This window comes from Lonchura striata, chromosome 3 (assembly GCF_046129695.1).
Source record: "Lonchura striata isolate bLonStr1 chromosome 3, bLonStr1.mat, whole genome shotgun sequence".
In the NCBI taxonomy this organism is placed as follows: Eukaryota; Metazoa; Chordata; class Aves; order Passeriformes; family Estrildidae; genus Lonchura; species Lonchura striata.
This window is the reverse complement of record NC_134605.1, coordinates 96,007,618-96,224,618: the sequence shown is the minus strand read 5'-3', so window position 1 is coordinate 96,224,618 and position 217,001 is coordinate 96,007,618. Positions and strand designations below refer to the sequence as shown.

Genomic DNA, 217,001 nt, shown 5'->3' with positions numbered 1-217,001 from the left:
TGAACTCTTATATGGGTGTGAGGTACTGCTTAAACTCACTTTAACATCTTTAATTTCCCTGGCCTCTGCTCATGACAGCAGCATTATAGGTTGCTACCTCAGAGAAGTTGACTTTGTCTGCTGCAGTTCTGCCTGTCTGAAATACATTTACATCTGTATTTGATGCTTCAGTCCCATTTTACCAATATTGCTTGGTCGCAAGTTGAAGCACCAAGGGAATGTGTGTTTGTCACTGCAGCTGCTGATAGCAGTACCACACATCCTGCACTCCCCTTTCAGACAGCTCCAGCACATGCAGTTAATTAAGATGACATACAAATGACAGAGACATAACTTAGCTGTGCATAAAGATCATACCCCACTTATCCTCCTCTCTGACTGGATTTGTGAAACACCTGCAGCTAAGGTTTCACAGAAGAACGGTCTGTGTGCCTCTAAATAAGCCTATAGTGCAGAAAACCCAGCAGCCTACCCAGGCAGTGTGGTAATTCCCAGCACACCTTTGTGCTGACAGCATCAGGACGAAGATGTACCTGAAAAGGGTGTTAGCTGGCTGAGCTCACCCCAGTGAGCTCACTCACCAAGTCAGTGAGCTCATCTGGACTGTGCTGAGCACTCCTGCTGACATGAAGGATAGGGTAGGTGAAGGAATGACCATCCTTTCCAGTACACTGGCTGAAGTCCATTTCGGAGTTTCAGGAATGTCTGCATGTGCCTTTGGGAAACACTTGTGTCCAGTCTGAAAACTGAGGCACCAGGAAAACATAAGTGACCAGCTGGTGAGGGGATGCCATTATCACCTGAACTGCAGTTAGGTATTAGAAATGCCAGAGAGATGCTCAAGTTCTTTTGAGGATCAGAGTCTCTATGCATAATGTAATTATGTGAATGTCTGAAGTACAGATCTTCTCCTCTTTTAATAAAAGTGGGAGTTTAAATGCAGAACTTCTGTTAAGGCACATTAAGCTTTAAGATTTGAATACAACAATCAACGCATTCAGGCTCTGCTTTCCACAGCTTTTCTCACTTAGCCAGATGACATATGCATGGTGTGTTTTAGAACTGAGCTCTGCCCTCATTTACACCAGGAATCCTCATTAAATTCTGTTGAATTCATTGAATTTAACAGGATTGCCTGGTGTAATTAATGTTTTGAGGACAAAGTTTGTCCTTAGCTTTAATGTTTTAACATCATGTAGAGCAGATGTGTAACAGGCAGAATTTAGGGAAGTCAAACACTTAACTTCTATGTATGTTACAACCAAGCCATAAAGTGACATTGAGTCTTACCTGCATTTCATAAACAGTTAACAATTTGCATACATCCAGCAGTGATAATATGCCTTTGCATTTGGATTTTAATTATTCTGCAAGTCTACCAGGATGTCACTTGTTTAATGCCTGGCTGAGCTTAGAGGTCACCCAGTCCAAGTCTCCTCTAATGGTATTTTTATCTGAGTAAAAGCTTCTACTAATAAGAACACAGCAAACATGCTGAAGTGCTATGTAGCAATACACATGAATTAGAATGTAGAGAAATTTGGAAAACAAGATTTTGTTTTCAGAGCGTTTCTTTTACAATGGTTATTGGACTCTGACTAGGATAATAACTTTTTATTCTCTGTTGATCAGAATACACTGTCATTTACATGTGCAGTATCAGGAACTATGGAACCAAAAAGCTTTTTATTTCAGTTGTAAAGAGGCAGGTAGCTTCAGTATGCTGGATGATGACAGATCATGCTACTTTCACTTAGCATTGGAACAGACAACACTTTCTGAAAACATAACGGTACAGCAATGCAACATGACACTTCAGGTAAATGTGTGTGAATCTCTTTTATATTATTTTACATAATACTGTAAAAAAAATTTATCTTGTGTTGGAAAAGACCTTTGAAGCACATCTAGTTCAACCCTCTCCAAGGGCACAGACACCTTCCACTAGAACAGTTTGCTTAAAACCCAACCAGCCTTTCTCTTTAATGCATTCAAGGATGGGGAGTCTCTCTGGGCAAACTATTCCAGTGCCAAACCAAGAAGATAATATTTTCCTTATGTCAAAGTTAAACTTACCCTCTTTTAGTTTATAACTGTTGCCCGTTGTCCTATCATTGCATGTCCTGGTAAATTGTTCAGTGCTCTCAGCATCTTTGAGAACAATGGTTGTCACATCACAGGAGTTCTTTTTATCTCTGAAGAAAACCCCATGCCCAAGAAAAGGGACCTATGCTGGAGAAACTGGTGGTGAATGGTGCTGCATCCAGCTGGTGGCCAGTCACCAGTGGTGTCCCTCAGGGGTCTGTGCTGGGGCCAGTTCTGTTCAATATTTTTATAAGTGACATGGATGAGGGTATTGAGTCCTTCATTAGTAAATTTGCAGACGACACTAAGCTGGGAGCATGTGTCCATCTGTTGGAGGGTAGGAGGGCTCTGCAGAGAGACCTGGAATGGTTGGATAGATAGGCAGAGTCTAAAAGGATGAAGTTAAATAAGTCCAAGTGTCGAGTCCTGTATTTTGGCCACAATAACCCTCTGCTGGGGACAGTGTGGCTGGACAGTGCCCAGGCAGAAAGGGACCTGGGGTACTGGTGACAGCAGCTGAACACGAGCCAGCAGTGTGTCCTGGTGGCCAAGAAGGCCAAGGGCATCTTGGCCTGTATCAGGAATGGTGTGGCCAGCAGGAGCAGGGAGGTCATCCTTCCCCTGTACTCAGCACTGGTGAGGCCACACCTTGAGTGCTGTGTCCAGTTCTGGCCCCTCAGTTTGGGAAGGACCTTGAGACACTTGAGCACATCCAGAGGAGGCAACAAGGCTGGTGAGGGGCTTGGAACACAAACCCTGTGAGGAATGGCTGAGGGAGCTGGGGTTGTTTAGCCTGGAGAAAAGGAGACTCAGAGGTGACCTTATCACTCTCTACAAGTCCCTGAAGGGTGGCTGTAGTCAGGTGTGGGTTGGTCTCTTTCACCAGGCAGCAACTGACAGAACCAGAGGTCACAGTCTCAAGCTGCGTCAAGGGAAATATAGGTTAGATATTAGGAAAAAGTTTTTCACGCAAAGGGTGATAAAGTACTGGAATGGTCTGCCCGAGGAGGTGGTGGAGTCATCATCCCTGGATGTGTTTCAAAAAAGACTGGATATGGCACTGGGTGCCATCCATCCCTGGATGTGTTTCAAAAAAGACTGGATGTGGCACTGGGTGCCATGGTTTAGTTGAGGTGGTAGGGCATGGGTTGGACTTGATGATCTTGAAGGTCTCTTCCAACCTTGTGATTCTGTGATTCTGTGAAAATATACTAAGATAATAAAAAAATGAGTATAGGAAGTAACATGCCTGATCAGATTAACAGCTGTAACAAAATGAAAATGACAGTGATTTCAATTCAGTTATCAATGTAAACTGAGAATCTGTCAAATTATTGTTAAGCCTTGTCTAAAATCCTAGCAGAAATTAAAACAAATGTAAAACCTCATAAAGAATAATGCCAATATAACTACTTTTAATTTAGTATTTTAATACTCACTAAAGTTATGCAAATGGTGTTTAAGCCCAGCTAAAGCAGGTGGTGCTGAATATTTCATTTTTGAATTTAGTAGTGGTACCTTAGGACAAGTCTACCCAGGTGCTGTGCAAGTTTCATTCAGATCCAGCTGTTCAACCTAGAGGCCAAGTCAGAAACAGAAATACCAACTGCTTTCATTTTTTTTTTCAGTTGACTGGTACATAACTAGCTGTTGTTTCAGTGTACAAGTATGGCCTGTAAAACAGAAATACACTGTAAAAATGAGTAAATTCTGTTTCTGTATAAGCTGTAGGCTTATGTCTTTTCAGGTGACCAGCGATTTTGCAGCATCCTTATGTCTGCATATCTAGACTGCAGTTTTCAAACAACTGGACTTTTTAGGACAACTGTTTGGCCCGTGTACAGTATCTCCAGATGGACAAGCATAAAAATGAGTTATTGGTTACTTAAAAATACAGGTGGGTGAATTAAAAGGGAGTGAGAATTAATTGATCGATATGGTATTAAAAAATGTAACACACTTACGGAATTGTCCCATGGCAGTGATTTGTGACAAGAAGCTAGTCCAATTGCTAAGCATTAAATCTCAGAACAATAAAACTCCCCTACGAACAGATGCATATGTTGTGTATGAGTGGGAGTATCTGCATTGAATCTTTATGATACAGCTGAAGGGAGAAATGTGGGCAGAGATGTGAAATACACTGGTATCACAGCAGTACTGTGATTCCAAGAATCTGTGTTCTGAGGGATGCCAAAATTAGTGTATGCTGATACTGTTGCATCACTGATAACTGCATTGTGTCCTGAGCCATATTTGCTTCCACTGTGTGGCCTAACCCTTAGATACCTCTGCCTCAGGCTCTGCATCATTTTCCTTGGGAAATACCTTGTGCTCGGTGTTTTTGCTTTATAATGGGAAAAGAGAGGAATTGAGCTGAAATCCACTGTGTTTCCACTCCATCTGGCAGTGCTCCTTTCTCTACCCAGCAGAATGCCAGAGTGGAGCAGTTTTGCAGAATCCATGTGTTTTAATCTGAAAGATCCAACAGTAACACAAAAGCAAGGAAGTACAGGGAGACCATTTAGTACAGTCCCTCATACTGTGGGAAACTAATACTGTGCAGGACTGTATGACTCCCTCACATCCTCCTGGACATGTTCCTGTGCTACTGGGACTTGGACCAGATGGCCTCTGGCAGTTCCTCCCAACCTTAGCCATGCTGTGACTTTGAATGGTGGTTATCAAGCAGCCTCCTCTGACAGCCATGGACACAGAAAGGTGTAATATTCAGGAGTCTGATGGGGACAAAATGAAGCACATACCGTAGAAGCAAATGAAGAGAGGTGCATTCAGAATTTCCTTTCTGAAATACGCACACTGATATTTTGTCAATAACTTCTAGCTGATGAAATAAGCTCACATGGCTTGCTCATTGACTACTGCAAAATTATCAAGACAATGTAAGGTTAAATTTAGTTTTCCTCATAAAAGAATCTGTGTATGTATATATATATATATATATATGTATATGAATATAGATATAGACAAACACATATATATATAGTGCACTGTAATGAGGAGCAACCGGACAGGAACAGACACTGTAGGGATGAAGCTGGCTCTAATTCAGCACAAAGTTTTTGCAATGACAGGCCCTTTAGAGATGACAGGTTCTGTAGGAATGCCACTAAATATTCATAATTGAATAGATTTTATTTCACATTTACACATTAGCAAGAGTATATACAATTTAAAAAATCAGCCTTGCTGGAAAAAATTAGTTGGAAATGATCTATCCTAACTTGAGACACTGAGTATTAAAGCTATCACCCTCTTTGATAGCTACAGCCTCCAGAAGTGCCTGCTTCTTCTGCATACTGCGAGATGACTCCAGTTCATACATAGTAGTCAGGTTGAAGAGGACACTCTCATGTAGATAGTGTTGAGGGTCCTGCTGGACCATCCCTTCCAACTGCCGGAGGGAATCCTTCAGTTTCCCCAGGTAAAGAAGACAAACAGCAGCATTGTTGTTAGCCTAGTGAAAAATAGATTGTAAACAAATACTGTGTTTATAAATATATATATGTATGTATTTACAGGTGATGAGAGAGAAGGAAAGAAAGTCTAGCATCTGCAGTTACAACATATTTACTGTATGCTATGAATTACTATTCTGCATCTGAGTGCAAAACTAAAATACATTATCAATTACACAATGCTATCCTTTTCTTATAATTTCAAGATTTACCCTCTGCCAGTAGGACCTGCTGACTTCTAACAAATGAAACTCTAAAAGACAGTCTAAAATGAAATATAAATAGTATGGGACATTAGTTAAGTCTGAAAGCCAAAAGAAACAAATTTCAGAAACCACATGAGCCTCCAGATGCATTTTCATATTTTTTAAAAAATTACTTCATTATATCTTCAGAAGTGTTTTTCTCTCTCTCTGGCTTATGTGTCCACGTAAGCAACAGGAAGATACTTTCTTATCACAAAGGCATCTACAGATGACTTCAAGTAAATCCAGCAGATAGGGCAGTCTAAATACATAATGAATGATAAGTCAGGTTCCATTTTCCTTATCACACAAAACAGGTTTTATGAGTTCCTGAAAGATTCCAACAGTACAAACTGAAAACATGTTATAACATGTTTAGGAGCAGAAACTTTCATATTTTCTGAAAGCTGAAGATAAAGAAAGAACATGGCCTTTTAGTAAAAAATATTTTTCTGTCCACTCAGGAAACTTTACATGAACTTGTGTGATTTATAATACAAGCTATTTTACAGCCTGCAAAATAATGCAATTCACGTGTTCCTTAAACTTAGTCCCTTCAGTCTGTAAATGCCCTTGGAGCAGATTACTGGGGGTAAGCTGTCTGACTTCTTAGGAACACCTACATGACCATGCACTGAAAACTGCCAGGTGTAGGAAACCCAAAGGTAAATAAACAGCTCTTTGATCTCAGATTGTGACAGGAACCCAAGGCTCTGATATGCAACGTGTTAAAAATGTCATGTTTAAAATTACAATATCGTTTCAATGTTGTGAGAAATCAAGTTAATTTTATATACGTTGGCAGATGCTGTTTCTTTTTCTGACATGCAAGTCTATGCTAAAAACAGTGAGTGAAAAAAAAAGGGCTTTTGCAAAGATCCTGTAAAAGAAGAGTGTCTCGGAATTTCTACAGGCATGCCTAAATATTCACGCTCTTCATACAGACTGGTTCTTAATTTCCCATCCCATTTTCCATCTTATCCTTTATGGATACTGAAAACCTTTTGGCACACATGCCACATCCCATTTTTCTGTAAATCTCTGAGCATACTTGGGTACTAATTAAATCCATGCATGAAGTATTACGAGAATAATTTAGGTGTTCATTATATATGTAGCAATTTGAAGATTTACCACAGCATTTGATGAGTCGATCCTTAAAATTTCTGTGAAAAATCGATGAGCTTCTGCAAAATTATTCTGACCAAGGTGGAGAAATGCTCTAGAAAGTAAGTGACATATAAATGAGTTCTACTCAAAAACCCAAGGTAATAATACATTTTAAAAAGAATGGACACCATTTTTTATTTTTCCTGTTACAGATGAGAGAGTTTCTGACATTTGTTCTTTACAGTGTGAAGGAGACACTGTTTTACAGACAAATGGAATGACAACTTGTATCGCTCAGCTATTATATTTTTTGCCTATGAAAGCAACAGTCTTCATTGTGTTTTATTAATTTAAATGCAGATACTCTCTTCCCAGAATTATTTCTCTTCAGGAAATCAGCCATATAATTTTCAGAGCACCTTTGAATAGTATCTTCTAAATATATTAAGCCAATGTGCTAACCCTTACAAAGTGAGTTCCCCATCACACAGCTCGATTACTAAGTGTATTTAAGCATCCTTTGAAGCTACCGGGTGGTACTTTCTTGGCAGATCTGATTGTAGGATAACTGCTCAAAATAACTTCTCCTCTACTAAGAGATATTTATGCAAATGTATATTGAAAAAACATGGTGAAAATATGCAGTGCCTGAAAGAATGAGAAAAAGCTTTGTGAAATCAACTGAAAGATCACAGTTTCAATGCAGGATGGTACGACTGTACCAAGTTATAGAGATTGCCTGAGTCTGTAGCCATTCAGTCTCACCTATGGCAGATGAAGTCCCAGAAAAGAGAGAAAGAGAACAAGATTGTCTCAAGGGCACTTTAATGACCACCTTGCATACTTTTAGAACTACATTTCAAGAAGTTTTATTTAGCTATTAAATTACCTACCTGTTCATTAAAACCATAATTTGGCTCTGTAGTCCATCCAATTTGTGAGTCACTTTCTCAACATCTTGAAAATATTTTTCTGCAGTCTTTATGTCTCCAATCTAGACAGAAAAATCATAGGCGAGTTACCACAATAAGAAGAAAAGCGCTACATCCTGATTATATCTTATAAGGACACAAAAACATATACAACATATCAAAGTCCATTATCCATCTCTTTACACCAAGGTGACTGGGTAACACCTGTTACCAAACAATGTATTTGAAGAGCCATGTTAAGGTCATGAAAAGCAGCCAAAAAGCATGTGCAGTTTGCCTGAGGCAGTTTCTCAGCTGGGGACTATGGAGCATTTGTAGGGCAGGGAGACCCCATATCCTCATTTAGCTTCTTTGTTGTAACTGACTCCACAGTTCAAAAAAGTAGCTGAAAACGAGAAAAGGTCAAGAGTTACTTCAAATGAAATGGGGTATTAGTCCACAGGAATGGAAGACAGCACAGGACCCACACCTGGTTAACCCACAGCTTCTGGGTCATAGCTAGGGGCCACAGGACAAACTTCAGTGCATCACACCACATGTCAGAAAACAACTCCAGTACAATGAACCACTGAGGACATTGGGAAGATGGTCCATTTACAGATTAAAAAAAATACCAAAGTGAGTTAAGCAGGATGAAGGAATAAGAGATTTGAAAACTGGCATAAAGAAGTACAGATTTGATGGGGAGTGGAATGGAGGAGGGGATTTCTAAAAAGGAAAGGACATTTCACCTAAAGATGTGTCACATACATTGCTCTTTGAGAAGAAAAAAAATACTTGAAGAAGACCACTTATTTGGAAAATAAGTTACCAGCATGTTTTTCAGGCTGGAGAGATGGAAGAAGACAAAAAGTTACTACTGGGTAAAACAAATCTATCAAAAATCTACCAAAAGGAGTAAAATTAAACTAGTTCAGAAGTGTAAAGCCATGGAAACCAGGTAGTCCTCGGGTGGAGAGATTCAAGGGGGCCCTCAAGGGACCACCTATTTGTTTAAGAACATTATGAAAAATGTTTGTGACAAATGTGCTGAAGTCTCCTTAATGCTCTTAGGTGGTAGATATTACAAATCTGAGTCTTACTAGGAAACTTAATCCAGAATTCTTAAATTGCCTTATCATTAGAAAATATCTGTTATCTCATTGCACTTTTTGCCTCAGCTTTTTGTCCTGTCCATAGTGGTAGGGGAGAATATACAACTCCTCTTTTTTTACAGTCTTTTGCATACTTGAAAAATTTTTCTTCCCCTTCTAGAATGAAAACCAATTTTCAGGCAAAGCAGTGTTTAGCCCTTTCTCATAAATAATGCTCTCTGGATTCTCTGAACTCTCTCCTGTTACTTCACATCCTCTCTGAGTGCCCACGTAAGAAGTCTCCATAATTCAACTGATCTATCACCAGCAGTGAGAAACAGGAATCACTTTATGTTTCACATGTGAATATAAATTTTGCTTTTATGCCAAGTATCTGGAAGTCCAATTTGTTTACTCTTTTGTGTAGTCTTCTTACTCTCAGTCTATTTCCTTTCTACAGAAAATAGGCTTGTTGTTGCTTCTCATTTTGTATTTGTGTATTACTCCCAGTCTGTGGTAGCATTTTGCCTTTGCTGTTTGAATCACAGCCAATTTAACATTTCAGCTTCTCAACTTGTCAAGATTATTTTGAATTTGGATCCTGCCCTTCATAGTGTCTGTATCACTCCCAGCTTGACATCATCTGTACATTTTACAAGCATGCTTTACATTTTATCATACAAGTACTACCTAACAAAAATTACAAACACAACAAACCCTAAAGATATACTTGTGGAAAAGATAATTTAGCAAGTCTTTCTGGTCATCAGCAAATGACTTTTCAACTGCACTTTTCAGAGACAGCAAACATCCATCTATCTGAAGGCTTCATCTATATTTCTTCCCAATTTCCTTATGGGAATATCCCAATGGCAGTATCCAAAGCTCCATTAACACCACTAATACAACAGATACTCCTTCACCTCTAATCACAAGACTTATTCCATGTCAACATAAGGAAATTATTCTTTACATTTAGGAGATGATCCAATTGAACACTGCAGGCAAAACTGTAGTAGTGTCAATTGCTGTCCATCTACCAGGCATTTCTGGAATACAATTAATAGTCTTTTCTAACAAAACAGATGCATTTATCCCAGATGTTATATAACTGGACTCAAATATTATTCGTTCTAAAATACCATACATTCCCTTGTAATGACAAAGGATACCACTTCTGTCTATAAATCCCACTAAAGATGTAAATCACCAAGAAAATAATTACATTTAACTGGAGGATAATGCTGGCAAAGTGTAATTGAATCTGTCCTCGAGTACTTTTAGCCTGGGAATCCTTTAACCATGAGAAAATTTCTAAAGCAAGCTACCAGTTCACTCTCCTGGGAGCTTGATGAGTCCAAATCTAGTATACTTTGATGCTAGTTACACATTATTTGGGATCATTAATGTTTCTGATTTCTTAGCAGCATCTCGTATCTTCTCAGCAAACATGTCAAACTCTTAAATCTCATTATTCCCACAGAGGGGAAACAGTTTACTTTTTAAATTTTTTTTGTGGGAAAGATAATTTAAAATAAATTAATTTTAATTAGTTATTTAAGTAATTTAACCAACTTAAGTGGTCTTTATCACTTATTCACTTATTTATCACTTCATCACTTATTTAACTTAGTTCAGAAAGTATGACTTCAGTATCTAATAATAATTAGCACATCAAATAAAAATGATTAACCTGAAATAATCATAGTCCCTAACAAAGAGCCTCCAGTATGCTATGTGCTTAACTTTGTCTGGAAACTAAGATTATTTTTCTTCTAGAATTTTTTATTGCTTTTGACTCAGTTTTTCAGCAGTTTATTGCAGAGGGGAAGGCCAGGCAGCTTTTAGAATTTTTTTATTAATGTATTTATTCAAACAGAAATTTTGGATAGGTCAGCCAGTGAAAGCTACACAATATAATCCTATTTAATTCACTGTTTTTGTTTTACAGCTCAGGTAAAACAGAAAGAAAGAAAAGACTGCTGAAAGAATTACAGTCCTTATGAAAATTTCTTAGTGATAACCTCTGTCTTTTCCTCCATTCTGCATTTCTGTAATTCTCATTTCCCACTCTTTAAGGTAACAGCCAAAGGCTGTACTCCAGATCTAGACCTTCTTATGTTCCACTTACATGTGAAGATAGAGAGGACATGATGCCTTAGACTAGTTAGCTAAATTTAATTAAGAAAAAATAAATCAAAGTAAAATAAATAAAGAAAAGTTTTACATGTTGAAAAAGGTCACAATTTTTTTCTGCTAAACTCCTGAATTATACTTTATTGCTTTGTTTTATGTGTGTGATGTCTACTGTCAAACAGTGTCTGAGACTCTTAAGCAACTGGAATCTGGCTCCCCTGCACCTCTCTTGGTAAATGTTCAAAGTTAGCAGCACACTTTGAGGTTATCTGGGAATTGATACTTGTTTTTGAGAACACTTGTTTGTGACATTTGAATATGAGAAAACTGCTTTTCTATTTTATCTGCAAGACATTTTATTTATTTTTCCAGAGAGTGCCTTGTCAACAGTGCACACTTACAACAGAGTGATCCTACCAAAATGATGATGCTCAGGACTGCAATACTTTTATCTTTCTTTAATTCAAATGGCTTAGTTTTGATTAACTGGACACTGCCTATTTCTCTTAATATACCAAAATCTTACATCTGTTGCACTAGGATACCTCAGATAGGGCTGAAAATTTTGTGACAGAAAAAGACAGCAAGCCAAGCAATAAAACCTTATCTCCTTAAGGTGCTAGAAGAAAGGAAGGAAAATATATGCATTTAGAGACCATTATTTTTAACTTCTATCTAGGTCACATGATAATCTCAAGGACTCCTCATAACCCCTTTTGCTATGTCCAGATCTGACAATAAAACCCCTCAGAACTGGAGGCCTGTTGTCACAGCCAGCATTGTGGAGGTCACTGATTTCAAATTATTCTGTAAGTTAGGAGATGCTTTCCTCATGGGAGTGAAAATTTCTCCATAGTAAATGGAATGAAAACAGACTTTGGGTGTGACATCAGGGCAGACACCATTGTCACAAAGGCAGTGCCAGTAACATACCCAGTCATTTTTCCAGAAAGACTAGAACTATTAATAACTTGTATCTTCTTTAGTATTTTGCACATTTTCAGTACCATTCTTTAATATGCATAATTACTATGTTCCCTATTTAGGTAATAATTAATGCACACAGCCAATATCATAAAATTGCTCCAGTGATGGAGATCCACTTAAAACTAGAGACTTTTAAAGACAGACATGTTTAACACATTGTGAAACCATGCTCCTGCTGAGAACCGAAAATCCATAAATGAATTTGAATGACATTCTATGATTTCAAGCAAGCATGTTAATAACTATCTATTAAGAGTAAATTACTCAGTTTCAATATAATTTTATTATAGGAATGTCACAAGTAAGATAATTTGTAAATACCTGACAATCCAAAATTAGATTTATCATTCATAATAAACATAAGTAGATAAAAGAGGAAAAGTCTGAATTATCAGTATCAGAAATATGAAAGAACTGCAAAGACCTTGTGAGGTACTAAAAATTAGAAGAATCAGATAGCTATTTAAATGCATCATTTTATGAAAAATAAAAAGACATCTATTTTTATTTGCCATTAAATGCAGATACATGGACATTTATTATACTTTCCTGTATACTGTTTCTTTTCTTTTAAGATGCCCTCCCCTGTCTTCTCAGGGATATGATCTGGACAAAAGAAGGACGGTCTTGAATTTTTTCTACATGAAGATGGCAGCTATACAGTGTGACTGAGAGTTGAATGCAGTCTTAAGGCAGTGAGACATGAGATTTTTAGTGCAATTCTGTCTCACTGATGTCAACAGGACCTTTACCATTAATTTTAGGGAAAACAGAATGTCGCTTTTTGAATAAAATACTAGCATAACTTTCTACAGCATGTTATTTGTTTGCTAATGCACTCTACATACTACAGGTGCTTCATATTTCCTAATTGTATCTAATATGACATGAAGGGTTTTTGTTTTGAGCACTGCCTCTACAATTTGACATGTGCCCTACAAAAACAGCTACAGTTTTAAATGCAATGATTATTCTCTACGTAGCTATCAAAAGCAGTACTACCTGGTAAATTTAGAATAAAATGCATACCTGAAGGAAAATCCTTCCAATTCCACTCAGCAACTGAGGCTCTTGCTGTGGGTAATATTTGATGACAGAGTGGTAAGCATCTACAGCCAGCACGTAGTCCTAAGGGTGGAAAGCATACAATCAGGTATTTAACTTCAGAATACTTCAGCCTTTGTGTCACCTTCTTTGTAAAGTCATATTCCAACAGAATTAAAGTATTTGTCAGTGAGACAGAATTTCTATCAATCACTGTAGGCACTAGTGGCTGACTACATTGGTCTTTTCTCAGTTATACTGGAACTGCATAGACAGGCGATTTTTTTTTTTAAGAGGATCATATTCTTTTTGTACCTAAATGCCACAAACTAAAAGTGTGAACATCCTTCATCTTAGATTATGATTTAGGATTAAACCTTTGGTGTGACTGGAGGAATACATACTTGAGAAGTGTCCCACGTTCCAAATGTTTGTAATTTACATTGTTTAACAAACTATATTCCATGGCTTTGTGAAGTGCCTGTGCACATGCTCTTGTGCAAAACATCACATGACAGAAATTGCAATTCCTACACATCTTCAGATGACAAACTAGCACTACTACCAAGGGGAACAGGACATTTTCCCCTCCTCCACCCAAATTTTTGGGTTTTTTACTGCGTAAGGGAAAGAAGACATTTTCCCTTCCTTCACCTGAATTGGATTTCTTACTGCGTAAAAGCAGGTAATCTAAATAGAAAATGTATTTGGGCTAAAACTAAGTGAGGGGAGGACTGGTTCTGATCTCCAGAAAGCTTTTCAAGGGTTACAAGGTCTGCACAAAGGCCATGCTGGCAGAGGGCAGTGTTGAGATATGCCAGCTCAAGACGGAATGCCAGTATAGCCTCCAGCTAAGGATCAGTGACAGAAGATTAAACAAATGGGTCCCATTTCCCACTGGGAAGAAATTCCCATGTGACTGGTTCCTGCAGTTCAGCTGTTTCATGGTTGAACTGCAGTAATTCAAGGACCTTGACAGGATATGAATTTCAGAGCCTGGCCACATGGCTTGGCAGGCAGAGGTGAGAGGCAGTGCCCATGCTCTGTGCTGAGACCAGCTGTAGCTGTAGGAACATCCACTGGCCCAGGGCTGTACCAGCCTCAGCTGCTGCAGCTTGGAGAAATGTGAGCAGAGGCAGAGAGCACCTGCCTTAGCTCACAAAGGCCAGGCCAAGCAAAGGCTGAGGACTCTCTGTGCTGTAACACTTCAGTGCTTGCCAACAGTCCTCCCTTCAACTTAATACAAGAATTGTGGTGGGCATTAGAAAGCAAAGGACAATGGAAAATAATCTTAAAAAACTACATAAATCTTGGGATATTCAGCCCTACCATTAGTCTTAGTCAAATTATAGTACTCATTTAACTCATCCCTAATGTGATCACAGCTACTAGGAAAGGTTGCTTTTCTTCATCTCCTGCTTGGTTTGAGGAAGCAATGTTCCCCATGTGTAAAGAATTTCTTTTCCTGAGGATGCACTTAAAAGGAGTAAACCCTGTATCCAGTTCTGAAGTCCTCAGCACAGGAAACACATGAATGTACTGGAGCAGATCCAGAGGAGGGCAACAAAAATGGTCAGTGTGCTGGAGTATTTCTCAAGAAGGAAGGCTGAGAGAGTTGGGGCTGTTCAGCCTGGAGAAGAAAAGGCTCTGGGAAGACCTCATTACAGCCTTTCAGTACCTGAAATGGGCTTATATATCAGGGCCTGTTGTGATAGGACAAGGGGTAATGGTTTTAAATTAAAAGAAGGTTGATTTAGACTAGGTAATAGGAATGGATTTTTTACAATGAGGACAGTGAAACACTTGAAGGGGTTACCCAGAGATATGAAGCATGCTCCATCCCTGGAAACATTCCAGGTCAGATTGGTTGGTGCTCTCAGTAACCCAATCTAGTTTAAGAGGTCCCAGTGCATGGCAGGGGTATGACCTTTAAAGGTCTGTTCTGACCCAAACCATTCTGTTTGAAACATATTGTTTTATACAAACAAAATGTCAAGATAAGTCTTTGGAGTCTGATCTGTGTATGAGAGAAATTACATGTCCTGTAATAGTAGGAGGAAAAAAAAAGGAAAAGAGAAAGCGCTCTGCAGGACCTTTTGTTTGCAAACAACTTGTATACTGTGAGTATAATGATGAATTCTGAACAATTAATTATTAACATTTAGAGTTTATTACAATTCTAATGTGCCATGACAAGTTCACGCTTATTACTTGTAATAAAAAGAGTTCAGAGGAAAACCAACATGCTGCATACACAAGTCTATTTATTTAAATGCTGCTGTATTTATCATTCACAACTCAAATGTGATGAAATTAAAGCAACCATAACTTTTCACAAAATGATTTAGGAAAACTTCAATTTTCATTTTAACACCTCAGTAAAGGACTTACTTGATCATGGAGTACGACTGTGTTAGGCACTCATAAAAAACTTGGAATAGGGACACTTTGATCTAGCTCTTTAGAGGAACCCCAGTCATGATTGTAGTACCTATTAATTCTTCTAAGAGTATAATCTACTAAATCTGAAGCATTGTCTATGACTGTGATTTTTATCCCTTCAAGCATCAAATGTGGTCATTAGAGAAATAATTTTCTTTTATCAAATTCTGTGGTCTAAAGCTGCCCTTTACACAGTGCTCACTCTTGTGCACACTCTACGGCTCTGGCTACACAACAAAGATGTACAGCACAACCATGAGGGATTGCAGCTCTGCAGTCCCATCCCCAAACCGATGCAGAAACAACTCCCAGGAGACCATGCAGCAAGCTGATAAAAAAGTGCTTCTGCCAGCTTACTTTACAGCTTAGCATTAACTGACTGCAGAAAAGCCTCAGCCACAAGAAGCTGCGTGAATGGGCAGTGTTTTCCCTGTCACAGCAGCACAGGCTCCCTTGTGTACACAGCAGCCAGCCTTGGTAGGAACAAGCAGCCAAGTCTTAGAGGCCCATGCTGTAGGGGCTTCACAGATTTGGCCTAGACAGGCAAAGAAACCCTCCTCCTTTTCTGCACTCCTTATCCATATCTCCAACACCACATGCATTACAAGTACATAAACACTGAAAGCTCCTGAAATGTGAGAGTAGAGATGAACATTAAGAGTCCATGCACTCTGCTGGTGGTCACTGCACCCTCTTTCCATACAACAGCACAGCACCTCACATCTGTGCTTACCCACATGCCATACAGCATCTGTCACAGGAACAGGACCCATGTCTTCCAGATTACAAGAGACTAAATTATGTATGTCCAAAGGCACAAGCAAGGATGGCCCCAGGATGAAACTGTGAAACGTCATCATATATAGGCTCACTTCTAAATACAACCTCATTCTGTGGTCACGTGTGGATCCCTCAGTGAGTTTAAAATGCATTTATTATTTTCCCCAAACTGATGAAAGCACTAGGAGATTTCTTGAGTATCCTACATGTGATACAGAATAATACTATTCTGTGGCGAGTTATACAGGCATCTTATCTGACCGTACCTTCTGAAAGAGCACATTGTAAAATAGATGATATTTGGTGTCACTTACTAAAGAGTTATCATTCACAGTTTGGCTAATGTGACATAATACAACGAAGATTATCTGATGGAATGATAAATACACACCACCTCTGAGAAGTGAAGTCTTGATTCATAGAAGGTGTGGCTGTGAGGAGTAAAACATATTAAGTATTGCCAGTAAAAACCCCAATGACTACAGCTTGTGATCTTAAGACTTATAGATGGGGCTGACACATTGTCATGGTCCTTAATTTGAAAAGATTAAGAGCCTTCCAGTTTTCCACACCTTTGTAAAAAAATGCCAAAAGAAGATCTGAAGTTACACTATTTAGGATATGAATGAGAACTGGCCTATTGTTTTATAACTCAATACCTCTTTTATTATGAAAATTTGGAGCTAACATTACATATACTAGTAAGTAGTATAGAATAGTAAATAGCATAGTAATAGTAAATAGTAGATAATAATAATATATTATTATAAAATATAACACTATATAATGATAGTAAATAGTATAAAATAGTTCTATTAAACCACAACCTACTTGCTGGAGTATGTTTTTTCTAATGCACCACAGTAAACTGTACTTCCCTTCATGGTTACTGCATGACACATTTTCATATTTCCTTCACCACCACCTTTAAGTACTTAATTAGAAATAAGCATAAATGACCATGACTAAAAATCTCAGGTACAGGGAGTGGATAGTTCATAAATACTTGGTTTTGGGGAGAGAGGACAGGGATAACTAATGCTTCCTCTCTATCTAGTGCATTTGTGGAAGGGTTATGAAAGCAGAGGTTCTTAGTGCTATGAATCCAGAGAGCTGTAATGCAACATTCAGGCAAAAGACTTTCTCTTTTAAATCATACAGGAACAAAAGTCCTCAGGCATCATTCCCTTGTGTCACTAGCACAAGCTCCTTCTTGGTACCGTTTTAATTGTATTATCTCCAGATTAAAATAAATTCTAATGCTTTTGTTTTATGAAGGGCAAGTTCTAAAAAAGCTAACACAACACTGAAGAAAACTAAAAAGCACAAAATGTGCCTTTAATTAGAGTGCATTTATAATATATGTGGAAAATACTTAAGTGTTTATTCCTTAGAAAGAGAAAAATCTGGTAAGATAATGTCAAAAGCGATTTTAGGTCAGATATAAAGAACTTAAGAAGTTTTTAAGACATTTCCATGGTGATTTAGTAAAGTGGCAAGCATTTTGCAGATAGACTTTTGAAATGAAACAATTCATGTCATCAGCTATATGTTAAAGTAATATGCTGCTATATTCAGGATATGCTTTCATAGTGCCATAAGCCCAAAGTTCTTGTAAATGGAAGTCTACACTGAGAAGTTATATGGTTTCCCCTTCTCCTCCTGCTGTATTTCCACATCTTTCCTGAAGTTTCCCTTTGTTTACGGGAAACAGGAAAGCTGTGTGATATCAGTTGATACAACTGGGATTCACTATTTCTTTGTCATTTGGTTAAGTCCAACAGTGGTGCACAGAAAGAAGGTAGAACCCATTTAAGAAAGGTTATACAAAGAAAGGGAGATGACCAGGAAAGAAAGACTGCCTTGAACTACTACTAAACTGTCACAGGTCACATGGATAAAAGGACACAGCAGGCAGAGTTCAGTACCTAGGAAAGATAATTCCAGCGTATAGGAGACATGACTCATTTCCTGTGTCTGGGTGAGCCACTTTGCCTTCACTCTCTACCCCAAAATATGATACCCTGCCATCTTGAAATTTAAGGAGGTGTTTAACTATTACTTTAAAAAGCAGAAATCATTGTACTGTGTAAACAGAATTATTTGATTCAGGCAAATAATGCAGAAAAGATATGACATGAAATAAGCCTCATTAAGAATTGAGGATAACAAACCTAGATTTAAATAGTTATAGGGCCAACATCTAATCAAAGTCAATTTTTTAAAATTTTCAAGTGACAATCCTGACAAGATTGTTCCCTGTTAAATACTACTGTAGTTTTTTTGGTGAAAGAAAGAGGTCAGTAAAAGTGAGATAATATGTTTGGGGTTTTTTTCATACCAAAGTCACATAGTTATACTTTAATAAATTATTATCATCATCGAATACTTGCCCAAGGTATTCCATCACCTAACAGTACCTGGGGGGTCAAGCACAGTGCTGCAATATTGTAAATGGTCACTAGATGGCAATAGATGGCGCTGACTAGGAGAATGAAACAGTTTTTTTTTAAATTATATACACTTGAAACACTCGAATAAAAACAAATGCAGCTTTTAAAGCATATGATACAACAGCAAAAAAGAGTGGAATCATGTTAAATTGATATAATTGTTCATGGGAGAACTTACAAAAGTGTGTTTAAAACTAATTTGAATAGATTCACGCTGAATACTGTGGAAGGTGGAGAAGATGACCACAGGACTGCTGCATGTTAAAAAAGGGTCTGGGGATATTCCTGAAAACTGAAAGACTCAAAAATACCCTATAGCCAATGCACTGAAATGCAAATTTCAGATGGAAGTAATTATGCATTAATATGCAATTGTGGGTAATTTAGAAGTTATTGTGAACCATAAATTTCTAATTTAACAGCTGTGAGAATAGGCCCTAAATACAACCGGTTTTAAGAAGTATCTGAGCTGCCATATTTCTGAAATATCATTTCCAAAAAGATAAAAATTGGTATTCACAAATATATTTCTGTTACTCAAAGAAAATAGCACTAACAAGATCAAACCAGAGGAAGGTGAGAACTGTGCATGCATGTAGATTTGTGTGTTCACGAGAAAAACACGTGAGTTAAAAAAGAATTCACAGCAAAAAGTAAAATGAAGTTCTTGAAAATGTATACCAGTATTTTTTTATTTATATATTTTACTTTGTTTGGGATAGCAGTTCATGCTTTTCTTCACGTGTTTACTGAAAAAGAGAATGATTAAAAAAATTAACCTATGCCACACACCTACCTCAAAAGACAAATTGTTTTAATGAACAAGTATTTCTATGCAAGACAGAAATGTTCTTATTACAATATAATAATGAAAATAAATATGTTTCCCCTAATTCCCACAACAAGAATATTCCATTCAAGTAAATCTGTATAGATAGCTCTTATATTCAAAAAAAAAAAAAAAAAGGAAGAAAAGAAACCATACTTTTTTGAGGTACTGTGATATTAAGAATGGAGCCTTGTTTGGGAAGTAGCTCAGTAAACATCAGAGGATCAGATCTGGTATGGGTAATTGAAGTGCAGGGAGCCAGGAGTGCAAATCTTGGCCTGTGAAGATTCCACTGCTGACATCCCTTCTCCAAGGCTGCTAATTGATTTGTAGGGCACAGTTAGGCTCAGGGTAACAGCAGTTTTGTGCAGGAATGGCGACACCCCTGTTTTCCTGACCACAACAGGATCGACAGAAGTAATTTTATTTCTACTTCCTGAATACAAGGAGAAACTAAGTGTTGCACCAGACAGAGTACAATTGGTTAAAAAATGTAAGGAGGAATCAAGGCAGAAAGCCCCAGCAGTGACAGCTAGTCACTTTTGGTTTTATTGCTTTCTTTTCCACCCCTACCCACTAGTGAGGATTTAAACTTGAAAGAATACATATTACAACTGAGATGAGTTGACAAGGGAGGATGTATTCAGATGTTTCGGATCTCTATCAGATACAAAAGCTACAGTGTTATTAAACTTCACAAACAGAGCAACATTCCTAGTGCACAGTTTGAAAAAGGCAGAGCACATAATTGCTTTTAATTAGAGCATTTAGTTAAGTGTTTGAAAAATTCAATTTAAAAATGCAAATTCTGTATTGTTATTGCATGTTCTCTAGGATGATTTGGGGAGAAATAAGTACAGATATGTTCCCAAAGAACATTACCGCAAATAGCTATCTATTAAATAAGACATTATTAAGCCTAATTAATTCTTCACTGAGCAAAACCTTAATGTACTGTCAGGTAGTCTTCCCTTATCTCTGCACCAGTTATTCACTTGCATTTTCTCTGACATCCTATTCTGGAATATACGGTACCTCTGCAGTTCTGCCACCCACGTACCTTCATCATTAGCAGACAGTTTGCCATGGAGTACATCACCCGGCCCAGACGTGACCTCCACAGCTGAACAGAGGCTGCAAAATAAGAGCAGCTTGTGAATTTGCACAAATAAATTAGAGGTTCTTTCTTGCCATCAATTATTGGTCCTATGAATTATGATTTTGAAAGGTCCCCCTCGTTAACACCACCGGGTTTTAGCCTAGAATTTTTAATCCTCAACCCTGCTGCAGCATCAGAGAATTCTGCATCTCTCCAAGGGAATTGCTCCAGCAGCTCTGGGTACCATACACAAAGCAACAATGCAGAGAAATATACAGTCACTCAGCTCTCAGCTCAGGCCAAATATTAAACACCAAAATAAGCCACACATTTTCCAACATCAGAACAAAAGGTGCATAAAAGAATTCAAGTGATAATGAGCAACAGTTTAAAAACATGTAATCTACAGCATTAAATGTGATAAATTTAAGAATCAAACATAGCTAGAATGTCATTTAAGAGCCAAAACATGCAGAGTGAGAAATGTCTGAGTCTGGGACTGTTTGTGCTTGCCTCTGGCTGAGAGATATGCTGAAAAAAATCTGCCAAGCTTGTCTGCTTTCCCTATTCTCCTGGAGCTTTGCAGGCATTAAAAGCTGCAGCAGATTTCTCCCTCTTGCTTTGCAGACAGAGTCCTGATGTTGTAAGAGAACAGTTCACACAGACCCTTATTTTCCCTCATGTTATAGTACCATAGATCAATGCTAGAAATACTTCTCTAATCCTCAAAAATAAACATTAGGACTATTCATTTAGTACATTTGAAAAATACATGTATATCAGTCAATCAGCTCTCAAGGTCACTGTAATGATTTGAAAGAGGGGGAAGGGAGAAGAGGCTATTTCAATGAAATTGTGATAACTGAGACCACTCATTTGTATCATTAATGTAGTCACTGATGAAAGCATGGCAGATTACACAGATAATTCTTTCAGCACACAAAGAAATAATTACAAATAAGAAGAGCTTGGTGAAATGTCTATCACCTTTCCTAAAAAAACTCCTTCCATCCTCTTCAATAGTAAAATGAAAAAAATCCAATCCATGAATATTCACAAATTATCTTTGTCAAAAAGAGGGTTATAATGTAGGGTCCAAGACAGAACCCAGCATTTCATCCACTGTACCTTACAATCATTCATTACTTCTAGCTTTTGTTTCAGAAATTCCCCCGTGACCACACATCACTAGTGCTACTAATGGAGACAATACTGTAAACCATGAACTAATACTTCATGACACATTTCCTTTTTTTCTTTCCGCGGGGGGGAGGGGGTCTGTAAAATCCAAAGATAATTAAATAACTGCTCTTCATAATGTCACTTAAGTAAATATCTCTTTATTTTGCATGTTCTCATAGTTTGGTAACCAAATTCAGTTTTTTTAGGACTTAGGTGACAACAAAGTAGATGTTGATTCATATACCGGAGACATCCACATTTCATGTTAACAATCAGGTAACACCAGGTACCATTGTCAAAAAAGGATTGCAAAGCAGGCAAACCAGATCTCTTCAGCCTGTGCTATAAACTAGACAGGAACCTGGTCTGGAAATTCTGTACCTCTGTGTGATGAGGCTTCTTAGCACTGGCAGAAAGGGGTTAAAAAAAACGTGCAAAGCAGTAAAAAAACCCAAAACCCAGCACTGTGTTTTACTGAGTTGCCTGAAACACTCTTTGCAGGTCCATGCAGCCATGCTTCCACTCTAAAGCATTTGCTTTTCCTTGATTTCATCAAGGGCTCTGTACTCCACACTGCCATTCATTTCAATAGGCACTGTGAAGTTACAAAATTGGCATCTTACAGAATGTGTTACCAGGCAAGTGGTGCAATGGCTAAATCTCTCTGCCTGCTGAAAAACTGGCAAATGAGGTGCTCTGTTTCAGGCTATAGATGCACATGTTAAGTTGATTGGTGTTGCACCTTCTTACATCAGCAGCATGGAAATTACATGCTTAGCATAATCCCCATAATGAATCTGGGCTGTCTTCACATAAAGTTAATAAGGTTTGCTTCAGCAAGTCTCAAATGAAAAAAAAGCAAACCCATTATTGGCCTCCTGGAGCTCCAAATGCAGAGACGAAGCAGAGAGGGAACAGACCTGGCTGACCTCCACAGACAACAGCAGTCAACAGTCTCTGCAAATGTCCCGTGGGCTTTTTGGCAGTCTTAAACCTAGAGGCAGCTGCACAGTATACATGTAAAGATCGCTCCAAATTTTCTGCAGCCATGTCCCTTGATAACTACTAGCTGCTGCTTTTCTCCATGCCCTTGATAACTACTAGCTGCTGCTTTCTAACTATGTCTCCTTCTGAGCCCATCTGAGCTCTAAAGCAGAAAGGAAGAGCAGGAATCAGTAACTCATCAGTGAAGCAGACTGCAGGACGCAGGATTAAGATACAGCTTGTAAAAAGTCCTTGTACCTTAAAGGGGGATCAACACTTTAGTTTTAAAGTTTTAAGAAACAAAAGATTTGGACATAAGGATGAAAATTCTGCCAGAAAATGCTAACAGGTAAAAGGAAGTAGGTGAACAGAGGCAGAAAGAACATTACATTACAAGAGAAAAGAACAGAAACTCATGAAGTACTGTGCCTATCTTCAATGTAAGATTATTTCAGTTTTTCCTAAACTTTTTGAGAAGAGTAGTAAATGTATTCTTTTGACTATATGTGCAAGTATCTTTACGATATATGCTGCTCACATGTGTTTGTGTTTTTAGGATGCATTCAGGAGGTGTATCAAGTCAGGTACAGTGACATTTTAAAGTAACTTTCATATTCAGTCAAATTGAAGACCAGGTAGACAAAAAGTTCAGACAGGTCTGCACTCTTCCATACAGACAGTCATAAGGAATTATTTGTAATTTTTTTCTGCTATTAACTCTATCCAGCCTCTTCTATCTCAGAGCCAGACTTATATACTTTCCATGGGCTCTTTGTGAACGATCTTTTAGAAAGAACTTTGTAACATTCCTTAGACTGTTAGCTAAAGGTGGAAGCTTTTTTTTTTCTTGGTGTGTGTTTTGAACTTGCTAGGCATCACAAGGGGTCCATACAATCCCACAGCAATGTCTAAAATGTCTCCTCTTATCAAATTTTCAATTTGACAAGAGGAGAAATTTTCAACTCAAATGACCTCATAAGTATAAATTCTGTTTTTTTAAAAAAAAGCTTGTTCTGAGCACCCTTTTTTGTGCAGTAATTTGCCCTATACTATTGAAGCAACATCACTAAGATAGAAGGAACAGGAGAAAGCATAATTGGATATACAATCATGAAAATTATTACATAGCTCAATATAATCTAAATATTATTCTACAGAGTGCCTTATATATTTCAGGAGTCTAAGTACCATGCAATTACAGAGACTCAGCCCTGTGTCCAGCAGCACCCTAAGCCAGAGAATCCACTGTATGGTGGTAGTTCAATCTGAAAAAACTGAGTGGATGGCAGACATGAGGTTTGAGAGGAGTCAGTCAGCCAAGGCTATCTAGCTGCAATAGCAAAACATTTATATATTTATCACTAAAGGATAACAGCCATGTTGTTTCTCCAAAGTAAGAAAAAAAATTGATTTATTGCACAAGTTTGATCAAGGGCAAAACTGTAAAATTAATTCCAGCAAAAAGTAGTACAAGGTATATAATTTCAGGGGCTGAGTAGGCAATAAGATTAGAAAAATATAGTTTTAACCAGTCTGGGGCCATCTTGTGAAAACTTCTGGCATACTTAGGTAAGCAATAAAAACACAATGTCTGTGAAAAAAAATGTTTAATACCTACCTTGTCTGTTCTCCTGTGTAATGTTAGTCATACTTCCATCTTCAGCTAAGCCTTGTTCCAAATTTTCTAGTATCTGTAGTAATTTTTTTAAAGTAGCAACATGAGTTTAAACAGCACTATATATTTAATGCAAATTATCTACAATGGACAGTCTCTGTGTAAACCAATTCATGCAGGAATGCTTCACCTAGGTACAGTTCAAAATTACTGGTTATTACCATAGTTAGATCAATTGCACAAAGTAAGAAAGTCATCATACTGTAGAAGGATGTTAGAGTTCAAATTATGATACTTACAGAACATTAAATGTCAGCACACTCTAGGGTCATACACATTTTGTTAAGTAGAACAGGAAATATGCTCCACCGGAGAATGAACATTAAATAAAATGACCACTATGAAAGCCAAAACTGATTTTTTTCAGAGAAGGGCACAGTCTCCTGACTTCCTCACCCTAAGTATGGGCTTTAGTTTCTTTAGTTCCATATTTTTGTCTTCAATGAAGTATTCCTCTTAGGTCTTACTACATTTTCCTTCTCAAACTTTGGGGTTTATCGCTTTTTAAATTTTATCATAGATTTTAAATTATGTAAATTGTTGAGTGAATGAAATGAACATTTGTTGTTTTACTGGGAGAATGGAAATGTATACTTAATGAACCTTGTGTTCAAAGCACCTTTAAGTATGCATGCAAGGCTCCATTTGAAACACAAGTCAACTTTCCTTTTCCTAATTCCATTACAATTTTCCAATTCTCAGAGATCACGCCATTTTTCTTATTACAGATATATATAACTTGGTTGTAGAATAATGCCTGAGATTTCCTTAAAAAAACTAATAGGACCATTTGCTGTTTAATCAGCCACTGTGGTTACAGGAAATACAAAGCCCTGCCTCTTCTGGGGACTGAGCACACTTCCAAATGAAGGAAAGCTTTCAGTTTCTGGCAGTGTAAGAAGTAGTTGTCTTTTCCTAAACCAACAAGGCACACCTCAAATCAAAACAGGAAGTCCTCAAAAAAGAAGACTGATAGAATTAATCTGGTCTTGGAAAGTGTGTTGGTGTTTTCTACAGCCAATCAAGATAATCTGCACTTCCAGAAAGTCATCTCATGCCACCAATTTTAGACATATTAAGCTGGAAGAAATTGCTCTATGAGATACCAAGCCCTTTTCACACACTATAGTGAAGTTCTGGAGTTAAGTTCATAAATTCAGTTACAAAGAACTTAAGAGCAAGGAGAGCCCATAAAACAAATGTAGAACATTTACCACCTGCCAGCTGAGCCTGGCTAATTTGCTTGGTAAGAACTGTTAGGCCATGACAACCATGGTAATATGGTTTACTGTAAACTTTGGTCAGAGGGCTAGACTGAGCTGCCTTACCTCAGATTTTGAGAGGCTATGAGCATACACCAGTAGATAGCTGACAGGTGGCAATTTATGAGCTGGCAGTGGCATGCCTGCAAGACTGATTCTCAGTCCCACTTTCAAAAGCAGTGCAGCCACCTAGAAATCACTTAGTGCCACCTTTCAGTGTTAAATGACTACTGTATAATAAGACACCTTGTCAGAAAAAACCCCACATTCTTGTCTCCCACAAATCCAAACCACTTTATAATCCACCTTCTGTGGTCTAAAAACCCTGATCTTTCTCTTCCCCTACAAAATATCTAGCGATTTCGTCTCAGGTTCAGTAAGGCCCAGAGTTCCTACTCTTTAATAGTATAAACACAATGAGGGGCCTTCATCAAGGCAACATGCTGTCTTGTTTAAAAAGACAATGGATTTCTCTGAAAACATTCTCAGTAAAATAATCAAAAAAGAAAGAATTAGATATTAGCATACAATTAGAGTATTACATTAACCATTCTGTGACATTACTTGGGGATATCTAGCTGTGACCTCAAGCTCAACATCATTAAAACAGAGCTTGACGATAATTTGAGGCTAATTGTTTTATTCCCTAGGTTTATCTCTAGGTTTTTGCCCCTAAGTACAAAAACATCACCTGCAATTTTCCAGTATTTGGGTATTTCCCCATTTTCCAACACTTGTTTAATAGTAACATTAATGATTCTGACAGCTTCTTAATGTAAATTATTCCATTTAATCAACATGGAATATTTAGGGGGCAAACTGTTTATTCTAGCAATATCACATGGCATAGCTTTAACCACTCATGTTCCTACTATGAAGAAAAATATGACTGAACACTTCTACCATTTAATTAATCAGTTAATGACCTGTTATTTTTCTAGTTTTGAACCCTTATTTTTATGCACACTAATTAGTTTCACTGGCTAGTATTACTTCACTGAGTCTTCTGTTTCATTCCCTATTTATAATTGCCAGAATTTCTAATATATGCATACCACCATTAAGCCTTTTTTTTGGTGCTTCTGGAACTCTGGCTTTTTGGGTACTCAGATTGGTCATCAGAGTTTCTATAAACTTAACAAACAAGGTGTCAAGACTGAAGTGGCTTATGAAAACTTACGTCACCTTCTCCACTAGAAGCCTATCGTAATCAAGCCTAAGAGACTGAAAAGTTTATCAATTTGGGAGTAAAACAGAAGGCCAGGAGATATGGAAAAGTGTGTATGAAAGTGCCAGGGAGGGACATAATCACTCATGAAGGAGAATGGTGGAACTACAGAAGTTGCTGCTGATGGGCAAATAGCACAAAGTACTTTTGACAAGTTTTGCAGAGGTAACACTTGAAGAGGACATTTTAGGAAGCAAGAGTGTTAACCCACTTGCCCCTGCTCCACTCACCTGGTAGAAGAGCTCAGCATGGCCCTGGCAGTTGAGGGATTAGGGTTTAAAAGTGAAATATAAAATGAAATGTTTAAATTTCCAGGAGCTCTCCCTGAAGCATCTAGGGAAGCATAGGTACTTAAAAACAAGAGGAGTTTAGATTTAGCCTGATAGTTCTCCTTTTCACATTTTGGTCTCCAGCTAAGCAGCTTTTAGCATGTCTTCAGCATTATTAGCACTAAAATGATGATGCTTATGTTTTTAAATGAACACTTGAAAATAACAAATCCTTTTGTGATAGTGTTACTCTTATTGCCTGGCTGTTTAAAGACTATTTATTTCAAGGCCAACTTAGAGGTGCAACAAATCATTGAGGCAGTTCATGTTGGGAGGACCAGCAATAACAAAGAGACAGCAACAATTTCACTGGACTCCTCTCCCAGCCTACAACACCCATGTAGCACTGCAGATAATTTCTTTCCCAAATGTTGTTCATATAGAAGAAGATGCAAAATATCTAACCAGATCCCAATTAGACACTTGTAGGAATACTGGAACAGTAAAAAACATTGCAGGAAAAAATATATATGGGAACATATATTCAGGAAAAATTAAAATAACATTTTTGCACCCAACCTCCAATGCTGCTTCAGACACCAGAGATATGTAAGTAGATGGAGGCTGTAAAGACCAAGTAACCAAAATAAATACCATTCCATCTTTAAATGGAATGGTTAATCTAAAGTTGACAGGTGTCTGTAAAACATATACAACAAAAGGCAATAAAGAATTTAGCAGATTAAAAACAAGTATTGTATAGGAAAAAAACTTCACCCTTTCATTAAGAAAGAGAAATTAAATAGGAAGACAAATTTTCTTATGATCAGAATGCACTACCATTAGCCTGGAATAACCTCCCAGGGGATGTGGCCTCAGCACCATAGGCTGGCTCATTAAAAACTACAAAACAACTTTGCACTGCAGAGAGAAAGACTAGGTGAGCTAATAGGTCTTTCCTTTCTTCTAGCTTTTATGACTCCAAGATCATCTCATTTACATAATGATGATTCGTATGCCCTTCGGTAAATACGGATGACCAAAGATTATTTTTCCACTTTTTAAAATAGGGAGGTAAAAACACTAGAGGCTTTGGTTGAATGCTCCCCAATTAATTCTGTTATAACCCAAATGGTTCCCAAGTGTCACATACAAATATTAAGACTAATGAGTGTACATCCTTTATGTTATTTTCTTGGTTATGCCACGAGTTTTTGTAAGCATTAGAAACATATTCTTGAACATTCCAGTTGAGATCAAGATTATTAGACAAACAGCATTCTACACAAAAATCAGAACATATATCAACAATGTTTTTTATCAACCAGCCCTGACTTCAAATGGTTAAATTACCACCAATTTCCAACTGTCTTTTAAAAACACAGTTATTTTTACAAGCTGTCCATTTTCACAATCTTCTTTTTACAGTTGTCCTTGAATTGCTCCAAAACCTAAGGTACTTAAATGAATGCAAACAAATGAAGTAATCTGGAATGAGGTATCTAGAATAACTGATCAGAAATATTTTCAAGAAGGATGTTTTATTTGTTAGTAGTTATCTGTCTACTGTACTTAAAAAAAAAGCATCCATCAGCACAGACAATAGCTTATCCTGGCTATCATATCCTGCCTCAGAGGAAGCTGCCAGGACCATAGGGATATTTTTGTCTTTCTTGCTGCAGACAAGATGAACTCCACATCTTGTCTGGCAAAAGCATGAAAGTTGTCCTCTGTTCTACTCAATTGAGCCAAAGTTACCACAGAGAAGGGAAGGATCTCTCTTAAAATGCAAGAGGCACTTCATTACTTTTAATAGCAAATTTCTTATTCGCATCAAGATGGAGTGAAAAATGTCATAATTGAAACTTAATGTTCTTTATAAGGACAGTAAAATTTATTTCTTAAACATTAAGAAATGTTAGTGCCAAGAAATGCTTGTTACCTTGGTGCAGATTATCTTCATACTGTGCAGTCTGTCAAGTGATTCCTGAGGATTTCCTAGGTACTGAGGAAGCTCAGCATGCAAAATCCTCATGGAGAAAGGAACCATGGAACCTAGAAACACAATTAATTGTGTTAAGTGTGTTTGCTATAATGATTAGTTTGTGATTTGCCTATGTTAAAAAAGGTATGTCTCACTAGTACCTATATCACAAAATTCATTTTGTCTTCGTAACTTTTTCTTCTACTGATGAAAAATGTAAAAGATGAGAAAATAGGAAACTTTTCAGCTATATCATGTGACATGTTTAAAACATTTTAAGCAGGGAAACACAAGTAAACTGTATTCACAAAGGCAAGAAGAAGGTGCATCTAACTCAAATTTTCAAAAACAAGTTGTACTGCGAAATACAATGTTTTCATTGAAAATTTATTTAACTAAAATGAAGGATTAAAAAAATGGAGTCTACTTAAGTTGCAGCTACATTACTACTAGCATTTAATAGTTATGCATACTTTACAACCAATGTAGAAGAAATAAAATGAAATTACTGGCCTTCAAAGTATGCTTGTGAAAGAGATATAACTGGGGCATGAAAAACCTCTTGGCATATTTTTGTGAAAATTCTGGTTCATTCAAAACATCAAAGAATAGGGAATTTTAAGCAATATTTGGGGAGAAAAAGAAATTCATAATAGTTTATTACTACCACTTCAGTTGTTCTTATTGTTTTTATTAAATTATTATAATTATTACTAGCAGTAGTCATAGTACTGCCAAAGACCTCATTGTCTATGTTTATGGGTATCCTGGCTGACTTCACAGGCAGTTTCAGGAGTTCACCCAAACTGTAATGTGTGCAACATCTTGCTTTCAGATAACTGCATAATCCTGGATACATAGACAACAATACCAAACATAAACTAAACACCACTACTGAAACCAAATCAGAGCTGGCATAATGGGGATGTAGGCCTTGCAAAATACCACGCCACCGATGCCTTAGGATTTAGCTTTTATATTTTTCAGATCCTGTACTGCTTTAGTGTACAACTCTAAAACTCCACAGCCTGTCAGCTGCTGTTCTCCCATTATAGTCAGACAAAACAATTCCTCTCTAGGCCTGAAACTCAGGGACACCTTATTGTCTCAGGCCCCAAGAGATGTAAACAACAGTGAATTGGGAGGGGCAAACTTGGAGTAAATGACTTAATTACCTGAAGCTGTAATTGGAGTTTAACTTCTGATATGTAAATGGACCAAACTTTTAACTGTATGAAAAACTTGTGACCACTGTCCATCTTGGGTGTAGCTCCTCAGAGGCTTTTGACTCCCCAAGGTGTACCTGTTGAAGGCCTTCAATAAATACCCACTTTTATTATCTTAATTTTGTCTAGACTCTGTTTTAGGTAGCCACTCCAAGGCATCACCATATTTCTAATATTTTAATATGTACATTTGCTATACACATATTCTAAGGGGATTTCTCTCTCAAGTTACCTCTTGCTTTATCTTTTCTCAAAAACAGGATTCAGGAGCTTTCTAAATAGATTTTTGCACCTGTTCTTAACAGGCTTGTATGCCAAAGAGGTAAATGCTATACAAAATGAGTCACTGCCTCTAGACTTTTTTAAAGGTTGACAAAATTTTAATCACAAGACTCACTAATTATGACCTTCACAGTAAGCCACTTATGTCTACATAAATTCTCTTTTGCTGATGCTAACTGTTCCCGATGGCTTCCCGGACTGCTCTGTTCCTGTAATGGATGCACATGAGTTTCATGCATCATCATATGTGGAAAACACATTAAGAAAATAAAACTGCATCTGAAGATCTATTAAGAGACATGTAGAAGTTGATTCAATCAGTCACAAAATATGTGGAATATTTAATGTATGTATTCTGAATAGTGCCAAGCATGACAGAAGATTCACAGTCAGTGTAGGCAGTAAACAACAACAAAAAGAAAGTTGAAAATCATTTAAGAGTAAATTCTGTGCCAAAATACCAGAGAAAGGTTGCTTTGCAGACATGCAAACTGTATGCAAACCTATGGAAACAAATCTAAACTCTGGTTGGTTCTATCTCTACCACCTCTCCAATGACCAAGTTCTAGTAACTCCACAATCCAAGAGTAATCCTGTTAGAAAAAGCAGTGCCTAAAACCAGCCTAGTTTGGTACTGCTCTTTTGGAGAAGATAAGTCTTAATTTACTGATGATGCACCTGCTTCACTCAATGGGAATTCTGAGGCAAAGGTAAAAAAAGGGGAAGAAAATCATGTAAAAAACTGAAAAAAACCCTAAAGGTTTAGCAACATTTTGGTTACTGATTGTGTTGCAGTATTGTCAATTTTGAACAAGTTTGTCTGTTTACATCCTCTTGTAAAACACAACAAAAGGTCAATTCAATAAACACTTGTACAAAAAACTTGAATTAGTACCAGAACTCAACATACAAATAGACAGGTATTTAATGGAGCACAGATGAAACATCTCACGTTAGCAATTTTTAATAAAAGTTACACAATGTTTTGTGATACAGTTTTTTTGAATTCTGTATTTTCTTAAGTATTGATCTTATGTACTGCTGAATGAAACCACTCTACTACAATCCCTATGAGAGAAAAGAACAACCCACTACCAATGTAGATCATGAGAAGTGGTGTCAGAGGATGTCAGAATGATGAATGTGACTCAAGGTCAACTTAGACTCCATAGGAATCTGATTTATTTCCTATTACAACTAAATCCTCAGTTGTAATAGGCATTCAGAACTATATTACTTCAAAATGTACTGTATGGATGTATTATTTCTCAATCGCTTAGTATTTCCTTCATAGCTTGTGACCAAAAAACATTCTAGTGAGATCCTCAGTAGTACATTAACTGTGGTGACAGGTCTCAAACAAAACCAGAAGAAAGTTGGCTCGGGGTGTAAGGCTAGTTACTATAAAAAATTTTCAAATCAGAATTTGAATTACTATTTCTCACAGGAGCATCTAAAACTCTAGCATCTGTTTCTTCTCTTTCTTTTTGAAACTCGTGACATAAACAGAAGAAATTTTACTGTAAACATCCAGCAAACCCATCCAATCAATGTCTATTACTTACTGCTTATTAAGCAAACTACTAACTTTAAAATATCAGAAACACTACTCTTTCTGCCCTCTTCTTCAGAGTCCTTGTAATCCTTCTGAATAGAAGGAGATTTTTTTTTTGGAGAAAGGACAAAAATGTACACGTGTTTTCATACAAATGAGACAGCTGGGGAAAGGAGAAAAGAAACACCCTTTTACCACTGGTAAGGCTTTCTTACCAGTCCATGTAAACAGTATTGTATAATTTCAGGTCAAATCAGATGAGCAAATTGCTCATAAAAAACCTGCAGTACTTATTCAAGCCATTCAATCCAAATATAGACCTTAAATACATTGTTTATAAACTTTTGAGATTTTTGGTTAACTGCATTTTCCCAGATACATTCCTGTCTACAAGTAAACTTCTTTTTAGTTAAATTATATGAGGTATGGGAAATGTATCTAAAATAAACTGATTTTCTGGTTAAAAAAAAGGCCATAAATTTACTTAGATTTCATAAAATTTTCAGTAAGTGCTACTTATAAGGTGCTAGTACAGTTTACATACACTTCTCAAAAACAAATACATGGCAGTAACAGAAAATGTATGTAAAGAGATCTGTTCACCAATGCAATTCTGTAACTGATTAGCAGCTGTGTTGGAAGTGACAAGAGGTGAGACTTTAAAAAGGTAGAAGAGATTTTCAGAAAACACTGTGATTTTAATTTTACATTATCTGGTTTAACAAGAAAATTGAGAAGAAGGAAATTATGTCTGCTGATGACTCAAATAGATCAATAATAATAGTACTAGGAAAGTCTGAAAGGCAGGTTGTAGAATTTGGAGTACAAAATTTAATGAAAAAAAAAAGATTAGTGGGGAAAAAAAAAACTATACTTCCCTCAATGAACACATTTACATTGGGAAAAAAAAAGAAAGTACAACTGACTGCACTAACACTCAGCTGTAACAGAAATAATACATGTGCTTGTTAGACTAAGGATTACATTATCTTGTCTGGAAAATTTCACCTACTCGCTTTTAGGCCACTTAAAGCATGCAGGGAAAGACATATTTCTTTGTAACAGATTTATATTATAAGCAGGCATACATATCTATTCCTGTGGCATCCCACTAGGGACAAGAAAATTTTATATAAACACTGAATTTATCATAGACTGTCTTTTGCAAAATTACTCGGAATCAAACCCATATACTATTATATTTCACTCAGCACTGCATTTAACAGGGCAACATGTCAAGGAAGTATTTAAAATAATTAGCATAACCTGTAATTAAAATGTTTAGTTAAGAGCATAGAAGAATGGATTTTGCTCTCTACTTCATACTTCCAGTTTCAACAGTAATGTCCTCTTACACAGTAAAACTATGCCAGCTAAGCTTAGATAATTTCCACAGAAGGCAATACCCTACAATTACTGCTATATATTGAAATGTTATTTTAAGTTAAACAGGTCTTATTCTAGCTTGAAGTTTTATAGTTGACCTCTGTTGCTCCTCTTTAGGTGTTTCATAATAATAGATAAAAAATATATAATGGCACATGGTTTAATTTTAAGACCATTTTCTTAGCAATTATTTTTAAATACACTGGAGACTTTTTTTCAAAGAATGCGATGTTTATCACTTTCACATGAATTAATCTCATTCATATGTGCATATATATATCTATGTATTATCATCATACAAAAGGCAAAACTAAAAAGTTAAAAAAGGTCTGCTGAAAGGAAAATGGATACACTGAAAGCATGGGAACAGATGGAAGAAAGAGCAAGATCAGGTAGAATTTTCTAAGACCACAGATTTCAATTTCTATTTCTTTATGAACAGCTGCACATTTTCATAACTGTCAAAACATAAACATCACCTCATGTCAATCAAACTCAAACTGCAGCCCTCATCTACAGCCCTTTTGGAGCAGAGAAGAATATGCCAATGACCAGCTATTTTATCCTTGAATTTTCTTGTTGCAAACCAGTAACCAGAAATGCTTTCTGATCTGCATTCTAAAGCTTGTTCAACAAATCTTAAATGCCCAAAAGAAACAGAAGAGCAGATTATCAATTACTGAAAGGATAAAGTGGGATTTTATAACAGCAAAAAAAACCCAAACCAAACCAAAAGAAACAATTCATTCCTTTATTGGGTAAAAGTAAAATACACAAAATCGAGTTTCGGAAAAATATTCTGCTTTACACATATATATATATATATACAGAGGGATGTATATATGCTTGCCTTTATATGCACAAACATACTTGTATCAACAGTGTATTTGTGTAATTTATAGGATTTTTAAGAGGGATAATGTAGGGAACTTCAAATCCTAGCTTTACTGACTAGAAATTAAAAGTACACTTAGAAATTCCAGTTCAACAGACTAGTTTCCAAGTTTTTGTTTATTTCCTTCAATCCAGAGAGACTGGAGATAGGAGAATAAATGTTTGTAACCATTTAAAGAACACGTTTTGAAAATTTTATCTGAAATTACATACTCCCAGACACTTTACAATTTAACTGCACATGACCTAAGAACACAAACTCTAAATCATGATCAGATTTTGAAACTTTAAAAAGTTTCAAAAATACTTTTTCAGTAATTTGGAGTTACTTGCATTGAAGAAAGGAAAACATAACAGAAAGAATGCAGGAAAACCACAAAAATTGTCCTGCAGCAAAGAGATCACTCTGAATCTTGCCTACTGATAACTGTAATAAGGCAGAATTTAGAAATTAGTTACTTGCTCATAGTATTAAGAAATCCTGTGTAGAGCTGGCAATATTTTCAATGAGACTATGTAGCCTTGGGAAAGAATGGACAATTAAGTATTTTAGTAGTACTCTACCCCATTAGATTATACATACATTTCTTAACTAAAATATTTGTATTACTTCAGAAAAAATTCTATTTGCATGTCTAAGAAGCCTGAACAACTGGAACCACAACATTTGAGTGGTATTTATTCAAGCTGTATTAGCTGATTTTACAGTAGCTCTTTACAGTAGCTCTGAAGCAAAAGAACAGTGAATTTAAAGAGGCAGTGGAGAGGTACACAATCATGACAACAAAATAATGGGTAACCAGTTCCACCAGAGATTTTAATATGTTTTTTACTGCCAACGTGAGCTTGAATGAAGAGCTCGCCTGAGCAACTGCCAAGACTCAATCAGTCTGACATGGGAGTATTAAGGCAGTATTTGTGGTAACACATGGAAAAAAACCAGTACCACGTGTAACAATAAAGTGGAGTATTTTTTTTTCTGCTTTCCTGCAAAATTTATTAACAAAGAGGAACACTCTCTAAGACATAATTTTTTTAGCCTGTGCATTTCTTCTCTTATCTTTGTTTCTAAATTGATTTTCTTTTGTTTCTCTGCCTACCACAAGCTTTTGTTATTTATTAATCCTTTTATTATTATTAATCTTTTTTCCCCACACCACATTCTGCCACAGTTATCCCACTAACCAAATCTGAGGAATGTGGAAAAAAAGATGATTTATAGCATCATCAGACCCCATAAATTAAAAAAAGGAAGCTTCAGCCAGCCTGCCTCCTACTGACACGGACAAATAGAAGAGAAAAAGAAAGGAAGACAGCAAACTCAAAGTGGTCAAACACCATTGCAGAGGCATCACATAAAAGAGAGAATTTCTCCAGTCCAAGTTTGTCCTTACTTATGGCATGTGATAATCTGTTTTACAGTTTTTTCTTCTGTAGTATGTTTTAATATTCCTTGTTATAGGAATATTAAATATTCCTACATATATATATATATATATTCCTATAATAAAGCCCATTTGGCTTCCTTAATGGTTCAGTCCTGAGTTGTTTAACCACAGTCTTCCCTGACAAAATGTATGTCAATCCACATGTCAATCCACCTGCAATCCACCCTTGTTCCCTTGTCAAAGATAACACACTCCTTTGGTTCTGGAGTGTTCCCTGTCCCTCATCCCTTCCTCGAAGCAGAACTGGATTGTCAGGTTTGCTCCCTCCCTGTGTTGGCTTCTCTTGGGGAGCCCTTACCCTGCACCCCTCCCCTAATGCCTCCTGTTGGTCACAGGTTGTGACCTCCCTGCATTCCCCCCATTCCTTAAAAGTAGCCCCTTCAGGTTCAGATTTGTCACTTGCTCCACCCCGGTTTGGGATTAAATCCTTGGAGACTCAGACAAGTGTCCTTCCCTTATTCCTGTGCCTTGGTTTCCCCGTGCTCTGTGCCCTGCTGTGCTCCTCACACCGCAGCGATCACCGCCACCGCAGCGGCCACGCGCGTGTCTGCCCTGGGGCCACCAGCGGGACAGCCCCCGGCCAACCTCCACCCGTGGCCACCGACAGCCAGGCACCATGGCACAGGCTGACAGTCAGAAACGGGACCAAGCTTCAGGCTGACCTTTCAACTGTACTTAGTCGTCTGCACTATACACAGTCCAGATGCTTGTAAAATGTCTTTTGTGGGTATTAGAGAAATACTTTGGATAAGTGTTTTCACAGTTAACACAGTATCTCTGTATCAACAGACATAAAACAAGCTTCTCACCACAATTTTTGCTATTTTATAAGCTTACAAAATGTAGTAACCATTATTACAGTTTATCTTATACATCAGTGCTGCAAACTTGTTAACAACATGGGTTGGGTGTGACAGTTCTAGACCATGTATGATATGATTCCTTTAGAACGTCTGGAATTTCAAAACTGAATAAAAGAAACAAATTAAGGCCATGGCTTGAGTAACTAAGGACACATTAAAAATGAAATCACACACAAATTTTTTCTATCTTCATGTATTTCTGATAAAAATTCTAAATACAGTGGATATTACTAATGTCATAAAAATATTAGTAGTGAAAAGTGCTGAAGCAGTTCTGCTATCTAGACTCACACTATTTTATATCTATAGAAAAAATATTATGTATATATATAAAATTTTTGTTATTTTTTTTAAATCATCACTACCCATCCAGAAGTGCTATCCTATCACAGGACACACTAGTGTATCCTATTCACAGCACTGCCACACGTTTAAAAACTTGTGTTGGCATTGAAACCAGAGCTCAAGGGAACAAATACACTATGAAGTAAGTTTCTAAAACACATACAACTAGATATTTAATGCCATGTTCCTCATTTAGGTCCTTCCCACCACAGAACAGAAGATTGCTTTTTTTTAGAGGAATACAGATGATGCTGCATCATCAGAAAGAAAATGAAAAGGGTAAAGGGAAAGAAACCCCACCCCATATTACATAAACTTCTGATCAGGGGAACAGAAGTTAAATTTTTACTGATGCATAGCTTATTTTTCCCTCCTTTGAAATACAAAATAAATTATTATAATATATATAATAAATAAAATAATTATAATATAAATTAAATAAGTTTTGTAGCTTTAGAAGACTCATGTTGGTAGCATTATTTCTTCTGGAACTTACTGCTGTATTAACCAGAAACAAGACCAAATTGCCTCATAGAAAAATGAAATAGCATGTTAATGTAGCATTTTAATTGTTGCTCTCACAGGTTCAGAAACACATAGGTATTACCAACGGAAAGGCTGTCTCAGGTTAGGAAAGCTATCATATGAGAGTTTATTATGTATCACAAGGAACACAGACACAAACAGTATGAAGAGAAGTGGGTCAGACTGTGTAAATATAGTTAAAACCCTTAAAAAAAATCCTGAAATCCATCTGTCATGAGAACCATGACAAAAATTCAGCCTTACGTATCCCACACAGAACAATGAAGATGTGCAGGAAGCAATTTGAAACAGGGTTCCTGACCCAAGGATCTACCCATTATGAAAGAAAAATATATGTAAAAATAGGATAAATCTACAACTAAGGAATTATAAGATTTTACTAGAAAATGAGAACAGTCAGTTCTCTGCTCCTTATCAATCAGGAATGATCTACGAGTGCCTTAACCAGCCCCACCAGCCAACACAATGATCCCTGCAGAGTCAGTGTCCTGAGAGGCTGCACTCCTACAGGCAATGCAGATGACTGAACAAAGAGCCCATAGAAACCAGGAAAGGAAGATTCCAGAAGGACTAGATCTTACAGCCATGATAAAGACAACAATAGTGGGATCAATGCACACCATGGCTGCAAATGCCATACAAAATAGGAGGAGGAAATGGAGATTAGCAGCACTGCTGAAAGCAAAACAGCTTTAGGCCAGTTTCAGAGGGAAATTAAGAGGATAATATTGGTCACGTTAAGTTACATTAATGGAAAAGCATCTTTCACTTTTCATACAGTTACCTGTAATTTAAATTCTTTGAGATAGATCTCTCAGAGATTAATGGATGGAAGGCTATTCTCATTGCTCTAAGTTTTGAACTTCCCCTGCTTCCTGCATAAAACCAGAAAACTTCCTAATGAACTATATTTTTTATTATGAATCTTTTGAATACAAAGAAATTATGCAAAGTATTATCTGTATCCCAATTAATGGGACCATAATTTATATCTATACTCTCACTTCTTAAATTGACTTTTAAGTGCTTACTTCATTTATATACCATGAATCAAAATTAAAATGTTGAAATTAAGCAGTTTCTTTTAGGCTTATTACACCACAAAATGATACACAAAATTGCCAAATAGCAGTGGATTGTGTATTCATACTAATATATTTCAACCAAAATATAGGAATGATTTATCTGTATTTTATTATTTAAATTAGCTGGTTAACAATGCATGTATACTAAATTTCTTTATCCATTATCCAGCATAGCATAGTTTAAGGCTAGACAAAAAACAACTGCTTGTGTTCTCCTACATCCCTGAAAATGCTATTTCTCTCTCCTCAAAAGTATGTAAAGAAAGTTTAATAGCTGTTCCCACATAATAACCACATTGGATGTATACGAGATATCTGCAACTAACAGGTCAGCTCCATCCAACCTTGATCCTACTTTCCTTTAAAGCGATCAGATTATGGTCCCAGTTGATATGTTCAACTGTTAAAAATTAACTGAAGCATATAATAATGAAATAGACTATCTTCCTTAAGATCACCTTTTTTCGCCATCAATATCCTCATAACTTGTATGAAATAGCCACAGTGCTTGAGTGATTGCTCCAGGATCCAAAGTTCAGTCACGGGACAGGTGATGTGAACACCCGGCCAGACTGTCCAGAGCTGCTGCTCCCTGCATCATCTGTGGCATGAGCACTCAAGTATGTCAAATACTGACATGACCTGCAAGGATTTTTCTTAGACAAAATAGCTTATTTTGAATATTGAAAAAGATGTGGAGACATAAATATGGTCTGTGGAAGACTACTATTGCTATAGCATCATGTGTGCAGCTGCTCTAAGAACACCAGATTGAAAAAGCTGTCCAACCTGATGGCCAGGACCACTTTCACTCTTCCAACTGACACAATTCCTTCCCAATGGATTGCCTGTGGTTACCTGAAGGATGATGAGTAATGTCAGAGGGAGTTGCTCTAGACAGTCCACACTGACCTTGCTGGGCTGCAACTGATCTTTTGCATCACTATGCAAAATAATCTGCAAAAAATCTGAACTCTCGGACACCAACTTCCCTTCCTCAGAAACCTCAAAATCTTTTATCTTTCTAGGTTACCCCATCAAGGCTACCAGCATCTCATGTAAAATGGACTGTAATTTTTCAGAGTGGCACTGCCTGTAACAACTGCTTCCTCCAAATGTTGTATTACACAGTGGTTCAAATAAGAAAGCCAAAGAACATTAAGAACACTCCACAGTGTACTTGCATCACTGAGTTATTCTTTTCTAAATAACAGTTACAGAGAAAATAAAATTTCAAAATAGTCTGAACAAGAGCAAAATTGCTCTTAAAAATAGCAATTTCTCAAACCCAGACTTCTGGAGAACTAGAATATCCTGAGTAGTGGAACTATGAGGTTAACCTATGGACTATTTGGGAGCAGTGGAAAATAGTGTATTTGTAACTTGAGACAAACTGCTTATATAGAATTGAAGCTGGTGTTTTTGTTCTCTTCAATAATAAGACACAGTAAATCTCTGATTTTACTTACTTTCAATTATATAGCAAATAATACTACATTTAATCATGTTTCAATGAAGAATTATTAACTTACTTCTAGATTTCAGTTTTTTCCTTTTAATCCTAGAAACCAGGAAATAACACCTGCAGTGGCATGAGGACGTGCAAGTATTAAAAATGGCTTAGTGATACTACATGGATGAACTGAAGAGAAAAAAGCTTATAGAGTCTGTTTCCACAAATTCTCTCATCATCTTTCAAGTCTGATTTTGGGTAAAATGAACTATTCAAGGTTGGTAGTTTTTAATTTCAGTATCATAGAACAAAAATATTACACTTATTGTTAAAAACATTCCCCTGTAGCAGCATCTGAAATACACTGCCTACCTATATTGTTCTAACTGTTGTTAGTTCTTATCACTACCTCCCTAATGCGAGCAATACTTTAATGTACTCATCAATAATGTTCTTCTGGGGAAAAAAACCAAACCAAAACCAACATATCCATCACTCTCCAATGCTTTAGCCTTAAAAACCCACTGAATCCAGCCAATATTTTATATTTACTGTTAAAAACAGAAAAAAATAAAAGTATTTCATAAATCAAGTGCTTTACCTTTACGTCCAGGGTATACATTAGGGTAATATTCATAATAAAGATCAGGCTGGTCTAAATTTCCAAATGGTTCAAATTCCATTTCTGCATTTTGGAACAGATCCAGTTTTACCAGCAGTGCTAGTCTCACAAACCACAGCTAGAAATTAATACATATAAAAAAGGGAAAGACAAAGTCTGTTATTAGCTTCAATCAAAAGCCACATCCAATACAATTTCAACTTTTCAACTTTTTCTGATAAAAGCTGAGTAAAAAGTTTCTCTGTAACTGAAAAGAATCAGGATTTATATTTACCTGCTCTTTAACATAGTACTTTTTAGCAAATCATTAAAACAAAGCTCAGAGGACCGAGGTTTAATTGTTTGTAAAGATAAACAATTTCAAAGGTGAAGTTCAAAAACTAACCTGCCTCAAATTTAGAACATCTCTCTTTGAAATGAGTTAACATGAATTATCAATCTGGTATTTTAACTGCTTTCCTGACTTTACAAGGATATCCTTAAAATCTTTTGGAGAAAGAGAAGCTCCATGAGCTTTATAATCACTAGGGTCAAAAACATGAGTTCTCATCTGGACACATCTGAATCACTTCAAATATCTTATTAATTTGGATTCTTCTTTTCTAAGCAACATGAAACACATTTCTAACATGGAATCTTACTATAAAGTTCACAATCTAGATAGGTCCATGAACTATAGTAGAACGAGTCTTTCAAAACAGCAAAACATGTTCCATTTTACTAATGGAAAAACCTTTAAAAAGAAACAAGATTGGATTTTCCTTAAAATAACTAAGTTTGTTTTAAATGAAGGCCTACTTTACATAAGCAAACAGAAAAAGTATCTTGCTAAAGTACTAAAATAACCTCAGTTTCTACGTTACAATTAGGAAAAGAAGTTTGATAATGTTAAAAAAATTGCCACTATGTATATTGTTGGTAAAAAGGTGACAAAGGCATATTTAAACTTACCTGTAAAGAATCTGTTGTATGGCTAGCGGGTAGTCCACTTTTTTTATAGCCTTGACCATGTGCAGTTAGAAGCCGCCCACACAAGTCAACTGCTGCCCTCCAGTTTTTACTGCTCTGGGAAGAAGAAAACAATAAGAAGCAAAATCATCAAGTCCCTAAAATGCACAACTGCTGATTTTGCCTGCAGCAGCAACATGTACCCATCAGTAATAATGACAAGGTCAAGAGAGCTGGCTGGTGAGAAGCAGAATGTCATTTGTCAAAGCTGCATGTCTAATTAGGCAAAAAGGGAAATCAACTATTAATATCATCAGGTCACTAAAACAAAAGAATATACAATACCATATGGAATTCTAAACCTAAAGCTAGATCATGTTTGATTATATAAATGAATATACTATAATATTCAATATTTTGTTTTCTCCTAAAAAAAAGGAGAAAAATATTGCCAATATTATCAATAATACCAAAGTTACTCTACGGTCATAAAGTATTCAATGATCATTCTTGTCTCACTGACTTATAAACTCAGATTATAACCCCTAGTACAGTTCACCTAATGAAAATAAACTTTTAGCATTGTTCAGGATACAAAATTCCTATTAATCAAAAACAAAGAACAAGGAAGAATACAATGCATAAATGAGAAATTCAGAACAATAACTACTGTTTCACCTACAAAACATAAACATTTGTATTTCCACTGAATTACTAATTTCAAAATACTCTTTTCTTTTATTCATATAACAAAAACATTCTTAGTTATACAAATCAAACTATACTCTCACACTGTTAATCAGTTTTTCAATGGAAATATCCCAATAATGTTTCTGCCTTGTATAGTCTGATGCAACAAACGAAACATTTAAAACACAGATTAATGCTTCACACGTTTTAAGCTGTTATACTTTTTTATTATACAGAGGAGTTTTTAAAGAGACATATCCAGCAGGTCATTGTAAAGTAAATATATGCTATTCCTGAAAGTAATATTTTTTTCCAAATAGTTTCTTAATACATAAACATAATTGTAATAGAAAATAATCCTGTTGTCTGATGAAATGTGAAGGAATAAAATACATTTATATTGATCATTGCAAAGTCCAGATACTAATCTTGAATTGGTATTTTATTAATTTTGCTCCAGTGTTTCAAAAAACATGTTGATACAGCAGTCACACTGAAAAAAAAACAGTAGTAACAACTGAAGAATTTTTCTAATTTCTGGCCCCCATTTTGCAGCCACACAGGCCACAAACAGGTCACAACAGAGATCACCATGCACTGACCACCTCACCTCTCCTATTTGCATTGTCAAATGCCAGATAAAGTTGAGTTCCACTGGAAATGTAAAAGTTGGCTGTCAGCAAGACCATGAAACAGCATGGCAGACTCCGAGCCATCTACTTTCTTATGGAAGAGCAGGAAGTGATAATGCATTATTATATGCTTCAACATCTACCTGTATCAACTTAGAAAAGATGAACGATACTGACAAGGAATACCTGAAATTCATTCCTCTTTTGGAGAGACAAACTACATTCTTATTACCCTTAGAACAGGAGCAAACACAAAAACTAAAAAACTGCTAAACTAAAACTGCTCAACTTCTCTACCAAAATGAGAGTTAGGATCAAAAAATAATAATGGATCATTTATGACCAATTCAGTTGCTACAATCCTTTAAATTCTATTTCAGGCATGGACGAAAAATACTTTATTGAACAAGACAGCCAAGAGAAGCAAGCGTGACAATTATTGTGAAAACAGTCTTTGCTGGAAGATGAATATTTGAAAATATTTCAAAATTACAGCTGCCTGCAGGTCATGAAGCATAATTCTCTGTGGAATCTTAATAGAAGACTGCTCACAGTACAACTCTAATTTGACATTAACTGGACAAATTATTATCTTAGGCAAATTGTACCAGACTTAAAGAGTTGCCAGTCCACCAGAAATCTTTATCCATTTCAAATGTCCCTCAAAACCTTGCAGGTCTTGCATTTTTGTGCTTTCTATGATCTACAATCACACAGTTCTAAAAATCCAGGTTCCTTATACCAGAATTTTGTTTGTAAGTCATAAGTATAGGCTCAAAGCAAATATGGACACTACAGCTTCAGATACAGCATTAAAAATACTGAAGAACACTCTCAAAGACAAAAAAAATTATTCTGTGATGATCAGGATATGGTTGTCTAACTGTAATGATGTAAAAACACTAATTTCTCTATGAAAAAATACTGTCAGCCAAATATTATTGCTAAATAGTTCACTAACACAGCAGCAGCCTCGAAGAAGAGAACTACTCTCCACACGATGTTAGTATCATCTTTCCACTCCCCCAAAAAGTATGAAACTGTTGTTCTTTTAATGAAAGCCACCAGCAAATATGATTCCTCTACTTTTAAAACACTATTAGACTAGATGTTTATCTAGTGAAAGGATTTTTTTAAAAATCCATAGACATAACCAAAAATTAAAAATCCAAACCATCTCAGTACCAACTGCTGTATATACCTCAAAGCTAGGCCAAGCAGATCAGTCACCCATCAGACTCTCTGTTCTTCAAAAAAACCAGAAATCCTGGGGGAGGTTTACATACAGACAGGGAAACTGCACAGTAAAACACATTTCAAATGTAATTCTTCTGTCAAGGAAAGAGAGGCACGCAGACTGGAAATCTACAGAAAATGTATTCAATGATGAAAAGGGAACTCCTTTGATACACAAAGACAATTTATAACTTTATTCAGTCTCTCAGGAAAACCACTGGCATTTTCTCCAATAAATAGTTGCTTCTTAGTACAGAAATGCAACCTCTTCCCAAAAGCACATATTTACAGTTTGTGCTGCTCCTACCTTCTCTCAAATCAGCCATAAAACTGTAGGAAAATGCTCACTGATTTAGAAACAAAAGAACAATCCCCTCTCCTATTTTTAAGGATAATTTATAACTTATTAAAGTGAATACGTACGTTATACTACTGTATCCAGGTTTGTTATATTTGAAAATATATGCAAAAGCACAACATTACTCTTGCAAAAGTAACAATATATGACTTTTATAAAAGAGACTCAAAGGGAGTCATTAACTCTACATTGTAACACCATTAAAGTGATTAAAATGTCCTCCTCCACTAGCTATGACATGCTTCTCCCCTGTAAATTACATTGGTAGAACATTTATACATCATTTAAGAAAGTGTAGCTAGTAACCCTTTCTTAGTCTAGCAGCTTGAGGATATTATTCCTTATTTAGAGGAAAATTTACATATTTACATTGGCATGATACTGCACTCTTTTTGTAAGTATGATAATAACCCTGAAAGATTGAATTCCTCTGACTGTAGGCACCTTACAACTCCAAACATCAGAAGGGCCTCTGGTAAGCAAGACGGTGCTATTTGTTCAATTGAGGGTAAAAAAACTAGTCTAAAATATGGAATAATAAGAACCAACATAATTGCAGCTTGCACCTTCTATTTGTGGATGTAAAACAAAGCAACACCGTGATGAGATCTTGCTTACATTTATTTGCTCTAGTTTGTAAATGCACGTTCCTATGCCAGATTAATAAAATGTTTTAGAAATTGAAAATCCAGATTTTCTGTTTTCAGTTAAGAAATATACTTATCCAGTACAGATATATAACTCTATTCACAAATTATTATAGAATTTTTGTGCAGAACTGCTCCAGCAGCCTCTCATCTCTTTAAAGCCCTAAAGTTGCAAAACTAATTCACCTACACCACCTCCAAATCATTTTGCTACCAGTAGAGCATTTCCAATTCACTGCTGCCCATCCAATAGAAGAAACTGAAAATGTGGAAATACAGTTGTTCAATAAACCATCTTTGGCTTACTAGCAAAAATCTCATTCAAACCACCTAGAGACCAAATTGATGCTGAACAATTTTGTTTACCAAGTTTAACAATTGGAGTTCAGCTCCTGGTGAAAAGCTATTCATCTTAGACATGATACTACTGTTGGTGATCTCATCAGAAAAAGTGCTCCTTTGGAAGTTCAGCTTATCAACTTCTTAATAAATTTTGTTTTCTGACAATTAGTTGTACTTGAGGAAGCTTTTGCAGCCTGCATTATGATCCCCCCGAAAGCACAACAGTCTCCAAAATTCTTTGCTATAAGCACTAACTACGTCTTACCCACAGAAGTGTTTTTACTTAAATGTTTTTTACTGGAACTTTTACAGGAATGTGAGAAGGTCCTACTCGAGAATGCAACTTGGAAACAGTCTAATATAAGGTATTCCTTTGTGGCCCTGGTTAAAACAGGTGGTATTTTAATTTGTAGATGTAACTTAGGAGGTGGCATTGTCAATATGTACGGACCACATCACTAAACAGGGATCAGATGATTTACAGTATCAGAACAATAGAAAAGGTAAAACACAAGGCCTATGTCATTTACAATGTAATGCGCTGAGTTGTGAGCAGTGATAACAAAAACACATTATTTTCAATTGGGAGAGTGTCTGAGAAGAGCTCCAAAGATGATTATGAAGGCATCCATGATAAGGTGGCTAGAGAAGGGTTATTTTTTGCTTTAAAAAGAAAATCTGAGAAGTGGAAATGCCATGGCAGTCTGTTCATACAAAGTAGCAGGGGAGAAGATGCCGATATTAAGGAAAACAAAATTACTTAAAAAGCAACAGATGACCAAAACACTTAAATTATTGTAAACAACTTTGATTATAAAAAAGATTTTGAGGGAGGACTGATTAGAATGCCTTTGATTAAATGAACTTCTGGAATAGCCTTTGAAAGTAAAAGCAGTGTATTTGTATTTATTAAAACAGCCAAACAAGCTAACCAAATTAATCATACTGTAGAATAGGAAAGCTTCAGAATTGCAGCTGAAGACCTGTGGTTTAAAGATTTGGTATACTGGTGAGCATATTTTTCCATCCACGCAGGATTAAAATAGTAATGAGACACTAAGGAAGCAGTTTCCTCTGAAGTAGACAGCTTAGAATACTGATTTTATTTTTTTTCCCAATAATACAATGGAGTTTGCTCAAGATCATCTGAGAATTTTATCCTAACAAATTTCTTCATAACAGGACTAAACATTCACTTTAGGTTTCAGCTGTCACTAGTGTCTTCCTACAGTCTGTGATAATTGTTGGGACTTTTAGATGGAAACCCATCTAAATTTAGCTTGTGATAAGGAACTGTACTATTAGTTCTCTATTGACTTAAGAGTTCAGACAACAACTCACACATAAACACCTAAATAATAGATATCAGTCTAAAGGTGAAATTTATCCTAATTCTAAGCATTTCTGTTCTGCACTGCAAATGCATTCAAAGTACACTCTTCTGAGTTGCTGCAAGGGATTGAATTGAGTGACAAAAAGATTTCATGGTCATGTGTAGTGCAAAAGGATACCAAATAAACAGCTAAGGAAAAAAAATCTTAACTTCTGGAAACTGCAAAGCAATATTCCCAATATTCAAAAGTTTTTAACTAGATCTTAATATAAATATTGCCTGCAAGTTGTCCTTTGCATTCAAAGATTCTTTTGCTGAATATATTTGGTCATGAATTCACTCATAAAGAAAGTAAATTTTGTGACTAGCAACAGAGTAGCTATTATATGTCATTCTGGCCTATTATGTATGTAAAAAGCATATATCTTTTTAGTTTATATCATCTAGCATAGGATTTTAATGTTTTTAAGTCAAAAATCCCTTTAAATTTAAAGACTGTAGTCAATCAGAAATAAATTTTCCACATTTAGACTTTAACAAGAAATGCAATGTTTGCAAGGGAACAAAAAAAGACCAACTAATTCTCATCATAAAAAGAAATTAGTTCTACAAATGACACCAAGAAAGTTATTTTGCATACTCAAAACCAGCCAACAGCTAATGACTGAAAGCCTTGTAAACCAAAGAACATTCTAAGTTCTACCTGAATGGTTTCTATTTTATAAAAAAAACCCACTGTTCTAAATAAGGCAATTAAAAAAAAAAAAAAAACCAAAACATAAGTAAGGGTAAGTGCCATAAGTAACAAAATATCCTACAGCTGCAGACTGCCTCTTAGCTTCACTGCCTTGAGTCTAAAGCTTTAACACTACTCTTCTGATGCTTAAGAGCAGGCTCAAATCAAAAACAGTTGTCTGCAGCAGCATATTAATTATGGTACAAGACAGTCTGCAGCATAGAAGAACATCTCGCATAGACACCACTACCAGGCTAAATAGAAAGGCATTTCCCACACATCAAAAATTCTCTTCCAGAAGATGGAAAGTAAGCATGGAAAAAAAAGTTTTTCCTACTTAAGACACTGATGTGTAAAAGACTTTTGCATAAGATTATTTTCCCCTCCCAAGTCAAGTAAAACACTGAAAAACGTGTCAAGTAAAACAGAAAAACCAGAAAAACACGTGTCTAGGGTGGAGATCACAATCTGTTTTTTCATATTTAGTTTCTAAAATTACCTCTGAATTCCTTTTAACAGTGTTTGCTGAGACCCCCTAGACTACTCCTAACATGACAAAAAAGGTTATCTCTTTTGGAGCATTACATGTAAAGTCACACAATCAAATTAGAAGATGTTAAATATTAAATAAAGTCTTGTCCTGATAATTCCTCACTACTTTTCTTTAGTAATTTTTCATCCATTTTTTAAGAAATAAAGTAAATCCAAACCATCTTGTTATGTCATCAGATTAAGGCTCAGTCATATAATAGTAATGAATTTTACACAGTTCTTAAAGGAACAAGGCAAGATTTACAAGGCTGCTAGACAACTATTTTCAGAACAGAAATATTTACATTATTGAAAGGATTAAGTTCAGCTTTCTTCTGGAAGTAATTTGCTTTAGTTTTCTGCACTGAAGTAAAAGATCAGACAGTTGAAATTATCATATCAGTTTGGCTTGCCATTTGCAACTTGTATGTCTTTTTGTACAACATTCAGGTGAAAACTTAAGCACATACACAGGTTAACAAAAACATGATTAAAATCTGTTTTGTAACCATTACATAAAAACTCACAGTCACTTAAAATTAATTTTTGTAACTTTTGCATGTAAAAAAATGTTTACTATGTGATTTAAACCCAAATAGTTAAACCCCAGCATCATTCCCATTAAAGGCTATTGTAGTTTGGTTAGTACTATTGAAGGGTCAGGAACAGACTAATACACAGGTTTTTTCCCAGTTTCTCCTCAGTCAGTAGCTCCCAATTATCTTGAGAGAAACAATATTAAATATATATTAAATATATATTATATGATGATTGTTACTTACAATTAGCTGTTTCAAGCCTACAAATGACTGCTCTACAGAGTTGGCATTTAAAACTTGTCTCTTCACTGCAGCCTGTTCCCCCAAGAAGCGAAGCATTAGGTCTTTTACTGCATCTCCCTTGGTGTTCATGGAACAGAAAAAGAAAACAGATAACAAGACTATTTAAAACATTATTTCAGCAAAATAAAATGTTATGTTACATGTGTAATAAATATAACTGCATGTGTATATACAGCATTGGAATGAAAACTTCTACATTTACTCTATATAATTTGCTATATTTTTTCTTCCATGGATAGGTTTCAGTTAGCACTGACACATTCAGGTTCATTTGCTTCTTCTACTATTGTAGAAGATCATTTATAAGATGATTCACAAATCTTAAAAATAAAATATTCCTCAAAGATCTTATAAAAACCAGAAATTTTTTGTAATGTATGTTAACATTGAAAGGTGCAATCTATTGATCAAAATAAACATGCACACACAGTAAGTGAGCCTTAAATATCCACCAAAAATAAACTTTGAGAGATCATAAACCAAAGTAAACAGCAACCCTTCAACAAGTGTTTCAAATTTCAAAAGAACTAGCTGCAGTCATCAGTCAGAGAAACTGGGTTATATGAGCTCAATAGCTGCCTAAAGAGACTGAACTGCATATAATAACAGCAGAGCTTAGCTATGACAAAGACAATTGATATTAAGTGTTTCAACTTTCTCCATGGACAGTGATGGGAAATACATTTGTGTTTTCTGTCTAGCTTCTTAAGGAATGAGAACAACTGTTTCACTACATGGAAATTTTTTACCTCGATGTCACTTATCCTACAAATAAACAACTGATCTGCCTGACAGAAGAGCCCAAAGAATTAAGAAAAGAGAGTGTGAGCAAAATGACATAAATACAGAAGATTTTTTAAATCCCCCTAACAGTACTTTTGATCCAACTGTCCTTTGGTGTAGGAAACAGTAAAAATGAATGTAATGAAACAAAGGACACTGACAGAAGAGAGGAACTCATGAAAAAAGGTGTAATGGAAAGACTATAAAAAGCAGCAGATTTTTCTGTCACTTTGAGAGCACTGCTACAGACAATCTTTACCATACACAACCCAATGTAAGTTTAAAAAACAATGCTTTTTTAAATGATTGTCAAAAGGTAACATGCAGCTGAAATAAAAATCATTCCGTATTTTTCTTGGTGTGATTTATCTACGTAAGACTTGTCTTACAATACATTTTCTGAGCAAGCAGGGCAAAAAATAAAGTCCCAAGCTCATCAATGCATATAATGTGAAATTTCAGTCCTTCCCTGAAGCACACTTAAGGTTCACTCACTGCAAATGCATTTTCAACCAACCTCTCTGTCCACTGCATGTAGCTTCGTTTAACATCTTGCATTAACATTCATCATTAGCAAACTATTATTACCAAAGCTGTAATGACCCTTGTTGGAAGTTACTTTTAACATTGAAAATATACCTCCCACAATATTTCAGTTGACACTTCAAGCACTCTACAATTACAGTTACAGTTAAATGCACAATTTGCAATACTATGGAACAATGATACCAAACTAGGAGATGTCAAATCAGTCAAGGCGTGCACTCAGACCACAAAAAAGCAGTAACTGAAAGTGAGGAAAGTTTTCTAAACATAAAGCACTTCAGAACTTGTCCCTGTGAACATGTCTAGAAAACTCTTATAATTCTTAAACAATGAAGAAAGCATTAGGATTTCCTTTAATTGCACTGATGATTTTACATCAGTCTTCATAGAAATACATCATACGGACATTGTCAAACATCCTCCCTTCAATTATATACTAAATGGTAGATCTGCATCTTTGCACTTGCCCAGATTTAGGAAATAAATAGCAGAAACAAGCCTTTAATCCCTGACTGCGCTGAGGAAGGTGAAAGAGAACTATTGTAAAAAAGGAAGCTTGCAAAAAGGAGGCCATCATCCTTGGAGACTGGAGAAGGGATCACTCCATCTGTCTGATTAGCTGTCAGGAGAGAAAGAGTACACACTGGAATAACTCATCAAGGTCTAATAGATATTTTGGGTACAACTGGAGGAGGAATAGCTAGCTTCCTCTTACAGTGTTTTGTTTCACGCTAATTATCTGGCTCTGTGATAGCAAGCTTATGTTTTAAGATAAAGCAAACCCAAGAGGCAGCAGCAGTGTGGAGTATGTCTGGTATTTATTGCTTGTGACAGAAACCCAAGATTTTTCGAATAATTCATCTATAAGTCTGGACCTGATTCACCCCAGAAACTCTTCTGATAGCTACTACAGATTATCAAGTTATTGCAGACTGCTCTCTGCTTGTATATGACTATTGACTGATGGTCTTTGTTATGCATAATTAAGGATTAAAGCATCCAAACTCTAAACACCATCTATCTACACAACAATTCTATTATCCAGAGGCATAGATACCAAAGAGTAGGATTAGCCCGTTTCAAGAAAAAAACCAAAACATCATGATGGTTAGCCTGGCTGAGCAGCCAAGATAAAACTACTGAGAAATCCTGGATATGTGTGAGTAAAATTTCCCATATTCTGAAAAAAAAATGCTTTATGCCTTCTCATCTGTTAGAAATTGACAGAAGACAAAAAATTACTTTTCACTACTATATTGTTTGCTTTGTCATCTCCTCTAGTCTTTTTTCTTTTAATTTTGGGGTTATCCCTTCCTAGCAGCTTGCTGCAGCACTCAATCTTTCTTAGAGGTTATACATTTCCATTGCTTAGGGAAGATAGAAATGATGCCATTTCAGTCAGTGTCAACATTGTTCAGACCACTGTGAACATGAGTGAAATTATTTCCCACTCAATCACAACAGGGAATTCCACAAAGCTGTCTGCTTAGACACTTTAGCACAGCTTAGAGATGTGTATATATTCCAAATGTATTATCTTACTCAGAGGACCAGAAATAAAGTACTTTAAAATACAAACAGCTTTGGTTTCTACAGAAACTGTCAACACTTGTTTTCAATGCACAATGTCATGATGAATAAATGAGATCTGGATTTAGCCTCTTCCTGTACAAGGCAGCAGTGATACTGCATTTTCTAATTAGAATTGAAGTAATACATACATCAGCAACAATATGAAGTACTATGACATACAGATTATTGGACAGATCTTCTACACTATTTTTAAAATATAATCACAGAGGAAGATACAGTAATATACTCTTACCTGGATATTATCAAATTTTAATCCAGGCATGGTGAGATTCTCCTTGTCTATGAACACGGTGCTGTATTGTTGTGTGGCAACTGAAATGAGAACATTTTTTGTCTCCTCGCTAGGAATCCAAGCATCATTTCTTCTATCTAGTTCACTCATATTTAAGGCTGTGGCAAATGGGTCATCACTCCCAGCAAAAACAGCTTGGATTTGTGAGAATGGCTTGGGGGATTGAGTTATTTCTAGAGATGATGGGGGACCACCTGTTTCAGGTCTCCCATTTTGCACAGGGAAAGTAGGGTTAGATGAAGAACCATCTCCACCATTAGAAAGAGAGGACATTTGTTCTGGAACTGAAGAGCTTGCACTGGGATTACTAACAGAAATAAAATTGGATGTTGTAAATGAATCAAAAAAATCAGAGGCTAAAGTATTAGTGTTAACAGTGTCACCAAAGAACTTGCTTAGACTAGGACTGGGTTGAACCACCTGTGGATTATACTTCACTGGAGTCTCTATTATACTACTAAAGCTGGGAGATTTCACCATCTGAGGCTCAAAACCATCAGGTAGGAACAACTGTGGCTGGGAACTAGCATTGTTTGCTTGGCTGAAGATGGTGCACACGGGAATGGGCTCAGCCTCAGAAGATGGTTTGGTAGTACTGGGTGACAACATTTGGTCTTCAGGTGTGCTCTCATCATTATTTGGTTTTGTTTCTACAGGAACGTTGTTTCCCAACTTTGGTTCCTCCTTGACTACTTCCTGAATTGAGTCTTCCTTTAAAGATGCCTGATCATCCATTCCAATCTCAGAAATGTCTTTAGGAGTTTCTTCATGTTCTGTTTCACTCTCATTACTTAAAAACTCTTCTTTATCCACTTCTGTTTGTGTTTTTTGATTATCTTTATTTTCCATTTGGTCTACTATTTCCTGAAGACAACCAAGTTCACCTGTGTCATCTTCACTGTTGTTTGGGGAATCTGAAATAATGACACTCTCCATCATTTGTTCATTAAGTTTATCTACAAAATTATTTGAATCCTCTGATATAGTTTCATTTCCTTCAGACTCAAATTCATCACCACCAAGATCAATGGTTTCCTCATGAAAGAGAACTTCATCCTGAGTTTTCTGCTGAACTATGTCTCTGCTGTCATCTTCACCTGAGGTGCTCTTTGCATCCTTAGCATTGCTTTCATTATTCTCCATAGTAACTGAAAAAGGAGAAGACACCACCAAATAAGAATTAGTTTTATTGCTTGCATATTGTTCAGGTGTCACAGCAAAACTCCTAAGTACCATACAAATAGTGAAATTCTTGCTTTAAAAAACAGTAATTTCACTATTTCACATCTCCCCTTTGACATTTTTCATTTAACGTTTAATCACAGAATCAATCCTGAAAATATTTTCTCTTTATCTTTTCTACAAGTCGTAAAACTATTGAGATTGAAGACCAAATGCCTCCCACTTGAAACAGTATCATAGAATGGTACCAGAGAATGGTTTGGAAGGAGACCTTACAAGATCATCTGATTCCAAACCCCCTACCATGGGTAGGGACACCTTCCATTAGACCAGGTTGCTCAGAGCCCCATCCCACCTGGCCTTAAACTCCTCCAGGTTTGGGACCTCCCCAGCTTCCCCGGGCAACCTGTTCCAGTGACTCAACACTTGCCTTCCCGGCGGCAAGGACCGCTCGGTCCCGCTCCCAGCCAGGCGAAGCGTGGGCTGACGGCGGCCAGCAGCGCAGCTGCCGGGCACGGGCCGGCCAAGCCCCCGCAGCCCCGGCCCGGACACCCGCGGCGGGGGCGAGCCCGGCCTCCCTCACGGCCTCCTCCTGGCACAGCCCCGTGAGCACCCGCCCACCCGGACGCCCCTCAGGCCGCGCGGCCGCTCCGTTTAATTCTATTCCATTCCACTCTATTCCATTCTATTTCGTCCCGTCCCGTCACCTCCGCGCCGCCGCCGCGTCCGGCGCCGCTCCGCCCGCACTGCGCCTGCGCTCGGGCCGGGCCGGGCGGGGCCGCGCCAGCGCAGCTGCGGAAGCGGCCGGCGACGGGCCGCGCCGAGGGTCAGAAAGCAGCGGCCGCGACGGCGGGTGCCTGGCTGGGCTGGGGGCGTCGCGATGGAGGACGACGCGCCGGTGATTTACGGGCTGGAGTTCCAGGTGAGCGAGAGGGAGGTTTAGGGAAGGTTGGCAGGTACCGGTGCTGCCTTCGAGAAGGCGCTGGCGGCGGCGCCGGGTGTGTGTAGAGGGGCAGAGGAGAGCCCGCCCGGGGGACCGGCGTCCTCCCTGCTCCCCGAGCGGGGACCGGGGCGCCACGGGCACCGCCGGGCTGCGGTGGCGTTTGGTGGCTTTTGGTGGCTTTTGGTGGCGTTTGGCGGCCGCGTTGGGTGTTGAGGGTGGCTGGCCGGCGGGCGGGAGTCGTTCCGCCTCAAGCGCTGTTCTCAGGGCGGGCAGGGCCCGGCCAGGCTCCTTCTCCCCGCGGTGCCGGGGCTCCTGCCCGGGCAGCGCTCCCACTCCGCCTCTGCAAAAGGCTTTGCCTGGCTCTGCACTGGTGCCAAAGCACTGTTCAAGAAATCCCTGATTCTGCCTTGTCAGAAAAAAAAATTAAAAATTGCTTTTCTGAAGGAAAACACGAAACTTGTTTCTAGTAAGTTGCAAATTTTAGTTGGTTATACCCTACCATAAATCTGTGTGAAATTTATGGGCCCTCCCTGTACTATGCGTATATGTGCATTTGTCCCATGTGACAAATCTGTTCATCACATCTGTATTTTATGGCTGTAAGGAAATGGAACTGTCTAACTCAGAAACTTACTGATCCTCTTCTTAGAGGAACACAGGTGTTGTGTTTAATGAGGATTCTGTAAGTTCTGGGAAAGCAGAGTGAGAGGGACCCTAATTCACTCCTCCTTTGCCCAAGGGCATTATTTAGCTGTTATGTGTTGTGGCTGGCTTATCATTACTAGCCATTCTAGCAGTAATACCTGAGAAAAAAACCAGCACCTTCTAACAAAGCAGTTCGTTCTACAGTAGATGTAGTAACAGAAGTATCTACACGTGCACTTTTTTTTTTTCTTTTGGCACCTTTGCTAAAGTATTTGTGAAAAGTAACATACACAGGTTCTTTGTAACAAATGTCCAGTGTACTGAATAGTGTGCTCTGTAGTTCTGACTATACTAATAGACTTCATTAGTAAATTTTGTATATGATTGCATTATGTGTTTGGCTTGAGATGGCTGTAACTTGTACTTCAAAATTAATGAAACTTATACTTAAATCTCTTTTGCAGAAGAGAATATATATCCTGTACTTAATAAAATTCATATCTCATTTCTAGTAAGTCACATATAATCTATCTTCCAGGAATTTGGGAAAACTAGTGTGTGTTGTCTGGGACCTCCATGGACCTGTGTATCCTGCTCCCTCCCATACCATATATCTGCTACACACTTCTTCTCTCCTGTGAAGTATGTAACTTGTTGGAGTTGTCTGGCAGGAGGATAAAGCAAATGCATAAATAAAGTGGCTGTAATAAAAGGAAATTACTGTTAATACAGATCACTTAGGGAGAGGGTGAGGAAAGAAGAGATGATTTATGTGTAAGTCAGAAGGGGAGCGTAGAGATGAAGGCTCTGTTGCTGATCTCCATTAACTCCCCGTGTGTCTTTAAAACAAACTGCATCTCTGTACTTTTTGAAAATGGAGACACTAATATAGAAACTGTAACCTAAAACTGATCTGGTTTTCCAACTTCCATCTCAAGGTCTAACAAGAAAGATGATTATTTTTAATCATAATTTCTTCTGTGTCACTAGATAATAATGGTTAGCTGTATCATCTCAATTATTGCTTTTAGTCTGAAAGCATCTCTTCAGACTAATTTTTCAGCCAAGTTTTGAAAATGTTGGCTTTGCTTCTTATATTTGGGCTCTAGCAGTCAGTAAAAGTCCATCTTTGGCCACTGGAGAAAGTGTAATTGTGTAAATGTGCTTTTTATCTGATTTAAGTGACCATGTTTTATAGGAACATAGAGCTGATTCTTCCTAGGCACTATCCACCAATTAACATTATTTCTGCATGGTTTCTGTTCATTTTGATGTACAGAATGTTCTGATGTATTGACATATATAAGGTAACTTAGAATAATGACCAAATACATTTTTCTCTTTTTTTAATCTCTTGGGTGTGTCTGTACATAATATGAACATTGTACAGACATGCAAATGATGTGTGAATGACACTTTTTGTGACTTTTAAAAAGACAATCTCACCATGGTTGCTCTGCTTGTCCGACTGCAGTGAAAATGAGAAGATTACGGTGGGTGGTGAATGAAAATGTGAGATACTGCTTGAATTGAGGTACTGAGTGATGTGACTGTGGCTCATGATGGTGAATACCAAGCAACAGCAGCAGCTGCAGAACATTTCAATACCAAGGTGGTCCTTCTAAAAGGAATCTTAGTAGAAATAATCAATATCCTCAATGATAAGAATGTAATGAATGAAGTCCCAGGAATATTGCTGCGTGCTGTATTTTGTCAGTGAAGTGATGTTGTTCTTGTCCCATGTAGAGTTGACCTGGGCTTTATTCTCTAACCTGAAATACATGGTATGTCTACCCCATGTTGAATTGGCTTTCATTTTCAGGGAGTCACAATTTTCCCCATGTTTTTTCCTGAGGGTTTAAACAGTGATGTTTTGAACAGGTGTGAAAGCACCACTGAAGCTCTCAAAATACCATGTTTGCCTTAGTTTAGGATTGACTAGATAACATTTATATCCCTGGAAATGAGCAGTGGGAAGAGGTGCTTTCTGGGATAGGCATTTGGCTCAAGCCTACATCTGGCTTGTTTAAAAGCATGCAGAAGCCAGCCAGCATTATGAGATGAGGAAGAGGAACATAACTTATGCCAGAGAGTGATCATTTTGGAGCACGTGTTTAGCACATTTAATGAGTTTTGGGGACACCACAACACTGAGCTGAATTTCAGCATGCTGGATACTCCTACTGTATGTTGCATGGCAAAAGTAAATAGACATGTGAGGAAAAAGGACAGTGAGCAGGAGGCAAGGACCACAGAAAGCTTCCTGGCTGAGTACAGGGCCATAGTGCCCATGGGCAGCTCCAGCAGCACCCTGAAGCAGGCTTGAAAAAAGTGTGCTGATGCTTTGATAGAGTTAGTGTTCTGCATTGTGATCGTTGTGCTTCTTGAATAAGTGATACTTGGCCCATTTTGTGTTGTCTATTATATGTTAACAGGTTTTATGAATCTGAATAGACACTTGATTTTTTAGAACTTGCCTGCTTGCAAGAATAAGATGAAACTTAATTTCCCTAAAGCCAAATGTGTTTTCTTAGAGTAAGAAACTTAAAGCAAAATACCAACTGAAATAGACTGTGGAAGACGCGTGACCAATGTGTGTACACCTACTGTCATCAGTATGTATTGAGACTAGCTCAGCTGATTTACCTGTGATGGAGTAAAAGCCAGGTGTAGATTTACTAGAAGTGGTAAAAGGGGTCTTCCCTGGAAAATGTGTGTTGCTTGTGAGCTCCCCAGGGAAAGCTGTCCTGGCTTTCAGGCTTGGCTCTGTTCCCAGTATGGGAGTGCAGAGCCTATAGCTCCTATGGGCGGTGGTGTTCTCTTCCCTGGGGGAAGCTTTTGTGTTCTCCTGTGGGCTCAGAGAGAACAGCCTAAGCAGAATGTACTTAATTACTTTGGTCCAGTTTTAGCAATGTCTTTGGAAGACTTTGAAAATTGAATCAGTTTAAGAAACTGCCTAATAATGTCTTACTAAAATTCCTAGCTTTTCTTTCAATTCTCTTTCTTCTCTAAGATTACTTGCCTCATGAGTGCCATTCCTGTATATTTTAAGCCTTTGTGGTTTAAAGTGTTACTAGAGGAACAAAAGTAGCTAAAGTGGCAAAGCTCTCTTTACTAATCCCCCAAAGATCTTCATAATGCATGAGGTGAAACAGTTGGAAAGTATTTTTAGGACCCTTAAGCAATTAGTAGGATCTTCCTAGTGTTAGGTGTGGTACAGAAAAATGACAATATAAAGATACAGTGAGGTGAACTTGAAGGAACTTTTACATGATGATTGTTCATGAGAAGTGAATGAGTTTTCTTAGGATGACTGTGCTGTGCAGGTGTTTGTGTATGGATTGCATTCATCGCTATTAGGGTTTACAGATTCTGTCAAGCTTTAGAATAGGGTCAATGCACTAAATATGTTGGTAGTGGGAATTCTTGTGCTGTGAAAGACTTCAGGAAAACAGCTGTCTGAGAGCATTGAAGGTAACCTGGGCATGTGTGCTGCCAACCTTTTCACTGATAGTCACTGCAGCTTATTAGAGTCACTGAGAGAGCCTCCTACTGTGGTGGGAGAAACAAGGCTGTCTTACCTATGTAAAAATCAAAGAGTACTTGAAAATTGAAATTGTGCCAGAAGGCAAAAATAACATTCATGACATTAGCAGACTGGGGCTTGTCTAGAGGAGCAGAGAATTTGTATTCTGCCTCCAGAATGAGGCATCAGCAAATCCAGCTCCTCACCCCAAGTAGCAGTACACTAGTCCTGGTTTTCAGCATAAGCAGATGGTCAAATAACTTTAAATTCAGATTTAGGGATTGCAAGCCAAATACTGTATCCTTACGTTTTGCATTTTAAGTTCACAATTTGGTAGTACAAATTGATTGTATGAATTTCAAATGATGCCTGGTTTGAAGAATATTTTTTCCTTATATTAAATATAATACAAATATTCAAATGTTGAGGTCTGTTTGTTTTCTTGTTTGTTAATAACAAATCAGTGCAATGCATCAGCACAAAAACATTTGTTGAACAAGTACTTTTTTGTTTGTCTATTAATGCGCTAAATAGTAACAGTCAAATTAACAAAACAAACAAGAAACCAAACCACGACTTTGTGCATTTGGCTGGTATTTCAAAAGATGTTGAGGAGTGAAAGTTTTTAAGAAGAAATTATGAACAACGTGTAGAGAATCAATGCATTGCAGTTCCATAATGCACTTAGTTTAAACCAACCTTCTTTACCCCTTTTGAGGTTTGTCATTGTGTTCTTCTGGATCATCTCTTGATGCTGTCAAGTACAATAGACTCTAATCTATTTCTTTTTATCCAAGGTTTTTATTTTTCTGCAGGTGGCCTAAATTGTCAAGGGCAAGGTAGAAGGTGATCTGTGCCCAGCATCACACTGAGCATAGTGTAGGCATAGACATGATGCCCAGTCTCCAGTCAGTCTTACCTGCATTCTGCTACAATGATCATTGTTTCTTTTGCTTTGATACAGCTGTCTGTCGTGCTTGTGTTCTAGGGTTTTAAATGTCCTTTGCATATGTATTTACTGTAGTGGATTTGCAGTTCAGTTGTTGTCCTGTTTTGTAAAACTCTTGCTTTAAACTATGCACATTTCCTCATAGGGCTGTTGATAAATCTGAAATTTGGACATGTAGCCAAAATTTTTTTTGTGGTTCACAATGTTTCAAACTTTGCTTGCTAGTATTTTTTTCCTAGAGTTAGGCCTTCTTTAAAAAAGAAATGGTGTAATTGCATAGATTGTTGCATTGTCTAGCACTATCAGTTAGGTGGGATGTTGAGAGCATGTGTAAAGATTACTTGTTAACTTGCTGCTTATGTCTTTCAGATGTGTATTCTGGTTACTTTCTAAGCATTATGCCAGTTTTTTAGTAAGTAATACTTTAATATCTTGGGTAGAATCCTAAAGTGGTTTGGGTTAGAACAGACCTTAAAGATCCTCCAGTTCCTCTCTCAGCCATGGGCAGGGGCACCTTCAACTAGACCAGGTTATTCAGAGCTCAGTCCAGCTGGGTCTTGAACTCCAGGGATGGGGAGTCCACAACCTCTCTGGTCAATCTGTTCAGTGCCTTACCATTCTCACAGTAATAATTTTTTTTTTTTTTTAATATCCAATCTAAACCTGCCTTGCTTCAGCTTAAGGCCATTCTCCCTTATCCCATCACTATGTGCCATTGTGGAAAATCCCTTTCCACATAAGCCTGGTATTAAAGTCTTTTTGGGCTATATGCAGTTCTGTGTTCTGTAGGTGCAGACTTAGAAAAATAATAATTTCCACTGGTTTAGATTAATCAATATTCATTTTACTATACTTTTTTGCTTATTTTCTATCTATGAGCTGTAGTCATAAGGCAGGATGCTTTATGAAAGGTTCTATTTGCAACTTGCTCTGGCAAGATGACAGAGTTAAGGCACTTTCCTTGATCTTGAAAGCACTCCAGATTCAGCTGTATTGTTCATTACAAGGATTACTCGGTGTCTTCAGCTGTTGAAAGAACTTCTTTTTCTCTCAAAGTAACTCAGAGTAGACAAAACCACACATTTTTGTGACACATGGAAATCTATTGTGCTAATATTGATATTATGAATAGGAGTCTTCCTAATTTATGAAGGCTTCATGAGTTTGAATTCTGTGTCTGGTGTATGGATGTTGCAGGGTTTATTTTGTCAGGGAATAAATAATAATGTTTCTTCTTATGAAATGTGTCTAAATATTTTTTTTCTTATGCCCTTTTTTTTTTTTCTTTCTGAAAAATGGAAAATTATTTTAAGGAAGAGTTAGAAAAGCTGATGATATAAATGTTGCTATGTATTTACATAATTTTATTTTGGGCACTTTGTGTCCAACTTTATGCAGTTTTGAAAACAGCCAGACCTACTTGAAAAGCTTTGAAAGGGCTGGAAACCTCTTTTATTTCTTTATTTTATTAAAGATCCTGGAGGTCTCTACTTCTCTTTGATGTATAAAAACAACAGAAGCTTCTTTGATTGAAGAAGATACATAGATGTTGGCTCATTTCTAGTGTTTTCTCAAAATAATTCAAAGCAGGTATTTTAATGAATGAATGCTTGCAAATGAAAATAAATGCTTGCAAAGATCTGCAAATGTAAATTCTGTTAAAGACAAAAGCTTTTCTGCAATCATCTTGATGGACTAAAGTTGTGTCTGTCAATCAGGAGCACTCTAGACTTGTAGATTAGTGCTGCATAAATAAGAAAGTAAAGCATATTGGTATGGATTCCCACTGATCTTTGATCTGCATGAGTGTTTTCCCCCACTACATAGATATTATAAATGTAGGTATAGGTTAGTAGCTTGTTACTTAGGAGCTTGTGGCATTTTTAAACTTTTTATGCTCTATCTTACACAAAATATTACACTGTTTAAGTTGCACATTTCAGATTCTAGGAAGGAAGTATCTGCTCTATACAAGTCCAGAGATGATTCAGAAAAATTAATTTTTCTTTACTGCTATTGCCGGACAATGCCTTGCATGGCTTTGCTTTATTTCAGAAAAGTCAAATATCTTTAAGTTGCTTTTCTAGAATTAAATTGCTCTAAGTTTGGATATTGGGATTAATATATTCCAGATATTCCCTTCCAAGCTTTTAGACATCTTCTAAATAGTAATTTGAAAATAAGTTTTAAATAGAATGATATTGAAGTCTTCCTGAATCCAAGGGTAACAAGCTGCACAACAGGATGGCAGTGAGAAGGGCCATTCAGCAGTCACCTGAATCCTTCATCGGTATTGGCTTGAAATACTGCCTTAGTGTCTGGAGAGATCTCAGCTATGCCAAATAGGATGTGAATTGCAGAGATTTATTTTTAGATTAAATAAATAATATTAAACAATATTATTAAGGTATCTCTTGCATGGAGAAACAGCAGCTATTCCTCACAATATATAGTTGCTAAAAATGCCTTTAAGTATTCATTTACCTTCCATTTACTCAAAATTATCTGAGAGTCTCTACTAATGACTAGTGCAAACCTAGTGATTGTGGCTTTAGTTCAAGCTGTGCTTTATTTATCAGTGTCTCCCATGGCCCTTAACTGCTTGGTTTTGCTTCTTCCAAGACTGTGGTTGGTGTAACTTGAAGAAGCAAGGCAGACTCTAGCAATGCCATTAACATAACAAAGAAATAACATTGTGACAAAAGTTTTAAAGATAAAATTAAAAAAAAAACTCTCATGATTCAGACACTTCTTATCTCTAATGGGCTGCAGCAGAAAAAAGGAGGCTTGGTTTTTAATTTGGTTCTAAAATTGGTGGCTAATGATGAGAAAAAAATTAATTTTTATACAGGCATACTCAACCTGAGTGGTGTGAAAACTCTTGCCTCTTCCTTGGATACCATGCTGTTTTTTTAACAATAGTTAAATATTGTCCACTGCTCTGTGGAGTTTTTTCAGATGATAAAGGAAAATAGTTTGGGAGAGATGCTGCATTTAATGTCATCCCTGTTCTAATGAAGATCAGGTAATGTATTTAGCACCTGTATTCCTCAATCCTCACAAGTATGAGAAATTGCACAAAAAAATGTATTAAGCAAAATGGGGATAAAGGCCAAGAAAATCTGCCGTTTGTAAGAATGTAATGCTTAAAATGACAATTGATATACAAGTTTCAAGATTTTTGCTGAAATTAATGGATTTTATTAATTGTACTTTTCTAATGGCTTTCTTCTTCCCTAGGCACGAGCTTTAACACCTCAGACAGCAGAAACAGATGCAATAAGATTTTTGGTTGGAACACAGTCTCTTAGATATGATAATCAGGTAATTTTTCCATCAAATGTCAGTTGTAATTTTTACCACTTTTTGTAACATTTTTCCAATATCATCTCTTTTCCTTTCTCCCCCTCTTGAGCATGAGCATTGATAGTCAAGTTCAAGGATTCTGTGGGTAGAATGTAATGACACTGGTAGGAAAGGGAGGTGAATGAAAGCTTTGTGTATTTTCCGAAAATCATATCTCTCTTCTAAATTGTATGACTAACTCAGATTGGTTTAGTAAAAAAACTGCCATATTTTTGTTAATTAGAATATATAGATGCTCTGGAGCTATCTTTAAATCCCTGAAGAGATGCAAAGTAAAGCAAAAGTCTTTAAGCCTTAATTGCTTCTAATGGGACTCCTGATACATGCACAGTTCAGTGTACATGATGCTTCATAAACTGGATTTTTCAATATTCATTACTGGAAATCAGCTATGTCCTTTCTCATCATTCAGACAATTCAAACTAAAATTTGAGTGACTTTCATGGCTCAGTTTCTGTTAGGCCATTTCTTCTGAGGTTAAGTGTATAAGTTGTAATTTTACAGCAAATTTAATTTTTGTGACTGAATTCCAGTAGAAATCATACTGAAACAAGTTTTTGAGGCTGAAAGGGTTAGCAGGTTGTACTGAGTGCAGGTGGCAAGGCTTGGGTAGCAGGAGAGCTGCAGTGGTGGCCTCTGAGAAGAGGCCAAGGGTTGCCTGTGCCAGACATGGCTGGTTCCAGTGAATCCACTTCAGAACACAGGTGAGGCCTGTGAACCCATGAAGGCCCTGTGCTGAAGCAGAGGAACTGAGTGAGAGGAAACAGCCCTGTGCTGAAGCAGAGGAACTGAGTGAGAGGAAACAGCATCACAGAGAAAGCACCCATAACCACTACTGCCCCACATCCCCCTGCCCCATTTGAAAGGAGCAGAGGAGTCTGGGTTGAAGTTCAGCCTGGAAAGTGGGGGAGAGAAGGTACTTGTTTAACTGTCAATGAACTAATTCATCCACCCAAGTCTGTTTTGCCCAGAGTATTAGTAAGTGACCTCCCTGTCTGTAGATTGGCACATAAACAATCTCATTCCTATTCTTCCTGGTTTCTCCCCCTGTCTTTCCTGGGGAGAGCAGGTGTCTGGTGGGAGTCTGTTAGCTAAGGCTAGCACCCACCAAAGTCCCTGGCATTGAATGGAGTGACCAGCTCTTTTGAAAATGGCCTGTAATGGGCTGCCATCGCTTGGAACTATAGCTTTGGGACACGTAAAATGTCAATTCCCAGTAACATTTTGAGTTCATTACTCAGTGATAATACTGGATGAGACTCAAGAAAAGTTACTCCAAGGCATAAGGGGGATGGAATATTCAGTTTATTTACATTTCATGTAAGACTTGGGCAAAGAGTAACGAAAGAAGTGGCACACACAGTTAAAATTAAAAATTCAATGCACACAATTATATTTTTGATTGTGCTGTCTCATGCTCTTCAAATATTTGGTATAATGTGTTTTTGGTTTTTTTACTCTGATTTCTGTGATGTTTTTACAACTTGCTCAGCTAATTAAATCCTGATATGAAATTGTTGTTGAAGAATGGGACTCAGCAGTTGATAGCCAACAGATCTTTAATAATTTAAATTTTCTGATTTGGGTAAGTTTATTTGGTATATGCTATGTATTTGGGAAATGTTTGCGTATGTTTCAATTTTGAGTATGCTTTTCTTTCTCTGGTGAATAACATTAACAATAGAAATGCAGGACAATTTCAAGTGTATTCACAGATGTTTGGAGGTTATTGGCCTTTAGCTGTGCCTCAGGCCATAATTTCTTCTCAGTTAGTTCCTCGATCCCCAAAAACTGCCCTAGGCTCAGCTCATTATAACTTAATTCAGCACTAGGTTCTCTACATTTGGTTAAAAACTTTTTTAGTTACCTGACCAAACTTATGAGCTTTCTTGCAACACTTAATACTTTACTAAGTCCTGCACAGCAAGAGGTTTTATCATGTGCAGATTATTTCTTCCCTTCTGGTCATGGGCAGGTGTAGTGCAAATGAAAGGGCAATAATTTTACAGCTGGCCTGATAACTTTTGCCTCATTGAGGTGTATTGCTGTATAAAGCAATTTTAGGTATTAATAGAAGAATATATTTTAGGTGAAAATAATTTCCTATTATTACTAGTATTTCAAAGGAAAGGAAGGTTTTTATAAGATTTTACATTATGTTAATATTTGAGATATTAATAGTGCATAGTACTTGGCATTTGGTCCGTGCTGCAAATGGTTTAAGTAGTAGCACGACTAAGTGTTCTGTATGGTGTAGGTTTGGAACTTTTGTCCTCAGTACTTTCATTGTTGCTAAACTGTGTGTTTATTGCATGCATTGGAAATATCCAAGTATGTAATTTATTCTTTCCTCATTCTCAGAACTCTTCAAGTTATTTTCAGTCTTATGTCTTACAACTTAAAATACTTATTTCATTATTTATATAGTGCATTGCATCTGCTGTACTCAGCATGTCAAACCTGGGTTCTGGGTTCATTTCTGGGTTCCTCGCTGCAATGAAGACTTTGAGGTGCTGGAGTGGGTCCCGAGAAGGGCGATGGAGATGGTGATGGGTCTGGAGCACAGCTGAGGGAGCTGGGGCTGTTTATTCTGGAGAAAAGGAGGCTGGGGCAGGGGTGGGGCTGTCTTACCACTGTCTACAGCTACCTGAAAGGATGTTGTGCCAGGTGGGGGTCAGTTTCTTCTCCCAGGCAGGAGACAGGGCAGGTGAGAAGAAATAGCCTTAAGTTACACCAGGAGAAATTTAAGCTGGATAATAGGAAAAATGTTTTTGTGGAAAGGGTTATAAGTCATTGGAAAAGGCTGCCCAGAGAAGTGGCGGAGTCATCATCCCTGGAAGAGCTCAAAAAAGTGTGAAGTTGAGACCTATATTGCAGCTTCTGTATTTTGAGAAAATTTTCTGTACTTCTGTATAGCTAAGATTTTTGCAATGATTCAGTAGTTAATTTAGTTAATTTGATTCAGACATGATGATAGGATAATTCATGGCTTTTTTTTCCTTTTCATTGTTCAACCAACTTTGAAAATTAATTTTTAATGAGGATACAGTTCTTCAAAATTTGAGTCTTCTAAAATTATTTGCCCACTGTTGAGCTTAGGGGAATTAGTACCATGAGTAAAGTTCCTTCTGTACATTATGCCAGGCTAGAATCTTCCTAAATTCCTTGTACTTCTGCAGCAGCCATAGAAAAACAGCTGACTAAAAAAAGGAGGGAAAAATGATAGATCTATTAAGAAAAAAAAACCACATAGCAAAGAAACGTGCAACAAACAAAAATGAAAATAATAAAAAGCAACTTAGTTCTGTCTTTTAAAAATATTATCTATATATTTGAATATTGTTGTTTTTCTTCATCTTAAATACTTTGTTTCCATATAGTATGAAAAGAGTAGATTTTTATCTTCGTAGTGATATGTGACTGCTAAAGTAAACTGTCAGTGTCTTACTGAGTTTAAAGTACTTGCTTCAAAGAAGAGTCCTTTCCCTCTGTCTCCTTCTTTCTTTGTAGATAATTTGAATTATACGATTTGGATACAGAATTGATGCAGATATTTAGACTAAGGATTGTAATGTTGTTATTTTTGTTTATTACTATAAGAAGTGTTGAATTGTAATACGTGGCTTCTTTACTATTAGCCATAAAATGAAAAATCACCTTCAAGCTTTAAGTTGAAAATTGAGAAATAAGCATGGTATTTCCTCAAACAGGGAAATTGCTTGTGTTTTCCTAGAAAAGTTAATCCTGTGTGAAATCAATGATATAGTAAATAGTTAGTATAACAATTAATTAAAGTAGATATCGGTTATAAAAATCTCATTAAATTGTTCCATGTAGTCATTGTGTATAATTAAGACCCTAATGTTCTATTTTATTGTATTTGCAGATTCACATCATAGATTTTGATGATGAAAATAACATTATAAACAAAAATGTTCTCCTTCATCAAGTGGGTGAAATTTGGCACATTAGTACAAGTCCTGCTGATAAAGGTGTACTTGCAACCTGCTACAATAAAAGTAAGTCCTTTTTAAAAATGCTCAACTTGTAGAAGTGCTTTGGTATTTTTGAATGTGTAAAGTTTGAACCTTTAGCTATGTGTAGACACTCTCAATTGGAATTATCAACACAGATTTCTAAAAAAAACTGCAGCGCTTTTACCCATACCTCAATTTTATCATATCCTTAGGTTACCTTGTTTAGAAGTCAACTTCTTCATTCATATTAAGAAAAGCAGCAAAATGAACCTTACGCTTGGCTGATGAATGCAAAGCATGGCAAATAAAATATATTCCTGTTACTTTAAGCATAATTGTTATTGATATTTGCTTTTGAAAGTGCAAGTAAATGTCTTTCAAAATATGCTGGCATCAACCTTTACTTAAAACTGCAGATGAATTTTGTATATAATGTTATTTTTCATTTGTGAAATACAGGTATGCCCACAGAGAGCTACAGCTTCTTATCTAAATATTTCCTCAGTAGGAATGCTCCTTGTCTAACCTTACCATGGGTGCACTACTATTGAGATTAAGGATCTCTGTGCAATTCCTGAGTGAGACAGGTGTGAAGATTTTCTGTCATAAGGCTTGAAAAATCCACTAGCATCACTTGGGGTAGAGGGTGATTTTTCTCTCTGACAAGAAATCTGGGGTGTCAATTGAAATAAATATTGCCTAGTCAATATTAGTCTGTTCTTGCATGAAAAAGCAGTCCAAGAGTATAACAATTAAGGAGTGAGTTTCAGGCTTTGTACATCTGTGAACAGTTGTAGAGATGTGTGTTCCTGCTGTTCAGCCTTCTGGTTGTACTAGGGAGAGGATTCCAGGATTGCTTATTTCTCCTAATTCTTTTGGATTGAAATAAAACTGTAAAATTTGAATTTCTTTCACAAATCTTAGGTGATTTTTAAAATCAATGATAGAAGATAAGTAGATTTTTCCATTGAAATTATTGTGGGCCTTTTGATTGAGAGCCTTTCTGTGAGATTTCCAATTTCCTTTATTTGACCTAATAAATCATATGAATGTCTTCTATTCCAGATTATGTGTTCTAGATCTAGTTTATATGATTTCTTAATATTAAGCTCTGATTTTTATTCTTCATGCATCTGTTGGAATTATTATCCATTAACATTCTGCAGAAAATACTGACTCTAAATGGCAACGTATAGAACTGAAAGTACAGTGTGGGGTTCTGTAATAAGGGATACTGAGTTCAGCAGACAACTTATTTCAAGTAGTAATGCAGCCAAATTAAGCAGTCGAAACCTTTACAACCTGTAATGTATTGCATTTCTTTTTTGTTTTAAAAAGAGACAACTCATTTTCTCATTGAACTACAAGTCAAATGAGATGATGCTTTCAGGAACAGCTGTAAGTACTGTGTCCATCCCATGTGTCTGGGCCCAGCACTTCTGTTAGGACTTGAACATTGTTGAAACTGGGAGATTGAAGAAATGTGAGATGTGTCCGTTATTAATAGCTGTTTTTTTGAAGCTGCTTAAAGAAGTGATAAAATGTGGCATTGAAGAGAAGTGGAATTACATGTTTTCCTTTTCCTAGCTCACTGGATGAGCTAATGGAATAGGGCGAAATTTTCTTCTTTATATTGGGAAAGATACTGAGTTTTCATTTACTCTTGCATATTTGCAAAGAGTTATAATAACTGAGGTATGAAAAAAAGATATTGTAGGTGCAAATAGAAGGGCACTTTTTCACAGCTTGTCCTGCTCTTGGATTTTTGTTAAAAGGAATTTGCCTTTTATATAGGAAGTTTGGGGAATATAAACTTCTTTTTTAAATGCAGTGAAAATCTTTCCATGGTATCCAGTTGTTATCATCCCCTGCTATGTTATTGAGACATGAAAGCTTGTTTATTTTTTACTTAACTACTTGATAGTTAATACTGTTGTCTGAAAGTCACAGATGGCAGCAATCTTGCTCTGTGTTTTGAAATACGAATTTTGAGGTGCTGGTTTGCTTCTCTTTTTTCATGAGGGGATAAAACTTAGCAAAATAATGTAATATGTAAAGCTTTTTGATAATTTCTTCTGAGTGCTAAGAATTCTGTGAGGGAAATCGGTGTGTGCATTCAGCTGGTAACAATGGGTTGTCTCTGGGCTCAAGGTTCAAGCAAAAAGTTTAGGCCATCTCTGTGTGTTTGAGAAGAATGCTGTTGTAATGATACTTGGAAGTTTTTACTGCTCTGATTGAGAGATGCCTTCAGTTGATATACCAGAAGTCTTAATCAAAACTCAAAAAATCCTCTCATATGGGGAAGTTCCTACATTTGATTTGGTTTTGTTGGTTTTTTTTTTTATTTCAAAGACAGTATTTTTAACTACTTCTATGAAATCCCACACAATCATGCTATGATCTGAAAGTTTTTTTCCCATGTGTGTGGATATGTAAATGTGTATGGGTTGTTTTCTCCTGAATCATGGAGGTAGGAAACCTCATTCAGAAGTAGAAACAATCTAGCCTTGTCACTCTCGGGGAGCATTATGTTTTTTTTTTTTTTAATTCCTGCCTTCAAGGATATGTGAAATATTTTTACTTGTCCTTGACTTGTAAGTGAAAGGGGCATAAAGAGGTAGAACTTTAACTGTATGTAGTATTTATTACACCTAATGAAGAACAAAGTAATGTACTTATGAGTCATGATAACTATGCTTCTATGTCAATAAAAAGTAATTTCCTTGTTGTCCACTAGATTATTTTCTTTAAATGCTTACTTTTGATAAAATCAGATTTTTTGCACCTAAATGACTAAACTTGCAGCAACCACAATTCAGTCATTGTTTTGAGATGAGCTTTTGCTTTTAGAAACTCTAGGCAAAATATGTCACAAGTGCCAAGTATAGCATATTTCCATGATTGGATGCAGATTCTCCACTCATATTTTTTTCTTTACTGCCCTTTTACATAAAGTCCATCAGAATATTTATTATTTACTGACATTGATTCTGCATATCTTTACATACTATGCTTTGAAGAAAAGAAGGTCCCCTAAAAAGTAAAAATAAGATGGCTCAGATAACTTTCTTGTTCACAAGAAGTCACAGGAAAATTTAAATCCTTGCTGAATATGTAATTTGGGATCTATATTCTCTAAACAGTCAGTAAAGTTAAATCAAATGGTGCTCTGTATTCTGTGTTCAAGATATTTTACTAGAGTATCAATGTACAATTAGGTCTTAAAATAGAAAATACCTTCCTGACTCTGAAGTCAAAACTAAGGAAACAGCTTTTTTTTTGTTAGCATCAGTATTTACAATTTTGTCTAATTTTGACATTGCATTATTAATAAAGCCTTGTATTTTTTCATTTTCAATTATGACATTAACTAGAATAATAGTCGTTCTAGTAGCATTGGAACAATTGTGTCTTTGGATATTAACCAGAAATTCCATTTTCTAGGACATTTTTTCTTAATATAATGAAAAGATGGTGGAACTGTGCCTCCCTTCGTGCTCCTCCTCATACACGCACTTCAAAAATACTGACTTAATCACATAATTACAGAGGGAGAACTTCTTAGACTCAGTTCCTGCCTCAATCATAGTGGTTTCCCCCCATCACTGATCATGAATATGCCACTTAGGATATTTTATACTGTTAAAACTGATATTATAGGAAGATGATTTTGTTCTCAAGTGATAGGCTTACTTGTTATGTATAATCTTGTCCAACCAAACTCCAGAAAAGATCAGGAATTTGCTGTGCTGGCTGCACGGCACTTGCCTGTGCTACACATTTCTAACTCACTCCCCAGTGCGGTGTGCTAGAAATGTATTAAGACCATCCTGGTATCGCTGGCATTGCCAAGAGACAAGATGTGTCTTCAGGAGACACTGAGAAGTAGTTCCTCTTTTTGCAAATGTGTTTGCATCTAATTGATGTTGTGTGAATTAGGAATTTTGTATTTTATCACAGATTCCCTAAGTGAAGAGAGAAAGTACATAAATATATGCAAGAAGCTAGGTATAAAAGGAGAAAAGAAGGATTATAGTCTAAATATCCCGGGGACAGGGGAAGAAGGCTTTGTAAAATTAGTATCTGAGGTCTCCAGAAGAACTCAAGCACTATTAGTCAGTTTTGCGACATGTTGATGCATCATTTTTTCTTGTACTACAGCAAATCAACAGAATTAAAACTGGTTTTGTTTTCAGGTTTTTTTCCTCTTGAAGAGAATAAGATTGTTACTGACAGCTTTAAATAGGTAAAAATCAAGGGGAGAAATTAGTTTGGTAGCTTCTAGCTTTAGAAGTTAAATTAGATTGTTAAAGTTCAGTATGAGACAGATTAGGTCTTAAAAAAACTAAAAGGTTGGATTCTTGAGAGAACAGTGCAATTTAGAGATGGTTTTTGGGTGATAATAATAAAAGTGACTATGAGCTAGAATGCTACAGTTGCATTATAATTTGTTTAATGCCTAATCTCTGAAAATTTACATGTGCTTTTTTGCCTAAGATACTTACTACTATCCTAAAGTTATGTTCAGCAAAGCAGAAATCATATAACTTGCTTTATAGCAGCCCAGAATTAAAATGGAGGATGCTGTATTTAGTGGAAAATCCCTGTCAGAACAATCCTAGGAACTTTACACCTTTCTTCTTTTTTGCTGTTCTGACTAGTTGTAGTTAGTTGACTGTTCTCTTTATTACTTTCATGAAATTAAAATTGGACAGAAGTGGCACTTGTAAAAAGTGAATAAGAAAGGTGACAACATAATTAAGGAGGTCATAGCATTTCTTAGTAGAAATACACATTTAAATATCAGAAAAGAAGAATTATGGGGTGGGTTGAGGGTCAAAAACGTACCCTCCAAATAATGATATGAACCAGTAAGAATAATGGTACACTAAATATAATAAGTTTAAAAATGAAAATAAATTAAGAGTTGATTACTAACCAATTGCTCTCTTCAACTGCTAGGGGGAAAATCATTTCACATGTGTATTCCTACTGCAAGTTTGAAAGAAGCTTGTTTCATTATTCAGAAGACCATCCTAGCCTACTCTAGGATATTTTTTTCATTGTGAAAATGTGAATTGACAAAACCCTATAAATCACACTAAATGGGAGTCACTTGAGAACTTGAACAGTGGAGACCTGACAAAGTGCTAGACTCCACTGGAAAATTATCTGCATTACAGTCTCAGTATTCCTCAAGTTTCAGGCTGTAGCAGGGGAATTAAAAAAATTATTTAATGGACTTTTAATAATCTTCTGAGGCAACAAGAAATACCAACAATCAACGGGCTGGAATGTGTTTAATATTTTTTATGTGTAAAGTAGGTGATGGAAGCCTCAGGTCTAGAATGGCTGAAGAAATTTCGATCCTTGCATTGATACAATGATTAATATGATGTTGGCTAATACTTGGAAATACGTTGATTATGCCCTTTTTGTCATTCCAGCTTATCATACACTAAATTCATAAATTCTGTTATGAGGTGTTTGAAAAATTTCTAAGTTGGGTGGATGTACAGCGGTGGATGTAGGTTTTCTGTGGGTTTGGGGTCTTGGGGGAGTCATGCCATGAATTTGCTTTGTTTCATACAGAACTTCTTTTTGATCTGTTGCCTTGCTTATACATCCCTCCCCGTCTCTCACCTGCTGTTTTGGGATACTGTTGAAATTGAGGCAGACTATTTCCTGTGGACTTATAAAGTACACTTCAGTTACATCAATAAAGGAATGGGGAATTCAGAGGGATTTTTCTGTAAGCTGTTTAAAGAATTCTGCAGCCATTTGCCAGTTTGCCAGCAATGGATGGCTTCTTTTCGAGTGACTCTTGGATCTGGTCTCTGTGGACCAGAATAAGTAAAGAGGTTGAAATGAATTATCATGGTGATGAATTTGGGGAAAGCTGTCATTCTAAAATAATGTTTTATAAATATAATTATAGTTTATACAGCATTATTTGCAAACCCTGAATATAACTTTCATTATATCCTATAAGCTAGAATTAATCCCCAGATTTATGCATTGCTCTGAGATATAGATGAATCTATATAGCATGTCAGCAAAGAAACTAGTGGCTTGTTTGGATTTTGATACTGTATAATGGTCAGCTTGGGTAGTTACTGTGTTCTATTAGATGTTCTACAGAAACTTAGCAATGGTAAAATTGTATGGGAAGTCACAGGCGAAGGCAAACTGCTGGTGGGTTTGCATGATATGATGGGGAGATAAAGACAGGAAATAGAAAAATGTTCCAGATCAAAAACTCTGCATAGATGGAAAATAGTTTGCCTGCTGAACTTCCAGTTGGATCTGGGTAGTGGTCTCCATTATTGCAAAGGTGAATTTTTAGGATATGATTGTATGCAGCTACCCTGGGTGCAGGAGAAAGATATGCTTGGAGGGGCAAGAGTAAAGGACCATGTCTTACAGCGTGATTGTAGACAATTGTACTGTTGTTGTCACAGTTCTAATAGGAGAAATGCCTGCTGAAAGACAAAGTGAGGAAATTAAGGTGATGATAGAGTTGGAGAAATAAGAAGATCCTGAGGAAGGAGATCCCAAAAACAGCTAAGGGATATGTCAGAGTATGGCATGGTAAAATGTCTTTTGGGCAGTCAAAATATCTTTTGGGCAGTTGGAGGTTTGAGAAATGTTAGAGATAACATCTGTAAGTGTTAGCAGACATTTAAGGTCTGTCCATACAAAAATCTATTGTTGTGGTTAAATGTCTGCATGTTTTGGTTTTTGATTAGCGTTTCTTGTTTTGCATTTTGTTTCTTTATCTGTGAAAACTTCTGCTATTTTCCTGTTTTTCTTCCTTTCTTTGGCATTTACTGAAAGGATTGGTGAAATAATTTGCCTAGTCTTATATTGTTGGATCTAACTTATAGTTTTGTTGCAGTAAGATGAACAGTGGTCTAGTGACTTTAGCTTCTCTTTTAGCTGTTTTAAACTGTGCCAACAAACTAAACAGAATGATTATGCTGATTGTTTATGCAATTGTGAATTGGGTTGCAAAGGGTATTTTCATGACCACAAGAGTACTTTTATGTAATTGAAAACCTGAAAATTAATATGTCACAATATAGGCAATGAAAATAACAGCATTAAAATCTGATGTTTGGAATGATTTACTCTAATGATGTCAGGTAAAGGGAAGAAGCCAATGTGGAAAGTGTGTGTGTGAGCTGTATCAACACTGAAAATAACTTAAAAAAACAACCCTTACTTGCTAGTTTGTGAGGTATAGAACTTGCTGGCTATGAAAGTCTTAATGTTGAATAATCAGGTTTTGGTATCAATCAGCTGACTGCATGTTTGTGGGGGTTTGATTTTTTTTTTTTTGTTTGGTTGTTTTTTTACAGCAATATTGTGATAATTTTTTGCTGGAAATTATAACCTGTAGAGTAAAATAAATAATCTCAGGATATTAGACTATTATAAGGTTATATATGTATTCTAATAACTTGGAACAGGGCCATGGCATTGACCTAGGGCAGTAGAGCCTACTGTTAAACTATGAGGGTGTGCCCTGAGCAGTTTTGGTGTGGGCCAAGTTACAGTGTACTTTCAGACAATGATGTAGTCCAGGAAGTTCATTAGTAGCTGGAGTATAGCCTCCTTCTTTTAACTTAGCCTGCAAAAAAATTCAGCTTGGTTGTGCTTTCTGGCCGAAGGGCTGGAGAGCTGTACTTGACATTATTTTAAGTAAGTTGCCAAAAAAGAAAACGCCTGCCATAGTTTTTATTGTAGACTTCTATAAAATACGGAGACTGTTTTGGAGAATGTATTGAAGAGAAACATGCAAATACTTCAGAAATTAGATTAAAGATGTGATAAAGATGTATATAAAATATGAAGAGCTGATCAAGAATTTCTGTTCTGCTGATCTCAATAATATAGTGGTTCTGTTGTGTGGCTCATTCCACAAAATAAAGAGTAATCATTTTAGAGATAATTTCAGCCTTCTAGAGAAGAGGATATTTTGAAATAGTTATCCTTTTTTGTATAGCATTTTTACAATGTCGGGTGCTATGGGGTGGTTTTGTTGTGATAAGGATTAGTAGGTGTTGTGGATGTTCTTCTTTAAAGAATCTTGGTGAATTAAAGCAAAAGATTCATGCTGCTCAATTTGAAGAGAATAATTAATCACTGGGTATTACATGCATGCATTCATTGAGGCAAAAATAAGTTTCTAGCAATGATAATTGTCTTAATTTTTACTAGTTCTTTATTCTGAAGAAGGTACTTCTTTTCTATCTGCTTTCAGATACCAAACGCTGAATCAGATCATGAGGTGGAGTAGTTTGCCAGCTTGGTGATTTCTGAGTTCATAGAAAGGCTTATCAGGTTTTCATGGGGCTGTGAAACAATCACTTCTCTTTTATTCTCAATGTCCTTTGTAAGGATGCCGATTTTTTGCTGACTTTCTTATTTACTGCTGCATATTAGGTTCAGAAAACTGTCAGTTTTGATATGAAGAGCTTTTTCCTGAACTGTAACTTCCACTTTAAGAGTACAGCACCATGTTGGGATGGCTTGAACTGTGTTTCTCTACATGCCTTAACTAACTTTTGTAAACAGAGGAGCTCATCTTTTGAGTCTTTCTATTCTCACCTTTTCCATGACATGAAATTACCTAAAAGTGTCAGGTCTGCAAGACTAGGTAGTTGGCACTGTTATACTAATAATGCTGTTTCAGGAGCTCACAGTGGAATGCTTCCTCTGGTTTTAACGTTGGCCTTTCAGATAAATCTTTGTTTTAAATCCATGAGATAAAGCTAGATTAATTCCTTTCACTGGGAAGAGGTAAAACTAAATTTAAAAGCAGAATATTTATCTGTTCTAAATTTAAAAGTGTAATTATAGTAAGTTTCTATGTTGCTGTCATCTTTTGTATTTGTGCTTACCCCTGCTTCTCCTAAGAATTCAAATTCTTATTCAAATCCATGGAAACATATGTGGAAACACATTTTTTGTCTTAGTTCAAATGTATTTTTAAACTCCTACAAAAATAGGTTCTGCACTTCTGTTTCATGTAGGAACATAGAAAGCCACCAGAGGGCAAAAGGAAGTGTGCCAGAATAAAGCTGTTACCTGCAAATTTCCACATGCAGGCAGGCATGTGTGTGCACACATCTTGGTTTTCACTTGGATTTTTTTATACAAGATATGTGCCCTGGTGCAGTGGTTATAGCTTGCATTTATGGATTTAGTTCATGCAAACACAAAACTGGTATTTAATTTTGTTGGAAATAGTTTGCCTTTAAAATCCATTATTTCAAAACAATAAATCTACAATGAGTTATGGCTGTTTGTCTGGTGCATTGTGCTTACACACAGTGAACTTGTGTATTAAACTTTCTGCAGAGAAAATTCATTAGTAAGGATACTGGAAAGAATGCTGCTGGTGATGCTTCATCTGCTTAGTATTGAAGACAGCAGGTGACACTTTTGCCTTGCTGTAATGAAAGCACTCTGTGTAGGGAAATCATTGGTGCAGCCATGGGATATGCTACAGTCATTAAAATGGGCACAGAAGTGGAATACATCTTTAAATATTTCCTCTTCTCAGCAGTACTGGTGGGATGTACAGAAGAAGATTTATTCCCATAGTTTGAAGGAAGAAATAAATGTCCTTGGTGTTTCTAATGTTCTTTTAACATTTTTTTCCTAGGAATTCTAGCTGTTATATGTAATTTCAGTGTTTCTTTACAAGTAGTTTGCAATAAGGTTTTAAATGAAATGGTTGACTATCTGATCCACGTGATGGAAAAATGCCACCAAATGATGAACAGCTGGAGATAGTGTTCCATGTTAATTCTGGTCAAATTTGAAGGCCTCTATGCATAGATGTATAATGAGTTCTGTCCAGATGAGAGGTAATGTAGCTGCCATATCATAGTCTGTGCTATAACCTTACTTATATGTAAGACTGCAGTAGGAGTTAAGCTCGGCAGTGTCTCAGCCAGTGTTTTAGAGCAGATGCACAGTGAAAAGTGTAGGAGCTGGGGAACCATGGACCACGTATAATAAAATTAACTTGAAGCACAGATCCTTGTTCACTTGATTTACGATCTCATCTTTATTTGACAGTGATTATCAGGATAATTGCAACATTTTTGGTATGAAGCAAAAGAAAATGAATGTCAGAAGAGGGAGGAGAGAAAATGACAGAAATTCAAGTATAACAGAATGGTCCTGATATTGAAAAGAGTGCTTTAAATGCAGAAAGTGGATAAAATGCTTCTGAATTAGGGCTGTCACTGAGGGATAATCTCTTAAATTATCAGACTGCTCCCTCTTTCACTGTTAGAAGGTTTAATTCTCTTCCTCTTTTAAATTTATTTTTTTTAGCTTAGAACAAAAGAAGTGTTTTTCTGTCTCTAATTTGAAGTAGTTTTTAAACTCTATTTTCAAATATTGATCTCAACTAATATAAAAGACTGCAAGAGAATGTGTCCTTTTGCCATCTCCAGTCAATGCTATTGTTGCACTAAATAACATTCTGGAGAAACACCTAAATTCTTATAGCTTGTGTTTAGGCATTCTTGTGCAATGAGTTTGTTACATAATTGAAAATTAAAGGCTTGCTTTTCTTTGTATTAGTCTAATGTTGTATTAGACTTCAGAGTTATTCCCAAATAATGCAAGTGAAGCCAAGTATACTGTGCAAGTTCCTTCCAGTAAATGTTAAGACATTTTGCAATCTCACTTTTTTTGCATTCTATGTTTTTTGACGTTCTTTCTCCTATGAAAAGATCACCTGCTTTCATTTTCCATTATCTCATCCTTCTTCGAAATCTGGAGAGGCCAAGGGAGTGTCTCTTGCTTCATACCCTTAAGGGAATGATAAAGATTTTTTCTTAATTTCTTCTTTTTTTTCCCCTCTTCCTGACTTATCAACATGGCAATTCAAATACTAGAAACAGTTTAAACACTTAGAAAAACTGTACATTTTTTATAAAGTAGCAAATCTTGAGTTATTGTAATTATATGATGACATCAATTCTGTAGCATATTCTATTATCTGCATGTCCTCATATGAAACCATGTTAAAATGTTTTGAGGGCTATTTTAGTTTGAGATTTTTCTCCCGATTCTGAGTGATAGTTTGCAGCCTTAATTCTCTTGTGTGTTTTTTTTTAATGTGGGTGGGGTTTTTGTATGTGTCACTAAAGCATCAACGTTTCTGACCATTAGACATAAAACTTAGGACATTTCTGCTACTGCAGCAATTTGAATGACATGTACCGGAAGTATGAGAATTTGAGATATATATTTGTGTCTCTTTTGATATTGTGAAGACTATTTTGCAGCTTAGTGTAGTTTTATGATATCCACTGCTGGGTGCATGTGCCATCTAGTAGACTAAGAGCACTTCTCCACTGTTCCTTACACTCAGATTGCTGTCACCATGACTTTCAGGACCCTTTCTGCATGCAGAACACTGTTGAACTTTGAGGTACCTTTTGCTCTGTTTTTCCAGCCTGTTTCTGTCCCTCTGATGTTCCCTGAGGTCATTAATGAGGATGCTGAACAGTGATGGCCACTCTGTCAGCTCCTGAGGCATACCAGTAGTGATTGGCTTCAGATGACTTTTATACCACTGACCACAACCCTTTGAGAATTGCAGTTCAACCAGTTTTGAGCCCAACCCTCTTGTTCTTCAGTTTGTCTGTGAGGATATTATGGACCAAAGGCTTGTTAAAGGTAAATAACATCAACTGTTTTCCCCATTTTTACCAAGCCTGTTTTTAAATTAATTATCACTGCAGAATGCAATCATATCTGTCAGACATGATGTCTCCTTCATAAATCTGTACTGAGTAGTCCCAGTCACCTTATGTTTAGAAATGTTTTTCAGATTCTCTTAATCTGTCACCTTCCTGAGGACTGAGGTGAGATTGACTAGTGTATAGATCTTTCTTGCCAGTCTTAAATATAGAAATGCTATTTACTTTCTCAAAGTCCTCAGGAACCTCTCTCCAGCACCATGACCTTTCAGAGTTAATTGAAACTGGCCTCATAAATACATTGTCCATTCCTTAGTTCTTGTGGATGCATTGCTGGGATCCAATTTCTTCAAATGTTCCCTAACTTGACTTTCCCACTGGTCTTGGCAGCCTGGGATCCCTCAGTCCTGAGGATAGCAAAGACCTCTACACTAGACACTGAGCTTATTAAAGTCGTACACAAGGACCAAGACTATAAATATGAAACTCCTTCTCATTGTCAGAAGATTGTGTTATCCTTTGTTTCCTCCTTCTAGCAAACACCAACTGTGTGTTGCCGCTTTGGTCTACCTCTAATCCTAAACTATAATCTCTCATTTGATCTGGGAGCTCCATACACTCTAGTTGCTGATGTTTATAAAGGGTGATTCTCCCTTCTCACCTTCTTGATCCATCCCTCTTAAAAATCCATACCTCTAATCCCAGTGAGATTGTACACACCAATAAGGCTCTGTATTTGACATTAACATAAGGTGTACTTGGCCAGTACTAGCAAAGGAATTGTATCTTATCCCTGAGCTGAAGATTTGACCACCAGTGTATTTCTGGGTTTGTTTTATTTGGTTGTGTTTTCATAATTACTTTTCTTAGATTATAAGCCTTTTTGGAAGGAGCTACATATCTTTCTGCACTGGAGTTCAATAAAAAAATGCCATGGGGTTTCTTTCTTGTGAGTGCTTCTGAGGTGTAAACAAATGAGAACTTCATAGTTACTAGCAACCAAATAACATGATGTATCGTTTGAATGCCCCAAGTTGAGAAAACTACTAACATAGGGCAATATTTAGTCTTTTTTCGTAGACTTTTTGGATGTGCTGGTAGTTGATACCTTGAACTAAGAAAAATCCCAGCCACAACTTATTTTTCTTGTATTAGTAAAAATACCTTTCTTATTGTAGCACTTTTAACTGACCTAATGAGCAGAAAAGTGAGTTTATCTCAAAATAGTGTATCTAGCTAGTAGTTGTTTATAATTATTTTCTTCCATCAATTACTTTTGCTTGACATGTGAGCACATCTGGAACCTAGCTACCCAAATTGTCCAGTTAATGTAAAGCAGATGATGATTCTAAGGTCTTAAGTTTTGAATCCCAGGTTATTGCTGGAAGAAATTTTTTGTCTGCTGGTTGTGGACGCACATCTGGATTTCTGTTGAGGGGAAGTACCAAGTGGAGACCATGGAAGGCTGATGTAAGGGGTAGTGAACCTTGCTTTTCCAATTGGGCTAGTGGTTAGTCAAGCTTGGCTCATCAAGCTTGAGGCAGCCATGTAAACTGCTTGTATTGGATGGAGTGGCATCTGTCCTGCTTGAGGCAGACTTTATAACAGTTATATTTGTCTTTGGAACTCCTATGGAGTAGAATTGGAATGCTTTATGTTATATAGATATACTCTTGAATATGTAATTATCTATTAAGGTGCCTGATTCAACAGGGGGATAAGTGGTCAGTAGTTTCCATCAACTTGTTAAGGAGTGCAGTTTTAAATACTGTATGAAATATCAAGTGGGAATTTAAGTGCATTGGTTTCATTTTACCTTATTTCACTGACAGCTGCCATAGTGCCTCCATGAGACACTGTGTGTGTGTAAAAGTAACAATGTGGACAGTGCTGTTCAGCTCCACTCGCCTTTGTGATGATAGAAGCCAACATGTAAATATCCCTCATTAAGTGTTATTGGTATACTGTGCAGCTTTCCTCAGCACAGAGTTAAATCTCACAAATGATTTTTATATGGCCAGTCAATACCTTTTGGTTTGTGTGATCCTGACTGTTGCAGCTTTTACATTATTGCCGCTAAATTCTGCCTGAGGAGCAGAGTTCAGCTTACCAGTATAGCAATGGTTCTTTGCTTGGGTTGTCCCCGTATGGCAGAGTTCCAGAAGTGCAATCAATAAATTTTGACCTCCCTCAAACAGATACATATCTGCAGAGTGTATAATCAAAAAAGATCTGTGCTGAAACATTGTCTCAAATCACCTTGGGATAGCATAAGAAGCATCAGACTATAAAAAAAGTGCAATTTATGCCTTTTCCAATTTGACTGCCTGCTTTCTGCACTGTCTCCTGTTCTTCCATAGAAAATGATTTACCTGTCTCTCCATGTCATACCCCACACCTGTGCAGAGTCTTAGATTGTTCTAGCTGTGTTAGTGTGCAGCAGGTGAGGGTTTTAAAACCTCCTTGAATATCTGTATATACAATGCAAACATATATTATTATTAGGATAAAGAGTGAGCTGCTGCTGCTGTGTTTCCATGTTTTGTGGGTTTGCTTTTTTTTTGTTTTTGTTTTATTTAGTGGTTTTTTTTGAAAAATCAATGTCTGGTTTTTGGTAGATAAAAAGTGCCTTTAAGTAATCGAAAGAAAAAATAAACTTCTTGTAGCTCGTTATTCATACATATATCTCACCCTCTGTATTTCAGAAAATTGTAAATTTTTTCTGACTACACAGGCTTTTAGGACAAAAGATTAAGTTACTGACCCAGAAAACAAATGGTCTGTTTTTCCCCTCTTTTTTTGTCTGTGAAGGACATGATGTTGAATAAATAGAAGACAGTTTATTTTTTTATTAATTGATTAAAAAGGATGAAAAGCATATTCTTTTTAAAAACAAAATATGCATACCTGAGTAATTTTGGGTTTATTTCTTAATTCTATTAAACGCGAAGAAGAATGTTCACATTGATTGATAAGGAAGAGTGCTAGCTGTTTGTCAGTGGAGGGGGGAGGAGGGTTCTGAACACTAGCTGCTTGTTCCTGTCATACCGAGAGCACTAATGGGCACCAGCTGGGCTGTAGCTATAGCAGCTTCACCACTTCAGCCTTGCACAGCACGAGCTGCTGTGGCAGTGCTGCAGAAGGGCCTCCTGTGCAGATTTAGGAAATACACACTTCAGTTGTTGTTCCCTGGGCAACAGAATAACTGCAGGCAGCTGGCTTTGCACCACCTGAGCTGATCAAAGAGCAAACCCTGTCAGGCACTGATACTTCAGCTCCTCCAGCTTCAGTGTGAATGTCTGCAGGCAGTGATGTAGGAAGCATTGTCATTCAGGTTTCAAGGTTAAACACAGGGGAATGAAGTAGAGTGACAGCAAAAAGTAATATGAAAACATTTTTCCTGTAGATAGTGCAGTCAGGTGTGTATAGCTATTGATGATCAAGAATTAACTTTAAAATACTGAATTACTGGTGTGCATATAAAATGTGTTTTGGAATTATACGTAAAGAGGCTGGGAGGTTAGCAATAATCACCTTGAATTTTGGAAGAAGGAGTAGCAATCAAGGGTGACATATAATGTGTTTCATTAAGAAAGACCATAAAGAATAGTTGAACACAAAGATTAAAGTGGTATGTAAAATGATATGGCTATCGAGGACCTATAGCTGGTCTGCTGGAAGCTTCTGACAGGTCAGGACTGCAGCAGTAGGGTGAGGTTTATTCAGCAAGTGATGCCAGATGCATGAAAGGTGGATGATTGAGCAATAGTGAACTGTAATGTTGTCCTATATGGACCTGTATAATTGGGATTAAGATCCACTTGAATATGTTGGGTAAGAGTGGAGGGATGGGAGGGGCAAGTGGTAGCTTTCATAAATGTCCGCTGGACTCTTTTCTTGTACTTCTTTTATATTATAGTAGTAGCCACTTAACATTTTGCTTAAGAAGGGTGCTAACTTCTTAAAATAGTGTTTTCAACTTTGTTGTGAAATAATAAAGATAATTTTTAAGTACTCTTCTTAAAATAAGTTTCTCCTTTATTTTTTTTCTAATACCTGTATTTATTTCAAAAGATAGTAGCTTCCCTTTTGCAGAAGCAGCTCCAGTAAGTGAATGTGGGTGAACGATAATACGACTTTTAGCAAGGCCTGCATGTGCATCTGTCCACACCTGAAACAGGAAGGTGAACAGAGCTGGTGTGTTTCTGAATGTACCTAATCCTCATTTGCTGAAACTGCAGAATATTGATTAGTATCCACACTTCCGTTGAGGATTTGGTTTTTATATTCCATATATTCTTTGGATTTCTTGTATTTTGTATTAATTTTAGTAACATTTGATGAAAGTCTCTCTAAATTAGTTTCAGGTGGGCTTTTTTGCCTTTTATTGGGGATTTTTTTTTGTTTGGTTGGGGACAATTTAGACTGTGTATTTCTTGTTTGAGTCTTCTGATTTACTGCATCAGTGGTCCAGATATCAACTGGTTTCTTAGTATATTTACTGAGGTTGCATGTTAAGTCCTTTTTAAAGCTGTTATTTATTAAAGAGACTAAATTAAGAAGATTGTATAAACAGATTTTATGGTATCTGATGTTCAGTTGCATTCTTTGTACTTTTGCAGTCTGTGGCATTTTTTGAAGGAATCTTTATAAGAATTCTGAATTACTTAAAATTTTAAGTTTTTCTGTCTAAGTCTGGAAATGTGACAAAGCTAATTTCTTTCATTCTGCAAATCTTCGACTGTAGGAATTGCTGATGTGAAATCAAGAGTGGTGTGAAGTACACAGGCCATCCCTTCTAGCTTAAAAAACTACCAGTTCATAAAAAATGCTAATTTTCTACCACAGAAGGAATGACTTTCAGTCATTCAGTGTCCTGAACAACTGTACTGCATCTGGAATCAGCAGTGTTCTTATATCCACAGATTTTTCTTTTTGCATCTAATACAGAAAATATTGTGTAGTTTTTAAGGGATGTCTGCTGGCTACTATGTTCCAGCCATAGCAGTGCCACAAATTGATTTGTTGTGTGTGAAGGAGCTTTATCAAGGAGTAACAGGTACTTGTAGTTAACCTTACAGACATGTTTCTTTTTGAACTCTGGTCAGTAACTTCCTGTTATTTTAAAATTTCAGGCAGATATTTTTTCCCCAGGCTTATTTCTTACTCTTATTTTAAGTTGGAGCAGTTCTCCAAGGGGAAGAGTGTTTGGATGAAGATAAATGAGATGTCCCACCAATCTACAGCTTTTACTTTTCTTTTTTTTTTGTGTTGGAACCAGCTCGTAGTATAAAGCTAAAAGTTGTCATGGAAATAGTCCTCATTGAGAAGTCCTTTTGAGTACTGCAGGAAAGACTGGTGACTGACCATGTTATGACCCTTTGCAAATGTTAGGCTCTGCATGCAGAGGGTTTTCTCCCTTGCTCAACTTGTAAAGTAGGCACCAAAGATGGTCTCATGTTCTATAGCCATGATTATCTCTTAGGCTTTGGCTGAACTCAACAAAGTTTGAACTTAGCAATGTTTATTTCCTACATTTGATTACTTGTACCTTATTGCTACCAGCTTCTTGGGTAGCTACTTCCTAATTCAATGCTGTCAAAGTATGGGATTACTTGTTTATTCCTTAAATTATGTTTTGCTTGTTTGTAAGCCTGGATAATTTCAACATGACTCAGTAGATGAGACTATGTACAGTCACTTTAGCAGATATTATCCTCTGCCCAGGAGATAATATTGGTGGACTTGGGGAAACGGTGCTTAACAGAGGGCTGTTGCAGTTGAACAAGTATCTTTAGCTCCATTCTAAGCTGTACCTAGTAAGATATACTGAAGATGTGGGATGAATTAGATAAAGGATGAGGAGGAACAAATATTTTCCCCTCTTGAATGAGGAAGAATAATGACAAAGATTCAATAGTTAATTGTCTCATTTCTGGATCATTTTATGTGAACAATGCATGAGGAATACAGTTGGAATCCTGCTTCAAACCTTTGACTTAGTCTTTATGAAAGTTCAATAGTGCTTATTAAACCCTGTAACATTTTTGTTAATGCACTCAATGATAAAACTTCAACACAACCTTATCTGTTCTCTTCTGCATCAGTGCTGTGACATAAACAAAAGCACTAATTTAATTATGAAATAGGGATGCAAAAATGATTTCTAGCTATATAAAGAGTTTTAAGAAAGGCATAGAAGCATGATATGGAGACACTGTTTAGCTTGTTTTTCTTTCTTCTACAGAATTACTGGCATTGTCATTTAAATATTAGTTTCATACTTGTCTTTTAGCATTTTAAAGAGATAATATAAGAGCTAGTAGATAAAAACACTGTCATTTTGTATGTGTATGTGCAGTAATGTGATGTGAAGATAGTAAAATATGGGAAAACCTGGAGTTTCTCTTTGCCTTTAGGCATTCTAGATAAGCAATGGCACTACAGAGGTGGTAGTGAAAATACCTAGTAACACTGGATTTTTAAATTTTCGTATGATCACTTGGGAAATACAGCTATATGGGTAATGCCACAAATACTGTATACTGTTAGTGAGCTTTACATGTAGCCATGGGAAGCTTGTTGCGGGGCTTTGATTTCTATGTAGTGAGAGTTCCTGTTGTGTTTGTGGATTTCCGTAGGTTTGTAGCTAGTGGTTATTTGATTAAGAGGAATTGTGACCCAGAAAAAACTCTTCTTCATCTATCAGAAGAGTGACACAGCACTTAGATTTGCCCTCTCTTTTACAAGAGAGAAAATATTATATTTTAAAAAGTTCCTTATATAAAGGTAAATTAAGCCCTCCTTAAGGCCAGCCATATTCAAAATTACTTCTCTGGATAGCTGTGGAAATTCTATTTTGGTTTCATACAAAGTGTCAGAACTGTCCAAGGAGAAGTTAGCAGCGCCCTGAATAAAGTCTTTGTTCTACGGATTTCAGCCATATATCTAATTCCAGAGTTTCTCCAAAGTTTAAAATTAGAATATTTTCAATGCACATACAGTTGTTCAAGATGGATGGACATTCAGCAGCTGGAAAGTGGTCTGTCACTTTCCCGGAGCATCATCAAACCCAGCTGAAAGCACAGGATAATGCCTGTGCTGAGTGTTGAAGTTTTGTGCTTGTTAGCTTTTAGCGTTATCCATTTCTGATGTGCAATTTAATTTATCCATTTATCCTTCACCACTAGTCCCAGTGACGTAAAACAGGCATGGAACTGCACAAAATTCTGTATATGAAATTCTGCACCAACCTGTACTTCAGTTTTCAAACCACCAAAGTGCTATAGGAGCCTGGATTACCTCAAGTTTCTGGGGGGGTTTTCTCTCAATATATATACACAGAAACATATACACTTATGCTTTGGCCTCCTTCAATCTTCAAAATGATGCTTGTTGAGTTGTTCTAGGGTTTTCACTCTGGAATTCTGACTGTGCGAGGAACTAGTACTTCAGCTTGAAGAAGTAAAAATATCATTTCAAGGCTGTCTGTAAGATTGTGGTGCTGTGGTAAGAAGAAAGATGTCTTTAGAATGTGTTTTTTCCCACCTTCCTCCATCTAAAACCTTTACTGCACCAAACAGCAATACTTGGAATTTCAATCTTTCTATGGAATATAAATTTGATGTTGCACTTCAGTCTTCCCTGAACTGATTTGGCTTATATGGAAGTAATTTTTTGTTTGTTAAGGATGAGAATTCATATGATATGATGCCTGTGTAACTACTTATTTCTCTTGCTTAAGACAAGACAAGGAGAACTCAGTACTGCAGAGTTTATTACAGCGACTTGTTTCCTTTTCCTTTCTGGTATTCAGAAGAAAGTTAAATTTATCTATTGTCCATTTTTAAGTTTGGTGCTTTATGGGTGTGTGTATATGACATGTTCTCACTGCTTCTTGAACAGATGCAGGACATTGAAATGTTAATATATTTGCTCCATGTTTTACCAACCACAGTGTGAAATTATTTTGGGACCACCTAGCCATCTACTAGCAAAAAAAAGTTGAAACCATAAGAATGTGGTCTGCTGTAACTTTTCAGAAAAAATATGGTGTAGGAGGTGATCATGCAAGTTGTACAGGCAGCTTCAGAATTATCAGAGAATTTTAAGAGAAGTGGAATAACAGCAGATTTTTCTAAATGAAATGAGAAATCTGAATTGAAACTGAACCAGAATAATGAAACATCAATGTTGGGTATTGCTGTACATGTCACACATGAGTGGAAAAGGCCCCTTTGGTTTCTGTGCTTGGACAGCTACTATGTAAGATTGCCTTCATAATCTCATTACACTTAACATGTATTATAGTTGAAGTAATTTTAAATTTATCAGAAGTGAACAATACTTAAAATCAGTCCCTATATCCTTTTAAAAATCTGTCTGCATAAAAATTTCTATTTGTTAGCTAGCTTGTCAAAAACAACAACAAAAAAAACACCCCAAAAATGGCAAAAAACCTCCAAACCAAGCAAACCCAAAACCACAACCCTCCATCCCAAAACTATTTTAGAAGTGATAGTTGATTCTTAATTTTTAATTATTTAAATATTTGATTATGTCATAGATTGTACCACAAAATTTAAGAATCACCACTGATTACTAATTGAAACCTTATAGGTTAAATTTCAACTAGAAAGAAAAAAGTAATATTTATTAGGTAATTGTAGGGGAAGATAGGACCTATCAGTGTATTGACAAGTGTTTTGTGCAGGCTACTTTTTTTTTTTTAAACTGTTTCCTGAATATTAAGTTTATTTGTGACATTTTAAAGTTCTCATAAGACTTGTAGTGCTGTGCTGGAGAGGAAAGATGGCTTGAAGAACATATACTTTGTTTTCCATTATTTACTTTTGTGGTTCTCTGCAGTGATCTTGATAATAGGGAAAAAGATAATGCTTTATATGCATGGTACAGGCCTTTTAGTAGTTGTAATCTACCAGAAACTGGTCATTACTGTTCTGTCACATCGAAGTGAAATGTTTGCTAAATCTCCCCTTTTTTAGCTGTATTATACTTTAAGTTATTTATTACTTGCATGGTGTACAAAGCACACTGTGAGTGGGGTTTGCCCTTTGCTAAGGAAAGGTAACCATCCACTGTTGTTGTCAAGGCAGGACGGGAATGAAGAAGACTCTGATTCAGAAGGCTGTGAGAGTAAAACTCCTGTTTATTCAAAATGCACCGCTCTTTTATACAGAGCTCCGCAAGGACCAAATCCATTGGTTCTGAAGTGAAAACAACCCACCACCATTGGTACAGAGTGCTTGACGCACAGTGATAGAACTTAACTATAAATAATGTGAAAAACAAGAGAGATAAAGAATTATTTATATTCTTTCCCAGCACTTTCCCAGGGTTTTTGCCTGGTAGAAACTCAGTTTCTTCCTTTGACTGAATCTGAGACCCACAATCCACTGCTGCTTTCTTCTCTTCCTCAGTGGCATGTGGATCTGGAGTAAACAATTTATGTATTTAGTTAGCATGTTCTACAACTAGCAAAAGTTCAATCAAGTGTTAATAAATAAGGTATTTTCTATCAACTTTAGATGTATGGTCTCTTTTTACTGTATTCAACTTGTATATCCAGATTACTGTAGAACGGTTATGTGCATTATACATAAAATTTATGCTCAGCACAATCTATCAAATATCCAGTGATTGTGTGTTCTGAATTCATATACAGTCCTCCTCCTACCCGTTTCCTGTTGCAGAAATGGCCTTTTTTTTCCCACAGGTTTGACCTAATTACCTTTTTTGGTTTTTTAATTTCATATGACTGCAGTTTTAACGTCTGTGTTCTTGTATTCAGGACTTGCCATGTATCAGTTACTTTTTGTCCTACTCTTGTGTTGTTTGGGTGCCTCTTTTTCCATATAGAATATCCAGATTGGTGACCTTTATAATACATGCTTTTTCCTCCGTTAGTACCATTTTAGCTTGAGAAGGCCTTTTCAGTGTCCTTGCTTCCTCTTGAAAACACTGTCATTACATACAGCTGCTGCCACTTTCCTTTCCACTGATGAAGTTGGTTGCATTTGCTCATGGCTCTGTAATCAAACGCTCTTGACTAAAATCAGCTAAAATGTACTTGGAGATAGAGGCCTCTAAAATGCCCTCAGAAGAGAAGATGTATCATTTGTTACTGCTTGTTCTCTGGACTTCTCATGTAGCTCATCCTGCAGCCAGCAGTGGCTCCCCCTGCTTTTGCTTCCCGTGGCTGTGGCCTGTTCCTTTGTTCCCGCTGGAGTGGATTGCACCGACCCATTCATCCTCGGTGAATCCTGGACCACGGGCTGGAGCAGAGTGAACATATGCACTGCTGCTCTGGTCTCCTCCCATTCTGCACTGCTCCAAATTGCTATACTGGGTGATGGGCAATGCCATATGTGCATGGGCCATATGGTGTTTTCTCCTCAATCTACAGTTGCCTTGTTCTTCATACACTGTAATACTTTGCTATATGTATATAAGTTCAGTTTGTCTTTTGGGAGCTGTTTTTGTTTGCTGGGGTTAGAGGCACGTACGTACTTGGGAAACCTAATTTTGCAATAAACAGTTATTGGTAGTAAAGGATATGAGATAATGCTCTGGATTAAACTGAAGATAGCTGTTAAAAGTGTTTAAATGATGTCTATCTTTACTGTTAAGGAATCAAGCAATGTAACTTGTAATTTTTATTAACATCAGTATGGGGAATGAAACCTGGAAAACACACATCCCAAAGAGTTTTTATGAGCACCTAATTTTGCTTTTGTTCAGGGAGACGCATGTCAAATACATGCCAATTAGGAGTTTTGCAGCAACTTGACTGCTAACTTGAGGTCTGTGTCTGTAGCCACGTTCTGCATTCTTTGAATTCATCTTGGTATAATATTTTTAAATATTTCAAACAGCAGATGTGCATTGCTTATAGATTTGTGTAAATGTTGGTGCAGTGTGTACAAAATACATCTCCCATACAATGATCTGTTGACATTATTCTCTGTTGCTTAGCTTCAGACACTAAAGTCATGACATGTGCTGCTGTTTGGAGGATGCCGAAGGAATTGGAATCAGGCAGTCATGAATCCCCCGATGATTCATCAAGCAACACTCAAACCCTGGAGCTACTCTGTCACCTTGACAACACAGCCCATGGCAATATGGCCTGGTAGGATTCTGCATATTTTATACTTGTAGCAAAAGCCTAAAGGATAGACCCATGCTGTTAGTTTTGTGCAGATTTATATTGTAGAAACTATGCTATGCACTTTAAAAGTGTTCCATCTTAAAAAAAAAAGTATAAATTGAATTTTTAGTCCCAGATGTTTCATAGATTAAAAACATTTATTAAAATCCTGCAAACACATATGGAGTAACAGCCTGTGTACTGTTTGAATGTGTTCTTCCCCACCTGCCCCCATCTAAAGTCTTTGTTGCACAAAGGTATAATACTTAGAATTTGAATCTTTTGGAATATAAATTTGATGTTGCACATAAGTTTTTCTTTTTTAGTCTTCACTCAACTGATTTAGCGTAAGCGTGAGTAATTTATTGTTTCATAAGGATAAGAATTCATTATGTTACATGGTGCCTATGTAACTACTCTTTATCTGTTGTATAAGTCAAGACAAGGAGAGCTGCAGTACAGCAGAGGTTATTACGGAGGTTTATTTCCCTTTCTGTTATTTAAGAGGAAGTTGCAAATACACAATGGACAAATGTAAGTTTGGTGCTTTATGGATGTGGGTATATGACATGTTCCCACTGCTTCCTGACCAGATGCAGGACATATAATAAGTTTTGAGCATCCATTTCTAGCCACAGATGTCTAGTTTGAGCCTTGCAGATTAAATTTTAACCAAAGAAAAAGGGTAAATTGAAGGTACTATTTATTAGGCAGGTCTTGAAAAGATAGGACATATGACTACATTCAAAAATGCATAGATGACTTTTTTCTAAGATACAGGTTTTCTGAGTGTTAAATTTCTTCATAGTATCATCCTTTAATTCTTTGCTACATAGTTTGAGTACTCCTCCTTGTAATTGTATTATTATTTTATTTCACTTTTTATTGTGGACACTTTTTGATAATTAATATTCCAAGTTAAATCGGAGAGGTTTTGTTGTTCATTTTACTCTTTTAAGCTTTGTGCCTTTTGTCTTACAATTTTCCATAATCAGTTTCTATCTGATGGTGGAATGCCAGAACTTTGTATGGTAGCCAGATCACTAAAGGAGGAATAGGAGGCATATCACTGCTTTTTATTAGGATGTGAATTATATGAATGCCCAGAATTTTTTTTCTCTAATAACAGCCTATAACAAGCTCATACACAGTTTTCAGTCATCTGCTATGTGATTTTGTTCAGTACTTAGTGCTTACAAATAATCTACTGCTATTTAATGCCCTTTACCTATGTGCATGTGTATATATGTATGCATAGAGATTTGAAAATGTTCAGTGTTACAGAGAGATAAAAGGTGTAAACAGAATGCTTGGCATTAGTACTCCTCACATCATTTCAGGCAAGCACAGCTGAGTTAGAGGACCTTGTTTGAGAAAAGACTTTTCTATTCCTGTCTCTTTCATATTAGACACAACTCATAAATGAGCAAATTACACCTTTTGTGCTAAACGTGTCATATAAAGGCCACACCCCACTGAGTGGTATGTTGGCTACAAATAACAAGGTAAATATTCTTTGTATTACAGTACTTAAGTGCTTAGAAAAAAACATGAAGCCATTAGACACTGAGAGTTCAGCTGCTGTTAGAACCAAACAGAAATCAGAAAAACAATTTTCCTCAATGCAAAGTGTAAAGACTTCTCAAACCACAATGTAAGACCAGTGTCTGGAGTACACAACCACTATGAGACCAGTGGTGGTCTAGCACCATATACCTGCACTAAGAAGGATCTGTTATTTGCCTTGCTATTAGAGCATACATACCCTTTATGTTTTGCCTAGAAAACTGCAGGTTGAATGCTGGACCCAAGTTTAGTGTGACCACATGCACTTTAAGGGGGTTGCTTAATCTACAGCATGCCATAGAGCAGTGTGAATGCAGCTGTGAATGATTGAATACAGGCTTCAATTTTTAAGTTAATTTTGACTATTATTAGTCAGAATGCATGCTAAAACATATTAAATAAAAAACTGGGATTCTCTCATATCTTTATATGCTGGGCCTGGAAAAGTGGGCAGAGTTGCCAGTACAGTCTAGAGGTGCAGTGTGTAATTTTGATGTCAACCTTTGTGATAGTGTCTCCAGATAGCAGCTTGTAGGAAGATATTTTTTGTGTGTCTTGGTATCCATTGCACAGACGCTTCATGATGGATCTGGTTGCAGATGATAAGTAATAGAGTTTTGATGGTAAATCGGGGAAAGAAGCAAAACTATCTTGAACATGCAGCTGGTTATGTATTCTAGCATCTACCACCCTCCTCAGGACTTTATTTGCTTGTAGTGTTGCTCATGTTTACCCTGCTCTACTTCCTTCCTTATCATGCTTTTTTCAAGGTAAGTCTGGTAGCTGGAATTTGCCTCATCGATTTTGTTTCTAGTATCATGCACTAAGAAACACAAACGGAGAAGTTTTTTCCAGGTTTCGTGTGTCAGGTATTGGTTTTGTTCAACTCTGTACTGATGTTAAGATCTGATTCTGCATTTTTTTACCTTTATCTCATCTCCTTTATGGAATTCTGTGCTCCAATTTCTCTGAAATTTCTTACTAAAAACCAACAGAGACATGTTTAATACCAATTCACCTTTGTGAACCAAGACCAAAAGAGGGTTTTCAATCAATTGTGACTAAAATCATAAACATTGCTGGTGTGTGACTGAACACGGTGCTCTGCCTGCACAAGATTTATTGAAATAATTTTCTAGTCTTGAGAAAATATTTGGCAAAAATCTAATATCCAGGACAATACAGACAAGTGAAAAAGAAATTTGCTTTTCTACAGTTCCATTTTATCTGGATTGCATGAGTTACTGTGTTTAAAAATTAAGCATAACCTTTCATTTTTAGTTCCTGAGATTGTTTACTGACTCCAAGCTTTGTATTTGGGACTCATCAGCATTTTTACTCCAGCTCTTGTATGGCATAAAGAGAAAATTAAACAGATGCTTAAATTAGGCCAATAAGTAGGCCTGTTAGTTGTTGTGTTTGATTCTGGCCTAAGATTTTTCTATCCTCTGCCTGTTGTTTCTCATGTAAGCCAAAATGGATGGATTTCAAATGCAAAAATACTGGGTGAATTACTTTCAGTGTGGAAAACCCCAGATACACACAGAAATTCATGTGTTTAAAAAGAAAAAAAAAGTCTCTTCAATAAATTCCTTCTGTAGGTAAGTATATATATTCATACAGAGTTAAACCTGTATAACAGTAAGCATGTTGATCTATACAATGTTGTAAGATTCAACTAAAGGAATTAGCCACTGGATATCTTACAAGAAGCGGTACTGTCCAAAGTACTGTCTAGTACACAGGAGAGGCCAAGGAAACGGGACAGCAGTTAATGAGATTTTGATTATTCCTCTGGGTGCATCTTGGAGGAATCCCCAGAACTCTTGTCTGTTAAACCCCTGAAGACTTGTATTTTAGTATTTAGAACAGTAACCTCCTGTTCTACTTCTCTCTGTTTTGCTGCAGACTTTTTTGGTAGTAGACTTGACAGGATAGTCCTTGGAGAAAGAAGATACTTCAGGCCATAAGAGAAAGTATAATCTGTGAGATCTTGAATTCATAACACAGCAGGGAGTTTCTCTTGAATCTGCTGGAAGCAGGCTTGCCTCTCAACGCTTAGCATCCTACTTTTTGCTTCCCAAAGATATAAAATAGGCAGATATAAAATAGGGTAGATCCTGTTCAGTACTAAGGTATGTATTTCAAAAGAGAGGGGAAAAATTGAAGTAAGTTGAATTGTGATCTATGGAGTACATGTGGAATAAAATGAAAATAAATAAGGGGAAACTGTTAGATGAACAGTGAAATACGACTGTAAAGGGAAAATGAATGGAGGTTACAGAGACAATATAAGTGGAGGCTCAATTCTGAGAAGCCTGAAAGGTGAGAAAAAAAGAATTCATTTTTTATATAGAAAACAGCTGCTAAAAATTTGTTTGAAAGGGATGAATATGTTAGTAATAATGATAGATTTCTTCATTAGGCTGCTCTACTAGCTCAGGTTGATGATTTTTTTTTTTTTTTTTTTTGTGTATCCCACTCAATCAATCCTAGATATGAACATGCAAATATTAACATATCTAAGAGAATGTAGAGAGGAAGAGAAATTATAAATTCTTTAGAGTCGCAGATGTTTCAAGAACTCCAGGATGTTTATCACTAAAATATTAAATTAGAACTTTGAATTCACAAAGAAGAAAGCTGTTATAAATGAGCTATTCCCACAGATTTGAAATACTTAGATTTTATTTGGCATTTCAGTGAAGGTCTCCAAATAGAGTACAGAGAAGTACCATCTCTTCCTTGGCCATACACAGTACAAATCAACCTCATTAAGGTTGCCTTTTTACACAAGTACAAAATTCGCTCTTACAGTCCTTTCAACTTCAGTAGAGATTTAATATATAACATTTTATTGCCTCATCATGCTCATTCAATTGATGCACACAGTCACCTGATCGAAGTTAGGCTCACTCATAATTGATGCCCTGAAGACAGATGACAGAAATGCAGTAGTGTTTTACTCACTTTTTTTGGCCTTTAAATTTATTTAAAAAGCCCCAAAAGGTCACAAAAAACAAACCATCCCAAAACATTTTCAAGTAAAAACACCAAGAAGTAAGAGAATATGAAACTCAAAAGTGAAAATGGTGTTTTTAATAGCTGTATCACTTTCATGTGTTATTCAGGTATCACTTCTCTTTCCTGTCATGATGATAGTAATGTTCCTTCTTCTATAGTATCTCTCTGTAGGCTTCAGGATATATGTGTAAAAGTTCTACCTTAGGGTTTAATTTAAAAAAAATAGTCAAAAATAATTTAATAATCTGTACCTAATGAATATAAACCTGAAAGTAACAATACTTTTAGAAGGATCGTATGGTCTTGAATATATGGAACAGTAACTGTTAGATAGGTTTTATAGCAAAGATATGTAATAAATGCAATTGTAAGTTTTTTAACCTTATCTTATTTTAACACTTCATATGTCCCACTACCAGAAATACAATTGTGAGGACAGAGCTCCCTCTGGTATTTGTATAAAAGCTTTTTGAGAGTGTTAGGACTGTCAGTTGCATATTCTGGTGTATAAACTGAACTCTGCATTTTTGGGTGGGGGAGTGAGGGGGGCTGGGTTTTGACAGCTGCCCAGCAGATATTAATTGTATCTTCACATGATTCACAAAATTTCAGAGCTATCTGAAATTGTTAGCATTTAAGAGTAATTCTTCCACACTTGGTTCATTCCATATATTCCATCAGCCACTTCTGATATTACAGTAAGTATAGAGACAATTTTTTGAACTAACTTAGTAAGTGACAACTTTCACTGGGAATGTATCTTAACAGCTTATCAATACTGATAATGTCCTTTATATTTGATCCTTTCTAAATTGGTAAAAGTTTAAACTGTATTTATATCTCTGCTCTCTTCATAATTCCGTGTGATCTTGAATTCTTAACAGGATTTAGGTCTCTTGAATCTTTGATTTGTGTTTATTGTAAATAAAATAATTTATTATATATAAATACAAATGTTCAGTGTTCAACTATTAGCTGTCTTTCTTACATTCTCTTACATTTAAAGTATGTCTAGAACCAGCAGAGGAATTTTGAACACTCATTTTCTCATTTTCATTCCCTTGAATGTTTGTGGTAATTTTGAGTGGTTAGTATTGTGCAATTTTAAAACTTTAAACTCTTCAACGTAATCACTTTTTCTAGGGAATGTGATTCATTAATTGGCTACTGAAATAATATAACTTTGTATTATATGCCCTGTTTATTATGTTAGATTTTAATCAGAATTTATTTGACTCTACTTATGTAAAGTGGAGGGAAACTTAGTCAAGCTAAAATCTGACACTGAAGCACTAAAGGGAAAAATATTTATTTAGTTTTGTGAACTTACTATATGTATTCAGTTAAATTATAACTTCTAATAAGTTAAACAGATTCCATGTGCTTGAATGAAAATTAGTTTTTATGAGGTTTTTGCAGTTGTTTGTGTTTAGTTTGAATTTATAAATCATGATACAGAAAATAGTGCAGAAATTGTGTTACTCTACAACTAAAAACAAAAAAAGGGGTTGAAGAGTACTATTTCACTTTTCTGTCCCAACTTGAACATAGTTTAGTTTCTGTTCTCACCGTGCTGTTACATTCCCCAGTTTTACAGCTAAATTACTTGAGATTTTTCCCCACTGAAAGAAAATCGAGCTATTTTTAAAAGGGGTTTTCTTCCTCTTTGTAATGTCACTTAAGCTATTCATACCACTAAAAAATTGAGGTTGAAGTCTGCCTCAACTGATTTTGCCAGTGAGATAGATACTTCTGTTTATTCTACTAATATTCTGTTTATGATAATAGTTTTATGTTCAGTCTTACTGAATTGCTTAAAATGTTAGTGGGGAATTTAAAGAAAAACAGTGTTGCAGAACTGTGAAAAAATCAGTTATGCAGGAAAAATTTAAATGTTCATGAGGAACTAACTGAACAGGTGCCCCTGTTTTCTTGGTATCAGACTCCAGTTTGCTCTCCAACACCCCATTAAGTATTTATTATTTAAAATATTTATCCTTTAGAGTAGAATTCTTTCCAGCACAATATTCTGGGATGACTATAGATGTAGCAATGTTGCTGCTGGCACTTGCGTACATAGTAGTTAAAAATTCAGGGTTTTGAAATGTCTCTTGGATGTTTATTGGATGAAAAAATTGACCCTTGTACATTTGTGATTAAGTGTATCTATTTGGTAAAATGTCTGTGAGACCTGAAGGGGTGCCCTGCAGCCTCCCACACTCCATCCATCCCAGTGTTCAGGCTCGGGCAATGGTGATGGAGAGGTAAGTTAGGGAGACCACATTAGTTACAGTCCCAGCTACTTTTTGCAGTCTCTTCACCTCAAATTCCCCCAGAATTAACAGTTTCTGGATTAGAGGTGTTAGAGGGCACATCTATGCTAGGTCTGTGTAAACTTTAGCATTTGGTTCTTCTGAACAGAAGGAGTGGTGATTTTCTTCAACTATCAATGCAGATCTAGGCAACCTAGATCATCTTAGGCACATGTTTTAAATCACTGGAGAAATATTCTGCTTTGTTAGGTATTATTCCCATGACCAACCACGCAGTTTGCTGCAAACAGCATAAATTAGTATGGATATGCTATATCCATATTTCCATCTTTGAAAAGTCCCTTATGAAAATAGTCAAATTGTCCCTCTCAAAAGTAGATATTTGTTTTCTTTAAAGTAAGTCTGCAGAGATTGTTTTTGATCACTCCAGCTGTTTTGCAAATATATTTTTTTCGGCCCTTAATTTTTGCCTTAGTACATGGAAAAAAAATTTTGTCATTCTAAAGCCTCCAGAGGCTGGGCAAGAGTTTTACAAAACTGTGTGCTTTTCTGACAGACACTGATACTATGAAAATGTTTTGCTTAGGCCTACCACCTTACTTGGTCTACAGACAAGCCAGTTGCATGTTTCTTTCCTGACCTGTCGAATATCCATAATATTAATTTTGGGTTTTTTTTAAAGCCCTGTTCAAGCAACAGAATAAAAATAGTGTCTGTGGCAGCAGCTACTCCATGCATAGTGTGTTGTAGAGACCTACACAATGGTAATTTAATGAAAAAAAATTCAAAAGAGAGTAATTTTTCTGTGGCATCTCCTTGTTTGGATGCTTTTTTATTTGTTTGTAAAGCAGTTTAATTTTTCTGAATGTAATATTAATGCAAGAGTCACAATAAAGCCCAGTTATCTTTGGGATTCTTGTCCAAAATAACCCTTCATGTCTTAATTCTCATTGCTCAGCAGCTTTTTAGCTAAAATGTTCACCTTACTGTCTAGATTTTTTTGGGAAGCTCTGGTTCTCATTTTAATGCATCTTGAATTGGACTCTGAATTAAATCTCAATGTCTGAGAATTTTGAGATGAACTGTAACTTGTGATCCCTGCAGCAGACTTCAGTACACTATAAAATAGCCAGAACTGATTGCATTCAGAAATGTGGCTGTTTTGCAGAGCACTCGGGTGGGTAACAAGATCGTGAGTTCCAGGCTGGTTTTGGTCTGATCTCCTGTCTCGTAGAATTAATGTCCTGATTATCTGATAAGCAAGAGTGATCTTTAAATTGGAATCGTAGTGCAAAGAAGGAACAATATTTATGTTCTTAATGTGTGAATTTTTCTGGTGGGCTACGTGGAAGCTGCAGGATGGTCTGCTGAGTTACCAAATGTATGGGTATATTTTCCATTTTTCAATGCATGAGTTTTCAGTCTAGCAAAATTTTTCCAGTTATAGAAAGGTAGTTGCCACTTCTGTAATTGCAGTTAAGCAGTAGTTAATGCATGCTGTGTCTGACACTTGTGGCTTAACTGCAGTTCATGTCAATGAAAGTGTTTCTATATTGCTTTTTTTCTTCCTCAGTCTATAATGGAGGACTTTGAATTGTTCATTTGTAAAAGTTCTGTACATTTATTGATAAAGGTGATAACTATCTTTTCTGTATAGGAGAAGATAATGGGTCCTTTCATGTGTGCATTTGAGTGACTATATTAAATACTCTTATTTTCTGCTAAGGTAATGTTCTCTGTAGGATTTAATTTTATTTTTTATACTTAAAACTAGTAGCTGCAAACTTAATTGAAGCATCCTGAATCATACAACAAAATAGCGTAAAATACAACATATATAATTGCTTGTCTTCTGTTTATAGAGTATTTAAAGAGCAACCGTGAAGTTGCCACTCAGTTTCTGAGTAGCAACTGTGAATTTGATGACTCTCTTGTCCATTTCTGAAAACTGTAAGCATCAGCAACTTTTGGCACACTGAGGAAAATGGTACTTGCCTGGTTTATTTGTTTTCCTTTGTAGACATTATCACCATTTCTGCTATGCTGAAAACTGTTCTAAATGAAAACTTCAGTTTCTCTAAAATTTGTATCTTGCTTCAGAAGTAACTTTTTCTTTTCACTCACCAATAATTCCTGCCCACCTGTTCTCCATAGTATTTCATGTTTGACATTCAGTCATGAGTACAGAACATAGCTGAACATATTACAAAGAGTGATTTGAGTAGCCTCTACTTAAGATTAGAAAATCTGAATGAATGATCACCAGAACAACACCCATAAATGAAAAATTAAATAGAGGTAAAATGGGCATCCCACAAGGATCGAGTGAATGTTGGAGAGGCCTTTTATTGCAAGGTATGTCAGCTCAGTTAGAATTGGCTTTAATTAGTACACTCTATTCAGCTGGAAAAGTTCTTTTACCTTGAAGTTCAGTGATGCTTAAAGATGTGGAATTTCTTCTACCTTTGAAAACATCAAAGCAATTGTTTTCAATCTAGCTTTTGCAACTAAAAATTGAGTGATTCATGTAGGAAAGGTGCAGATATATCAACAGGCATAAAAAATACTGATCTCTGGCTAAAAGGACTCTTAAAGGGTGGTTAAGTGGTCAAACCAGATTTCATTGTAATTAAAAATATATCTACATAGATCAATATGTAGATATACAACCAAATACCATTTATATTTTCAGCAATATGTAAGTAAATAATGGACTTAAATATGGTCAGAATCAATTTGAAGATTTCTTAGTTATCTGTTCAGCCATCCTGATAGCTTTCAATTTCACATTGGAAAACCAGGTTGTGGAAGGTTAGTTGTGATCACATGCAGGTTATAGTGTGTTAATTTTCTTTATCCTGTTATATGTTTTCATAAGATATTTTCATCTATTTGAAGGATTGAATTGATGTATCTGTGCAGTACAACTACATGAAATTCTGAAATACACATGGCAGTGCCAGTTGGTTTCTTAATACTGTTACAGGCAAAATGTAGTTGAGCATGTAATTGAAACTACACGTCATTTTTATTATTAACACTCGTTTTCAATTGCTTCTAAGTTTTTTCCAAGTTGTACCATACTTTTCAAAAGTGTGTATTGTTGAATAAGATTGGCAATACTACAGACAAAACAGCCAAATTTAAAATAAATCATAGAATTGTTCTAGTACCATGTTCTTGGTAAAACAAATTTAAAAACGTGATTGTAGCTTAATGTACTAAATGTAGTGATTTTGTCCTAATACAAGAAAACTCACTACAAATAGGCTTTTATAGGTAGGTAATTTTCATGGATTGACAACACAATAAGGGATGCTGGTCATGCTTCCAGCAGAATATAGGTGCAGAAGTTAGTCCTTTCTTTATTCTGTGGCATTGCCTTACAGAAAAGTTCAGTGGGTAAGGAGTCAGCCAATGCACCCTTTCAGTTATAGTTCCAGACTTTTCTTTGCAAAACAGCAAACAGGTGTAGTCATCTGCCTTGTGTATCTGATGCTTGTTTTACTAAAAGTGCAAAATAAAAACTGATGAGACTGTTTACACAAGGAGCAAGAGTAATTGGAGAGGAAGGTATCAGCTGAGAATAACTGAGTTTTGTTGTATTAATGGCATGAAAAAAGATACTTTGTCACTTCTTTCTCTTACCTGCAACTTCCTATTTTCTTTTCCTTATGTTTTATAGCATAAGATGAAGATCACATGAAGTTCCATCACTTGGGGAACTTCGAGTGATGGAATTTCATCTGATCAGCCAGATCATATCCAGTGTCAGCCAGATTATACCCAGTGTTTTAGAAATATAGGAGTAAAGCAAAATCTGGGATAAAATAGAAGCATGCATAGTGTGTAGTGCAAGGTTAGGAAGGTTGCTAGTGGCTGCCTAATGTTAGGCTTAGTTACCCAAGGCTGCATCTATTTGTGCAACCTTCTTTCATCTATTTCCTCTGTTACAATCCAAATTAACACAGAAGAGCAAGAAAAACTAAATCTTTATGGATAAAATTGATCAAACCCAGAAAGGTTTGAAATATACCTTCAAACTTGATTAAACCAGGTTAGATGTTGGTGCCAAAACACTTGATGTATTTTATTTAATAGTAAAAGAGGCAAAGATAAAACAAGTTAAATAGAAAGAAAGATAAAAGAAAGAAAAGAAAGAAATAGAAAAAGAGATGTGCAGGGGGTGGGAGGCAGAGAGTAATGGGGGTGAGGTAGAAAGATCAGCCTTCTGAGGGTCCCAGTGACATTGCATGGCTCCCCTCCATCTGGCTTCTTGGTGGCGGGGGTCCTCCACTACCCACTACCACCACAAAGCAATGGCATGCAATGGATTAAAAAATGTTTATATTATTGAGGTGGAACGCCCATGTGTCTCCCCTGGGGAGGGCAAGTTTGATGTTGTCCCTTGCAACACTGTGGGTCTGTTGCATCATGTTGCAGTGCTCTGCTGCAGGGTATGGGGAGCCTTTTGGGGGACCATGACACCCCCTTCACCTTTCCCAGGGTGAAGGGACCCCACAGCTGAGCTCTGCACAGCAGAGGATGGGCATTCAATGCCTCTCACCAAAGTTTTGTTCACCATACACCCAGAGCCTCTTTCCCCCACCCTTTGGTGTGAAGGTCTGTGTGAGCCTGGTAGCTGGCAGCCCTGGGCTGTGGTCTTGTCCCTGAAGGTGCTAAGCTTGATCCTTCTGGAAATGAGTTCTTCCCCAGCCCAGGCCTGAGTCACTTTATCTTATCTCCATCAACGTGAAGCCCAAGGCCCCATTCAGGGTTTGAGTGGTTTTCTCTGCAGCTTTTATACAGTTTTGCTGTAATAGGCAAAAGTCTTTACTGAAGATGTTTAAACCATAAATTAGAAAAATTCAGTCTCCAACCATCCAGTTACTGAATTGGTTCACACAAAAAGCAAAACAAACTTGTGATTAGTCCACGAGAAGTAAGAAACTTGTGAGAAGTTCATGACTAGAAAACTTGTGTCTAGTCATGCACTTCTGATAAACTTGAAGCAGTGGGACTTCAACAAGGCTCTGAAGATGAAAACAGCATCTCAAATGCTTTTAGATAGCTGAAGGTTCAGTCTTAAAATGAAAAGAAGTTTCTCCATTAACCTATTGATACTAAAATTGTGATCTCTACCTTCAGGTATATTGTTACTCTTCAGATTATTGGGAGGTTGCAAAACTTGGTTACAAAAGTGTTACAAAATTACAAAAATAGAAGCTGATTCTCGTAAAATGAGAGTATTCTTTCAATCCTACTGTTACCTTCTGCAAGTTTATTAGGGCTAGAGTGAATGTAGTTAGGGTGTGAACTACCCATACTGACTGGCTGAAATATGCTGCTTTTCATAGATAGAATAAGAGAGGAGGACTGATTTCTTGCATTCCTTCCTGCATAGCATGAAGTGAATCACAGGTTAAAAGTATATGCTGATTAAGTCATGATGGCAGTTGCAGAGTTGAATCAAAACTAAGGCTTATGATTTTTGGTGCACCTTCAGAAAGGATGTGTAACACTCTATATGAACAACCCTGAGGTTTCAGACTAAAGCCTTCTAAAATTAGTGTACATCAAGAACTCTGGTTGTATTTCTGTGTATGCAGAATGACTGCTACAAATTGCTAGTTAATGGCAGATTTTTGACTTAAAATGTTTGATGGATTTCATCTAAAAGAAACAGAAGGAATATGGTTTAACATATTTTGATATGGATTAGATCCACAGAATTAAAATGGCCTTCTGCTTCAATTCATGGATTTTAATGTTGGGTTATTTTGTTATTTATTTTGTTTATCTGTTTCTGTTTTACAGTGTTATGTGGGAGCCGATGGGAGATGGTAAAAAGATTATTTCACTGGCTGATAACAACATATTATTGTGGGATTTGCAGGAAAGTTCAGCCAAAGCTGTGGTAAGAAATTTTCTTTTAACAAAAGATGCTATACTTGAATATAGTCCAAACATCAACATTCCTTAGCCTAGAATTTGCTATCTTTTGCTAATCTTTTAATTATTCCTTCAGAAGTATCTTGTTGCCTAATGTAGGTGGAAGAAATGAATATTCTACCACCGTCTTAAATAAGAGTGTTTAAGAGTAGTATTTTAGTATCTGTTGCTAGTGGGTAAATGTTTTCTTTGTTCTAGAGTTCCCCTTACTGTCCTACTGCTTTTATAGTGAGTAATCTAGAATAAAGTAGTGCTGATTTGGTGAACGTCTACGAGTGGAAAAACCAATAATCAGTAAAGCCAAAGGTTACTGAATTCAGATAGTGGTGTAGTAACTCATGTTGGTTAATGCCATGCAGCCCTTTATTAAATTTACAACTCTTGATTGTGTAAGCATAATATAAGTTTCTCTATTTGCTATGTAATGCTTTGAATTTTCAATGTTAGTTTAATTTAGTAATATACAGTTAATTCAGATTATTGTTAAAAATGTCTTAGGAACATATATAAAAAAGTGTCATTGGCATAGATTTCTGTCTGATTATGCTATGTCATAAAATGTATATGGAAAACTTTGAATCATTCTGTATAGTCATTTAGATCAGTGTCTGAGCTTCTAAGTGTATACTCCTTATGTCAGGGACATTACTATTCACTTGATCTGTTGTCATTTTTAACTCTTCAGGTCAGGGTTAATTTTTTTCTGGATGCTGCAGAATAAGTTTTTTCAATTTAGTCAAGACACTGTGTCCATAAACTCTTCCCTGTTTATACCACCTCACTGCATACAAATAGATGACAAATAATATAATATAATATAATTTAATATAATATAATATAATTAATATAATATAATATATATTTTAATACTCTATGCTTATAAATAAGCCCTTTGGGTTCCTTCTCTAGATGAGAAACTTCAGCTCTTTTTTTCATCTGCAACTTCAAAAGGTGTTATGTTGTCTTCCAAAGCTTCAAATTAGTGTTTGTTTTTATCAAATTGATGTTGAGAGTTTCTGACAGCTTACCTCCAGGAGCTTGTCTGTGGCATTGTATCCCCTGGATTTGCATTGCACCTGCATTAGTCAGTATTTCTTTCCTAATGTCTGCACAATACACAAACCTTTCTGCAATATTGAAAAACTACTTTGGGGTTCGTACTGCTTCCATGCTATGAGTCCTCGTGTTTCCTTGAAGTACTGAGATTGCTAGGCAACTTAGCATTTTCCCTTTCTCCTACTTTCATTCCTTGTGCATCTCTGTCCTCACTTGCTGAAATATTTTTGAATGTTAATTAGTATCTTCACTGTTTGACCATTTTCTCATAACTCTCTGAGTTTTTCTTAATCCTAACCTCTCTCCCGTGGCAGGGGATTGGTATTAAATGATCTTTAAGGCCCCTTTAAACCCAAACCATTCTATGATTTCCACTGGGATGCTGTCTGGTGTATTATCAGTTTCTCTGTAGAAATCTTGTCATGATTGCCAATTTTTATGGGGTTTTTATTCCACATTTTATATTGCTTGGGAATTATTTACTGGAATTTTGTATGTTGTGTCTTCCTTATACTATTTCTTTTCTCAAAACTAAACTCCCACTCTGTCACACAAATATTTGTGCAGATATGATTTCCATTTTCTTTTCCTTCCATTGCTAGAATTATGATCTGTGTAATTTTGGAAAAGAATAGATGGTACTGGATTTTGTAATTTCAGCATGATTTGGGGAATCAGTAGTTTTATCCACAAAGCAACATTCAGCTTGCAGATCCTGTCACTATTTCAAGTAGCATTACTTACGTAGAATATTTTTTTAATTGGTACTTCTAAAATATTGTTGGACTACATCAGATGTTGATGGCACAAAAGGACTCTAGAAGGCAAAGTAAGTGATAAAGGAATTAAGGGAATTTGACTTGTGACATTTGTTATATGTTTATATTTTTTATTAAAGGAAAATAATAAAAGCAAATGTGAAATTCTATACCAAAGAAACTGCTTTACCCAATGAAGCAGATATAGCAACCCTTGATTGACATCTTCAGATAGGAGCGTTTAAAAATCTTTGTTAAAAACCTTTGTTTGCAGAAGTTAAGAATGTTATTCAGATTTTGTGATCAGGCTCTCAGGAGGCTTGATATTGAATTTGACTGATCGATCCTCTATATTTCTATCTAAAATAACCTAGTATCTCATGTGATTGCACTGTAAACAAGAATTATTTGTGATTAAAATTTTTATCTGAGAATAACTGTTTAGCATAATCAGTCTTCTGCTCCAGCAATTTTGAGTTGTTCTTAGATGATAATTACTTCAATACCAAGACATACACTGCTTTTAAAGTGAATTTTGATAGAGAAAGTTCACTGAAACTGGACTATCAAAAAACATATCTCCATGCATCAAAATCTTGAGCCCAGTGAATCACTTCTGACATGACTGGAATTCTTGCAATTTTTGAATGTTGAATTTTTGTATGCAACAGATTTGTCTTAAACATGTCTGTAGATTCCTGAGCTACCTGGAATCCAGCTGAACAAGACAGACAAAAGCATAAGCATATCTTTAAGAGGCCTGTGCTAGACTTGCTAGTAATGAAAATTAAGACAATACTGAAGTCCAGTATCATAGGCTTTTTCAGGACTAGAAGTGACTGTGGCGCATTTCTGAAATCTTCGAAGATTAACTCCCCGTTTACTTCCAATATATATGGCTGAAAAATAATAACTTTTATTTTGTAGCAATTTTATATTTGCAAAAAATATGAAGGGCTGACAGTTACAAAGAGCAATAAAGAAAGACTAGCAATATTTTGTTACACAGTTGGCTTTCTCTTTAAAAAAAAAAAGTGTCAAACCCTCCTCCATAAATCAACACTCTACCCCAGCTTTTGCTGCTGTAGTATTTAGGATGTGAGAGAAATCTGAGAACAGGTTGGTTATAAAACAGATAACATTAGTAGAGGTAAGTAGTAAATATATTTTCCATTTGGTTATCACCATGGACAAGGAATGTTTGCAGGCTAATGAGTTGTTGGTGAAACAGCTTTTGATATTCTGTGAATATCCTGTTTATAGGGGATTGCTGTATGCATAATAGATCATAATTCTAAAAAGCACATGATTTGTATTTTAATGGTTTTTGATCAGAATGTAAAGAGAGGCTTTCTTGAGATAGTAATAAAAAGAGCTTTTTTTTTTTTTTGCCTGGAAAACAGATATAGAAGAACAGCCTAAAGCAAAGGAATCAGGTCTTGCCAAATAAAAAAGAGGCATGCTAAGGCAAATTAAAATAAACAAACAAAACAACCAAAAAACCCACAATATTTCCTTTATATGCAGATACACAGAGGTTATGTAAATGACAAGAAAAGTTGTCTTTTTTGTTCATTAAGATGAAAGGTTGTCCATATTTGGAATCTCTTAGCCACCTGATGTCATATCACCTAACATGCTTTGTTTGAAGCAGGCAATGGCTAAGCAGGACATAGCTGGTATTGAGGAAATGTCCCTGTCTGACATCCAGACATTGCTCTGGCAGTCACACTCGCGTGGGCAGAGACTTTGGGCAGCTCCAGTGGCTGACAAGGTCCCCTGCTGCCTCCCTGCATGCCCCACCCTCACACATACCAGGTTTCCCATAGCAGTGTCTCAGTCCTCTCCATCCCTTAAGTAATTTAATTATGGTGCAACAGCAACACAACAATCTGGGCTGGTGCTTCTCATGAGGGACTCTGAATAAAGAAAATTCTGGGGTGTGATACCCTCCCAGTCTATGCAGCAAAAGTCTGGGGTCCTCCTTCTCGATCCTCTGCTTCTGGTGTTTCTCTGAGTGTCCAGTCAAGGGACTGTGACACAGGTCCCTGTGCCTTCTACATGTGTATATGTGTTGTTATAACTGATTAAATCAAGAGCCTGAGATTAAAATAATAGAAATGTCAGTGTGTTTGAATTGTTTTCTCTTTTGTAAAAAATACACAATGGTGTTCAGATTGAATAATATGATCATCGTTAACTAAAAGTAAGATCAAGTCCAATGTATCTGTATGAGGTAATAGAGGTAAGGAGGTATTTACTACACTGGTGCATCACTGGTCTTCCTGTCTTCACAACATTTTCAATTGCTTCCCTTTTTTTTGCATAGGTACACATTATAGGCCATGTTAATAGCAAGAGGTAAACCAAATGGTAGTCTTTATGGACCTTTCATATTTATGAAAGTTTGTCTAAAATTCAGGTATAATATAGATGGAAAACTGAAAATATCTGTGTCTTTAAAATTTTGTATCGGCCAAAATTTCTGCTTCTCTACAGTTACCAAAACTTCAGTCTTATTTGGTTCCTTTTATGTATCTGCCTGTGATTTACAAGTCTCATTGTTTCATTAAAATTAGCCTGAAGAATTTTACAGTTCCCAGTAGATTCAGAGCTTCTTGGTAATAAAATTATTGGTGTGTTCATTCTCTGAATTATCTAGTCAGCCTGGGATAAGAAACATTTGCTAACTGTAATTTACTGTATAGTTCAGTGGGTTTGTTTGGGGTTTTTGTTTTGGTTTGGGGTTTTGTTTTTTATTTTTGTTTCACTGTTTTTTGGTAAGTTGCTTCTGCCTTACAGTGTTCAATTTGCCTGTATTTACATTAAGACAAGCTTCTCCTGTCCTTTTGATCACTCCCTTTATTATTGTTTTGAGGACATTACCTTCTGGGGTGAAACTAATCTTATGCTCACTGCATCATTACCTTTTGCAATGAAATTAGCTATTCTTTGCCATTTATAATCATTAACTGGACCCAAGAGAAGCCCAGACAATGCACAAGGTGTGGATAGAATCTGCTGAGGAGACGACAGTTAATATTTCTGTGTACAGATTTGAGGTCACATGTCAACAAATTGCTAGAACTCTTCCTTGGGTAAATGCAATATGTTTGGCATGGCAGATGAGTGGAACAAAATGAAATAGAGATATTAAAATCTAGATATTTTTCTGGTTTTCATATGTTTTCACAGAGGGCAAATAGAGGTGTGGTTTTGATCATTTTAATTCAAACTGTTATAATTATATTCCTTTTAGATTTCTTGTCCTGTCTGGATTATTTAGCAGCATTCATGTGGTCTTGGTTCAGAACAACAGATAATATCAAGCAGTGGCATTCCAGGCAAGGCAGAATATATTTTGGGGAAGATTTCACAGGGTATCTGGATAAAAGTAATGTATCCAAATGGAGATAATATTAGGAATAAGCGTGAGATGCTTTTTTGGCAAGATAGCTGCTATTTCTCAAGGCAGGAAATACCTTGTGGAATTTAGTGAATTTTTTAATGCCCCCTTATTACTGCAACTAGAATAAACATAGTTTACTGCCCTCCTATAGTTAATCTATCATAAGAAAAATAAAAGGGAAATTACTGGATCAGAATGAGAATAGAAACCAACTCATAGGGTTGGAGTCATTTGTATTTAATGGTCTCCTTAATGATAGAAGTAGGAATGAAATAATTGAAATTATTGTTGGCAGAATTTGGAATGCATCATCAGCATATAAGAATCACAATATATTTCAGAGGATGAACTTGACGTTTAGTTTAATTTTTATAGTATAAAGCAGAAAATATGTTTAAGGAATAAAAATATTTTCTTATTGTAATGCAAACTCTCTTCTACTGTAACTCAGCACTTAAAAATATGTGAATTCTGTTACTTAGCTATTCTGAGAATAGCTATGAGCTGCCAATATGATTAGACAATTTGAAAAGGCAGATAGTTTTAAGATGATTTGGGAGTCAAGAACAGTTATAAAAGGACTACGTGGTATGGTTTCCTGCAGTTGGAGGAATTGAACTTAATTTACAATCCTCATCAACCTTTCTGTTTTTGTCAATAACAAGTCAGAAAAACACTCATGCCTTTTAATGTCAATCTCAAAATAGTCTGCTTGGCTTTGTCTACTTAGTATAGCCCTTAATATATCTTTCTTCTAAGTATTTTCCTGTTCTCTCCTTGGTCAAATAGCTCTTTTCTTGGAAGAGAGCATGAACAGTTGGTTCACTCTCCATGCTGCTTGTGGTATTCCTAGATAATTTCTGTACCCTTTAACATTTCATATATATTGGGTGTTGGGTGTTTTTTTTTTTTTTTTGAAGGATAGTGCCTGTCCTTTCCTCTTTCCAAGTCAGACCTTATGTAATCAAATTCTGAAGCAGGAAAATCAACTTCAGTCTTTGATATTTTGACAAAAATAAGTTGGAGTCATTGATACTTTGATTTGAATACACAGAAATCAGTCCTAGATCTAGGATATCCTAGGACGGATTTTTTTCATAATTTGGTACTTTGTTTTTGTAAAACCCCTTCCTTCACTGAGGATAACATAAGCAGTTCTATTTTGATCATATTACATTATTTAATTTTTTTAGAAGTTTTTTTTTCTTATTTTCAAGTGTTGCTTTATGCAACTATAGTATAATATTATGCTGCCCTTCTATTTTTGTTCTTGTGTCACCAGATTTAGGCATTGTTCCAGCTAAGCATTTAGGAATAGTGTAAAATTCATTCATACTCCAGTAACCATTTTACGCTGTTCAAGATTTCATTTTCTCCAGACTTCTTTTCTGAAATCAGTGTGATCTTGTACATTGCAAGAGTAATTCCTAATTTTGTTGTCTAAAAGTAGACATTCAATCTTACTCTACTCCTTTCCTTTTCCTTAATGTATGTGCCATTTTGTATTTATAAAATACAAATTGTTTGTATTGAATATTTTGAATTGTTTACCTAAAGTAAACCTATGAATTGTTTACCTAAAGTATCCAGTGAGGCCCTCACACCTGCATGTTTTCATCCCCTGGGCAGCACAGATCCTAATCTTCATGCAAGAATAATGTTTAGAATACACCTATGTCATGTTTTCCTTCCCTTTTGTAGGAAGCTTTTATTTTTTAGCTTTGCTGCATTTAAACAAGTGGAGAAAAGTTTTCAAGATAAAAAGAGCACTTACTTACCTGTCCATATATTCTGTATGAATTAAAATTACAGCTAAGGAGTTTTTGAACCTGCATTTGTGATTCTAAGCTACCAGTTTTGTTTCCTTTATTTCTTGCATGTCTAGGAAGGAATCCTATAGACTTCCTTCTGTTACATTAGAAATCCTTTTTATGTATGAAAATTTCTTTATCTCCAAATTGTCCTTTAAATCCTTGCAGTTGCTTTCAGGTTCACAGATGACATAAAAACAAGACTGAGTCAATTAAGAACTTGGCTCTGTATATAGCTGGACATCTGTATAAGGAAATATGTCATTTAATTTACTTATGAATTGCATATGAAGGCAAGGATGCATTGGCCCAACTAGAATATAGGTGATTTTTTTCATATGTTGTTAAGAAATGTCACAGTATGTATGTGCTGGCCTCAACCCTAAACTTTTAACTGCAAAGAAGAAAAATTTGATCTTTTTATAGTAGCTTACATTATAAAAGTTAAAATTAGAAGACACATATATATATGCGTGTGTGTGTGTGTGTGTGTGTATATATATATATATGTATGTGTGTGTGTGTGTCTGGAATGCTGGAAAAAGTATGTCTACTGCTGACAAAGACCCTCTCCCCTGAGTCATATTTTGAATATATGATGCTTTCCATCTCAAGAATAGATTTTTTAAATACCTGAGAAAATACACTCCCTTTGTTGGTTCTCTTAGTGTTAACATTCGCTTCCTTCCCCCCAATCTAAACTTTGAATGGGCAAATCTTCTTACGAAAGAAACTTTAATTTTTTAAATGACCTACACAAGCTATGAATGTTTTGTTGAGCCTGTAATCTAGTGTCTGTCCAAAAAAAAAAAAAGTGAATTTTATTGTCCAGTGTCCTATGAGGTGTTTTATGTTTCTATTAATAACCTGCGAGTTGTAGAAAGGTTTCCAGACTGTATTTGTTCTGGAGGAGGAGTAGTGTTAGAGGAGTAGGTTTGGCCACAGTGTTACATTATTCAGTAACACATGAGTAATATATGATCTTGCATGCTGGGAATGCCATGTTCTTTAAAAAAAAAAAATTCTAGTTGTAATTTCTAGATTGTTAATTGTAATGCTAAAGAAATAACGATCTTTTTAGAGTTGTAGTAATAAAAATTTAGCAAAATACATACATGAACATTTATACAATATACAAATGTATTTAGGCAATTTAGTATTGATAGCGTATTTTTCTGTTGATATCACTTAAAGTTAATGTAAAGAGTTTGTGTTTTAGTCTTTTTCATCATCAAAGCATCATATTTGTGCTGAGAAATCTACTATTAAATAGAGTATTGATGTTGCATTAAGATCCATCAGGATCCAGTGCGGTAATCTGCTTTTGTGAAATACCTCATAACAAAACATTTTGAAATATGAAAGATGACCAAATAAGTCTGCTGTTTGTGTAGCTGCTTGAAATTTGTGTAAATTTTATACCTGATTAAATGCAAATATTTTGGTTTTCCCCTCCCTCTTTAGGTATTAAATGGTTTCAGTAAATGATTTGAAGTAAAAGTAATTTGCAGTGTTGGCAGCTTTGATTTCCCCCATGTTCACATGAAATTGTGGGATAATTTACTATGCAACTTCAAAGAGAAAGTTTATTACTTTGGACTTTCTTTTCATTAACTGTGGAGATGCAGAGCTGCCTGCTCCAGGATATAGAAGCCTGTTTGTGGAACTGAAACCTTTTTATCTCACAGATTGTAGATTTGTAATCTAGTATCTACTGTTATTTTAACAGGCATGTATGTGGTGACATGGGCACATGGGCCTTGACTTCTTTATTTTAAAAAGCTTCTATACATTTATCAAAAAGAATCTTTGACACCATAATTCTGTTACTGCAGATAAAATTCGGCATTTTGACATGGAAAAAAATCTTGTAGGACTGTTAATGAAGCTAAATGCACATGTGTGTTTGGCAGCTATAAATCTGTGCAGTGTGCCCATATTGTTGATCTACTGTTTCAACAATGATCTAAAATAGTTTTAATTTATAGAACTAAATTAAAGTACTTCTAATAATTTGGCATACATTGCACTGCATAAGCCTTTTCAAAAATTAGTGATGGGAAATCAGCTCTAGCTTTTATTTGTGTTTCTTTACTGCTTTTTTTCTTCAATCTTTGGATTTGGTAGTCTGTTGCACTTGGAGCAATAGGCTATTGAGTAGCTTTGTCTTCATTGCAACTAATTTCATTTTAGTGTTACATTTAGAAACATTGCCAGCTTTGTTTCATTATTTTAGCTCTCTAGTTCCACAGCCTTAGAAGGGAAAGGACAATTAAAATTTACTTCAGGAAGATGGAGTCCACACCACAATTGTACCCAGATTGCCACAGCCAACGATACCACTGTCCGAGGCTGGGATACACGGAGCATGAGGTAAGGAGAGCTTGCAGTCATGTTCTCTAGAAAAGACAATCTCCTTTGGAGGTAGATTTTTGCATTGCTCCTACCATAATTTTTTTTGTTTGAAATGATAAGTGGCAAACTTATTGTTTATAAATGGAATAGAAAGGCTTGCATAGCTGATATAGTTGCAATTTAACAAAGACTTTTCTCTGCTATTCCCCCTCAGCTTCCATTCTAACTTGTATATTGAGTTTTATTGAACCATGTACTAGTCTCACAAGGATTTGTTCAATACATAGGAATTTATACCTGAATGAAGCTGTTTTGTAATTCAACCTGAAAATGTTTTAACAGTCCTGACTATGCCATGAACTATCTTCATAGCATTTAAAGATTACTTTAATCTTTGAAGGAAGTTCACAGGTCAAGTTCGCTCTTCAGTTCTGATTTTAACAAAGTGTTCTATAATATATTAATGATTGTAGCATACTAGTTATAAGAAATCACTGGATCTATCAAAATCATAACCCAATAAAAGCTTTGAATATACATTATAAGGCATTTTTCCCCCTGCTTAGTTGTGATTTTGATAAGAAAAGGAGTGATGTTGTGCACATCTGTTGCCATGACTACTAAAGCCTCTTCAAGCTTTTTTAAAAGTACACTTTATCCCCTTAGCACATAGTAATTTATCACTAACCCAAGAAGACTGATGTCTTGTAATAACTTCTGTTGCTTTAAAGGGCGATGACTTTAAATTTAGTTCAGTGGTTGCTGCCAGCTCAGAGTTGTAGCAATAAATCCCTTGTTTGCTAGTCTTTGTGGTTGTGCCAAAAAGATTTATTTAATGAAGGAAAGTTAAAAATACAATAATTAAAAGTCTCTTCCTGTGAAGTGTTTGAAAGTTATGTTTGACTGTCCCATTCTTTGCCTAGTAAACTGATACATAAAAATTAATTTTATGTAATGTGTATACTTAGATTTATAAAGGTACCTTATAAAGACAAGAGTGGAAAAAGAGGACAAAGGAGAAGGGGTTTTATTAATTTCCTTTTGTAATCCTATTTCTACCATATAGCATGCAGATCTTTAACCAAAGCCTGTGTTTCGAAGAGAGAATATTAAATATTGTAAAGCTGCTTTATGCTCTGTCTCATTAGAAGAAGCATCTCTATCTTGCATTAAAGAATTCTCTGAGTAACTTCTATGAAAGCTAGATTATGTGGATATTGTAATCTGGATTCTCAGTGAAAGGGGTAGCTTGGTTAACAGAAGCAAACCCACTATTGTATTTACTTTAAGTAAAGCCCAAAGTAAATAAGTCCTTAAAACTGGTTTGTTCTTAAACCAGTTTGGTAACTAGGCTATGCCAAAGAGCTGTTTGCTCAAAAAGTATGTGCAGTAGTAAGTTTCAACTTCATTTAGGCTGTAATATGTCTATTATGTAAATATTTCATAATAGGCTAGAAGTAGGAGTTTAAAGTCAGGGCAATATAAGCTGTGGCAGTACAGAAGCATAAAAATAAGGGGGAGGGGAGGAATCAAGGGCAGAAAACTGTTCTACCAGCAAAGTGAAGAGAAATACTAGAAGCAGCTAGAATAGCTGCGCCTGCAGAGACTGGTTATGATAGCTGCAAGATAGAGGGGGAGAACATTCTTTTAGGTATAGCAAACAAAGAAGGGGAGAGGAAAAAAGATTGTCAGGAAGAGTCCTAGACTAGACGAAGAAGCAGTCTTAATCAGAGAAGAGCTTGTGAAGCAGAGAAGGAAGACACTAGGCTGATTGGATTTAGAGAGAGAAATTTATCAGGAAAATCCAGACTCCAAGGCTAAATTCTAAATAACATATAAGAAAAATAATGTGAGAAAGTGGAGCCAATAGGTGGAGAAAATGTTCATGTGGTCTGGCAGTAATCTTATGATGTAAGTTGGAAGTTTAGTGTACATATTATTGCTCTAGGTAGGGTGAAAATGACGAAAAGAATGTTCATATTTGGAGAGGAAAGGGATCAAATGGTCAGAATAATAGTTAAGTTGGGATAAAGTCTTTCATGGTGACTAGTCCTGAATATACAATGGGCATATGAATATATGTCCTGAATATACAATGGACAGTAGTATTTTTGAGCCCTTATACACATCTCTAAGCAATGCAAGAAAGTTGAAAGGTGCAGTGAAGGAGGAAGAATGTGTTTTACCACAGCAAGCATGCTTTAGACTTAGTATTTTTGCCATGTACGTATTCTAAAAAAATAAGTGGAAGCTTAAATTCCACTCCTAGAATACTTGGTAGAAAGGCATGCCTGAATGATATCCTTAGCCTCTCAAACACTGAGAAGAGTGTTGATGCTAGATATCTTAGTAATTTCACTAGTGACAGCCAGAGCTGTCAAGATAGGGCTTAGTACAGACCTGATAACTTGGAACCTCTCCTTCTGGAGCTATTTTGCTTTGTATTAGTAGATAGGTATTAACAGCAAGAGACTATGTGATCATGACAGAAGACCATAAGTATATGTAATTTTCACAAGAAATAGGAAGTTTTGGTCAATATGTTTACTAAAGAGAAACATTTTTCATTTAAAGAAAAACCAAAAGCTCATGGAGTGTTGAAAAGTTCCAGTGAAGACTGTAGTAGACAGTCAAGTCTAAGCAGAACTTTAGATGATATATTGACAAAACTTTGGCTTGGACAAAACTGATCATACAGTAATGGAAACAGGAAAAAATCAGACAATCCCCAAGTTTTAAGACACAAGGTAGTGATACAAACTGATGGCACATGATATTTTGAAAGATATGCTAGGTTGTTAGCAGTACCACAGATGTTTTCTAAAGTGGTCCAGATGGATGAGGTTGTGTCTGGCTGAGTAGTTTAAGGGCCACGGGTAAATTGGTGATAAATGCAAGAGCTCAAGAAGGTAAATTCAATACAGAGCAGTAATAAAAAGCTGTCGTTGATATCTGTTGCAGCCTTTGCATCTCAGCTTTTCCAACTGGAGTAGATGTCAACAAATAGGGAACTAGTATAACTACTTAGGTGTGAAGAAGTTCTTACCTGAAACTGTTGTGGTTTAGTAGCAGACATAACACTTATTACAGAGCTGTGCTGGAATAATCTGGAACTACTATTTCCTTTTAACCCCAGATGATCTTAATGGACACAGACATGGAAGGTGCAAAGCATCAAAGCAAGTTGAGAAATCTATACAAGTCACTGTTAACAACTGGGAATTCCCTAAGCTCTGCACTAGACATGGGAACTCTAGGTCTGTGGGTGCTAAGGGGATTATGCAAGTTTCCAGGGGAACGGATTTCTGTAGGTGGAGTGCAGTCAGCTTTTTATAGACCATTCAATTTTTTTAATGTTTTACAGGCAGATATATTGTATAGAAAATGCACACGGACAGCTGGTACGAGACCTGGACTTTAATCCCAATAAACAGTACTACCTGGCTAGCTGTGGAGATGACTGCAAGGTGAAATTCTGGGACACGAGAAATGTTACTGAACCAGTGAAGACACTAGAGGAGCATTCCCACTGGTAGAACAAATAATCTGCATGCTGTTTTGTGGGTGGATGGCTTATATCATTTATTCAGCTAATTATTTTGCCGTTTAGGAGCAATGCAGACTATGTTTGTACTATTGTGCATAATCATTTTCTTGCACAGAAAAAAAAAGTTTCAGCATGTCAATGTTTTGAGTGTAATTGTAAATTAAGAGTTTAGATAACATTAGTCTAATTGGCAAGAAACTGTTAATATTGTTGGGAGATGGGGGGTACACCTTTGAGAAGCACAGCACAGAACTTGGCCCGTGGGGTCCAGCTGGGACACAGGTGTGCCTTCCCAAATGGAGCCTGATGTGCTGCACCTGATGTGCAGTAATAAAACAGTTGCCATCTCTCCTTCTGTTGTCACATGGTTGAAATGTTCAGTAATGCAGCTCAACTTTTTTTATGTTCTTCTCAGACCTTAAGTCAGAATATGCAAGTGAATAATTTTATTCTCTGAAATAAGATTTAGAGCCTGTATCTACTGCACTGGCCTGTGGATGGAGTAAAGAGAGAATCTTGCCTGATGTCTGCAAATTTCAATGCTCAAGAAAAGATGAATTATTCATATTTTATAAAATTTGGGTTGGAATAATTCCTGAAAAATAGATCCAGTCCCTAAAGCTATTTTAAGGGAAATTAAGATGGGAATTAACAGAAGCATTATTTATACTTTTTTTCTTCGGAATATTCAAAGAACAACAACAAATCAAGAACCATAAGACATTTGGTATTAACTTGATATGTAAAATGTAAAAATTGAAGAGAAATAAAGTCCTACATTTGTTTTAGGATATATTTTCAACTTCACTGTAAGAAGATTGAAAAAATCTCACTGTTGTGAGATTTTTGTTTAAAAGGCTATTTTTAATCCATATTTTGTTTTGGGGAATTTTTGTGTTTAGGATTTAAGTACTTCTCTGGCTTACTCAACAATGAATTGGCATGTATCCTCAAGGAATGATACCACTGAATGGTGTGATTTGTTGTTGTGGTTTTTTTTTTTTTTTTTTTACTTTGTTGAATGATGCCTCATAGAAAACAGGTGACATGGAAGCTTAGAAGTCTAATGAAGATGGCAAAAAAACAGTCTTTGGAATGAGGCATATAACTTCTATGCATATTTAAAACATTGAAATTTTAGTGCTGCTCTTAAAAGAAATTGTTTAACAGTGATGCACTACCTACCATGAATAGTCTCCCATTCTATCTGCTTTAACTTTTTTAGGGTCTGGAATGTCAGATACAATCATTCTCATGATCAGCTGATCCTTACAGGAAGCAGTGATAGCAGAGTTATCCTGTCTAATATGGTATCAATTTCTTCTGAACCATTTGGCCATATGGTAGATGATGATGAACTCAGTGACCAAGAGGACCAGCATCAAGAAGACAAGTATGAAGTTTCCTGAGTTTTATGTAGATGCTTATAATTTGTTGTTTCACTGTAATGGTTTACATGCTTTTTTTTTTTGCTGACTAGGATTTTTGTGTACAGGCCTTTCAGGTGAGTAGTTAGAATTCCCACTTGGTTCTTTCTTCAGTCTTGGGTGGAATATACTCTTTAAATGTGATTGGCATGGTCACTCCACGTTCACTGGTAGGAAGGGAATGTTGATGTTGGGGATCAGTCCTAAAGTCCTCTGGGTTGGTGAAAAGATTCACTTTAAGGGAGCTCTGGTTCAAGTCAAGCATGTAGAATAATCTAGGTTAAATTAGAATGTGAAAATACGCTTTTGTATTTGCTGTGTATGTGTTAGGGCCTTTGGGAAATGTTACCAGTCTAATGATAAGCTTCTGCATGGACAGAAGAAATGAAGTATAAACACTTTTTTGCCCCCAATTTTTTTCTTAATATCTCTGACTGCTCTGGAACCCAGTAACTCATCAGACCTAGATCAAGCAAACCAGGAGCTTGGTTTCAACATTCTTGGTACAGAATAGTGCATGTTATTGGCAAATGTTGTAAACCCATCCATTTGGTTTCTATGTAATCAAATCTTTTCCTTGTGAATTGTGTAGGGATGGGGTTTTAGTAGATTAACTGTGGATATATGTGTATATAGGAAGTTCTGTAGATTGAGGTTGGGCCAAGGCTTTCTAATTTTTTGACTAGTTTTCAGGTGATCTTCAGCAAACTCTTCCTTCCTGCAAAGTGAATCAGAGAATTACAGAATGAATTAGATTGGAAAAGACCTCTGAGATCAGAGTCCAACCTGTGACTGAACATTACTGTGTCAACTAGACCCTGGCAATGTCTGCCACCCTCAGTCTTTCCTTGAACACCCCCAGCAACGCTGATTCCACCACCTCTCTGGGCAGACCATTCCAATTTCTAATTACCCTTTCTGCGAAGAAATTTCTCTAAATGTCCAACTTAAACATACCCTGGTATAGGGCAGTAAGGTCACCCCTGAGCATCCTCTTCTCCAGACTAAACAACCCCATCTTCCTCAGCCCCTCCTCATGACTTACTCACTAGACCCTTCACCAGTTCCATTGCTCTCTTCTGGAGAGTTCTACAAAGCTGTCTGCAATTACACAGGCAGATTAACTCCTGAATGATCTTTTAAAATAAAGAATAGTCAGATGTGATAGGGAAATTACAGAAAAGATCCCCTGGTTGCTCAGCTGTGTTTCCTAGATATTCCAGCTAAAATTCTAAATAAAGTTTAGGTTACTTCTCTAGTTGCTCTTGAACCTTAATTTTATTAATACATATGCAGTTTTGCTCCAAATAGTTTTTGTGTTTTGTCTTCATTTAAAGGACCTGGAAACTATTCTTTTTTAATACTAAGTAAGAAAGTTACTTCATATATAGAAATGGTATATTTTAAATGTACAGGCTTCCTTTAGAAGATTTTCTCTGTGTATTGTAAGTGCCTGAAAAATAAAGGAGTATCAAATACCTAAAAATTTTGCTCACATCAGCAGTATATACTTACCTTCTGGAATGTAACTAAGTTACAGTGTTTTAAGTATAGAATCAAAGAATGATTTGTGTTGGAAGGAGTCTTAAAGATCACCTAGTTTCATCTCCCTGCCATGGGCAAGAACATCTTTTGGTTCCTTATCTTTGACTGGAGCTTGCAATTTATTCTGTTCTGGATGGAAGATAAATAGCATTAGTCAAAATGAGAAAGAGACCACATTTTTTGTAATATGGTGGGAATGCATTAAAAATATCACAAATAAGTAGCATTCTGATAGCCATGGTATAGTAGATTATTTGGAATTCTGAACTTCTGTGGATTGTAGACTGTGTAGGTTGCTTCATTAAAACACAAGTCATTGTTCTAGAATAGGAATTTTTAAATTCAAGGTCATCCAATGCAATACAACAAATATAAGGCATATTTCCCTGTGTCTATGGAATGGGTGTAAACCACACCGTGAATGACTTGGATAGTAATGATGTAGAGCCTTGCCTGTTCCCAGAGGCTACAGGAGTATCAATTCTGCATTTGCTTTTTAAATATGTGCTTTTCAGCTGCTCATCTATTTTCTGTAAAACCTGGGAAAACACATTAGCTTCTGTAACCTTTGCTTGTTACTGCAAAAGTCTTGTTTAGGCTCCCTCTTCTTCCTCCTTGTTATGAATTGAATCAGAAGGATGTTTGCAAGCTGCTGCAGCCTTGAACTGTTGCCAAATGAATGTCTGTTTAGTTCTGAGTGCACAACTTAAGTAGGGCATAGCAGCTGTTGGGAATACTTCTTGTTAGTCAACCACTAGTGCCAAATACTTTGATTCTGATACCCTCCTAGACACCTCTGTGAAGAGTCTGTTACACCATTCCATAGGTACTGTCTCTTGTAAGATACAGGTTTTCACTCTAAGGTTTAATGGTGGAGGGGGTTGTTTGGGTTTTTTTGTTTTGTTTTGGTTTTTTGGGGGTATTTTTGCCTGGGTATGTTCTAGACTTTCAAGAAAGTGTTATAGTCTCACAAGGTTTATTTATCCTGTTTTGGAGGACATCTGATTTGTTATTAAACAGCACACAAATTCTGATAAAGAGAATGTCTTTTTCAGGTGTATTGTGAAATTCACCAGGAAGAGCATATATTTGTACAACTAGTGTTGTACAAATAGCCAGTCACCTTCAGACTGAGTAGCATATCTCTCTCAGAAGGTTAAAATAACAAGTGGAAAGAAAGGAAAATACTATTTCTGCATTTTATTTGTCCTGAACACAATCACTCGTGAAAATCCTCCTTGGATTAAATATAAAAATGATGAGTATGTGTCAGTTTTATTTTCAAAAGTTTATTGTTTTTCTACTTAGTAAAGTCCACATATTTTGAAAACATTGCATTTTAAACTTCTTCCTGAGATCTTTAAGACTTGTTAATTTTTAATATCTTTTAGAGTAAATTTCCTAATTGTTGCTGTATTTCTTGGCTGGAGATAAAAACATATAGTATGTCAGTTTCACCCTTCCTTGTTCAGCTGTGCAGAGCTATGCATGAAACTACCCACTCAATAATTCTTGCCAGATTTACTGCTGTAGTTGCCTTGTTTTTAAGGTTCCCAACTGAAAATAATTATTTGGAGATAAATTTTTTCAAAAGAAAAGAATTGAAGTTCATTGCATAATGGACAGACAAACTAAAAGGTGCTGGATTCCATTCTTCATTTCTTCTTCCTTCTGTGTTTGTCTGTGTTGACATCTTGGGCCTATCTGCTCCCATGTTAGAGACCAGAAATGCTTGAATAAGTAATGTAACTAGGACTGTTGCATGAAGATCTGTCTCTTGTTGAAATCAACTAGTTCTTCGTAACTGCTGGTTTAGATCAGATAAGTCATGTCTGTCTTTTCCCTACTGTTTAACTGCTACTGTTTTTTCTCTCATCAGTCATAAAAGGTAAGAGCAGGCAGCTTCCCTGTGTCATGTCAAAGCTCTTCATAGCCTGTATCATGTGTCTCTTAGTAGTCAGGAGGAAAAATAATAGAAGTAGGAAAAGGAGATGTACTTCCTTTGGATATGTTACTAGTCCCTGTCAATTTGCATTTCAGGGACATATACTGCCTTGTGAATAATCTTTGAGGACTTCTGATTCTTCCGTATGTGGTTTTCCTTTGCTATTAGCCATATTCTTGAATTTATCTGCTCTCACTAACTGTGTTTTCATTTGTTCTAAAAGATGCCAGCTGTTCTTGCATGGTTTTTGTGAAATTTGTCTAGGAGAGACATGCCAACTGTGTTTGTTTTCTTGCGCTGAATTAAGAAAGGCTTCGGTGCTCTCTGCATGGGAAGCACAAAGCTGCTGTTGAAAACAGGTGTAGTCTAAGAGAAGGCTGGAGTTGTCTACAGAGAAGAGCTATAGGTGTGTGACCAAAGCCAGCTATGCTATATTCTGGTCAAGTCTCTAGTCTGGATTATTTAAAGCACAGTTCAAATATGGGGGAAAAAACAAAAAAACCAAAAAAACACAGCTGAGAGTGAAGTGCTGTACTAGTTCAGAAAAGTGTACAAAATAAATGAAAACAGAACAGATAGGGTGAGTACTTGGATTCACTTAGGTTTCATCCCCAAAAGAAAGCTCATGTGCCTGGATAAGAACATGAGGAGTGATTTTCAGTGCCTAAGCTGGAACAAAACTTTTAAAACATGGGATCATTCCACATCTGTGGATGCAATTGCTTTTCAGGCTTCTCCTTGACCTCCTTCTTTAGTGGTTTTGCACTCTGTTGTTGCAAGAACTTTCTCCCTGCAACACTGAACTTGCCTGAGTTCTAAATCTCCTCAAGGTGTCTGTCAGCTCTCTGTAAGATACTAAGAGAGCACTGGGAACTGTCTTCCTCCTAAGGGAGGTAGTTAGTGTCTTCTATCCTTCCTTTAGTCTTTGCTCATCCGAAGTCCTGATGTTAGTGAGTGAATCTATATGTTACTGTATTAAATTATTCTGATAGTAATTTTAATTCTATATTGCTCTTTCTAACAATAGAGGAAAGCTACTAGGTTCTTGCAGTTTAATGTGGCCATGGTGACTTTCCAGTCAGGATTCCTTTTCTTCAGTTACTCCAATAGTTTTGTTTGGCTTATAGGTTTAAATTATGAACTGTGTAGCTCTCTGGTATGCTGGTGATATGCAGTGTGAGAAGAATATTTGGAGTCATTTGGAGCATTGGCAGCAAGGTACATGCTACATCTGCAGCTGTGTTTTTATTCTTCGTGACTTCTGTAGCCGAAACTTTATGACAAGGCTCAACTGGTAATGGAGGACTTGCTCTTGAAGAGAAAAAACTTATTCTGCATCCATAACAATGAAAGTATTTATATGGTCAATAACATTTTCAGTTTATACATCAGTCCTGGAAAGGGAGCCATCCTAAAACTTTGATTTTGCTGTTTAAGCTCCCAGTTCCCTTAGTTTTCTGTGGGGTTTACAGGCTTAAGATGTTTGCTGTTTTCACTGGCAGAACTGATTACTAAGGTCAGAATGCTGCCTTCTCCCTTATGTTACATTTTTTGATGATATGTTCTAAAATAACGATAATCTTTGTTATCCATTGAAGATTGTACCAGAAATTCCTATCAGAAAATACAGTTTTAGTGTTTTTCCTGAAGGCTTATGTTTCCATCTTTTTTGTCATAGATGTTAGCCATACTGTCCTTAAATACAAACAGGAGATCTAACACAAGCACTTCTCAATGTTTTATATTTAATGCTGAGAGATGTAAAGAATTAGTTCTTCCTGTACAGAGTATCTCACTTGAGATCATGAAGTTTTTAATGAGATGTTATGTGTAGAAACATCTTCAGCTTTTGGAAAGAACCGGAGAGAAAATGGTGGCTGCCCTCTCTGTAGAAAGAGACTTTCGTCAAAATTCTATATAAAGAAGTTGGTGGTATCTACTTTTCATAATAGAAATGTGGTTTAGACATTTTGAATAATAAATCATGTGGTTTCACAGTATTACATATGAACTGTGCAATCTAACGTAGCACCTTTGTATATGCATCTGTGACTTCAGGAGAGAGATTTGTCAGTGTCGATATTTTGAAAAGTATTTGCCAAATGTGCTGAGGCAGACTTTCAGGATATTTTCACAGCTGTCAGCAGTCTTAAATTTGATGCTATTTTGTTTTTGATATTAATGTCTTGGAGAAACCTAGAAGTCATAGGATTATGCTATGGAGTCAACCAAGAGACCTATTTAATTAAAACAGATTAAGTAGTTTCTGTTTTGGGGAATGCCAGGATTCAGGACTGCTTTGTTGGATGTGTAAGAAGCTGGTCAAAATGTAGTGCAGCAGCACTTTTCGCTCCCAAGACTGTTTTCTTTGAAAGCTTCGGGTTTTCCTGTAGTGTTTCTTTCTTTAACCCTCATCAGTAAGTATACTTTCCTTAATTTTTTTTTCATGTTAGGCCATCTATGAGCCCTGTTCTATAAAAATATACTTCTCCTGTTTTTCTAAGGAAGCAGTTCAGAAAACTCTTTTTTGAATAAAAAAATTATGATATTTCAAATAGTATGAATGGCCAATTATTATCTATTAAAAAGGTATTCAGGAATAAATATACTTGAATTCAGGCTTTATAAAGTGAGTAAAAAGGCAAGTAGTATGTTGTCTAATCTCACCAGAAGCAATTTTTTCTTGAAGTCAAAAAGAAATTGTATCCATGGGCTTAATCCAGAATCCAGTGCTATGCTTTTCAGGACTCATTTTTGGATACTGCAGTACATGCTGCTGCTCTATTGATTTATTTCTATTTCATAGTGATTTTTAGATTAAAGAGGATGTAATTTTGACTGTGATAAGGAATTAACGATTTTTGCTGACTGAAAACCATATTTTATTGAACACTGTGGTGACAAAACAGAATTGCAAGCACTACAAACTTAAGTGGTTGTTACCATGAAAAGTAATTGGAAATAACAGCTTTCAACATGAAAACAATTATCCAAGGCTGAACAGGCTTCTTTCTTGAATCAGTAACACAACTAACCTCAAAGTTATCTAGTAAAATAAAAGCTTCTCTCCTTTCATAGAAGCTGGTTGGGGTCGTGCTATTTGAGTAAGACTACAGAGAAAACACAGTCCATTTTCAGCTCTGTGTGGGACAGGTCTGAAATTTATGCATGATGTAGGTAGAGACTGCACATTTTATATTATAATTTCTTGCAGTGTAAGAACATATAGAAGAAAAGGTATTTTAGTCTGATCACAATAAAATCTTCAACATAGACTGGAAATTAAGAAACTAAAAAATCGTTTTAAGGGTTGAGAAGATCTCGGGCAAGGAAGAAAATAGCTTGCTAAGCTTGCCAGGCGTAACAAGGGATTACCAAGTATGCTATCAAATACAGTCACAGAATCACAGAATGAGCTGAATTGAACAGGACCCAGAAGGCTCATTGAATCCATCTGCTGGCCTTGCACAGCACCATCTCTCAATCATGGAATCAGTAGGCCCAACACCTACATCTGTGGTACATTGAGCTAGCTATAAAGCATAGCTATTTGTGCTATACATAGCTGTTTTGTACACACATGCATGCTATATACCCATTGCCTGCAGCTTTTAAGTAAAAACAGGTATCTCTGTGTTCTGCCAACAATGTGAATTATACATACATTAAAGTAGTGTAGAAGAAAGTTTATTTCATAGCCATAAATCGTGTGACTCAGGAACAGAACAAATTCTAAGTACCGTAGATTGATACAGATTCAAAAATAGTGCCCTCAACGTATTCTTGGATTACCAGAAAAGCAAACATAACCAAAATGCAAAGAAATCTGAGTGTTTTCTTGAAAATCTCTTAGCATCATATAAGGTAGTCTGCCTCTAGGAGATTCCTGTTGTGAGGAAAAAACTCATCACAAATAAGTCGGCACCTTATGTCTTTGTTATGTTGTAAGAGGAAATTTAGTGTATAGACAATAATAAAACCCAGTTAAAAACTGTAGTTATAAATGGAAATGCCAAACAGAAATTCATCTACAGGCTTGTTTCCTGAACACTCATTCCCCTTATGACTCCTGTAAATTAAATTAGATGAGCTGTGTTATTTAAATGAAACATTGCAACAACTGTGAGCATACAGAATCTGGAAGCTTATTTTTCCTTGTTTATTCAGCCTTTGGTTAACTGAGATTCCTGGTTAGCTGAAAGTCGGTTGTGTCCCCTGACAGCCGTGTGCACTGTGCATTACTCCCCTGCTTATCCAGAGAGACATCTGAAACCTTCAGAATAATGGAGTTGTGGGTAAGTGGGTGAGCACTGCATGAAGCACATTGCTGTCTGGGGACGTGACCAACTTTCACTTAACCAGGCATGTCAGTTAGCAGTAAGTTAGCAAAACACATTGCAGGGGATGAAGTGTCTTTATGAGTTTGTTAGCTCTGCTGTTAGATGGTTTGTACCAAAGTTCATACTCCGAACTGCAAAACAACCTTGTTCTTTGCAATTAACCAGGGTGTTGGTTGTGCTGTGACCTTTTTTTGGTCAGTTGACCTTTAACGTAGCACAAGTAAATGGTAGAAATGCTTGAAAATACATATCTGAAGCTATTCTACAGTATGAGTCTGCTTTTGGTTTCTTCATTAAACTCAATTGAATTTTAATTGCAGTGTTAGATTTGCAGCTGGCTCAGCTGGCTAGGTGGGCAGTGATAACCTACAAAAGATCCTACTGTGCTTCTACCCAGGCTTTGTGATTGCAATACTGCATGCTTTCAGAGAGCAGCAGGAAAGGGCAAAGGCAGCCAATAACAACACTTCATTTCTCTAGTAGCAGCATCTGTTTAAATGATTGAGTGGCATTCACAAGGCTCTTTGGCTTCACTTTCCATGAGGAGGGTTGCAGCTGTACTGCAAGGCTGTTTCTAGGAGGCAGAGGGATGTCTCTGAAGAGCTGACTGATTCTTGTCAGACAGAGACAAGTCTCTCTGTGGCTGAAGGGAGCTCTAAGGTCATTCTCTGAAAACTGCCCTACCCTGTAGCTACAGAATAATGTGCTGTAGTGGTGCTTTAAGAGGAGAGACTGGCCTTGGGAATGGAGACAAGAAGAGCTGTACTCAGCAGAGTACAATCTATGACTTTTGAGTGGTTTGGACTTCAGAGAGTTTCCTAAATCTCTTGAATATTTACAATGCAGAAGGCAGTCTGTGTCTCTGCTATGATGTAGGTGACCAGAAGCTTGGCTGTTGCAGTGGGAAGTGGAGTATACAATAGTAGATGAGGATCTGGTGCTGATACAGCTCTTGCAATGGAAGAGAAAAATCAGTTCAAAGTGGTGGCTTCATCCCCCTTCCATAATTCTGGAGAGAATGGGTCCAGGATGACAGGACAGGAGAGACTCATGTTAGGGGCTGCAACTTCTTACCCATCTACATATCTTTAAGACTGTGTATTATTTTAAGAATTCATTTAACAATGAAGGGGGAGAGGATGGGATGTAACATGATGAGAGAAAATAAGTTTGTAAAAAGCTGTGCATTTAGATCATGCCAGTAGTTTGACTTGCTTTAGAGAGTGAGAGCGAGATGCTTAGGATAGGTTCTGAGTGACAGGAAATGCACTGAAATTTAGAGTAAGAGTTACTTTGTCCCTGTAAATGGCATTTTTTGCACTGACTTGACTTCACCGTCATATAAGACATAAGTACATGCAAACAAAAGGTATAAAATATTCCCTTAGAACCTACTACTGCATTCTTATACTTTAAATGGGATTTTATGTATCTAGATGTTAGTGACACTTAATATGGCCTTTGAAATCAAGTGTGTTCACAAATCCTTACTATTTTTTTTGGTGTTTGTTTTCAATTTTAGGATTAAAGAGCCCCTTCAGGACAGTGTAATAGCTACTTATGAAGAACATGAAGATAGCGTATATGCAGTTGAATGGTCCTCAGCAGACCCGTGGCTATTTGCGTCTTTAAGTTATGATGGGAGACTGGTTATTAACAGGGTTCCGAGAGCCCTTAAATATCATATACTGTTATAATTTGCTTGAGTTATTCTGGAGTTGTTAACTTGATGTACACAACTGGTAGGTATTGGTAAAGGTTTTTTCAGGATATGTTTTTTTAAGTAAAAAAGTTACAATTTTGTTAGGGATATCTATACTGATGTAGACTTGTAATTTTGTCTATTGTATTTGCCATGAGAAACTATGATACGTTTTCTGAAGGCTGTGCTACCTAGATGATTGAGAGGCTAATCACTTTGTGAACTCTAAAGTTTCTGGTGATAATGGGTACATTCCATACTATTGCTTTATTACTTCAGCTTTATATAAATATAATGCATTACAGAAATGTTATTATGCTGATACAAAACTGGGACAATGTAGGGTTCATGTAGCAGAAATAATCTACTTGTTTTCAAGAGTAATATTATACATTTCTTGTATAAGCAGCCTTCTGCTTTTAGCTAGGGCCATGCTCTGCTAACTGTTCTGGCTTCAAATACAATTGGGAGTGGTCTTAAAAGGCTTTCTTAATACCATCTAATAATTTAAACACATTTTCTCCTATTTTTGCATGTCTTCAGAAGGAATGTTTTTAGTGAAAGTGAAACCCTCAAAATATATTTTTCATTTGAGCCTTATGGTAGTATCAACAAAGTAACATCCTGCAAATTGTGAACTAAATGCAGTTCTCAGCTTTGTATTTTTACTGGAAACAATATTAGACTTTACCAAAATCTCTGATATATTCACATAATGTGTTATCCCATATTTATCAGTTAAGGTGTGCTGTGAGAGACTCTGTAGCTATGCTACTGTTGATGTGAAAAATCTCTTTAATATTTGTCTACTTAGACTTTCTTACCCTTCTGGATCCATGCCAATTCTTACCCTTCTGGATCCATGCCAATCTGCAGTATGCTGGCATGATGTAAAAGGCTTGCAACTAAGCACAAAATATCCTTTGCTGTATCCTACTTTTTGCAATAGGTGACCTAGACATTGGTTACTGTGTTATTAAAAATGCTGAGAACAGGCAGATGCTGCACTGTAGGAGAATGCTCAGGAAATTTCAAATGTAGGTGGAAGGCACGGTGAAACATTCCTGTACATATTGACATCCTGTCTTCCCCTGGCCAAGCTTGCACTAAGATGAAGATTCACTGCTTGCTCTTTGTGTACCCAGGCTAACTGTTAAATTAACTATTCCCTGCTGCCTTTTCAACACTATTATCTCCCATTAGCTTCAGAACTTGGGTATATGTGACAGTGTTGGTTGTGATATAATTGTGTAAGACTACTCTGAAGAAATGGCAATGAACATGGGATGGAAAGATCAATACCAGCCTCTTCCAGTGATCCCTCCTGTTGCTATGGCAACTCTTGGTGTTAGTGGTGAGGGACAGCGTGCTGCTCACCTCTGTTTGTCCTTACCCACTCTTGGATCGAAGTGTCCAAATACGGTTTGTTGTGTCCACACAGCTTTTTCAGTGAGATCACATTTGGAGAGCATGACTGCTGTAGGCCAAACGTGCAGAAGAGATGACAGTTGAATTCCATTTCTGACTTTCTTAAGGAGCTTATTTGGAAAAATTCATAGGAGTGAAGTAATCTAATTAAATCCTCTGTACTATTGTTTGCATTTGTGTTAATGATATTACCTGATCTGCTCCAGAATGAATATTTCATTGGAAATTCTGATTATTGGTTTTTCTGCATCTGTATTTTAAACTTGTGCTATTTAAAATAATTTCAATCTGTAATTAGGCATGAGCTATTCACCTGTATATTGTAAGAAGAGCTACATTTCTAAATCAGTAGAACTTCAGTTATCTGAATGTCAAAATCCTTGGCTGGGCTGCTGCTTTTTATGTTGAGCTTTTCATCAGACACAAAATCTTGTTGGGTATCGTGTCTGTCCGGCCTGTGTGCCACTCTCCCCACCCATCCCTCTGGAAAACAAAATGAAAAAACCTCTGCAGTATACCTCTGGTATTCAGCAGAACTTAAAACTTTCTTCACATTAGCAATAAAGGTCTAATAAAACTTTGTCTGGCAGTGTATATGGTTGGCAGTGTGAAGGTGATGGGGAACTTGCCTAACATTGTGTGGGATTTTACTTGATTTTTAACATGTAATAAATGCAGGTTAGATTTCAGGCTAATTTTTATGTGGCTATATTTCCTTTAATATTGTACGATATGTGAACTGGAAAGCTCTGTAAACAATATCAAGAAATCTTTTGTTCTAGTTTTGCTAAATGTGTGTGTCACTCAATAGGGAAGAAGAGAGTGGATGAACACGGGAAAGGAAGGGACTAGCAGGTCCAATTTTAATGAAAAATTGTAAAGCTATCTGTAAAGCAGGATCTGGGCTATGTGTACATCACTGGCACCAATATGGAAATGACCTTCTGAAAGGGGAAGGCTTTTGCAAAGGTTTCATCCCAGGCTGTTGGAGCAAGCAAGCTGCTGTAGGATGAAAGGAGGGGTTCTAAAATGGTTAAATAACTGATTAAAAGGAAACAGGAAGCAGGAATAAATCATCACATTTTGTGTCAAAAAATAAATTACCAGGAAAGTCTAGAAGGATCTGTGCTTAGGCATGTGCTTCACAGTATACTCATAAATAACCTTTTAGAAAAAGGACTACAGAAAAATATGGCAAACTGTTCAGAGAAGTAAAGATTACCAAAGAATTATAAAATGACCGTATCTCATGGATGATAAAATGGTAGATAGAATTCAGTGCAGGAAATGTTAAGCAACTAATATGTGAGAAAACAGTTATTTTACGTACTGTGGACCACCGGCAGGGCTATTACTTGGAAGTAAGATCTTGGGGGTTTTATAGATCTTTAAAAACATCAGCTTAATAGAGGTCAAAATTTTAATTAAAATGTTGGGAATTACTAGCAAGCAAGTAAAGAAAGTATAGTTAATCCCCCCAAATAATATATATTTATAAATCTCTGGTGTATGTGCATTCGTAATGCTGTGTGTAGCTGTGGTATTTTCCATCTTCAGCCCAATGTAGTAAAATGGAAATATTTTAGATAGAGTGACAGAAATGAGGAATAGCATGCAACACCTGTATGAGGATAGCTAAATAGACTGAAAGGCAGATGGTTGAGACAGAATGATAAAAGTCTGTCAAATCAAAAGTGGCAGAGTGAGAGGATGAATAGGGAGTGATCACTGTCTCTCCTGATACCAGAACTAGAGGTTATTGAATGTAATCTGCATATGGTGGCTCAAAGCATACAAAATAAAGTGGCCTTCACAGGCATGAAGGTGAGCTATGGCTAACCCTTTCCCCCGAGACAAAAAAAAAAAAAAAAACAAACAAAAAAAAAAAAAAAACCAAAAAAAACCCACCAAAAACAAAAAAAAACCAAAAAAAAAAAAAAAAAAAAAAAACAAAACAAAACAAAACTGCATAAACAAAAAAATCTCAATAATGTTAACGTTTACATGACTTGGAAGTAATTGAAACAGTACTTGAAAGATTAAGCCAATAAAGGTTGCTAAATATAATGTCAGCATCCCTGGCTTAGAAAAATCCTTTTGAACCATCAGTTGGTGGAGACTACAAAGAAGACTGGCAGAGAATCCCTATGTGGTTGTCCAGTCTTTAATTAACTTCTTGGACATGTGCTATTTACCAGAAAAGGTAGAAAATGGAAATTAAAAATAATAGTCTCTGAAGTTTTGAATCTAGAGCTAAGACAGCACATTGTTCCTGTGTGTTTCTTTGCATATTTTTTTTCTGTATATATACTTTTGTTGTAAGTTTTGTTATAGGGAATTTCAGAAAACTCATGTCTCAGGTGAATTTCTTACGGAATCCTAATACTGTGTTTGGAAACAATATTGTTGCAAAATACTCCTTGGCAATAATGGCCAAGGCAAGCAGATTTCTGTGCAAGGAGTCCATCACTGCTTTGAAAGTTCAGATCATGATCTGACTGATCTCACAGCTCTGGGTTGCTTTCAGTGTCTCAGAGAATTCTGTTTATACAGTCATCTAGCACCATTGGTAAGCACAAAATGGCTCTGTTTTCAAACTCCTCTTAAATTATTTTTCTTTCTTTGCAGATTGTGTCCAGGTAAGAAACTTCAGTAGGTCTTGATTTTGAAAAAGTGAGTTACAGTATTCCTTAAAAATTGCTTAAAAAATGTCAGTCTTGCTGTCCAAAAATTTGTTTCTTTCTAGGTTTGGTGCTGAAAATTTTTTTATTTTCACAATTCTATATTTATATGTCTCTGGTATGAAGTTACAAAATGGCTTGATATGTGGTATTTTTACTCCACAGAAAGTGAATTATTGAAGAAGAAATGAATTTATAATATTTTATAAAGGTCTTGAGCATGATGTAAGTGAAACTGATCAAAGTCAATACAAATCTTGGCCATTTAATGAGAAGCTTGAAATAACAATCTGTTTAACTTGAACCAAAATGGTGCAAACTTAATATTAAGAAAAAAACACCAAAAACCCAACCCACCACCAAACTGCAGTACTCAGTAATGACCTGGACTTTTCCTGTGGTGTTAGTGCTAAAATGAGTTTGATCTATCCTGGAGCCGATGAAGTTAATGAATAGCTTGTCAACATTGGAATGAATGAAGAACGTTGGATGGCTTAGGTAGTCTGGCTGTTTGCTCACAGTTCTTACTTTGTACCTTGAAGTTGAGTGGAAAGAAGAAGCCATATGATCTGGATTATGTGCAGCACTTAAATTAGTTTAAAAAGGTGCTTTGTAAGAGTTAAGCTTCCAGAAGATAGAATTTCCCAACAGAGAACAGAAAGCATTAATTCTGGATTGGCCTCTGCATTTGGAATTTCTAAATCTTTCAGCCTTATATCTCTGGCAGTATTTGAGACTGAAATTCTGCCACTGATGTAAGATGGACTTAACAGTGTCATCTGACTAGTCTGACATGGTAGACACCATGTGGTGTCTTACATGCCTTTGATTTAACTGAAGCAGTGAAAAGTAGGTAATCATCATTAAGATCAGCATTTGGATACAAGTTTGTAGTGCTACAGAGCTTCCATTTGGCTTCACAGAGAACATCCAGGATATTTTCTTCTTTTTCTAGAGGGTATGAAGAAAGTGCTTAAATTTGGCTTGTGATGCCTGAGATATGAATGCTGTTTTGAAGCTGCAGAAAGCCTATGATTTCTGGAATAGCATGTGAAGCGATTGAGAGAAAACTGCAAATCAGTTTTTCACAAGGCCTGGCCTTTCCATAAAGGGAGCTCCAAAATATGAAGCCATGGATAGATCCCTGAACAATTTGCACATTGCTTCTGCTCATTCCACCTGCCACTTTGGTCAGTGAGAATCTTGCAAAGTGAGAAGAAAATGACATGAACAGACTTGGAGTAAAAGACAAAGGAGAAGAAAAAGTAAAAAGGAAGACCGACAAATGCAGAATGAAAAGTGAATTGAAAAGGACAAGATCAGGGAAATTTGGATCACTTGGAAAAAAGAAATAGGAAAGATGAAAGAAATTGGCAGTAAGTGAAGAAAAGGATACAGGGGTAAGGATTAAAAAAACCCAATGATATTATCTGCTTGTTTTGACCATGATATTAAAAGTCCTTAAATTTCTACCATGTTAATCTTCCTATGTTAACTGATTTAAGTGTTAGAGAATTGCTGTTTACATTGCAGCATTTTAGTTCTGATATTGAAGATGGTTCATGTAGGTTAGTTATTAGTCCATAAGTTATTAGTCCAAGCATGTACATTCTAGGAGTTTAGGATTTTTAGCTGTTCATTATTCTTTCCCTTTTGATGTGAAGTTATCAGATGGGGTAATTAACCCAAGCCACCAGTAACGTGAGAGGCAGGAAGAAAATTTCAGGTGGGCTGTACTCTTGAGTCACACTAGTTAAATCTACTGAAATATTTGTTTATGACAACAGTCTTTATCCCCCCGTTTATGACTTCAAGGGAGTGTCATAGTCAGAACATCTCAAGATATTAGATGTGATATAATAAAGTATCTGAAGCCCAATCTTCCTTCCATACTAACTTACTTTACAGCAAAAGGATTCTGAGCTACTCTTGAGAAAACTTGCTTGATGCTTTTGGTGCTATGGCTGCTCCAGCTTCATAAGGGAGTCTTAGTGTTCCAGCACAGAAGATAGCTTTGGGGAGAAGGAGATGAATGAATCTTAGTAAATCCAGGAGTCAAGCACCCAGTGTGAAGATGCCTGGCAAATGGTTGCCATTGCCCTGGAGCTAAAACACAGCTGCCAAGCAGCTGGGCTGAGCAGGGAAGACCCTCCAATGTACATTCTCAACAGATTGTCCATTTATTCTGATGCTGTGCTGAGTTCAGGATTTTGGCAGGAGGGACTGTGCAAAAGCTCCTAAACAGAATGAATTGAGGAGAATGTGGAAAACCTTGGAAAACCCAAAGGTACCACACACTGATCGGCAAGTCTAGATGAGCTGGATCCTGGGGTGGCAACAGACTTGGCAGACAAACTCACTGAGCCACTGCCAGCTTCTAAACATTTGCAGAGGTCTGAGAAGACAAGAAAGGCTGGCAAATAGCGGAAATGGTATTGATATTTGAGCTTTGTGGAACAGCAGTGCACAGTTGGATAAGAAAATGTGTTTCAAAATGAGGACATTTTAGCCAAATTATGAATGTTTTATTTGTTTTTAACTGAGAGGTTTTTCTTATAAATACCAGTCAAAATACTGGCAAATATCAGAACTTTGGAAATCACATTCATGCAACAAAGTGGGGATTATGCATTTTGTTACAGAGAAGAGCCAGAACTCTAACCCAACAGCTTATATGATTTCCCTTACACCACTCTGTTTTCCAAGGAGGACGGGTGGAATATAGTATATAATGGTAAGTTTAACTTTTCTTCAGACATACTTGAAGGAAAGAAAACCTGCAAGTGTTAGTTTTTTGTCATTTGAAAGAGTTTCTGCTAAGGCAAGTAATGAGCAAGTTTTGACTCTGCCTGGAAAGTAGTGGGTGGGGAGAATGCCTGGAATTTAACTTTGTAAAGGTTGTGATTAGGAATGATCTGTTTTCCAGCATGCAGTTTGTGAGGTAAAGCACTCGAGGACTTCCAGCCATCTCTCAATACATTCATATAATATTTTGAGAGGTTACCTATCTAAAGCTGCTTCCAAGCAAAGGATTATGCAACTCAAGATAATGATACGCACAAACAGGAAAGCATCTTGTTAAGAATCTTTCTTTATCATCATGACAGTAACTGCATAACACATTTCATGTATGAAAGAGGCTTGAGTGGATACATGTCTGTCGATAACAGCTGATAGGTTGATAGGTGGATGGAGCCATAGATGCTCTGATTTTGCTTTTTTTTTTTTTTTTTTTTTTTTTTTTCCTCCTAGAAGTTAGTCTGGGTGAAGTGGAAGAAATCTGGTGCGTATTAATATTGGAAAGTCTGTTGGGGAAGGCACAAATAAAAGCCTCATTATAATGGAACCTGTTTAATCCATCACAAAGCGAACACCAGTGAACTTCAACAGTTTCTAACCATCCTGTCACTTGTTTGGGATGGTTACTTGAGCTCAGTTTCCTAGATGGATACATATTTCTGATCTGTGTTTTAATAATCTATTTTCAGCATTAATACAATTTGAATATCTTCAATCTATTTTGTGAATTACTAAGAAAAAGGCTTTACATTTTTTTCTGTTGCAGTTCACAGGCACTTCTTGTAAATCAAAGGAAAAAGCTTTTGGTTTTGAGTTTTCATGCTGCTTTATTGAGAGGTAGTCTGGTTTCTGTTTCTGTGTCCTACAAATTCTGCAGGTTTTGGACTGGTCATTGCTAAAAACTGAGAAGGGATGAAGACTATGCATGACTGACATGTTCATATTCATCAGAAAATAGAGTCAGCTGGAGAGAACTATGGAGTAATTGCTGCCATATTCCCTCCCTCGCTGCTTGCGCAGAAAAACATAGGCTGTGGGGAGGAAGCTACCTGAGGTTATTAAGATTAATACTGCTGGAAATTTCAATCAACTCACACAAGGCTGCTCCTCAAGGCTGTCAGATGCCTGCCATCTTCTCTGAGTCAGGCGGGGCCACATCAATTTTGAATTTCCCAACAGAGATTGCTATGATTTATGAGTTTAGGAGGCTGATAAATATGGTTAGTTGAAATAATTGAATCAGAATAATTTCAGTCAGCTGTGCTCAATTTATTTTGTCTGATAACCACAGGAGGGTGCAGTTTTGGATAGGGAGTTCCATTTCAAGGAGTCTTATCACAGGAAAGAGATTGTTGGACCTGGAATTAAGAGCACCTTAATTCTGCTGCCAGGCCTGTATGACAGCCTTGTGACCTGACTTAAGACCTGTCAGAACTAAAGAGTAAGTACCTAGAGCTCTTCTGGTATTGCCTGTGACAGAGGCTGAGTCAGGTCTGGTTTATTTATTTATTGTGGGATCATTTCTGCTGGGAAGGGTAGTGAGAGTTCTACTACTTTGTTTTTGAAAACCACTTTACTATTCAGTTGAGAGGGTGTTGTTCTTACCACTTGTTTTTAAAAAATGACTTGCCTTTTTATGGAATGTTTTCACTTTTTATGAAGTAGTGATGGGTATCAATTTTATCCTTACAGCAAAGAGAGCACTCGTGCATCCCTGAGAAGTTTTCTATTAAACTTTTAAAACTAAATTTGTCCCTACAAATTTAGTATTTGTCTGTTGTAACTTTCCCACATAGATGAAAAAAATGTCATTTTAGGTAGATTGTCCTAGGCAGAGTATTGAATATAAAGGGTGCTATAAAACCAGAAGGTGAGCAGTATTGTGATGACTGGCTGAGGTCAGCAGATAATGGGCAAGCCTAGCAAGCAGAGCAAGGGAACAGGTGAAGTGTGCTGCAGACAAGTATTTTCTTGTTGTCATGGACAAGATATTGATAAAATCTGAGAGCTGCAAGCAGGGTAAGGTATGTGGGAAAAGGCAGTGGCATGTGCCTGTCTCAGGCAAAAATCTTAACAGGCTGCTGGATCTAGCACTCGTCTGAGTCTCATGTTTGGAATACACCCGAAGTGAATTTTCCTGGCTAGGAAGATGTCCTCTCTGTTGCTTGGAACAGAGTTGTAGAGTGGACATCTTCCAGCTCCATTTGTCCTGTTAGGATTTTAGACCTTTGCATTTTGATATCTTTTCCCCATTAAACCCTTCAGCTGCTAATGTTTCCCACCACAAACAGGATTACCTTTGTCTGCAGTTCTATGTTTATACTGTGTGGCTTTTCCCCCCAGACTTTTGCACTGCCTTTTCTAACAACACATCAGCTTTCTCAGAAGTCATAATCATAGCCAGGCAGCACACCAGAGGTGACAGAGATTGTTGAAGGAGCAGCTTTCCTAAGAGTGGAAATCTGTGTGAGATACAAATGGACAGCTTTATTCTGTGGTTAGCGAGGAATGCAAGCTGCTGCTAGAGATAGGCAGTACCCCAGATGGTTTGTGTTGGCATGGATATACCAATGGCCATATGACATAACCTGGCCTGCACATCAACTACTCTGCTCGCCCATGGCTGAAGAGCAGTAGGGTAGGTCCTTTAACAGTGTGCTGAGGAGAAGCCATACTTCCCCGGGAAGGAATCTCTCTTTCTCTCTCATATGTGTTATTCTCAAAGTTCCATTGCCTTATTTTAAACATTTTAGGATTTTTCATAAACTTAACCTTTTTTTTTTTTGTTGTTAATTCTGGACATAATCATCAGTTTGGGGAGGAGGGTATCCAAATATCAGAGAACTAGTAGGAGTTGGAGGTGAGGTATTCTGATGGTATAGAAAGATTTGTGACCATAGAGACCCCATGCTTTAGGGTCCATTTTGGCAATCAAAATCTGTCAACATCAGACTTCAGTGTTTCAGATACACTGAGCTGCTCTATTGAAGACGAAGAAGCTGGTGCATTCAATTTGTATTGGAAAATAGTAACAAAACAATTTCTTTAATAACAAAGTCCTGCTAAAATTCAGCTACCCAGCTCTGGGGTACAGTTTAATTCCTGCAATTCATTAATGATTGTTCCTTTTGTCTCCAAATAATTTGGTACCATCTCTACCTGTTGTAATTTATTTCTGTACATCATATAAAGGTCTCTTCTATCTAAAGAATGTCCTATGAGTTGCAGGATCTCTTACAGACTTGTGCTCTACTCTGGCAGTACTATTCTAAGTGTACTATTTCCAAGAGTACAGCAGAACTAAGTTAACTTAAGATAAAAATATTTGCAAAGGTTTTACCTACTTTCCTTTTCCACTGCTCAGCACTTTAGGAAGATGGTTCAATGAATAGCTCTCACTGCATCTCCTTCCTGAGATCTCCTTGCCATGAAGTGTATGTTGTATCAGAGGAGGGGGAAGGATATTGTGAAAAATCTGCTGCTTAGTCAGGATGTGGATATAAACCAGAGAACATTTTCTGAATCAAATTTGGATTTGGGGCTTAGCATAAAGTGAGGGCATGAAATAACTATGTCCTGTGCAGAAAATTATAATAGAAAAAAATCAAGATTACAGTAATGCATTCTGTGTGGTCTTCCATGAGTAGAGAACAGCAGAACAGCATGTGGCAGGACTGTCTCACTTGTGTCTTTGCTTCTGCTGCTGTGAAAAGCATTTTCAATATTTGCATAATTTAGAGCATGACATTATGATTTTCAAAGCTTCAAATTGGAGTAAAGCATCTACATAATCTAATTAAATAATGTAAATGTTTTATGATAATATTCAAGTAAGTGCGAAACTTGTTCCACAGATGCATCCCTTTCTTAGGCCATTGGGGAAACTGAATTTAGGCATGCAGATGGATGTTTTTAGCCCTGCGTGCTCTGGAAGGTCAACAGAGTACTTACTGAATGCTCTGTTGTTAGTATAACCTCCAAAGCCTGCTTCGCAGAGCGTCATCCTTCCAAGAAGCTGGAAGGTAAGCTGGCACCGGAGGGAAAGGCAGAGCAGATTTAAAAGGCTGCTTGCAACCTCTTATAATTTGAACAAAAGCGATGCTACTGCAGTATGTAATAAATTGCTTCCATTTCAGTGAACATTAAAATAATCCCATGGTGACCCTCTTAGCAGCAGCCCTGCCACATTTGGTATCAGATCTCAGAAAGTATGCATTGTACTTGGATAGGAAGCTACCAGGGGAAGCCCCACAAATCCTCTTGGTGACTGTTGGGTTTGTTTTTGCCTCTGGCTGCACTAACTCACAAAATATTGGAAGCACTTGGCCAGCATCCATGATGAGATGCTGTATTGCAGTGAGATTATTTAAATATTTTTTATCAGCACACTCTCACTAAGCTTTAGTTCTTAGTCAATCCTGTCTTTGCCAGAGTATACTCCTACAATAAGCAAATGGATTGAATCCTGATTTTCCAAATGTAACCAAGCTAATGCTAAGCCAGTACTAATGAGATTCTTTTAGAAACTACAGCAGCACTGCGTTGCTGAAATGAATTTGTGTAATTGACAAAAAGGGAAGTTTTTCAAGACAAGGCCCCTGTCTGTCTAAATAAGCTCATTGCCATTGATATTTATTAATGCCACACTGATCTGCTCTAACTGGTGACAGAAATATATGTGTATATACACTGCTACAGTTGTGTGCTCTCACAGTAATTATAATGTTTAGATTTGGATGTTACCTGTACCCAGCTGTTGATGAAGCCTGTGTGCTGTTAGAAATACAGGACTGTCTGCAGACACAATGTGGAGCTGGTTTGTGCCTACACCATGGTTGTGTTGAGCCCAGCAGCTCTGATTTTTATCTGAAAATGTAGCTGTTGTAAGGCTCACCTTACAACATAGTGCAAAATCTGAGGATTCTGTTATTTATTGTCAAAGCCCATAACAATATCCAAAGGTTGTAAATTAGTTTGGAGCTCAGCAGTATGGAAAACTCTGAATATGTGAAAGTCATTGCTAAACTAGCTGACAGAAAGGTGAAATATACCAGTAGTGAATTAAGTCTTCTCTAATTAGACATAGAAATCTAATTACTTTGCAAATTTTTCATCTAATTTTTAAGGGAGTGAAGCTAGCGTAAATTTAAAATGGAAGCAGAGATGTTCAGCACATAGTGTTAACTGCCAAGGAGAAAACACAGTGACCTTATTTGCAGCTGCACATGCATCATGTGTAGGAATGCCTGTCATAGCCATAATGATTTAACATCAGGGCAGGCCAATATTTCTTGGTTCTTCCTCCGCAGTGTAGGCAGTTTCCTTTATAGGTGGAATGGGAAGCTGTAGGTGTTTCTGGTGAAAAATGGTAATGCTAGAGAGGTGCCCTTTACTACAAATCCAGCTATTTGCTTTAGTTCACCTCCCAAAAAAGAATTTGCAAAGTCACAGCCTAGGGAATGAAGTTATAGGTGGGTGAAGTTTAAGTTTTGATGTGCTTGGACTCCATTTATTTGATAACTCAGCTGTTGATTATACAATGTTAAAGCATAGTAGGTGATACTGGGGATGTTTAAAGCTGCCAAATTTTATTTTAAGATGCCAAGACTATTTCATTGCAGGAAAGAATCGTTTTAGTTTAAAACCTGCATCATTTTGGGTGTAGAAGATATTTTAAATTTGGACATGAAAAGTCACAGAGCTGTTTGACTCCAAACATGAAGACATTTTCATTAGAACAGCTTTTCATACTTTAGACATTTTGTAAGATTACAAGTGTTAAATGCCACTAAATATCCCATGTGAATTGCTGTTATTAGTTCCATAATAAAACTCCTTTTAACACTATATTAACAGGGCATTGAAGCATTTGGGCATTGAATACTTTCTGTGTTCAAAGAGTAATGACTTGGACAAGCAAGTATAAAATACAAAAGGTCTGACAGTGTTCAGATCAACTCTAAAAGGATAATAAATTGATTTTTTAAAAAATACATACTGACCCAGCTTTATGGCCCCATCTGATGACTACTTGTATAGATTCAGTAATTTTGAATTAGTTGCCCTGTTTCTTTTAATTCTCGCTTTTGTTTTCCTCTTAACCTGCTCCAATCCACTGCTGCAAATAACATTTGCTTCTCATATAGATATGGCCCTATTGCAAGGGAACAAATTTGGGATTTAATTTAATTTCCTAGTCCTTGTCCTTAATATTTATGCATAATCTTAAAAGTGAGACTACCATTTCCACAGGGAAAGAATAATTCAGCTGAGCCTTACCGAAAAATTGTGTCCAGCCCTAGTGTCTGCCTCTGCATACCAGCATGTGCTTAAGACACTGAAGAAGCCATACATCACGAAAGTTGAATATCATAGCAATACCTGACAACCCTCAAAAATTTATGAAGGAAATCATAAATTGGGTTGTATTAAGAAGAATTCTGCAATTCTTAAGATCTGTTTTCTGGCCAATAAAAGTTTTAAACCACGAATATTCCAAAATAAGAAAAGAACTGACTTGATCACATTATCTGTATTTGCCTTTGTATGTTGTTCCCAGCATGAGAGAACCTGATTACAAAGGAAAATCTGTCTTGCTAGGTTCACTCAGTACTTCTGAAGGTTTTGGTTTTTGTTAATGCAACCATAGTGTGTTCAATACAGCTTTTTAGCAAGTTCATTACTTTTCCTGGTCTTTTAAAATAGTTTTATAAATGCTGTAGTTAATGTCACTGACAGCATGCTTAACATGAATGAAACAATGAGTCATAGTCTAAGTTTCAAAAACTTAAGTCTGACATTACTCCTGTCTTGTTCTTGATCAAACTGATTGGCATGTTATTCTAGTTGGCTGAAGCTTAAAATAATAACTGTATATTTTTCTTGTGTCTTGGGAACACTCTGGGTCCTGTTAATCTTGGTATTCTGAACATAGAATCAGTTTTATCCTCTACAACTACAGTGTCTGTACACTTAACTCAATTAATCTTGTTTAAATAGTATCTAATTTTAAAAAAGAGAAAGAAGGGTCCCTATTGTAATTATAAGAAACAAAGGCACAAGATGTTTTATGTTATTTGAGTAAATTGAAGAGATGTCTGTGGATGTGCCTGAAAATCTTTGCCAGGGTCTTAAGGATCTGTCCAGAAATTAACTTTTTAGGGCATCCTTTTTAGCGTTATTGAAACACTGTTTTCTGTTTATATTTAGTAATGCCCTCATGATTAAGAGGAACAGCTGTTGGTACAGTTTTTTGTTAGATAAATGTATAATTGGAAGAGACTACTTTGCCAGTGTCCAGATCTTACTTACAAATGCCTCAGTCTGCTCAGGAGCCAAAATCACATCCACAAGAATGTCCTTAAAAAAGCACAGTGTCCATTTACAGATTAAAACAAGCTGTCTTATGGGCACACAGCTAGTTGCAAGGTTATGGAGCTGTATGCCATGTTCTATAGCCATAGTCCCATCAGTTTTTCTTTCACCCTTGGAGACCACAAAGATCAGCTGAACCAAACAGAGCAGCAGCAGTGCATTATAAGAATACCACCTCTGCACTGAAATTCAAAATTAAGTAGTTTTCATGGTCTCCTCTTGCAAAGTACAGTGAATTACTGTTCCACTATGTTAGCATGTGTTCCTAAGTGTTGGGAAGGGAGTTTAATTTAAAAAAAAAATAAAAAAAACCCATACCTTCAATGCACTGGTAATGGAAAAAAATTAATTTTGTTTAATTTTTAATCAGACAGCCTGAGACAACCACTGAGCACTACTTGACAGTTAGAATACTAATGAAGTGCACACTGGGTTAGTCTGTTTTTAAAGGACAGGAAACAATGCACTCATAGTTGAGGGATTCTATTTCATTCCAGTCAACTCTTCACATATTTACATTCTTTCCTTGTAAGAATTCAGGAAATGTTTGCCTTGTTTTCTTCTTTAAAAATGCTACCCCATGGTTAATTATTTTTCAAATACAGAAAGCACAGAAAGTGATAAGTGGCTTTCTTGTAAAACATTAATCTTCACTGTTTGAGGCACCTTCTTCCATACCTTAAGTGTTTTCTTTTTGTTTGTTTGTTTTTATTTTTCCTCTTATGTATTTGCTTCTGTCTACCATTCTGAAACAGTTTGAAGTCTTTGGTTTTCATGCTTTCTATAAATTAGATATTGTAAGTATTTGTCCGTAATGTGCAGTTTCACAAAAGATAGTCTGGTTGCAGGAAGAAATAAATTGCCCATGCCTAAACTGTTTATTTCTTATAAAATTTATAAGCAGCTATCTGTAGCAAGGTTGAATGTAGTAGACAATACTTAATGAATTCAAATGAGTTCTGAGACATAAATTAAGTAGCCTAACCATCCATAGTAGCCATGTCATTCTGGCCTCATTGTGAAATGGATATTTCATTGCCCCTGCTATGTCACATTGTCAAGCAGAGCCATGTAATTGTACCCTAGCTGGAATGAAGGATTCATGCTAGATCATGTTAGGCTCCCTCTGCCAGTTCCAACTGTAAAAGTTTGCAGGATATAATCTGTATCATCCTTTTGGTGTCATCCTTTCATGCTGAAATCTGAACTCCAGTGCTTCCCTGTGGTCTTGAGCCGGGGCTTGGCTCTAGGCACTGGTGTTGAGGCAACATCAACAGTGAGCCTGGGGCAGATGTTTGCCTGACTTGCTGCATATCCTCTGTTAACAGAAGGGAGTTGAGGCGAGGCCATTACCGTGAAGAGGAGGGAGACCAGTGTTACCCAAAGTACAGCCATTGGCCTTCCAGCAGGGAGCAGAGCAACACAGGCTTTTGGTCCTATGCTGACATGTTAGGGATCTTGGTCCTCTTTTCAATTAGTTCTTTGTTCTGCTGTCCTTGCCTCACAGCAGGAGCTGTCAGTAACCAGCACCTCAGGACTGGGGGGCAAAGCTCAGCTCACTGTTGAGCTCTGCAGTCCCTGTTCTACCCCATTCCTTGCTGGTTACTCTCTGCCCTGCATTTGCAGTATCAGTTTGTTCCCTTTCTAGCTGATTCTTCTCCAGCTCTCAATGTTGCTGTGGGAGGCAGAGCCAAGTCTATAGTAGGGAATGCCATTTCCCAGTCTGTTTCATCCCACTAGGGATGGAAATACATTTAACGTGGGACATGTTAGCTTCTTTCATGAGTTGTTCAGTGATGGCTGAGGAAGTATCTGGCATGCCTGAAATTCTAATGGCATGTATAAATGTTTGTGCAATGCTTAGCAAAGAAATTGAAATCCAAATCATCCAGGCCAAACTGGGATATACCAAGCCAACAGCTGGTGATCTGTTAGGAAAGGTTTGTGTATCAGTTGTGAATTTGTTTATGAGACAATGCATAGGGAAGTTTTCAACTTAAAAAGGGCTGCTTAGTTTTTTGTTTTTTTTTTTTTTTTTTTGACATATCAATATTGTCTCTACTTTGCAAAAAGAGCATGTGGGAAAGTTCTGTTCCATATCATCATTCTCATATTTTTTCCACAGTATGTGCTGAACTAAAAAATTATAGTAAATGAAAGGAAGAATTTTGACTATTTTTCCTCCAGGTTTTCTGCAAGACATAAAATTTAGTGTTCAAAACCAGATCTGTTAAAACAGCAGAGGTCGATTTGTACCATACTAGTATGTAAAAATAAAAAATCTGGCTTATATTTTTCAACATTTTTTCCATTTTAAAAATACAAATTTTATATAAGGACTTATGTCTTTTTTATGCATTCCTGATGTCAAGGGTTTGATTTGTTAGGATTTCTCCTTGCATAATTCCCAGGTCTCAGGGCTACAATTGGTTTTACTGTTTCTTTGAAATAGCACAAAATAGTCTGTAATTGTGACCAGGAGAAATAGTAGGGAGTACTTTGCTGTAGATAGTGGTTTTATATTGAAGAGAAGATGCATCTTTAACTCGTGGTTTGATGTGGAATCCAGGCTGCATGGTAAAACATGCATGTATCAGTGAAACCTTTTTGCTTGGGGTGGCCATAAAACTTTCTTTCTTTAATTGGATAAATAATGTTACCATTGGTTTTCATATTCTTTGGTTTTTTTTTCCCACATGACTTTACTTCAGGATTAGGAGATTGTCTGGGCAGTTTTTCTATTGTAACAGTATTGTTGTGCAGCTTCACAAGTTCTCATGCAGTGAGGAATAGCTGTAATTTTATGTACTAAACAATTCCTGTATATACTAAAGAATTAAAATATAAAAAAAAAACCACACAAAAAAACAATTCACAGAGGAGAGACAGAATATGTTACCATCTTTTGGCCATATGTTGGAAATAAAGCTTTACCCCACTTAAACTGCCAGCACAGGTAAATTAAGACCACTGTGCTCAAAGAAATAATTAATATCTAAGATGAAGTATGAAACTAAAATGTGTAAGTTAACAGCCTTTCTGAGATCTTGCTGCAGATGTAAATAATCACATGTTGGAGGTGGAGTGTAAAGAGTACAGACAAAATTCTGTGGAGAATCTGGAGCCACCTAGAAGGTGTGGCAGTCCAAGGATGACTGTAGAGGTTTTAATTGTAAACTGGGCCAGATGAGCAAGAAGCCATGCATTTTAATAAAAGATTATAAACAGAAACTCACTGGAATAAGTTCTTAATATTCTGTTCATTTTCTTCAAGTTTCGCTCCTCTCAAAGTTAGTATGTGTGATCTGTTACATGGTAAAGATGGAACCAGTGTGGACGAGGTGTGGTGTCAGGTTGAGGAGGACTTTCTCATCCAATATTCCAGCTCACTCCTCTGTGAGGTGACAGCTCCTTCTTGATAGGGATGGAATGGGAACTGCTGTTTGTTTGGAATCAGCTGACCAGTTGGGTTTTGCCTTTGTGTCAGGAAGTGGTTCCTACTAATGTTAAAAGTGAAGCTATTTTATCTGCCAGAGATGGTGAAAGAATAACATTGGTAGAAGATCACATCATGTGGCGTGTTGGCACATGCTGCTTTCCTGAGAGGCACAGAGCCCCCACCTCTTAGGGAGCACTCAGGGTTGGTTCAGAGCTTGTTTGTTTGCTGGTAGGTAATTCTCAGTAGTAAATGAGTGGAGACTGAATTTACATTAGAAACTGTAGGAGATGGGAATGATTTCCCTGGCTGCTAGTAGTCTGAGGAGGCTTCATTTGGTTTCTTTATTGAAAGTGTAATAATATATTGAAGTGCTGTTCTGGGCAAAGCAAACCAAAATAACATTTCCTTGTTCAGTGAAGACTGAAGCTAAGACTGTCTTCAGATAGATAATAGAGACTTATTCTCTTTTCCTTCCCAACCTCTCCTGTCTTGGCCATCAAAGTTACAATGAAAGCAGTTGCAGTTCATTACTACTCTGACCACTGTGCTTCTCTATGGGGATTTGTACTACTCTGTCCTTGCAGTCTAAGTATGTGAAAGCTACCTGGCATGTCTGACAGTGCAGGAGAAACTAAAGGTCTTGTGGTTTACAGGTGACATTTTGTATGGCTTCTGCGTAGTGAGTACTTACTCAACTGAGGTATGTTAAACCAGGAATACTGGTGAGGCAGTACTATTATTCTTACTACTACTACTATTACTATTATTATTATAAATATTTTGTGATTAATGAAAAAAAATTAACTTCTGTTCTAAATCACCATAAATCAATCTTGTTACCAAGATGACTTGTTTAATTGAAGCATCAGTTAAACAGGAAAGCAAGGCAGTGGTTGCCATTCACAATTCTTTGTTACTACATTCAGATCTCCTAGCTAGCAGGCAGTACATTTTGCTTTTCATATGAATATAGGTATCTGAAGTGCTCATCAGAGGACACTTGGGGAATAGAATGAAGCCCCCATGATGTAGGGGGAATGGTCAGTGACCTGCTACATCAGTTTGCTACTCAAGAGACTATGGGGCTGGATGGGATCCAGCCAAGGGTACTGAGGGAGGTGCAGAAGTGCTCACTGAGCCAGTTAGACCATCACTTATCATCAGCCCTGGCTAACTGGGAAGGTCTCAAATGCCTGGAAGGCAGCAAATGTGATCCCCTTCTACAAAAAAAGATAGAAGATCTGGGGAATTACAGGCCTGTGAGACTGAACTTACCTAAGAAGGACTGAAGATCCTAAAGGTCTTCTTCCAACCTTAATAATTCTGTGATTCTATAAACCCATCATCTGTTGTTAAAGTCATGTAAGCATCTTTTTATTGGAAAAACAAGTTGTGTTATTTAAAAGAACAAGCTTAAGTGAATCATAGCCATTACATGAAAGTAAGTGCTTGTTGAGAAGTCCTGAGCAGACATTGCATGGAATATGACTGATTTTATCCAAGAGAAAATGAACAAAATGAGGAAACTTTTTCATATCCCAGGTCTCTCTAATACTCACTTTCAGGCATCACTCAGATTATCTTCTAAACTGAATAAACAAACTTTCTCTACTAACCAGAGAAGCACAATGCACTCGAAAGTTCATTCAAATGCATCCAGGTAGGAAAGGGAAAGAAATTGTAACTACACATAAATATGATATAAATAATATAAACATAAGTACAATATCGCATCTCCTAATCATGTCTGATGTTGAGTAAAGCTACAGACAGTAGTTTGATCACTGAACCATATTCTTTGGATGTTTTGTTGGTTTAAGTTACTTGGCTTACTCCACAGGTAAGTTTTAACATGCAGATTAAAATGACTGTTTTAGAAGAATGATGAATGTGTAAGTAAGTAAGATTAGTTAGTTACTTACAAAAAAAAAAAAAAAGTTTTTTACAAAAAAGAATATACTGTCCAGTCTGGCTAGACATAAAAGACCAGATCAGCAAACTCAAAAGAGCCACCTCTTTTTGAGAAAAGCTCCATCAGGCTCTTGGAAAATGAGAGAAGGTAATTCTTTATTTTTTTGGAAAAATGAGCCAGGTTCCTTCATTGGGTAGAGTGAAACTACAAATTTTGGGCAAGTTGAGTGTGGTTTCATGCAAACAAGTCTTGCATCCACAGATGGATGCAGGAAATGTAGCCACTGTGTTTCCAGTGGCTGAGGCCACTGCTAATAGGTGCCAAGCACTGACAAGCACGACCTGTTTCCAGGAAAAGAAGGCAAGTAATTGGAAACAATTAAGAGAGCATACACTGCATACAAAATAGGTTGAATAGTTAGAGTCCTTCTGCTGTTAGATTAGTTTAATATTGCTGTGAGACCTGGAGAGAGCATATTCAGCCTGATAAAATTCTCCTTGAGTGCTTGGGAGTTAGAGCTACATCACTTGACATCTTTAGTTTACTTCTTCCTTCTGACCCTAAATGCAGCCAGGAGGAAATATGGGGAAATTTGGATGCTAGCTTCTTTCCTGTTACGCTAGTGTAGATAAATAATAGCTTTCCCTCATGGCTCTGTTTTTCACCAGACATATGATGAGTGGGGAGCTGAGGCTACTTCTGTCCCGTCATCAGAATCCAGTAAACTAACTGAACTTAAAGAAACCCATTCCTTGGTCTCAAAGGGAAGCTCAGAGGAGACCTCAATTAAGTGCAGTGTTAGCAATTTCAATTAACAGCATTAAAGTAAAAAAATAGATTCAAATAGGAGATAGGGATTTAAATGAAAATCTTGAATTCTGTCAACAAGCATACATAATAAAAAAAGTTAATGTGTAAAAGCTGTATAACTACATTTTTGGAATTACTGGAAGTTGTGGACTACACCTCTTCATCAAAAGAACATCATACAGCACCTTTTGTAGACTTGTTCCTCTTGTTTTTTGTGGTTTTAGGTTTAAACTTTAGCTCAATAGTTTGTTTGTTTTTTCATTTTCAATTGTGCCAGCTTTATATAACTATGGGAAAGAGCTGGACTTTCTCTGATGTATATAATTATTTCATTACCATTCTGGTAGCAATTATTTGTCAATTTTACTCTGAAAAATGACTAGGAGAAATAGTTTCCAGATTATTTATTAAGTGCTTATAAGCCACTCTATAATCGCATATCTATGTTATTCCTAACACCTCTCTATCAATACTGGTTTCCAGATTGCTGTCTAAGGATAATTTGCAGTATGAAGACATAGTCTATTGGATGAGGTTTTTGGTTTGGTTGGTTGTGTTTTGGTTTGGTTTTGTTTTTTAAGTTGTTTGGTGATTTGGTGGAGTGAATCACAGAGTGGGTGACATTGGAAGGGACCAGAGTGGCTCATCTGTCCAGCCTCCCTGCTCAAGCAGGGTCATCCTAGAGCTCATGGCATAGATGGTTCTTGAATTTTTCCAATGAGTGAGGAGCTCCACAACCTCTCTGGGCAATCTCTTCCAGTGTTCAGGTACCCAGAGTAAAGAATGTCTTCATTCTATTCAGGTGAAACTTCCTGCACACGAGTTTCTTCTTGTTGCCTCTTGTCCTGTGGCTTGACACCACACCTGGCTCCATCCTCCTGATACCCTCCCTACAGTGAAACTGTATCTGAATATGTTTTAGGGTTGTCAATAATACCTAACATTAACTGAAGCCGATAATTACTGTGAATGAAAAGCATTTTGTGACCAAAAGTATGTCATAACCACTTCTTTATTTAAGTAAGTTGAATAAGCAATTTCATAATTGTGGCTTTGATAAGAGATTATATAGTTTTGCCTTTGACAAGAGATTTTATAATAATAATAGTTTTATACATGAAAGGCTATGGGAAAAAAAATCCAGTTGTCCTGTTTCTTAAGTCAAAATAGAGAATTACCTGAGAAAATTCAGTTGTTATCAGCAAAACATAAGGCAAAACACTTGGTGTCTAATCACATGGTTTTCAGAAGCGGGAAGGAAAACCAGTATGAGAATAAGTGTGTGCTTGTGACAGGACATGTTCTAGTCTGATACATTAGAAGCAATAGCAATTTTTTACCTTAGGATTCTTTTGCTCTTCAGCAGATGCTTTTGGTGGTGGGTGAATAATTGAGTGTAATTGTTTTGAGAATCTCTGTCTGGAGACTTCACCTGTCATGTCTTCTCTGTAATTCATTTTCCATCTTCCTTTCTATTATTATCTTGCATTATTTTGAACTGCTGTGGTATCACTTGCTTGTGATGTACTCAGCATGGGTGCCACAATGCAGAATGGTGTACTGAACTTCCACGTATATATGTGTGTGTATATATATATATAGGGTATACACCACAAATTTAATTGGATATATATCACAAATTTTCTGTGACAGAAGTTTTGAAGCTTAACAAGGAATGGTATTGTATCATCCTGATTCTTGGACATTATTTCCACAACAATTTTAATGAAGGAAGCTTTGCTGTAGTAGCTCATCACTGACTCCAAATTCCTTTGGCTTTGAAACATTCCAAGGGTTGAAGTTAGTGTTTTTTCTATTGAGTCTGTTCAGTTCTTATTTTGTGTTTTCACTTGTAAAGTGAATAAAGCATCTATATATTTATAAGCTACACTACCATGGCCTCCAGCAAACATTGTAGTTGATTAAAACATTGGTCAGAGCAGTTTTCTCTGATTCCATCAGCATCCAGAGGTTATGAACCTCAGCTTATTAGGGTTGTACTAGTGATGTGATTAATGATATAATACTTCTTCCTTCCAGCTTTGCTCTGGAGGTTGACTTCTATAGCAACAGGTCATCATCGGGGAAGATTCTCGGGTAAAGTCTAATAATGATCCTATTTTATGGTTGGAAACTTTGAATTATGTTGGAGATTCATACTTAGCAGTTAGAACCAGACCCTTACTAGAAAACATATTATTGGTAAGGGAAAAATGGATGGGGGGTAAATGTAATTCTGCAAAAAGATCAAAACTAAAATGTGTCTCTTGGTTTGTTTATTTTTTAAGGTAATTTTTTTGTCCCCCTACTTTTGCTGTCAAAGATGCCACCAGTGTTTTCTCATATTTGGTACGACCACATCCATAAATTAATTTAGAGCAAGAAATTTTGTATCAGTGTCTGTTGTACAACAAATTGTTTTTATACAAAGGAAATTTAGGTATCTGATAGAATATCCTTAAGAAAAGTGATAGCCATTTATTGTTTTGGAAATCTCCCTTGAAAGAGACTTAGAGAAGCCATCCTTGTGTCCCAGGAGAATCAGATTGTCAGTTCTATTTTGTAGATCATCAGTGATGGAAAACTCATAGCTACCCTTGACAATCTATTTCAATATTTCATTATTAGTTTCAATTGAGTGATCTTCCTAAAACCTATGCTGGATCTTTCTGGTTGGTATTTGAGCTCATTATTACTTGTTCTGTCCATCACTGGTATGGAGAACATAATCTTTCCTTCTTGTTGTTTCTCTTTTCTGCCTTAGGTTTCCTGCCTCTGGTAGTTCTTGTAGATCTTCTGTTGAACATCTCCTGTGTGTGCATTTCCTTAAATATCTAAAATCATTATGCAGTGTTATTATTGTGATTCAGAGATCAGAAATAGCCCCCAGGTGTCACCCCCCACTCCTTTTAGTTAGTAAACAGATTACTAACTTATTTTTATCTTATCTTGAGCAAGCACTGTTTCTTCAGTTTGTTAAAACCTGTTTGAATCTTTCACCAGTCCTCCAACATACTTGCAATCCCTATTGTTGTCAGCAATGTTTTCTTCTATCTATCATCTGGATTATTAAGAGAAATGCTGAAAAAAGACTAGACTCTGGACAGACCCTCTGAAGCACCATACAATGCATCTTTCTATTTGACAGTGAAACATTGGTCCTTTGTGGTACAGTTATCTAATTTCTGTTTTCAGATTTCATTGTGACTTGCTGAAGTCAAGATGAATGACAATCACTCCTCTTCTTCTAAAAAGGCCTTTTAGCCACAACACAGGAAGAAATTGGATTGTTTTGTCAGTTCATTCTTAACAAATTCATATTGATTGCCACTTATGTCTGTTACCATATAGCTGCACACAATTACTTTATCCAGAAATGTTCTTGAGTATGAGGTTCAGTTTGACTTGTCTGTGGTTTCTCCACTCCTCTTTCTCGCTGTTCAAAGCACAGACATGAGACATCACAGAGCTGCTATCAGTCCTCATGTCAGTTCAACTATTTTTAAATACATCTTCACTGATACTTATCAGGCCAATTAAATTTGAAAAATGTAATTAATAATCTGTGTTCTTATTTGAGCTCTGACTGTTGTTGTTAATTCAGCTTGACACCAAGATCTCATTCATATAGACTAATGCAAGAAAAGCTCTTTGGCTTTCTCTGCATCTTCTCTGAACCATTGGCTAATGTAGTCTTTCTAGTTGTAGAACCTGATTTATTTATTCACATCTTACTGCCTAGATACTTTGTGTTTAATAGCTTGCATAATTCTTGTGGTTGCTTGAACTTGGAATTATATGGAAATTTCTGAAAAAGGCGATTTGGTGCTTTCCTAAGAGCATGCTTAGGAGGGACATGTTTCTGGAGGGTAGACTGTGGCATCTTGGTTTTGAAACAGGTCAAGTGAGGAGAGGGAAGCTTAGGAGACAGACATGATAGGCACATGGGTCAGAAGGAAACTGGAGTATTCATAACCTAGGAAGGGCAAAGTGGCTACTGGATTCAAAGACTGAAGAGGAAGAATGTTAAAATGTCGTAGGAATTTAATTTTCAAAGCTTTTTTGTATCTATCTCATTTGACCAGTCTGAGACTTTCCTCTTAAAAAAAAGAAATATACTGTTCTACTTCATGTTTAGATAATGCAAGTTCTTTGGTATTTTGGAGCACTCACTTTAAGGGCAGGCTATTGGCAGATTGGCTTCAGAAGTTTGCCTGACCTGATCTCTGCTCAGCTGTGATCATAGGGTTCCTTTGTTTCTTATAGTCATGTTCTGTGTCTTGACCTCTTTGCTTGTGCTCCAGCTGTTTGTGCCATTCTTTTATGCCCTTCTTTAGTGATCTGACCTAGTTGGTAAGCTCCTTTCCTGTGTTTGAGGTCAATGAGGAAGTCATGATTTAGCAAGGCTAATCTCTTGCAACACTTGTGTCCTTTTTACATGGAAATGGGCAGAATTTTTATCCTCAATTATTAGCTCTCTCTCATGCTGTCAACTCTGACTTTTTTTTTTTTTGCGCATTGAGAATGGCATTAATGACTGATTTCAAGAATGAAAGGTCAGATATGTCCATAGGGTTCAGTCCTAGCTTTCTGTAGGACACAGTACTTGCTCTTAAACTCATGGCTTCTGGTTGTAACATTGCCTGAGCTTCACATAGTAGTAGCAACCAGCTTCTTCCCCATGAGTTGTTGGGTTAATCTTTATGGCTGTGTGCTGTTCTGTATAGCTGTTCAAGTGACTTGTTGTAGTGACTCTTGTGTCCTTTGGCATCCTCCTCATCACAGACATACCTCTGACTTATTTTTCAGCTCTCCTTCTTGCCTTATACCAATAGGTATCATCAAATCAAACATCTTCCCAGCCTTTACAGAGCACAAATGTAGATATCTCTTCATTCAAGTACAGCTCAGAATTATGGGCAAGATATTGATATTCCAACCTGAGCATGGCTCACAGGTAGATACAGAACAAACAGAGGGCTAGAGAGGTCACTGCTCCTCTGTGTATTATAGCATTTAATGACTTCTTGTATCCCCTTTAGGCATTCTTTCATTAATTGTTCAAAAACATCACAGTATGGAAGCTATTAATAAGTTACTGTTAGTTGCAAACTGATGAATTTCCCATTTTCTTCTCCTGCAAATGTGTAGCGAGGTATACCAAACTGTGGGTATTTTCAAGTAGAATTTGGAAAAGATCTGACTGAATCAGATAAGAAGGACGCAGAAGACTTTTAATTAAAATTATTTATAATTAGACTATTATCTTCTAAATGTTCATGTATGATCTTGGAGGAGAACTTCCAAGTATAAAATAACATATTTAGACCTACAACTGGATTATGTGATAAGGAATTTCACCTTAATTACTACAAGATACTCAAACAACACTTAAAGGGCTTTTACTGTGCAAACTCTTTTTCAAAATACTTTGGCTTCACTGTTGTGATTAATATTATTTGGTAAATTACAAGGAATTTAGAGAGTACTCAAGGTAATCTAAAGCAAATTTAGAAAAGTAAGATAGAATATTCTACTGCTACTAAACTGTCATTTAGTTTCTTGTAATATATTTATTTTTGTAATGTAACTCATTGCAGGAGGATATTTAAATGAGTCAGAAGTATGTTACTTTTTTGTAGGAATAATGGGAACATTAGCACTGGATAAATTATTTTTCTTATGTCCAGACACAAACAACTAAAACATAGGCATAGATTTTATCTGTTATTCTCTGAATCAGACTGACACTAGGTCATGTCCAGAACAAAATATTTAATTAGATGAACATTATTTGTTGTCTGGAATGATAGTCTGTATATTTTGTTTGACATTTCCATGAATGTGTAGAGGAATCAGAAATTATAAGTTCTGTCCCAATGTCAAATTTTACACAAATTTGTTTTTCTGGCCATTCTTTTTCCTTTTATAAAATATAGCAGTTCATGTGAAATCCAAAGAAGGAAATTAGCAGAGGTGAACAGAAGTCAGAAAAGTTGGACATTTTCCTGGTAAATTTTATGTGGCCATGAAAACGATGAATTTAATTTTTTTTTTTTTTTCCAGTGTAGTAACAGTACTAATTGTAGTTTGCCATCAGTGCGAAGCTAGGATTTTGAATTTAGCCCATGGCAGTGTAACAAGAACTTATGCCAACTTGCAGAGCTGTGCAGCTGATGAAAATCTCCACTCTAAGAAGAGCCTTTAAAATGTGTGAATGCAGAACTTCAGCTCTGTTGATCTTAGAAAAACATTGGAGCAGTTTCTACGCTGATTTGTGCCAGTATAAACCTCAAACTATTTCACTGATGACTGTTGAATACTTTTCATGAATGCACTTGAAATAGTGGCCTTTTTTAAAATTTAAATGGGCCTGGATTTGTTGGCAGGGAGGGTCTAAGAAAGTTAAAATGTCCTTTTAGCATCAGGCAGCCTGGCATACTGCTTTTATCTTGGGGCTAGATCTGTCCCTGTGTGACAGTAACCCATGTAGCAAGACTGTAGTAAAGCATATTATATAACACCACCAAAATAAGAGGGTCTTCATTTATCTTGGTAGATGCAAAGATTTCTGCAACACCTACACTGCCTTTGTTGCTTTTTTAAAAGCACAAAAGTAAATTAAGAAACAAACCTATTTTTTTTTCCTGAAGCTTCAACCTATAATTTGCTTAGGAATATTTTCAAAGTCCATTCTAAGCCCCTGCAATTCAGTTTTCCATTAAAGTGTTGAGATAAAACAGTTCAGTGGTAATATAATTGATAAGCATAATGCACCTAGCATATCTCTGATGTAATTCTTCTGAGGAAAACTGAAATTAAATAAAACAAGAACTAATAGTCTAAGAAGATATTAAAGGTGCACTTGGAGTTAGCTCTATTAGTATATTTGGTGAATTTAACCCTGAAAATTATTTTCAGGGCAGGTAAGAAAGATGGGCATGAGTTAGCTCTGAATAGTTTGGCTTTGTAATGTACTCACAGTTAACACATCACAAGATAAACCCACAGCAGCCATGTTTCTTCCTTCTTCTTCTAAATAGTGACTTGTTTCAGCTCTTGGGTGGGCTTATGTTTCTCTGCCACCTTCAGATCTGTGTAAAGGAGAGGGCTGGAGACCCTTATTCCAGTGAGTTCCTCCCTGGCCAGTAACTTATGGGATTTCTGTCATTGAGTTTGGTCTGTCTAGAAGCCAGACTTCTGGACTGAAGTAGTTTTCTCTTCCTTCTGTAGTCATTGGAGAGGAAGGGCCAGATGGATAGAGCAAGTCATCCCAATTATGTCAGGATGTTGATGAATTGCCCTGTGAAAGTACTTATTCATAGAGTAAATTTAGGCAATGATCTCAGGCTGTTAAAAAGGGATGAAAATATTCTTACTGTAATGGGAAGCTGTTAGTAATCAAGGACTAGTCCCACCTGCCTGCATGCATTGCTCCCAGCATTGCTATGCCTATTTCTTATAAATTATTTGAAATGGCACCTGACTCTAGATCAATGCAGAACTTTGATAAAACTTAAGTATTGTAACTAGAAATACTTTCCTGTTTGCATGCCTCAGTCTTTGGTACCTGTTATCATATGCTCTCCAGAAGGAAGCTCTAGCGATCACCTAGCTTAACCTGGCCAGAGCAGATCTGACTTTGAAGGTAGATGAGATTGTTTAGGTCCAGTGGCATGTAGATCATCTCTACAATGAGACAGAAAAGTTGTAATGTGTGGGATGTACAAGCCAGCAATCTTTATTATGTCTCATCGTTTTTTCTTCCCATACACAGTAAATCAGCTTCTTCAGAGTTCCCATTTTGGAATTACCATCTCAGCTGATTTGAAACTCCCAAAGGATATTATTCCTGTAGCCTAATCAGGTGCTACGCCCTTGGGGTATTATATAGCAGTGTTTGAGGGATGCACTCCAAAGGCACTGCCAGCCAAGTATTGCTTTCTTGTGAAAGAATGCTTTTCATTGTTTTTAATTTCATTTTGGATTTTAACAGTTCCGCAAAATGTATAAAGGTGCAGAGTGTAAGTTTTCTCTATTTATTTTCTGTTTCCAAAGAAGGGTGTTATCTTGGAGATCAGTGACAGGCATTTGGATAAAGCCAAAAGCCAATACTTCATATGTGTCAATTGGATCACTATAAACCCTTCTAAGAGTCCTGAGAACTTTGTGTTTCTCAGGATTAATTTTTGGAAAGTTGTCTACTGTGATGATTTTTTTTCCCCTGGATATTAAGACTACTATATTCTGCCTTTGCTGTGGAACATTATAAATTGCTTTCATGTGACTTGTGTTTCCCACTGACTTGCAGATACTTTGGATTTAAGAACAGCCCTGTAAAGATGAAGCTTTCCTAAGAATTTTAATTTCTATTAAAGCGTACAATGTTAATATTTTTAGTAAGGCTTTTCAACTTCTTTTACAGAAGGTATGCTTTCCTAACTAGATGAGGCATGTTACCTCTCTGTGGGAACCCTTCTCATGTCATAGCCAAAACCTGGCAGTTTAAAAATCTTCTATTTGGACTTTATTACTTTCAGCAGAACCTTTCAGTGGAAAACCCCAGATGTTTTAATGCATTAAAAAAAGACACTTTGTTGCATGCACCTCGCCAAATCAATTATTTGATAGAATGTTTGTGGTGCAGCAGCAGTTAAGGGAGGAGTGGCAGATGTCAGACACAGAAGTGTCCATTTCACTATGGTGCTCCATGGTCTGTTGTGACAGCTAAATGAAGCAGCTCAACAGCTGTCGGCATGTTAATGCTTTGGATCAAATAAACACGCCTGGAAGAACCTTCCTCTGATTTTTAAGCCTTGATGCCTTTGAAGGCAGCCGTGCTTCTTTGTAGATGAAGTTTGAAGTGTTTTGTAAGTCAGGCCAGACACAATGAGGAATAACGCTGGACTGCAGGCTAGATTAATGCATTTTGATTTCATTGGAGCTGTGTAACTGAACCACAGTGGGGCTTAGAAATTCCTACTCAGTCTAAACATCAGAATTAATTCTCTTTATCTTGAGTTCTGCTGCTTTTTATCTTCAAGTATCTACTTCTGACTGTGGTTTACTGGCCTGTGTAACAAAACCAGAACCAAAGTTCTAGATAATTCATCCAGGCTTGAAGGAATGAGTGAATATTTAGCATCATCAGAGTGTCTTAAAAATTAGGAAGAATAATTGTTGATGGCATCTGAGGTAACCACAAGTGTGCTACATCTTCAACTGTCTCTATGGATGGAGCAGCAATCACTTATTTCCTGACATTCTCTGTCATTATCAGTTTTTAACTTTTAAAGAGTGCAAGCATGAGCAATTATTGAATATCTTATCTTTATACTCTGTCATTTGTCCAGCAGATGAGAGTGAAAGCTTAGTGAGCTCACTTGAGGAGTGCACCAGGGTTATGGAAGATGAGAGAAGGGATTTGCCTGGGAGCTTTACCAAAAAACCACTCTTTTTTCCATTAACCCTGGGAGCTTTATTACGTAGCTTTCATACAGAAAAGTGAAACCATCAACTAACTCACCAGATACTAACTCACTCTTCTAATATTTATTTTTTTTTCTTTAATACCAATGTGTATATGACAAGAAAATATTAATGATCATTTTAATGATAAATATCAAAAACATATATGAAAATATAAATATGAATATATGAATATGAAGTGAAAGTAAAGTGTAATGCTGTTGAAAAATGAGGGTTGCTGCAACTTAAGCATAGAAATTTCCAGACTTTTGTTGCTTGGGTTTTTCATTTGGCCACTGTTTCAGAAATCTTGGGGTTTAAATTCTGTGGCAGTCACCCCACATGAGGGATCAGAAAGAGAGGTCTTGATAGCCATTGCTTCAGAGCCCCATGGCAACAGGTCTAGCAGACTTTTTTTATTAAGTCTTCTGCAGAGGAAAGGTTTTTGCATTTCTATATATTCACTTCTTTTCCTTCTGGAATTATTGCAGTGCTCTTACCAGTTAGCAGACAGGCCACCATGCCTTGCTTGATGAGCTTCCAGTATGCCTTTCTCTTTTCCTCTGTTTCTCAGGCCAGTGGTGCCCCTTCCAGTTCTCACCAATCTGTCCTTTTTCCTTTGGTCTGACCAGGTGCAGCTGTGGTGTTTTGGTGTGGATTTTATTAAATTATTACATTATTTTGGTGTGGAGTTTGGTTTGTGGATTACATTTTCTTAGCAAGCTTGCACAATCATAGCCATAAGTGTAATTGTAAAATACATAGAGAACTAAAACATCTGAAAATAAGATCCTTTAATTCATGGTTATGACTCTGAAATTCTGAACTGTTTTTATGCCATAATAGAGTAAGTACATGCCATTAGTTGGTTTTGATATTGAAAGCAGCTCTAATCACAGTAATATTTTTACTAACTCCTCTTTCATGCTCACCCTCAAATTCTCATATAAGAGTCTTAGCACACAGAAATTATAATCTCCATTTTTGAAACCTCTGAAAATTTACAGCTGCCTTTTTCAACTCAATAGGAAGTTTCCCCTAGAAAATATTTTGTTACCTTTACTTTTCACCCATATCACAAATTAATGTTTTAATCACAGTTTTTGTAGGGATTGAGTCTTTTTCTAGGTTTTGATTTCTAAGTTGAAATTGGGTAAATAAAATATGTGCCATCTCCATGTCAATAGAAAGCAAGGAGAGTTATAAAGCAAGATTCTACAAGTGTAGCTTTGCAACAATAGAATAAAAGGTGGAATAATGAACTGTATTTGTATCTAATTACATAAATAATGCATTTGTGTAATTTTCTAGTAGGGGCATGCTAATGAGCAAATTACTTTTAATTGTAGGTTGCTTGATTGTTTCAGAAATATAATTGATTGTAATCAAGAATCAATTAAATGCTGATAGTAATTGTATTTATCAAATTTAATATATTATAGTTTAGAAACATTTTCAAAAAAGGAAGTATTAAAGGACTATACTGGTGTTATGTCACCCCATTTGGTTGATAAGGTGGCACTTGCTATAACAGTGCACAACAAAAAAGAACCATGTATTTTCTTCTCATCTTTGCTTCTGATCCCATCTGATCTGTGAGGATAAACAAGTGTTTAGACTTGCTCAGTATTCATAACTCTTAGCTTGCTGTGTGAAGTGGGCTTTTACAGAAACCAAGTGCCCCCATGTGAGGCTCCTTCAGTGGTGTGATGCTTTACAGTCCTGCCCAGATGAGAGTAGTGCCCTGCAGAGCAGGGAATCCAGACCTGCCTGCCTTCTCCAGGTGCCCTCACAAGCAGCCAGCCCTAGATTCACTTTCTCTTCTGGTCTATTTTTAGGTTGTAGTGTGTCTTGTGGAACTGTTAGCTTTTTCTTCCAACTGGTTTATTCTTCTTTTTGTATATAAAACTATCTAGTGGTTTCAGTTTGAAGGATCTTTAGGTAAATTATGTGCACAGAAAAGGCATTAGGTCTGCCTTCCCATGGCTCTGCTGGCTTTACAAATACAAAAGACAATCAATGAAATGAAGCCAATATGACTCTAAATGGATAGTGAGCCAAGCATTTAAATGAAGAGGGCTCTGTTTTAACATATACCTCATTTTGCTGTCATATGCTGATGCTTTGTTAATGCTGAACCATTTTTGGCCTTTGTAGAAAGGGCCAATTTTGAGGCCCATTCCACTGTAGATGGGAGAGTAGATTGTCCATTAACTGCATAAAGGACAGACCATATGTGCAATTCATGTCTCCATGGGTTTACGGGTCCTTATCAACAAACTTGACCAGATTGTGTGCCATGAGAAAACTGAAATCTGCACTAAGGAGTAGGTAAAGCACAGAGATCCCTTCTAAGGGAAGCTGTCTAAGGACCTGTGATCTCCTACTGCAGTTCAGGAGAAGCAGCATTTCTTTGACAAGTGTGCAAAACACAAAGATAGTAAATATAGAGAGTGCCATCTACTGACCTGTAAGGGAGAAAAAAAAAAAAATATATATATATATATATGTGTGTGTATATGTATGCAGCATTGTCCAGAATGAGTCAATAAAGTTGTTGATGTTGTGCTCCAAATGGCTTCCTGACTGTAGATGTGTCAGTCTAGTTTGGGCCCGACTTTCCCTTTTAGAATCATGAGGGAATCAGTCAAGCTGCCTGATGTAATCTTGGTGTTTCTAAAAACTTGCCCTTGTAACCAAAACCCCAAGACTGATGTGCAAACTTTCAGTGTGGAGGAAGGTTTTTTTAAACTATTGTTTAAATCAGTTTGGGAAGTATTTAAACTGGGTATTTTCTGGAGTTTTTAGACCTGGTGTCACTGGAAATGTGATGGAATCTGTATTTTGTCCTTGGATCTTTTGCTGAGTGAGCCATGGAGTAACTACAGAAGTAGGAGCTGGGTCACGTCCCCCTGTTTTTTTTCCTTAGAAAATTCAATGTTGAGTTTTCATTTTACCTGATAGAGTCCTCTATCAAGTAATATCTGATTATCACTATAAATCACTCCTTAGTTCGACAAATTATCAGAATTACTTGTTTTCCTGCTTGTGGGGGCTGTTAATTCAGTAGTGAGTTTTTGAATTTGGGCATGAAGAGAGTATTTGACCTTATGGTTTTTCTTGTTGTTCTGGCACTGTTTTCTGAACAAAAAGGTGGGGGGAGGTGTGGGAAAGTACAGAAAAGGGAATTTTGGTCTTCCCCTTCACCCCAAGAACTGAACTTACTGCTCATAAAAGGTTCAAAAAGATAGAAGCTTGAAAAGACAAATGTTAGGAAATACTCATCTGTGAAAGAGCAAAACGAAAAATATTATTTCACTGTGTAAACCTTCAATGTAGTATAACTGGAATACTGGACTCAGCTTTGGTCTCTATGCTTCAATAGAGATGTTACATAAACTAGCCAAGGGTAATAGAGATGGTCAAGAGTTAAGGAGCTGCTACTGTCATCAACAGGGTCCTACAAAATAAAAACATGGAAAGGAGGAAATGGTTACTCACCTCTACTCACACTTGAAGAACTGAGAGGCAACCAAACTTAGAAAAATATTAGTGTCCACAGATGAAACTGTGAAACTTGGTCATATATAATGGAATTAATGAAGAATTCATGAAGAGTACTTTGGCTGTTAAAAGTTGCCATGGTTGCAAACTTTGGCTTAGAAAGCCTTTTTCCTTCTAACTTAGGGCAATCTATATGACCAGGAAGGATGACTTTATTCGCATCCCATTTCTTAAATTCTCCTCTAATTATGGCTTACTGAACATAGCAGGAAATAGATTATTAAACCGGGTGGTTTTTTATTCTAACCCAAAGCAACAGGAGCCAGAAGATAAGACCTTGCCTCCTACTCTGTGCCGGTGGAGTTATGCCCTGATTTCTGAGTGCTCTATTTGTGGCCCAAAGAGATGAATCATTTTTTGGACAAGTACCACTGGATGTCATTTGGGATGACTGCTAGGCTCTGCTCAGGGTATCTTTCAAGGAGGGAGGGAGGTGTGCCCAGACCGAGGTTCCCAACTCTACTTTGTAACACTTTGTCTAAAATAACTTGGGACTGTTATAACTGTTATATATATATAATAATAACTCAGGCTTTTCAAACTCAAGTGAACTATTTTGATTATAAAATTATGTAACATAAACATGTCACTAATCAAGTGAATATGTTTGTATGTAGATACACCACATGATTCCTATTAGCTGTTGTAAGAGGAAAATAATGTGCAAAAATGGCAAATTTCTACAATTGGAACTCCTCTATTTGTCCCCAGTTTCTTCCCAGGTACATGTCTACCTTTCAGACATGGCATGCCAGTTTCCACATTTCCATAAAAGCTTTGGTTGTCAAAGCAATTTTCCTTGTTTATCATTTTAACCATGTAATTTGGCTCATGTTAAATGTCACCCTTGGTCCATATCAACAAAAAACTTTCAAAGGATTAAGTAACTCTTTCAGTCTTCTTTCTTTTTTGACTTTCTTAAGTAATACTTTACCATTGAGGGGGTGACACTGTGACCTGACTAAGGAACAATATGTGTAATCTTCAAGTACACAAAAACCCCCAACAAAATGACAAAACCAGAGAAAGATGTTCATATGCACTTGGTTAACAAACCTAGCAGTACTGCCAGCTTCCCAAATCAGTTGCCAGTTATGTTCTGTAATCTCTTTGCTTTCTGTAATATAAAAATTCTTGTCACTCACTTTTATTAATAGGGTTTCTTCTCTGGTCTTAACACTCACATTTAGTTTCTGGGTTTGTTCTTTCAAATTTTTTTCCTGCTGTCATGCAATCTAGTGTGAGAATGTCTGTAAAGGATGGTTTCACTCAAAGAGACTGGCTGGAAGGGCATTAATGTCCTGATGCAGGTGAGTCTTGTGATCCTGCACCTGAAGATGGGAATGTTGCACTGATATATTTTTGGGTTATTTGATCTTTAAGTCACAGTGCAGGTTTAGTGTGAAAAAATGTTATTTAGCTAAATTAATTGTGTGATTGAAATAACTTGCATGAGAGTGGTAGCTGGATTAAAAATCTCACTCCTTGCAGTGCTACAGTGCCACACCCCGTGTCCAGGAGGTCACACTTTGGCAAACACAGAGTTCATGCATTTCTTTCAGTGATAATACTGTCAAACCCAATTTACAACAGCCTGGTTTAATGCAGAGCTTACCAATAATTTGTAGTGATCAGAAGATCAATGAGATTTAGCGTTCATGTTCTGAATAAACAAGTAAGGGTTGAGTGGCCTCCTGGGGGTTCCTTTCTTGTCTTTGGCTGAGACAGCTCAGAGTCCTCAAAGTTGAAACTGTAACTAATTGATATAACGTTAATTTTAGAATGTAAAAATGTGAACACAATATTTTTTACAGTCAGAAATTTGTGAAAGTTAGATCAGAGTGCTGTGTCTGTGACTAAATTTTATCCCCTTGGCTTTTAGCCATTCTAATGTGAGCAGCCCCTGGCCAATGCCCTCTGTTAGCAGTGGTGTGCTCTGACACAGCACTGCGGTGGTTGAGCAATCTCTTATGGGCTTTCTTTCCCCCATGGGGTGACCTCTTTCCTGCCTCATTGAGGTAAATTCTTCACGATTCGTGACCTGCTCTGATGGAGGTGGAAAACTGAATGGCAGTTTTAAAATCACTAGTCTCCACATAAACATTGTCTAGCACATATTGCACCTTAAAAAAATAAAATAAATGCTCTCCATGCACCCAAAACTCAGCTATGGTTGTAGCATCTTCAGTTACATAGGTTTCTCATGCAATCTGTTGAATTACGGGGATTTTCCCCTCACTCTTCATATCTAATTTTTATGTATACAACATTGAGCATGTTAAAAAAAAAACCTTAAAGGAGTAAGGCAATAAGAATAAATTGCTGAAAGCTCCAGTGAGAAATGTGTCAGGTGAAATCATGGAAGAAAGAGCCAGCAGCTGTTACTGTGTTCCTGGGAGAAATAACCCCTTCACAGTGAAACACAAGGATAAGACAGAGGAAAACATATTTTAGCTTTCCTAAGCTCTAGCACTTGATTTAAAGCCAGTTCTGATTTAGAGGGGGTAAAAGAACAGTGTTGGTTTTCTGGCAAGAAATGCAAATTACTTGTCATACTTGTTGCTAACTGTAGTCCTGTAGATTGGTCAGTGTATATAATTTTTTTTTCTACTAAATTACAAGATCAATTTGGACTTTGGCATATTTGCAAATAATCATTATGTTTATTTGTGATGCACATCAGATACATCTATGTTAATGTTTGTACTTTTAAAAGAAATCATACATCAAGCACAATTTCTAGTTAAGAAGTGATACAAGGACATTCTTATCCCTAAGTTTTTATGTTCAAGACTGGTTAAGAAAGCCAAAACAAATTCACAGTTTAAAATAGCGTATTTCTAAGATTTAGGGGTTTGTCAAGAGTTGACAAGTTATTTTTGCCCCTCATGAATGATATTAGGTAGAGAATAGTTACAGTAAATTTGGGAGGTTATTGCTCAGAATCCAGTATCTCCTAAACTCTAATCAGTTCAGGCTCTGGATGTGTGGGTTTTATTAATATTCCTGAACTGAGTCATATAGACATGAGTTATTTGAGGTGGCATTGCAGTTTTTCCTTAGGTACTCAATAATTGCTCTGGAAAAACTGTCCAAATTCCATTCTTGCTGCTGGAGGAAGCTGGGATGTTAACCCACTTTGCTTACTTTGCAGTTATTTAAATTTATCACTTTGGGGAGGGCTTTTTTTTTTTTTTTTTTTTTTTTTTTTTTTTTTTTTTTTAAGAATCATGTCTTCAAATTGCTAAAAGCTCATCTCTGGAGGAGCTTTTATCATTATTTCATCTGCAAAGGAAGGGAGAGCGTAAAGGATTCTTCTGCTTCCAGGCTGCATTTTAAGATTCTGATAGCAAGTGGTCTGAGTGGAGCAGGATTGTCTCAGACACTGTGACCAGAATTCACAGCTTACCTATCAAGAGCTCTCTGCATTCAGTATTTCTAAGTCTTTCCCTGTCTCTGCCATTTGTTGTGCTGTTTCCAAGAGCCTAACTGTTCCCCACAGCCTGTAATTGCAAGGTCAGTCTAAGGTGAAGCTGTGCCTTGTTTAGGAGAAGACATGAGCAGTCTGTTTAGGCCATATGTTGTTGCCTTGTCCTTTTCTTTAAGCCTTTGGGTAGCTCAGGATGTTATGTACGATGATTAGGAGCACCAAAATCTTTCGGAGTATACAACTGGGGCCAGCTTAGCTCCAGTATGCTTGGCAGTTTTGTGGGATCTCTGCTTGAGTCTTAGATGGGTAGAGAAATTAAGTTGTTCTGGTCTGATATTTGATTTTGAGAGTTAGGTACTACATATTCCCTGGATTTTCTTGCTGTCTTCTGCATCTTTATTGTAGAGAACAAAGCCCACCAGGTATCTATTGTTCCCATTTTTTTTTCAAAAGCATAATATTTCCCACATGCATGGGCATGGCTGCTCTGTATCAGCCAGCAGCCAGTGTCTGGAGGACATTTTTTTTTGCCATGATTGCAAAAATGAGGAAAGGGTCAAACAATGTAAGGATGCTTCTTTGACCAGCAGCTTGCTTACAGCCTTCCATTGATGTTCCATCTAGGTGTTTCCTTATCTATTTATTTGGCAAGAAGCACATAAGGACAGAGATCTATTATTTCCTTGCTGAAAAAAAAAGCACAGGCTACAGCTTTGTTTTAAAACAGATTATGGTTGCTAAGTAACAGTCCCCTAAATTGAGTGTCTTCCCCAAAAACTAATTCCAAAATCTTAAAAAGTGAGAAATGAAACGTGCAATAAAATCTTACTGTCCATGTGATTAACAGACATTCTGAGTTAAAACTTGGTCCCACTGTTCTTGGTGGAGAAAGCTTCTGCTGACTCAAGGACACAAATATGTCTGTGCTCATTCTCATCCAGAGTAGAGAAATTTGTAGAATAGCACACTTAGATGACAAATTTTGTTCTTGTTAATGAGTTAATTACTGCATTTTTCCACATTGCCTTCACCCTCTCACATCTGCAGCGTTAGGGTATTTTTTGTTTGCTTTTTTGAGGCAAATAAAGAAATATTTAAACATAGGAACTGGACATTGTCTTTAATTCAAAAGGAAGAATGTATCAGATGCAGCTAATGATGGCTGCTTCCATCAGTGCGTATATTTTGTTTCCCAGTGGAATATTCAGCATTCTCACAGAATCACAAGGTTGGAAGAGACCTTCAAGATCATCGAGTCCAACCCATGCCCTACCACCTCAACTAAACCATGGCACCGAGTGCCACATCCAGTCTTCTTTTAAAGACATCCAGGGATGGTGACTCCACCACCTCCCTGGGCAGGCCATTTCAGTACTTTATCACCCTTTGCGTGAAAAACTTTTCCTAATATCCAACCTATATCTCCCTTGATGCAGCTTGAGACTGTGACCTCTGGTTCTGTCAGTTGCTGCCTGTTTCTCTTGTGTTAGTTCCATGGGTGTGGCACTCGTGCAATGCTCACAGAAAGACAGAAAAGTAGGGCTGGGCTTTAGGTTGAGGGCTAGAATGACATCCTTCTCCTTCACAGCCAGTGCTTAACAGTGTGAGTCACAACACCTCTTGAACAAGTCAGTAATCTTCTGCAATGCAGAGACACCCCAGGGAATGTCTGAGATAGTACCGGGGATGGAAGTGAAACAGCCATGGAATGGGGCTCTGCACTCTGGCAGAGGTTTATTAGCCAAAGAGAAGTGCTGCACTGACACTTTTCGACCAGGGTATAGTTCACCTGGGTGTTGCTGTGCACAATAAGTAAATTAGTATGGTTAGGCACTTGCTTGGATGTTTAAACCCTATCCACTCATACTGTAGACATGCCTTCTAATAATTGTATTTGTGAACTTAGTTATGTTGGATCCTTTCTGTCTATTTCTTACTCATTTGAAGATTTCAAACTGTTGATAGCTTACAGAAGTTGCCAAATACTATTGCAGTTAATAGTACTACTTTTATGTTTGCCAAGTTTAGGGACCTTCTAAACAGATTTACAATGTGACTTTCTCCTTAAAATACATAGAAAACTACATTTTAAAGTCTCTCAGCATAAACTTTTCTGTTTTGCAAATATTTTTGTAGGAGCAGTACTGATGCCAGCATGCACAAGATGATTATTTTATGCCTTGGCAATTTGCTAGACAATACAGTAAAATGAAATTCCAAGTATATTGTTTCCCAGTCACTCAGTACTTCAGGCATCTGGGCCTAGAGCACTGCAGGGGTTTGTTTTTTTACCTTTAACATTGAACATCCCTGCCCATGGCAGGACGGTTGGAACTGTATGGTCTTAATGTCCATTCCAAACCAAACCAATTGTATGATTGTGTGACTGAGCTTTTGTGTTGGTCCTGCACACCTTGTTCATCCTGTTCTTGCTGTGATGTGCTTGTGGTGGTGGTGATGGACTCTTGTGCACTCACCTTGAAATGCTCTGAACTTGTCTCAGGCTGAGCACAGGCTCATTGGAGCACGTGCTGGGGAACAGGAAATCTGTGCAGAGTTGTGTTCTCAGCTGAACATCTCCTGGCTCTTCTGTGGCTGACAAAAACACAGGAATAGGTAACCAAAGTTTTGGGACAAAAATGTCCAATTACCTCCTCCCCGCCCAAAACAAAAGGTATCCAGAACATCACCAGACTCGGGGAAAATGGGAAGCTCAGGAGACTGCACTGTTGAACAGGGACTATTAAGTTATTCTTCTCCTCCCTTCAGATTTAAGTCAATGAGAGTGGTTTTATCCTTTTTTGCCTAAATGTAATCTTCTTGCAAGCAGCTTGATTTTTAAAATGAGGAAAAAAAACACCCTGTAAAACCAGATCCTTCCTGTCTTTTCCTCAGTAAAAGGAGTGAACTGAGAAAATCCCCCCCATTAACTGTAACCTATGTTGTTTCTTTACAGAGGATTTGTGCACGTGTGTGTGTGTGTTGGGATCTATTTAAAGCATTTTCATGAATTGTGTCCATTTAAGCAAGTGATTCAGATTGTAGCAGTAAGCAGCTCCCCCATTACCTACCACTCCACGAATCTGTCAACTAATGTGTTTAACTGCCAAAGATTTTCTATTCTCATTCATCAAAAATATCCTCAAATCATTGATTAAAAATATTAATGAGGCTTTAACCTAAAGAGATCTTTGAATAACCTCACTGTTTAGTTGCCCAATTCTTCGAACTTTTGCCATTAACTTAATTTTCAAATGTTCTGCTAGATTTTGAGACCCTCAGTGCATGTTAATGTCGTTACTTGTATATACTGTGTTTTTTAAAACAGTAAGATTTTTAAATCAAGATGCCATATAGCAATTTTATTTTTTTTTTATCTAAATGTTTTATCAACAGAAATGTTATTACTAAACTCATACTGGTCAGAAAAGGTTAGTGATTTAATTTGGAAGACCTAGTTACCATGGTACTTGTTAACTGAAGAAGTTTTATCTTTTATCATCTTTATTTTTTTTCAGTAGTCTATTTTTGAATGATCTATTTAGATATCTTAGAAGCCATATCAGCACCACCTTCCCACTTCTTTTTTAAAACTTTTTATAGACTTCTAACAATGAAACCAATTTTTATGTTTTTGTAATCATGTACAAATTACCTTATTTTTCCAAGAGATTTATCAATATTAACAACATTTTGGAAAGTCCTGTATCCTTTAGAAAATAGTAGATTCTATTGTAATTATCTTTGCTTTCTCATTCTTTATATATGTGTGGTTTTCATCAGTCCTTTCAAAGCAATTTTAATATTAATAATAATAATTGTTATTTAAATATCAAGATCATAATAATGACTGAAACATTACCTTTTACAAGTTCTTGCTGTATTCTTTATATTTTCTGTACCACATGCTGCTTGAAGAAAATTAACACAACATAATAACTGTTTTTCAAACCAGCCACTAACTTTTAAAATCAGTCAACTGAAGCATGAAATTCTCTCTATTACCATAGACTTTTCAGTACTTCTCAGTTCAAACCCTCCCTCTCAGTCCCCTGGTGACATTTTAGCTCACCCACAGCTAGCCTTATAGATTTAGCAAATTCCTTGTTCTTGAGGAAAAAGGGACATATGACATAGCTTTCCAGATATCCCCCCCGAATATCCTGAGGTCTTCCAGCTCAGCGAGCACAGGTTAGTAAGGTTTCAGAGGCTACCAAAGGAAGCTGCTGCCAGAGGAACTCCTCTGTATCACCTTTTGCAGTAGTGGAACGAAGAAAGCTGTCCTGCCTGTGAAATGTCCTGCTTGTTCAGCTGCTCTGAAGCCTTCTCTTCCCAAGCAGGCTTTCTTGACCTTGTGGTAGGTCAGTGTATTTGGAGCTGGACATTAGCTCAGTTCTGTCCTCTGGCTGCTTTTTCCTCTCTTTAGATAACTCATTCTGCATATTGACCTTAGGTCCACCTGAGAAGATAAACTGTCGGTCAGACAGTTTGCAAACTGACGTTGCAACTTGGTACATTAGTGAAATACATAACTTTAAATGTGTATTCAGTCTTTGGCAGCTGACAATTGCAATGATGTCTACATTGTCACCAAAATATGAACATTAGATCACCTTGACCAATTTTAAAAATTATTGAAGTAATAAATACCTTCATTATGTTTTTTCAAACTCATTTCTCACAAATGAATGATTTGTCTTTAGAAGTAAAATTGCATTGCACTTATTTCTGCATGAATTCAACAATTACCCTGAAAAGGTATAATTTTATAAGATTGACAAGAACAAAAAAAGTTTACAAGAATAAAATAGTCCATCAGATACAAATTATATTGTGTTCTGTTACCTTAGCATTTTGTTTTAAATTCACTAGCTATCTAGATTGCAAGTCTAAGTAATTTCAGTTGGGCTTTTCCCATTATTTTCTTAGATTTTTGCTTTCCTTTCATTTCTACTGTCACTTACCTTTAAACATCCACTTTTTGTGTCTTGATCAAAGCCAGAAAGATCACTGTTTTTATTTGAAAAGAACTAGTACAACATGAATCTCTCCTCTCTTTTTATGGTATCCTTATTTGTGATCTACTGTAATAAGTCACAAAAATGCTTATGAGGACCTGTACTCATGAGAATAAAACTGGCTAAACACAAATCCATGGTAATGTGAGAAATAACTTTCTTTTACTCAATCCAACTGCAGTGTTGAAATGAAACATTAGTACAAAGAGATTTGTGTTTTAGAGTTCACATTATTGTGCTATTATGGTAATTATAAAACATTTTCATAGGTCATCAAATTTAAAAAGAAAATAATTGATCAGGTTAGGGAATCTATACAAAAAAATAAGGCTATTTAAAGTATTCATGATAGACCCCTGAAAATAACAAGTGCCTTATTAAGAAGAAGTTCTGTTGCTAGGAGACAATAACCGCAGTGTCAGAATAACATGTTTTTATTTCATATAAGAAATGCTGGTTAACACACATAGGTAGATAATGAGCAAGGATAGCTAGGTGATGTAAAAGACTGGGTGAAATATTTTGTTTGTGAGATATGAAGCCAATAAAAACCACAGATCTCTAAAGGCTGCCTTAAGAGTAGTGTCCCCAAGATCAGAGTAGTAACCAAGACCTGTTTGAAGCTTGACTGATTTAATATTGTATCAAAACTTACCAGGACATCTGTGACAAATTATGCTTGATTGTCATAAGTGGCTCACACAATGGCTCCTACCCTTGCAAATAAGAGAATGTGGGTAAACAGCATGCTTTCAGACATTTACTTGCATTCCATGTTTGTGTCCCTCCATCTACTTTGGACATTCTTTTGTGAAAAGCTTTGCTGGCAGAATTTTTCATAGAAACAGTAAATGTTAAATACATGTAAGTTTTTGTGGATATAGTTTGGAGGAGGCAGTTCTTTCAAATGTAAAACTATCCTACTATATTTAACCATTTAGATTTAAAAAAAAAAAAAAATCCAGCAAGGAAATTTTTGAACTTTCTCAGAATCAGACTATATGTCTGATTTGTGATTTAAATGAAAATATAAAAATTTTAAGCCACTCCTGTATAATTTGCAGAGGAGCAGAAACAACAAAATACAAAGTAATTAATTACAAAAATTTTTTCTCCTACAAAATCAGCCATTCAACTTGAGGTGTATTTTCAATCTGTTCCTCAGAGGATACAGGAGCAGCCAGAGAGGAGGGCATGTTTTGCACGTAATCACATCACCTTGAGACAAATTCTAGTTTGACTGGATTTTTATCTGGCAGCTATACTGAACAAGTCCTGCACTTTTTCCCTGGACATGCTAGAAGCAGAAACTGAGGAAAATACCTGTTGTTCAGTGAATAATTTGGAAACATTTCTTAAGATTTCAGTATGCTTCAGAAAATTCCTCAGAATGTATTCTTGCTACAATGATATTACACTATATAATAATATTTTAAAAATTTAGCTTTTGATCTAATTTAAATGAATCTCTAGAGCTGTTTATAAGCCTAGCAGTAGCAGGCAACTGCCCCAGATAAGAAAAATGCTCTTAATTTGTATACATGTTGCTAGATAAGCTCTTGTCAGTCTAGAAGTCTGTAAGTTTTCCCGATCCTTCATCAGATTCATGTACATATATAATTCATACTGGAACAAGGAAATAGTTATGAATTGTTAATTCAGATGTTTTCTTACATAAGTCTGAAATTATGCCATGATACTATTGCCTTGGCCTGTTCTCACTAAGGCTTATCTCACGTACAGTTATCTTTTCAATGCTCTTTGCAAAGAATACATAGCTGTTTTCTATCTGAGTCTGACTTTCTGACCCTCCCTTGCTCGTGTGCTTTCTTCTCTTTTCAGATACTCCCTTGTTAATCTCCATGTTTCCTTCTATGCCCAAATTGCTGCAGTGTGAGGAATATCTCAGGCTTTCTATTTGCAGACTGTTTTCATGGTGACAGCTTCTGCTCAGACCTTCTTGCCATGTCTGTATGTTCCTGAAGCTGTCAGCTCAGGGTCATGTCCTCCTTCAGATTCTTCCAAAACTAGATGGGAAGATTTTTTCTTTACATTGTTTCAGATAGCCTTAAAAATGAGAAGTGTAGTTGCAGCCCTTCACAGGTGATCTTGATGACTGAGCTGGGGGTGGTAAGGGGTGTTTAAAAACCATTCATCCATTCCCGGCTGTTCCTGGGCAAGAATGGCATGGGGGATCTATGTTTTCTCTAACATGTATAGGGTTTTCATATACTAAGACTATATTGTAGTGAATAAGCAGTAGAACTTAGTGAATAATGTAAGTCAGGTTTGAGAAACAAATCTGGTTCATCAAACAGTACATTTTTATTTCATTCAGGTTTTAAAAAAATCTGTGTGTTGACTCTGCCTTTCACCAAAAACTTAGGTACATAATGCAGGACACAAGGCTGGAGACCAGAAGACACTACATCTAACTAGGAGACCAGAAGACACTACATCTAAGTAGAAGAGATAGCAATGAAAACATAATTTGAAATCAATACTTAACAGAAAACCAGATGTATAGATGTTACTGTTTTTTGGAAGATGTTGTTATTATCATTAGCAATTTTTATTAAATTTTGGTATTTGCTGCTGCTTCATCTAGATTTATGATTACAAAAAATACAATGACCCAAATGTGTTTGTCTTATGATTCTCTTTTCTGCTAAGGTCAAGTTCACTTTGTATCATAGTGCCTGTTTTTTCATGGCACCACTGCCAAATGACATTGCAATCTTAACCATGTTCTTTTAATCTAGTTCTGCATTTTTTATTTCAAAGTCAAGAAAAGTCGTAATTAAGGTTGCCTGTACAGTTTTAACTTGGCTCCTGTGTCTATGTCCATCCTGATAAGAGTGTTTAATTACACAGGCATGGCTGTTTTTTACCCAGTCTGTGAGCATTCCCAGCCCTATATGTGTGTGAAGTAGCTATTGAAATCTTTCCCTATTGCATGCTCTTAGGTCTCAGTTATTGCTGGCTAGCCAAGTCTTGTTATGGAGAGACAATTATTAATTCCATTGTGTCTCTCCAGTGGTGTTTATCACTGTTGTTTCATGTGTATTTCAAATAAGAATGAAAGACAGAAATAAATCTTTTCACATGAGAGAGATTGGTACTCTTATCTTTCTATAAAGAGAAATAGAAATAAATTGTTGTTATTAAAGTTTGCTGATTCTGGGCATCCAGTTTGAATTGTCTACAGCATGAGTTTTGGTCAATTACAATACTACTAAATCCACCTTCTGCACAGTTCTTCCTTTGGACAGCTTCTCCTTGCTGGGAGTCAGCAAGTAGGAGGCAGAGAAACAAGGTCTCTGCTCCGTGACCTGTGCTCAACATGTCCAATAATGGCCCAGAACTGCAATTACTGGGGAAATGTAAACCCAGTATGGACTTTTGTTATTCTGAACCTTGAACTGGCTCTATGAAAACATAGAGTGTGCATTTTCTAAAGGTGACAGATACCACCTTTCCAATGGGAAGAATAATTACTTCTCTTCTATCCAGTACCCTGTAAGTTATAATTCCCACCTGGGCTGAGACATGAGTTTCTATTTTTGTTCATTCTGAGGATTTGCAAACATATGTGATGTATTGGGGATATATCAGCAGATAGGATTGGAGATGGAAAATTTTACTAACTCCCATTAAAATGGTTACATTTTTATGGGTAAGTGTGGTTTAAGGTTTGGGGTCTTTTTTATGGGTTTGGGCTAAACTAATTTGAGAGTGGGAGAGGATGGCATGTGGGTCTTTCACTTAAAAATCAGAATCATGTGGTGACATTAATATTTCACTGTATTGTGGCTTCCGTATAAGGAAATTCTTTAACTGTAGCAAAATATCTGACCAATTTTCTTGACTGAATCTCCCCATGTCCTGTCTTCTCCAACACCATGGAAGAATTCAGTTTCAAGTCCAAATACCCAAGCATGGACAGATAAAAGCAACATGAAACAGAAAAAAAACAGTGGAACTTCAGATGATTTTATGAAAGCTCCAAACCTGTGAAAGCATAATTTTATGATGTGATTTTTTGGCAATCATTTGGTTGTGTACTGTTTTAACTTGTTTAAATCCATGCGACAAAACTGAGAAGTAAAGGGGGAAGGTTTCTGAATGTTTGTTTTCCTTATAATGAAAGTATTTAAATACCTCCAATAAGAACCATAATATTTTTGTATTGCTTTTCTTTGTGTACAAGTAATTGGCTTATACTTACTCTTTCCCCTTTAAGAAGGAATTTTAGCAAAAGCTCACCATAGCTGCGAACAAGTTTATAAGTAAGGAAATAGTTTTGTTTGAAATACAGTTTTGGACTAACAGGTCATTGAGTCTCATTTTAAAGTTTTTTTTTTTTTTTAATTTAGCCAAATTAAGAATTTATAATTTAAATTAATTATGAAAAATGGAAGAGTATGCAACATTAGCAAGAGCTTAACCAGAAGCAAGCAATAAAGGAAATGTGTACTGGTATTCCTGACTTAGGGTTTTTTTGGAACTTTCATTGATCTTATAGATGGGAACCTTTTGGAACTCAATCAGGACAAAAGCAAAGGCCTTTATGTACCTGAAAAGGAAGAGCAACTCAAGCACAGGGTGGAGAACAGACCTAAGGGTCTTTGTGGACCATGAGCTGAACAAGCTTGACTAAAAGCAGAGTTGCAAGATTAAAAGTTTAGCACCCTTGTGTATCTGGCAGCATTTAGGACTTAGAATTCTGCAAGGAAAGAAACATGAAAAGAAGTACTAAGTCATGACTGTTTCTAAAAACGTGGTCTATGAGCTCTGAGTAAAGCCTTCTGCAGGTTTGTCACTACTTTAGCCTGGGCTGAATTGTCAAAAGAAGAGATTTCCTTGGATAGTCAGTAAGTTTGATCACATTTTCCATGTATCACCTCTGTGAGCCTGCCTGTAAAGGGAAAAAATAACAAGCAAACCAGTTTTCATACTGCAGAACTCCTAAAATATCTGAATCAGAAGAATATCAGCAAAAAATACTGTAGATTGGGAGTTAATTTTTAGGGTTTTGTGTAGTTTAGTCTAATATCTGGCTGTCACATCCTATTGAAACAGTAGCTGAGTGTCTAATTTCTCTAGCCTTAATCATGTTGGCTTTATTCTTTAAAGGATGTCTCAGAAGACATAACCAGTGAAAAAAAAAGCAGTGTTTGCAATACAAGGTTTACTGGGCATAATGTGATATTGACAACTAGGCTGACAGTTTCTGTACTCAGCCTGGTTTGAGTCCTACCAGACTGGTATATACAGAATGGTTGTTTCTACCAGTCAGTATCAGCAGTTCTGTGCCTGCAATTACCATATTGGACAAGGAATAAGCTGTTATTATAATATATGTGATGTGGGAGGTCTTGAAATAAGCTCTCTTCTTAGTGATTGGCAGGAGAGCCTGAATGGCCTTGGCATAAAAAGCTGAGAAGTGTATTTCTGAATTGGTTTCACCTTTATTTCAGAGAAACCAGAAGGGCAGTAATTTCACAATTTTGTAAAAGTGTTATCAAGATCTAGAGAAGAATACTGTTATTTGAATTTTGAAGAGAATCCAACTGAGTGCTTTGCATCAGTAAACTTCAGAGGGCTCTATTAATTTGTCATGCTCAACAGGAAGAAAAGCAAATTGAAGGAAGTGCGTGTGTAGTGCTCTTAGCACAATTTTGGATTTAGCTGAACTTTACTCTTCAGTTCACTGGCTTGCATGACATTAAGAAGACAAGAAAGGTCAGTCAAATGGTAACTTCAAAAAGGTTCTTAAATTCCAAGGATGACTCTTGACTTTGGCCAGGCTAGTGAATCCTTAGCTAACTGTCGCAGAATGCCAGTAGACAAGCACTCTACTCTGGATGTAAATTGTGTTATTTTGATTTTAAAATAACTTGCATTGGTAAAGCCAAATTCCCAAGTTCCCACCACAATAAAACAAAATAGATTTTGTGAATTTGTTGCTTAAAGTTTTTAACAGGCTCTAAAAGAAGGAGGTTTTGATTTGTGTGAAGCTGTTTATGGTGCTTTTTAAGATTTGACCTCTCCCTTTATGTGATTAAAAGTGGCAATATAATTAATACTTTTTCCTGACTCTAGGGCCAGCAGGTAAGTAGTTACCAAAGAAGGAAAGGTGCTATTTCTAGGAGCCAAATAGGAGCTCTACTTTTTGAACTTCTGCTTGTAACAAATTGGATTTTGGTTTGGTAGATAAGGGAGCTGTAAGCAAAATCTCCAAAGTGCAGAAATTAAGGATTCTTTGAACTACTTATAATTGACATACAAGTTTCTTTAACCTCTGTGGACCTCCTGCATAGATCTGTAGCCAGTTCAGCATACATTGATTCACTCTATCCAACTCCTCTTGACATGAGCAGTGCTGAAAATTGTAGTAAGGCTGGTAAGCTTCCAGAGCTAGCAAACCATTGTAGAAACATCTTCACTCTTTGAAGAGCAAACAATAAAAAATAGTGTTTCTCAAATGTCTACAGATGGAAATTAGCCCTGATTATTTATGGATGGCTGTTAGCAGAATAGTGGCATAAATTAGAAATACCAATGAAATGCTATTCAGGTGATTTAATCAAAGACATCAAGGCCAACTAGTTCGATAAAGAAAGTGAAAAGGAATAATTCCAGAGATGATTGCTGATTTAACTTGTTTGAATGAATACACTTCAGCGCCCTTGAAATTACTCCAATTAATGAATGCAATACTAATGGCTACCAAATCAATCAAAAATAAACATGTTCATTGTGGGTGACTTTTGAATTTAAAACAACCAGAAGAGAAAGTTAAGCCATTGGGCTAATTTGAGGCACCTCACCATTGCAGTAGATAGCACTTTCATTTCTTGGGTAACACATTCCTGACTAAGAGGAAGCTGGAGTGAATAGGCAACCCTACAGAGGTCACAAAACCCATCATGTTTCTGTGTGATCCTAAGAGATATAATTTGTATATCTGTTCACTTTCCAGGCTAGACATATTTTGCAATTGTGGGTGTGCTTGACCACTGAGAGAAACTCTTCTGTCCATCAGTACAGGTTGATTGTTTCTAGGTACTGCTTCATGAGCATAGCATCTGTTCTCCCAAGACAAAATGCCAATTTACTCCTTAGAAGTATTTTTTGGATTCTGTTGACCAGCAGTTTTCTCCCCATTGTAACAATTCAAGCAGCTAAATAGACTGATCCTGACCAGATTAGGTAGTGCCCTTTAAAAATGCTGTGTGAACGCTAAGCTTAATTTCTTTTGTGCAGTAGATTTATAAGTTTCAATGCTTGTGAACATCTGTGAATAGATCCAACTGTGGATGCAAAACTCATTTTAAAGCTGATATCCCAAAATTCCTGATAATGAATCAATAATAGTTTTACTGTCATCTTTAACTGGTGTATAAATGCATATATAATGGTAATAACAGCTTTGCAATAGTCTGTCTAATAAAAATTATAAAAATAAAACTAGATATAGGATAGGAAATTAAAGTTGGAAGGGGTTTACAAAGATCATTTAGTCCAACTGCCTGGTGGCTTCAGGGCTGACAGACAGTTAAACATGTAGTTAAGGGCATTGTCAAAATGCCTCTGAAATACCTGGGGCATCAACCACCTTTCTGTGTCTGAAGTGTAATACATAATTCGTAAAAATTCCTTACAGTAGCTAACTGCCCCAGAGAATTGCACCTTAATCACCTTGCAATATGCAGTATTTATAACATGGTTACTGCTTTTTATTTGCCATGAAAGATACATAGGTTGTTTTTGGGGAGTTTTCTGGGGGAAAACTTGGGGGAAGACCCCTCTTTTGTCTATATAGTTCTAACCATTTTAATTTAAGTTATAATGGGCAAGTTCCCAACTTTCTGGTATTCTCTGTTAGAAGCCTATCCCAAGCCTGTCACCATGATGGCAAGGAAGAGAGTCTTTGGAGAGGCAGCATCTCATTTGCAGTGAATTCCTGGATGATTTTTCTTAAATTGGCTCTTCCCCAGGAGTAGCTTAAATGTGGTTATCCATTTAAATAGTTTACTATTGGGAAAACAAAGCTCTATAAAGTACAAGATTTCATTTGCAAAGGGGGTCCTGGGGATCGAAAGTGGATATACACGTGCCATGTGTTGCAGTCTCCATCCTCTGCTTTTTCTGTTGTTAGGAAGTAATTTGAAAATTATCTAAAATAAGAGCAATATATTCCATGGCTGAACAAGAGGCTCATATCTGTCTCCACAGCAGAACCTGGAGTGGTAGCCTTCAGCGATAGTTCCTGTAGTCCACAGGAAAAAAAAAGAAGTGAGCAGTTATTGGGAGGAACAGCACAAACTCTTCCCAGGAGGGATGTCCTAAAGGAAAGGCTTGGCTGTGGTGTGTGGATCCTCTGGCCATGATTGTACTACTAAAAGGGAACTTCCCAGGACTGTTCTTTAGTCATTAGAGCATCTGCATATAGCAGCTTATGTCCGTGATAATAAAAAAAAAATAATAAAAAAAAAAGAAGTCTCTCATCTTCTGAAACAGAGAGGCTGCCTCAAAAATTTCTGGCTGGCTGATGGTTCTTTTAATCATGCCCATGCTCAGACTATGCCAAGGATTGGTCTAAAAGCAAGGAAAGTTTCTGGCACCATCTCTTCTCAGAGATCCCTTGTAATTATATAATGAAAAGGATTTATTTCCCCTGTATTGGGTTTGTATGGCCTGTTTTTGGTAGCATGGGGGCCCACAGAGGCGGCTTCTGTGAGAAGCTGCTGAAGCTTCTTCAATGTCTGGCAGAGCCAGTCCCTGATGGCTTCAAGAACAGATATACTGCTGGACAAGGCCAGGCCAACAAGAGATGGTAATGCCTCTGTGATAACACCGTTCAGGATAAATCAAGACAAAAGTTGTTGTGCAGTTGCAATTCCAGCCAGATAAGAGCTGAGTAAGACCACGTGAGAGGAGCAGCTCTGCAGACACCAGGGTCAGTGCAGAAGGAGGGGCAGGAGATGCTCCAGGCACCAGAGCTGGGATTCCCCTGCAGCCCGTGGTGCAGCCCATGGTGAGGCAGCTGTGCCCCTGCAGCCCATGGGGATCCACAGGGATGCAGAGATCCTGCAGCCCATGGAGGGGCCCCACACGAGAGCAGGGGGATGCCTGGAGGAGGCTGGGACCCTGTGGGAGACCCATGGAGTGAGGGCAGAGAAGTTAATGGAGAACTGTCTCCTGTGGGAGGGACCCCACAGTGCAGCAGGGCAAGGACTCCTCTCCCTGAGCAGTGGGAGAAACCACAGATGATGAACTGACCATAACCCCCATTCCCATCTCCCTGCACTGCTGAGGGGGAGGAAGTAAAGCTGGAAGGATGAGGAAAGGTGTTTTTAAGGGCTTATTTTACTTCTCATTATCCTGCCTTGATTTTGTAAGTAATAAATTCATTTTATATCTCTGAGTAGAGCCTGTGTTGTCTGTAATGGTATTTGGAGAGTGATCTCTCTCCAGGGCCTTATCTCAACCCATGAACCCTCTGTTAAATTTTCTCTCCTCTGACCAGCTGCCGAGGGGAGTGAGTGGCTTTCATGGGTGCCTGGAAGCAGGCCAGTGCCAGCCCACAACATCACCTAATTTAGGGAGAGAATAAACTAAATCTTTGGGTCCAAACTGTGAACAATAAAAGCTCTAAGGAAACAATGCTACTTTCATACATCCAACATTTCTCTACTTGGAATGACAGTTTGGGGACTATCTTTTGGGCAATATTCTCCAAAGCCATCCCAGGCACAAAATAACAGCCATCTTACTAATGACAAATGAGCACTGGCCCTTGTTACTTATATGCTTCTTTGAAAAATTAGAAAATGTTTTAAACACTATCACAAAGTCCGTGAATATTATGTTTGTTCAAATGGATCCTGGTATTATCTGCAGTTTTAATTTTATTATCCAACAGAATTTGAAAAGGTATCAGAAATAATTTGCTATATTTGGTTCAGTTTGGGTTTTTAATTTTTTTTTGTTTTACTTTTGTGTAAAACATTTTTGTTTATTTTTGCATAAATTTGTTTTACTTGATGCTCAGGCCCTTGTGTAGTCTGGGTTTGGCTGAAGTCTTTTTTGAGAGTTTAAAATACCTCAGAGACACATCTAAGAGTTTAAACATAAGTATAAAATATATGGGGAAAAAATAGGGGGATCTTTAGATGTGATTTGGTTCTCTTCTGTACTATAGTGTATATAGTAAAGGACATGCTTTTCTTAGCATACTATTGGCATTAAAATTTAATAACATATATGGGATCTATTATATAAAAATGAATAAGACAAAACTCCTTTTCAGATAAAATACATAACTTCAAAATATGCACATTTCTCCTACATATTCTTCATTTTTTTCTGCTATCTCTTTTATCATAAACACAAATAATATTTACAGACCCTGAAGGAAGAAATAAAATTTAAGACTGCAGGTACCATTCCTAGATTTCTTGAATTCTCTAAAAAACAGTTATTTCAATTTTCTAAATATAATCACAGTTATTATAAGCAATACATGATCTTGATTTATTTTTTGAGGAGATAACTTGGAGAAGAGAGCTGAAGTTTCATATACCTTACAAAACCAGCATTTTATCATGTCGATGTTTGTCTTCTTCTGTGAACAATGGTTTCCATTAGTGTCTTGTACAATTACACCTGTTTGATTATTAATGTGTTCATAAAAAAAGACATTTTTACCCTATTTCTATTTCATTGTTCATTCTGGCTGGGAAGGAGATTTCTTTCTAAAAAGACAAAGAGTCCAGTTGCCTGAATGTAATTGTATTCTCAGTTTACTTTAAGCAGAGATTTTAGTTGATCTAAAGTAAAAAATGTTGGTTTATGCTGTAAGCCAAGTGAACAGAATCTGTTCTTTCCCATTTTCCCCGTCTTTATTACCTAATTGTTATTCCTTATTACAAAGTGTCTACCCTTATGTAATTTATTTATTTTGCAGCAGGTTCCTTTTCCTTCACACTTGTTCTAACTGGTAGTAAACCCTTAATGCCACAGTGGCCAATGGTAAATCACCGTGTCTGACGCTGGGAGACAAAAGAAGCAAGAGGGATCTGTGAAAAATGCCTGCAAGAAGCAAAGCACAGTGTGGATGGAGATGATTCACATCCCTGCAGTGAATCTTCGGTAAAAGGTAGCAGAGCAGAACCAAAGACCATTTTCACTCATTTTGAATTCATTTCACCTGATCTCTAAAGTATTTCCCTGCTACCCACCAGAGCTTTGAACCAGGCTGCATGTCTGAGTACTGCTTTTTTCCTTTTTTTTTTTTAATTTAAAAAAAAGTGAGTGCAAAAAAGGCAGCTAACAGAGGGAGAAGCTACAAGCAAGGAATGCAAAAAAAGAAACCAATTTGGACATCAGTCTGTCCATCCCTTGAAACTGTCACAGATTTTTTATGCAATCTGATTTAGAATAAGTTTTCCAAAAACATATAACGATCTTAAATTCCCAAGTTACTTAAGTGCTTTTGGAAAAGTTGCTGAAAATTGATACATCCATAATTAAACAAAGAAATCCTTTCTATTTAACAAAGCCTGCTGGTAATTTTTTGTCTATTTTTATTGCTATTTTACCTGTTTCATTGGGAAAATATTTTTTTTCTCTTTTGCAGTATTGTAATGACTGATTTAGTAGCTTAGGACTATCTTATTACTGTACAAGTCTATGTAAGTCTTCTGATTACTTTTAATTAAGCAGAATCAAACCTGTTGCCCTTCATCCTGAAAAGCTATAGCAAGATGCTTATATGAGTCACAGACTCAAATTAAGTAAATTTAAGCTTGCACAGATAAAAGGACACTGAGTTGAGGGTGACCTCATGGATTGTTGTATTCCTTTCTAGCCAAGACAACTGCAACTATCATACAAGCTGAGTTTCTTGGGGTTCAGACTGGTGATAGGGCTAGCCCTCTTAGTATGACTGAAAAGATTCTGTGTTTTCCTGCCTTTTCAGGCATTCCAGCTCATTTCTGCATGACAAGAGACTTGGGATGCAAGTCCATGTGCTTTCTGATTAACTTCAACTGAAGTTGGAAAAAATCAACACCAGATTTTGCCACTATTGAGATATTGAACCTAGATTCCTCATATGTAGAAATTTCAATTTAATTTCACTGGGGAGTTTACGAAGATTACCTTGTTTAATTATCTGGGGAAGTGCCTGCATTTTTCCTAGCTGCTGAAGCTCTGTACTTTTTTCCTATTCTGTCCACACCTGAGACTTTCCATAGTCATTCCCCAGGGTCCCTTTTTTCTTGTAAGAACTGTTGGCTGCTTCTCACTTTTGTGACTGAATTTTGGATCCTTCTTAAAAAAAAATTCTTTAAGTTTTGGCCATCTGGAAGTAATGCCATTGTTACATGTGGCGTACTACACTGTGTAACTTTGGTTATAAGATTTATTCTAGATACACTATTAAAAATTTTAAAGGGAGCTGCTAAGGCCTGTGGATGTGAATTCTTGCTGAAGTAGCAGTAATACACTACCCAGAAAGTTATAGACAATGAGGGTTGGAAATCATAACACCATAGGAAAGTAAAGTATGGGCCTGTTTCTTCTTCTGACAATCAGAACAGAATCTTTTTATGCTAAGTGGTCTGCTTTGCAAACATACACAGGAGCCCCAGTTCTTAAAAGAGTAAGCCTACCCAATATATCTTATGCTCACTGATGCTATATGTTGCAAGGGATAACATTTTCACTATGGAAGTGCTTTTGATTTGCCTGGCTTATAAAAATATAATGTTAACCTTTTATTTTTGCTACCATCAGTGATGTTCCAGGTCCTAATACGTAGAGGTGGGTCTCACTGCATGTCAGGGTAGTAGCAGAGAATACAGATTTCTCACCCTGCCCTGTGTCAGAACTGCAGCTACAGCTCAAGGTGGCAGACAAAGGGAAAAGAGAGAGACAACGTGCATGTGTTTGTGTGCACGTAGGCAGTGTTAACAGAAGGGAATTAGCTGGCTCAGAGCTTTGATTATTGACTACAGAGAGTTTCAGCTTTGGTCTCTTGTGTGAATCAGTCAGATCCACGATATCCAAAAGTGGTTATCAGCTGATGATTGTTTGATTGCCTGTGAAGTAATTAGTTTGAACTGGGCTTCCCCAGTGAGACTCACATGGTGCCTGGGCACCCTTTCCAGGTGCTCTGGGGCCGGATGAGGAGGTGATGCCTCCAGGCAGCCCCAGCTCCCTGTAACCCTCTTTTTGCTGAAGTAAGGGCTGCCTCTGCCACAGCACTGCTGATGGCTTGCTGTTGTAGTCATGTCCAAATCCATCTCAGTATAAATGAGCCAAATAACCCTGGGAGCTGAAATAATCAGTATTGGCTAAGCTGGCCGGATCTGCCAGGGATGGTGGGGAGATGGCCACAAAAACCCTTCTGCCAGCAGGCTGGAGGAGCTGGTGGGCTCTTAGCAGTGGGACTGGCAGATGGGACTGGGGCCAGCAACTGTGCAGCTGACACAGCTTTGTCTGCAATGGGCTTGAAGGGAATCTACAAATACTAATCTCTTTTCTTCACTCTTGTGAAGAAATCCATTTCCTGGGACTAAATGAAAGAAGAAAATCACCCTCTTGGTCTTACTTACTTACCAAAAATTCTTTGGTTTTGCTGTTATAGACACCAGTCAGTTAAGTCTAAACCTCGGTCCCATTATGAGAGCAGCCAAATAATCATTGTTTTCTTTTAAATAGGAAGTTACTTCTTAAATGATGAGAAAGTTTGTAATTCTTTGATCTAAAATATTTGTCCTAACTAGCATGATAAACAACCATTCCTGTGGCTATTCCTTATACCTGGACAAAGTGAGAGTGCAAACTCCTGGATTATTCCAGTCCTGCAGCTAGGCTGCCTGACCTGAATATAGAAGGACTTCCAACAATTTTGAAAAGCATTGAATTCACTGTTAAACATTTTAAAAGAGTGAGAAGTAGAGATTTTCTTTTGGTGCTAACATTTTTTGGGTTGTAATTTTGCATTACTGATGCAGTATAAAACATTTACTGTACTAATGAGATGGGAAATTTCTGTGGGAGGGAGCAGCAGCAGCTATCCTAGAGACAGTTGTGAGGTGTGGCCATGAAGTTTGCATTTCTGGAGCCACTTCTCTGCCTTATCTGCAAGTAATAACCCTGTAATGGAAGTTGTTGCCTTTTGGCCTCTGCACCAAATAACCCTCAAATAATGACCAAAAACGTGAAGTCCTTCAAGTTAAAAGTTTTGCACCCATCAAGTTATTAATTCATAGAAGAGAATATCTGTTATTCAGCCATGTTAAAAAGCAGCTGAAAGCTTCTAAACTGGAGCATGATGTCCATTATGTACGAATACATTTTTAAAGAATATATTTTAATTAAATCCTCAATATAATAGTCACTGTTTCCTGTATCATTATTTGGCACACAACATATATTAACTCCTCTAAAACCAACCTACTGTCACAGTTTGTGTGTGTTTTACACGTATCTCCCCCAGCTGTATCACCTGGCAACAAGCTGGTCACCTCTTATGATCTGTTTAGTCATCTGCTTCCCATTATTTCAGGTTTAAGTTCTTTTCCTGACAGTTGCTGGAAATGTTTCCTCCTGAGTGTCCATCCCGTGGCCCAGCTGGGAGGTGCAGCATGATGGGAGCTTCTGAGGGTTGCACTGTGGTGCTGCCTGCACTTCTGGCAGGAGCATCAATCCAGAACAGTGCTGGTTAAGTAGCGAGTACTCTGCACAGTGAAGTACCTTGGCTGGGTCAGACACACCACACAGATGAAGAGCAAACCAGGGCATTTCCTCTTGACATTTTACTGGGCAGTTGGAGCTATTTGCACACAACACAGAGTGACAGGTTTGCTGATTGTTTTAATTGAAACTCTTGTCCTTTCAAAACATTACTTGCTACCAGCCACATAGCTCCACCCTACCTGGCCCAACTAGTTTAAATTTTAAATATAGACATGGCCAGATACAGCCATTCTGGCTGTAACAAGGTTGGACCAAGCAATTCCATCCCACCCTCTGCTGCTCATTTCTTCTCATTGTACCAAAGGGTAGCTCTTATGGTTCTGCAGGCTTTACTGCTGGACAGGTTTCCAGAGAGGGTGAGAGATTATCCTACCTATAAAACACTTAAGACAGGCATTGTGGACAGAAGTTGGGAAAGGAGGGAAATCTGAATTACAGCTGGACTAATGATTCTGTCACAATGCACATTGCCCAAAATCTGGAGATGTTGCTGATGCACTTTCTAAAGAAATGTTGTAGGACAATATCATCTGTCCAGGATCTGTAAAGTTCTTTATTGATTTACTTCTAGTCAGTATTATTAAGGTTTCATTTTCAAGCATTTACTTAAAGTTATATCTACTTGTGAGTGCTCACAATGCTATATGCTTATTTATTTTTTTTTTTCTGTTTACTATGTCTAAATAAATGCATGGACCAACACTTGCCAGAGCTGTTATATTATGGGGTGTTATTTTAGCACAAATGCTTACTGTTCAGCACCTGTATAAGATCAGCCATGACAGCTGATGGTTTTAAATTTATGGTGCTTCATGTTGGCAATATGATTTCAGCTCCAAAACAAACTCTACTTCAGTCTTCTTGTCTTTGCACATATAATTTTAAGCAAGAGAGAACAGCTCTAGACTATTCTGGCAATCTTATATCTTATTGCATCATATAATGTGGATTATATACAACAGAGATGGCTGAAAAGTGCAGTTTCCCTGCAGACTCTGCCCTGACAGATTTGCTGTCTGCTGAATCCTGCAGAGAATCAAGGATGTGCATTACAATGCTTCATCTCCTGCAGAATGCTGTGAACTTTCAAGTTGTTTTCACTGTGTAATTCCTACAGTTTTTAAAGTCAGGTAAGAGCAGTAGATGACTAAGTGTTAGATACAAAAAATGTAATTTTTGAGCAGTGTTTTCACATTCAGGGTCATACACATTGTAAATCAGATTATTGTCTAGTTTGCTAATACAGGCACATTGTGCTGCAATGTAAAGCTAGAGCAGAGCAATTACCACATGTGGAGTACTATTACTTAATTGAATGCATATCATGTGCCACAAAAGGAGACATAATATATATAAGGACAAAAGTGGAATAGGATAACGTGATGAAGAAAGGCATGATGCTTTTTGCTTTGACACCAGATGATTAAATGACTACAATCCATATATTTCAACCCTTGTAATTCACATATTTCATGCCAGCAGCGGTATTTCTTAATTTATCTTCAGCATTAAAGTATTAATATTATGGCTTGTGAATAATATAATCATATGCAGAATCGTATATTTTAAATCGGTGGTGAATTTACCCCAACACTGCTGTAAAGAAACCATAGCTTCAGGATTTAAAACCAAAATTAGTAATGAAATGAAGAAATTGTTAGTGTGTTGGTGTCAGATTTGGCAGGGCAAAGCTGAGCAGTTTTACAAATTTAATCCCTCCTCCACAAAGATTGCCTAAGCTAACTATTAGTAATTTGATATTTATTATTTAATGAGTTTGGATTTAAACAAATAAATTTTCATCTTTGTGTTTATCCTTGTGAAAGTATAAACTGATGTATTATGCAAATAGCATCATCCCTGGTAAACCCACCAGCTTTCTTCATTCACTCTGACTTGTGTGTGTGTTCCCATGTTGACACCTTCATTTTGAATGTCTTTCTAATCCCTTATTTATTGATTTATAGCTGTCTCCTTTCAGCTTACTTCACTTCTGTTGACTACAAGATGTTGGTTAAAAGCAGCCTCTTCCCAAGAAGCTTTGGGCTTGCTGCACTTGGGTTCACAGCTGGCTCAAGGATTTGCTCTTTTGTGCTCTTGGTACTGTGAGAGAAAATCAGGTTTAAAATAACCTCAGCCAAACCATCCCTGTGGAGTGAGCAAGCAAATTTCCATATGCTGTAAAGAAACAAGTACAGTAAAGGGGCAAAAGTGATTCTGATGACTAGAGCACATGCACAGAAAATGAATGTGTCTGAACTGTATGTGTACAAGTAGGAGCATTTTGGAGACCTTGGAATCTGAGGAGTAGCACTGCTGTAAGCCATTAGCTTGTGTCAGTATTTAACCCCAGGCCCACACAGCCACTCAGTCACTGGTCCAATGGGATTAAGGGAGAGAATCATAGAGGTAAAAGTGAGAAGACTCATGGGTTGAGCTCAACAGGTAAAGCTCAATAGGTAAAGCAAAGGATGCTCACAAGCAGAGCAAGACAAGGGAATTAATTCATAATTTCCTATGGGCAGTGTACAGCCACACCAGGAAAGCAGGTTTCCATTTTGCATAATGGAGACATGACTAGACAAATGCCATCAATCCAAACATCCCCCTCACCTTCCTCCTACTTCTCTCACCTTTATATGCTGAGCATGAAATTGTATGCTGTGGGATATTCTTTGGGTCAGCTGGGGTCAGCTGTCCTGACTGGGTTCCCTCCCACTCCTTGTGCACCTCCAGCTTCCTCGCTGGTCTGGTGGGGTGAGGAGCAGAAAGGTCTTGACTCTCTGTGAGCACTACTCAGCAATATCTAAAAAATCTCTATTATCAACACTGTTCTGGTCACAAAAATAAAACACAGCCTCTTAATAGCTACTATGAAGAAAATTAACTCTCTCTCAACCAAAACCATCTTGACTTACCAGCTCCCATCTCTGACTGTCTTCTCATATTGCTTCCTGAAATCCAGGCAAGACCTTCTCATTTATGTACCTCATTGTAAACTCCCTAACACAGTTTTAGGAAGTGAGACAAATAGTGCAGCAGTATTAAGACAGTATAAATAGTAGTGTTTGCACCATTCTTTCTTTAGAAGCATGCACTGATTCGCCCCTGATTATTTTCTTGTTTGAAGAAGGTAAGATAATAAAAATAGCACTAAAATAGTAAAAAAAATTGGGCTTCTGACTTAAATACTCCTTACTCCAGAAGCTTCTGGAAAGCAGATGCAAGTGTCCATTAACCATATACACAACAGAAAGGGCTGGGTCTAAATTATTTATGTGGTGTGCTCAGTGGGAGACAGATAAGCAAGCACAGACAGCAGTTGCTGCTGTGGGATGGCGCTGAGCTTGTCACTGGTCCTGGTGTGAAGAAATGCTGCATGGAGGGGTTTTAGATGAGCCTGTGCCTGAGAGCTGAGGACCCTGTATTTGTTGTGAATGCTTTTAATTTCTCTGATCATGGATTGTTATGTAGAGTGCAGTGAACAGAGAGCAACTCTCACCTCTCCTTCCAATGAATAGCAAGTCACCTTATTCTGTGATGTACAAGGCAAAGTAATTGCATCTCAAATGCGTGGTGCATTTTTGTTTAGAAGGTTAGAACAAAATTGATTTATGAAACAATTTTCCCTGTTTCATGTCAGAGAGCCCATTTTCTGCTGAATAATTAGATGTGGGTTTCTCCTGTATGATGACATACACTTTTGTGCAAAGGATAGTTGCTGCTTTTCATTAAACAAATCTCAGAGGAAATTTTGTCTAGTTGATTATGAGATTTTTTTTTCCTGTGACATTATTTCACAGATTGATTCTAGTTGATTTAGGAAGAGTAATTTTTTGAATCGTGTTTACCTGTGTTCACCATAACATGCAGTAAACATCTATCTTATGCTACTCCAGAGATAACTGTCGCTTTTCATCTCAAAATCATAATTTTAGATCAACATATGTGAGAATACCTGTACAATATGATTGCACTTGATATGCAAACAATTGTCTTGCTGGTCCTCAAACTATCCCCTGGGCTTGCAGTTTGGTAGTGAGCACCTCAGGACAAAAATATTCTCCTGACCTGATGCCTTTATTTTATCACAGTCACCTATCAGAGGCAGCCACAATTTATGCATATAGATTGAAGACTTTTTAATCCTTTAACATAGATTTTTAGGTAATTTTTCAAACTTTGGTACCTCAAGTTATATACATAAATTATTGCTTTTTTGTTCTGGGTATCCATTTTAATAATGTAAACACTGAATTGAATTCAGATGCCCAGTATATTAAATCTCCTAAATTTGAAATAGTGCTCTACCTTTTATTAGACATTGAATTGAACTTTTTTTTTTTTAGGAAATTATAGTGTTTCCAATTAGTTTCTTTACAATATAATTCCAATCTCATGAAGTTTAAACAAGAGAAGTTGAACATTAAATGAGCTATTTACTTTTTATAGCCTTATATTTAATCTAGGAATACAGCAAACAAAAACTTACAGAATATATTTGTTATGTTATTGGTATATTAACAGCATTTTTTTAAAAAGTTGTATTCTTATGAATTTGTTAGATTAAGTGATTTTAAAAGTATCATAAAATAAAGACATCATAATTCATTGAATAAGCTGATGCTGTGACTTCAATTTTAAGAAATTGTGGTGATTCTACAGATCTAAGATCATTGTTTCAAATAGGTTTATTTTTAATTTGTAGATATTTTCACTTTACTTCCTCCTTTCCTTAGTGTAGACTGAAAATGCACATTTTTTCCCAGGAAAAACAATACTCCATTCTGGATCTAATTTCTGAATCTGTCTTTCATGTCAGTGGAAGTAATCTTCATAGTACTTTAACACAAATGAAACCTATGTTATGTGTGATGGTGTGATAATTTGTTTACTGCTTGTTGGGACATACCTTTAACACTCTAAGAATTTTTTTTGCAAGCTAAATATTAGGAGTCTTTAGAAGAGAGGAAGGGTAGAAGGGGATTTTGTTCCAGAATATTTTGAGTAGTAGCGCCATGGATTCTTTTCAGCTGGTTTTATAGTTATGCAGTTTCTCTAATAAATGCACTATACATACTGGATTTAATGTCTGGAATTATATTTCTCAGTTGTTGTCATGTGTTAGGCAGAGTCTTTGTGGGAATTATGAAAAATTGTAGATTTTCTAAACATGTGAAGATGAAGGAACTACATAAAGTCTGACGAGTATATGAAATATTAACAGAAATTCTGCTATGGACAGGAGGGCTTTCTCCTGAAGAAAAAATCAGAAACCCAGAACGCATGCAGAATAATGCAGGGTCAGATCTGTAGAAGAATGGGAAGTTTAAAACTCTTCAGGCAGATGATTTCTGACATAGTCCAGGATTTAAACTTCTGTGACCTTCTACGAAACCTTAAATAACAAAGGCAGATTAGAAATAGTACTAACTGCAGTCATAAAATTCATTCACCCAGACTGTAATCTTCCTTAAAATAGAAGTTACAGCCTTCTTGGGAGGACCATTCCTAAAGATTAACAGAGCATTCACTACATGTGGGGAAAAAATGGGCCTAAAATTAGAAGGCATCATTTTACAAAGCGGATATGGCAGGACAGAGAGAGCGAGTTGTGGTGAAGAGAAGCAGGGCCACCCTGGCACCTCAGAGGAAGTCATTAGGAGGAACTTGGTGTGGGGAAAAAAATCTCTCTCTGAGCATGACCATTGCTGGGAAACCAGCTGGTCCCCATAGTGGCTGCTGTGCCGAGGGCAGGCGAGACAGACTCAGAGCTCTGATTGTATTGATCTGAATAATAAAAAATTTAAAAAGAATAAGAAAAAGATTTTTTTTTTTTTTTTTTTTTTTTGTAAGAGCAGAAATGAGTTGGGAAACTGATCGCAGCACAGAGCGGTAACTTATTGACCACTGTTCAGGGCAGCTGGAAGTAGAATAAAGGACATGAGAATGGGAAAGCCTGCAGCCACCCCACAAACAAATGGATAGCCTCTGGCTACCATATAGGAAAACTGGGATTCAGATGCATAACGCCTTGATCATGTTATATGACAGAAATTTAAAAGAGAAACAGAGACAGGAAACTTATCTCTTTGTGAAGCTTGTAATTATACAAATTCTGGTACAATCTTTCATTGCTGTCCTGAGTGGTTTGCCAGCTGTTGTACACTACAATTTTTTACATGTGTTGATGTAGACAATGGCTGAGATCAGTATATTTGTGGTGCCATTAACAGACATACATTATAGCATACAGAAAATTATTTATTCATACATTGAATGGCTCCCAATGGACATTTTACAATGTACATGGAAAATAGGCTCTGTGAGATCAAAATATAAATGTAATAATTGAAATGGGAAGGTTTGGAGAGTGTAGATTTGAAGGTTTTGGAGATAAGAAAGTGTAACTTTCTAATATATTTGTTCATTAAAATGTCTAGTTCCCTAAGAAAAGAAACAACTGGTTGCCATGCTGCCCTCAGTCTCGGTGCTATTAATTAACTGACAGACATTGCAGCATACTGATTTTAGTACAGTATTGAAGAAGATTGCTTGTAGATTGCTCCAGAGAATGTTCTGGATGCTATTGTGTTCTGGAATACTCTGCTGGAGGATGAGGAGTAGAATATGTACTCAATTCCATTACACCTCACCAGTGTGTGCTACAGCCTGCATGCATTTCTGATGCTTATAAACTTACATTGAAAATGGCCCTGATTTGATCTACTCACTGCAGAATTGTTCTCAAACAAAGAGGCAGCTCCTGCAAGGTGGGGTAGTGCATTTTGTCATGTCAATGTCCTTATGCAAGTGTCTTAGCTGTGAAAACTCCCCTCAGGCAAGTACCAGGACATAAGCCTGAAGGTCCATCCCTTATCTAACTGATAAACTACAAGTAAGAGGCAGCTGTCATGTCTTAGAAGGTATCAAAGACTCCCAGAGTGTCCCATGATCCACAGTATTATATCATACAGTGTAAAACTTCCCACCCCGGAGAGACACCTGGGCAATCCCAGTGAGCCTGAGCATAATATTTACCCACTGGACTTGGAGTTTCATGGGTTTCCCCCATCCCAACAGATCAGGACTGCCCCCAGCACTTCAATCAACAACATCAAAATTGCAACAATCAAGTCTTATTTGTGGATCCAAGGGTCAGACTAATTAAATTTGTGCTCTAAAATTTTTTCTCTTTCCTTTCCATTATACATTTTCTCAAGCATTATTTTTATTATTATTTTATATTGTTGCATTTCTAATCAAAATGGCTGCATTTTAAAATTTGCCGAGTACCATCTTGTGTCTCAATATTCTAAATTTGCAAGTAAAAATTTGCTATTGAACATGTTGAGAATTTTCTTGTTTCTCCTGTGCACTGCACAGAGTAAATCAAACAACTTGCCCCTAAGCTCACCAAGCAGACCAGGACATAACATGTTGCTTGGTAAAATTGCTGCTTCCTGTCTTTTTCATTCCTTAATAACATCAGCCCATTGACTGACAAATCATACAACCAATGCATAAGTGACAATTCTTAAAATGTAATTCAACTTTGCATGGAATTTAAAATCTAAAATACAGTGAAAAGATTTTTATCTTTTCATATACATGAAAATAAATTTCAGCTTTGCAAGTACTCTGGAAGGTTTTAAAAACAATATAATAAAAGATTATACCACCTCTTAACGATTTTAGACTGCTAATGGCATATAATATTCCAAAATAGGAGTAATCCATCTTTTAATGATTTAAGCAAAAATTATTTCCTGTTTTCTGCAGCTACATAAGTATATGAGAAAAATCTTGATGTATTAAAAATTGATGATGAATAATAAACTGTCTTTATCTTTAATGCAGTATATTTAGTAGTATCTCTTTATATTTTCTATGATGTATTAGTTTAAATGCAGGCTTAACTTGTGCTTTCAATCTCTCTAGATTCCATATACCTAGTCTAATTTTTATACAGGAGTTTAAACTGCAATATATTGACATTTTTTACATATGTCCTACAGCTTTCTATTCTCAGGCTCACAATCTGCAGAAGGGATTGCTGTACCCTTAATAATAGAGCCTGTCCTAAAACCATTTAATGTAGTGATTTAATATATCCCAGATTTTTCTAAGGTCTATAAGAAAATTTGGAGGATATTTTGGAAGTCCTCCTCATCCTTCTATGGAATGACAATCAAAAGTATCTGTAGAGACAGTTCTGAAGTTGTGGTGTAACTTCCCTGCTCCATCCTCAGAGATACTCAAAAGCCATCTGAACATGGTAAAGGGCAAACAGTTCTAGGTGAGTCTTCACGAAGGGAGGGTTGGACCACATGACCTCCAGATGTCCTTTCCTACCTTAACCATTTTATGATCCTCCATTTACTTTGATAAAAGAAATTAAGATTTGTGTGGATATACATTTAATGAGAATACCTTTATTTTTATTCATCTGCCGTCACTACAGGATACAATCAGTGAGACGATCTTGGGTTTTCTTCCGATATGTAACTAGATTCAACTTCGTACTTTTTTGAGTTTTCAGTTGTAACTACATATTGAAGGTGTACATTTTATTACAGCTGACATTCTTACAGATTTTTGTACTCACAGGTTACTGGGTTTTGGCCTCTTTTTTTACAACTTGACTTTCTGGATTTCTTATATGTCACTACACCCTTTAGAAAATATTTCTATTTCTCAACCACAGTGCAGTTATTGTCCTTCTTATTGCTTCTCTTTTTGTTTCAGTCATCTCCAGCCTTTAGTATTCAAATGTTTGTTACCCTTTCCTGTCATCTTTTGAGTCATGTTTTAATTTCTTGAAGGAAGGCAGAGTTCTCATGAGACTGGCATTTTCCCCCCTCTCCAAATACTACTTGGTTGCTCTAACACTGTGAGTGTAATGTAGCAGCAATAAAGCAAAGTTGTGCTACCTTCTGCAAACCTATAGTAATACTATAAGGTACCAAATTTAAAGGTTTTTCTCAATATCTTAATAGATTTTCAGGGAAAACCAAGAAAATAGGAAGAGGCGGAAGCATCTATAGGCTATAAATATCTCTATTTACATGCTTAAAATGATTGTATCCACTGCAAACACCCCAAATTGCTATATTTAAAAAATAAAACTTCTTTCTATTATTTTGTGTGTAGAATATCATTCTCTGATTAAGAACTGCTGCTTGTTTCCACATACACATTCAGTTGGACCACAGTTACTTGAGTAGTGATGAAAGTTAAAAGTTAAGTGGTTGGGTTTTTTTCTTTTTCCTGAAGGGAATAGGATTTATAACATAGGTCAGAGAACAGTTTACAAAACCTTTCATACAAAATTTCATATATAAAAGAGTAAATTAAGGAAATCAGTCATTTTCCCCCTTCAATCTTTTCACTTAAGTCTAGATTTATCTGCATATAAATATATATAGGACATTTTCTGTAATTGCTTTGCTAGTAGAGCAGATGACCCATCAGATAATAGATAATAATGTACTTAACATTTAAATAATTCCTTCATACATATTATTATAAAGCATTTTACAAATACAGAGAAAGGAGAGGTAAATTAATTGATTTGTTAAGAAATAAGCAAAGGATAAAACCAGACTAAAACATAGGACTGTAGGATAAAATTCTTATGTGCTCTACATCAACAAGAAATTTGCTGTTCATTTTATAAAGCAACAATTTTATCCTGACTGTCCTATCTTCTTATCTATTGCATAGCTCACCACTGATTGCCTTTACCTACACTTGAGATGATTGACCTGATACAGGGGGTTAAAACCCTAAAATAATACTTTGTTTTGAATTTTTATCATAGTATGGCCTGCTTTGCTCATGGATGAGATGTCTCTCACTTCAGCTATTGCAATTAGAAATTAAAGGTCAAGCTAATTTTCTGAGCTTCTTTTTTTGTCAGCAAGGAGAAGATGCAACTCCAGAGTATGCTTCTTTCCAACTGTTTGAAGACAAAGATGAATTATCAGTTTAAACTGGCCCTGCTGTCAGAGGAAACAGTCTTGGAGTCATCCTTCTTCATGTGTTCATTAAGAAGTGTGAGATACACCATGTGGTGAGTGGATCGGAGCTAAAACTAACCTTGGGTGAAAATGGCTGGTTTTCAGCCAGATCAGCTCCCTGAACAATTTACTATATATTCATACAAATGTTGGTATCAGCACAAGACAAATCTGTGCAGGACTGGGAGCAAGGCATGTGAGTAAAAGCACTGCAGGCCTGCTTTCTTTCCCTGGTAGAATGAGCTTAAAAGATCTACTGAACACCAGTCTTTGCCACCAATGCTGGTTTTGACTGGGGCAGAGTTAATTTTCTTTATAGTAGCTGCTATGGAGCTGTATTTTTGGTTTGTGACCAAAACAGTGTTGATAGTTTAGGGGTGATTCTTTTACTGATGAGCAGCAATGACAGACTCAGGAGCTTTTCTGCTTCTCAGCCCACCCACCAGAGAGGGGGCTGGGGGTGCACAAGGAGTTGGGAGGGGACATAGGACAGATGACCCCAACTGTCACACATACATATCCCACACCATACAGTGTCATGTTCAGCATATAGAGCTGGGGGAAGGAGAAGAATGGGGAGGACATTTGGAATGACAGAGTTTGTCTCCCCAAGTCACTGTTACTCATGGTGGAGCCCTGTTTTCCAGGCTGACTACCTGCCTGCCCATGGGAAGTTGTGAATGAATTTCTTGCTTTTCATTGCCTGCATGCACAACTTTTCTTTACGTACTGAACTCTCTTTATCTCAACTCATGCTTTTTCTCACTTTTACCCTTCTGAGTCTCTCCCCCATCCTCCTGGGTGGGGACTGAGCAGCTGTGTGGGGCTGAGCTGACAGCTGGGGTTAAACCATGACACCACCTACCATATTAATGATTAATCTCACCAACATTAATCTCACCTAGAGTTTATGTGCAATCACTGCTACCTGGCATTAACATTATCAGCTAAAGTTTAGTGTGATATTAGTACAATAGGCTTTTTTAAACTCCACCTCCATAAAGGAATCTGACATGGTTAAATAGCAATTAGAGAAATGCTGTTATTGAAAGTGGAGATGTTGAATTCTCTGTTTATTTGTAACATCTTACATGCAAAGATGTTAATTTCCAGATATCCTAATTGTGAAAATTTTAAGAATTATAAAATTGAAGGAGACTGAACAGGTTCACCCCATGCTCTGATCTTATACTCGATTTAGTTACAATTCTCTTAGATACTTGTTTATTTTACTGAGAAGGCAAGCCCAAAAGGATTAAACCTTGCCTGCAGCTTTCTTTTGTGCAAAAGTCAATTATGGCTGGCTAAATATCCCTGAGGTAAACATGTGTGAGGTTGATAATGTGGTTAGAATAGCAACAGCAGTTGTAAAGAAGACTGGTGTTCATGGAGTTAACACATTCCATATTGCTATCATGCAAAAAATTGCAGACACTTCCAGTCAGGGAGCATCAATCAATTTTTGTTAACTTTCAGGATTTTTTTCTTCCCGATGGAGCTAATATTACATCTAAATATTATGTGTGCTGCATCTGTAAATTTAATTCTATTTTCTTAAGGAAGCCTTCTGTATGAAAAATGTGAGTTAAAAATGATGTTATTTACCTGGTGCCACTGGATTGATTGTGGAATGGGTCAAATCCTGCCATCCTTAATGAGGAAAATATTGACTAATGGCTTAAGTAAATATTATCTGAATTCAATGAATGTTTGTCTCATGTATTAAATATTCAGAGGAGCAGAAAATGGTTCATAGCTTTTCCTCCCAACCACCATGGCACCTAACCAGCCATGTTCATACTTACTGTTTCCTTCTATATTTTGGCAAAATGTAGCAGTTTCAACAGGCAGTACTACAAACATCATATATCACCATAGTATGCAACCTCATAGTAAAATGATTCACCTGGGGATTGCAAGTTCCTTGCAATTAGAGAAAGGAGCTGGAAGTATGTTCTCACAGGTGGGTGGAGTGCTTTAACCACTGACACTGCATTAGGGGAGGCAGAAGCTGCCGTACAACTCTTCCAAGTGCATTTTTGAGAAAAGGCTGATATTAGTCTAGGAGGAAGTAAAAGAACCATGATATGCAGTCAGAGAAAGAAAGAGTAACATTCCTTCATTGGGACTTACCAAAACTGTGCAGCATCAGCTAGCTTGAAGTGACTCCTGGCTCGGACATTAACCCAATAAATCCCAACATGGCATTCCAGGCTCTTTCTATGCACTGTTTAGAAGCCTAATGCCAAACTTTGGCCTATGACATTCCAGGAGTGAGAGCACACCAAACTCCTTTGCCCCTCTAGTCTTCTCAATATATTTTGTTGCCTGGTCTATAAAATGGAAACATTTTTATCTCTTGGAATGTTGTGAATAGAAGAGTTGCAGAATAGGTGAAAGACTCTCATCTACTGATGTGAGCCAAGGTTAAAATAACCAAACATTAACAGATAGCAGGTGCAGAAAAAACTTGAATTTTATAATATTGCTGAATATATGGGACCACTTTCATTGAAAGGGTTAGCCTGGCAAAGAACCAGTAAGACTAATGGTTAGATCATTTTATAACAGATACTACTTTTATTCCTTGTCAATCTATGAAATGTCATGTTTCAGGAGATAGCCTGACTGCCACATGTGGTAGGCAATTAATTAGCTCCATCCTCTAAAAGTATTTTGCATTTACTTTCCAGGCAATTTGATTTCCTCTCCCCTCTGGCCTTCCAGAAATTTTATGTTAAAGAAAAAGGAAATTGGTGACTGATATGAAGAGGTATTGGACCACACATGTTCATCTCACAGATACAGAAAATGGCATGTTACCTCCTAAACATGGTCTTACTAACAGTCTGATATACTCATTCAAAAATCAAATGCAAAATAAAACCAAAAATTTAAAGGCATAAATTTTCCAAGTTGTAAAGGTGCAAAAAAATCCCTGAAAAATTATTCCAATGACAAGTATGAACTGATTTTGCAAATATAGACTATAGAGCTTCAGCTTCCACTAAATGACACTGGTGTACCTCTATTATCATTAATATTTTACTTGTTTAATAAACTACAAAAGCCCAATTTGGCTGGCATTATTCATGTTATGATGGAATATATTTATACCTGTTGATTAAAAGATGTTTCAGTTCCATTACCAAAACATGATGAGCATGTGATAAAGAATACCAAAGTACTCTCAGCTAACTTTGAGATATAAGAGCATAAATATTTTCTGTGAAGGGCTGGAAATCCCATCAGTGGACTCTGAAATAAATGTTAAAACCTTTTGCATTCTGAAATACTTCATTTGGAGAATTTAAAGGGTGCAAAATCAAAACCATAAAAGATGGAAAATCTAGAAGTCTTCACAATCTTAATATAACCCTTTGCACTGTATGCAATGCGAAAGTGTCTTTAATTACAAGATCTCATATAATATCACAGTCACTGCCTAATTTACCACCCTGAATGGGTGGTATCCACAAAATTAGTAGTAATTTGATATTTACTTCAGTTTTCTTTGTTTGAGGCATGACCCTCCCTTTTGGTCCTAAGATTCCTTATCCTGAATGTAGAAATACTGACCATGTCAGGGTAGAAATACTTTCTATGGTAGTCTTGCTCAGTGTCCTTGTGGTCCTTATCTGCTCATTAACATTACTTCAGTGTGTTCCTGTGTTAAAGGATGTCTCTTGTTTAGCAGATGGGAGAACTAAAGGACTACTGTTGATTCCCAAGCTTACCTAAAACAAGGAAGGAGGCGTTTTTTCATGATTTGCATTCATATAATTTCATAATTTTTCGTAATTTATGTGTGCTAGTACAGAGATTCTCTGGGCTGTTGGGAGTAGCACAAAGTACTTACCTTAACTCTAAAACAGGTTCCATGGGCCGCATGGAGGCCATCAAATGAAGAGCATGAAATGATCTAGGAGATTTCTGATTTAAGGGACCTCTGTAATTGTACACTGACAGTGTAACACAAAAGCTTCATAGCAGAAGTAAGGCTAAAACTTAGCCCTACAAGGTAATGCATGTAAAATTATTTTTTTTCTTTGAACCCCCTTTTCCCATTCATTATACAGATTTTGTGTTCAGCTGTGAATGATGTGAGTAGGAATCTGATTCACCCCACAGTCCTCTGAACTGATAGAGGAGGTTCCATTGGTGGGAAGAAAAGTGCTAAATTTTTCATAATATGAAATTCTTTTACTTCTTTGTAATGTAACACTTAAAATGTCTGTAAAAAAGCACAGTTTGTGTAGAATTGTTTTATCCAAAACAGGCAATATGAGCAGTGTCACAGTCAGGAAACAGCATGCAGATGGCAGTAACAGACTCTTGCCACATGTCTGGGGTTGACAGGTGATGATTTGCAGTGGGCTTCACAGATCATTGTTAATAGTAGAACAAAGCTTATAACTTCTAGCTTTGTTATTTTAGGCTGCCCTTGTTTTACTTAAACCACTCTGTCCTCAGTATTGGAAAGAAAACCTAGATGTCATCCTATATGAGCTCTGCCTAAGACATCATGTATCAGGCTTGATCATACCTTCATTTCACATGCTCACATTTTCAAGATATGAAGTACAGTAGACTAAAAAAGATCATACCTGCCTTGTTGAATTGAATACTTTCAATACAAATCCCTATATAAAAAATTCCACAAACTGAAAAGAATTCCAATATCTTGTCTTTCCCTTTGCTCACTCTAATTATCTAGGTTATAAAATTGAATCTTATCTTTTGTAAAACGCCTTTCTTGTCAATGAAAACACACCACATTTTCCATTTTGGCAAGTGTTCATTTAGGGTTTGCAAAGAGATGAGTGCCTAGTTCAACTCATTTTAAGAAGTTTATGCTAAGCTATACTCATGTTCCAGCTCTCTCATGCTATTTGATATGGATATAAAAACATATTCCATCTTCTGCCTTTACATGTTAGGATAACAGACAGCAGCTGATAAATATGCAGATACTAAATGTAATTCCTCTAATTGAATTGAAACATTTCTGTCAGAGGCATGAAGGAAAGACTTGTGATTTTCATGCAAGTAAATGTAATAAGGCTGTCTTTCTGTTTTTTTTTTCCCTCCCTCAAATGTCTATGGCTCTATCATACCATAAAGGATAAACTGTTTTAGCAACCTAATGGTTGCTTCTAGTACTGTGGTTGCCCTTGGTAAAGAATATATTTGGAAAGGATTTGAATGACCTTGTACTTTTGAGCCAGACTGGTGCTATTAATATGTTTTTGCTGAGAATCTCCTAAAGAGGCAATTATATTGTCTGTTGCTGCAAATACAAGAGCACTATAGGAATATCCAAAAAGTTGTCACTGCAAAAAAATAACACAAGTTGTACATGCAATTATTGCATTAGAACTGTAGAGATTTTTACAATTTTTTGGTACGATAACATTTCAAATGTGTGTAGGTCTTCTGTGTTCTCTTTCATTCAGAATAGCAGCACAGAGGTGAATGCTGAGCTACACTCAGCAGGTGTTTCAGGTCTCCTTGAAGGGGATATATCACATGCTATGTGAACACTTTCCATTTGGGCTCAACACGCAAAATCCAAGCTCCAAACTCAACCCTCTTTTTTGAACATGCACAGAAAAATGTGTACTTCAAACTCTGTATTCACATATGTGGAATTTGTTAGGCTGTGTGCTTTGGCAGTGACAAAAAAAAGGAGGAAAGAGAGAAGAAATAAGGACACCAGTAAAGAAGAGACAACTGCTAACAAAGACAAAACGACACAGCATGAAGAGCAAGGCAAATGGGTTGAAGGAGTTTTGTAGAGCTTTCTTGAAGGACAGATTTGTTTCTGTCTCTTCTTCACATTGGTGGTCCTCTGTACTTCTCCTCCCTGTCTTGTGATGAGACATCTTTTTGTGTTGTCAACATGATGTGGCAATTAGAGATGGTTCTTTCTATGATAATTTACTTGTTTAGCCCAAAAGTACTTTTGTATCTTCTCCTGATTGACTTTGAAAACCAATTAGTCCATGTTAGTTTTACTGAACTCCATGCTTGTTGATTTGTGGTTACATACTCTCATGCCTTAATGTCTGACAGAAAACACAGATACACTTTATTTTGATCTATGTGTAGTTTGTTCAACTCTTAACATTTATATTCCATTAATCTTGTCATTTCTGGACTGAATGAATATGAAATCTAATCTTTGCTCTCCAGAGGAAATCACTGTAACGCTTTAACATGTTACTGTTAAAGGTATTTGGGTCAACTATTGATTTTTTCCAGTATTCCAGTATCAATCAGTGTATTTTAATTTAACTCAAAATACAAGGAACCAAGAGTTTGTGGAAATAAGTCATATCAAGATGGATTCATTTTCTCAGGGCTGCTATCTCAGTCTGCTGATACTGTGGGCAACAGAAATGATTCTGTATTTTAAGGAAGAGCTAGGCTGCTAGGTTGAGATAGCCTGTATTTATATTCATTCTGATAAAACCAAGAAGCAATCATTAAGTGAAGTCTCTCCAGAGGAGCATGAGCAAGATGGCTGTCAGTGAATGGTGTTAAAGCCCAAAGGATTGGGTTGGGGTGACTGGGGGAAGGAACTGATTTAGTAGCATATTTTATGGTGCATGGATACAAACAAGGGTGTATGTCAGAGATTCCCATTCTAGAAAAGCAGCAAGCCTCAGAACATAGACTGGCCATGGCAAACTACATTTGTAAGTAGAGAATGAAAACAAGCCAATGTTGCTTGAATGTGCATTCCTACCAGACATTTAATACTTCAGTAGAACTGTGGGATTTGCAGATGTGGTGGACCCTTCTGGACACGGAGCAGAATTACAGATGATTTGTCTTTATTTATGTTTGGGATGTCTGGATAGTACAAGGAGACAGAGATGTGTGAGTATATTTCATTGATTAGCTTACAGAGGAGAAATTGGGAAATATGCCCCCAAATTTTGGATACACAAGTTTGAAACTTTGCACCACTATCTAAAACACAATGGTCTGCCAAGGAACTCCTGTATTGGTTCATATAAATCCTGTGAACTTGTATATTTGTAGTTTCTGTAACTGAAATAGATTTTCTGGGGTCCAAGGTGCTGTATCCCCAGTGCAGGGATTCTAATAATCCTGGCAGCAGATTGATTTTCAATAAGTAGAGTTGAGATTATGAAATCCCTTCTCTTGCTAACAAACATCTGCTCCTGCAGAAAGCACCACTAAGATTAGTGGAATTACTGGAGTCTTGACTAATTTCATTGAAATTTCCACAGTCTTGGTCCACTAGTAAGTAGGTAGTTAGATTTAATTGCATGTGAAAAGGAATGGAGCCATACCAAAATACAGGAGGGGAGAAATACCAGTGGTTCCTCTGGATATGCCTTCATAGGAGGTGAAATCCACAATCTTATCTGAGGTTTACCCGGAATCCCACCCTATTATTCACATCCCCTTAAATCCTTGCCTGTCTGTCCACTGAAAATTGACACTTGCTCAGATGCAGCTACATGATAAAGTCTGTACTGTGCTTTAAGAATAGTTCTAGCCTATCTACTTAGAAGTGAAATGTGAGTGAAACTCATTTTGTTTCCCCAATTCTATTTTATATCTGAGAATTTCTCACCTTTTCCCTTCCTCCTGCACCAGAGACTACATGCATATGTGTTTATGTATGGTTACCATTTAAATCCTCATTTCAGTTACTCTGTCTCATATCTGACCAGCAGAATATGCCTCAGACCAGAAATATACAAAGAAAAAAAAAAAAATCTGTTTGAGGTTGGTGATTGCTGGCCAGAACACTGTTAAGTCAGTCATGGTGATATTCATTGGCAAAGGATGTGAATTAATATTTCCACCTCTGAAGGAACGACAAATTTGGTCTGAGTGCTAGGCACACATAAGCACATCTTGAAGTATCTTATCTATGCCATCTAATTTAGAAAGCTGAGTTGGAAGCTGAGTTCTCAAGTAGAAATCCAGAAGGAGATAAGCAGCAAATGAGGCAGAGGAGGGAAATAAAAAAAGAATGACAGGGAAGACAGGGAGAAAGAAAATACTTTTTAATTAAAGAAATTTATGCCATTTACTTTCACATAATATTTCATAGCAAAATGTTTTGAGTTGTCCTCAGGACTATTTTGTACAGGAGTCTATGATTCCTAATTCACAAAGTAGGGGTCTGGGCAAAATTTTTCATTGTGCATTCTGCTATGGGCTACAAGATACCTCTGGAAAGGCCAGCATGCTCTTTATTAGCAACCCTGTATCTATTGAATCATGACCCTGACATGGCTCTTGCAGCACAAATTAATCTGCCACTCCAAGGAGAAGATTTCTTTCCTCCCCACTGACTTTCTACTGGTCACTGCTCTTGTAGTCTTGCTGTCTTGTAATAATGAAATCTAGAGCTAAGTGTCTGTTCAGTGAATATACTCAAGTCTACAGTTACTGTCTAATTCACTGTCACTTCAGTGTTCTGCTCTCTTTTCCACATATTCTTGTTTTATCTCTGAGTGCTATCAAATCAAAGCTCAGTGTTATGCTAATCCATCTATTTAGTGAGAGCACAGAAATGTATGGGCATGCTGAAGGAAAGGGCTTCAGTTTAGTTCAGAACAAAAGAAACAGTGGTTGGTGTAAATTCTGAAAACCACAGCAATGGGCAAGTCTGGCAACTGAGCATCCACCGAGATTTTGCACTCTCCTTGGTGTTCCATGAGCCCTCATCCACAAACTTTGAAGTTTCTCTCTCTTTCAGATGAAATTCTGGCATCAGCATTGGTGAATCCCATAGCAAAAGGAGGAAGGAAAAAGAAAGAGACCCAACATGACCTGATGACCTGGAAGTTATGCTGAGCAGGATACTGAGGACCTACAGGAGATGAATCTATGGAAGAAAGAAGCAGCAGAGTTGAAGTCAAAAACTGGTAAATGACTGCCACTGTCTTTGTGGCTGTGACTGTTACTGAAGCAACAGCAAGAGTGGGAATATTTCCCAGGTAGTAATCAATATAATAAGATCTAGAAAAACTATTTTGCTGTTATATGCTGGGTCACCTCAGATGGACTTGCAGGGAGATACTAGGGCCTTTCCCTTTGAGTCTCATCCAACCTCTGTCATGTACAACCCAAGGCAGATTTACACATGTGAAAAATTTAAGATTGAAAGTAAAAGTTTACTCCAGCTACATCTGAACTTGTTGTGAAGCTTGCAATCCATTTCCTTTGCATTTTTCTGTCCATAAATCCATTATCTGAACAATCTCTTATGCTGTTATACTCACAACGCTGTCCCAGACAATTAAAAATCATGGAAACTGTGATAAATGAAAATGCCTCTTGATTTTTTCATACTTTAGATCCTTTTGTTTTCTGGCATGTGGCTGAGAGTCCTGTTGCTTGAAATTTCTCTTCTTGAGTTCAGCACCCTATTCGTGTGAAAATTTATTTAGAAGGAACTGAAAGCAAATAATAAGCTTCTTGGTTGAATAAAGGTTCCAGTGACTCCAGTAGCTACTAGTCTTGGTCATTTGGTGGCCAGCTGCCAAGTAAGGAAGCCATGAAATTTCTCTCTTTCAAGTAGATAACTGATTTCTTAATGAAGTTTGTAAAAATCACCTTTACTACAGAACTGATCTGATGTCCCTGCTGCACCAGCCTTTTCTCCTTCTTCAACTCAAGCTCCATCTTTTCTTCCTTGTAGTTTTATTTCATTAGCTTTCTGAGGTGTGGACCAATGTCAGTCCTTCAGTGTACCTTTCTACATGTCAAATGGTCTAACATGTTTTAACTTATAGATCCTTATTTGCAGAATACTTAAAGAAATTAATAAGTCAAGTCAGATAAGTTTGCAGCACTACTTCTGCATGGCATTACCCTTAACTTGTTAGTGAAATCACATCCCTACAATTCAAGGAGAGGTGAGGCAATTCTTTATTTCTGTTCATTTGACCTTGACAGCTACTGAAAGACAAAGAAGCTCCCTTAAAGTCCTACCAGGAACATACATTTTGGCATAGGCACCATGCAATTTAATCCATAAGGAATCTAAGCTCCAGAGAGTCACTGAGCCTCCAACAAGTAGACTGTGAAGGATAAATGAGTTGGGAAAATAGCAGGGAGGTAAGGAGGTTGGTTGCCACATACTCCTAAACAGTGCTCCACACCAGAGCCTGAATTGCCCTCTGAAGGTTTGACTGACTATTCAGTGACAGCAAGCCCCTGTATCAGCACATGGCTTAGGATGCTTGAGGTTTATGTGAATTCCTGCTCACTTCCCTTCTGCTCCTTGTGCCCCTTTAATAAAGAGAAAATTGATTCCCTGTTTCTGAACAAAGGTCTGTATCTGGGAGAGAGCATGGTCTCCCTGGCTGAGTAACAGCTGGGGGAAAATTGAATAGACCATATGCTGGGAGAGCAGCCACCAGAACATAGGGACAAAGCTGTGGACCACTGCCAAGCCTTGCAGGTAAAGCCACAGCAGCCAGCATTAAGGGTGAAGGGAGAGTGTTCAGAAACACACTGTCAGGGACCCTTCACTGGGTTACTTTTAGGAACTGCAATCTGTGAATCCTGAATGAGAAAAAAAACCTGCTAGTTTTCAGAAAGGTCCTTGAAAAGGAAAGTCATTTACCCAGGTGGCCCTGAATATCTTTGTTAAAACTTGCCTAGTTCCCTTATGCTTTCCCTTTTTTTTTTTTTTCCACCTGCCGGCTGTTTCTCAGGAAAGCTTAGACCACTGCAGAATTTTATCTGAGGGAATCAATGCCTCCTGATTTCTTTGTTTTACCTTTTTCACCTTTGCTTGCCTTTCTTTAGAAGCAAGTTCTACTGTTTCTCTGTAATCTGAGCTCACAGACAGGACATCATAGACAGTTGTGACAATTCTGCAGCCTCTGAAAGAGGAGCTTAGTTTGTCAAGACTTAAATGCAAAACAAATCAATCAGCAATATTTTCACTATGAAACTTTTTCCCTCCTACCCATAAACGGATTATAAATGCCAGTCTCTTCCAGGCCCAGAGAGGATGCCCTTGGTGGTGATGTATAATTTCATTAGAAGTGGACTGGAGAGCTATAAATGATGAAGTTGCTGAGGCTCTGTGAGAAAAGTAAGGTAGGAGCATCAGCAATCCTCAGGGAAAAAAAGGAAACTCAGACCTGGACCTGAACTGCTAGCCCAAAGCTGTGGGTCACAGCCAGTTTTTCATGTGAGGTGTCAGTGTGAATAGCTGGGAGCTGCTGGCCTCTTCTATACTTTGTGCTAAGTTTATATTGGGTACTGCACACCTGATCAGTCTTAGTATGTGCAGGTATAAGTCAATGACCAAACTGGTAAGTGGGGAAACAAACTAGAGTCTTGGCTAAGTTTTGGGTTAAAAAAAAAATAATAAAGAAAAGAAAAAAAGAAAGGAAGTTTTAAAGTAGGGCAATATTTTACAAAAGAATATATGGATATATGTTTAAAAACCACACAACCACACTTCAACTTTCTAGTGAGAACCACACTCCTTATAGTTCTAATTAAATTTATTAAACACAGTCTTCTGAAAGTTTTTGCTTTAAAATAGAGTACCTGCTTAGACACAATTAAGCAAAAATAGGGGAACAGTTCACATTAATTGATTGTGACTGATTAAAGTGAAACCTAATTGCTTACAATGCTGATACCTATTTGTCTAACAAACCTAAATGAAAGTAATTGGGGGAAAAAAATCCTTATGCAGTGTTTACACCTTGTTGGTTCTTCCCCTGTAATTATTCATTTTAGATTCTAGATATCCAGTTCAGTGTAACTTTTCAAATATTGGCTTATAATGTTTAAGGGGAAAAATAAATGAGAATATACTTCTGGAATGGCAGTGATATCTACCAAATTTCCTTTTAAATATGCGCAGCAAAATGGATTGTTAAAAATAATCCCCTGAGGATGGCGCCTCTTTTGTCAGTTTTCTACCAGAGTGCATCCTGTTCTCTGACAGAAAATTGCTCATTAATCTCCAAGGAATGACCAGTTTTTCAAAATAGTCACTCAGCTATGCTGCCACTGTTAATTTTTAAGCATTATGGATGCCATTAATTGCCTGATGTGGATGATAACAACAGTAATCCTTTTTGAATGGGACATTAGCTCCAAAACAAGTCATTAGTTTTTGTCCACATACTGTAATTAACACTTGCCTTCCAGGAATCACAGAAATTGCAAAGGCCACATGTCACTGGAGATTTGGCAACTCTGTGTAATATGTATATTTAGTCTAAAGATATTGTGGCAGGGTGGGTTTTTTGGTAATCACTCTTTTACTAGCAGCAATTTGCATTCTGAGTGGTGTACATAGTTAAGGGACCTGATCTGCAATTTCAGCCTGACTAGATTTTTCCCTCCATTTTTTTTTCTTCCTAAAATAGGAGAAAGGAGTGTATGCCTCAAATAGCTTGTTCTCAGATATGTGAGATAGCACCATGTCTGGCCACCCAGCAGGGACACATTGAGCCAGCTTTTTGAGCAGAGCAGAGGTAGGCACTGAGTGTCTATAAAGGGAAGCTTAAGGATTAGTTGGGGTGGAAAAGATAAGATACATCATATTTTTATTATTGCATACACAGCATATTTTTCCCTACAACCTCTTCTTATGTCCACTACATCTCAACCCAGTGGATGCTGAAATGAGTGATGAAAAAAAAGGAATAGTTGAGCATTGTGGAAAGTAAGAATCTACTAGAACTGGAGCTGCTTAGATGTGAATTTTGTCAAGTAAATTCATTATTTAAGCTTTAAGGTAGTCAGGGAGGGTTAAGTTTGCAGTGTCTGTTCCTCACTGTGATGCTTTTCTTCATAAGAGGTGCAGAATTACAGATGACTGTGCATGTATGTGCATATACCTGCTTCTAATTCATTATGGTATGCCTTTTGACTCCATTCAATTGTACAGCATAGGATTAAACTTAGTGTGTTGAAGTACATATACATGGGCAGAAGGGAGGAATAGCATAAAGTATATTTGGTTTCATACTTAAGAAAACAGTTATTTCTTTATTCTGTGTTTTAAAAACATTACAAAGTGCAAGCAAAAAAAAACAAAACAAACCCAACAACTCTAACATTCATTATAAATCTCTAGTAAGTCTATTTAGTTGAGATTTTTTAAAGCACTACATGATTTAAGATACATTCTGTCCCAGAAAATCTGAGAAGTTTGTGCTTCTAGGCTGCTAAAACATATTTGATATGCCTGTTTATATTGGGTTCTTTATATTGGATTCACTGGTAGCTTGGCTCAAATTGAAGCAGAACTTTGGTTTATATTTCCTCCTGGACTATAATGTCAGCTACTGACACCATCTCAAATATTTTCTATTTCAGGAATGTGCTTTTTCAGAGCAGTGCTTGGTGGTATGAAGGGGCACTTTCCAGTGGCTGCTGGCTGAGAAATTAGTAACCTGGAGATGCTCATAAGTCTTGCCTGCTTTGCTCAGAGGTAGCAAACACTCAAGCAAAATTACACACAATAATACTCCCTGCAGACACACCTAGGAAGGCACTGGAATTTCCTAAACCTGCAGCAAAAATGCAGCTTACTTAAACATGTCTTGCTTATCTAACTCTTCTTTATCTGGTTGTTCCCATAATCTGGCCTAGAGGTGTTTTCTCCTCTCTACCCCTCTGCTCCCCACAAAAATTTACCTAACACCAGGGAGTGTATAGAAAGGCAGGTATGAAGTCTCACTACAGATACTTTATCCATGAGGTCATTTGTGTAATAATCTTGGGGTGATGTGGTTGTCTAGCAGTGCTTTTTATTCTATCTACATTTGGAAGTATTCCAGAATCTGTAGTCCTCCTTTTTGAACATGTTACCTCTTCCAGATTTTGGGCATCTTGCATTATTTTGACCCATAGTTTTCTAAGCTTTTTATTTTCAGCTGGGGCTATATTTTTTTTGTTATTTAAAAATATTTTGAACCATAAAAATGGTGGAGGTGAAGAATGCTAACACTTGAGTCAATACAACTGCTTACAGTTAAAAGAGAGAGTGCTATTCACTTAGATCAGAAGGATTGTGGACTTCAAATTTCATTTATCTGATTCTCTAGGGGTTTCTGACAGCATTTTCTGTAATACCCATTTTGATCTGTATATATGTGCCATAAACTCTAAATTACACTGGAAAATATTTAAGTTATATGTATTTAAATCTATGCAGCCAAATGTAACAGGATTTGATAAGAACTTATATTAAGTAGATGGCTGGCCCAGGAAGACCGTTTTCACATGGTGATGATGAAAATTGAATATTGACTATTGTTATTGAATATTAGGATAGAGGATAAATATAGAGTCCATATAAAGACTCTATTAAATTAAAAATGTGCAGCTACACCTTTGTAACAATAAGTCATTTGTCTGCATCAGTGTGTATGTTTCTCTGAGGAAAGTGCTGAGCTGTAAATAAAATCTTTATGGGATTATTTTCAAATTAATTGACTAGAGCTCATGCAAAGAAACTTTGTTTATTTTATGGATTTAGAGGCAATTTATTAAAAATAATCTTTTTATAAGTGGGCCAGTAGTTCATAGTAAACCACGAGAGAAATATTAGTTTGCTTGCTTCTTCTTTCATCCTGGTGAATCACTGTCTTTGGTAAATGAATTTAAGTTTTTTTTCCAGGTAGTTTGCAGATTGCCAAAGGCAAAAAAAGGGTATATGGTAAGACATCCATTCCATCTGGTTGTTGTTTTTTTTTTTTTTTTTTTTGGTTTTTTTTTTTTTTTTGTTGTTTTTTTTGAGTGTGTTGGGAAAAAGTTTGAAGTAAAAAAAATGGAAAAAAATTGACACTGAAGTAGGGAAAACCTGAATGATGTAGTGAGACTGGGTAGACAACATTTTCTTTAGAGGTGGTAGAAGGTACCAAAACAAGTCTTTCTCATCCAGTGATTGCTGAGACATTGTGTGAATAAATGGAGGATATGAACACAGGGTTTTTAAAGATTGTCCATCAATAAATTTTGGAATTGTTTAGCAGGTGTCTGAAAACAAACATTTTATTTTGATTTCAGAAGTACCTTTTGTGTTGAATGACACAATATTTGCTTCCTGCCCTGGTTAATAATTGAAAAATAGCCAGTTCATTTCAGTCCATTTTATTTTTCAGTTTTCAACTAACTAAAAGAATTCACTATTCACCTGTTTTTTACAGACTATCAGTTTCTTGGTAGATGCAAGTTGTAAAAGCATGCATGGGTTTACAGAGTTATTCTGGAGATATTTATATATCTACGCATAAACCTAGAAAAATAGCATATGAGATAGCTGCAGCAATAAAAGAAAAAAATCTAGCCTATATTTACCATTACAGGTTCCTTTAATAATACCACCTGTTTCAAAGTGAAGGAGGCAATGGCAAGAATGGCTGAGCCTATGCTAGCCTTCATTGCCTGGCTTCCCTGTCATCTGTTTTAGAGAAGCTGAGATATTTAGACCATTATATTTTTCCAGTTTTTCTTCTTAGCACTAAGGAGCTTTCATGTGCAGCAGCATCTCTAGATTCCTTTCACATTCTGTGAGGTAGAAAATAACATGGATAGCTTGTATTTTGACTTGGGAACTGGTTTTTCTCATCTTCTAAGTCTGCATCAGCACGTGATGCGAAGGTGGGAGGATTTTAGAGCAACAGCAGTGACAGCACAAGGAACATCAGTCAGTGTGGAACTTGTGATGGGATGATTGCAGAACAGTTGTAATTCAAGGTTTCAGTAGCCTAAAATGCAAGTCTGTGGAGAACATACTTTTAGAAGTCCTCCAGGAGGGAAAATGACAGCAAGGATTTTAGGATTCTGGCAGAAGATAGCCTGTGCTAAGAGGGTAGAGGGAGTAGAATTTTTATCAGGAGTATTTGTTCTATCAAAGAAAGCTGAATAAACAGAGTAGGTAGAAGTTTCTGTGGAAGTGGAGAGCTGTGGAATTGGAGAACTGTGGATTAGATGAGATAGCTGAGGCTGGCACAGGGCACTCCCTGTAAATCCACATCTGTAGAGCTTGATGGTTCCCCTGACCCTGGCAGGAGCTCAGAGCTTGCATCACTTTTCAGGATTTTTCTTGCAGCATCTAGTTTGAGTATGTGAGAACATGAGCTCAGTGCTTCAGACAACGTTCACAAGTCTGACGTGACACAAGAAAGCACCTGCCCATGTATTTAGATCATGCTGGAGTTAAGGAGATTTGGATCCAGGTTTAAAATTAATCACATACTTAGACCTGTTGCTAAAGAGGAATGAACTTAAGTGTTTGCTGAATTGGGGCCCAGAAGCAGTAGAAAGGTTATTTTAGTGGGTTTTTTTTTCCCTTTAGAAATGACTATTCTTGCAGGGTGTGTAGCCACCATTCATAATTATGAGAGAAGGGGTGGCAGTTCAGGAGCCAAACCACACACCTTCAGCCCCTGGCATCAAACACCAAACTGAAACACTGAAAAGAGCAAGGGGGTGGCTCATTCTTTCCTAACCACTGACTATATCATTAGGGTGGTAATATTATTTGAGCCTAATGCATCACAAGGAAACAGTTTCATTGTTATCCAGTGGAGCCCCATCACAATGCTGTGGTGACTGAGGCTGTAATGAGGAGCTCTAAGATTTCAATGGCAAAAGGGATTCATTGCTAGTCCATGACCTCACGATGAAATCATTACAATGAAGTCAGAGATATGAAGTTATTATAGGAAAACTATTTCAGAGCAAGTCTATAAGGACCTTTTTGACAGTGCCATTATGAAGCCATTACAATGTAAGGTTATGATGGTAAAATGGTTTCAGTGAAACCCTATAATAGTTTAAAAACAGGCTAAATGGTGTCAGTGAAAGACATTCTGCCTTCTAAAACCTAAAGTTAAGCAGACCTCTGTTTCTAAACAAAAACTTGATTCTGACTTCCATTTTCTCTAGTAAGGGTAGCTGTGACAAAGCTCCAAAATGAATTAAAATTCCACTACCACTCCCAGTCCTAGGATTTTGAGTGACATCTAAAACTGACTGTCAAAGTAAATAGTATATTTCAAAACTGAGTAAAGATTCCCCTACCTAAGACTGGCATCTCATCAGTAAAGATGGCTACTCTTTGTCTGGTTAAAAATCTAGCCCATTCTAGTCATCTGCTATATCACTGATGGTGAAATGGAATAAAATGCACATTTAAAAATTAGTCTGTGTTTTCCATTTCACTGTGAGATAATTAGAATAGTTCCACAGAGGAACGTGCCTGTGAACTTTTCTTGTCAGTCCTGCTTGTTTTCAGTGAGTAACTACATATTAGATATTCAAAATAGTTCAGTTAGGGATGGTCTGATGTTCTGGCAGGGACTTAAATGTAAGACTCCATGGAACTTGTGGTATATAAGTGTCCACTGGCCTTTTAGGAGGGAATGTTCTCGGCCACAAGAACATACAGTGCATCCTAAGGTGAAGAACTTTTTTATTGAAATGAAAGATTTCTGAAAAATCTTCCAAGTTTGTTGATGTTCAGTGGGGAAAAAAAAAGCAGACTTGTCAAAAGAGGGAAAAATATGTATTACACGTATAATACATAAGATTTACATGTGCTGGAATATTGCTTCAAAACCAGTTACTTAGATGGGAGCTTTCTTTTCACTCCTCACTCAATATGTGTGCAAAATGATCAGGCAAACTGTCATAGAGGTCCATTATTTTTATTACCAAACCATACTTATCAGAGATGAATCCCTGTGAGCATTCATATACCCTGTGTATGTATATTCACCATACCCTGTGTACATGTGTCTTTCTAAGAGAGTTTGAAACATAATCATTTGGGTTTTATGCATCTTTGTCTCTGAAGACTGTCCCTGCACACATTTTTGGTTAGAAGGGCTCTTTAGCTCTGGAGGAATCCCATTCCTTTTGAAAAACTGTGGTTGAAAGCAAAGGCTTGAACAAGAAGTTTCCTCTTGAAAAGTAATCTCAGTGGTTTATAGCAATCTGCACTTTTTGCATCTCCTTTGCAGAGGCTTTTAATGGATGCTCACTTCTTGTTTTGAACACATGCCTTTTCTATACAATGACAACAACAGAGTTAGATTAGCAAATGAAAAATGAGCTCTATATTTCCTATTTCAGATAAACTAGAAATTATGGATTTCTAAAATTATTTTGATATTAAAAGCTACAACTCAGCTATCAGTTCATCAATGAAATAAAAATCATCCTATATGACAAAATATATGTTTTCTCTTCTGGAACATTGTAAAACCAGGAATAAATAAGGTCTGCAACCTTTGGTAAGGAAAGCTATGCAATACATTAGAAACATGAAATATCCCAACAACAGGTGTCTCAAATTCTGCTGTGCTCATTGTTTTCAACTTCTTAATAAGTTCAAAACCTGTTTGATATCCTTTGAACAACATGATCAATCTCTGTTTTCTGTGGTAATGAGGAGGTTATTCTGTAGACTGGTATAAATTGGATATTATAGGTGCTGTGGAGCATATGGCAGAGAGAGTCCTCTGACTATGTGTAATGCCAGCTGAGGTCTGCCATTGATAACTTGAGCTTGAAGCGATGGTTTTTCCTGGATTCAGTGACTCCTGTTGATTAATTGGATGCCCATACCACAGTCCCAGTGAGGCAGGTGCTGGGAGGGTGTCCTGCCCCAGGCACTGCTCAGCACAGACACTGCTTCTGGACATTCATGTCATGGAGCATCCAAGATAATGTGAAAGGCAAAACACATCAAAACATGGGGCTGATGCACTGATCACCTCTTCAGGTCATGCTGCTATCAACACATCATAGTCCTTGCTTGAAAACAGATGCCTGAGACCTATAAATATGTTTTCCAGACACTTTGCCCTCCTCATCCTCTATGGCCAGTAGCCTTACAGAAGTAGGACTCACCGAGGGAGTGAAACCTTGGTTTCAGTTTTAGCTCAGATGCAAGAATTCATATCCCATATCTCTTTCTGTCTCTGAAGAGTGCCAAGTAACACAGTGCTGTACCTGTGGGGTCTCTCCATGCACTTGCACTGGGCTGCTGCAGTGGGTTTGCAGCTGGCAGGACAAGAGGGAAGGTGGAGATCAGGCCTAGGCAAAATCTGCCTGTAGATTGTAGATGAAGGAGATGCATCATCAGCTGATGCTTCATACTTCTGTGGACAGTCGGTATATCACTACCTTCCTTTTCTTTCCTATATCCAGTTCATGGGCTAATGGCAAAAATTATTATTCTTTTACATTCTGGTATTCTTTTTTACTATTGCAGAGTCATCCATCACTCCTTGTCCTCTTCTGCTTCCATGGTGATTTATCTTTGTTTAATCAGCAAATTTGGTGATCACTGTTCTCCTTTTTTCCTCTAAAAGCCATTAATGAAGGTAATAAATAGGATCTGTCTCACTAAATACATTTACACTTAAAAATTCTGTCATCTCTTTCTTTTTGGCTTGGTAGCATCCCTTTCAAATGAACCTGAAGAAAATGCAGATGAAGTAAAATCACTGTGTTAACCAACATTACAGACTTCGCAACCATCCATGCATATGTAGGTCAATTTGAAGAACAATTTCCCATGTGATACTAGAATCCATATATGTTAGATGATTACTTTGCTCAAAAACAAGAACATTGGAGCCATTTTGAAAAAATAGTTGACTCCATTCCAGTTATGATTACTTTTCTATCCATTTCTTTGTGACTTAATGGAATATTGTCTTGATACCATATCTGACCATTGTAATTTGACTAATATTTTCCATGACAGGTAGGACAAATATAACTAATAATTACTTTGTAAAGATTGGCTAGGGGTGAGATAGGCAGAGATTGCTATATAACGTAAAGAATTCACTTAAAATTTCATAAGGAAATGATAACTCTATGGGTCAGTTCTTAAAACATCTGATAAAATTTAGTACAGCAATACTTTACAGCAATATCTCTTCAAATGCTGAGTACCATAATCATACATTACTAGAAGAGAATTACAGAATGGTTTGTGTTGAAGGGATCTTAAGTTCCAACCACTCTGCCATGGGCAGGGACACCTTTCACTAGACCAGGCTGTTCATAGACACATCCAGTCTGGCCTTGAACACTTCCAGAGATGGGGCAGCCACAGCTTCTCTGGGCAGCCTGTTCCAATATCTCACCAGCCTCCGAGTAAAGAATTTTGTTCCAATATCTAATTTATACCTACTCTTTTTCAATTTGAAGCAATTCCCCTTGTTCTGTCCCTACATGCCCTTGTAAAAAGTCTCTCTCCATCTTTCTTGTAGGCCACTTATCTGACAGAATTTAGACATTCCAGGTTTCCAAAGTCTTGATTCTTTGCTATTTTTTTTCATAACTATTGTTACATTAGATTATCGTTAGAAATAACTTCAGAGAGTAATCTCCATATCTCTCTAACACGTGGTGGATATGCTTTCCTGTGTATCCTGCAGTTTTGGATTTGTTGATCTTTTCTTGGTGGACCACAGATTACTTCCAGCTTAGACACCTGTGTTTCTGTCAGGACATGCAGAGCAATGGTGATCATCCTCATCTTTTTGTAACACAGACCGTCAGGATGAAGTAGTACACTGAAGGGTTTGGAGGTGTGCTGAGTCACCACAGTTTAAGGATGTGCTTTAGACATGTACAGAGAGTTTAAAGACTTAGCTAATGGAAATTGGTCATTAGGAATTCTCTTTGTATTCTTCTTACTTGCTTTGCTATGATATCAGCACATGAAGATCTTGTTCAATGACAAAATGCATTCGAATCTGCCATTTATGGCTCTTCTGCAGTAGATTTATTTTCTTTCCATTCTCAAGTAGCATCAAGTTAAGAGTAAAAAAAAGAGGAAGATTGTAGCTTGCAATAGATACATGGGGAGAATCTAAGCTTTACAAACATGAAAAGGACCAGCCAATTAGCTGTGGTTAATAAAAAGTCAAATTATTTGTTGAACACAAGCATCACAAGACTGGAGTAAGCAGCCATCATTGTGTTAATGCTATCAAATAGCTTTTGGGGAAGAGAAAGAGCATACACTGGATTCTTAGTGCCACAATCATACATCACACACATGATACACATCAGTAATTATACACAAAATTCACATCATACTCCTCTTCTTCAAGTCACATCCTGATCTCATGCATATCAAATGTTACCCCACATATTTTAATGACCATATTGCAGTCTAATAGAGTGATTTTAAATGCATTTGCAAATTGCATTAGCAAGGGGAAGAAAAAGTCCTTGCTTTCTATACAAGTTCTTTGTGCTTTTGGTATGGCAATGATTCAGAAACACACCTCTAATACTAAGTTTACACTGAAAAAAATATTTAAATATATAAACATTTCCCTTGATACATCACAGTAATGTACAGTATTCTTTAGCTAATTCTTCTCTGAATACTACATTGTCTGTGTAGAGGACAGATGGATTACAGGGATGTTTCAGAAAGTCTTTATTTCATAGTATAGTTCCATATGGGTATTTCCATTTCTGACTTCCCAAGTCCTTTTCTCTTCCCAAAGGATGAAAAGGGTGTCCTTTAGAAAACCAGGGCAGTAAATATCCTGTTGCAGAGCTGAGCTCTGTACAAATTCTTTGAAAGAAGCTGTTGCATAGAAAATGCTGATTGCGCTGGCTTAACAGAGTCACAGAGAGGATCAGGTTGGAAGGGACCACAGTGGTCCAACCTCCCTGGTCAAGAGGGAAGTAAGGATTTAAAGACCAGAGTTTCCTGTCTCAAACATGGTTAAGGCCACAGAAGATGTCTCACTATGAGCTCTCTGGAATAGCAGAAACAGCTAGAATTTCTTTCCCCTTTTCCACATTCCTGAAGTAAAACCTGAAATGTCAATGGCAGCTACTTGCAGCTTTGTTCTCCAGTTATTCTAGCTCTTCTTGAAAAATCTAAAAAAATCTAATCTCTGTGGATGCTATTTAGAAGTCAAAAGTGAAGAATTATGGAAACTAGAGAGATATTTCTCACTCCTACATTTGAATTTTTCCTTTTCAAACTGCTCTGATTTATTTCTATCATTTCTTCCTCATCTCTTTTTACAAGCTGAAGTATCTTATTTAAAACATCATCCTATGTAAGACTTCACATATGGTAATCTTTCTGTTGCCCTACACTCTTTTACATACTCTAACTTTTCTTTCTTGGGATGACCAGTACATCCCAAGGGTCCAGTCATCAAAACAGGAGTGTACCACTTATCAACACCATGGCTTTATGATGTTTCCAGTTTTTCTTGCTACACCTTTCCAATTAATTCCCTTTTTAATAGCAGCTTCTTCATTTGATTACTCCAGGCCACTGAGCTGTCAGAGAACTGTCCTACTTTCTTTTTATAAAATGCAATATTTCACTGAGGAACTTGTTGCTACAGCATAGTACAAATGCCACAAATTTACATGGATTAAAGAAATAATTAAAGAAATTCATGACAGAAAAATTGATCAATGGCTATTAAATAACAGAAGGAATATTACTGGTTCAGGAGTTTTAGGTATTACAGTGTCAGGAAATAGGAGAGTATGGTGGGCCATTATAGTGGACCATTACCTTCCTTTCCATGCCTCTTTCTAAACTTTTGCTATTGGTCTCAGTCAGGCAGAATTTTGTGCAAGGTGGATCTGGCTCAGATAGGCCATTGTTATGCCATGTTCTTAAGCAACAGTAGTTAATATGTAGACCTTTAACATATTACTGCTGGTTTTCCCATGATGATGATGATTTTGCAGTTGTCAGTGTTGCAGTTCAGCTGACAACCCATTTGCTGAAGATTGGAGACCTTTTAAAACCCTCTGCTATAGGGTTAGTGAACCTATCTCATCCTGAAGATTTGTCACTATCAGTGATCTTACACAGGTCATTTACAAATATATTGAGCAAGGCAGGCTCCATTGTAGCTCTCTGGGAGACTGCCTTACTGAAATTCCTGCACTGTGACCTTCCTTTTATTCTTGATTATTTCCCCCTGTCATTTAAAGAATAATTTGTATATGTAAGGTGTGTGGCAGTTTAGTTTCTTTAAGAGACTATGCAAATGGGTGTCTTCAGGCCCTTTTGTATAATCTTGCTTCATCTGCTCATTGCTCCTTCAGACAACTTTAACTGGTTTGTGAGAAATTACTCCTAGTACAAAAATCAATTAGACATTACCTGTTGCATTTGAACATGTGTCCTAATTCTGTACTTTCTGCTTGGTGTAACCACTTTACCTATCATGAAAATTTGTATGTGTAGTTTCCACTTCCTCTGAGATCTCTGAAAAAAATTAACATCATGTTTCAGTGCCAAAGCTAATGCAGATTTCAAATTACAGCTCAGTACCCAGATTTTGAAGAAGGTGTAAATGAGTATAGTCTGGGCTGGCTCTTCTACACCTCCCTCTGCTGACCCTTAGCCTTGAAGTGTGTTTTTTTAGCATATTCACCCTACAGAGAAGAGCTGAAGGATGGAAAACTTTTCTATAATGAACAGCAATACAAATAATTCATTTAAGTAGTCTGTTATGGTCTTGTCTTCTTTTACATTGCCCTGACACTTCAGAGATGACTGAGTGACCATTGGCAAGGATA

The 217,001-nt window shown here is 36.9% G+C and overlaps 2 protein-coding genes across 6 annotated transcripts; one reads left to right on the top strand and one right to left on the bottom strand.

The window, feature by feature from the left end:
- Nucleotides 1-1,599: 1,599 nt before the first annotated feature.
- TRAPPC12 (trafficking protein particle complex subunit 12) lies at nucleotides 1,600-54,434 on the bottom strand. Of its 2 annotated transcripts, none has more exons than XM_021551200.2 (12): nucleotides 54,382-54,434; nucleotides 52,433-53,640; nucleotides 49,219-49,335; nucleotides 41,935-42,048; nucleotides 40,963-41,101; nucleotides 29,237-29,349; nucleotides 24,479-24,551; nucleotides 20,656-20,729; nucleotides 13,077-13,175; nucleotides 7,813-7,913; nucleotides 6,944-7,031; nucleotides 1,600-5,563 (listed from the first exon to the last, which is right to left on the bottom strand). In XM_021551200.2, exons 2-12 carry the CDS (start codon nucleotides 53,633-53,635, stop codon nucleotides 5,321-5,323), a joined length of 2,364 nt encoding a protein of 787 aa, XP_021406875.2. In that variant the 5' UTR covers nucleotides 53,636-53,640; nucleotides 54,382-54,434; the 3' UTR covers nucleotides 1,600-5,320. The 2 variants fall into 2 exon arrangements, with proteins under 2 accessions (XP_021406875.2, XP_021406876.2); XM_021551201.3 differs by lacking the exon at nucleotides 54,382-54,434 and adding an exon at nucleotides 54,105-54,231.
- Nucleotides 54,435-54,460: 26 nt separating this feature from the next.
- EIPR1 (EARP complex and GARP complex interacting protein 1) lies at nucleotides 54,461-206,901 on the top strand. 4 transcript variants are annotated; one of them, XR_013339759.1, is made up of 10 exons: nucleotides 54,461-54,596; nucleotides 62,978-63,061; nucleotides 66,990-67,122; nucleotides 89,808-89,964; nucleotides 102,663-102,762; nucleotides 112,068-112,204; nucleotides 115,551-115,718; nucleotides 116,959-117,126; nucleotides 202,162-202,330; nucleotides 206,766-206,901. XR_013339759.1 is itself a non-coding variant. In XM_021551202.3 (10 exons), the coding sequence occupies exons 1-10, from the start codon at nucleotides 54,555-54,557 to the stop codon at nucleotides 126,685-126,687; spliced, it is 1,188 nt and encodes a 395-aa protein (XP_021406877.1). In that variant the 5' UTR covers nucleotides 54,461-54,554; the 3' UTR covers nucleotides 126,688-128,714. The 4 variants fall into 4 exon arrangements, 3 of the variants coding, with proteins under 3 accessions (XP_021406877.1, XP_077638539.1, XP_021406878.1); XM_021551202.3 differs by lacking the exons at nucleotides 202,162-202,330; nucleotides 206,766-206,901 and adding exons at nucleotides 117,214-117,237; nucleotides 126,513-128,714; XM_077782413.1 differs by lacking the exon at nucleotides 206,766-206,901 and having other exon boundaries at nucleotides 202,162-202,822.
- The last annotated feature ends 10,100 nt before the right edge of the window (nucleotides 206,902-217,001 follow it).

Bases quoted from the DNA above. Each gene is read 5' to 3' on its own strand.
- TRAPPC12 (XM_021551200.2), bottom strand. From the start codon at position 53,635: ATGGAGAATAATGAAAGCAATGCTAAGGATGCAAAGAGCACCTCAGGT. The intron at 42,049-49,218 runs GTAAGTAACAAT...TCTTCTTCCCAG, and splicing joins TAGGCTTGAAACAGCTAATT to AGCAGTAAAAACTGGAGGGC. The intron at 7,032-7,812 runs GTAGGTAATTTA...CTTACTTTCTAG, and splicing joins ATTATGGTTTTAATGAACAG to AGCATTTCTCCACCTTGGTC.
- EIPR1 (XM_021551202.3), top strand. From the start codon at position 54,555: ATGGAGGACGACGCGCCGGTGATTTACGGGCTGGAGTTCCAG. The intron at 54,597-62,977 runs GTGAGCGAGAGG...CTTCTTCCCTAG, and splicing joins TTTACGGGCTGGAGTTCCAG to GCACGAGCTTTAACACCTCA. The intron at 115,719-116,958 runs GTAGAACAAATA...TAACTTTTTTAG, and splicing joins CTAGAGGAGCATTCCCACTG to GGTCTGGAATGTCAGATACA.